The following is a 210103-nucleotide window of genomic DNA, read 5'->3' on the forward strand; positions in this document are numbered from 1 at the left end:
TTTGGCCATTCTCTAATTTCTAAATTTTAATAGCGGTGATAAAATGGTTATGATGTCTGGCTTTAGAAATTTATTGGAAACAAATCACTTCCAAATGCCTTTAAAAATGCTGAGCACTTAACACCAGCACTTTCATTAAAACCATCAGGCTTCCTCTATAGTATGAGGGTTTTTTTAATGTAGCAAATGAAATTAAAACTGATTCAAAGTTTTCTTCACTTCATTCTGTTTTACTGATTTTTCTTCAGAATTAACATTCTGCCGTTCAGTAAGACATACATATAGATGGCACATTTCTCTACAATCATTGTACTTTCAAGGTCTTCCTCTCATAGAAATGGTCCAATACTATTGTTAATGATGATCATTAAGTCATTTAAATCCTCAAACTCATTTAACCCTTACAATCTAACAAGTAAGCAAACAGAAACAAAATTGTTACTTTCCAAAAATTAGGAAGTAAGAGGTACTGAAAATAAGACGTGCCAAATAAGTTGCATGACATAACACAAGGCTTTCCCAGGTTAATTACAAAACATAAATTTGCCTTTCATAAGAATCTGTGGAAGTGCAACAAGATTTAAGTAGTGATGGAAGGTTTCTCTATAAGAATTGGATTTAAATTCTGTATCAATGATGTGGAGAATGTTTTGAGAATATTCAAAAAGGATTCACACTGTTATCTCATTCATTTGGTTTTACTCAGATATTCTGTAACTGACAACCAATCAGTAAATGTTCTTCTCCTCTGTTAATACAGATTGCAATAGGAATTCTTTGCTATTGAGTGTTTTGTGCTCCATCAAAAGGTTTTCCAATATTACTTACACAATGGGTTTTCTCAAAAGAAGGAATTAACTGACATCAATTAATGAATCATGAATAAAGACTTTTCTACATTTTTATATCATAAGATTTCACAATAATGAAGTAAAGTGAGAGTTTGGAGAAAATGCTGTCTCAAGATCTTTATATTCATAGGATTTCTCAAAAGTGTAAATATTCTGGTGTTGAGCAAAGTCTGAGTCATGACTAATGGTATTCCCATAGTCTTTCCATTGATACGGATTCTCACCATTGTGAATTTTCTTTTCAGTAAAATATGAATGGTGACTAACAAACTGGTCATTTTCCTTACATTTATAGGATTCTACCTCAGTATGAATTTTCCTATGTCGTGTAAGCTGGGAACCCCAGATAAAAGATTTCCCACATTCTTTACACACATAAGGTTCCTCACCAGTATGTATTCTGTGATGTCGTGTAAGTTGTGAACCCCAGAGAAAGGCTTTTCCACATTCTTCACATTCATATGATCTCTTTCCAGTATGGATTTTCTGATGTCGATTAAGTTCTGAACCACGAAAAAAGGTCTTTCCACATTCCTTACATTCATAGTTTCTCTCACCAGTATGAATTTTCTGATGTCGATTAAACTCTGAGCCATGAAGAAAGGTCTTTCTGCATTCCTTACATTCATAGAGTTTCCTCTCATTATGAATTTTCTCATGTTGAGCAAGGTATGAGGCCCAAATAAAAGTCTTCCCACATTGCTTACATTCATAAGGTTTCCTACCAGTATGAATTCGCTGATGTCGTGCAAGGTGTGAACTCCAGATATAGGCTTTTCCACATTTCTCACATTCATAGGGCTTCCTGCCAACATGAACGTTCTGATGTTGAGCAAGATTTGAACCACGAATAAAGGCTTTTCCACATTCTTTACATTCATGAGATTTCTCACCAGTATGAATTCTCTGATGTTGGGTTAGATGTGAGCCACGAGTAAAAGCCTTCCCACACTCCTTACATTCATAAGGTTTTTCACCAGTGTGAATCCTCTGATGTTTAGTAAGATGTGATCGCTGACTAAAGGCCTTCCTACATTCATTACATTCATAGGGTTTCTCACCAGTATGAATTCTCTGGTGTCGAGTAAGGTCTGAGCCACAACTAAAGGCCTTCCCACATTCCTTACATTCATAAGATTTCTCACCTGTATGAATACGCTTATGGACACTAAGTTGCGAATGAAATCTAAAGGCCTTCCCACATTCCTTACATTTAAAAGGTTTTTCACCAGTATGGATTCTCCTATGACCAGTAAGACTTGAACGCAAACTAAAAGACTTCCCACATTCTTTACATTCATATGTTTTCTTAGCAGTGTGAGCTGTCTGATATTTAGTAAACTCTGAATTGGGAAGAACAATCTTGCCACATTCCTTATTGTCACAAAATTTTTCACCAGTTTGAATTAACTGTTGTTGAATACAGTCTGAGCCAGAATAAAAGGCTGTACTACACTCTTTAAATACATTCAGTTTCTTTCCTATATCAAGTCTATGATGCAGATTAAAAGCTGTGTCCTGGTTAAAAGTGGGAATTTTTTCACAGGAGAGTAAAACATGCTTAAAACATTCTTCCTGATTTTTCTGTAGTGTTTCAAACCGACTTTTGCTCTCCCAATCACCTCTAAAACATAAACATTCAAGACTACGTTTTTTACAAATTTCCATTATTTCCCATTGAGGAAATTCTCTGTGAAAAACGCCATTTTTTGGTGATAACTTCTTGGTCTGACACCTGGACTGCATGTCTGAAAAATAAGAAGATAAATTCATACAGTTTTACTGTTCAAAAAAATAAAATTTCCAATGCTGACATAAGAGTTGAATCCTAAAATAAACAGAGCATATGAAATGTGAATGGGTTTAAAAATTCTCAAATTCTGGGCAATATGAAAAAAGCCTAAAAAATAAATAGAAAATTTAAAAGAACTGATAAAAGTTGAGGCAGGTGATTAGATATATAAAGTTTTGTTTGGGTCAAATTCATCTGAGGAGTTCAACAACAAAAAAAGATTGTTCAGGTACTACCCCAATCATGGAATACCACTTAAAGATTTAAGACTGTTTCACCCAGTATGGTATAATCAACATTTAGCACATGTTAAGCATTAAAAGATTAATTCTCTAAAAAAAAAAAAAAAGAGGTAAGTGCCATTCTTTTTCTCCAGTGAGAAATTTATCCATGGTTTGAGTCATGTTTCTTCCCATTTCTCTTTTTTTTCCATTTGGATATTTGTAAATTTCTTCACTCCCTAAAAAAAATTTTGACCCTGTTTTTCATTTTATCTGCTCTCTCTTAAATTTTTCTTATTTTGCCTAATTTCTCCTTGCTTCAGCATTTGCTTCATTAATTCTTTCTTTTAAGCAATGTTTATTTGGTTAAAGGGCTTGTGCACAGACTCACTCACCCCAAGACTCAGGGAAATAGCAGCAGGTTGAAAAATGCCTAGTCCATAATCGGAGATTCATTTGGTAAAGCATCTACTGGAATCCACTGGAACTCTCTCCAGGCGTGGAGGTGCTGGTGAGGGCCATTTTTGTGCTCTCCCTCTACCCTGCTAGCACCAGTGGGTGGTGCTACCCAGAGCCCCAGTCAAGCTCGTGACTGGACTTGCCCCAGCCCAGTGTGCCCCACGGCCTGACCCAACCCATTGGGTGGTCTTGCCCTAGCCTGGTGCCCCCTCTTGTGGCCCCACCCAACACAAGTCCAGTCAACACAGGGGATGACCCAAGCCCACTCCCAGGTGCAGTCCACAAGGGGACAGGCCTTGAATGCCTGGCTCTGAGGGCCAGGAGGGCTTGTTTCTGGGTTCCATGAGACTGAAACAATCAAAGTTTTTGGCAGGCTATTACTCTCAGGGTACTACACAGACAGCAGACTGAAACACAACCCCAGTCTTAACAGTTTTTCAGCAGAAACTTTGCTGGCCAGAATGGGAGTGGCGTGATATATTCGAAGTGCTGAAAGCAAAAAACTTTCAATCAAGAATACTCTACCTGATAAGGTTATCATTCAGAATTAAAGGAGAGATAAAGAGTTTTCCAGACAAGCAAAGGCTAAAAGAGGTCACCACCACTACACTGGCCTTATAAAAAATGTTAAAGGGGCTTCTTTAAGCTGAAAAGAGAGGGCACTAATTAGTATAAAAAATAGGAAACTAAAAATCTCATTGGTAAAAATAAATATATACTAAAGGTAGTGGACTAAACACTAATAAAGCTAACATAAAAGCTAAAAGACAAAAGTAATAAAGTCTGTAACTACAATAATTAGTTAAGGGATACACAAAATGAAAAGATGTAAAATATGAAACCAGAAACAAAATGTGGGAGAAGGGGAGTAAAACTGCAGAGTTTTAGAATGCATTCAACTTAATTTGCTATCAACTTAATATGGACCATACACACACACACTGATATCTGTAAGCCTCATGGTAGCCACAAAGCAAAAACGATAGTAAATACGGAAAAGATAATGAGAATGCAATCTTATTTAAAAAAAAAAACAGTAAAGAAAGTCATCAAACCACAAGGGAGAAGAAAGAAACAAGATATAAGAAAGAACAGGCAAAACTGCAGTTAGGGAGAACATGTCCTGGCTCTATGTTGAAACATGTGTGAAACAGTTACGGGTGTAAATCAATAGTTACAGGTTGTTTAAGATATTCATACAGTTTTGTATGACTTAAAATAAATTTTCAATGACTAATCAATTAATTATCTTAAATTAGTTGGGCACATGATCTTTTAATTTTAAATCTTTTGGCTGAGGAATTTCCTATGTGAAATACAACTATCATTCCTTGTGGAAAAAGCCCAGGAATAACTGACATGTACCAATAGTGGTAACTTTAGTAACAAAAATGCAAAACAACCTTAATATATAACAATATATTCATAATATGTGAAAATAAACAAAAATAGAAAAGGTACATGGTAGTGTTTAAGGAATAAAAATATAAGACAAAATTATATATACCTTATGGAACACAGGAAGTTTTAAAAGCATTTATTTTGAAATAATTTGTAAAGATAGTCCAAAGAGTCTTCTGTACCCTTTGCCCAGTTTTGCCCAATGAATATATCTTACATAATTATAGTACAATATCAAACCATGAAATAAACATTGGCACAATATATGTGTATAATTTTACATCATTTCATCACATACGTGGATTCCTATAACCACCACGACAATCAAGATACAGAATTAGTCCATCACTACAAAGATGCTCTCTCATGCTATCTCTCCTTTTTTTTTTCAATTGGCAGGGGGAGGTAATTATGTTTTATTTTACTTTTAGAGGAGGTACTGGGGATTGAACCCAGGACCTCAAGCATGCTAAGCATGCACTCTACCACTTGAGCTATACCCTCCCCCTCATACTATCTCTTGCAGTCATAACCACCACCGCCACTGCCCCTTTCCTAACCCTTGGCAGTCACTAATATATTTTCAATCTCTATAATTTTGTGATTTCCAGAATGTTGTATAAATGGATTCATATAGTATGTAAATATTATATGTCAATTACATTTTTGAGATTGGAATTTTTCATTCAGCATGATATCCTTGAGATTCATTAAAGTTTTTCCACATATTAATAGCTTGGAAAAAGAAAAATGTTAAAACATAAATGTAGGTTCTGGAATTTAAAAACATGACTCCAATAAGGAAATAAAATTATTTTTCCCTTGATATTTCAAATAAAAAAGAAGCTCCAAGAGTATGTTACTTCGATCTGAGTCCTGCCCATTACAGGAAATTCATGAATTATCAAATAGTTGCCAAATATACCCCTTGGTTCCTTTTGACAGCCAGAATCTGTCTTTTATGACACTATACTCTCTCCTCATTGTCTTTCATTAGTCCTAACCTCTCTCGTGCCATTTCCTCTTCACAGTAGCCAGAAACCATAACAAAGCAGCCTATTAGGCATTCTCTTAATGTAGAGCCTACTTTGCAGAAATTTATGAAGAGGCTCCAGTCAGAAAAGAATACCAAGTTTCTAAATTGATTACATACTCTGTTAACCCTTCTAAACCTAAAATGAAGTTAGAAAATCAATAAATATTGCTTAAAAGAAAGGATTAATGAAGGAAATGCTGAAGCAAAGAAAAACTAGGCAAAATAAGAAAAATTCAAGAGATAGCAGATAAAATGAAAAAGAGGGTCAAAATTTATTTAGGGAGTGAAGAAATTTACAAATATCCAAATGGGAAAAAAAAAAAGAGAGAAATGGGAAAGAACTTGATCCAAACCACAGATAAATTTCTCACTGGAGAAAAAGAATGGCACTTACCTTTTGTAACATGAAGGAAAAATGAGAACACTGACATGAAGTGGTATTTGAAGGTAAAGAGAATGTTCATTTGGAAATTCACTTTGAAAAGGTTACTTTTATTCCCAGGTCTCAGGCCTTTATCTACAGGTTTTTGGCCTCTGCAGGGGGAATTCTAGAATAGTATTTCAGAGGTGTTGCTGCCTCACTAAACAGCCAGACTGCTATCTGCAGTGATGGTCCCCTTGTGCCTGCTCAGCCCTCACTCACCTGGGCAAGGTCCTCCTGTCTCATTCTTCAAAACCATCCAGGGCTCTTTCCCCTTCTCCAGTAAAGAGAACACATCTGGCTGATAAATGCAAAGTCCTGATCAGAAGATAAGAAATAGGAAATTACCACATGGTAAGGCTTCTGTAAGTCCCTTAGTTTTTAGGAAGGGCAAGAAAAAGGCATAAAGGATTTGTAAAGAATAGGGAGGATGGAGGTTCCCAATGATGATGACTACTGCCAAACTTATAAAGCATAAACCATTTTCCTAGAAATAGGTCAGAAATCCCACTAGACACTTGAAAGACAATCCAAAAACTCACAATGTACAAATCAGGAATTTATGGGGTCAAAATCTGAATCTTACCCAGTGAGACCATGTTGCTGTAGTTCTCCAACATCACATCTCTGTACAGACCTCTCTGCTCCAAGTCCAGGCACTCCCACTCCTCTGGAGAGAAGTCTACAGCTACGTCCCTGAACACCATCAACTGCTGAAATGACAAACCCAAGCATCAATGGTGAAATTAAAAGAAATCTTCCAGATGTAAGAGGAAATGATGGAAAGGGGCACTGCAGGGAATGGTATACATACTGAGCAAAAAACTGGAGTTAGGTGCTTATAGTATGGGGGGAGATAATACAGAAATTAGTGTCCCTGAAGCCAAGTGCCTATATGCTCTTTTGGATTTTTGTTGTTGTTTTTCATTAGTGACTCCTTTTTTTAAAAAAAAATTTTTGGAGGAAGTAATTAGATTTTTATTTATTTATTTTTAGAGGCGGTACTGGGGATCGAACCTAGGACCTTGTGCATGCTAAGCATGTGTTCTACCACTTGAGTTATACCCTCCCCCCATATGCTCTTAAAATCTCCTGTTGTTTGGCAAAACTTTGTTATGATCTACCAGTAATAAACACCAAGACAACAGGGTGGTCACCCAGGATAACAGATATCATATGATTGAGCCCTTTGTTGATCTCACTTACAGGCTACACCAGCCTGGAATAATCAACTTCAGATTTACTATGTGTGAAAAAGTTTTTTTCTCTTAAGTTGAAAAGATTCTTTTTCCAATTTTTAAATTTTTATTTATTTATTTGTTTGTTTTTATGGAAGTACTGGGGACCTGAATGAGGATTCTTAAGAGATACACTCCCTAACTGAATACTATTTTCTGTGAAGAATGCATAAAATCTCTGGGCTCTCGGCTAAGTAGCTGACAATGAACACATGTCTTGCTAGTGATATTAATCTCTCACTGATTTCCTGGAGAGACCCCAGCTCTCTCTCAACTCAACCTTCTACTATACCCTCTATCTAAAAGCATGACAGAGTGCCATTACTAAAGTGAATACCAACCAACACCAACTCCCATCTTTCCTAACTGAAACACCCCATTACATAGAGTAAATAAAAGCTTTCACGTAGTGTGTCCTTTACAGCCACTCAGTTACACCTTGTTGAGCCATAGTTTAGAAAAGAAAGTCTCTACTATTTCCTTTAAGGGAATAATTTCTCCTCCTTCAGTGCTCTGTCAAAGTATTAGGACCCAGGAAGTAGTGAGTGCCATGCTGGAGAGAAGAGGGACATCTAGGGAGGGCACTGCACTGTTTCATGGCTATCATTTACCACACTGAATAGTGATTCAGGTAAGCAGTTTAAGAATAAGGAATAAAAATTTTCACATGGGATATAATTTGGGAGAAGGGCCAATTCCAACTCACATGGGTCATAATTTAAAATTCCAAGAGTTGCTCAGTCTTCTGGATTCCTCTCCCGGTGAAACAGAGCCTTCAGAAAATAGAGCTAGAGGGAAGGAATCATGAAAAGTCAGGCTTTCCTTAGAGATTTCAAATGGACTAAGAACCATTCTCTTCCTTGAAGGAAGGTCCTAGGGAGTCTACAGAAATCCTGGTCCTCAAATGAACTATCTACAAAACAGAAACAGACTCACAGACATAAAGGACAAACTTATGAGTACCAAGGGGTAAATGAGGTGGGGGATAAACTGGGAATTTCAAATTTGTACCTCTTGGAGAGTGATGAAAATGTTAGCTATCTTGATTGTGGTGATGGTTTCACTGGTGTATACATCTATCAAAATTCATCACTGCACATCTGAAATATGTGCAGTCTACATTACAGGAATCATACCACAATAAAGGTGTTAAAAAAAAAAAAGGAAATCCTGGTCCTATTCAAAACCCAAGAGACTCAACTCAGGATGAAGTTTCAAAACTGAATCTGAAACAACAAACAAACAAACAAAAACCTGAATTTGAAACAACAACAATAAAAAAAAGATGGAGTTTCAGTCCAATTAGTTATCCTAAATCATGACATGGATCAAGGTATTCTGGATACAAGAATAGAGCATTTGACTTGCTCTGAATACCCTCTTTAACAATATGCACCCCAAGTTAGACATTCCCAAGGGAACTCTCCAATCTGTGTCTGACACTGGGGATTCAGATAAATATGTCGCAGGACCTGCCCTCAGGGAACTCACAGTCAGAAAAGTAAAGAAGCAATCACAATATAGTAAGAGCTAAAGGTTATCATGGCTGTAGAAGAAGGGGAGTCAAGTAGTTCAAAGGAGCCCAAACCAAACTAGTTACTAAGGGAGAGCTTTCTACAGCAGATGGCACTTCAGCTGTCTTCAGGGGCTTACCAGAGAGGACAGGCCAAAGGAAGAATTTTCAAGCAGAGGAAACAATATGTCAAAATTAAACATAGTATCTTTGTGCATTCAAGGAGTACAGGGTTGAAGAAAAGACCAATGACAGATGGAGACTTGTGTAGCAGGGACCAGATCATGAAAACTCCTCAAAGATAGGCTATGGAGGTAAGGCCTTATCTTAGATGTACTAAGAAATCATTTTACATTTTAAAGTAAGGTTTTAAAATATTTCTAATTACAGATACAACAGAGTTGGTGTGTGAGGGCAGAGGAAAGACTGATATACTCAATCTGGGAAGGGGGTGGTTCATGAAAATTTCAGGTGAAGCATATAGTACAAATTTGGTTTAGGAGACAGACGATTTCAGTGGTATAATAGGACTTAAAGTGCTTCGGAAAAAGAATAAAGAGCTGAAGAACAAATTATGCACGGAAATACACTTTGTGTTGGGAAATGGAAAGGACCTGAAAGATTATTATATAGTTTCAGGGAAGAATTACAGTTGACCTTTGAACAACGCCCACCCTCACACAGTTAAAATAGGCACATAACTTTATGGAATTCCTCTATATCCATGGTTCTGCATCTGAGGATTCAATCAACCCAGGATTCAACCAACCAGGGGAACGTGTAGTACTACAGTATTTATTTATTGAAAAAATCCATGTATAAGTGGACCTTCCCGGTTCAAACCCATGTTGTTCAAGGGTCAACTGTAGTTCTAAACCTGACATTACTCCCCTTGGAAACCATGTGGAAAGGAACAAGGAAAATAAAAGTAAATCCTAACCATCAGGAAACAGAAAACCGAAAACTCCAAATTACTTGGAAATGTGGCCAAAAGCAAAGGAAAGAACTATGTAGGAAACCTCAGAGATGCTGCAAAGAAAAATAAGAAATATTCATTCCCATGAGGAGCAGACCACATCCTGAAGCAAGTTTCTATAAGCAGGAATGATACGAAAAGAAGGTAACTGATGGTGGAGGTGGTAAAAGGACGCATGACAATGTCAGGGGGATTCAAGGTGGCAAAACACATAGGCTGCATTCTTTAAAAAAAAAAAAAGCTTTACCAAGATATAATTCATATGCTCTACAGTTAACCCATTTAACATGAGCAATTCAATGTTTTTTTAAGCAAATTAATACATGTGCAACCACCACAAGTCTATTTTAGAGTATTTTCATTACCTCAGAAGGAAACCCTATATCCTTCAGCTATTACTCTCCATCCTCTCAGCCCCTTACACTCTCGCTCTGCTTCTTCTCCAACCACAAGTAACCACTAATGTACTTCCTGTCTCTATAGATTTCTCTATTCTGGACTTTCATATGAATGGAATAATATAATATGTAAACTTATTGTGACTGGTTATCACAATTGTGAAAACATTTAACATAATGTTTTCAAGGCTCATCCAAGTTGTAGCATGTACCAGTATTTCACTCCTGAAGTAATGGCTGAATAATTCTCCGCTGAATGGACAGACAACCTTTTGTTTACCTGTTCATCCATTATTGGACATTGAGTTGTTTCCACCTTTTGACTATTATAAATAATACTGCTATGATCATTCATATACAAGCATTTAATACCTGTTTTGTAGTTTTCACAGTATGAGTTTTATACTTCAGTTATTAAATATATTAATAAATACTTTATTTGTTTTGGTACTATTGTGAATGGAACTGCTTTCTTAATTTCATTTTTGGATGGTTCATTCCAAGTGTATAAAAAATACAACTGATTTTATATATTGATCTTGTATCCTGAAACTTTGCTAAACTCATTTATTAGTTCTAACAGTGTTTCTGTGTGGTATTCCTTAGGATTTTCTATACAGAAGATTGAGTTATCTGAAAACAGAGATGATTTTACTTCTTTTCCAGTCTAGATGCTTTTTCTTTTTTTGTTTAATTCCCCTGGCTAAAACCTCCAGTACAATATTGAATAGAATTGGCAAAAGCAGACATTCTTGTTTTGTTCCTAATCTTAGGGGGAAAACACTCAGACATTCACCATTAAGTTAGCTGTAGGATTTTTGTAGATGCCCTATCCAACTGAGGAAATCCCTTTTCATTCCTAATTTATAGTGTTTTTATAATGAAAGTGTATTGGTTTTTGTCAAATGCTTTTCCTATGTTTATTAAAATGATCACATGATTTTTGCTTTTTATTTCTATTGATATGATGTATTACATTAATTGATTTTTGGCTGTTCAGATAACCTTTTGTTCCTGGGATATATTCCACTTACTTGGTCATGTCGTATAATTCACTTTACATGTTGCTGGATTTGGTTTGTTAGTATTTTGTTGAGAGTTTCTGTACTGTACTCATATTTTTATGAGATAAGCTCTGCCTGTTTTGCTATCAAGGTAATACTAGCCTCATCAAATGAATTGGGAGGAGCTTGACTATAGTTTTTAATTACAGCAAAGAAGACACTGTGGAACTCAGAGCTGACAGTAGGAGTCTTCCTGAAGCAGGTTAGGTTCTGAACAACAAAGAAGGCCTGGCTATTCAGAGGGGGTCTCTTTTAAAGAAACTGTCTTCTACTGTAGTAGAGGAAGGAACTCTTGAGTGGAAGAAGCTAAAAAACTACCTTTGCCCTATTCCCCTTTTTCATAGGAAAGTGCCAGTGACAGATCTAAAAAAAAAAAAAAATCACATTCCAAAAACAGAAACAAAATTAGAAACACTGTGTCCAAAGATACTGTTAGATAAAATTTTGAAAAGATTGCTCATAAAGAAAACTCACTAAAAAAGTTCAGAAAAGATTAAAATTATTACCCAACATTCCAATATGAATAAAAAAGAAATTTATGATATAATCAATATAAAATTATGATATAATCAGAAGCAAGATTACATGCACATGTGGTACAATGATCTCAGGAAAGGGAAGGGAGTGACAGTAGACCATACATGAAAGTTAGCAGAATTCAAGAATGGAAGAGAACATAGGCAAAACCACTTTAGAAATGAAGAATAAATTACAAAGAGCACAAGATATGACAAATACCACGGAAAGTACAGCATGGAACAAAAAATATAGAAATTAGCAAATGGAACAAAATGAAACAAAGACAGACATGACAATTATTGGAAAAAAAATGAAAGTCTGAAGTGATACAACTTGCAGTGCCCCTAAAGATGAAATCTAAATCAAGGAAGAGAATAAATGTTAAAGACTACATTTTTAACAGTCAAGAATAATTTTCTGAAATAACACACAAATATACATAATGAAAATACACATATTGCAGGAGAAAATGACTCACATTGTCCCTACCAAAATACTTCCTAATAAAATTATTAGACTAAAACCTATGAGGAATCAAAATAAAAATATCAAATATGCTTTTTCCTATTAAGAAAAAGGAAATTCAGTTGTCATTAGACTTCTCCACTGCTAAATTCAGTGCTCCAAATAGTGAGGCAGCCCCTACAGTATACTTGTGGAAAAACAAATGAGTGCAGTCAGAGATTTCACATACAGACAACCTGTCCTTCAGGTATGAAGGATATAAAGAGTTCTACGATGCAAGGATTTGGGGACTATTGTTCACACAAGCCCGTTCTGAAGTATTGGTGGACATATTTCAGCCAAAAAGGAGGCAATAGGGAAAATTTCAGCAAAAGCAGTGATGCTGAGCATATTTAAATGCAAATCTAAATCAAAAAGTAAGATGGAGATTATGTTAGCCTGCGTGCTAGATGGCCCCCAAGGGTACCCAATATTTGTTATTAACATTGTGTAGTTGCCTCCTACACTGAATAGGGCTGACTTGTGTACTAAAAGATGTTGTGGAAGGGTGGAATATGAGGATAGATCATAAAAGATATTCTGGCTCCTATCTTATATACTCTTGCTGTCCTTTTGCTCTGGGGAAAGCCAGATGACAAGTCATGAGGACACTCAAGCAGCCCTGTGGAGGTCCACATAGAGAAGAACAGGATCTATTGCCAACAGTCATGTTAAAGAATCATCTTGGAAGGTGATCCTCCAGCCCCAGCCATGCTTTCATATGACTGTAGCCCTGCCCAAAAGTTTAGCTGCAACTCCATGAGACCCTAAGCCAAACCTCCATGCTAAGCCACTCCTGAATTCCTGATCCACAAAAATGGTGTAAAAAAATAAATACTTGTTATTTTAGGGTAATTTTATAGCAATAAGTGACTAATATAGTGATAAAGGTTATAAAATGGAAAATACACAAGTTCATCAATTACCTCATTTGTAGTAACTAAAAGAGAAAGGACATCATTTAAAGCTGAAAAGTCATGAATAGAAACTTAGAAATATTTAAGAATACAAATGTAAAGTGAGAGTAAAAATGTCAACTGCATTTCAATGTACATGTAAAAATTAAGAAATTAAAAATTATATTTCAAGTGATAGCATTTGTAATAGCAACAAAAATTCAAATATCTATTTAAACTTTAACAAAATATGTACAAGGTCTCTATATTATTATAAATAAAACACAGAAATTAAAGAATATCTAGCGAATAGAGGAATTTAACCCGTTTATGAGATGAAAGGCTGATGATTTTCAAGATGTCATTTATCCTCAATATAACAGTATAGGAAGATTAAAAGTAAAAAGATGGTAAAAGATACACTATGCAAATCACAATCAAAAGAAAGCTGAAGAGGCAATACTAATATAAAACAAGGTATATTTCAGAGCAAAGAAAATTACTAGGGAGAAAAGATGGTCTTCCCCAAAGGAAGTGTCCTTTGCTCAAAAACTTGAACAGATACTTCCCAAAGGACAGGCAAAGGACCTCAGTAGGCACTTCCCAAAGGAAGATACCCAAATGGTCAAGAGTCATTAAAACAAAAGCACTCAACTTCATTAGTTATAAGTTAAGAAAAACACAGTGCAATACTATATAGATCCACCATACTGGCAAAAATTTTACAGTCAGACAATACCACGTGTGAATGAGAAAGTGGAGTAGTTGGAACTTGCATAAACTGTTGACTGGAGCATTAACTGATTCAACCATTTTGGAAAACTGGCAGTACCTGCTTAAGTGGATTTGCATATCCTATGACCCAGCAAGTCTCTCCTAGAAATAGACCTAACAGAAACAGATACACATGAATGCAAAATGACAAATATGAGAAAGCTCCTAGCATCATTATTCGTGAAAGTCCGAAGTTGGAAAAATTCAAATGTCTGTCAACAGTATGGTAACTGTTGAATGGACAAATATAGTTGGTATATTCAGGCACTGGAATACTAGTGCATTTAGCAATGCAAACAGTAAGGTGTTTCTACACACAACAATATGGATGAATCTCACAAACATAATGTTGAACAAAAAAGGCAAAGCAAAAGGCTGAATACTGTGATTTCACTGATACGTAAGTTCAAAAACAGACAAAATTGATATATGGTGGTTACTCTGGGGGAGCTACTGACTGAACATGAATGCAAGAGGGACTTCTGGGATGTAGGCAATGTTTATTTCTTGATCTGGCACTTACTACATGGGTGTTCCCTTTGTGGTAACTCAAGGAATACAGTTTTGATTGTATTGGTTTCTTGAATGTATTATCATGTATATACTTGCATGCATATAGGATAAACTTCAATAAAAAGTTTATTTTACAAATTATGGAGAAATGTATAAGGCAAATGCAAACAAACAAAAATAAGCAAGGGCCATGATCTTGAGCATGTGAAAATACTAAAGTCTAAAATTCACAATAAACACATAACAATTATGAGTATCTATTTATCACTTTCATAAAGCAGAAGTTACAGGTTATACAAGATAAAATTTCATTAATAATAGAGAAGAGAATTTTAATACATTTTTCTCAATCCAAGATAAATCAAGTAGAAAACAAACAGCTATAAACTGGCCATATATTATATCAAAAAGAGAAATTTATTAAATCCCAATGTTAAAAAATATGACAATGCAGCAAAACTATAAACTAAAAAAAGAGGGGGCCTATGTGCTTTACCTAAAGTCCTGAATTTTATCAATAGGAACTGATGTTCCTCATGTCACAGGGCCCAAAACCCTTCCACAGCACTGAGGCTAGGACACTACACCACTGTATTAGTTTTCTACTACTGAGTAACAAATTATCATAAATGCAGTGGCTAAAAACAATACAACTTTATTAACCTTACTGTTAGGTAAAAGTCTAACGTGGTTCTCACTGGGCTAAAATCAAGGTGTTGGCAGAGTTGTTTTCCTTTCTGCAGGCTTTAGGGGAGAATTAATTTCCCTACGTTTTCTGGTTTCTAGCAGCCAACAACTCTCCTTGGCTCAAGACTACCTTCCTTTATCCAGCCAGCAACTTTGCATCTCTTGGCAACTTTGCACCACTGTTCCGTGATCACATCTCCCTCTGACTCTAAACTCAGCTGGAAAAGGTTTACTGACTTAAAGATCCATGTGATTAGTTTGGGCCTAACTGGATAATCTAGGATAATCTCCTCACTTCAAGGTCCTTAACTTAAGCCTATCTACAAAGTCCTTTTTGCCTTGAAAGGTGAGATATTCACAGGTTCTAGGGATTAGGACCTAGACATCTTTGCAGAGGCATTATTCTGCTTACCCCAACCACTCTTAAAGGTTCTATCCCCGGCTTCCCTCTTTCAAAGGGCATACTCAAAACTCCACCTCCTTCTATCTAAACACTACCTCTCCAACACTGTTGTGAAAACCAACCAGAATAAACATCAAAATTCCCTTTATCCATCTTTATGAAATGGAGCAGGACCCTAAAGTGCCTTCCCAGGAGAGATCCTCCACCACCCAGTCTCCCCATATGTCCTCTGCCTGTCTTTTGTCTGCAGAAAAGCTTTAGTCAAAGAATAAATTTTATCAGAGAAATGAGAAAATGCAGAAACAAAGGAAAAGCAGTCATGCAGGACAAAATAATAATAGTTTAATCATTAAGCAAAGGCAAGGACCTTTAGTTCCTCTTGAAGGGCTATAAATAATATTCTGAGCCATATCCTTTGAGCTGTTTTGTAGATACTGAAACCCCACCAGATGGGAGAAGTTAACTACATGATGACCAGATTGTAGCCATGACATGAGCTGCCACAGTTCTGAGAAACGGCCTCAAGGAAATGGGAACAAACCCACGCTGGAACTGAAGATTAACTGTACTTAAAATTAAAACAATAAAGATGATGCTGATAAGACCACCACATGACCAATTTCAAGACAACTGTCAGTTTCTGCATGTAGCTCCCTCTCTTCACCTACACACCCTGAAACTCCCCTTTAAAAGCTCTTGCCCACCACTTCTCAGTGGGGAGTTGGCCTTTGGACATGAGTCCACTATGTCCCTTGGTTGCCAGCCTCTAGAATAAAGAAAATTTTCCTTTCTACCAATACTTGCCCCTTGAATATTGGCTTACAAGCAGCCAGATCTGAATTTCGGTAACATTTATGTCCATCATAGAAGTCCTAGGCTCTGTGGTCATCTTTCTTTACAGACAGTGTACTTCCCATCAGTTGGATGTCCCTTTTCTCATCACTCCCCAATTCTTGACACTTTCCAGTATGCCTTCTGGAATTCATAACTCAGTAATAACAAATCCCTTTTATCCTCAATCACTTCCCTGAACACTCCCTTCACCTTTGGGTCTAACAGAAATCTGGCTCTCTCCAGAGGTCTCTTGCAGCTCTCTCAATGTTTTTTTTTTCCTCCCTATAGCCTCTTGCCACTGAGTCTGGAAGTGAGACAGGTGTCATCCTTGCTCTTAGAACTTTTAGACCTTCCTCCTCCACAAAAGCTCTACTTTTGAATTTCATGCCAAGAAATTATAAATAACTCACCACATCTCACTACTGCTATCTACCAAATACTGAATAATTCTTTCCCCTTGTTTCCGAAAACTCACGGTTCATGGCTAGTTCTCTGCAATACTACTACCCTTCTTCTATTCCTGCAATTTCAATACACCCACACAGATAAGCCTGGCTTACTTACCTTTCCCTTCTACTTTTCCTTCTCTAACGGTTCATTCCCACCAGCATACTGATAGGTTATTTCTCCCCTACCAGTTGCTGTTCCATTTCTCTGCTTATATTTACAAAGAAACTCTTGGAATACGTGGTCTACACTGTCTCCTACTCCCCTTCCCTCATTCTATGTTACCCTACTCCAACTAACAGCCACCACAGAAACTGCTCTCCACACATTCAGGAATGGCTGTGAATGTTACAAAACCCAATGCTCAGTTTCTGGCCCCACAGCTGCTGTTATCGCATTTACACAAACAGTTACGCACATGGTGACGCAGTCACAATCCTATACGTGCACAGTCACACCTAAATAGTCCATTACAATCACATACAGCTCCAGTCACCACCGCATCGTCTACGTGTACACGTACACACACACACACACACACTTCTACGATTCTCCTGCAATTACCCCCACCCCTCGGTCTTTTATCCATTTCACACAAGCACCGAAGGTTCCCTATCGCGACCGCTGGCGCGCGCGGGGGCACAAACAACTCCCTACTACCTTCCCTCCCACACCGCCGGTAAAGCCTCAGACTCCGAAAACGTTAGCTCCTCACTGCCTCCCCCCGCGGCCTCGGCCTCTCTGGGGTCATTCCGCTTCCGGGTCTCAGACTCACTCACCTGGCTCTGCGGTTCCCTCAAGCCGTGGATGTGCCTCAGGGACTCGCGGGGAATCCCCCGTCCCGTCCTGAAAGGGCCGGTGCGCGGACGGGACGCTGCCTTGGGTACAGTGGACATTGGGAAATGTAATCCGGAGCCTAGGCTGCCTTTAACAGCCTAGAGCCCAACGGTTTCAATTCACAGGCCTCGGTCTTGGACCCTGTTCCTTCGCTCAGCAAACACTGTGTTCCTCACATCGCTCATACCCGTGGCAGAGCGCTTCAACGAGTTTCAGGCCGCGTTTAGAACACAAGCATCAACTGTCGACGTGACGCTACACTTTCTCCGCCAACCAGAGCGCCTCTCGGAGAACGTGGACAATAAACCATCGCGGTCTTTTGACTGGAAGGGGCCGAGATCGCGGTGGCCCCTGGGAAATGTAGTCCAGAGCCGTGGACATACCTCTTGAAGGATGGTGCAATTCTTTTCATCCCAAGCTTGCCACCTGGGACTCCGACAGATGTGGTATGGCAGAAAGGTCCTGAGTCTCTGTAGGCTTGGGGGTCGAATGAAAGGGAGGCTCTTATGAGGCACCACTCGGGGGAGGGGGGACCCCGTCCATGGGAGCTCCTTGAACGTTCACCAGGTGTGTTATCCCTCACATCCAAAAATACGTACCTTGTTCCAATTACCCTTAAAGTGTTGGTTTAAATTAATATTCATGGTTACATTAGTTGTTTTGTAAATGTTATTCGTGTCCGACCCATTCTATTTGCTGAAGTTAATACTTATCAGCGTTTTGCATTTGCTTCCTTTCATGTGTACTTAATTATTTAGATGTATATTTTTTCAATATTTTTAAAATCGTCTAGTAATCTTTTAAAATGCTTTCTTGAATTTTTTTTATTGTGAAATAAAATACCTGAAGAAAAATGCATAGAGTGTGTAAGTTCAGTGTAACTCAATACAAGTGAAGAAACAGTATTTTGTTCATATCTCAGGAAGAAACCGCCCACCTCATGTGATCATTTCTGATCCCCGGCCCCCAGCTGACCACTATCCTGATATGTAATAATATCTTGGTTTTTCAGTTATTTTTCTTTGAAATTTCATAGGTGCAATCAAATTGTATGAATCTCTTACATTGCTTGGTTGATAAAAACCCTAACTGGAATAACTCAAAACTCCACACTAAAAGCTTTGCAGAAGGAAATGTATGCCCATTCAGGCATAAAAATTATTTTCCCTGGTTACTACAGTGTTATGGGACCTCAAGATCAACCCTCCCCTCAAGGTTTGATGATTCACTGGGAGAACTCGCAGCAAAACAATACAAAGCAAAATCAGCAAAAAGAAAAGGTGCGTGGGGCAAAGTCCAGGAAAAACCAGGCACATGTTTCCAAAGATCCTTTCCCAGTGGAGTCATATAGTCTGTTAATTCCCCCAGGAACAAGTTATGACAGCACATGTGAGATGGTGCCAACAAGGAAAGCTCATTAGAGACTCCATACCTAGGGTTTTTACTGGGGCATTGGTCACATAGGCAGTCTCTGCTTGGCACATACCAGAATTTCAGACTCCCAGAAGGAAAGCAGGTGTTTAACAAAAACCATATTGTTTGCACAAGCACTTAGGGCATCGTGAGCCATTCTTATCAGTTAGGACATTGGGAATCTTCTTGAAAACTAAGTTCTAGTCACAAGCTAAGGGCCAAACTTCACGCAGACATTTCAAAGGATAAGAAGTCTCAGGTTTGCTTTATTACCCTTTTCTGCACACTGCTGTCGTAAACAAAATATCTGGCTTCAACAACAACAAGTTACAAGGCATACAAAAAGGAAAGAAAAACCAAGACACTCCCAAAACACAAAGCAACAACCAAAAGTAGACTCAGGTGTTCTTAGCTTGTTGCTGCATAATTTCAATCTCTGCCTCTATCCTCATGGGTTCTTCTATGTCTTTTCAACTTCTGTCAGTTGTAAGTGGATTTAGGTCACACCCTGATAATCCAAGATAATCTCACCTAGAAATCCTTAACTTAATTACATCTGTAAAGACCTTTTCCCCCAGATAAGGTCATATTCCCAGGTCTTGGGGATTAGGATGTAGACATATCTCTGGGGTGCCACCATTCAACCCAAAACAACCTGGTACTATATTTAGTTTTATCCTAATAGATTTCCTTATAAATCTCATCTTGTCTCTCTGCTATAAATAACATCTAGGTACTAACAATATGAAGAAGTCACAAAATGGCTTCCCTGATGCCAAGACAGCTTAGAGTTTGCTGTGATCGATTAACTTGTTTTCTCCGAGTTCTTTCTAACTATCTCGTTGCTTTTTTCTCCTTTGCAACTGCTATTGTTTAACTTGCTTGAATGATTACATGCTTAGCAACCCCAACCCGATGATTTATGCCCTATCCTAAATAACTTGTATCCAAAACCCCAGAAGCTATTTTCCAGAAGGAAGGTCACAGAATGATAATACTGAAGGAACAGCCAGATCCTCAAAAAAAAAAAAACCCAAAAAAACACCATGACACCAGAGGGATCAGACCTGATAACGCCAAGGCCACAAGCAGTGACCTACTTAACAGACCACTAGAAGTTCCCAAGACACAAGATATCCTTTTGTAAAGGATTCTTGTTTGTTATCACTGATATGCTCCACCCCGTTTGCCTATGTAATCACCAGGTCCCAACCTCAGGATGGATTCATTGTTTCCCAGGTATTAGCCTGCTGTGACTCGCCTTTGCCAGGCAAAGCAATCAAGTGGCTCTCTTCTTTGCTCCCAAAACTCTGCCTCTGAGTTTGAATTTGCTTTTGAGTGTGCAGAGGCTGATTTTTTGGCAACAAACATACAAATGTTTCTCTTTAGCATGGACTGTCCCAGTGGTTTAGCAGAGCAAACACCGAACTCTTGATCCATCCACTAAAACTTGCTCATTCCTTAGTTTTATCTTAGTAAATGACAATTCTGGTCTTCCAGTTTCTCAAGCTGAAATACTTAGGTTGGCCTAGATTCCTCTGTTTCTCTCATTTCACATATCAAATCTATTACCCGATCCATTCAGCTCTATCTTCCAAATATATCTAGAATCCAATTATTTTTCATGACTACCACTGCTATCACCGTAGACCAGTATCTCATACCTAGAATATTCCAACAGCCCATTGGCTAGTTTCCCTGCTTCTTTCTTTGTTCCCCTACATCCTCCTCTCTACTCAGCACCCCAACATGATCCCTTTTAAACATAAGATCATGTCACTGTTCTGTTTCAAACCCACTATTGCTTTTACATCTCAATGAGACTAACCAAACTTCTTAAAATGTTCTCCAAGATCTTCCATAATCTGTCCTATCATTAGCTCTTTCACCTCAACTACAGCTTTCCACTTTGTCACGCTGGTCTACTTGCTGCTCCCTGGATATACCAGGCTTGTACTTATCCCACGGCATTTACATTTAGCTGTTTTCTCTGCTTATAATGCTCTTTATCCAAATATCTTCAAATGTCACTGCTTCTTCCTTTTTTTTTTTTTTTGCTTAAATATTTTCTTCTTACTAGGATTTCTCTAACTATTCTATTTCAAACTGCAACTCCCTTGGCACACACTATCCTATTTCCAAGCTTTTTTCTTCTTTATACTGGTATACTATATATTTCATTTACACATTCATTGGCCACTTTCCCAGACTAGAATGTAAACTCCTTCAGGACAGGAAATTTTGGCTGTTCTGCTCACTGATGCTCTCCTAGTGCTCAGAACAGCACCTGGCACAGATAAAGGGTTCAACAAATATCAGCTAATTGAAGAAAAACATTTTGACAGGAACAGGCGATAGGCACGTTCATACATTTTTTTGGTGGGAATGGAAAGTATTTCATCTTCTATGGACTGAAAATACTTATACCTAACCTCTGAGCCAGCACTTCTTAGAAGAATTTGAAAGATGTACCTGCACATCTGTGCAAAGCCGTACAAGGATTTAACTCCCAAATTGCAATAACCTGAAAGCATCCTAAAAATTCAGTAACACAGTAGTAGTTAAAATATGACATTTTCCCTACCATAAAATATTATACCATCATAAGAAAAAATAAGGAATATATATTAATATGGGACATCTTATAAGAAATAATAGTGAGTAAAAAGGTGCTTTACACTATATTAATATTTGTGAGAAATAAAGATGAGGGGTTATATATACACAGATATGTTGGTATAATCATATGATAACTGAAAGTAGTTTACATAAGAAATTAGTCATAGTAGATGCACATGGAGAAGAGAAATAGAGGGAGACTTCTTTTTTCACTATAACCTTATTTAAAATTTTAAAATCAGTGGGGAGGGTATATCTCAAAGTGGTAGAGTGCATGCTTAGCATGCATGAGGCCTTGGGTTCAATTCCCAGTACCTCCTCTAAAAAAAGTAAATAAACCTAATTACGCCCCCCCCCAAATAAAATAATATCAATGAGATGATGCTTTTAAAAGCAATTATGAAATTAAAAAGTTGGCAGAACGGGGAGCTAGGAGGAAAGCAGCAATGATTTCTAAGCTAGCAACTTCTGGAGGTAACGGAGATTGCAGAAATATGACGGTGGGAAGTAAATGCCAATAGGAAATGCAGATGTAAAATACACCCCTGAAGCTGTTAGCAATGGAACGGTAGAAAATGGAATGTAATAAAAAGAAACAGCAGTGTGACACGGTAAGAGTCTTAAAAGACTGCAGATGTATGAAGATGTATGCAAATGAATGCGTAGCCTGTGAAAATTAAAAGAATATGGCCCTCTAGGATCTGCTTTAAAAAAGTGGGCACTGATAGTGGAAGAATTGTGACTGAAGGATTCACAGCCACTAAAACTCAAGAAGTGTAGGATCTATATAGGAAATCCTGAAAAGCATTTTAGAGTGACATGATTTATTCATTTTGGGGGGGAGGAGGTAATGAGGTTATTTATTGACTTATTTTAATGGAGGTATTGGGTACCAAACCCAGGACCTCATGCGTGCTATGCACGCACTCTACTGCTGAGATATATCCTCCCTGCTGACAAACATTTTAGTGGAGCTAACTCCCTTACTGAACATCTGTGTTCTCCCTTGTCTTAGGCATATCCACCTGGTTCTCATTCACTCAGTTGTATAAAACCTCCTTTACATTTCTTCTGCTCACCACCCATAACCCATCTTCTTGTTCCAACTTGAAGATTTCATGCAGTTTGGTGATATGAGAGCTTATATATGGGACAGTTACATAAGGCTTGAATTCAAGCTCTATCCCCAAACTCAGATTGAGACCAGGCCTTTAAGGAAGTTACCATATAAAGAGGAACAAAGTAAATAATGTTTTGCCTTAACGGTTGAGCATATATAATCATGTAGCAGAGAGCTTGAGAATATCTGAAGCCTACATCTCAAAGCTGAATCTATAATGCGTGTAAAGATTCTAAATATTTCAGAGATGTCATTTTACTTTCAAAAGTTGGATTATTCAGAGAAGCTATCCATACCTAATGTGGCTACCTCGCTCTAGTTCTCCAGCATCATAGCTCAGTACAACTTCCTCTGAACATCTTTTCATTGTGGTTGATACTCCTGGTTGAAATGAACAATCACGTATCTCATCGTTTACCTTACTAAGGTCTCCCAAAGAACAGAGAGGAGAAAATGTCTGGGGAGAAATTTGTGGACATAACCCAAAACAGGCACCCCCATAACAAAATATACCCCATTTAAAAAGTCATACTGATTTGGTATTCTGTTCCAAAACAAAATGTTTGGAATCTAAAGTGTTTATATAAAAATGCTATAAGTTATTTACTATATCAATATGGAGCTTTTTCTCCTTAAAGTTGAAGCTCCGGGAAGACACACCCTTATTATCACAATTTGAAGAGGAAATGAGGCTGATAGGATTCAGACTCCTCTACTATCTCAGCCAGCCAAGCAGCGACCTACATTCACATGATGACACATACACACAGATCCACACACAATCTTGCCCTACCACGCACACACACAATTATACTCCCAACCACACACGCCCACAGTATGACCCTCCATCCTCACAAACCTACTCATAATCATCAGTTTTACCCATCTGTAGTCTCATTCAACTAACCGCTAAATGTAGTCACACGCGTAGTCTCATCACGGTCTCATATTCCGGCCTTCCCTTGCCCACTCTCACATTGTGACTGGGCTTGCGGATTCCTCCCCTTCAAACTCCTTAAGTTGCTGTGGTCCCAGACGTTCAGGTCCCCCATTCAGTTCTTTCTTCTGGCTCCCCGACACCTTCTGCAACAGCTTGCCTCAAGAGCCTCTGCGCATTCCCAGGGAAAAGAGTAGTTCTGAGCAGCCTCACGAGCACATAACTGACGCCAGACCCCGCCTCAGCGTCTAGGGAACGCAGTTTACCTTGGCTGGGTCCCTCCCCTGGCGAAGTCCTGGACTACATTTCCCAGGAGGCCATGGGGCCCACTATGTGCTGAGCGGCCAAAACCTGAGAGAGCCTCCCTGGCTGGGTTGTGTCAAAAAGTTTCACCACACAAGTTAAACAGATAACGAAGACTGTATTAAAGACTATCGCGATATGAAAGACAGATTGAACTCAACTTGGTATATAACAGTAGCTGGGGATTTATATTTATATAGGGGGGTGATAGGGGTCAGTGGATGGAAAATTACTGAGAGGAACTCCGTTAAGTATCAAGACAGGGGATTCTTGCTGAAGTAGGGTCAGCCGATCAAGGACGAGGTCTAGTAAAGAAGAGGGCTCAAAGGAGCTTAACTAAAGTTTAGTCGAGGGAGTCCTTGTGCGTAGTCTTGGGGAGACCTCCGGTGCGGAAATAAGAACTTCCCCAAGATAGCTTTTAGCAGCCGGTGGCTTTCTGGACTACATCTCCCAGAAGGCTCTAGGCCTGGTGCTCCCTCCCGCGAGAACTAGACCTTCTCCTGAGGAGTGGGCGGGATTTTCTGGCGGGTTGTGGCAAACGGCCACAGGGCGCTGTGGGAGCTGCTGGGCTGTTATTTGTTACAAGTAGAGTGGAGCGGTGCTGACCAGACCAGAGGAGCCGTAGGTGAGATGGTCTGGACCGGGCGGGTCTGGAACCTCCGGCCTGTACAGGAGCCAGTTGAGAAGGGGAGATTGTGAGCCGTGTGTGTGTCTTATTGTGATTGTGTCTCGGTGTCTGTGTGACCCTATACGGAACTGTGAGGGCGGGGAGGCCGGCTTGATTTGCGGTTATGACAGTGCATGTGTATCGGGGTTTAATTGTGTGACCGCGTGTGGCACTGTTTGCGAGCGTGCGGTTCCTTGACTGCGGTTGTAAAACTGTGTATCCCCTTGGGGTGTGTGTGTGTATGTGATATTGTTGTCACTATGTCCCCATGATGTGTGTCACTGAGAATGTGAGTATGTGGGGTGCCTATCACTCTGATTGTGACTGACTGTCCCCGTGGTGTGTATGATTGTGTGGCCGTCTGCAACCCATTGTGTTGAGGTCTGGAGTGCCTGAGTCCCCGTGGTGTGAGTTTTATGATTCTGTATCCTTAAAGCACTGTAGTTGCGGGGCGCCTTTGTCTGTGCCTTTGTGACTCCAGCGCTCTGTTCCCAGGAGACTTCTGTGAGTTCAGGGACATATTCTGCCCAGAACTGCAAATGACCCTGCTCTCACCTGTAATGCAGGTGTTGAGCGGGAAGCCCAAGCCCTGTCTGACCCGCATCTGTAAGTGGTGGGCGGTAGGTTGACCTGAGCCTGGTTTTTCCTGACTCCTTTCTCCTTCCCCAGCTCTTCTCTGCTTGCACAGAGACTTCCAGAGTGGAATAAAGAATGGCTGTTGAACATCCACAAGGCCCCTGCAAGGTAGCTTGTTATTTCCCCTTGTTTCCTGAAATCCTCTTTTGTCAGGACATGACTTGCTTTCCTTCTCTTGAAAAGTCTTGCCTATCCAGTGACCTGATCCCTGGAATTTTTCCCTTGAGAAATGTGATTTGCTCTAAACCCCAACCCACACGTGCATCTGACTTTCTCTTCCTAATTTGTCAAATGGTTTAATTTTTCTTTGTGCTGTCTTAAAATATATACATATTCCTTTTTGATTATCAAAGTAAAACATGATTATTTTAAATAATTTCAAAAGTACGGCAACCCCTCAATGAAGAAAATTTACATTTCCAGTTAAAACCAATGGTAACTTTTTGATATTTTCTTCCCAGTGTGTTTTACGTCCATATCTAAAGTGCCATTTTTTAGAATTGAATTTATTCAGCATTTGCCATTTTATAGCCTACATTTTCAATAAAATTATATTTAATATTTTTCCACATAATTTAATATTTGAAACATTTTTAGAGGTGCATATTTATTTGAATGCCTATGGCTTTTTTTTTTCTTTCAAATTAGATACAGAAAAGGCATGTAACGCCCATTTGTGCAGTTTAACAGAAAATTATAAAGACCCATGTAAGGAATATCCAGGTCAGGAAAAAGAATACAGCCATCTCTAAAGCAGCCTCTGTTGTACCCCTCCACAATCACAAACAGTTGTCTTCCAGTGATAACCACTGTGATCATTTCTTTGTCCTTAATCATTAGAACTTTGGTATGAATTCCAAAACCACATAGGTTTAGTTATTGCTTGTTTTCTTTGTGTGAATAGACATTCTTCTGTGTCTTTTTTCATTAAAAATGTTTGTGAGCTTCATTCATATTTCCTGTCACTGTAGTTTATTTTTTTCTATTGCTCTCTCTATATATACACGCTATCTCATTGTCTGAGAGTATCACAATTTACTACGTATGTATTCTACTTCTTCATTGAAATTTGACTTGCTTCCAGTTGTTGGCTATTACAAGCAATGTGACTATGAATATTTTGTGCACATATTTTCGTACACATGTGCTTGTGTTTCTTTAATATAATATATTAACGTTGTGATTAAATTGTTAAGGTCTAGGGTTTGTGCATCTTCAATTTTACTAGACAATGCCAGCTGTTCTCTAAAGATACTGTGCAAGTTTCTTACTTGTACCAGAAGTTTACAGAGATTCCTTTTGCTCCATAGCCATGCCAGCTCTTGGTTTCATCACACTTTAACATTTTTGCCAATTTGGTAGACGTCTAATGTTATCACATTTAATTGATATGTCTTTATTATCAATGAAATTGAACACCAATTCTTGCCCACCTTGATACCCTCTTTTGTAAAATGCTTGTTTAGACATTTTGCCATTTTTTAATTGAGTTTTCTCTGATTTTTTTTCATTCTTTCCTCTTTTAATTTTACGTGAATGGTAGCATTCAGTGTAGATTGTTCTGTACTGTGCTTTTTGTTTGTTTGTTTGTTTATTTATTTAATTGAAGTACAGTTACAATGTGTCAGTCTCTGGTGTACAGCACAATGTCCCAGTCATGCACATACACACATATATTCATTTTCATATTTTTTTCATTAAAGATTATTACAAGATATTGAACATAGTTCCCTGTGCTATACAAAATAAATTTGTTTTCTCTGATCTATAGCAGTTGAATATATGTATATAATGTGTATACATAATGTATATCTTCTTTATGTTAGTTTACTATCACTTGCTCATGTGACAAATATTAGCTTCTGCTCTGGCCTGGTTTTTCACTCTGGTACCTTCTGGTGAACAGAGGTTTTTGATTTTAACATAATGAAAGCTTTTTCAATAGTTATTGCTTGTTTAAGAAATTTTCTGCTACCGTTAGGTCATGAAGATTTTCTTGTGTTCTCTTTTAAAAGCTTTCTAGTTTTTGACTTTAACATTTATGTCTTTACACTACCTGGAACTGATTTGTGTAGGGTAGGGATTCAATTTCATGTTATCCCACACATGGGTATCCAGTTGCTCCAGTATCATTCATTAAAAGTTCATCTTTTCTACATGGATCTGCAGTGCCATTGTAGTCAAAAATCAAATGACCATTATGTCTACATCAGTTTCTGGACTTTATATTTTGTTCCATTGCTCTGTTTGTCTCTCCTTGTAACAATACTACACTCTCTTATTCACTGTGGCTTTACAATATTTGGAGCAAGTCCTCTTATGTTCTTGTTCAAGAGTGTCTTGACTGTGTTCCTTTGCATATCCATGTAAATTTTTGAAATAGCTTGGTTCCACTCAGACATCTTTTGGGATTTTGACTGAATTGCATTGTATCTATAATTATGTGAGTAGAAATTTGGGGAATCTTCTAATAACATGAAACTTTCAATTGATATTAGGAGTTCTTCATGTTTCTCAACTAGGTCTTTCTTATCTCCTGGTACTCCTTGGCAAAGGGGAATCAGTTAATCCATTACATAAAGTATTTCCCATTTGCACTGACTGCCAGGAATTTAACTACTTCAGATAATGATCAATCATAGTAATAATCTTAGCCTGGGTTTTCAATATTGAGTACCCACAATGTATGACATTTGTGTATGATTTAATTTTTTTCCTTTATTCTTAGCCTCCTCAAATACATTTTTGGAAGTGGGGGATATGAAATAGATACAGATGTAGATATTTATTTTCTAATATTTTTATTTTAATAACATTCTGGTCCAATCAAGTCTGTTTTGCATTGTACCTTTTACTGTTCTCCCTGTATTATATTTCTTTTTTAACTGCCCTTTTCGCTTCTCCTCTTCCTTAGTAACAACCCCCACTCCACCACCACCACCACTACTATCCTCCATCAGGTGGTTTCTGCCTCTACATCTTTGCCATCTATTCTCACTAACCCTTGAGTTTAAATATTGGCTCCTTCAGAAAAAAAAATAAGCAAACCATCCCTCAGATTATTTTACCTGCACTAGTCTCTATGACGATGTAAAAATTATGAGCTCTTTATCAAATGTGGCTTCTGATCTCAGCTACACCACCTGTGAGCTGTTTAACCTGTAAATGAGAGGTTCTCATTCTCAGTGTTATTGAGACTGAAATAAGATATGTAGAACACCTGGTACACATCAGAAATTCAATAAATGTTACTTTACTTCCTAGCTTGGGACCTCTATATCAATTACAGTATAGAGCACTTAACTAAAAGTCTTTTGGTGGGTCCCAAAGGAACCTTTCTTTAAAAATTGAGATATAATTGACGTGTAACATATTAGTTTCAGGTGCACAACATAATGATTCAAGTTTTGTATATACAGTCGACCCTTAATGCAAGGATTAGGAGCACTGACTCAACACAGTTGAAAAGTCTGCATATAACTTGTAGTGGACCCTCTGTATCTGTGGTTTCTCTGTATCGACATCCTCGGATTTAACCAACCTCGGATCTTGTAGTATGGTAATTTTACTACTGAAAAAAATTTGTGTGTATGTGGAACCATGCAGTTCAAACCCATTTTGTTCAAGGGTCAACTGTATTGCAAAATGATCACTACAGTAAGTCTAACATCTGTTAGTTGAAACAATTATTGCAATAGTTGAAAAAATTTTTTTTGTAATAAGGACTTTTAAGATTTATTCTCTTTGCTACTTTCATATATGCAATACAGTATTATTAACTATAGTCACCATGCTGTATATTATATCCTCAAGACATTTATTTTATAACTGAAAGTTTGTATCTTTTGACCCCCTTTACCCATTTCACTTATGTGCTACCCCCCAGTCTCTGGCAACCAGCAGTCTGTTTTCTGTATCTATGAGCTTGATTTTTGTTTATTTGTTTAAATTTCACATTTAAAGTGGATAAGTGAGAGCTTATGGTTTTTTTATATTTCACTTAGCATAATACCCTCATGGTCCATCCATGTGGTCACAAATGGCAAGATTTCATTACTTCTTATGGCTGAATAGTAGTCCATTGTGCATTGCCTACTTGTTATATTATTTAAATAGTTTGTATTATCTGTTTGAATTTTTAAATTTATGTCTCTGTACTTGTTCCTATGCCATGTTTAGATTGTTTCTTTTTAAAAAAATCTTTGAATACCTGGTCAAATATGTTGCTTCTTTTCTGAAGATAGCTGTATTCTGTATTCCTTTCATTACAAAAACATTACAACAAATTTAGGAAATAACAGAGAACACAAATAAATAAAAAAAGGTCACCTGTATTCGTATCAATTAAAGACAACTGCTGTCATATTGTGAGAGCAAATACCTAGGATTCTTTTTTCAATTTGATCATACTATGCCTACTGACCTGTAGCCCATCTTTATTATGCCAAAATACATAATAAACAACTGTCCATGTCTTTATATATTTATCTTTACCATGAGTTATAATGGCCTCATACTGTTACCATTTTACCAAGCCCCTTTTTTCGAACATGGTTTGCCTTACACATTATTTCCATTATAAACAATGAACATCTCCTTAAGTCAAATGCTAGCATTTTCCTTTTAAAATTTTATTTTTAGTTAAATTATAAGTACATACATAATTATATTTTCATTATAAAGATAATTTGTTTGTTATGAAGGGGCTCAAGTCCTTTGTAAATATACTCCCCAATCCCAGGTATCTACCCAAAGTACCCAAAGGTAGCCACTATTATCAGTTAATTATTTATCCTTTTTTAAAAATGCACACACATGTAAATGTGCATGTAGTACTGTTTTGTCACTTAAAAATATTTCTATATAAAAAGATTATAAGAGCATCCTGCAAAGTGTGGAAAGTAACTGCATTATACGGTTGGTCCAAAAATTGAGTTGGTTCATGTAAAACCCTTAAAACAGGACCTGACTATTTACTTAGTGTCAGTTAGTGGTCACTATGTAGTTATAGTTACTGTTCTGAAACTTGCTTTTTTATTCTGCATGGAGAACTGTTCACTATAGAGCTACCTCACTTTAATTGCTTCATGTAAGGCCATATTTTGTAACACCGTGGTATGTGTAATCATTTTCTGGGTTATATTTTATATAGTTAATCACTGTGGCAAACAGTGCTCCAGTGAACATCGATGTACAGGCCTTCTCTAAGATATATACTAAAGTGAAGTTATGGAGATCATAGAGTACACGTATCTTAAACTTGAGTAAATATTTCTAAGTTATACTTCATAGTGGCTCATTCACTTCACAGTACCTGAAGCTCTCTTTGCCAGGACCTGTTTTTCCACTGCCATTAGGTTACTTCTGGCTGCATAAGGTGGAAAAACACAATTAGAACAAGTAGAACAGAGGGTTAATTACTTCATTTAATTTAACCTGGTTATTCTTCACCTTGGTTACTGATGTCTTGGTCCCGCCCCCAGCAAGTCTGTTTTAGTTGGTCTGGGATATGGCCTGGACATCATCATTTTTAAAAGATCACCAGATGATTCTAGTGTGCTGCCACAGCTGAGAATTAATGACTTAATACGCTCAGCCAAGATGACAGGAAAAACATTAAGATTTAATTGGTCTGGAGTGGGGTTCAAACTTTAGAATTTTTTAAAAAGCTACCCAATTAATTCTAATAGCAATCAGAATTCAGAACCACTGGCTTAGGCAAATCATGATACATTTTCTGGAGCTGATGAAAAAACTATGGAAAAAAATGCTTATAATAAGGAAGTAGGGGAGGGATGATTTTGAGGGAGGCAGGCAGTAGTATCTGCTATACCTGTGACCTTGCCTTGAACACTCAGTGTGTTATTTCCTAAGAATAAGAGTATTCTCTTACATAACCACAGTAGGGTTACTAAAATAAGAAATTTTAACAATGCAATATTATTGTCTAACAGTGTATATGCAAAATTTTTTGCTAGTCCCAATAATATTCTTTGTAGCTCTTCACCATACCCTCATCCTCTCTCCGACTCACTGTTCAGGATATAGTCTGCCATCACAGGCTGAATTTAGTTATCATGTCTCCTTTTCATCTTTAACCTGGAAGAGCTGTTTTCTTCTTCTTTATGCTTCAAGATGTTGACATTTTTGAAGAAGCTAGGCCGGTTATATTGTAGAATGCCCCTTAATTAGGACTTGTCTTATGGTTCCTCATAATTACATTCAGGTTGTGAATTCTGTAGTAGGAATACCACAAAAGTGATTGAATCCTTCTCAGTGCGTCTTAGCCGGGGATACGTGATATTGACTTGTCCCATTTGGAGATACTGACTTTAATAATTGGTTAAGGTGGTATCTACTACGTTTCTTCACTGTAAAGGTGATAAGTTTTCTCTTTGTAATTAATTGATAATCAGTGGGGAGATACTTTGAAACTGTAAACAGCTCATCACCAGACTTCCAGTCACTACTTTCAGCATCTATTAGTATTATGGTATAGATCCATTATTACTATGATGTTTTTAAAATGGTGGGATTGCAAAATCTCCATGATTTTGTCTGTGTTAATTAGTTGGCGTTCTGTTGTAAAGAGTAGCATTCCCTTCTCCCTCACTTATTTGTTCAATTGTTATGTCAGTATGAGTTTGTAGATTTTCACTTTGCTCAGTGGGTTATATGATCTTTACTATTTATTTTGATGCTAAAATCGTCCCAGATTTTGCCAATGGGAGCCTATTCAGGTTGGCTTCTGTATCCTTTTGACTTTTCCCGTGATTCTTTGAGCATTTTCTTACTTTCTGGCACAACAGATGCTATAGGTTCATTTCTAGATACTCTCTCACCTCCAGCCCAATGTGAACCGTTTCTGTAAAGAGCCTGGTTTCTTGTAAAAAATATTTAGAAACCAAGATCTGGGTGCTAGGACTACAGTATTCATTCTAGTCTTAGCCTATTCCATATTTGTATCTCCCTTCTCCAGTGGTTAAAAACCTGACTCTCATTATCCTCATTATATTTAGTAATTTGTTCAATTCTAGAATATACAAAAATAGTTTCAGAATTGCTAATCTATACTATAGTAAGTACCAAACCTACTAAAGGAGCTCAATATTTGTTTATAGTTCTCTTTGTCTTTTGGATAAGGGTACATAGTTAAAATACTGTGTTCAGATTTACTTGGATTCATTTTTTATCCCCTCCCCCAAGTGGTTATATTATTCATTTGAAATACATTTAGGTTCATTTGTTCCTGTTTGTATTCTGTTTGATTTTTTAAAAATTAATATTAATCCATTCTTGTGGATTTGACTATATGAGCATGGTTCCAAACATTAAAACTACTCAAAAAGGTACAGTTAGAGCAACTTAACTCTGCTCCCATAACCCTGGTTTTAGTAAATATGATGTGCAGAATTGTGTCCTCCCCTGCAATGTTGAAGCTCTAACCACCCCCACCCCAGTACCTTACAAGGTGACCTGGAGATAGGGCTTTTAAAGAGATGATTAAGTTAAAACGAGGCTACTGAGGTGGATCCTAAACCAATCTGACTGGTATCCTTATACGAGAGGAAGTTTAGACACACAAAGAGATACCAGGGATGCTCACACACAGAGGAAAGACCATGTGAGGACACAGTGAGCGGGTGGCAATCTGCAAGTCAAGGAGAGAGGCTTTCCATTTCTCCAAAAAGGCCATTGAAATTTTGACAGAGATTGCACTGATTCTATAGATTGCTTTGGGGAGCAACAGTATTAAATCTTCCAATCCATGCACATACTATTTCAACCCTAACTGGTGTGCTGCAGTTCAGTTCTGGCACTAACCATCTGGAGTTTTATTATAAATAATAAGGATACAAATCAGGAATAGCCAAAGGAAGAGACACATAGAGCAAGGTCTGGAAGGAAAAGGAACATTTAGCTTCTATGCCCTTTCCCTGTGAAATCAGAGTGTGTTACCTTTCTGGCACATCAATGTGTTCACCTGCCAGGAAGATCCACTGAACTTTGGTGTCTAGAGTTTTCACTGGGATTTTATAATGTGGGCATGATTGACTATTGGCCACATGACTGAAGTGTCTCCAGCTCCACTCCTCTTTGCTGGAGGTTAGAATTGTTCAATTTTTCTGGCGACCAGCCTCAATGCTGAAGCTACGTATGGCTGAACCATGAGTCACCTCATAAGCATAAACTCACATGTAATCCTATAACAAAGACACTTATATCACTTGGGAAATTCCAAGGGTTTTAGAAACTCTGTTCTAGGAACTTGGGATAAAGGCCAGACAAATTATTATACAACAGATGTCTTCCTATTTATTAAGTGGTTCCTTTTCTCTTGGGTCATTTGGTTTTTTATCAGTGATTTGAAAAAGATCTTTATATTTTGGATACTAGTTTTTTGACAGGTAAATATTCATAAATATCTTCTCCCATTCTGTAGCTTATTTCTTTACTCTTTAATGGATTTTATTCATAACTCAGCTAAGAATCATGTTCCCTTGCTCATGATTGTTACAACTTTGTGTTCTGCGTATTTAATATTACCTTTTTTAAAAGGGAGAGTGATACCTAGTTGTCCATATATTGCTAATTCATACTCAAAGTCTGCCAGAAAATAAATCTTTGGGAAACCTGTCAGTTTCCTGTGTTTAAAGACATCCCTCCTATAGTCCTTTGTTCTTCCCTACCAAGTGTACGTGTACAACGATTATTCTAGAATTTGCCTTTAAATTCTGTGTTCTGTGTTGAGTTTTTATTTCTTGGATTCCATGCCTCCCTATTTCTTGGCATGTAAGAAGGGATAAATGTGTTAAATTTGTGTGCTCTAGCATATCTGAAAAGGGCCTTTCAACCACTGCATTGATTCTTTGGCAGGACATGGGATTCTAATTGAAATTATTTTCCCTCAGAATTTGAAGTTATGACTTCTGGCTTAGCGTGTTTTGAAGAACTCCAAAGCTATTTTCATTCCTGGTCTTTTGTTTGTTCCTTGTTTTTCACTCTTTGGATTCTTTTAAGGTCTTTTCTTTGTTCCCAATGTCCTGGAACCTAATGAAAATATATCTTAGTGTGAATCATTTTTATTCTTTATGCTAGTTATCAAGTGAGCCTATTAAACATGGAGAGTTCTGTCCTTCAGTTCTGGAAATTTTTCTTAAATGCTACTTTTAAAAACAATCTGTGATTTCTGATTTCTTTGAAAATTTCCACCATACAGAAAAATTGAAAGAATATTCCAGTGAATCCTGTGTAGCCATCAGCTAAAATTACCAACTGTAACATTTTGCCACATTTACTTTATCTTTCTAAATACACACACACACACACACACACACACTCACACACATTTTCCCCCTGAATCATTTGAAAATAAGTTGAGGACATCCTGACATTTTACCCTTAATACTTTTAGCATGCATCTCCTAAGAATAAGGACATTTTCCAAACATTAACAGTGATGTATCAAATCTATGATAATTAACATAAACTCTCTATTACCACCTCAAATATTTCATGTTCAAGTATCTTCAGGGGCTCCCCAGAATATCTTTTTACAGCTGATGTTATATTTTTTGTTTATTTACTTGGTTGGTTGTTTGATCTCAGATCCAATCAGGATTTATGTATTATTTTGGTTGTTGGATTTCTTTAGTCTCTTAATTTAGAACAGCCCGTTGTTTCTTGTTTGTTTTACATAGCATTGAATTTTTTTAAGAATGCAAGACAGTTGTCATACAGAATATCTCACATCCCCATTTGTCTGATGACTGTCTCATAGAAATAGGCTTAGATTCAGGCTTAGATTTACCTATCAGTTACCAGCATACTACAGAGGTGATACTATGGTGTAACATCTATTGCATTACATCAGAGGCACAAAATGTTCTACTGTTGATGATACCACAATTTATCATTTAAGGTTAAATGTACCGAGTATCAAACCTTTCCATAAAGAGGTATATTTTTCCCTTTATAATTAGTAAATAATCTGTGGATTGATGCTGTGAGACCAAGTGAATATCCCTTATGCCGATCATTCACTGTATGGTTTTAGAATCCATTGAAGATCCTTGCCTGAGTCAATTATTAGTTTGGTAATTTCAAAATGGCAGTTTTCAAATCCCTTCCTTCCTTCTAACGCTCTGCCTGATACTTGGCAGATGCTTAGCGCACTTTCAGAAATGATCTCCACCCATTAGATGTTGAGCTGCCTGGCATAACCTTCCAGTTGTTTTTCCTACTATTTCCATATTTTTTGTACTTTTTAAAGAGATTTTTTTCATTTATCTTTTAACTCTTCTAATGATATGTTTTTATTCCCACTTTATATTTTTATTTTCTAAGAATTCTTTTTTGCCTTTTACTTCTTTTATGTTACCCTGGTCTTTTATTATGTGAAATGGCTTCTCATATCCCTCTGAGGGTAGTAATGGTGGCTTCTGGGAATTTCCTTGTTTTCCCATATAGTTTCTCTTTTAAGTTCCTTTGGGCTATGTTTAATCTCTTTTATGTTACAAGATGCCCTCAAATGTGTGATGATATTTGCCTGTCTGTATTTTGGAGGAGATACTGAGAAGCTGGTTTAACTTTTTGTGTGACAACTGGTAGACCTTCTTAAGTACGTAGTGCTCCCATTTCTTAAGTCTTTCTGGGGTTTGCTGCATAAATCATCCCCTTCAGGGTTTTCCTTACTTTTGAGTTAGGTTTTCTCCTCCTTTGGTTTGTTAAGTTGTTTGTCATTTATCTTCATGCTTCCCAGTTTCAAAAGTTTTGTAGCTGCTATTTCCTCTTTGACTTTCATTGACTTTGTGGGTTTGTTCTTTTTTAAAAAAATCCATTTCATTCCTTTTAGTGAGTTTTTTTTGAAGGACAAGAATAACTACATGTGATTGACTTGTCCTGTTTGATAGAAAATATATCATTTTCCTAGAGAAATATTGTTTTCAGAAGTTATTTTTAAGGATAATAAAATTTGAAACTAATTTATTATGTTAGCCATTCAGTAAATGTATTTTGATCTGTTTTCATGTGCCAGTGTTCAAGTTGATTAAAGTAATAGATTTTATTCCTGGCTTCCTGAGTCTTGGCTCTATTGTAGCAGACATATTAAGTAAAAATACAAATATGAAATTTGCAATTGTAGGGGACAAGTGTGTAATCACCTATTACCAGACAAAACACAAAGAAAGGGAGAAAAAAGAAAAAGTGCTCTGAGAAGTAATGGCAGGATGTATACATTTAAGACTGAGTATTTAGAAAAGATCTGTATTGTTCAGGTCAGTGACCAGGAACCTGCAAGTTTAAGAGTGGGGCAGTAGGAACAGAGCTATGAAAGAATATTTCAGGCAGATGAAATCATTGAGGAGGGGAGTGGTACAGTTTAGTGCATTTGAAGAACTAAGAAGACCAATGTAACTGTAGCTTACTGTTGATGGGAGAGAGGTGTCAGCTTGAAGAGACAAGCAGGAGGCAGATCCTGGAGGAATTTTTTAGAGTAAATTAAGGAGTGTGGGTCTTATCCTAGGGACAATGGGAAACCAATGAAGCATTTTGAGCAGAACAGTGCCAGACTGAATTTCACTCTGACTGCTAAGGGTCCAAAGCTGGAAATGCAGCAGCTCGCTAAAATACTGCTGCAATATCCAAGTAAAAGGCTATTTGGGCTAGGATTAGCTATTGTCAGTGGAGATGCAAAGAACAATTTCAAGACATATTTAGGCCTAGTCTAAACCAGCTTGCTATTTGAGTGTTGTAGAAAGAGAATGGGGTTGCAATGTATTCATCTTTTGGGGCTTGAGGTATTTATTCAGGGTCTTAATTGGTGTCTCTGAATCCTTTTCTTTTGCTGGTCTCTTTTATGACATTTAAGTCTTCCAGAATATAGCTACTAAACACTGTAGGGTTACTTTATTCAACTGCATAAAAACATTATATGTGATTTCAGAATCATTTCAATAATCATCAGAGCTGGGGTTCAGATTCCTCATCTATCTGCATCCTCCTTGTAATCTTCCACAAGTCTCACCTATCTTCTCCTCCCTGCTCTCTGACTTTAAAATTACATTCTCAGTTACTCTGCTGTGGCCTTTGCAGAGTACTATTTTTTGTTCTTCCAAGATTAGTCGCATAGACTTCGTAGGCAAACATAGATTTTACCAAATGGCATAAACAAACTATATTCTAACCACAAAAGAATCTCCCCTCTCCATTGCTCATTCCAGACTTATTCAGTTCATTAATCTCTCATCAAGATACTGCTACATCTGAAGTATCTTTCTCTTTTATCTCCTTCAGATAATGTAATTTATGACCATTTATCCTAGATTTTTCCTTCCTGGTATATATAGTTGCTTAATACTCTAAACAACCCTAAGAAATGGGTTAAAGGGTAATTATGTTCTTTTAAAACTATATATGACACTAGTCTTATCCTCTAACAAAATTGAGGTGGGGCCTAGACATCTTTATATTTATCAGTTTCCCCATGTCTATGGGGGATGTTTATCTAAATCACTATTTAGGTACAAGTGACTTAATCTGTTTTCCTAAATATCTCCTTTACCTTCTAGTGTTTCTCCTCATTCTTTCTATTTCCTTATCCATTTGTTAAATTGCCCAATCATATATGAGAACTGTATTAAGCCACTCATTTTTCATGAAAATGACTTTCAGTTAAGTCTTTCATATCTAATATAAAAGTTTCATTTCTCCCAGAACACACACACAAAAAGTGAATGTTTTTATATTTTCTTTCAGACTGTGAATCAAGGTTGAGACCAAGAATTATTTCTGAAAAAGGATATTTATGGAATAGAATCATCCTGATGGGAGATAATGGAAAGACTTGTAAAAAACAGCATTGAGTGTTCAAGTTTCAGAGGTGATTGGGAATGTAAAAGCCAGTTTGAGAGAAAACAGGAATCTCAGGAAGGACATTTCAGTCAAATGATATTTACTCCTGAAGACATGCCCACTTTCAATACCCAGCATCAGAGAATTCATACTGATGAGAAACTCCTTGAATGTAAGGAATGTGGGAAGGATTTTACTTTTGTATCAGTCCTTATTCGACATCAGCGAATTCATACTGGTGAGAAACCTTATGAATGTAAAGAATGTGGCAAGGCCTTTGGTAGTGGTGCAAACCTTGCTTACCATCAAAGAATTCATACGGGTGAGAAACCTTATGAATGTAGTGAATGTGGGAAGGCCTTTGGTAGTGGCTCAAACCTTGCTCACCATCAGCGAATTCATACTGGTGAGAAACCATATGAATGTAAGGAATGTGGGAAAGCCTTTAGTTTTGGATCAGGCCTTATTCGACATCAGATAATTCACAGTGGTGAAAAGCCTTATGAGTGTAAGGAATGTGGGAAGTCTTTTAGTTTTGAATCAGCCCTTACTCGGCATCACAGAATTCACACAGGTGAGAAACCTTATGAATGTAAGGATTGTGGGAAGGCCTTCGGTAGTGGTTCAAACCTTACTCAACATCGAAGGATTCATACTGGTGAGAAACCTTACGAATGTAAAGCATGTGGAATGTCCTTTAGTAGTGGTTCAGCCCTTACTCGGCATCAGAGAATTCATACTGGTGAGAAACCATATGTGTGTAATGAATGTGGGAAAGCTTTTAGTTTTGGATCAGCCCTTACTCGACATCAAAGAATTCATACTGGTGAGAAACCTTATGTTTGTAAGGAGTGTGGAAAGGCTTTCAATAGTGGCTCAGATCTCACTCAACATCAGAGAATTCACACTGGTGAGAAACCCTATGAGTGTAGGGAATGTGAGAAAGCCTTTAGAAGTGGTTCAAAACTTATCCAACATCAAAGAATGCACACTGGTGAGAAACCCTATGAGTGTAAGGAATGTAGAAAGGCCTTTAGTAGTGGTTCAGACCTCTCTCAACATCAGAGAATTCATACTGGTGAGAAACCCTATGAATGTAAGGAATGTGGGAAGGCTTTTGGTAGTGGCTCAAAACTTATTCAACACCAGCTAATTCACACTGGTGAAAAACCCTATGAATGTAAAGAATGCAGAAAGTCCTTTAGTAGTGGCTCAGCTCTTAATCGGCACCAGAGAATACACACTGGTCAGAAACCCTATGAATGTAACGAATGTGACAAGGCTTTTGGTACTGGCTCAAGCCTTACTCAACATCAGAGAATTCATACTGGTCAGAAGCATTATGAATGTAAAGGATGTGGAATGGCTTTTGGGAGGGTTTCAGAAGTTCAGCAACATAAGAAACGTCATGCTAATGAGAAGCTCTCTGAATTGGAAACTCTATAAATTGAAATTATATGGTTAAGGAAGCACACAACACATAAATTCATACTAGTGAGAGTCTCTACAAATGTAATTAAGGTACAAATGCCTTACTTATACATAATCACTTAGTCAGTTGGAGGAAATTCAGACAAAAAAACACCGAATAAAATATTTAAAGATTTTTATCTAAATTCATTCTTTCATTACTTTCAGAAAATTCATATTTGTGAATATTAAACATTGAAAACCTTTTTATTATATGTTGTCTTTATTTTAAGCCTTGAAATTTATTTTGGGGCTAACCCTGCTACTTTCTTTTTAATATTTTTAATTTTTATGGGTTTTAACAGAATTACTGATCCATTTCAGAATTATTTTAAATTATTATTGAGGGTCTAAATTTACCCCTTTTCTCCCTCCCTCATTTCTCATCCTAACACCATTTATTCAATACACATATCTATTTTTGTATTTTTTATTGCCTTTTGATGGTAAGTTATATTTTTATACATGTAAAGTTTGGATATCAAATCAGCCTTTGTTTTTTGAATTTGCATATCTGTGTTTGTATCTGTGTTTTACTCTGTTTGTGTTAAGTTACTGTTACTTTTAATTATCCTTTAGTATCTTATGGATGTGTACGTTTTGTTTCAGAAGATTGTTTTACTTTCCTTTTATAAACTTTATATTCTCCTTTTTGCAGAACAATTTTCCTCCATAAAATGTAGATATGAATTTTAAAAAAATGGATACAGTTATCTGTAGTCTTACCAGTCATAGACAATCACAGTCAAGTTTTTGGGAAAAATCCTTTAAAATTATATCTGCTTTGTTTTTGAAAGAAAGTGTGATTATTCTACAACCAGCCTTTAAAATTCTTTGTCTGTAAATATATTGTTACTATTTTATTGGCTTGAAAATATTCAACTGTTTTTATCAAACCCTATTTTGTCAAATACTGAAAATCTTGCCATTATAAAGAGTTACCTGGTTGGCCCTTTTTGATTGTGTCTACTTTATTTGTTGTTCATTTTAGAGATAATATGTGGATCTCTTCTGCTTTTAATGATTTATACATTATAGGTAAAGCTGTGCTTCTCTTTGACCAACATCCCTGACCTCAGTTACTTCCCCAATGTTAACCAACTTACTTATTCTTCCAGATCCTTTTCTAGACATACATGATGTGTTTATGGTAATGTGGGCATAATTAGTATACCTCAGAGGCTTCTTACATGGATTCTACAATTATGCACATCACATAATAAACACTTGGTTAGTTTAGCCATCACCATTGTTATCTTCTGAGTGTTTGTTATGTATGGATAAACTTTTAACCATGATCTATACCTTACTCAACATCAAAGACATTAAGGAAAAAAAGACATTTATGTAAGTGAATATAGGAAAAGCTTGATCAACATTTATTCTTTATTTTACAAGGAATAATTCCTCTTAAAGAAAAATAAATATTGTGAAGTATAAGAAGGAAAGTGCACCGTCAAACTTAGACCAAGGTGAAAACAAAAATAGGATAGCTCCTTCATAAATCTGAACACTGAAGAATAACATCAGCCTCGTGGTGGCATAAGATGCCCCTCATTTTGCATACACCTCCCCTTGTAACAGCTAAAACTTGGCATCGATCCACAAATTGCCTCTGTGGGAGTTATGTGTATATACCAAGGGACCTGAGAGGAGTCTCACACACCTATGTATCAAGTAATAGGCAGAAAGTCCTCAGTATAGGCTGTGAAGCCAGCAGGAGTCTGTGAACCAGCCCCAGCCCCTCTTGGCCATGATCATGGTAAACCTGAAGAGAGCTGATTTGGGCAGATACTTACAAAAGAGAGCATTTGTAGAAGTCCAACTTTCCAGCACTCTGTTGAAGCAGGAAAACAAAATGTTTGAATGCATTGGAGAGAGTAAGATGAGCTTTACCAGCTGAGCAGAGCAAGGGAAACAATTGCTGGTGCCTGGACAGGCAGCACATTGGAGACAGTCAGACATCTGCAGCCAGCATGGGCTGAGAACCCATGCATGCTTTGGCACCCCACCCCCAACCTGGGATGAGGGTCCTGATGCTAGAAAACACACACTTAAAGGAAACAGATCCACCTTGGCCCTGACTCTCAGGCTTCCGCTCCAACAACTTAGGATCAGATTCCCCCCACCCCAGCCACAACCAGTAGGGCAGTGATGGCTACTGAACAGAGAGGAAGTCCCACCTCAATCCCAGCTCCAGCTCTAACCTCTAAAGAATTAAGAAATTGAACTAAAAAACATGCTAGAAGGAATGAATAGCAGACTAAATGACATAGAAGAATACATAAGATCTGGAACATAGAATAATGGAAATGACCCAATTACAACTGCCAAAATAAAAGCAAATTTTAAACAGTGAGAACAATTTAAGAGGGATGACATTTGGGATAACATTAAGCATACCAGCATTCACATTATACAGGTTCCAGAGGAAGAAGAGACAGAGAAGGGAACCAAAAATATGTTTGAGGAAATTATGGCCAAAAACATCCTAAACCTGAAGAAAGAAACAGATATTCAGGTACAGGAAGCAGAGAGGGTCTCAAACAAGATGAACCCAAACAGACCCACACTAAGACACATCATAATTAAAATGGCAAAAATTAAAGATAAAAACAATATTCTTAAGGTAGGAAGAGAAAAACAAGGGTCTCTACAAGGGAATCCGCATAAGGCTATCAGCCAGTTTTTCTGCATTTCCAGATCTAAAGGGAGTGGCATGACATATTCAAAGTGCTGAAGGGGGAAAACCTGCAACTTAGTATACTCTACCCAGCAAGATTATCATTTAGAATTGAAGGAGAAATAAAGAACTTCCCAGAGAAGCAAAAACTAAAAGAGTTAATGCTAAACCTACCCTAAGGAAATGTTTAAGAGTCTTTAAGTGGAAAAGCAGTAAGAATCTATAGGAAAAGGAAAATTCCACTATGAAAGGCAAAAATATAGTAAGGACTAGGATCAACCACTGAAATAAGCCAAAATGAAGATTAAAAGACCAAAAAAAGTAAAAGCAAATATAACTACAATAAATAGTTAAGGGATAAATATGAAGATATAAAATATGACATCAATAACACAAAATGCCAGGAGAAGTGTAAAAATGTAGATCTTTTAGAATTTGTTTGAATTTAAATGACTATCAGTTTAAAACAAGTAGATATAGTTATAGGTCAACATATATGAACCCTGTGCTAACCACAAATCAAAACCACAGTAGATACACGAACACTAAAAAGGAAGGAACACAAGCAAATAACTAAAGAAAATCATGAACTCACAAGGGAAGAAACAAAGAATAAGAAATGAACAGAGAACTACAAAAACAACTAGAAAACAAGTAATAAAATGGCAGTAAGTACATATCTATCAATAATTACTTTAAATGTCAATGAACTAAATGCTCCAATCAAAAGACATAGAGTGGCTAATTGGATAAAAACAAGATTCATCTATATGCTGCCTACAAGAGACTCATTTCAGAGATAGAGACACAGACTGAAAGTGAGGGGGTGGGAGAAGACATTTCATGCAAATAGTAATGACAAGAAAGTGAGGGCATCAGTACTTACATAAGAAAAAAATATACTTTAAAACAAAGGCTATACCAAAAGACAAAGAAGGGAGTTATATACTGATAAAGGGATCAATACAAGAAGAGGATATTACACTTATTAATACATATGCACCCATTACAGGAGCATCTAAATAAATAAAGCAAATACTAACAGACATAAAGGGAGAAACTAACAATAAGACAATAGTAGTAGAGTACTTTAATACCCCACTTAAATCAATGAACAGATTATCCATACAGAAGATCAGTAAGGCAGCTGTGGCCTTAAATGACACAACAGACCAGTTGGACTTACTGTATATCTACAGGACATTATATCCCAAAACAGCAGAATATACATTCTTTTCAATTGCACATGGAACATTTTCCAGAATAGATCACATGCTAAGCCACAAAACATTCTCAGCAAGTTTAAGAGGATAGAAATTAAATCAAGCATTTTCCCTAACCACAACAGTATAAAACTAGAAATCAACTAGAGAAAGAAAAATGGAAAAAGAATAAATACATAGAGACTAAACAATGGGCTAATGTGAAACAAATGGGTCAATGAAGAAATCAAAGAGGAAACCAGAAAGTACCTCGAGACAAATGAAAATGGAGACCCAACTCTTTATAATCTATGGGATGCAGCAAAAGCAGTACTAAGAGGGATGTTTATAGCGATATAGGCCTTCTTCAAGAAACAGGAAAAATCTCAAGTAATCAATCTAACCTAACACATAAAGGTATTAGGAAAAAAAAAGCCCAAAGTCAGCAGAAGAAGGACATAATAAAGGTCAGAAGGGAAATACATAAAATAGAAACCAAAAAAAGAAAAGATTAACAAAAATAAGAGCTGTTTTTTTGAAAAGATAAACAAAATTGATAAACCTTTAGCCAGCCTCAGCAAGAAGAGAGAGGATCTTGAAAAATTGTGCTGAACACTGGAATTTGACACAACATTGTAAAATGATTATAAATCAATAAAAAATGTTAAAATAAAAGAGAGAGGATCAAATAAAGAAAACAAGAAATAAAAGAGGAGAAATAATAACTGGCATCACAGAGATACAAAAAAATCATAAGAAAATATTATGAACAATTATATGCCAAAAAATTGGACAGCCTAGAAGAAATGAACAAATTTCTAAAAGCATGGAACCTGCCAAGACTAAATCAAGAAGAAACAGATAATTTGAACAAACAGATCACTAGCAGTGAGATTGAATTTGTAATCATAAAACTCTCAGCAAACAAAAGTATAGGTCTGGATGGCTTCACAGGGAAATTCTACCAAACATACAAAGAAAAATGTATACCTATCTTTCTCAAACTATTCTAAAAGATTGATGAGGAGGGAACACTCCCAAATACATTCTGTGAGGCCACCATCAATCTGATATTAAAACCAAAGATATTTTTTAAAAAATACAGGTCAATACCTTTGATGAATATGGATTCAAAAAAATCCTCCACAAAATATTAGCAAACAGAATCCAACAGTATATAAAAAGGAATATACACCACAATCAAGTGGGATTTATTCCAGGAATGCAAGGATGGTTCAATATTTGCAAATCAATTGATATGATACACATCATTAACAAAAAGGATAAAAATCACATGATTATGCTAATAGACACAGAAATGATCATGATGATGTCTATGAATGAATCAACATTCATTCATGATAAAAACTTATCAAACTGGTATAGAGGGAACATATCTCAACATAATAAACTCCATTCATGAAAAACTCAGAGCTAACATCATACTCAATGGTGTAAAGCTGAAAGACTTTCCTGAATTCAGAAACAAAGCAAAGATGCAGACTCTTGTCATTTCTGTTTAACATAGTTTTGGAAGTACAATCATAACAACCAGACAAGAAAAATAAATAAAAAGCATACAAATGGAAGTAAAGAAGTAAAACTATCACTATTTGTAAATGACATGATGCTTTATATAGAAAACCCTAAAGTTTCCACCACAAAACTGTTAGAAGTAATACATGAATTCAGTGAAGTTGCAGGATAGAAGGTTAATATATATAAATTTGTTGGTTTTCTATACACTAATAATCAACTATCAGAAAGAGAAATTTTTAAAAACAATCCTATTTAAAGTCACATCAAAAAGAGTAAAATATCTATGAACAAACTTAACCAAGGAGATGAAAGACCTATACTCAGAAAACTATAAAACACTGATTAAGTAAATTGAAAATGATACAAAGAAATGGAAAAATATCCCATGCTCTTGGGTTGTAAGAATTAATATTGTTAAAATAGTCATACTAACCAAGGTAATCTACAGATTTAATGGAATCCTGATCAAAATACCTGTGTCATTTTCCACAGAACTAGGGAAAATAATCCTAGAATTTATATTTAATCATGAAAGACCCTGAATTGCCAAAGCAATCTTGAGAAAAAAGAATAAAGCCAGAGGAACCACCCTCCCAGACTTAGGACTATAGTACAAAACCACGGTAATCAAAGCAGTGTGGTACTGGCACAAAAACAGACACTCAGATCAATGGAACAGAAAGGAAAGCAATGAATGCACACTTAGATCAATTAACTTATGACAAAGAAGGCAAGAATATACAATGGAGAAAGGACAGTCTCTTCACCAATAAGTGATGCTGGGAAAGCTGGACAGCTACAATTAAAATAATGATATTAGAGGGGAGGATATAGCTCAGTGGTAGAGTGCATGCTTAACATGCACAAGGTCCTGGGTTCAATCCCCAGTACCTCCATTAGAAAATAAAGGAATAAACCTAATTAACTCCTATAAATAAATAAAATTATACAAAAAAATCTAAAATAAGTTCTAAAATAATGAGGTTAGAACATTTCCTCACACCATGTATAAAAATAAACTCAAAATGTTTTAAAAACCTAAATGTAAGACCTGAAACCTTAAAACTCCTAGAAGAGAACATAGGCAGAACACTCTGACATGAATTGTAGCAGTATTTTTTTTTTTTTGGACCTGTCTCCTAAGGGGGAAAAAATGAAATAAACAAATGAGACCTAATTAAACTTAAAAGCTTTTGCACAGCAAAGGAAACCATTGACAAAACAAAAAGACAACCTACTGAATGGGAGAAAGTATTTGCAAATGATAGACATACAAGGGGTTAATATTCAAAATATATAAACAGCTCATACAACTCAACATCAAAAAAACCCCAAAAACCCAAACAATCCAATAAAAAAAAATAGGCAAAAGACCTGAACAGACTTTTTCCAAAGAAGACATACAGATGGCTAACAGGCCCATGAAAAGACGCACAACATCACTAATTATTAAAGAAATACAAAACCACAATGAGATATCAACTCACACCTGTCAGAATCGCTATCATCAAAAAGTCTACAAATAACAAATGTGATGAGGACGTGGAGAAAAGGGATCCCTTGTACACTGCTGGTCAGAATGCATATTGGTGCAGCCACCTATGGAGAACAGTATGGAGGTTCTTCACAAAACTAGAAGTAGAACTACCATATGAATCAACAGTTCTACTCCTGAGTATATATCCATAAAAACTGAAAACACTAATTCTAAAAGATACACGCACCCTAATGTTCATAGCAGCACGATTTACAATAGCCAAGATATGGAAACAACCTAAGTGTCCATCAGCAAGGAATGGATAAAGAAGATGTGATAGATATAGATATAGATATGTATATAAAATGGAATATTACTCAGCCATAAAAGAGAATGAAATTCTGCCATTGGCAGCAACATGGATGGACCTAGAGAATATTATGCTTAGTAAAATAAGGCAGTAAAATACAAAGTATGATATCATTTAAATGTGGAATCTAAAAAATAAAATGAATGAATGTATATACCAAAACAAAGCAGATGCACAGATATAGAGAACAAACTAGTGGTTACCAGTGGGGAAGAGGAAAGAAGGAGGGGGAAGATAGGTGTTTGGAATTCAGAGATACAAATTACTACATATAAAATAGATAAGCAACAAGGATATGTTGTACAACACATGGAATTGTAGCCATTGTTTTGTAATAACTTTTAATAGAGTATAATCTATAAAAATGATGAATCACTATGCTGTAAACCCAAACTAATATAATATTATAAACGAACTATACCTCAATAAAGATATAAAATAAAATTTAAAATTTTTTAAAAAACTAGTAAAAAGAGGTCATCACCAAACCCAGAATCATTTAGATTTTCTTCTGTGTTATCTTTAGGAGTTTTATAGTTTTACATTCTGTATGTAGGTCTATGATTCATTTTTAATTAATTTTTGTAGTTTATTTTTAGGAAATGTAATACATTTAATTTTTAATCTAGATTCATTTTTTAAAGTGGATATCCAGTTTTTTCAGCATTATTTGTTGAAAAGACTATCTTTGTTCTATTGTATTGCTTTGCTCCTTTGTCAAAGATCAGTTGACTGTATTTATGAGGAACAATTTATGGGCCCTCTGTTCTGTTCCACTGATCCGTTTCTCTTTTCTTTTGCCACTACCACATTATTTTAATTGCTGTATTATTACTGTAAATTTTGAAGTCTGTAGTGTCAGTCCTCCAACTTTGTTTCTCTTCACTATTGTGTTGGCCATTCTGGGCCTTTTGCTTGTTCATATAAATGATACAATCAACTTAACATCCACAAAATAAATTGCTGAAATTTTGATTTGGGCTGCATTGAATCTATAGACAAGATGGGAAGGAGTGACATCTTGACAGTATTTAAGTTTCTCATTCATGAACACGGAACATCTTTCCATTTGTTTAGTTCTTCTTTGATTTCACTCATCAGAGTTTTGTAGTTTTCCTCATATAGCTCTTGTACCTATTGTTAGATTTATACCTTGAGTGTTTTGTTTTGGGGAGGTGCTAATGTAAGTCATATTGGTTTTAATTTTAAAATCCACTTGTTCATTACTGGTATATAGGAAAGTGATTGACTTTTGTATATTAACCTTTTAATCTTTAACCTTGCTATAATCCCATATGTAGTTCTAGGAGATTTTTTTGTTGTTGTTGATTCCTTCAGATTCAAGTCGAGGAAGTTCCCCTCTGTTCCTAGTTTATGGAGTTTATCATGAATGTTTGTCAAACACTTTTTCTGCATCTATTGATATAATTATGTGATTTTTCTTTAGTCTGTTGGTGTGATGGGTTACATTAATTGATTTTCAAAGGTTGAACCAGCTTTTTATACCTGGGATTAATCCTATTTCGTTCTGGTGCATAATTCTTTTTAGATATTATTGAATTTAATTGCAGATATTTTCTTGAGAATTTTTGCATCTATATTCATGAGATATACTGGTCTGTAGTTTTTTTCTTGTAAGTCTTGTCTGGTTTTGATATTATGGTAATACTGGTCCCATAGAATGGAGTTAGGAAGTATTCCTTCTGCTTCTATCCTCTGAGATGATAGAGAATTGGAATAATTTCTTCCTTAATTTTTTGATAGAATTCACCAGTGAACCCATCTGGGCCTGGTACCCTCTATTTTGGAAAGTTATTAATTATTGATTAAATTTCATTTATACATTGTCACCTGTTCAGATTGTTTCATCTGAGTAAGTTTTGGCATATTGTGTCTTTCAGGGAATTGTTCTGTTTCACCTAGGTTATAAAATTTGTGGGCATAGGGTTGTTCATAATATTTCTTTATTATCATTTTAAGCCCATGAGATCTGTCGTGATGTCCATTATTTTATTTATCTCATTCTCAGGTCGTCTCTCTCTTTTTTTCCCTTAGTTTGCCTGGCTAGAGGCTTTTTTATCATATTGATCTTTTTATTATTATTATTTACAGGATGTTGTGGAAGTCATTCCATATAGATACAGTAGCAAAAATTGAAAAGCTACGTAAAATCAACTTTTCTTTCTTGATGTTTTATGTGTTGATTTTTGTCATAACTCATTAATTAGTAAAACTAATTATTCAATAATTAGTAGAGTCTTCACTAATCATGAAATTTGCAAATATTTTTAGTTTTCTTTCTTGCTTTCCTATGCTTGTAACTTGGGTGCCTCTTTCTAATCTTACTGCAGTGGGTACACCTTCCAGGAAATGTTCAAAAGAAGTAGTGTTACTTTCTGTCTTCATCTTTTTTCATGACTGTATAGGCATAATTTTTCTTTTCTTTTTAAATGTTAAAATAAATTTATAGTTACATAAAAGTTTCAAAAATAGTACAGAGAATTCCCATATACCTCTCACCCAATATCAGTTTCCTCTATATTATTGTGGTATATTTGTCAAAACTAAGAACCCAAGATTAGTACATTATTATTATTGACTAAACTGCAGAATGTATTCAGATTCTATATTTTTCCATTAATGTCTTTTTTTAAGTATAGTTGATTTACAATATTGTTTTAGTTTCAGGTGTACATCAAAGTGATATAGATAGATAGATAGACAGACAGACAGACATATATATAATTCTTTTTCAGATTCTTTTCCATTATAGGTTATTACAAGATACTGAATATAGTTCCCTGTGATATACAGTAAATCCTTGATGTTTATCTATTTTATATATGGTATTGTGTATTTGTTAATCCCATACTCCTAATTTATCCCTCCCTCTGCTTCCCCTTTGGTTTGTTTTCTATGTCTGTTTTCTGTCTGTTTTTGTTTTGTAAATCAGTTCATTTGTACATTAATGTCTTTTTTCTTTTGTCATATCTTTTGGTCTGTGACAGTTTCTTAGTTTTTTCTTATTTTTATGAACTTGACAGTTATGACAAAATGTTAGGTATTTTGTAGAATCTCTCTCAATTTGTATTGGTCTGATGTTTTCCCGATGATTAGATTTGATTTTCTGGTTTGGGGAAAGAATACCACAAAGTGAATTTGGATTTGATTTTAAACTTTCATTGTTATTTGTATTTTTGCTGTATTTTTATAAGAATACACTTCATTAGTATAAAGAAATTCTATTTTGTTCATATGTTATAACAGTTTAGTTTATGATTGGATGTTGAATTTTATTTAATTATTTTTTCTTCTGGGATCATCATTTCCCTTTAATATAGTGACTTAACATTAACAAATGTTCTTATGTTTTAACCTGATACTCCTAGAATGAATACAATTGATCATGAAGGTTTTTTTTAATTAAATTACTAGATCTAATTTGGTAATATTTTGTTTAGAATCTGTACATCTACATTCCTGAGACTGAATCATAATTTTTCTTCCTAATACTGTCCTTGGCTCATTTTATATCCAACTTCATCAGATGCATTGAGATGATTCCCTTTTGTTTCTCCTATTTTTTCAGTTATCTTTTTCAGAAAATGTACATAAAATATATTGAACATTTTAAGTAATAAGAGTACTCCCATCACTACCATGCAACTTTTTCAATAGTGTCTCTGGTAACCCACTAGTAATGTGCAATCAAATCTTATATTTCAGCAGTGTTAGAATTATTTTCTGTCTCTGCTTATGGCACAACCCAATGCCTAACAAGGTTCATCTATTCAATTTTGCTTTTTACATTTTTGGATTTATTATTTAATTTTGTTTTACAATTTTATAAAATATTTACAGTTTCAATGTCAGATCTACAAAATAGCATATATTCTTAGATATCTGGCTTCCATTCTTGTCCCCTCCCACTGCTTTCATTCCCTCCAACAAAGGAAATAGCTTATAAACTTTATGGTTTATACTTTAATTGTTTGTATTCAATGTGAACGTTTCTGTATATATTCTTCATGAATTCCCTTCCTTATATAAATGGTAGCATACCATAGATAGAGTTTATTCCACCTTGCTATTTCACTTTGAAAGAATATGTCATGGAGATCACTCCATAGGAATATATAGATGCTTCTCATTTCTTCATATAGTTGCATAGAACTCTGTTGTACTTCTATACTACAATGAGTTCAAGTGATACCATGCTGGTGGCTATTTAGATTAGTTCTACTCATTTGCTCTTACAAAGAGTTCTGTGATGGTGTGATACCCTCTGTATAAATATTTTCAGATTCTTTCCAGAGAGTATATGTTTGGGTTCGTACAACTGGGATTGCTGGTTCAAAGGATAAATTTTGCTACAAACTGACAAATACCTGTTTCTGGTGGTTGTATCATTTTTATTTGCTAACCTGGCTGTGTGAGAGAGACTTATTTACCTATAGTCTTTCAACAAGCTACATTATCAAACTTTCTTTTTTGCCAAAGCATACTTTGAATTTGTTCCACAATTTAACAATCACTGATTTTAATCTTTTCCTAATCACCTTCCCTTTACCTTCCTATATCACTTTTCAATTTCTAAATCTTCTTTATCTCTTAAATTGCACCATCATATCAGAACTTTATATTCTATTCACATTTATAGACATTGTCATTGTAATTCTTCCTTTTTTATTCTAAGTTTTGTGTCTTCCAAGAAAAAAAGTGAATGTTTTTATTTGTATTTTCTTTCAGAATATAAATCTAGGTGTGAGAACAAGAAATTATTTCTGAAAGAGGAAAATTATGAAACAGATTCATCACAATGGGTTATAATGGAAGAATTTACGAAGCATGGACTTAAAAAGGGATCTCAGGAAAGATATTTTAGCCAAATGTCATTTACCGCTGAAGACATGCCCACTTCCTTTCAGCATACACTTTTTTCTCTACATGAAACATTTAATACTAAAGAGAAGTCTTGTGAATGCGAAAAACATAAAAATGCCTGTGGACAAGACTCACAACTTAGTACTTATCAAGAAAGTCAAACTGGCAAGAAAAAAAAAATTCTGACTATAAAGAATATAGGGAGGCCCTTAGTAGGACTTCAAAACTTAGTTTATATCATATAGTGCCTATTGGTATGAGACCCTATGAATGTGGAGACTGTGGGAAGTATCTGAATAGTGGCTCAGACTTTATACAACATAACCAATCCCATTTCTCAGCTTTTTTGACATCTTTACCCTGCAATGTCCAATACCTTAGCCAGTAACCCACATGCAGCTATTTAAATTTAGATTTAAAATAAATAAAATTTAAAATTCATTTCCTCTGCCTCATTAGACACGTTTCAAGCACTCAGTAACTACCTGTGGCCAGTGGCCATTGTATTGGACAATGTATTATAGACCACTTCCAAAATTGCAAAAAAATTACATCACACAGGCTTATTGAAAAAAGCTGTATTTTATCATCCTTTTAAACTATGAGAGAGACCAATCTGAAGTTGCCTTGGTAGAAAATTAACATACAGAAATCAATTAACTCATGTGCAAATAGTCTTAAGAAATAGAAGTTTCAATAGAAAAAAAATTCTTTTACTTAAGTAGTCACAAAAAATTTGAGTTATCACAAATAAAATTAAATAGAAATATCCATGACCAATATGGAAAAATAATTTAAAATTTCTAAAGCACTCACAAGATGAAAAAGTGAGAGAATATAACATGTTCTGAAATTGCAGTGCTAACATCATCAAGATATCACAGTTCCTTAGGTTATAAATGTGATGCACTCTCAATTAAAACTACTCAAGAATTTTTTAAACATATGAGCTAATTCTAAAGTCTATGGAGAAAAATAAAAAGACCAGAAAAACCAGTAAAATTCTGAAAAAGAATAATAAAAATTGGTTAATTAGAACTATTAGACATTAAGGTATATTTCAGTTCTACAATAATCAAGAGTCTAGCTCTAGCAAAAAGATAATGGATGACTAGAACTAAAATTCCAGCTATATATCCAAACAGATAGGAAAGGTAGTATATGGTAATGAAGGCATTTTTGATAATTTAATACCTTTCTGAATTGTTATAAATCTTGAGCATTTGGATGTATTATTTCATATATATATCATTTTACATATAGATTTTCAACAAATGTTTTTAGTAGCCATGTGGCAAAGATAAGACAAATTTGTATACATATTTTTTCAAACAGTCTGAAAACATCACTCCATAGCTTACTCAATAGTAAAAAAAAAAAAAAAAAGTAGAAAAGATAGCTTTACAGTGGATAGGGCTGTTGACCACAAGCTTAAGGAAGTAAATTAATGCAACAAATGGGATAAAGTGACATTATGTGGCTCCTGATGTGATGCATTAAGGACACTATCACCCATGGAGTATTCTTGTCAAAAATATTTAGCCTGGAACATGGGGAATTTTTTTAAATGTTTAGAAGGACATTTGGGGGGAGAAAAGCAGTCTGGACACCAAAAATATGGCTTTGAAGTACAAGAAAGCTGTGAACTGTTCCAAATCAAAGAAGAATAATGATATATGACAACTAAAATAGTGAATGATCTTTGTATTTTGGATTTAAAAAGCTTTAGAAATTGTTGGGATATTTGGGAGAAATCTGAATATGTACTATATATTAGATCATAATATTGTAATTGTTAAATTTCCTGAGAATTTATTGTGGTTATATTAGAGAATGTATTGGTTCACAGGACTTGTGTAAAACATGGACATATCTGTAAAACAGATTATCCATTAAATGGCTTAATATAATAGGGTAGCCATACAGAGGAGATTTCAAAAAAAAAATAGAATCCTAATGCACAGCTCAAAACAAAATTAAATGCAAATAGATCAAAGATGTAGACTAAGAATTATAAAATGTAAGACTAAACCATAAAATCTTAGAGAAAAACATGGAGGAAAATAATAAGGTTAAAGTAACACAAAACCATATAGGAAAACCATTGTAGAAAAAATGTATTTGTCTACTTTTATATGGCAAACTGGAAACACTATTGAAAGTCAAAATATAAATCCCAAACTGGAGACTTTAAAAATTGAAAATAGTCAGTATTACTTAATAACAAAAATAGGCAATACAAATCATTAAGAGAAAATATAAACAATGACCTAATAGAAAATGAGCAAGTATGAAAAAATATATCACAGAAACTGCAAAGAAGTTTTTACCCCTTTGGAAATTTTTACTCCCATCTCAATAAGATATATATAATTTAGAAATGCAATATCCATCCACCAGATTGACAAAGTAAGGAAATTGTGTATCTAATTTACATGTTGATAGTGGACAGCTGAATTGATAAAACCTAAAGGAAGGCAGTAGCAAAATACTTATCAAAAGAAAACTCAGGTATTCATTTCTCTAGAATTTGTGGAGGAATTTATGTAACAGATTTCCCCAGACATATCCACAAAGAATATAATTTATGGCACCAGCCTAACAGCAAAAGACTAGGGGAGAGGAGTCAGTTACAGTTATAAATTGGTTAAATTATCATACATCTATTTATTTAATGGAAATGTACAGCAAATTAAAAGAACAAGGTATCTATATAGTAATATGAAAGTTACAAACAATATTTTGTGTGTATAACAAGCTAATATATATTTTTATTTTAATCCCCTACCCCTCCAACAAGCTAATATTTTTGTTTAAAATGTATCATATTTATCTGTATATATGAACTCAGGCACATGCATAGAAATAAACTGACACGCACCTATTGTCACGGTGGTGTGAACGAAAAATACTTCAAGCCATGTCAGTAAACAAGGAATGATGAAGCCATTAAGTTATCAGCAGCTGCTGCCACCCCTCAGTGAAGACAAGCCTGCAGCCCAGCCTCTGCAGCCACTCACAACTGTGCACTCTGAGGGGACTCAGAATAAGAAAAGACAGGATACTGGCCCTAGATAGCTAGATGCTTGTCAAAGGAATAAATTCAATAAGCCCAAATATTTGCTTCCTCCCATACATAGAAAATCGCTAAATTCTTTAACTTGAGATATCTGGTTTTCTTCAGTTAACAAATATTCTTTTAACGTTCTGACTACCTGGTCTTTGTTGTAAAACTCCAATATATCCTAGCTCCTCCCCTATCTCTTTGGAGCAGTCCCTCAGAGTCATCTGAGAGGCTATTATCCCGGGCTGAGTCCTCAGAATTATCCACCGAGTAAAACATAATTCTCAGCTTTTAGGTTGTGCATTTATTTCAGTTGACAGTGGAAAGGTGGTGAATGCCCTGGTTGCTTGGAGAGTATGAGGTGTCTGGAGATGAGGATGCAAGGTGTTCATTTTTTTCTCCTTATAGCACTTTTTAAAAATTTTTATTTAGCATATGCAAAAATTAGTCAATTTTATACCCCAAGCAGAAATTTTAAATTGTTAAAAAATCAATCTTAGGCCGCACTCCATTTCTAGTTTTAACTGTCACTAAACTTTTATTAGCCTGTATTCTAAAGTTTTCTGAACAGAGGAATGACTTCTCAGATGGGACCGACTGAGCCAAGGGCATTGCCAACTATCCAACACACAGGCATTGAGCAATATTAGCTGCTGAGTAACAAGAGCGGAGCCGGGATATCAACCCACCCCACGGGGCCGGTTCACCAAAGAGGCCAGCGTGGTCTCGCACAGGCGGTGTAGGCAGGGTGGCGCTGTCTAGGGCGGTGAAGGATGGGCTCAAAGGATTCTGGGGATTGTAGTTCAAACGTCGCGAAGCTTCCAACTGCGCTGGCGCAGAAGCAGTTTGGCCGGCTCCGCTTTGTCTACAGCGTCGTTAGTACAGTTCCCTGAGGCGTCTTATCTACTCCAATCCCTACTTGGCACGACGAAGCGGCCCTCTTAGGGTTGAAAGGCTCGCGGTGTGGGAGTGACTTCGGGCCAGACCCAAATGGGCATAAGCACTACCCTGCGACTGGAGACCTTACATCCGGTAAACTTTCTGTATATCTGTCGCCGTGGTCTTAGCGAGTTGGGCTTGGTTATCAGCGAGCAGCGCCTTTAACACCGGGAGAGTGATTTATATGTGGGCACTTCCAGGGCTGACTGATCAGCTGTGCTCAGGGGAGAGGTGGCCTCCCTGAGGACAGCAGTGCCCCGGATCTTTGGTCTGGGGCCGGAATTTGGGCGCGTCTTCGGGTCAGGGTCTTAAATGAGGCGAGTCTTAATGCTGTAGGTGTAGTCTCACCGGAGTCCTGCTCCACAGGTGTAGCGCGGACACAGGGACGCTCAGAAATAAGGTGGCCGGGAATAGGGGCGTCGCGTCCGCGTCTCCAGACGCGGTCAGCCGTCCAGAGGTCATTCTGCTGCAGCTGGAGCCCCGGGTCTCTGGTTTAGGGAAGGGATAGGATTTGTCCGGTCTCCCTCCCATTCCTGTCTGTGTCCATGTGAAATGGAAAGAGGGGACAGTAAGATAAAGGACTGCCGTTTGAACGGGGTTGTTCTGGAAACTGGGAGGCCGGCGCTGCTCTGCCTGGCCTGCAGGCTCAGGACTCTGCCCTTTTTCAGAAGAGGAGCCCTGAGGATCGCGCATTCCCTGAAAAGACTGAAAGCCATGACCCAGGTGAGGTGATGCTTCCTGAGACACATGAGCCTTTGCCTTCTTTATCTTGACCTGTCCTGGGCAGGAGCATCTCTTCCAGGGCCTCTTAACTATTCATTTCCTTTCATTCCATCCGCTTAGTTCTGTTGCCTTGGTACCCCCAGTTGCCAGGTGTCCACAACTTTTTTTCTGTAAATCGTTATCTTTTTCCCTGTGGGATCAGGAATGTTGGCAAAGCAAAAGTGCACAGGGAGGAAAATGTGGGCATTCTTTGCCAAATGGACCTGTTTTACACAGACTGTGATGTGATGAGGTCAAGCTGAGAACCTGAGTGGGAGCTCACATCTGGAAAGTCATGATCATCTCCACAGACTGAGGCTTCCTAGTAAGGCAAGATGGGAGATGTAGTTGGTGGGTCCAATTTGACTTAAGTCTTTTTTTTTAATAGAAAAAATTTTAATTCTTTTGTTTTTAATGGAAGTGCTGGGAATTGAACCCAGGACCTCCTGCGTGCTAAGCAGGCACTCTACCACTGAGCTATCCCCTTCTCTCTCTTTTTTTTTTATTTATTTTTTAAATTGAGTTGTAGTCAGTTTACAATGTTGTGTCAGTATCCCCTTCCCTCTTGACCTCAGTCTTTTTGTGAATTTTGATCCTTCTCCAGCAGATTTTGACAATTCAGGAACCAGGAACATTTATTACAGTTTAGTGGTGCCTGGCTGCAGGTTGGATCATCCCAGAGCATAAGTTGCTTGAGAATTTTAGAGCCCAGACAGACCTTAAAGTTCTTATTAATGAACAAAATGAGAAGAAAGACTAAGTCAGTGACTCCAAATGACGTATAATAGTGCTTCTAATCAAAATGATGTTTATTAAAGAATTTTCAGAAAAAGAACAAATCCCTTTATATTACTATGTGGTATAAGAATCAACCTATGTCTTGAAAATTTTCTTAACTTATATGACAATTCTATTTATTAAAAAGAGATTTTCAAACTCATACCAAAATTTAAGTATTAATGATTCAAACTGAAATATGATGCTTCTCATTAAAGTAGCAGGGCCTTGCCATATCACCTGGTTCCTGTCTCGAGACAGTTATCTTCAACTAACTGCCTTCAGTATTTATCCCTGAGTGTTTCCAATTATTCTCATTTTGCTGTTTGTGGAATAATCATGTTTAGTCATCATTCCTTGGCTTCCCTGTGTGTTGGAATGGAAACTTAGCTTTTTCCTACACTTTCCCCAAAATGTTTATAACATGATTTTTAGTTAACTTTATCATGTGTGTGTCATTACTAATATGTAAATATTGTAGCCTGGTTATACTACAAATAGTCTACTAAGCAGACTTATGATTTCTAATGTAATTTTTTTTCCTGGACTAATTAGCTTTTAAACTTATTTGTTCAGTTTTCCACGTTTGTATTGCTAATCCATCAAAGTGTACAAACATCACTGTCACATGACTATCAATAACACTTTCCATATTGTCACAAGCATCAATCATTTATTTCTTCAATACCTTCTTCTGGCTTCCTTTGTTTTACTGCTCCTGTCTCCATTAGTTGTTCTTCCCACTTGCTACCCAGCTGTCATCCTGGCACTTTTCTTTCACAGTTGCATTGGAACCTTTTGTCCTCTTTCTCTTGTGACCCTTATTTACCCTTATCTAGGTACCTGGTATACCTCTTTCATGGCTTGCTCTGTAGCTTTTACGGAGCACAACCAGTTCTAAGCAAAGATGCTTAGAAATAGGAGGTGAATATTTCAAGCTCTTGCTAGTCCAGACTCTAAACTGGTTCTCAACCAGGGACAATTTTGCCCCTCCCTCATCCCCCGCCAGGGGTGGATATTTGGCAATGTCTAGAGATATTTTTGGTTGTCATAGCTGGGAGAGGGGAGTAATACTGGCATCTAGTCGAGAAGAGGTCAGCGTTGGTGCTGTATATCCAACAAACAATCCATAGAACAGCTCCCAAGCCCTGCAAAAAAGAATGTCAGCCCCAAATGTCAACATTGCCATGGTGAGAAACTCTCCTCTAGGCATGTCTTTACAGTGTTTTCTTGATTCCAACAGTGATGTTTAGAAATCCATTGCATTTCTGATTCTTGATACTTAATATGACCTGTTTTCTTTGTCTTAATTTTTTAAAAGGATCTTCTCTTTATTCCTTTTATTCTCAAATTTTATTCCTGGAAAATTTGTAGAGTTGATCTCTTTTTCTTCCTTAGGGTTAAGAGTAGGAGGAGGGAACTGTCAATTACTGACAATTAATTATATGCCAGGTGTTAGTAGGCTAGAGGATGACTTATACTATTTCAAATAATAGAGAAACTCCACTCAGCTAGCCCTTGTACCTCCCAGACGTGGTTGGATACTGAAAATATCCTGCCACGAACAGATAGCTTGACCTATCTTCAGGAAATGGAATGTTTGAAGACATAAATCATACCGACTTCCGGGCCTCCAGGACCAGCCTGTTCTGTGTGTCACTTCCTATAAACACTCTTTATCACCTGTATTTTTACCTTTTTCTTATTTCCTCCCATCTTAAAAGCATTTGTTTTTATTATAGCATTCATACATGGATTTATTGTTTCAGGGATTGGTGTTATTCAAGGATGTGTCTATACACTTTTCTCAGGAGGAGTGGGAATGCCTGGATTCTGATCAGAGGGATCTGTACAGAAATGTGATTTTGGAAAACTATAACAACCTGATCTCTGTTGGTAAGCATACCTATCTCTAAAAGTTCAGTTTTCCCTCTGGAATATTTGCTTCTCCCATTGATAATTTCTCAGCTCCTTTCAAATATTCTGTACATTTCCTTTCCCTGTTCCCAAGGAAAAGGCTTGAGCTTTGAAGAGTTGAAAATGTGCAGCTCTGTTGGGGCTGAGGCTGAAGCTTCATCTCCTCTAAATAGTGACCTCTCCTCTTTGATTTTGAATTCTGAGCCTCCCATAGCAATACTGTGTACCATTTCTCTTGGGAGCAGGACTCTCCATTCCTAAGCCAGATGTGGTGTCCTTATTGGAGGAAGGGGAAGATCCCTGGATGGTTGACAGAGAGCTGACAAGGGACTTGCTTCCAGGTAAGTGAGGGATGATCAGGCAAGGAGAGGGCATTGAAGGATGTAACCCAGCTGCTTATGGAGGAAACAACACTGAGATGTTTTCTGGGAAGTTTCCATCCATAGTCAAAACCTGTAGAGGAAAGTAAGACCTCTGCACCAAACTGTCCAAATGTCACTACCTCTACCTCCCACAGACCGTGTTTCCTTCCCATTTCGAAGTGGGAAGTACAACCCTTATTCCTCTTCAGTGACCAATTTCTACCTTTATTTTGAATATAGTCTTATACAATTTCTTATTTTCTTTTGCATTTAGATTTAAGTGTCACTTTCTCTTAAATTTTTGGAGACTTTTCTTCCCTGAACCAGTTTACTTTTCAATTCATTATTTTACTCATTTATTCTTCCAACCAACAGTTAATAATTTTATAATTGGTACAAGATGTTAACTAGATGATGGCAAGATGATAAGATTTTAAGCTACTAACAAATTTATAGACAAAGAAACCTAGGAATGAGTCCATAAATAATTTTTTTAAAAGTAGAATCAATTACAAGAGGAGCTCGATAGGGCAGTCAGAAGAAAGGGCTAAAGATGGAAAAGTGGGGAGCTCATCTCTTATCCATTTGGGATGCAATAACAAAGTGTCAGAGACTTTGTGGCTTACAAACAACAAAAACTTACTTCTTGCAGTTCTGGAAGCTGGGAAGTTCAAAATCAAGGCATCAGAAGATTTAGTGTATGGTGAGAGCCCACTTCCTCATAGTTTATCATCTTCTCTCTATAACTTCACATGGAAGAAGGGGAATTTCTCTGGGCTTCTTTTTATAAGGGCACTAATCCCACTCAGGAGGGCTCTGCCCTCATGACCTAATTACCTCCTGAAAGCCCCATCTCCTAATACTATCACCTTAGGGGTTAGAATTTCAAAATCCGAATTTTGGAGGGACATAAACATTCAGTCCATTGCAGCCCCACAGAAGTATAATAGTTGGAGCATTGGGAGTGATTGTGGTCACCCCTCTATAGAGTATTGGGGATAAAAGGCATGTGCCTGAAATCCAAAGACAGAGGTCGCAGGTAAGAAGAGATTGGAGTGAAGGGGGAGAACCAGACAGGTGCACTCTTTCATTCAACTAACATGTGTTAGATAGTGTAATCCATGTGGTTATCTGGGAAGAGGGAATTTCAGGCAAAAAGGCGTAACAGATACAAAGGCCATAAAGCAGGAACAGAAGTACTATGTTTGAGGAACAGCAAAGTGTCCAGTGTGGCTCAGACAGTGAGGGAAGGGAAGAAACATGTGAAATGTGATTAGAGCTGATTTTGAAATGGGTCAGATTATGTCATGGCTTTTAAAACATGATGAAGTCCTTATTCTGACTAAAATGTGACATATATAAAAGGTTTTAATTACTGACTCACACGTAAAAGGATTACCCTAGATGCTGGGTAATGAAAAGGTTGGAGGTACAAGGTGGAAACAGGGAGGCCAAAGAAATGCTTTTTCCAGTGTCTAGGGGAGCAATGTATTAATAGTTTAATTGATGAAAAGTGATCAGATAGCAGAGCCAGAAATTCTGTTGACTTTGCTGATACTTTGATTGTTGGGTGTAAGAAAAAGGGAAGAGCTGAGAATGACTCCAAGTTTTCTGGGGTGACTAGTGGAAAAATTGAGTTCACTTTTTTTTTTTAAAGATGTGGCATACAAAGCAAAAATAAGGTTAATTGAAGAGTTTGGTTTTGCACGTGCTATGTTTAAGGTGGTTGTCAGACATCCAAATGTGAAAGTTAATGAGTTGTTTAAGCTTAGGTTTCTGATTTTTCAAAAGGAGTACAGCTGGAGAGAAAATACAAAAGGCATGGGTGTATATATCATATTTGAAGCTGTGTGTTAAAATGCATGGTAGAGAGTGAGTACATGCTAATTGGCATAAAGAAGAGAGTGATTTTATTACATCCCCATGAGGAATGTGTACTCTTAAAAAACATCTTTTGATCTATATTTAGATAAAATTACACTTTTCTGGTTAGTTTTCCAGCTTTTGCCTTTTGAGCATTTCAAATCTCTAGATAAGTTCAAAGAATGGTAAGACGACATATTTTTAAAAACTTTATTTTTTAAAAATAGCTTTATTAGAGCTATAGTTTATATATAATAAAGTGTGCCCTTTTACCATATACAATTAGATGGCTATTAGTGTATTTACAAAGTTGTTGCATAATCTAACTTTAGAACATTTACTTCATCCCCCAAAGAAAACTTGTGCCCATAGGTTGCCAATATAAATGGCATAATGCAATATGTGGTCTTTGTGTTTGACTGTTTCACATAATGTCTTGAGGTTCACGTGTTGTAGCACGTATCACTAGTTCCTTTTTATGGCCAAAGAAATTCCATCATTGTTTATCCATTCATCAATTTATAGAAAGATTATTTTCACATTTGGGCTGTTACGAATAACGATGCTGTGAACATTCAAGAACAAGTTTCTGTATGATTATAGTTGACCCTTGAACAATGTGGGGGTTAATCCAAGTGTGGCCCTCCCTATCCATGGATTCAACCAACCATGGACTGTGTAGTACTGTAGTAATTACTGTTGAAAAATATCCATGTATAAGTGGACCTGCACAATTCAAACCCACCTTGTTCAAGGGTCAAATGTATATGTTTTCAGTTCCCTTGAGTATATACCTAGGAATGAAATTTTCTGAGTCATATGGTAACCCAATGTTTAACTTTGTGAGGAACTGCCAAACTATTCTCAGGTTTTTTGCACATTTTAAAATTGGGTTGTTTGTTTTTTTGTTGTGGAGTTGTAGGAGTTCTTATGTATTTTGGATATTAATCCTTTATCAGATACATGATTTGTAGATCTTTTCTCCCACTCTGTGGGTTGCCCTTTCACGCTATTGATATATAAGGTTGAATTCCAGATGAGTTTTAGATTTGAATATAAAAAAATGAATGGAAATTCACATAAGCACATAAGGAGATGCTCAGCTTTGCTCATTAAAGAAAAATGCTAGTTAAAACCACAATGAGAAACCTCTCAAACTGGCAAAGATCCCAGAGTTTGATGGTGTACTGTGCTTGAGAAGTGGTGGGGAAATAGGCACTAAAATGTTGTGTGAGTGAATGTATGTCTTTATAGGAGAGGAATTTGGCAATGTCCAGGAAATGCCAGATGAATTTTACCCATTAGTCAGTTATCTCACTCCTAGTAATTCATTCCAAAAATAAGCAAGCAAAATTTCAAAAGATAAATGCAATGAAACTTCTGTCTTTTTAAATAAATCTGTTGATTTTTCATCTTATTAACTTTTAGAATACTCCCACCATTTGTTGTTTTCTGGCAGATAATAGGCTTGTCGGTTTTTTCTTGCTTTACAATGGTTTGATCTTTTGCTTCTTTTTCTTTTAGTTTTTGTCTTAGTCTTACTTCAGTGTCTGTAATTTCCAGTAAATGTTAAAGAAAAGTGGGGATAGTAGGTCCATCTTTTTTTGTTGGTTTTTTTAGAGCTTGACTTCATAGTTGTGTGTTTTTGTCATATGTATCATATTTTGTCATATGTATCTGTAAATCTCATTAAAATGTCCCAACCACCTTATCATCCAATATGACTTCCCATCATTTCTTGTACTTTGTCTATTTATCAAATTCCACCAGTATATTTGATCACTGTATAAGTCATTCACATTCATATACATTAGTTTCAGTTTAATTCCCCTATTTATACCATAAAAGTTTCATTTTTTCCAGGAAAAAAAGTTGAATGTTCTCTTTTATGCTTTCTTTCAGACTGTGGATCTAGGTGTGAAACCAAGGAATTATCGCTGAAGAAGGAAGTTTATGAAGTAGAATCGCCTCAGTGGTTTATATTGGGACATCTTTCAAAACATGGACTTGAATGTTCCTGTTACACAGGTGATTGGGAATGTAAAAGAAAGACTGAGAAAAAACAAGGATCTCATGAAACAAATTTTGATAATCAAGTTATTTTCAACTATGAAAATATGCACACTTTCAGTCAGCACACATCTCTTACTCTAAATCAAAAGACTGATATTGAAGAGGAAGCCTGTGAATGCAAGGACTATGAGAAAGCTTTTGTACATGACTTGCAACTAACTGCACCTCAGAAAATTGATACTGACAAGAAATTCAATAACTATAAGGAAAATGGGAAGGCCGTTAGTAGAGTTTCAGAACATACTCAGCATCAGATCTTGCATCCTGGTGAAACCTGTGAACATATGGAGTGTGGTAGGGCCTTAGACTGTGTACAACATCAGAGCATTCATACTGAGGAGAAGATCTATGAGTGGAAAGAATGTGGAAAAGCCTTTAGTACTGGTTCAATATTTAAATCACATCAGAGAATTCACACGTGTGAGAAACCCTGTCTAACTGAGGAAGGTGGGAAAGTTTTTCATCATTCCTCAGAACTTACTTATGACCAGCGACTTCACACCAGTGAGAAACGCTATCAATGTAAGTTATGTGGAAAAGCCTTTAGTAGTAAATCAGGCACTATTCTGCATCAGAGAATTCACACCGGTGAGAAACCATATATATGTAAGGAATGTGGAAAAGCCTTTCGTAGCAGTTCAATACTCATAGAACATCAAAGAATTCACACAGGTGAGAAACCTTATCTATGTAAAGACTGTGGCAAAGCCTTTCACTATTCCTCAGATCTTAAAAGACACCAGAGAATCCATACTGGTGAAAAACCCTATGAATGTAAGGAATGTGGCAAGGCCTTTAAAAGTGCATCATATTTTTTTATACATCATAGAATTCATACTGGTGAGAAACCTTATGAGTGTAAAAATTGTGCTAAGGCATTTAGAAGTAGTTCAGCCCTTAATCGACACCAGAGGGTCCATACCGGTGAAAAACCCTTTGTATGTAAGGATTGTGGAAAGGCCTTTTGTAGCAGTTCAAAACTTATAGAACATCAGAGAATTCACACAGGCGAGAAGCCCTACATTTGTATGGCATGTGGAAAGACCTTTCGTAACAGCTCTATACTTACAGAACATCAGAGAATTCACACTGGTGAGAAACCATATGTGTGTAAAGAATGTGGAAAGGCTTTTTATCACCCTTCGGGCCTTAGCCAACATTGGGGAATTCATATGGGTGAGAAACCCTATGAGTGTAAGGATTGCGGGAAAACCTTTAGTAGTAGCTCAGCCTTCATCCGGCATCAGAGAGTTCATACTGGTGAGAAGCCCTTTGAATGTAAGGAATGCAGAAAGGCCTTTCATCGTTCTTCAGAACTTTCTCAACATCAGAGAATTCATAACGGTGAGAAACTCTATGAATGTAATGAATGTGGGAAAGTTTTTGTACGTAGTTCAAATCTTAATCAACATCAGAAAGGTCATGCAGGTAAGAAACTCTGAAAGGTATCTGTGGGAGAGGCATTCAAGTATGAATTTTACCTAATTTGAGATAGGAGTTCCTGCTGATGAGATATCCCATAATTAATATGAAGAGGCTTTTATTTGCTTTTCACAACCTAAATGCTTAAGAATACAGCAAATGTCAGAAGACCTTCATCAACAGTTCATTCCTTACTTAATATCAGAATTTATAACTGTGAATGAGGAAAATGCAAACTTTTTTTTGCAGATCAACCTTCAACATGAGAGAATTTATTAAGGAATAGCGCTGGGATTTCATTTTATTTTTCCTAATTTAATTCTAAGGTATTTTAGTCCTATGTATATTTACTGATCGTTAAAATTAATTTACTATCACTATTAATTAATTTAATTTTTAGTTGTGCATTACAGTTCTGAGTTGACTTCTTTTTCTCCAAGATTCTGAACCCATCACTACTTATTCTTTCTAGTTGCTTTTTCTACTGGTTTGTTGATATATTCTTATTTATATAAGCTTAAGTTTCAGGGAAACAATTGAAGTATCATTCATATGTATGTGTGTGTATATGTATATACATATATGTCTGTAATTGTATCTGTACCTCTTTGTCTTAATTATTTTACTTTTAATATAACAATATAAATAGAACTGTACAACTTTTTTGAAGAGAGTTCCTTTGAATATTAATATTTTACTGGAGGATAATTTTTTTCAGAGGAATTCAAAGGGCACAAAAGAAATCTTTAATTCTATCAACCATTTTAATAACCACTCTCAAATTGTCAAATCCTTTCAGAAAAATTTTAAAGAAAATATATTTCATAAATCCTATGACAGACTACATCATGAACAGTTTTCTAAGTCAGTAAATACATCATTATCCTTACTTGAATTGAGTTAGTGCTTATCTCGTGGCCCCATTATTGTTTTACTAATCTATTGATAAAACATATCTACATTCTAAATTTTGCTTTTATAAACAGTGCTCCTTTCAACATCCTGTTTTCACATTTTGTGTACTTGTCTGTTTATTTTTTATTTCTGAAGTAATCCATGAGTGCCTTAAACTTAAAACATTTTTAAACATTACAGATAAGCTAAACGCCCTTTTGATTATTTCCCTGACCCTAGTTTCTCCCCTAAATTTACCAATGATGGCAGTTTCATTCAAGAGCCTTTTATCTTCTTTTTCATTAAAGGTTATTACAAGATATTGAATATAGTTCCCTGTGTTATACAGACATATATATAAGTATATATGTTTGTATATAATTATAATCTGTAGAAATGTAATATTGCTTTCAATCTTATGTATTATATTTCAAGCATGGCAAAATGGAGGTGACTATAGTAACTGCCATAGGAGTGTATTGAAGATTACATGGGTTATGAACTCATGTATGTAACTGGTGACTTGTTCAGTAAATGTTGGCAACTGTTATGTTCATCCGTTTTATTTATGGAATGGCGTTTAACCACGATATATACTTTACACAATAATAAGACACTTCATATTGGAAAAAACCCTTAAAGCCAAAATTAAATAAAGATGTTATAATGTAGTGAATCCTTCCTGTAGAACTCAATCGTTATGCTGAATTATAATAGACCAGCGTGAAAATGTGTATCAATGTGAATAGGTGGTTGAGACCACAACTATCACAGAACAGTGAGAGGAGTACAAAAAGTGGTAATAGTATAGAACACATTATCTAACTTATAAGAGAACACATTGGGTAGCCAAAATATATAAATACTAATTCAATTCTCATCTAAATTATCCTTTGATTAAGGATGAAAACAACACAAACTAGCGTCTCTAGGAATAAATCATAGTGTGTATTCTACATAGAAAATGGTGCCTGACAAAACTACATAGAAGAAAACCTACAGCTCTACATTCATGAATGTATTAAAATACTAAAACAATTTAAAATGAGTGTATAGTTTCAAGAAAAATCCCAGAAATATCTAAAGATAATGGAATGTATTTGAAAAAATGAAGGCAAAATAATAAATACAATAACGAAGTCTAAACAGATGAAATAGCATAAATGGTGTTTCGTGAAGAAAACAGTGTAGAAGTTCTGGTGGAAAAAAAGAGGAGAGATAAGCATTATGGCTGAGAAATTGATATTACGACAAAATAGAGATTTTATGGTTAACATACGTACCCTTTTTACTAATAATTTTTAAAATGTAAAATGTTTATCCTTCAAAAACAGAAATCTCCAGATTTGAGTCAAGAGAAATGGGAACACTCAAGAGAGAAAAAAACTTAATAAAACAATTAGCCATTTCTAAAGATATTGCCTGATCATTTTTATAGGCAAAATTCCCAAAACTTTAAGAGTTCCTCATAACATACTTAAACATGAAAGCTTGACATTTAATTCTGTGACTCTTGCATAACCTTAATTTTAAACTTAAAGGGCAAAACAAAACTTCTGGTACCAATTATGAATATTTGTATAACATCCTAAATAAATCAGTAATTTCAATTCACAAATGTATTCAGTTAAATCTGGGTGATTGTTCAATCCAAAAAAGCTGAACCGTATTTATAATTTACACAAAGTCCAAAAAATTCTTTGAAAAAGTTTGATCCATCTGGCATAATTTTCCTTCTACATCAAAAATTTCCTTTAGCATTTATTTTATTGCAAGTATACTGCCATTATATTACTTCAGCTTTGTTTGTCAGAATAAGTATTTTATCTTAATTTTTGGAAGATACTTTCTGGGTACAGGATTCTAGGTTAACAGAATATATAAATATATACATATATTTTTTTTCTGGAGAACCCTAATATATACAGGCTGTGAACATCTCTGGGGAACATTATCCTGCCTACTGCATGCTGCCAATTTTGCAAAGTGGCTCTGCCATTTTGTATTCCTATTAGCAAAGTATGAGACTTCTGTTGGGTCCATCCACATCCTTATCAACAATTGGTATTGTGATTCATTTCAATTTTAACTATTTTATTGGGCATATAGTAGAATCACATTGTGATTTTATTTTGCATTTCTCTGAGAAGTATGGACTTTTGGCATCTTTTCCTATGCTATTTGTTAGCCATTGAAATATACTCTTTCGTGGAGTGTCTGTTCAAGCTTCTTGCCTATTTTTATTTGGTTGTTTGTCACTATTTCCTATTGATTTGTAGAAGAGCTCTTTTTATATTTATGATATAAGTCCATAATGTATTACAAAGACTTTTCCAAGTCTGCAGCTTATCTTTTCACTCTCTTCTTTGTGTCTTGACGAACATTTCTTTAATGAAATCCTAATTACTTTTTCTTTTATGGTTTGTATGTTTTGTGTCCTGTTTAATAAACCTTTGCCTATTCTAGCAACATGGATTCTTTTTTATATGTTCTTCTAAAGTTATATTAATATTTACATTTAGGCCTAATGACCATTTTGTCAAAGAAAATCTTGTGTCAATTTTGTGTACTATGTAAGGTAAGGATAAGGTTCTTTTTTTCCTTGTGTATGTCTAATTGTTCCAGCACCATTTACTGAAAAGACTATCCTTTCTCCACTGAACTGATGTGGAAATTTTTTCTAAATAAAGTTACTATCTTTTGATTTTCAGTTGTAGTCTGTCGTGTGTGTGTGTGTGTGTGTGTGTGTGTGTGTGTGTGTGTGTGTGCGCGCGCGCGCGCGCAACATCACTGTTCGGATTACCATAGCTGTGGTAGGTAGAATTCTAAGAAGTCCCCTTGTGATCTACACTTTCTGTTGTTACTGCTGTGATTATGTTACAATGCATGGCAAGAGAGATTTCATGGATATAATTAAGCGGACTAATCAGAGACCTTAAGATAGAGAGTTTATTTAGACTGGCCTAAACTAAATCTAACATGAGCTGACTGGTAGTTAAAAAAGGAAGTCAGAGAGATGTATTCTAGCTGGACTGAAAAAAGCAAACACACATGCTGTGAACTGCCATTTGGAAAATACCTGAGAGTGTTCCCCAGCTGACAGCCAGCAAGGAAACAGGGACTTCAGTCCTACAACACAAGGAACTGAAATCTGCCAACCAGAATAAGCTTGGAAGTAGATTTTTCTTCAGATCCGCTAAATGAGAACTCAGGCCAGCTAACATCTTGATTAAGCCTATGACACCAATTTCTGACCTACAGAACCGTGAGCTAATAAATGGGTGTTGTTTCAAGGTGCTACGTTTTTATTAACTTGTTATGCAATAATAGAAAACAAATAGATCTTGATACCAGAGGTGAGGTGCTGCTGTAGCATGTGCCATGTCCAAAACCCAAGGGGATGCCTTTATCTAGTGGCCACATCTTTTTGCCAGAGGCTCCAGTCTGCATAACTTGGTTGCTGCCACTTCAAGCTCAAAAGGCTTGTTAGGGCTGACTGGCCAGAATGGAAAGGTGGTCTGTACAGCTTGTTGGATAGTTTCTAGGGCCTGTTGTTGGACAATATCCCTTTTGATTGATCTTATGTTCAGTAGGAGCCTCATGTGAGGTATGAAATGCCTCCAGGACCCAAACAAGTCTATCAGATGTTGGGCCTCATTTTTGTTTGCTGGAGCTTTTAAGGCCAACAGCTTTTCTTTTAAAAGCTCAAAGCTTTTCCTCTGGGCATCAGCCCACAAGATTCCAAAGACTGTTATTTCAGTGCTTAGCCCCTGTACCTTACTGGGATGTTAACCTTCCAGCCCTGGTTCAGATATTTACTCATCTTCTGAAAGGCAGTTGATATGCTGTCCTTAGCCCTTCCAATCAGAATAGTGCCATCAGCATAATGGTACCAGGACACCTCTGGTAATATTTCAGCTTTTTTAGGTCTCAGCGTATTCACTAGTGATGAACTGTGAAGAGTTTAAGCAGCCTGTGGTAACATGATACAATAAAGGTAACTAGAACCTTGAGAAGGCAAATCAGTATTGATCTTCAGAATGCAGCAGGATGCTGAGAGGGCATTAGCAATGTCCACCAACCACTGCCAGACAGACACCTTCAGTCTGCATTATGACTCTGTGGTTGTTAATACTGGAACTGCATGTTGACAGAGACTACTGCCACACTGAGCTTGTGGTAGTCCACAGTCCAGTGCCAAATAACATGGTCTTTTTCAAAAGCCACTGAGGGCTCTTATATGACAATAGTTTCTTTAAGCACCTCTACCTCCACTAGCTCCTTGATCAGTATAGTGATTTCTAACCTCTTCCATTTCCTGTCTCCTTCCCAGTATCCTATAATGCTTCACAATAACTACATGACTACATTGGAGAAGTCTAGTAGGCTCCAGCTTCTGTACTTGTGCTACTACCACTGTTCTAATCATGGCACTTCCCCACTGGGAGCATCCCTTATGACTGAGAACTATTACCTATAATTAACACATGCGTTTCCACAACAGATTCAGCAGTATCGGTTACAACCACTTGAGTGGGTACTGTGCCAAAAGAGCCCACCTATAAAGTTTTGTCCAATCTCAGGATTATTTCCAAATCCAGTTCAAGTAATTTTTTTGATCATGTCCAAAGGTGCTTCCTGGCACCACAATAACTTCTGTCCCAATGTCCAAAAGGGCTTAAAATGTTTGGCAACCTTGGTCACTGTCAAGTCCCACATATACCTTGATCAGTAATGTGGCCTTAGGTCCCTCTTAGAGAAGGATGGACCTTTGCCTTTACTCCAGTCCTATTTGTTCTTCAAGCGGGTAAGGAAAGAGAGGCACTATTTAAGGCACTGCATCAACATCAATCCAAACAGCACAGACCTACAAGAGGATCTAGATTCTTTTGGTCCTCTTCCTCTTTGTCTGCAATAAATGCTAAAGCTGGCTGGGTACCTTCCCCTGTTACAGAAGTTATACAAAAGGACACATCAGGGAAATTCAAATTAAAACCACCATGCACCCACCAGAAAGATTAAAAGGAAACACATACATTAAGTGTATGTTAGGATGCAAAGCAACTGGAACTATAATAGATAGCTGCAAATGGAAAACCATTTTGCAAAATTGTTCAGCAATGTATGCTATAAACATATGCATAACCTATGACCCAGCAATTGCCCTTCAAAGTATGGTTGAAACCAAGATGCACACATATACACAGCAAAAGACACAAAGGAGACTGTTCAAGAGCACTATTCCTAGTAGCCTCATTCTGAAAAACAAGCCAAATACCATCAACAGTAAGAATAAATGAACTTTATTGATTAATCTCACAAACAAAATATTTAGCAAAAGAAGTCAAAGGGGGAAAAAACGTACACAAAATACGATTCTATTTATGTAAAGTTCAAAATCTGTCAAAACTATTCTGTGCTGTGATAGTCATGTGATAGATATCTTTACAGGAGACTGGCAGGGGAGTTTTGAGGTGCTAGTTACACGGGTTTTAGCTATTTATGAAAATTCATTCAGCTTTAATCTAATGATTTGGATGTTATATTCAAAATCTGTGCTTTAAACACTTACTTTTTTTAACCGTAAAAACAGCAGCATAACCACACCCCGAGGTCACAAACGGAAGCAAAGGCACTCACACCAGCAGTAAAGGGTCACTAGGGTCTCTCCCTATGCCCTCCTCCCACACAGGCCTGCGACTCAGTGTCGGCGTTCACCTTGGCAGTGCCTAAACTGGGGCTGAGAGATCCCGCATCTCCTAGGATACACTACACGTCCCAGAAGTCCCCGCGGCGGAAATCAGCTTCCGGCTAGAACGCGAGCGAGGGCGCCGCAGGGCACGGCCGGGACGGCGGCCCGGCGGAGTGATGAGCCGCAGTCGGCGGACGAGTCGCAGGTCGCGGCTGGTACCTCCGAGAAATTACCGTGCTGAAGTGTGCTCAGGGGGCTCGGATTGCCGTTTCTCTCCGGTGTTTTGGTCCTGGACTACAATTTCCAGAAGTCTGCGGGTGTAACGTCACTTCCCCTCGAGGTTGTCAGCCCTGCTGTGCTGGAACGAGTTGAGCGGCGCAGCGGCGGGGGGATCGCGGATTGTTAGGTGGACTGCCGGTGGACTGCCGGAGAAGCTGAGGGTGAGGCGTCGTCTGAGCCCCGGGTCGGAGACCGGCCGTGTCTGGCGCCTAGTCTTAGCGCGCGCGTGCGTGCGCGTGTGTGTGTGTGTGTGTGTGGGTAAAAGTAAGTGATGTCCCTGTAAGGCGGCACGATTTTGTGTGTGACCACTTGAGAGAGTGATCATTGTGAGAACGGTTGTGTGAAGCTGCGCGAACGGCTAGGTGAAGAAACTTGTCAGCAAGTCGCAGACGTGATCTCAGAATGAGAATTTTAGGGTCGGAAATGGCCGTAAGCTCGGGGGGGTTGAAATGAGCGGCAGAAAACCCCCCGAGGTGGTGAGATTCCAATCTCTCCCCTCAGGAGCCCGCCTGGGGTTATTCTTGTGGGAGGAGAGCATCATATTGCCAGTCGGCTGAGTGTCTACTAACCGGGGTGGGATGGAGGGGGTGGGGAGGGTAGATGTTTGTTTCTAACGGATATATCTGGGCTCAAAGAAAGGCTTGAAGTCTCAAGATTCTTTAACTCTTTTTATTTTAAAACACATTTTATTATTTATTTATTTTTAAATGGAGGTACTGAATTGAACCTAGGACCTCAGACATGCTAAGCATAAACTCTACCCCTGAGCTATGTCCTCCCCTCAAGAGTCTTTAACTCTACCAATTTCTTTTACACAGGTGACCAGAGAACAGGGGAAGAGTAGCTGTTGGACAACTAAGAGCTTTATCCAAGGTGAGTTGTTACTCTTTTTTGTCTCTGAAGTGCTTTCTGGTTTTTCAGGATTTATCTTCCTGCCTCTTGAAAATCCATAGCTAGGGTCCGTTAGTGATCTGGTTCTTGGACCTTCATATTCCGCAGAATAATGGGGCGCTAGAGGAATGGACTCAAAGGAGCTGTTCCACTCCATTTCTCTCCTCTTAACCTGAGGTACACATATGCATCTGCCAGGTATTTTAATTCCACCTGTATACCTACTCTTTTTCTAAGGTTTTTGAAGTAATAGCATAAATCTCACAGAGTGAAATTTGAAGCCTTGATTTTATTTTAGTATTTTCTTCTCAATTTTATTTTTAAAATGATGATACTCTAAGTATTTAAAAGGTTCAAAAGAGTACTCGGCGAATTCTCCCTCCCAGCCCTGCCCCTAGTCATGTAGTTTTCCAACTTCAGAGGCAACCTGTGTGACTAGTTTCTTGAGTACTTCCAGGGGGATTCTGTACATGTATTAGTACATGAAGGGCTTATTCTTTTTTTATAGCTGAACTGTATTCCATACTTTTATAATTTTAAAAACTGACCCTTATTAATTAACTTTCAGATGACTATCAGTCTCTTCCTATTATAAACAGTGGTGGGATAAATATCCTTGTATAGATGCTTATTTCATGAGTTTATCAGTAGGATGAATACTAGTTTCTGGGCCAACTTAAGTGTGGACTTTAAATTTTAATAGTTCTTGCTATATTGCCCCTCAGAGAGGCTGTATTATCACTTTTCTAATCAATATTTTCAGATTTTGTGTTTCATTCAAGGTACTCTGCTAGCTGTTGGAAAGCTTTAGAAAATTATTGTTATTGTAGAGGTTTTCAGACTATGGGGTTGTTACCTTATTTTTATGTATGTGGTAAAATCAGTTTGCTGAGCCATGCCCAGCATTTTCTTTAACTTTTTTTAATGAAAAATTCAAACATACACAACAATAGAGAAAACAGTAATGAACCTCTATGTTCCACCCTTTGCTCAGCTTCATAATGATTGACTCATAGACCTCTGCCCACCCCAGCATTATTTTAAAGTAAATGCCAGAAGTTATATCATTTCTTCCATAAATATTTCAATGTGTATGTAAATGATGAGTCTTTAAAAAAGCTTAATACCATTATTCTCCCTCAAAATAAACAGTACTTCTTTATTAGATTTCCAGTAGTGTTTAGACTTTCTCTCAGGGAAAATAACTTTTTTTAATTTTAAGGTTTCTTTGAATCTGGGTCCAAGTAAGACCCATGTGTTGTGATTGGTTCATAATTCTCTTAATGAAGTCTTTTTAAAAATTGATAGTTTCTTATTCTCATTCTTTCTCTCTCTTTCCTTGCAATATATTTGTTGAAGAAACCAGGTGATTAGTTCTGTATAATTTCCCACAGTCTGGTATCATTAACATATTTTTCTATATTTCCTGTAGATTAAGATGCAGGTTCAGGTTCTGGTTCTGATTCCTTCCTTTCTTCCTTTTTTTTCTTTTCCTGGCAAAATGACTTCATTGATGGTAATGTGTACTTCCATCAAGAGACACATAATGCCTGCTTATCTCTTTGGGGGATGTTGTTATTTCATTAGGGATTGCTAAATATTCTCAACTTTTTAATTCTATCTTAATTCTTTAACTGTAATGCATCTGTAAAGTCAAAATTCCCTTCATCAACTGATTGCTTATCCTGAGGTACAGATTGTTCATGGAGGCAGGACAGATTCTTCCTCTTACCAGTTTTCAGAATGAGGAAAATAATGAACAATAGTGAAATTATGGTTTGTGAATTCTCCTCAGAGGAGGTTGTCATCAATATAATGTCATACCTGTGCTTCTGGAAAAAGATGGATGCAGTTAAGATCTTGCCTGTGAAGATTATGTAAAATGGCAAGGCTACTGAGGTTTCATGGGTTAGTATATTGTGTTCGATCTTGATAAGAGAAGTGTTTAGAATGGAGGTTTAGCAAACTTCCTGTGAAGAGGAATTGAGAGTTTTTAGCCATGACATCAATATTGGGTCAAGATAGCAGTTGTGAAATATTTTGTCACAGGTTCATACTTCATGCCACACACAAAAATTTATTCAACATGCACCATTGACTTAAATGTAAGAGTACAAGTAACTAGACGGGGGAAAATACATAAATTGGACTTCCTCAAAATTGAAAATGTTCGAGGTTCAAAGGACACTGCCAAGAAAGTAAAAATACAGCTGACAAAATGGGACCCAAAATTTGAAGGTCACATGTTCAAGAAGGGAATTGTATTTTAGAATATTCGAGGAATTATTACAACTCACCAATAAAAAGACAAATAACCAGATTTTTTAAATGAGCAAAGACTTTGAATACATATTTAACAAAAAGATATACAGATGGCCAGTAAGCACATAAAGCTGTTCAGCATCATTGGGGAAAATGGAAATCAAAATCAAAATGACACACCACTTCAAACCCACTAGGATGAATTTAATCCAGAAGATGACAAGGATGTGGAAAAAGTAGAACTTTGATATATCTATGGTGAAATTGTAAGACGATGCAGCTGCTTTGAAAAACAGTTTGGCAGTTCCTCAAAATGGTAAACATAGAGTTAACATACGACCCAGCAATTCCATTCCCAGGTATATATATCTAAGAGAAATGAAACATATTTCCACACAAAACAACGTACGTAAATGTTCTTAGTAGCATTATTCATAGTAACAATATGTGGAAACAATGCAAATGTCCATGAATTGATGAATGGGAAAAAGGTGGTATATCCATACAACAGAACATTATTTAGCAATGTAAAGGAATAAGTACTGACCCATGCTGCAACATATAGTGAGCCTTGAAACGTTATGCAGTATGAGAGAAACCCATCACAAAAGACCGCATATTGTATAATTCCATTTATATGAAGTGACTAGAAGCATATTTGTAGATACAGGAAGTAAATAGCAGTTGCTGGGATCTGGGTGAACAAGATTATGAAGTGATTGCTAATGGTTGTGGGGTTTTGGTTTTTGAGTAATGAGAATATTCTAAAATCAGGTGGCGGTAATGTTTGTACATCTCCGTGAATATAATAAAAGCCACTCAGTTGTACTGTTAAAAGGATAAATTTATGGAATGTGAGTTATATGTCAATGAAGCTGTTATGAAAAGAAACAGATAAAAGGAAGATTTTATAGCTGGTGGGGGCAGAGAGTGGTTAAATTCACAGACCTGTTTGCTGGTCAAGTAAGTGTTAATGTATATAAAGAATCTAGCACATAGTATGTGCTCTATGGAATTATTTGTTGTACAGACACTCTCAAGTCATCCTTAGCCTTACATTTAGAGGCAGAATGACATTACACAGGATAACAAGGGCATACTGTCTCCAGAGTTCCTGAATTCACCTGAGGCCGTGATTTGATGAAACAGGCTGTTTTCTGTTAAAGGTTGCTTTGGATTTGTTCCTTGGTTACTTGATGCATCTAGTGTGACTTCATGTGGCCTGGATGAAGCCTACACTATGGACTCTAAATGCCTTTTGCTCCTGGAATGTGAGAATGAGCCAGGGAGGCACCCTGAGGTATTTAGTGTGTTAGGCCTGGGGGGAAAAGGCAGGTCTTAGTTGTAAGAAGTGTTTGTTCCAGGATTTGGCTTCCAAGAGCTCTTCCAAGGGCCGCATCAATGTCCTTGAAGCTGGTATGACTTGAATACGTTTTGGATCAGGGTCCCCTCATCTGTAAAAGCTGAACCACTCAGGACAGGTCGGAGAAACCCTAACATCATAGGAATTGGGTACTGCTTTAGCATAAATTAATTCTGTATCAGTTTTTGGAGATTGGGGAAGGGATGTGATTGTCTAGATTTCTACAAATCTCAGTATATATATTGTGCCATGGAAGGGACCACGTGCCATGAAAAGAGAAGGAAATATTTATCTTACCTTAAGTCATTTAGAACCAGGCCTGCTCTCATGATTTCCTTTTTCTTTCCTGACTTTATATTATCAGGACTCTGCATTTCTACACAAGAAGAAGCCAGAGGAGGACTAATAAATTGCCATTCTAAACCATGCCCCATGTGAGTTGATATTTCTTCTTTCCTTCATCAAATAGCCATTGTTTTCTAGGATATGAATGTTCAATATTCCTTTCTCCAGACTTTCTGCCTCATTAAGCCTCATCCTTGTGGGCTTTCCTACTCACTCTCATTCTAGTGAATTTTAGTGAATGAGGATGAGCCACAAGCCTTCCTCAACTGTCCCTCTCTTCTCTAACCATATTTAAGGATCCATTCTGCACATCAGGAAATGTATTGAGGAAAGAGTAGAACCTCTCCTGTCAGAATGTAGTTTGATGAGATGGGACTGCATATGCAAAATTTGATCTTTTTCATTGATCTCTGTTTTCTAATTTGATGAGGTTAGAAACTTTATCTCAGAATGTGGTGAGATCTTTGGTTTGTGAGGCTTTTAAGATTGGAAATATGCCAACTAAAATCTGGGACAAGACAAGGCTGCCCACTATCACCACTCCTATTCAACACAGTCTTGGAAGTCCTAGCCATAGCAATCAGGCAAGAGAAAGAAATAAAAGGGATCCAAATCAGAAAAGAAGAGGTAAAAGTGTCACTATATGCAGATAACATGATACTATATATAGAAAATCCTAAAAGGTCCACACAAAAACTACTAGAAATAATCAAAGAATTCAGCAAGTTAGCAAGTTACAAGAGTAACTTTCAAAAATCAGTTGCATTTCTTTACACTAATGATGAATCATCAGAAAAAGAAAGTAAAGAAACAATCCCCTTTAAAATAGCACCCAAAGTAATAAAATACCTAGGAATAAATCTAACCAAGGAGGTGAAAGACTTATACACAGAAAGCTATAAAACACTGATTAAGGAAATTGAAGAAGACTTAAAAAAATGGAAAGATATCCCATGCTCCTGGATTGGAAGAATCAATATTGTTAAAATGGCCATACTGCCCAAGGCAATCTAAAGATTTAATGCAATCCCTATCAAATTACCCAGGACATATTTCACAGATCTAGAACAAATCATAATAAAATTTATATGGAACCATAAAAGACCTAGAATTGCCAAAGCATTACTGAAGAAAAAGAAAGAGGCTGGAGGAATAACTCTCCCAGACTTCAGACAATACTGTAGAGCTACAGTACTCAAAACAGCGTGGTATTAGTACAAAAACAGACATGGACCAGTGGAACAGAAGAGAGAGCCCAAAAATGAACCCACAAACTTCTAGTCAACTAAACTTAGACAAAGGAAGCAAGAATACATAATGGAATAAAGACAGTCTCTTCAGCAAATGGTGTTGGGAAAACTGGGCAGCAGCATGTAAATCAGTGAAGTTAGAACACTCCCTTACACCATACACAAAAATCAACTAAAAATGGATCAAAGACTTAAACATAAGACAAGATACAATAAACCTCCTAGAAGAAAAGATAGGCAAAACATTATCTGACATACATCTCAAAACTGTTCTCCTAGGGCAGTCTACCCAAGCAATAGAAATAAAAGCAAGAATAAACCAATGGGACCTAATGAAACTTAAAAGCTTCTGCATGGCAATGGAAACCATAAGTAAAACAAAATGACAACCTATGGAATGGGAGAAAATTTTTGCAAGTGAAACCAACAAAGGCTTGATCTCCAGAATATATAAGCAGCTCCTATGACTTAATAAGAAAAAAACAAACAATCTCATCCAAAAATGGGCAGAAGACCTAAACAAGCAATTCTCCAAGGAAGAAATTCAAATGATCAATAGGCACATGAAAAAATGCTCAATATCACTAATTAACAGAGAAATGCAGATCAAAACTACAATGAGGTATCACCTCACACCAGTCAGAATGGCCATCATTCAAAAGTCCACAAATGACAAATGCTGGAGAGGTTGTGGAGAAAAGGGAACCCTCTTATACTGCTGGTAGGAATGCAGTCTGGTGCAGCCACAGTGGAAAACAGTATGGAGATTCCTTAAAAGACTAGGAATAGACTTAACCATATGACCCAGTCATCCTGCTCCTGGGCATATATCCAGAAGGAACCCTACTTCAAAAAGACACCTGCACCCCAATGTTCATAGCAGCACTATTTACAATAGCCAAGACATGGAAACAGCCTAAATGTCCATCAACAGACGACTGGATAAAGAAGAGGTGGTATATTTATACAATGGAATACTATTCAGCCATAAAAACTGACAACATAATGCCATTTGCAGCAACATGTATGTCCCTGGAGAATACCATTCTAAGTGGAGTAAGCCAGAAAGAGAAAGAAAAATACCATATGAGATTGCTCTTATGTGGAATCTTAAAAAAAAAAAAGCACAAATACAAAACAGAAACAGACTCATAGACATAGAATACAAACTTGTGGTTGCCAAGGGGTAGGGGGTGGCAAGCGATAGACTGGGAGTTCAAAATTTGTAGATACTGACAGGCATATGTAGAATAGTTAAACAAGATTATACGGTATAGCACAGGGAAATATATACAAGATCTTGTGGTAGCTCACAGTGAAAAAAAAATGTGACAATGAATATATGTGTGTTCACGTATTACTGAAAAATTGCGCTCTACACTGGAATTTGACACAACATTGTAAAATGACTATAACTCAATAAAAAATGTTTAAAAAAAAGATGGGAAATGTGATCAAAGGCAGAACTGAGAACAGAGAGCTCATGTCATAGAATACCTTAGAGGTAAATACCAGTGACAAAGTCCATTTTGAGCAGTATGTTATGTGTACTACTCAGGGGCCACATCTGTGTTAGCGTAGCTCATCTTTCACTGGCTTTCTGTTGCTCAGAAGAAGCAAAAAATGTACAGTGAGCAATTGTGAATGGTAACATGATCAGCAAGAGGATTAGATGGTTGAGAATTTTAGAAACAGGGATGAAGGACGTAAGAGGAGTATAAACTAAATACCGTAAAATAAGAAAATGATTACAATCAAAATGGAATATTTTGTAGCTTATAAAATGATGTCTGTGAAAGGATTTGTCAGGACAAGGAAGAATATTATTGCTAACTTTTTCTGAGACGAGTTGGAAATAAATCCTTAAATTATATGTAACTCTTTTTTTCTAAGATAAACATTTTAAAAGACATTTGGAATGTGCCCACCAGGTTTGTTTTTTTTCTCTTTTCTCCCTCCTTTCCTCTTTCCATCCTCCCCTACTTCTTCCCTCCCTTCTTTTCTTTTTGTTGTTTTCAATTCTTCAAAGGGGAAAAGGGAGGAAGGAACTTGCAATTTATTTGAGGATTTGCATGTGTTATGTGCTTGCTCACAGTATTTCATTTAATCAGAGAACTCCACTTACCTGGCTTTTGTTTATTTCCATAGCTGTTCCCAAGAGGCTGTGTTAGAGTAGTAGGAATGTTTAGGAACTATTTAGGTGCTCTGCATTTATCTCACTTCCTTTCCATTACCTACCCACATTGCAAGCTTCCAGCCTCAACATATTTCCTCAGTGTTTTGGCACCTTCGTATACTCTTGTCCTTATTTCTTCTAAAAAACATTTATTTATTTTACCATTAATACTGGGTTTGTCATTTCAGAGGTTGGTGTTATTCAAGGATGTGGCCATAGACTTCTCTCGAGAAGAGTGGGAGTGCCTAGACTTGGAACAGAAAGATTTGTACAGAGACGTGATGTTGGAGAACTACAACAACTTGGTCTCACTGGGTAAGTCTATCTTCTCCCAGTAATTCAACTTCAGTCTTTGTGAAATGTGGGAAAGTTTTCAAGTGCCTAGATGAATTTCAGACCTCTAGTCCCAAATACATTTTTTGTGCCTTATAGACTTTAAAATGGACGGCTCCATTGGGCACCTTTATGTTCTCTATTCTTCAGATATCCATCCTCTGAATCTTTCTGTAACTGACTGACTCGATGGACAATGGACTCAATTTTAATTATGAACAAGCAAAGCATAACCATATCTATTTCCATTCTTATAAGCAGGAATTTCCATTTCTAAGCCAGACGTGCTTTCCTTACTGGAGCAAGGGAAAGAACCTTGGAAGGTTGTGCAGGATGAGACAAGAGGTCAGAGTCCTGGTAAGTAATACATGATCAGGCAAAGGGAGGCCGTTGTGGGTAAGAGTCAAATTGCTTAGAAAGTTGGTCACACCTTTGAGTTATTAACTTGGAAGTTCTCAAAGACCCAACTAAGGCCTTTTACTCCAAAGCCTGTGGAGTAAAAGCCTGAGCCCTGGAAGGCAAAACTATTTTAGCTCAGTCACCAAAGGAAACCCTTTCTTTGCTCCATTTACCACTTCCCTGATTTTTTTTCATTTTCACCTATATTTTCAAAAAAAAACTAGCTCTCCTTCTTTTCTGATGATAACCACTTTACCATTTTATATTTTTGATCCAGTGGAATCTGTATAAAAGTCTTTATCCAACAAATATTTTAAAAATACACTCTGTGTTCTAAGTATTGAAAATATAGCAGTGAACAAGAAAAATTCCTCATCCCCATGAATCTTTCATAACAGGAAAGAGAGTAACAAATAAAAATATATAAAGATTGGTGGGTGTTAATAAAGCAAAACAAGCATAAAGAATCATGAAATAATGGGGGCAAGTGTTCTTATAGAGAGGGTGGTTAAAGATGGCTCTCTAAGGTGCTCACATTTGAGAGGGGACGTGAATAAAATGCTGGAGTAAGCCATACAAAATCTAGCAGAAGAGCAGGTTAAGGCAGAGGGACTAGCAATTCCAAAGGAACTGAGGTAGCAATAAGTTTGATGCTTATAAACTTTATCAGCGGATATTTAAGTGTGGCTAGGGTCAGTGAGGGAGAACAGAAATAGAAGGAAGTAATATATCAGTATAAATTCATCAGTTTTAACAAAAGTACTGTACCAGTGCAAGATATTAAGAATTAACAATAAAGGAAGCTGGGGTAGGGATGAGGAAAGAGGGCATGTAGAACTCTATGGACTTGGTTCAGTTTTTCTGTAAACCTAAAACTACTCTAAGAAATAAAGTCTCCATTAAAAAGCAAAAGATAAACTATAGCAAATGTTGATACCAATACTTCCAATTCAGATTCTGAACTACAGGTTTTTCATTTAACCCCTTTTAAGATCTCACAGCCACATCCATTTTCTCCCATGCCAGGAATCTCAGGTATCATGGACACTAAGAATGATGCATTTGGAATATCACATAATTTCTTATTTTATCCTGTGTGTACACAGAAACCTCTAAGATCACATTATCACTAACAATATGATTACTCAAAACAGTATGAGATCATTGTTTTGTCAGTTTTTCATTCCCCCTGTAGGGTATATCTCACAGTCAAATTATGCTTGAAAGTGGTTTGACGTAATTTCCTTATATGGTTATGCCACCAGTTGTAAATACTGGTTCTTTTTTTAAATTAATTTTAAGCTATGCTTTCTTGTAATTTAGTTTTATTTTATAATTATATATTTATATACGAGCAAAGTCAAATCTACAAAACAGATTCAAAGAAATATTATTTCTATCCCTGGCTCCTCCATATGTTCCTTCCCCACCCTGTAACTATGAGATTTATTCCTTCCCTTTTTTTAAATAAAAGCAAATGTGTATTATATATTTATACTTTCTCTACCTCTTCTCCTTCCTAAGATAAAAAGAGCATAACTATACATACTTTTGTTGACATTTCTTTTATAGTTAACAATGTATTTTAAATAACACTCCATATTAATATAAAGAGATACTCCTTTTTAACTGCTACATAGTACTCCATGATGTGGCTATGCCATGAATTAACCTCAACCAGCCACCTATCAATGGCCAGTTGAGTTATTTTTAATCTTTTTCTGTAATAAATTATGCTTCAATGAAAACTTTGTGCATCAGAATTTTTGAAATTTTGCTAGTGCAATTTTGGGCTAGGTTTCACATAAGTGGAGTTGTTATATGCGTATGTATAAAAGTGTGCTAGATATCACCACATTCCCTTTCATGGCATTTGTATCATTCATATTCTTACTAGCAATGTATAAGAGTACCAACTTACAGCTTTACTACCAGAATTTGCTGTTACATTTGACAATTTGGTATTCTAAGAGGTGAGAAATAACATCTCAGTACAGTTTTCTTATAAAAAAAAACTACTGAAATATAATACACATATCATACAACTCATTCATTTACAGTAGACAGTTTGATGGCTTTTAATATATTCATGGTCTTATACACCCATCACTACAGTCAATTTTAGAACATTGTCATCACCCCAACAAGAAACCCACCATCAAGTAATAATCATTTCCCATGTTCCTCTAACCCCCAGCCCTACACAGCTGCTAATCTTTCTGTGTCTATGTATTGCTCATTCTGGACATTTCATATAAATAGAATTATACAGTATGTGGTCTTTTGTGATTGGCTTCATTCTAGCGTGTTTTCAAAGTTTATTCATGCTGTAGCATATATTAGTGTATCTTTTATTTTTATGCCAAATAATATCCCATTATGTGGATATACCACATTTTGTTTATCTAGTTAATGAACATTTGAGTTGTTTCCACTTTTGGTTAATATAAATAATGCTGTTATGACCATTGTATACAAGTTTATAAATGGACATATGTTTTCAATTCTTTTAGGTATGTATCTAATGAGTGAGATTTCTGGGTTATGTGGTAACTCTGTTGGACTCTTGGGTATACTCTCTTGGGTCTACAACTTGGAGTGAAATTGCTAGGTAATATGGCAACTCTATGTTAACTTTTTGAGAAACTGCAAAACTGTTTTCTGAAGCAGCTGTTCCATTTTACATTCCCATCAGCAATATATGAGGGTTCCAATTTCTCCTTATCCTCACCTCTGTGTAGTTTTAATTTGCATTTGTCTTATGAGCAAAGTTGAGTTTATTTTCATATGGTTAAAAACCATTTACACTACTTTTCTATCAACTATCCATTTCTTTTGTCCATTTTTATAGTGTTATTAGTCTTTTTTTTTCTAGACCGTTTTTAGAAATTATTTACAAATTAGGGATATTGCACTTTTGTGATATAAGTTGCAAATTTTTTCTCCTAGTCTGTCATTTTACTTTGCTCAATGTGTTTTTGACATGCTAACTTTTCTTTACCGTAATGTGGTCATTTTTATCAGTTACGATGAGAAAAGTTTTCCCCATTCCTAGGTTATAGAAGTCACCTGTTTTTTTATTCTAGTTATTTGTACGTTTTCATTTCTATAAGTAAGGACATCTGATCCATTTGGAATTTATCCTGCTGTATGGTCTAAGGAATTAATGCAATTTTATCTTTTTTCTGTATATTTATCCTTATGTTTATCACTTTCATTTATTAAAAAGAGTCCATCTTTTCCCTGTTGATTTTAGCTACTACCTTTATTGTATGCTAAATTTGTGCTTAAAATTGTCTACTTTTGGATTTTTTTTTTCTGTTCCATTGGTTCCATTGACATCTTATGAGAGTGTTACTCAGTTTGAGTCCACCATTTCTACCTTAGAAGTTTCATTTTTCCAGGAATATGAAAATAACATTTGTTTACTTTCTTGTTTTCTTGTAGACTGGGAGTCCAGGTGTGAAACCAAGAAGCTATCTTCAAAAAGAGAAATTTATGAACTAGAAGCATCTCAGTGGGAGATAATAGAACAGTTTACAGGCCATAAGTGTGACTGCAAAAGTTTTCAAGATGATAGGGAATGCAGAGACCAGTTTGAAAGCCAATCAGGAAATAAAGAGGGACTTTTTGGGCAACTAGCAGTCTATGAAGAAATGCCTAATTTTAGTCAGACCACATCCCTTTCATTACAACAGAGAATTCATTCTACTGGGAAATGGTATGAATGTAAAGCATGCAGAAAATATTTTGTCCAAGGCTTTCAACAGGCTGAACATCAGAAGACTCATTCTGGTGAAAAATTCTTTGAGTGTAAAGAATGTGGAAAGGCCTTTGTTCAGGGCTCACAGCTCACTTACCATCCGAGAGTTCATGTTGCTAAGAAATCCTATGAATGTAAGGAATGTGGAAAAGCCTTTATTTGTGCCTCGCAACTTACTTATCATGAGAGAATTCATACCGGAGAGAAACCTTATGAATGTAGAGAATGTGGGAAGGCCTTCATTCGTAGCTCTCATCTTACTCAGCATCAAAGAATTCATACTGGTGAAAGACCCTATGAATGTGAGGAGTGTGGGAAGGCCTTTTTTCGTGGCTCACAACTAACTTACCATCAGAGAGTTCATACTGCAGAGAAACCCTATCAATGTAAGGAATGTGGAAAGGCCTTTATTCGTGGCTCTCAACTTACTGAACATCAGAGAATTCATACTGGTGAGAAACCCTATCAGTGTAAGAAATGTGGGAAGGCATTTAGTTATGGTTCACAGCTTACTCTACATCATAGACTTCATACTGGTGAAAAACCCTATAAATGTAAAGATTGTGACATGTCCTTTATTCGTGGCTCACAACTTACTGAACATCAGAGGATCCATATAGGTAAGAAACCACATGAATGTAAGCAATGTGGAAAGGACTTTAACTATGGTTCACAGCTTATTCGACATCAGAGGATCCATACTGGTGAGAAACCCTATGAATGTCAGGAATGTAGGAAATCATTTATTCGTGGCTCACAACTTACTGAACATCAAAAAATTCACACTGGTGAAAAACCCTTTGAATGTAAGGAATGTGGGAAAGCCTTTATTCGTGGCTCACATCTTACTCAGCATCAGAGAATTCATACTGGTGAAAAACCCTATGAATGTAAAGAGTGTGGGAAGGCATTTATATATGGTTCACAGCTGTCTCAACATCAAAGAATTCATACAGGTGAGAATCCCTATGAATGTAAGCAGTGTGGGATGATCTTTATTTGTGCCTCACAACTTAATCTACATCGTATTTTTCACACTGGTAGGAAACCATATGAATGTAAGGAATGTGGTAAAACTTTTATTCGTGGCTCACAGCTAACTTATCATCAGAGAGTTCATACTGGTGAGAAGCCTTATGAGTGTAATGAATGTGGGAAGGCCTTTATTCGTGGTTCACATCTTACTCAGCATCAGAGAATTCATACTGGTGAGAAACCATACAAATGTAATGAATGTGAGAAGGCCTTTAATCGTGGATCACAACTTACTCAACATCAGAGAATTCATTCTGGTGAAAAGCCTTATAAATGTAATGAATGTGGTAAGGACTTTAGACGTCATTCACACCTTACTCAACATCAGAAGCTTCATAATGGAGAAAAACTGAATGAAAAAATTAATTTATAGATCCTTTACCTATTTGCCCTTGAATTCAGCTTTGGAATATCAGAAAATTCAGATTATGAATGTGGGGATCCTTTTTAACTTTCACTGATGAGTAACTCACCTTCAGAGAATTCACAGTAAAGAAAGGCTAGGTTAATATAAATACCAAATTGCTTTCCATCATATTTCTTGTTTTAATTGAAGTATAGTTGATTTACAATGTTGTGTTAATTTCTGGTGTACAGCATAGTGATTCATATATATATATGTGTGTATATATATATACACATACATACACACACACACACACATACATACATACATATACCTTTTCATATTCTCCATCATACTTCAATCCTTGTTAGACATTAGTGAATTCATATGAGAGCTCAACCCTAAAATGTAGGGTTCTCTTGTTGAGCATTGTTCTCTTGTTCAGCATCATCTGAGCTCTACTGTTTACTACATGGATGTTCCTTTGGGAAGTTTACTTAACCCCTGTTTTAGTTTCATAAAACAATGTCATATGTTTCATAGTGTTCTGCAATTTGAAGAAGTAAATACATATAAAGCCTTAAAGCATTGTGTACTACATAGTTTATGCTTAATAAAAGTTATTATTGTAAACATTAATTTTATTTAGCATCTTAATTGTTTACAATTCAAATAAGAAGGAAACTTTACAAATACAGTACCTAAGGTAAATCTTTCATCACTTCTACTAAGCATCAGATAAATCATTTTGGAACAAAATATTTTAATATAATTTATGCAAGGTTATACCTTGTTCTGAATCAAAATTCTTACTGAAAGGAAACCCTAAGGAAAAAAATAAGTGTTTCGCCATTACAAATAAAGGTGCTTGTGAACATTTTTGTGTAAGTTTTTAGTGAACGTAAGTTTCAATTTCTTTGGTACAAATGTTTGAGAGAGTAGTTTCTGGATTATATAGTAAATGAATGTTTCTCTTGTAAGAAATGGACAAATCATTTTCCAAAGTGGCTTTTCCGTTTTACACTCCCACCAGGAACATGAGTGACCCAGTTTCTCTGCATCTGTATCAGCGTTTGGTTTTGTCACCACTTTTTATCATAGCCATTCTTATAGGTGTATAGTCAAATCTCTGTGGTTTTAATTACCATTTCCCTAGTGGCTACTGATGAACACTTTTTCATGTGCTTATTTGCCGTCTCTATATCCGATGTGGTGAAATGACTGTGCCTTTTACTCCTTCATTTTTTAGTTGTGTTTTTTTTTTTTAACTGTTGGATTTTGAGAGACTGCTTTCTTTATTCTAGATGATCCTATTCCTTTGTTGGATATGTGGTTTGCAGTTTTTTTCCCAGTGCGTAGCTTAGCTTTTCATCCTTTTAGCAGAGTCTTTTGAAGAGCTAAAGTTTATAATTTTGATAAAGTCTAGCTTATTAATGTTTCCTTTTATGGATCTTGCTTTTGGTATCAAATCTAAGGACTCCTTGTTTACCTCCAGATTCCAAAGATCCTCTCCTGTGTTTTTGCCTAAAGTTTTCATGGTTGTATGTTTTACATTTAAGTCTGATCCATTTTGAGTTAATTTTTGCATATGTGATAAGCTTTAGCTTCATGTTACTGTTTGTTTTGGTTTATGGGTCCAGTTGCTCCAGTACCATTTCTTGAAAAGGCTATCTTCCTCCATTGAATTGCTTTTGTGCCTTTATCAAAAGTCCACCGGACATATTTGTATGTCTCTTTCTGGGTTTTCTGTTCTCTTCCATTGACCTATGTGTCTATCCCTCCACCAGTTCTACCCTGTCTTGGTTACTGTTTTAATAGAATTTCAATTTGGGGATAATTGACATCTTTACTATCTAAGTCTTCCAATCCATGAATTTGATTATACATCCATTTTTAGGTCTTTATGGTGAGTTTAACTGTGTTCCACAAAATGTTTAAGTCCTAACTCTCAATACCTGTGAAGGTGGCCTTATTTGGAAACAGAGACTTTGCAAATGTAATAAAGTTGAGGTCATATTGGATTAGAGCAGGCATTACTCTAATGACTGGTATCCTTATAAGAAGAGGCAAATATGGATGCAGACACATCTTCCCTATGTGTCAGAGGCAAGGTTGACAGAGGCAAGGTTGACGTGATGCATCTGCAAGCCAAGGAACACCAAGGGTTACCAGCAGCCACTAGAAACTGGGAGGGGCAAGAAAGGATCATCCCCTAGAGCCTTTAGAGAAAGCATGTGCCTGCCAATACCTTGATTTTAGACTTCTAGCCCCCAGGACTTGAGAAAATAGAGTTTAGTTGTTTTAAACCAAGTTTGGGATAGTTTGTTATGGCAGCCCTAGGAAACTAATGCAGTCTTCTTTGATTTCTTTTATTAGAATTGTAATTTTTGGCATACAGATCTCATACATGATTTCTAAGTGTATAACTTAATTTTCTTTGGAAAAGTTGTAAGTGGTATTTTGTTTTTGTTTTTACATAATCAGTAGTATACACAAATTATATATGTACATATACATATATATAAAGCAGTATATAAATTATATAATTAATGAGTTCTACAACAAAGTCATAGATTGTAATATCAATATAATTTGTATACTGATTCTGAATAACTTGTGTGTTGATCTTGTAATCTATGACCTTGTTGCAGAACTTACTAATTAGTTCTGGAAGATATTTTTTTAGTAAATTCCTTGGGATTTCCTACCTAGACGATCATGTCAGCTGTAAACAGGGACAGTATTGTTTCTTCTTTTCTAGTGTCTGTGTCTTTTCTTTTGCTTGCTTTATTAAGATGACTAGTGTTATGTTGACTAACTGTAGTGAGAGCATCCTTGCCTTGTTTCTAATCTTAGGAGGGAAACATTCGATCTTTCACTATTAAGTATGATGCCAGCTAAAGGTTTTGTGTAGATGCTTGTTTTTAAATTGAAGGAGTTCTCTATTCCTAACTTCCTGAAAGATTTTTTTAAAAAATCTTGAATAGATGTTGGATTTTATCAAATGCTTTTTCTGCAGCAATTGAAATTTTTCTGAGGCAGTTGATCATAGGATTTTTCTTCTTCAACCTGTTGATATGGTGGTTTACATTGATTTTTTTTATGTCAAATCTGTCTTGTATACTTGTCATAAATCTCACTTACTTAGATTGTATAATTTCCTTGTTGGATTTGATTTGCTAACATTTTGAGGATTTTTATGTCAAAAATTACGAGAGACGTTCTTTTTTTCCTAGTCTGTCTCATTTTGGGATCAGTGTAATATTGGCCTCATAAAATGAGTTGGACAGCATTCCTTCTGTTTTTTGGAAGAAGTTTTATAAAATTTGTGTTCATTCTTCTAGTGTTTGTGAAATGTTGCCAGTGGAGCCATTTGGGCCTGAGGATTTCTTTTTGGGGAGCTTTACAATATAAATTCAGTTTTTTTAATAGTTATTTGCAATTTGGGATATCTATTTTGTCTTATGTGAGATTTGGTACTTTGTGTTTTTTGAGAAATTTAGACCAGTTAGTAGTAAACTTGAAATTTTTCAACTCTTGCCCTAATAAAAATTTTGAAGTTCGTTCTTTGAGGCTAGTAGCATAGCCCTAACATCAAAATCAAACAGGAGCAGATAATAATAGATAATAGCTTTAAATGATAATAAATATAAATAAGAAAAATGTAAATAATATCTAACAGACAAAAGGATACAAAGGAATACCACTTAACCAGAATGTCTACGACTTAATCTTTTCTAGATTAATTACAATTTCAGAGCTTAGAAATAGTATTTCCAAGAGATAACTATGACCCAAAAAAATGACTCGATGCAGCCTCAAGTCATTTTCATTCTCTTAGTGAATGGTTTTGGTATATGATGTTTTTTCAGACTTCTTTGAGGGTGACCCAAATGAAGAAATACATTTTACACCACTCCAATTTGTACACAATTTAAATTAAAATTTCATGCAATACTATTACTTGGAGAAGTCCATTGAAAACATACTTTGGCTGAATGCTTAATAGCCATGTCTAAAAATTAATATTTGGCTTAAGACAAATGTACTGAAATAAAAACAACTTCTGGTATACAAAAATAAATCTGAAAAAAAATTTTTCTTTTATGGAAAATGTTAAATGATTTCAGAGATTTTTTTCCATCATGAAATTTTAACCTTTTTTTCTCAAGGTAGGAACTATTTTTCTTTTCTTTTTTTTTTTTTTCTGAGGTATAACTGACAAAACATTTTAGTTTCAGGTGTACAACATGATATTCAGTATTTATGTATATTTTTAAATGATCACCACAATAAGTCTATTTAACATCTCTCACCATACATAGTTACAGTATATTTTTCCTTTTGATGAAAACTTTTAAGATTTACTTGGCAATTTTGAAATATGCAAATACAGTATTATTAACTATAGTTGCTATGCTGTGTACTACATTCCCATGACTTATTACTTTATAATTTATATATATATAATTTATAATAGAGTTTTGTACCTTTTGACACCCTTCACCCATTTCACTCACCCCTGCTTCTACCTCTGGCAACCTCCCATCTAATCTTTGTTATCTATCTTCTTTGTTATCTGTGAGTTTGGTGAGTTTTTTGTTTTTGTTTTTTTTTTTTTAGATTCCATGTATAACTGAGAGCATATGGTACTTGTCCCTGACTTATTTCACTTAGTATTGTGAAGAATTATATATGATTTTTAGTTTTTCAAACTATCAGTGCTAGTATCCCAACAGTTCTATAAAAATTGGAATTATTTAATCTGTTAGTCTTTTTGTTATTTGAATTATAAATTAATTGGCTCCAAAAAGATACGAAGTTTTTAAAGTTACCTAGCCAAGACACACTCCCGTAATATTTTTATTAGCTATTATCAGTATTATTGTTTAACAGATTTTAAATTATCAATGTATATAATTTAAATACACTGTGATTTGCCAGTTAGTACAAAGTTTAGTTACTGCACACCAAAAATTAGAGACTCATAATTCATACATGTTTTGCAAGATTGCTTTGGTGTCACTACCTCCCTCCATTGAGAAAAAGCCTTTATTCTCAGGTTTTGTAATTCATTATATCATGAATAAACCTATCATTACTGGGTGGATTGCATAATTGCCACATATGCAAAATGTTTTTACAATAATGTAAGAGTGATTTACCATGTGCTATCTTAAAATTGTTTGCTTTTAATTGCTTGATGTGGGGAAATATCTGTGTGTTAATAATTGAATTTCAGCAATAATATAGTAACCTGAAATTTCCCATGGTATATTTCATGTAATGTTAGAACTCAGATGGTATTGGAAAAAAAGATTCTGTGGCCAAATAAGCCCGTAAATCACTGCATATTTCACATCAATTCTTGGATCAATAAGTTCATTTTATTTCATCAGGGCTGTAATAAATATTGTAGTAAAGCCATTTTTTTTTTACTTTAACCTATCATGTGTCAAACTATTTGACCCAGGATCCCTTCATATAATGCCTTAATGTCTTTTGCATGTGAACTATTTTTGTAAATGCTGCTGTAGCTCAAAGGGATAATCCCGGGGGTGGAAATTCTGAACATTATAGCTGGTGGCCAACTAAGTTTAGGGGAGAACAAGGTGCTGTCTCTGTACATCAATCACATTTTTTTTCTATGTTGGGGACCTTTGTTGTCCTAAAGAAAGAAAATCTTTTAACCATCTTCTTTCACAGTCCTTCTCGTGTCATCTTAATTCAACATGAGAATTTTTTTTTAAGCCAAGTTCCTGGAATTTTAAGAGCATGATAACACAATAGACAGCTTTATCACTGGTATGTTTAGTCCAGAAATTAAGTTTTCAAAATTGGAGATTCTCTTCTAAGGTAAAATGTACAAGAAACAGAAGAATAAAGATGGTCAAATGGGCCATTATTGCATTACTTTGTTCTCTACTTCTAACAGTTTATTTTCATAAGAAATATTGGAAATTAAACTTATTTTTATTATACATTTTTTGCATATTTGAATTGCCCTTCTGAAATCACATAATGCATCCCCTCTCCACAAGAAATTATAGTAAATACACAAAAAGGGGAAAAAAATCACCTGACATTCTAAACTAACATTTAAAAGCAGTCGATACCTTTCCATAGGTTTCTTTATGCTTAAATATACACTTTTGTAGGTGGTTGTTTATGGGTATTTATATATTTAAACAAGATCAGTGTGTGGACATCAGTCTGCCACTTTTCCTGTGTAATACATCATGGACATCTTTCCAGGTGCATATAGATCAAACTTACTCATTTTCATACTGGTAGCTGCAGATACTACATGTGTAGAAGTATCACACATTCAAATTGTGCCTCTATTGGGGAACATTCATGCTGTTTCCAGTTCTTTGCTATTTCAAACAATTGTCATTAAACATCTTTATACACAAATACTTGCGTGTGTGTGTGTGTTTATTTCCGTAAGATAGATTCTTTTACATCAGATTTGTGAATCAAAGAGTATGTATTTTTATTGTAATAGCTAATTACTGATTATTTTCCAGATACAGTACATTGTCTTGTTAGCAGTGTGTTGAGTTGCACATTTCTCCACAGTCTAAATAGCGCTTGGTGCTCTTTGTCAGCCTTTCTGATGAAAAATTATGTCATTGCTTTAATTTGAAGTCTTTTAAATATTAGATAGATTGTTTTCATTTGCTTAATGGCCATCTAAATTTTCTGTAAATTGCCTATTGATAAATTTTGCCCTATTTCTTTTGTATTATTTTTCTCTTTCACTAATCTGTGGAAGTTTTTGTGTGTTTATGGTTACAATCTTATCATATGGGTTACAAAAATAATTTCTCACCATCTTTTGTACTTGTAATACATCCTTTGTTATAGATTTCATTTTTATAGGTCAGATATGCCTAGATAGAATGTTTCTTTCACTCTAAGATTATTCATGTTTTCCTAAATATTCTAATATTTCTGTATTTTGAAGTTTTTATTAGCTAAAAACTTTATTAGCTATTTTATTGGCTATTTCCTCCCAGTTTTTTATTCTGAAGTTTTCTAAAACCACAGAAAAGTTAAAAAAATAAACAGTAAAATGAACACCCATCACATCCTAGACTTACAAGTGGTTAACATCCTGCCACATTTTTTCCTTTATTAACACTATATTTTGCTCCTACTTTAACATGCATCATCTAAAAACTAGCAGATTGTCTTAACATCAAGACTATGCATGTTAGAAAATTAAAAATAAGTACATAATTTCCAGAATTATCTCAAAACTGGTTTATAAAATGTTTTTCCAATCTGATCTGATCAAGGTTTTCATCTTTTCATCTTTTTTGAGAATAGTCACCGCCACCTTTTTATCTTTTTTGACACTAACATTTTAGAATCTTAGGTTTAGCAGAATATCTCATTTTCAGGATTTTTCTGTTTCCTCATGATTAAATGTAGGAGAAACAGTTTTGGCAAGAAAACCACATGGCGATGTGTATTGGTTATTTCAGCAGGAGATGCGCTGTACATAAATAGAAAGCATTAAATGTGTCATTATGTAAATAAATACAGTAACTTGTCCTAGTGTTGGTGTTGCTGTTTGATTGCTAAGGTGGTGACTACCAGATCTTTCTATTATAAATACAATAATTTTCAACATTCTAATAAGTAATTTGTGGGATGGGTAAGCTTTTTTTGAACAGTTCAAAAAATACAACAAAACAATCATGTACCATGTAAAATTAATACATTAAAATTATATAATGTTTGCTTCGTATTTTTATAGTAAAGATGTAAAACGTTAATGTCAAGGACCCACTGTTTCTCAAACTTTTAACCCTCCTATCCCTTAGGCAACCACTGTCACAGATTAAGTGTGTATAATTCCAGTTCATATACAGGCATCTTATCGTAAATGTGTTGCAAGGCTAATTTTTTTCAGAATTTTAATATTTGTCTTTTTATTAAGAAAAGAAGTTTCTCTCTTTTTTCTTCTCTCTCCACCCTTATTTATTCTTTTATAAGTTTCTTTTATTCTTATTTTTCATTGAAGTTGTAGTCGATTTACATTGTTAGTTTCAGGTGTACAGCAATGTGATTCAGTTATATATATATATACACATATATATATTTCAGTTCTTTTCCATTACAGTTCATTATAAGAAATTAAATATAGTTCCCTGTGCTATAGAGTAGGTCCTTGTTGTTTATCTGTTTTATATATAGTAATGTGTATCTGTTAATCCCAAACTCCTAATCTATCCCTTTCTCCTCTTTCTCCCTGGTAAACATGGCTAATTTTTAAATAGCAGGAGCCTGTATTTCAATACTTAGCACTATCTAGCTTGTCTCCAAACTCCAGTTTCCTCAGTGCAACTAGAACACTATTAAATATCCATAAAATACTGGGAGAGGGTATAGCTCAGGGATAGTGTGTGTGCTTAGCATGCATGAGGTCCTGGGTACCCAGTACCTCCATCCCTATTATCTCCATCTAAATAAATAAACCTAATTACCTCCCCCAAAAAAGTTTTTAAAAAAGTATAATTCACTGAGAGCTTCTGATTAACATGAAGCATTTAAAATTAAATAATTCTTGGGTGGAGCCAAGATGGTGGTGTAGAGAGACTCACAGCTCACCCTCTCCCACAAGTACACCAAGAATTACATCTACAAATGCACTGAATCGCACAGAACACCTACTGAACTCTGGCACAGTGTCTCTCATTTCGAAATAGAGGAGTATTCTCACAAAATCCGATAAACAAGTTTATACTGTATAGCACAGGGAACTATATTCAATAGTGAAAATATGAAAATGAATATATATATATTCACATATGACTGAAGCATTGTGCTGTACACCAGAAACCGACACATTGTAAACTGACTATCCTTCAATTTTTTAAAAAGTCACCAAAAAAATTATATAATTATTTAACAAAAGAAACTCAGAAAATTGTTTTCATTTTCTAATGCTAGGGGACATCTGTAATTAAACTAAATGAAGAAATACGTTTTTAAAAAATACTCTCTAAAACAAGATTGGTCGTGCCCCCAGGCATCTAACAGAAGTGAACTGGTATCCATAAACGGCCAAATTCTCAGAGAAATTATAGTGATAATGCACAGCATGTTTCAACAATGTAAGTGAGAGGTTCAAGGGGGGAAGTAAACTGGGATGTGAGCACAGTACCCGCCACATCTTACCCATACTTGGTTCAATTTAAACTTGTTACAAAGTGCAGGAATCAAGATTCATTATTGAGGGGGTTTTATTCAGATGGTGAATTTTGGTTTAAAAAATTTTGTAAATTCTTAAATGGATATTTTGATAATGTAAGTTCAAATAATGAGAGGTGTGTGTACCAATAAACATGCTATTTTGCATAATTTTAAGTTTTATCTAATGTTATGTTTCCATAAATTTCTTTATTCATTTTTGAGACATTCACAGGCTGAAATATACAGATAAGCTTCATTTATTTTTATGTCTGCACTAGCATTTCATTATATGAATATATCACAGTTTGTCTATTTTCCCTTCTGTTAAAGTTTTTAGTTTATAGCAGAATTTGTTAGGGCTAGTTTAAGTAGAAAGGGATTTATTAAAGGATCGTGGGTAGTTTTTAGAATCTCGGGGTGGGAGTGAGGGCAAATGACCAAGGACAGTGAAACCAAGAGAAATGTTGAACACTCTTTTAGACTGGTGGAAAAATCTCTGCCACTGTTACTGCCTCTGCCACTCAATCCCTGTGATTCTAAAAATTGGGTACTAGTACTAGAGTCATCACCAGGGCTGCAGTCAATGAGAACCAGACTTTTGCCACCATGTTGATAGAAGATCTAATCTTAAATGTGACTCACAGTGCACACTTGGTCTCTAAATTTCCAGCAGTGAAATCTGCTTGGTCAAAATGAGATCATGTATGGAAGTCTTGCTATGGAGATTCTGGAGGGTACAATAGGTTTCCTTTACGGAATGTCATACTATGTGCCAAAGAATGTTCCTTAGGACATTTCTACTTAACCCTTTATATATAAACTCAGAAAATTTTATTTTCCCCATTTTAGATGAGGAAAGTGAGGCACAAGGAGGTAAAATAACATGGCTATATTTCCACAGCTACATAGGCATAGCCATGGTTCAAACCAAAGTACTTATTAAAAGGACTGTAGGATGTAAAATGATGTAGGGCAGGAGTCTCTCTATTTTCTTAATGAAGCACAATACTGCTGGTGACACTGTCCATGTGAGGTGTCCTGCTGGATCTGAGATAATAGTTTTTACTGCTCATCTTGGTTCAAGTCTATACACTTAACCACTTTTATGTACTGCCTCTTTACTGTATGTGGGTGATCATTAGGTTGAATCTTTGGCAACAATTTTTATGCTCTGGTTTCACTTTGATTTATTCACTGAGTTATGGAGGTTGGTTCTTCCATGAAATGAAAATCTAGGAAGCCACTTTTGGTCACTCTTAGGTAATCCAGTATAAAGATACTTTAAACTCTGAGGCTTCTCTTTAATGATATGTCATCTGTTGCAGGTGAGACATACCCTCAGGGAAGAAGAGTGATAGAAATAATTTCTCTGTTTATCATGGTAGCACTTTTACTCATCATTCAGCTTGCTGTCTAGTTTCTGACCTCTACAACATTGGAGCTCAAATAAGAAAAAGGAAAGGGTAGAGGTAATTTTTTACTTGATTGATACTGTTGTGATTCAACATCGTTATTCTCTGCACTTGGCCACCTAATGGAATGCTCTTATGGGTTCTTTGGAGAACACCCAGCAGTTGTGAACCTGCAGTTACTTTGACTCAGACAAACGTGTTTCCATTTCAGCAGGTAATTTACACCTTCCTCCACCCTTAGGGATTTAGCAATACTTGTAGATTCTCTATGCTGAAGTTTGTTCACTTCTCCCAGTGGCCTTCCTCAACTAGACCTCAGACCACATTTGGTCCTTGGGAAAAACTCATGCATTCTTTTTATGGATATTTGGAGATGGTTGGGTGATGAAAAAGCAGCACTAGTCAGCCCTTCTCTTAGGATTTAGATTTCTCCAGGAAGTCAGTCAGCACTCCACTTTGCCCCCAAGTTGTGATCTTAGTGTACCCCTCCCAGTAAGCACGAGATGGATGAGCATCCTTTTCTACCCTGGAAGAGATACAATTCCGAGCACACAAAGAGCTTTCCCCATATTCCTTCCTAATCTCCACAATCTGATGCTCTCAATGTACTGAATATTGTATATGGGGTTTTTGTAACCAGCTTTTTAATCCTACAAGGTTCTCAATTTTACAGCTTTTTAGATCTGGTATCTCTTTGCCATAGTCCTTAAGAGTTAGGCTCTCATTCAAAATTTTTCTTTAGAATCCTATGTTTTGCATGTTTCCTTCAACCTCTGATACAGGAATTAAAAATGAGAAGGAAGTTGGGAGTGGTTGTTAAGTGAGCTTGTATTTAGTATCTACTTGAGGAATATTTATTTCCAATGTTTCTCTACTAAAAATAATTGCAATCAGTATCCTTATTGATGTCTTGCAGCTTAAATGTGGAAAATTATTCTTTCACAGCTGAGAAATAGAGTAAATAAATGGAGTAATAAATAAATAGAGTAAGTAAACAGGGTTCCATAGTTGTGAATATTTCCAGTTGTACTCTATGTTGACAAATTTTTTTCTGCATAATTGCACCAAAAAGCACTCACTAACAGCAAAGTGTGATCACTGTCAATTCTCTTTGTTATTCCAAAAACTTGGAGTGTTTCACTGTTGTTTTAATTTGCATTTCTAGATTTTTAATGAGGTTGAATGTGTTTTAATCTTCTGCTGACTGTTCTGACTTTTGCTTTATATGTTGATCATTACTTATTATGCCTTCAAATTTAAAGACTCTTTGGCTGAATATAATAGTCTGTTCAAACTTTTTTCATTCAATACTCAGAAAATACCCACTGTCTTCTAGGGTTGCAGTTAAAAGATCCAATGCCTGATTCTTACTTATGACTCCCTCCCCTCCAGAAATACTGTAGAATAATCTGTGTTAAATTTCACAATGTATCTAGGTATGGATTTTCCCTTATCTATTTTATTTGGCAATACAATAGCCCTTTCAAGCCCAGATCTGTCATCCGTCCTACTAAGGAACTGATTTTTCAAATATTTTATTCATTTTCTTTCTTCTCTTTTTCCCCTTCTCTAGGACTTCTGTTTATTAGCATATCCACTTCTATTCTCTGTATTTATCTGCTTTTACTTATTCATTGCTCTTTTAAATTTTTGTTGCTTTCTAAGAACATCTGATGTATTCCAGCTCATTAATTTCTTCTTCTGTAGTCATCCTATATATCCTATCTATTGTATTTTTAATTTTTAGAAATTTTGAAAGTTTTTGTTAAAGTATATAGTCAGTTACAATGTGTCAATTTCTGGTGTACAACATAATGTCCCAGTCATATACACACACACACACACACATATTCATTTTCAAATTCTTTTTCATTAAAGGTTATTAAAAGATATCAAATATAGTTTCCTGTGCTATACAGAAGAAATTTGTTTTTTATCCGTTTTTATGTATAATGATTAACATTTGCAAATCTCAAACTCCCAAATTTATCCCTTCCCAACCCCTTTCCCCTGGTTAACTGTAAGATTGTTCACTATGTCTGTGAGTCTGTTTTTGTAGATGAGTTCATTAGTGTCCTCTTTTTTTAGATTCCACATATGAGTGATATCATATGGTATTTTTCTTTCTATTTCTGGCTTACTTCACTTAGAATGACCATCTCTAGGTCCATCCCTGTTGCTGCAAATGGCATTACTTTACTCTTTTTTATGGCTGAGTAGTATTCCATTATATAAATATACCACAACTTCTTTATCCAGTCATCTGTCGATGGACATTTGGCTTCCATGTCTTGGTTATTGTAAATAGTGCTGCTACAAACATTGGGGTGCATGTATATTTTCGAATTAGAGTTCCCTCTGCATATATGCTCAGGAGTGGGATTGCTAGATCATATGGTAAATCTATTTTCAGTTTTTTGAGGCATCTCCATACTGTTTTCCATAATGGCTGCACCAAACTTCATTCCCACCAGCATCGTAGGAGAGTTCCCTTTTCTCCATACCCTCTCTGGCATTCATCGTTTGTAGACTTTTTAATGATGGCCATTCTGACTGGTGTGTGAAATGACAAATTCTTAACCACCCATAACCAACGCCAAGATCCAAGAGATGGCCATTATGAATGAGGAGCTATTCAGGTATGTTTCATGATTCTGACAAGTGTAGAATGGTTAAAAGAAATTATGATAAACAGATTCCATATAATTTTTAATATACATGTCTCAATAAAATATACACCATATTAACAAATTTTAACAACTCAGTCATAAATATTCGAAATGTATTTCATTACTTCAAAACACTAATGATCTGTTTTTAAATATTACAAACATTTGAAAAGTATATGTATTTTAATGCAATATTTCAGTTTTAAAACATGGAAAAAGCAGATTACGAAACAGTACTTAGTGTTTATGTGGATGGCCTCTCAATTTTACCCAATAATATCCCCTTAACGTAGAAAAGAATGAATGCCTACTTTGAAGGGCTGTGGCAGAGAAAAAAGCAGTTACCCTAGGGCTGCCTTTAAAATGATCTTCTTAAAAAACAAAACAAAACAAAGGTCTACGTTGATTTTGCATTCTTCTCCATAATACATATATTTAATCCAATAGAAAAACATTGTCTAAATTATTTGCCCGATAAACTGGTAAACTTTCCCGGATCATCATATCAGTGTTAAAGGAAGAACTAATTTGACCATCCATCGTTTCTTCACAATCATATAGAAGCTCTCTGAACTCCTACAGACACTCTGAAATATAGGTACAAGAAAAGTACATTTAAAAAACACAAAACATCACCAGTCGCACAACCACACTCAATTATGGACACAAATCACAACAGCAGAACTCCCTTACTCTGTCAGACAATCGCACATAGTTATAAAACGCTATTACCATGCAGCTTCGAGTACCAATCACCTCACGCCCAACAGCACGTAGCATCACACCCAGGCAGAAAATACAACCACACACCCGGCCACTGAGGGATACCTCGCTTGGTCACACACAAACACATTCGCACGCACCAAAGGGCTCGACAAGGTATACAGAGGGTGTCATGCCAGTTCGACTCTCAGACTGGTCCCCTGCATCTGCCCCACCAGCCGGTCCCACTTTTCCCTGACGGGTAAGACCCTGGGTCCACTCGGCGCTCGCTCTCTCGAGCCCCAACCGCCCCAGCGGAGCGCGCCGGACGCCTGCGCATTGAGCGCAGGCGGGCTCTCCCAGAAACCTCTGGGGCGCGGCCGTTGGGGTGAGCTGGTTCTAGCCGCTGAGTCCGCGAACCCCGCCGAGAGTTAGCGGACTGGGTCTCCTAGCGTCGCGGCCGGCCAGCCTCAGCCTGCCTGGAGCTGGACTACATTTCCCAGAGCCACCGCGTTCCGAACTCGGCTTCATTTCCGTTTGCTCGCGCGATTCGGGGGCCTTGCGTGGGGAGAGGGCTGCGTCTGTGGAGGAGCTTGGTCTGGCTTCCGCGGGGCGGGCGAACCCGAAACCGGGCGGAAACCCCGGGGACGAGATCCTGGACCCTGAACTGCACCCTCTGTCGAGGTGAGGATGTCTGGAATGCTACGGCGGAAACGCTGGGAGGAAGCGTCACTGGAATTGCGTGTGTGGCCGTGCCTCCCGCTGGTGTGTGTGTGTGCGTGTGCGCGCGCGCGCGCCAGCCAGCCTGATATTGGTGGCTGTATGGGCACATGGGCGTGTGCTACTGTGGTTTTGTGTGTAAGCGTTTGTGTGAGTGTAGTTGTGACTCTGAGAGTGTGATAGTCCTGCTGTGATTGTGTGTGTAAACGCAAGCTTGCCTGACTGGAAATGTGCTTTTGTGACATTGTAATTGCGTGCTTATGACTGTTAGGTGTGCGATAATGCTGTTGTTTGGAAGTGCTTGTATTACTTTGAGGTTGTGTATGTTTGTTACTGGAGTTTACCTGTGACTTTGAGTGTTATGACAGTGTTTCTGTGACACAGTGTTTGTGACTGCTTGTTTCCTTGACCTGGTACTTGGTGTGTTTTTCTGGCTCTTTGATTGGATGACTGGGTGTGTGCTGTTTCCATTGCTGTGTGAATGGAGTAAAAGTGCTGTTGTGAAAGGGTGTTTTGGGCAGTATGTGTCCCCGACAGGGTGCTTGGATATGCTTGAGTAATTGTGTGCATGCTCTGTATGATTGGATTTTAAGACTAGGTGGTCTGGCAATGTTGTATCAACTTGGTGATTTCTGTGACTCTGGCTGTGTGACTGTGGAAGTATTACTGTGTGTGTCTTTGTGTGGTCATTTGTATATTTTATAGTCTGTGAGCTTATGGGAGTTTAGTGGAGTACAGAGTGTTATTTCTGGGATTCATTCTGGGGCTGAATCTGCCTGTGGATCAAGAATCCCATGTGGCTTTGTCCTCTGAGGATTTGACTTCTTTCTATTTTGACCACCCTATCCCTCATTTCACACATGCCCTGTAGTGCTTCATTTTCATATCCATCCTTAGTTTGCCCTGGGATTGTAGTTGTAGCTCCCCTACTGCTTGCTGGTGCCCTCTCACCTTAAGAGCCTTAAGAGTTTTGGATGCAGAGAAGTGACAGCAAGGAAGTAAGTTTGAAATTTGAGTCCCTGAATGAAGAATCTTAAGTTATTTCTAAGGGACAGACCTAGTCTTGAGATGAGAATTTTAGAGCTGATAGCACCTTCAAGACAGGCCACTTGAAAATGTAGTGGTTTTCCAGGAGTGGGAATATTTCCAGAGAGTGTACTAGAGGAGTGAGCCAAACACTTCAGAACCTGGAGCACTCCACTGCAGGGCTCTATGTCCGGTGAACACCCTTGATCCCAGAAACAAATGCTAGCCCAAGATAGCTGTGATCTTGGCCCTTCTTTCTAATACAGAAAGTAGAGAATTGTTCTAGTCTCCTGACTTTCCTCTTAAATGTTAAATAAGGGGTAGATTGGTGAGATGGGGTGGGAGGTTCTAATTTAGAGCATACTCTAAGAAAGGCTCAGTATCTCATGATTCCTTTTTCTTTCCCTGACAGTAGAGCCCAGAGGAAGAATGGCTGTCATACAATCAAAAACAAGCTCCAGTGTGAGTAGATGTTTCCTCTTTGTTTCCTGAAATGCCTTTGTTTTTTTCAGAACATAGGAATCTTTGCTTACTTTTTGAAATTTCCTATCTAAGCCTTCGCAAATGATGGAGGGACAAGGCAATTTTCTGTACATTAGGAGCAAGGAATATGTGCAGTTAATTGTGATAAATACTTCCCAATAGTGGTTACACTGACAAAGAATGGATTTGAGATCCATAAATTTAAAAAGGAAGAGTTCTGTTGTGTTATTTGTGACACAGCAGAATTTTTTTTAACTTTTTTTGTTTGTTAATTTTCAGATGTACACAAATATATAATGAACCATCATATGCCCAGTTCAAAAGTTGCCAATCTTATTTTAGTTATTCTCTCTTCACTTCAGAATCCCCCCTTATTTGCCTTTTGATTTCTTCTTTGATTTATGGGTTATTTAGAAATACGTTATTTAGTTTTCAAATGTCTTAAGGGTCTTCTAGGGGTCTTTCTGCTACTGATTTCTGATTTTATTCCATTGTGTTCAGAGAATATACTTTGTATGATTTAAATCCTTTTAAATTTATTAAGATTTGTTTTATGACCCAGAATATATGGTCTGTCCTAGTCAGTGTTTGGTGTGTACTTGAAAAGACTGTATTCTGCCATTGTAGAGTAAAATGTTCTGTAGCTATCAGCTAGGTCGAGTGGGTTGATAGCGTTTAAATCTTCTGTACCCTTACTGACTTTGTCTCTATTTGTTCAATTTACCTCTTTCTCTTTGTAGTGTCTATCAGTTTCTGTTTCAAGTATTTTGAAGCTCTGTTATTAGGTATATGTCCTAATGGTGAATTGACCCCTTTATTATGAAATGGTCTTCTCTATTCCTTCTAATATTTTTTGCTTTGAACATTTATTTTACCTGATATTTAATATAGTCACTCTAGCTTTTTTTCATTAGTGTTAGCATGGTGTATCTTTTTCTATCCTTTTAACTTATTTGTGTTCTGATAAAATGCATTTCTTATAGGCAGCATTTAGTTGGATCTTGTGTTTTTATCCAGTTTAACATCTGTCTTTTAATTGGAATATTCATATCGTTTATAGTTAGTGTGGTTATTGGTATGATTTGAATCAAATCCATCATCTTACCATTTGTATTATATTTGTTCCATCTGTACTTTATTACTTTTTCCATAATTTCTGTTTCCTTTTGGATTGAGAGAAAGAAAGAATTTCAAAATAACAATATGAATATCTTTACTAACCTTATGAATACAGGAAAACAAGCAAGACTTCTTGGAGTTCACTGGATTATGGATCCATATATATATACATATGGTTAGATATCGATTTTGTATGGTTATATTCTATTGAGTTTATCTGTATACTGTTAAATATTCTTTTTTTAATGAATTTATTGAGAATTTCTTTTTTAAACATTGCATGCTCTGGTTTTAAATTTCAGGAAGCTGTTATTTACTTGTTTCATGACATCAAAGTAGTAGTTATTTGCTGGCATGATTTAGAAAATACAAAAGGTTACAAATAAGGAAGAAAATGAGAATTACTCAAAAAACCTCCTTTAGAATGAACCCTAGTTCATATTTGGGATCTATCAAGACTTTTTTTCTTTTTTACTTATGGAAAAAAATCAAACATACAAAACTTAAAGTGTAGTGTAATGCATCCTCATGTACCCTACCCATCACTCAGCTTCAACAAATAACAATTTAAGGCTAAACATGTTTCATCTATGGTTCTACTACTCCCTCCCCACTCCCCTCAAAACATGTATAATCTTGAAGTGAATTCCAGATATAAAATTTCATCCATAAATACTTTAGTATATGTTTCTAAAAGATAAGAACTTCTAATTTTAAAAACAGAACCACATTATTATCACTGCTAAAAAGAAAAGAACTCAGTATTCTCTTAATGTCATAAAATATCCAGTTAGTGTTGAGATTTCCCACATTGTCCATTAATATTTTTTATGGTTTGTTAGAATCAAGATCCAAACAATGTTCATTTAGTGTAATAGTAAGATATATTTGTTAAATATTTCATTCTCTTTTCTCTTTTCTTGCAGTTTATTTGTCCCAGAAACAGAGTTTCTTATAGAGCTACCTATATTCTGGATTTTGTTGATTGCTTATATGTGGCATCATTTAACATGTTCCTTTAGCCCTCTGTTTCTTGTAAACTGGCGTTTTTAGAGGCTTGATCAAGTTCAGGTTTTTCGTGTTTTTGCTTGTTTGTTTTACACTAATCCTTCACACATAATGGTATATATATCTTTGAAGTGGTGAATAATATTTGGTTGTTTTCCTTTATGTGATGTTATCTGCCATTGATCATCTGTATTTGGAATCTATTATTTTATCAGGAGTTACAAAATAGTATGTAATTCTGTCATTTCTCCTGCATTTATTAGCTGGGATGCTTCTGTAAAGAGAGCCATACTCTCATCAATGTCTTGATTACTCTGAAGTATAGCTTATGCAAAAAAATTCAGGTAAAAGCTTGATTTTACAGTTTTTTTTTAGCATTTTCCAAAGTTTATCCTGTGTTTTCCTTTTAAATTATCATTATGAACTTATGGATTTAAATATATTTGATATGTTTCAGTGCATAGCAGTTATTCTTATTAACACTCAAATTGTCCATCTGTTAGCAGTGGGATCCTTTTTACTCCGTCTTGTCTCCTTTTGAATTCCTTTTGCTTTCTTTTGGAGTCTTTGGTAGAATACAAACTTCCTGGTGTCACAAGATGTTCTGGGGCCATCATGTACATTTTTCCTGTCTTAAGCATGAAATCAGCCATTTCTCTATGGAGCCCTGGTTCCTTTTAGTGGGAAATGCTTTTAATAAGCCACAATTAGGATAATAGGATTTCTCATTGCTTCTGGCTGTTACTGCTTGTAGGCCTTTACAAAACTGGTTAAATATGTATTTTTTAGGAGAAAAATAAACTCTGAATTTATACTGCTATTTCCAATTGAATTTAAAGATTATGGAGTTTATCTTGGTTTTGTTTATCTTGGTTTGTATTTCATTTTGTACTCTGAAAATCTTTATTCTTAATAACATTAAGATAATTACATACTTGCTTTATTCTCATTGATATATATTGATATATGTGTTTAATCCATTCAGAATATATATATGTTTTGGAATAATCATGCCAGTAGTATTAATAACAGTATAATTACTGTCAGTTAATAGTTATTTGGTCTATAGATTATATTACCCTAGAGATCTAATGTCAAATGACTGTATTTTAAAGTTCCCGGAAATAACCACTTCCTTTCTGCATTTACCCTGCTAGTATTATCAACAGATAAGTTTCATTTTGCTTTTGGTTCTTAGGGACTTAATTTTGTCTTAGTTATATAAAACATACTAACAGTACCAAAGTCAAATGGGTTCGATTTGATATTACTTTATAATTTTTTAATATCTGTATTCATGAGAGATATTGAGCATTAATTTTTTCTTGTAATATTTTTGTCAAGTTTTGGCATCATGGTTTTTTGCCTCAAAATGTAGAAAAGTGTTTACTCCTTTTCCTATTTTCTGAAAAAGTTTATGAAATAATAGTATTATATCTGCCTTAAATGTGGGTAGAATATATTGGTGAAGCCATTTGTATCTTCTCTGTGAGCAAGGTGTTTTGTTGTATTAAAAATTCAGTTTCTGTAATATGTGTGGGGTAATTTATGTTTTCTATTTCCTCTTGTGTAACTTTTAATAATTTGTGCTGTAAGGACTTTGTCCATATCATTCATACTATCAAAATTATTGGCATAGGGTTATGTTATCCTTTTAATGTCTATAAGATGTGTAGTCTATCTCCATATTGGTAATTTTTTTTCTTCATAGACTTTCTAGGAACTTACAAATTGTATTTATCTTTTGAAAGAACAAGTTTTTTACTTTGTTGATATTCTCTATTAAAATCCATTTTATATTATGGATTTTGCGTTTATTTCTATTACTTCTTTTCCCCTTACTTTGGGCTTCATTTGTTCTTCTCTTTCCAGCTCCTTAAGGTGAGATCCTAAATCATTAATGGTACACTTTCCTTTTTTTCTAAGATAATATTTAAAGCTATAAATTTTCCGTAACTGCGTTTGCACAGCCCACAAAATTTAGTAAGTTGTATTTTCCTAGTCATTCAGGTCAACATAATTTTTAATGTCTTTTGTGATTTCTTCTCAGGTTATTTAGAAGTTTGTTTAATCTGCAAATATTTGGAGATTCTATTAGACTTCCTTTCTTCCTTTCTTCCTTCCTTCCTTCCTTCCTTCCTTCCTTCCTTCCTTCCTTCCTTTCACTCTCTCTCTCTTTCTCTCTTTCTCTTTCTTATTTAACAATGTGTGGACAAATACCAGACAATATACTCTGATTAAAATGTAATCTATTTTTGATGCTTATTTCTTCCCCACACATGAGTTAGTGCATAGCCAGTGTGTTGAGGGACTTGCAGTCCAAGATCCTAAGGGAGTTGCAGTCCAAGTACTCAGGCCCCTCTGCATATCTGCCTTCCTAGCCCAAGCACCTCCGTTATGATACCTCTTTATCAGTCACCTCTATCAAGACTTCTTATCATGGATAGGGAGGCAAACCTTGAAGATACTTTTTCTCCACTGTGACTCAGTACTCAAACTTTTTCTACTCCTAGCCCTCCCCCCATCTTCCTCTCCATGCCCTGGTCCATGAAATGGGAGGAGCCTTTTGTTTGGTACTCACTTATCAGTGAGATGATTCCCCACACTTGTGTTTATCCATCTATAATCTTCTCTAGGTGCTGTACCATAGGGGAAAATGGATCAGTGCGGGAGTCAACACTCTCTGGGTTAGACTCTTGGCTTGTACTAACTGATTAGTAAGTGATTAAGGGCCTGACTGTTACTTCCATTTTGGCTGTTGTCTTGTTGTCTTCATCAGTTTTTCCAACAACTGGCCACTCAGCTCTCTAGCACTGCTCAGCTCTTGACAGTTGGGTGTGGTATTCTTGACAGTTGGGTATGTTATCAGTTATAACAAGATACTTGGTAGTATTGTATAAATCTTCTATATTGTTACTGATTTTTTAATCTACTTTTTCTATCAATTACTGAGAGAAGGATGTTAAAATTTCCAGATCTGCTTGTGGATTTGTCTGTTTCTCCCATTAGTTCTGTCAAGTTGTGCTTCATATATTTTGATGCTTTTTTGTTAAATCTCTACACATTTAGGATTGCTTGTTTTCTTGATGAATTTATTGTTTATCTCCAGTTTACTCTTTGTCTTCAAGTCTATTTTGTCTTTGTCTTATATTAATACAGGTACACAAGCTTTCTTATGCTTAGTATTTCTATGGTATATATTCCTCCATTTAACTTTTAACCCAGCTGTGTCTTTAAAGTACATTTATTGTAAAGAACATGTAGTTGAAATTTGTTTTCTTATCTCATCTTGACATTGTCTTTTTATTGGAATGATTGGACTGTTTACCTTTAGGATAATTAAAACTTAGTTTAAGCCCTCCCAAGGTTGGGAGCATCCATATATGTCTTTTAAGAAGAGCTTGGCACTTTTTGGAGTTTAGTTCATTTAAATTTGTTTATATCTTCAGCTCTGTGATGAATCTTTTTAATTATGATTTTTCGTCTTATTTGAATTATTTTTGTTTTTGTTATGATGGTCACAGTTATCTCTTGCAGCTGGAAGAAGTGGAATTTCTAATTAAATATTTATTGAGCACCTATATCAAGGATTCTCTGTAGGGGCAGTGACTATCCCTAGGGATGTTTTGGAAGTAGAGCTGGGTGCTTTTGAATGTTAAAAAACTGGGTTGAGGGCAAAGGCTTCTGGCTCTTGAAGGACTGAAGCAAGCCATGGATCTAGATCATAGGTTAGGCAGCTTTTCTGTAGAGGCCTAGACAGCAAATATTTTAGGTTGTATAGGCCATATGGTCTCTCTTGCAACTATTCAACTCTGCCACTATAGTGTGAAAGTAGCCAGAGTATATAAATGAATGATTGTAGATGTGTTCCAGTAAAACTTTATTTTCAAAAATAGTTGGTGGGCAGTAGTTTGCCAGCTTCTAATCTAAAAGTCCTGAAGTGCACAATAAAAAATTGTTTTGTGACCTGCAAAATGAGGACCAGAGCTAGGAAGAAATGTGTTTATAATTATCTGGGTCTAGAACCTTTCACATAAAGCATTCTTGTATGATTTTTTCAAATTGCTGAATATATCTATTTTATTACTATAGCATAGTTTTATTATTAGCTAAATATTCTGGGAACGCTACTGTTTGAGAAAATATTGAATTTTGTTTTATTCAGAAGCTTACTGAGTTTTTAAAAACCATTTTGAAAAATTCCAGCACTGATGGCAACACTGTTTGTGATGTTTGACTTGCCAGTATCACATGCTTGTAGAAGTCTCCATTTGTAGATAATGCATTTCATTGATTCCACCCACACATACACAGACACACATACATATATATACGCACACACACAGGGCCTTTATTTCAAAATGTCAACTATAAATAAAAGATGTCAACAATATTTAATTGAATATTGTAATCTTATAAATCTCAATTTGTTCATTTTAAGTAGTTGTAAACATAAGTAATTATCTGTACCTTTTATGTTGTTGTGTATGGTCCTTAACATATTGAAATATAACAGTTGGCCATTATCTCTATTTTTGGCATAATGGATATAAGTGTGTCTTATTGTCTAAGTTTTATTTCAGAAATAGTAGAGAAGTTGTATTTTCTTTTTGTACACAGAAGGAGCATTGAGGGATATTTTTGCTGGTTTTTTTGGGAGGGGTGAGTAATTAGGTTTACTTATTTATTTATTTTTAGAGGAGGGACCTTGTGTGTGCTAAGCATGCACTCTACTGCTTGAGCTATACTCTTCCCCCAAGAAAGAGCATTGCTTTTGACCAGAGTAAAAACCACCTCCTGTATCTCCCCTGCTTAGTGTGTATTTTGGGAATGGGAGCAAGAGACAGGAAGAGAACAACAAAGATAATTCTAACTTACTCATTTGGAGCTTTGCAAAGAGCATGGTCTCATGGTTCTGTTTTCTTCTCCCCAGCCCTGCCTTTTCCATACACTGTGCTTCTCTAGGATAGAAATCCAGAAGATGATCGATCATTTCTTGCAGCTCTAAAAACCATGGCTCAGGTAAATCAGTATTTCCTCCTGCTGTCTTTAAATAGTCACTTTTTTTACAGGCTATGTGCATGTTTGCATCCCTTATTCCTGAAACTTCCTTCCTAACTGACCCCACTCAGGAATGTGCTTCCTAGTTTGTTCCATTCTTATAAGTGATGTCTTCCCTAAGTATGTCTTTCTAATCTAACCTATATTCATGTACGTATGCAAAAATTCAATGAGCATCTTTGACTGGGAGCACTGATACAAGAGCAGATTCCTTGATTTTATAGAGTGTTACATGACACTGCACATGAGAAAACCTTGAACTTCTCTTTAAACCTAAGTTTTCTGGTTAGACAAGAAGGAGTTGGTCTTGAGTGGGCTTAGTGTCCGCAAGTGGCAAGAGCTCATGCTTTGTAAGCTTTCAAGATTAGGAACATGATTAAGGATTGAATACAGAGAGGTCAGTCAGGGATCTTTCCTGGGAATCCGTAATTGACAAATACCAATAACATGGATCATTTTGAGATTCAACATTTTGTACTAATCCTGAATATGTAAGTTTGGATTATCTTTTCACCTTTCTATTGCTTAGAATAAGGAAAAGGTACATTTTTAAGTAGTGAATAGTAACAAGAAAGATCATCATTCACATAGAAAAGCTGTTGAGAATTATAAAATCCCCAAAGTAAGAAATGCTTATGAAATTATCCTATTCTAAAATGTTCAATTATGCAAACTTGTTAAGTCAAATATATTCATTATGTGGAGCTATTCTACAGTGTATTAAAAATATTTACTAAATTATTGTTAGCAAGGAAAATGCCGATGATGTATATTCTGATATAATGACCAACATGAGGTTTCAATAAATTCTTTAATTTTATACAAATTTTATAGAGATTTTACAGGAAAATTTACCCTACTTTACCCCTTCTTAAAGATAAGAAAGAAACTTGCGTTTATTGGGAATGTATGATATATGAGATACACATTATACAGGGTACTTGTGTATCCTCTTTCTTTTAATTGGGACATTATATTTACTTCATTAATTCCTCGCCTTATGTGTATAATGAGATATTCTATATGCAGGAAATATCTACAGCAACAAGCATAGAAAGAAACTTCAGAAGCACCAGTTTCTTTAGTGTCTCATCGTGTGAGAGGCTTCTGAGCCTATTTGCTCTGTTGCCTTTTTTGTGGAGAGCTCTCCATCATCTCCTCTTCACTGAAAAAATACTTTATTTCCACAACTTGTCCTATGTTTGTGTTTCAGAGGTCAGTGATGTTCAGGGATGTTGCCATTGACTTCTCTCAGGAAGAGTGGGAATGCTTGGACTCTGCTCAGAGGGACTTGTACAGAGATGTGATGTTGGAGAACTACAGTAACTTGGTGTCACTAGGTAAGGATATCTACCCCTAGTATTTCAGGATGTACCTTTGGAATGGCTGCGTGAAATGTTATTTCAAGATTGTTTTTAAGTAATTAAATTTCTTCTTCTTATTCTCAAAATAATAGTTTTAAATTACTGGAAGTGGACATAGATAGTTTCATAGGGCACATTTATCTTCTCCATCCTTCAGATATAATTTACCTATCTTCCTTCTGTCTTCCTTTCCATCTTCCTTGATGATCAAGGGGAAAGAATTGAATTCTGGGACACTTGGCTATATTGCCAGAAAAAACAGGCTATGCTGTATTGTTACAGTTTAGATCTGCCAAAGTAGCTCTAAATATTTTTTAATAGATGCAGAAATGAATGGTTCTTCTGACTACAGAAAAGCTTATATCATTTATATAGTGATAGGGTGGAGCAGTGCACTTCACTAACAGTTCAAGTGAACACGATTCATTACAAAAAACACATTCTCTTATTTGTGTTTTGTAACTGAATAGTATGTTTTAAGAACTTCATATTTTACCCTGAATGATATACTAGAAACACCTTTTATTGGAAGAAAGCTCAGGAAGAACCTGTGATTGTCGAAATTTTATTGTTTTTTTCTGTAGCAAAATAAGGGACAGAGCCTATATCAGTTAAAAACTTAATAAATAATTTTCCCACCTAACGATCTCTTTATTCTTTGGACTCCTCAAGTCACTGGAATATAGTTGTCTCTTGGCCCTTCACTTCTCTTTTCTCTGAAGGCCGTATGAGTTTACTAGTTGGTACACTCACTTGCAGAGCCCAAGTCATGTGGGAGAAAGGACTCTGACTTGAGAAGCAAAGCAGGGGTTTTCAGCAGTCTCCCAAAGGAATCCTACGTAGTCTCTACCTTGTCTCCCTTTTGGTCTTTTATGATAATCCTTCCCACTTTCAAAGGAGGAAGGAGTGCTTCATTTTCCCCCATAACAACCCCTTTATGTAAACTTGTCAGTTCCTTTCCAGATTTTTTTTTTGTATTTAGACTTACATCATTGTCTCCCTTCTTTAAAGTGTATTCATTCATTCAAAATATATTTATTTACTGAGGGCCCAATTCTGTGCTAAGGATTGTGGTAGGCATTGGAGATGTAATGGTCTAGATAAGTTTCCTATTCTGCTGAAACTTACATTCTTGTGGGAGAAAATACAAAATAAATAAGGAAACAAAAATATGTGTGTATGTGTGTGCATATATACATACTATATGTTTATTTAATAAATATAACAATTACAGGTAGCAATAAACAGTATGAATAAAGGTAAAGTAGACAAGGCAAATGAAATATTAAATGGGGAGCAAGGGTGGGTTATTTTAGATAGGTAGATTTGGGAGGAAAAAAACCTCTCTAAGAAAGTAATATTTGAACAAAGACTTGAGTGAAGTAAGAGTACGAGTCAGGGCAATATCTGGAGGAACAATATTCCGGGCAGACAGAGTTGTAAGTGTAAAGGGATGGGCATTAACTTTGTAGGAGGACCAAAAAACATTTTATCTGAAGAAAAGTGAATGATAGAGTATTAAGAAATAAAGATAGTTAAAGAATAGAAGAAAAGGAGTTGAAATTTTATTCTCTAAGGTGGTGCCCTCTGACTCCTGGCCGAAGCAAATGAAAACTCTCTCTGGAGGAAAGTAAGAGGGCTTTAGAATTCTCACAAATTAAGATCAACAGAAGGTGAATTCACAAAGATCTTCATACCCACAAGAAAACAGGTCACAGGTGAGTGAAAGACAATCTAAGAAAACAACAGATTATATGGCAAAAGATTTCATATATTGGAATTTTTAGATGTAAATATAAACTATTGGTGAAATATTTAAAGAAGTAAACCAAATCACAAAAATGACAAGCAATAAAATATTTTCATAAAGGAATAGATTTGAGAGAGAACTTAATTGAACATTTCTAAAGGTTCTGTTTAGCTCTTTTTAAAAATAATCATTCAAAGATTGATAAATTTGCATGAAAATTATTCTTTTTATAAAAAGACATTATACAGAAAGTAAAAGAGAAGCCATGAATCGGTGAAGATATTTGCAATTCATAATGACAATAATTAAATTAATCTAGAATATAAAAAGCTTCTATGGATAGATAAGAAAAAAGATAAACTTTCTGAAAAATTATGTAAAAGACATTTACAGGCAGTTTAAGGAAGAGGAAACTCAGATAGCCAATAAACAAAAAATGTTCAACCTCATTAGCAATCAGGAAATGCAAATTAAAACCACAGTGAAATAATTATTTCACACACCCTAGACTGGCAAAAATTAAGAAGTTTGACAGTACCAAGTGTTCACAACTCTTGGAGGCAGAAGTGCTGTATACTTCATTACTCACAATAGCGAAAAAGTGGAAATAACTCACATGTCTATCAACTGATGAATAATTGAATAAAATTGATATAGCCTTACATTGGAATATTAGTCAGCAATAAAAAATGAAGTTCTGATACATCCTGCAATATGGATGAAACTGGAAAACATGCTAAATGAAAGAAGCTGGACACAAAGATTACATAGTATATGATTCCCTTTTTATGAAAGGTCCACAAATAGATAAATCTGTAGATACAGGAAATAGATTAGTGGTTACCCAGCACTGGAGTAGGGGTGGATTGGAAAGTGAAAATGGGGAAATTGAAAATGACTGCTGATAGGTATGGGGTTTCTTTTTGAGATGATAAAAATATTATAAAATTAGATTCTGGTGGCTGATTGTGGTGACAAGTCTATGAATATACTAAATACTGTTGAATTGTATGTACTTTTTTCTTAAACTTTTTTTATAGAGTTATAGTCATTTTACAACGTTGTGTCAGATTCCAGTGTAAAGCACAATTTTTCAGAGCACATATGAACATACATATATTCATTGTTACTTTTTTTTTTCGCTGTGAGCTACCACAAGATCTTGTATATATTTCCCTGTGCTATACAGTATAATCTTATCTATTCTACATATACCTTTCTGTATCTACAAATTTTGAACTCCCAGTCTGCCCCTTCCCACCACCCTTCCCCTTGGCAACCACAAGTTTGTATTCTATGTCTATGAGTGTTTCTATTTTGTGTTTATGTTCTTTGGTTTTTTTTTTTTTTTTAAAGATTCCACATATGAGCGATCTCATATGGTATTTTTCTTTCTCTTTCTGGCTTACTTCACTTATTATGACATTCTCCAGGGACATCCATGTTGCTGCAAATGGCATTATGTTGTCATTTTTTATGGCTGGTAGTATTCCATTGTATAAATATACCACCTCTTCTTTATCCAGTCATCTGTTGCTGGACATTTAGGCTGCTTCCATGTGTTGGCTATTGTAAATAGTGCTGCTGTGAACATTGGGGTGCAGGTGTCTTTTTGAAGTAGGGTTCCTTCTGGATATATGCCCAGGAGCGGATTACTGGGTCATATGGTAAGTCTATCAAATTGTACATACTTTTTAAATGAATGAACTGTAAGTATGATTATATGTGATTAGATCTGTTTTTTAAGTGTTCTGTACCTTACTGATGCAGTATCAATTGGCATAACGACTTTGGAGAGATACATAGAAATTATTTCCAAACTTGTATGCACTTTGGAAAATAGCAGGGGTCCTTTTAAAAATTTCAGATCCCAAGTCACACCCCAGACCAATTAAATCACAATCTCTGGGCATGGGGCACAAATAACATTATTTTGTGAAGTTCCTTAGGTTGTTCGAATGTTCAGACATGTTTGGTAACCACTGCAATATGGTAATTATCTGAAAATTTATTTTTTAAATTTAATTGTTATTACTGATACGCTTGGATTTATTTCTCCCCTATTGTATGCTTTTTGATCTTCTTCTGTGCTTCCTTTTTAAATTTCTTTCCTTGATGAAGATGGATATGGTTTTGTGTGTGTTGTTTTTTTAACTCCATTCTCTCCCTTGTTTGTTTCAGAAGACATACACTATTTATAGCTTTTAATGGTTTTCTTCAATTTTTTAGCACATGCACTTCACTCCTTTTAATGCAAATGCAGTTTTGTAGTTTTTGTTCATTGTAATGATGTTTGAAAAATACACATTTTTAATGGAAATTAAAATATTTTACTAGATATTAAATGTTTTAATTAATAATAAAACATAGTTACTCAATCCACATACAATATTTAGTTTGCATACTGCTTTGCAGAGGTTTGCAATAAACTTTATGTCCCACTCTCAATCCTAGGGTTTCAAGGCCAACAAGTTGGAAAAATACAGGTGTAAAGGATTGTGTCTACCTTTAAACAAATTGGTGGCTGTTGTGGTAGTGAGTTGAGATTCTGTAGGGAGATGTGATATTGATACGTTGATATTGATATTGACATCTCTATGTCAAATACATATTTTATTTTCACAAAATTCTTATCAGGAGTGTACCAGCAGTGTATGACTTTTTCTACACTTTACCAACACTACATATCATCACTTAAAAATATCTGTTAATTTGTAGATTTAAAAATGGAATAACATACCTGGTGAGTTTAAATATTTTGGGAGTATTTCTGCCTGTTTTGGTCATTTAATCATTATCGTTGTTTTTGTCACTTATCAAATACATACTTAAGAAAGGCTATAGTTAATGTCTCCCCTGACCCAGGATCTTAGAATGCTTTATGTTTAATTAATCTTCCCTGTCTGTTATTGTTGGCTAGTATTTTAGTTCTGTTTTCTTTTAACCCCCCAGATGGACATTATTTTTGTTTTATAGTGACAATGTTTTCTTATGGATTTATTCACATAATTATCCTTTTATTTGCACACTATTCCTCTTCCATCACACCTTCCTATGGGGATCATTTTATTTATCATAAAATTCATTAGCTGTGGCCTTTTGTTACTAAATGCTCTCTGGTTTGTTGTTGTTATTGTTGCAAAATAACCTTGTTTCACATTAATTCTTGCCTGATGATTTAACTGGGTGTCGAATTCTATACTGACAATTATTTTTTTCTCAGCACCCTGAAGATATTATTCCACTGGCTTCTGGCTTCTATTGTTGCTCTTGAGAAGTCTGCCATCTGTCTCATTGTTGTTCCTTTTGTAAGTAATCTGTACTTTCTTTCTGGCTGTTTTAAGATTTTTTCCTTAAGATTTTAATATAATTGATTATATTGTTTTATTTCTAGAACTTTGGTATTTTTCCTCTTCCCTAGATCTTACTTTTCTTCTGTGTATTCTCTTCCTCATGGTTTTGACTTTATATTTTATATTTTCATGTATTTCAAGCATTTGTATTACATGTATCATTCAACAATTCCAGTTCCTGAGGAACCAGTCTAATTCTGCAGTTTCTTGCAAGCATGGAAACTCTTATAAAATGATGATTTATCCACAACACTTTTTCTCCTTTCCATTGAGAGTCTTGGGCAAGACAGAAATTGTCCTTGTCATGTTCCTTTGAGGTCAGATGGATTTTTTTTTCCTTTTTCTGCACTGTAGGCCTTAGACAGTTCTGATTTTGTGAAGAGGTTCAGTACTCGTCCTTGACCTTTAGTGGACCCAATGCTTTCTGTCTTATGGGTTCTTTTCATACCATTAAGATACAAACTTTTAGGCAATTGAAGTCAACAAATGTCCTGAGGGTAGCTATGACTTCAGAGCACGTTGGCCTCTAGTTTCTAGTTATCTCTTCATTTTGCCTCCTTTGGATCTCGTTTACTTTCTTTTAAACATGGCATACTTGTTTGTCACATATTATCTAGCATTTCATGGTGTTTTGGGGAAATCTGATATACCATTCACGTATTTGCAATATCAAATCCTTCTATCTTTGAAAGTGCTATAGACACTTTTCTTTCTATGTCCTTTTGTAAAGTTTCATTTTTTAAAAGTCTTGACTATTTCTTGTTAAGGAATTTTCTCAATACGTTATAAATTTTGTTGATTTTAAATAGGACTATTTTGTTCTATGACAAAACTCATAATATACACATACATAGGTATAGCAAAATGTTGAAAACCTATAGAAATATCTGTTTTTCAATGGTTAATGTTGGATTTCTAGGAAGATAATTTTGCTCTCCATATATCATATCATGTATGATTGCTTCCTTTTCTATTTGTACCATTTTTTAAAATGGGATAACATATATCTGTGATTACTGGAGAGTTTAAATATTTTGGGAGTAAAAAACAAGTTGTCCAAATTTTTTTAACATTTTTTTATTGAGTTACAGTCATTTTACAATGTTGTGTCAAATTCCAGTGTAGAGCACAATTTTTCAGTTATACATGAACATACATATATTCATTGTCACTTTTTTTCGCTGTGAGCTACCACAAGATCTTGTATATATTTCCCTGTGCTATACCATATAATCTTGTTTATCTATTCTGTGTATGCCTGTCAGTATCTACAAATTTTGAACTCCCAGTCTATCCCTTCCCACCACCCATCCCTTGGCAACCACAAGTTTGTATTCTATTTCTGTGGGTCTGTTCTGTTTTGTATTTATGTTCTTTGTGTTTTGTTTGTTTGTTTGTTTTTTCAGATTCCACATATGAGCGATCTCATATGGTATTCTTCTTTCTCTTTCTGGCTTACTTCACTTAGAATGACATTCCCCAGGGACACCCATGTTGCTGCAAATGGTGTTATGCTGTCAGTTTTTATGGCTGAATAGTATTCCAATGTATAAATATACCACCTCTTCTTTATCCAGTCATCTGTTGCTGGACATTCAGGCTGCTTCCATGTCTTGGCTATTGTAAATAGTGCTGCTGTGAACATTGGGGTGCAGGTGTCTTTTTGAAGTAGGAGCGGGATGGCTGGGTCATATGGTAAGTCTATTCCTAGTCTTTTGAGGAATCTCCATACTGTTTTCCACTGTGGCTGCACCAAACTGCATTCCCACCAGCAGTGAAGGAGGGTTCCCTTTTCTCCATAGCCTCTCCAGCATTTGTCATTTGTGGACTTTTGAATGATGGCCATTCTGACTGGTGTGAGGTGATACCTCATTGTAGTTTTGATTTGCATTTCTCTGATTATTAATGATAATGAGCATTTTTTTCCTGTGCCTATTGATCATTTGAATTTCTTCCTTGGAGAATTGCTTGTTTAGGTCTTCTGCCCATTTTTGGATGGGGTTGTTTATTTTTTTCTTATTAAGTCATAGGAGCTGCTTATATATTCTGGAGACCAAGCCTTTGTTGGTTTCATTTGCAAAAATTTTCTCCCATTCCATAGGTTGTCGTTTTGTTTTACTTACGGTTTCCTTTGCTGTGCAGAAGCTTGTAAGTTTCATTAGGTCCCATTTGTTTATTCTTGCTTTTATTTCTATTGTTTGGGTAGACTGCCCTAGGAGAACAGTTTGAGATGTATGTGAGATAATGGTTTGCCTATCTTTTCTTCTAGGAGGTTTATTATATCTTGTCTTATGTTCAAGTCTTTGATCCATTTTGAGTTTATTTTAGTGTATGGTGTAAGGGAGTGTTCTAGCTTCATTGATTTACATGCTGCTGTCCAGTTTTCCCAACCCATTTGCTGAAGAGACTGTCTTTATTCCATTGTGTATCCTTGCCTCCTTTGTCAAAGATCAGTTGACCAGAAGTTTGTGGGTTCATTTCTGGGCTCTCTATTCTGTTCCATTGGTCCATATGTCTGTTTTTGTACCAATACCATGCTGTTTTGAGTACTGTAGCTCTATAGTATTGTGTGAAGTCTGGGCGAGTTATTCCTACAGCCTCTTCCTTTTTCTTCAGTAATGCTTTGGCAATTCTAGGTCTTTTGTGATTCCATATAAATTTTATTATGATTTGTTCTAGTTCTGTGAACTATGTCCTGGGTAATTTCATAGGGATTGCATTAAATCTGTAGATTGCCTTGGGCAGTATGACCCCAAATGGTCAGTTTTTGAAATCAATCAAGATCTCTAAAACAAAGTAGCCTCAGTGTAGGGCGGCAGCCTGGCTCAGCCTGGCTCTTTATCTAGTCATGTGGCTGGCAATGTGTTTTTTGGATCTAGCCATTGTTGCAGTGAATGCACCTTTAAGTCAGTGCCTTGGCAATCAAAGCTTATGTCACAGGCTTGCATTACAAAATAGGAAATACAAAGCCAACTGTAAGGCTTACACTATAGGAAGGTATGGAGAGGAGTTGCAGAACTTCCATGCCTTCTCCAGGTGCACCACCCTTTCAGCACTTAAATATATTGACCTACCCAGAAGCTCTCTGAACCCCTTCTGTTATGGTTTTTCACGGAGGCTTCATTACATAGGCATGATTGATTAACTCATTGGCCATTAGTAATTCAGCCCCAGCCTCTCTCCCTTTTTCAGAGGTGGTAGGGGGTGGTGCTGAAGTTTCCAGTGCTCTAGTCAGGTGGTTGGTTCCCATCCTTGATGGCTTTCCAAAAGTCACTTCATTTACAGAAACTCCTGTGTGGTTAAAAGAGACATGTTATGAATAACTAAAGACTTATCCTTTTCTTTTACCCTTATCACTCAGGAAATTCCAAGAGTTTTAGGAGCTCTGTGCCAGAGATCAAGGACAAAGACCAAATATCTATTTCTTATTATATCACAATGTTACAGTACTCTTCTATGACTGTGGATTTATCAGTCTCTTTGCATGGTTATCAATTGCTGTTTGTTTACTTCAGAGCTAAGTTGTTAGTTACATAATGGTCATGACTGTTCTGATTCCTCTTGCCTGACTCTAAGATGATTGCCTTGAGCTGCTGAGGAAACTCATTTAACTTCTGCAAGCTTCAGCCTCATCAGTCAACCTCCCTGCATCTGTACTGATTCTGCCTCTTTTCCTGTTATCATTGATGAACTTTCTGTGCCTTTTTCTAAGGCCAGTACCTCCACTTGAGTACTAAATGCTATTCCTTCTCGTCTATTTAGGGAAATTGTTGGAGCGATTGCTGTCTTAGTCTCCTACAACATCAGCTGGTCCATATCTGTTATAATCTCCATCAGCACACAAACATGTAATTTCTCCCATCTTAAAAGGAAAAACAAAACAGAAACAAATTTCTAGGTGCCTGTTTTTCTCTTGCTGCAGCTCCATTTTTCTGCTACTTCTTACAACAAAACTTTTTGAAAGAATTTTCAGCACTCCCTACCTCCAGCTCTTCTCCCATGCTGTCTTAAATGTGCTTCAATCAGAATGTAGCCCTGCTATTCCACCAGAACTATCTTGTGAAGGTAACTAGTATCCTCCATATCGCTGAAGCCTTTCTTGAATGAGAAGTCACCATTTCCCTCTCTTTCAGCATGAGACACAATTGATTATTCATCCTTAAAACACTTTCTTCACTTGGCTTCTGGGATTCCACGCGCTCCTAGTTTTTCTCCTTCCTCATTGGCTACTCCTTCTTAGTCTCTTTTGCTGGTTCCTTCTCATCTACCTGACCTCTAAGTTTTGAAGTGCTTCAGGGCTCAATCCTCAAACTTCCCTTATCTTTTCTTCCCTTCTCTTTCCCATCTCTTCTGTATCCAAAGACTCCCTGGATGATTTCATCAAACCCCATAGCTTTAAATGTCATCTATGTGTTGATAACTCCCAAATTTATAAATCTAACCGTATATCTCCCCAGAATCCCATATAAAGTTAACATCTTCTTTACCATATAAAGTTCAGAACCAAATAGTTGAAAACCAGATTCCTGATATTCTCTCCCAAACTTGCTCCTATTACAATGAGAAGTTATCAGTAAATGGCACTTTTATTGTTCTGAATGTTCAGGCAAAACACTTAGAGTTTTCTTGGACAGCTCACATTCATATTTCATGTCCAGTCCATCATCAGATCCTTTTCATTATACCTTCAAAATATATCCTGAATCCAATGACATCTCACTTTCTCCACCCCTTCCTCCACACTCATCTGGTCAGAGCCATGTGGATTATTGCTATAACCTCCTACCTTCTGTTCAGCTAGCTTTTGTATTTTCCCACTATCTCTTGTTATTTTTAAAATTTAAGCAAAACAACTAGAATGATCATTTTTAACAAAGTCAGATTGTGTTATACTGCTTCTCACAACCTTCCAATGGCTCCTCATCTCAGAGTAAAGGTCAGATTTCTTAAAATTGCTAAGACTAAGATTACCTTGTCATTTTCCTTTGAATTCAGAGGATTCTTTTCCTCCCTCTGAACTGTAGGCTTTGGATGGCCCTAATTTTATGAAGAGGTTTATTTCTAATTCCTGACCTACTGTTGGTCCAAGGCCTTGTCTTTTGGATTTTTTTTTTTTTTTTTTTGGAGCATTAAGATTCAGTTGCAGGCAGTTGAGGACAGCAAATGTCCTGAGGGTAGCTGTGGCTACAAAGCATGTTTACCTCTCTAGTTTCTGGTTCTTACTTCATTGTGGTCCCTGTGGAACTTCTTTACTTTCTTTTAAGCTTGGCATACTTTTAGAAGATGGGTTGTCATGTTTTATCCAACATTTTGGTGTTCTTCAGGAAATCTGATATACCATTATATATCAAGTATATCCACTGTTACAGTCATAATGTACAAGTTCTGTTACATCCTCAAATTCCCTCATGCTGACCCTTTGTTGTCAACTCCTTCCACCTCTCCAGCCTATGAAGACCAGTTTTCAGTTCTTACAGTTTTGCCTTTTCTGTGATATTATACAAATGGAATCAAAATTTGTAGCCTTTGGGGTCTGGCTTTTTATACTTAGTAAAATATATGGCAGATTTATATATATCATTGCATAAATCAGTAGTTTGTTTCTATTTATTTGTGAGTATTGTTCCATTGTAAGGGAATACCAAAATTTGTTGATTCATTCACCTTTTGAGGGACCCACCTTTTGTGGGTTTCTAATTTGTTTGGCAATTATGAATAAAGCTGCTATAATTTTTGGTGTACAGGTATTTGTCTGCATATAAGTGTAAATAGCTACAATTATGACTGCTGGATCATATGCTAAGTGTATGTTTACCTTTATAAGAAACAACCAAACTCTTTTTCATCATTGTTGTGCTGTTTTCATTCCATTATGTAGTGTATGAGAATTCTTTGTGTTTTTTTTCTTGATCTTTAGTTCCATAAAACCTATTTTTTTTTAAAATAGAATACCCGGAATTTTATCACTCCAGACTCTTTCCCTTATATTGAATAATTGCTTTTTTTTCTCTCCAATGTCCCCAACATTATGTAAGATTACAGAAGCCTTTCATTATGTCTTTGACCTGTATCAGTTCCTGAGAAATGATAAAAGATATTCTTCTGGGATGAACCAATAGAATTGGCCTTGGATAGAAGAGTAAATAAGAAAAGACATGAGAGGGCATAAAGAAACAAAACAGAAACTGTGAAGTAAAAACAAGTAAACAAAAGCAACTTGATACCATAGTTGGAAAGGATAGGGAGAACTAAAGAAGATGGCCACGGTTAGTACCTACGAAGCGGTGTGCAAGAGGCCTGGCAATTGGAGAGGTATATATGATCACTTTTTTCACTTTTATTTTTTATTTCCATCTGTAAGGAGGTGGTGGGGAACCCACAGATCAATGGATTCCAAGCATCTACCCCTAGGGTGAAGAGAGGTCTACTGCAAAGGGCCAACACAAGAGTTTTTAGGAATGATAGAACTGTTTTTTATCATTACTGGGGTGGTGGATACCTGACTAGACGCCTTGTTGGTCTGTTTCTTTTGTCTTTTTTCTCCTGTTTTTCAGGTTGTTCTCTTGAATCTTCATTCACCTGGTTAATTTTTTATTGAGTGTTAGACACTGTAAAGAAAAATTAGAAAAGTAATTTGAAGCCTTGAGTGATGTTACAAATCTTCAGTGAAGATCTAGGTTTACTTATGGCAGGCAATGTTGAGTTGCCTTAATCCAGATTTCTGGGTTTAAGGTAATTCAGGGTTCAGATCCTGCCAGACTAGTGTACTGTTTCTCCCTTATTTCTCATTGCAGCCCTCAGGGCTCCCAACCCAAAGAATGGAGAATTTATGGTGCATCCTGTTCTCCAGTTATTGCCACCTAAGCCCTATGAAATGATCCAAAACACTTTTTAGTTTCTCCACATGTTAGTTGCGTTTTCTAGAATTGTGAGACCTCCCCAAATGGAAAAGTAACCTGAAACGTTTCGACTTATTTCTCTGAGTTTTCATATTTTTCAACTTTTAGCTCACCAATTCTTTATTCCAATATGAATTCTCCACTGCCTTCAGTTAGGTGCCTTTTACATTTTGTCCAGTTTGTGTAATTGCTCTCATCATCAGAAAGGTTGATTTAAGTTACCTAGTCTTCTGTTACCAGAAGTGGATGTTTAAAATTCAGGAACTGGTATTTAAATTGAGACCTTACGATGAGAGTTGGTTTATATGGAGTGTCTCATTCAGAGCAGTTCAGAGACATGAAACAGAATCTAGATAGTTTTAAATTGAAATTGGCTTTGTGATTGTTAGAGCTAAAAGGAATCTCATATGTTTGGCAACTAGTGAGCAAAGCTGAGGAGGCTCATGGGGAAATCAGATACGTAAGTAGGGACCATGGAGGGCTTTCTCAAAGTCATAGAAAGCATTTGGATTTTATTCTAGAAGTTTAATTTGGAAGCTGTTTAAAAGTTTTGGACAGAGATAGCAAATCATGATCTAAATCTGAATCAGAATCAGTTGGTGGAAAGTATTAAAACTAGAGATTTCTGAATCACTAGATTCAGATTCAGTTAGTCTAGTGTAGTATCAGGCATCTTCAGCTTTATCTGGGTCCCCAGGTAGTTTTGATCCCCACCAAAGTTTGAGAACCAGTGACTTAAAAAGTTTTCCTCATCTCTTCCCTTGTTTTCTCAGTAGAGCTTTCATTATTCTCCAATCTTTCATGTGCTCTTTTTGCATATAAATACATGAAATCACTCTAAGCTAATATTTTTTCAAACTCTGGATAGCAATACATTACTGCAGTATGAAAAGAGTTTAGTGGATTTGACTCGGTGTGTGTGAGAGAAGGGGGAGAAAGAAAGACAACTAGAATAGTGTAAAACAGACTGGAAAACAGAATAGGTATTATTTTATGAAACTGTGTTTGTGATGTGAAAGGTACGTAGGTATTTCTCCACATCATAGCACACAATGTTCCAAAAACACTGATGTAAGGCAATTATTTCCTGTGGGTATTATTTCCATATATATTTTTTCATATGTAGTTTTTCCTACTGTAGAAGTTCTTTTGAAATGACAGCAGCAATTTTTAATGTTCTCTTATCTTTCAGACTTGCCTTCAAGGAGTGCAAACAAGGACTTGTCTCCAAAAGAAGACACTTATGAAACAGAATTGTCCCGATGGGAAATGAGTGCCAGGCTTGAAAACTGTGATCTTGAGGAGCCCAGTTCCAGAGACTATTTGGACGTCAACAGCACGTTGGAAAAGCAACAAGAAAATCCGGAGGAATATTTCAGACAAGGGATGATCATATATGAACAAATGTCTATTTTCAACCAGCATACTTATTTATCTCAACATCCCAGGTGTCATTCTACTGAGAAACCTTATAAATGTAAGGAATGTGGGAAGGCCTTTAGACGAGCCTCTCACCTAACTCAGCATCAGAGTATTCATACTGGTGAAAAACCCTATGAATGTAAGCAGTGTGGGAAGGCTTTTAGTCGTGATTCACAACTCAGTCTTCATCAGAGACTTCATACTGGTGAGAAACCCTATGCATGCAAGGAATGTGGGAAGGCCTTTACTCAGAGCTCACAACTTATTTTACATCATAGGATTCATACTGGTGAAAAACCGTATAAATGTGAAGAATGTGGGAAAGCATTTATTCGTAGCTCACAACTCACTCGACATCAAAAAGTCCATACTGGGGAGAAACCTTTTGAATGCAAAGAATGTGGGAAGGCCTTTACTCAGAACTCACAACTTACTCTCCACCAGAGGCTTCATACTGGTGAGAAACTCTATGAATGTAAAGAATGCAGAAAGGTCTTTACACAGCTCTCACAACTTATTCTTCATAAGAGAATTCATACCGGTGAAAAACCCTATGAATGTAAGGAATGTGGCAAAGCTTTTATTTGTGGCTCACAGCTTTCTCAGCATCAGAAAATTCATAATGGGGAGAAGCCATATGAATGTAAGGAATGTGGAAAGGCCTTTATTCGTGGCTCACTACTTATGCAACATCAGAGGATTCACACTGGCGAAAAACCCTATAAATGTGAAGAATGTGGGAAGGCCTTTATCCGTGGCTCACAGCTTACTCAACACCAGAGAATTCATACCAATGAGAAGCCCTATGAATGTAAGGAATGTGGAAAGACCTTTAGTCATGGCTCACAACTTACTCAACATCAAAGAATTCATACTGGTGAGAAACCCTATCAGTGTAAGGAATGTGGAAAGGCCTTTAATCGTGGGTCCCTCCTTACTCGACATCAAAGGATTCATACTGGTGAAAAACCCTATGAATGTAAAGAATGTGGAAAAACCTTTAGTCGTGGCTCAGAACTTACTCAACATGAGAGAATTCACACTGGTGAGAAACCGTATGAATGTAAGGAATGTGGGAAGTCTTTTATTCGTGGCTCACAGCTTACTCAACACCAGAGAATTCATACTGGTGAGAAACCCTATGAATGTAAAGAATGTAGAATGGCCTTTACTCAGAGTTCACATCTTTCTCAACATCAGAGACTTCATACTGGTGAGAAACCCTATATATGTAATGAATGTGGGAAGGCCTTTGCTCGTGGCTTACTACTTATACAGCATCAGAGAATTCACACAGGTGAGAAACCGTATCAGTGTAAGGAATGCGGGAAGGCCTTTATTCGTGGTTCACAGCTTACTCAACATCAGCGAATTCACACTGGAGAAAAACCCTATGAATGCAAGGAATGTGGGAAGGCCTTTAGTCACGGTTCTCAACTTACTTTACATCAGAGAATCCATACTGGTGAGAAACCCTATGAATGCAAAGAGTGTAGAAAAGCCTTTACTCAGAGCTCACATCTATCTCGACATCAGAGAGTCCATACTGGTGAGAAACCATATCAGTGTAAGGAATGTGGGAAGGCCTTTACTCGTGGTTCACAACTAACTCAGCATCAAAGAATTCATATCAGTGAGAAATCTTTTGAATATAAGCAATGTGGGATAGACTTCAGTCATGGATCGCAAGTTTATCTATGAATGATCTAATTATTTTGAATAATACAGCCTTCTCTGGTCATTAATCCATTTTCATCAGAATTCTTAAAATGTGTAATATGGAAACACATTTACTTCGTAAAGTTCAGCATCAGTGAATTTGTATGGGGGAAGATAATGATAATGAAATCCAAGTAGAAAGACCTATTAAACTATAGCAAATTATAATACCGAGTAATTGTGTTAATGTAAATGTAGAAATACGTTTAGTCATAGCACTTCTCTTTTTCAACATTATCTCGACTCTTCTAGTTCCTTTCAATTGTGACACTTATCGTGATAGTTAACCTCTACTTCAGGTTAATTAATTGTCGGGTAGACCTAAGCATAATACCTTCCTTATAAGATTCTTGGAAGTATTATATAAGTTGTTACATGTAAAATTCTTAGAACAGTGCCTTCAACATAGCATATCACAAATATAGCTATCATGATTATTCATGTTATTTTAGAGAATTTGCATGAGAGAAGGACATTTATTAGTATAATGAATACTGAGTCTTTCATTAACACTTAACCCTAATTATTTGAGTGGGGTGCACCGTATGCTGTCATGAGTATGAGAAAACTTTCATTCACATCTCATCCCATATACTGTAAGAAGAAGTTCATAGTGTTAAAAAAAAATGCTGTAGAGTTAAGCAATGGATTACTGATGAGGTATGAAGTGAACTGTAACAAAGAACAAAAACTCATATTTTCTACCATCTCTGCAATTCAAGAATATTACTTAGAAATGAAAAAAAGAATAGCCAAAATAAGTCTTTCTAGTAGGAAATTTTTTTAAACTTTAATGAATTAAACTTTTGAATTAAACTAAAAAATAAAAACTGACATAGACTATTTTGCAATGAAAAATGATGAGAAGCTGTGTCGGAGACTGCTATTTTCCTACCCAATATCCATTTTCCCTTCTTCAGTAACAATTTTTGGCTGAAGAACTCTCTGAGCATCCCTTACAGGTCAGCAAGATGAAAGTGGTTGGTATTTTTATGTACTGATCATTTAAGAAATCCTTTTTTTCCTCTCTGCACTTTTTTGTTTCCCTGCCTACATTGTGGACATTTAATCTGCAACTCTGCCAATTTTATGGGGACTTTGAGAATGATATCTGAGTATTAAGGGTGATGGAGCGGAAATACAGAATAAGTCTATACTTATGCTGATTTTATGGAACAGTCATACCAACTCTGGTCTGCCCACCTCCTGTATTTCTTTATATAAAATTAAACTTATTTGTTGATGCTGTTGTCATTTTGTTATTGACGCTAAATATTATTAAGGATATAAAACTCTGTACCTGAAAGAGTGTTATGGGTAAAAGAAATTTCAAATCTGGCATTGACTTAGAGTGATGGAGAATGAGGATTTGTTCACTTCAGGCTATAAAACTGAAGATTCTTGTTTTTATAGACAGGACATTTGGTCAAACTCCCTACCGTCTTACAAGGCAAATCTTGTACAAATTAACGCTGTAATGCTGGGAAGTGATAGGAGTGATTCAGAATGTGTGTGTTGGATGTTTCTTGCTGCTTTCAGTAATGTTCTGTGAAAGAGATGAATTTGCTGTAGCGTTAACCTACAGAGGCTGCTAGCAGAGATTGAAAGTGATATTGCTTTGTTAAGAAATAGTATCTCTGCCTGCAGGCACTCAATCCAGGATGATGTTAAATTCATAGTTTTGAAACTTGTGGCATTCTAAATACCAAACTGATTCTACCCTTAAGTGAAGCCACTTACAGTGATTGAGAGTAGCCTTCTGAGCAAAAACTGAGACAATTGCCCCATGCATTCAAAGGCAGTGAGTCTCCTAGCAAAGATGACTTAAAATGCTTCCGCCACCCAAACCTGTTGTTCTAAAATTAGTCATATTTATTAAGTACTTACTATTCCAGCCACTATTGCAGGTGTTTGGGATATATCAATGAACAACTGTAGCAGGAGGAGATGGAATAATAAACTGTAGAGTATGTTAGAATGTAAATGGTGTGGGGGAAAAGGTTATTCAAAAGGAGTTGAGAGGAATATCACAATTTATGTCACTACATGAAATAGAATGATCAGGGTAGACCATGAAGGGAAGAGTTGAGTCAAGATTTGAAGGTGTGAGGGAGCAAGTCAGTGGTTATCTAAAGGAAGAGCGTACCAGACAGGAGAAAGCTAGAGCCCGACAGCGGGACTGTGCTAGTGTATGTGAGGGACAGCAGGGAAGCTATTGTATAGGTCTGTGCCAGGGGATGATCGATGGAGGAGCTCACAGAGATAACAGGGCCATATCTTGTAAGACCTTTTATTGTAAGCATTTCGGATTTCATTCTGAGGGAAATTGGCAGCCATTGGAGAGTTCTGAGCAGAGGACATGATCTGACATTCTGCTATTGTGTTGTTGGTTTTGTTTTGTTTTTTTAAAAGAAAAATGAAATGGGTAGGAGGCTATGGCATTAATTCAGATGAGAGATGAGGGTGGCTCAGACCAGAGTGGTAACAATGGGGAGAAGTGGTTGGGTTTTAGAGAGACGGTAAATGTGATAGAGCAGACAAGATTTGTTTAGGGGCTGGATGTCAGTTGTGAAAGGAAAGGTACAGGGTGACATTAACTCAAAGGTTTTGGTCTCAAGCAGTTGGAAAGATGTGTTCCCATTAGCCGAGATGGAGAAATCTGCAGTTCCATCAGGTTTGTGGGAGAAGACTGGGAGGAGTTCAAATTTGAACATGTTGAGTTTGAAATGTCTTTTAGACACAAAATGACAACATTGAGTATGCGCTTGGATCTTCCAGCTTGTACTGTTGTAGAGATTATATTAACTTGGTAGTCATTGCCTATACTTATTTAAAATAAGGAGGCAGGATAAGACCATTAAAGGCCTCTGTGTAAATAGGGAAAGGAAGAATGGCAATGATTGATTCACACTGTGTTCTAACATTAAGAGTTCATGGATAAAAGGACAGGCCAGCAAAAGATGCTACAGAGGACGAGAGAGATGGAAGGAAACCAAGACAGTGTGGCATTACAGAAGCCAAATGAAAGTGAGTCAAAGGGAGGCTGATTGATGATATCAGATACCGTTAGCAGGTTGCATTGAACAAGGCTTGAAAATAGGCTATTGGATTTGGCAATATTGGTGTTACTGTTGACCTTGAAAAGAGCAGGGATATTTTAGTTTGTTTTGGAAAAATTGAAGTAATAGCTTAATAAGAGAATAGAAACTGGAGACAATGAGTATAGAAACTGCTGCTTTCAGATGTTTTTGCTGCAAAAGGAAGCAAATATGTTAATAATTAGTGTAGTGTAGGAATGGGAGTGTTTGTTTTCACGATGGGAGAAGGAATAGCAATTCCCTATGCTTATTGGAATAATGGGGGGGTGTATGATTCAGGACAGAAAAGTGAGAATTTCTAGGGCAATGACTTTGTGTAGATGGGAGTGGATAAGATTAGTAGTGGATGGAGGGATTAGTTTTTTAGGTGATACCATGGAAAGTTTATTCCTGAGAATAGAATGGCAGAATATGGGGTGCAAATGCTGGGAAGTGGGTAAATGAGTTTGAAGAAGTCTTGGAAAGTGTTCTGATCCTTCAGAGCTTTCATGAAGCAATAAACAAGGTTAACTGAAAGTATGGAAGATGAGAATGGGGCTTTAAAAAGATGAAACAGTCACTAAAGAGAGATTATTTAATGTACAGTATAATTACCTAAGAATGTTAAAAGGCTAGAAAAGTGAAAGAACAAAGGGGCCAGTAAGCAAAAGGAATCATCAGGCTTAAAATTACCTTTACACAAGATTTTGGCTTTGTAATTAAACATCTGTAGTTTGAAAGCCTACTGATTTTTTTAGGGAAATGTTTTGCTAATAAAACCCAAACAGCCTACGACTTAAATACCCAAACAATCCCCAGGCTGTGATACAAATCCATCAGGAAATGACCCATTAATGTAAATTTTCCAAGGATATATATGAAATTATGTATGTTATGAAAATATATAAAATACATACCTAGAATGTAGTCTTTTTCCATTTGCTTTTTAAAAATGTATAAATTATATATTCTATGTTTTAAATGTGCTTTGCTTTTTTGCTTACATATTTTGACAGTCATTCCAGTTTCTATTGCTGTGTAACAACTGCCCCAAACTTGGCTTAAAATACAATAATCATTTATTTAGCTCACAAATCTATAAAATCTGGACAGTACTTGGCACTAGCAGCTCATCTCTGATCCACAGAGCCTCGGATGGGGTGTCTTGAAAGTTAGGGGTCAGTTGATGGCTGAAGATTAGAATCATCAAAAGACTCACTTGCTCACCTGCCTGGCAGTTGATTCTGGCTGTCAACCTGACCGCAGGATGGTCACCCACAATACCTACAGGTGATATCTCTGTGTGGCTGCTTAGTATGGTGACTTGGGTTTCAAGAGTGTGTCCCAAAGAAGGTGGAAATGCATGTAATTTTTATGGTCTTGCTGCAGTTACAACTCAATGAGAGAAGTGTCACATTGTTAAGAGCTTGAAGTATGAGATATATTGTGGCCATATTTGGAAAAAAGAATATGCCAGAAAGATGCTTCTATACCCAGCCTTGCAAGTAACATAATCCCACTTCTGCCATTCTCTATTGCTTTAATCAGGTACCTTTTTTTTTTAAATTTCTGGAGTACTTAATTTATGTTTTTTCTTACTGAAATACAGTTGACATACAATATTATGTTAATTTTGGGTGTAATACATATTTGGTATTTGCATACATTATGAAATGATAGCCTTGATAAATCTAGTAGCCATTTGTCCCCATACAAAGTTATTATAATATTATTGACCACATTCCTTATGTTGTATATTATATTCCCATGCTTATTTATTTTATAACTAGAGATTTGTACCTGGTAATCCCATTCACCTATTTCCCCACACACACACACACCCATCCTCCCCTCTGGCAACCACCCACCTGTTCTCTGTATCTGTGAGTCTATTTTCATTTTGTTTGTTTTTAGATTCTACATATAATTGAGATCATAAGGTATTTGTCTTTCTCTGACTTATTTCATGTAGCATAATACCCTACATCCATACGTGTTATCAAAAATGGCAAGATTTCATTTTTTATGGCTGAATAATATTCCATTGAGTATATATACCACATCTTTATCCATTCACCTATGTATGGACACTTAGGTTGCTTCTGTATCTTGGCTTGTAAATAATGCTGTAGTGAACACTGGGAAGCGTATATCTTCTTGAATTAGTGTTTTTGTTTTCTTTGGGTAAATACTCAGACGTGAAATTGCTAGATCCTATGGAAGTTCTATTTTTAACTTTTGGAGGCTCTTCCATACTGTTTTACATAGTGGCTGCATCAATTTACAATCCCATCAACAATGCAAAAGGGGTCCCTTTTCACCACATACTTGCCAACACTTGCTATTTGTTGTCTTTTTGATAATAACCATTCTGACAGGTGTGAGGTGGTATCTCATTGTGGTTTTGATTTGCATTTCCCTAATGATTAGTGATGCTGAGCATCTTTTCATGTGTCTGTTGGCCATCTGTAGGTCTTCTTTGGAAAAATGTCTATTCAGGTCCTCTACCCATTTTTAAACTAGGTTGTTGGATTTTGATGTTGAGTTGTATGACGTCTTTGTATATTTTGTATATTAACCCCTATATCATTTGCACCTATTTTCTCCCATTCAGTAAGCTGCCTTTTTGTTTTGTCGATAGCTTCCTTCACCGTGTAAAAGCTTTTTAGTTTGATGTAGTGCTATTTATTTTGGCTCTTGTTTCCCTTGCATGAGGAGACAGATCCAAAAAGATTGCTAAGACCAATGTCAAGATCATACTAGGCAGGTACATCTTGATGGGAGAGTGTCATGTTTTAAGTAAAGTATATAAGATGGGATATATTTTGGTGGACATTCTTGCAAAATATATATTGTCCCTGAGTCCTCTCAGATATGGTTTCTTTATTTTTATGGTAGTGTATTATTCTTATAGCTATATATTATTCTTTTATTGATGTACCATAATTCTGCCAGAATTCTAAATTTCTCATTTACCACATGAGCTCCTGGCTACCCGGCCAGACAGCAGATTTCCCATTCTCCCCTATCAATTATGGTCCTGTGACTAAGTGAAATATTATCAGAAGTGATATGCAAATCCCCTCTCAGTTGCCCAAAGTGTAATTTCCATAAGACTACAGAAATAAATCCTAATGTATTATTAATGCCAGTTAATGTAAATACTTAATGTGGCTATTAAGGGATATATTTTACTTCCAGTTCTGGACCAAGATGGACTATAAATAAATATTAAACTATAGTAAAAGTAATTATACGATGTAAAAGAACTCTGAAGTTACCCAAAGGCTGAAGAATCTCAGAGAAAGGATAAATTTTGAAGGTGGGACCCATCTCTAAGTCTGGGGTTCAAGCTTCATAGAAGGTGTGGTTTCAGCCTCACTGGATAGTAGAGAAATTAGGTGGGTTTCCCTGGCCAGAGCAGATCTATAGTCATTATGCAAGCAGAAAACAAACCTGTCAGACATAACTGAGATGCAACTGGTAGAGCTGAGGTGCAGGTATAAGGCTTGGAGAACACAGCGTCTACATTGAAAGGGCCCTGGGAAACCACAAAGGGTATACATGACCCACAACTGGTATGTGGACACCTAGAGAGAGTCAGAAGCTGCTGCAAGGGCTACAGTTCACATTATCTGCACCGGGAAAGTGGTCACTTGGCCTTGGCTGGACTGCAGAGCTACCAAGGGACTATATGCTCTCTAGGTACAGGGCTGGGGCAGAACATCACTGAATGTTCTCATAGACCCACACTACTAACAACTGTACAGGAGGAGCAAGAAAAAGCAAAGCACTGCACACCAGGCCCAATAAGAGAAGCCTATTGAAAATCTTAACATCATGCTCACTGTAAAGGAGAAAATGCTGAGAAGCCAGTCCATTATAGCACAGCAGGTACTGAAAAGTGAATTTGGAGCTATGTGGTGGTAAATTGATCACTGGCATAAGGATGGATGAATATCCAGAAAATACAGACTCCTTTCAGTCAGAAATACTCAAATAATTGACAAGTGTAGAAATTCATATGCATTTTACAGAAAAGAAATCATAAATTACCAATAAACATAAGAAAAATTGTTCATTCTCATTAGTAATCAAGGATTTGAACCAGAACTACACAGATACATTCTCACAAACGTCCATTGGCAAAAATAAAGTTGTCAAGTATCAAGAGTTGATGAGGATTTGGAGAAATGGGAATTTTATCTGCTGGTGAGAGTGAATATTGTAACTACCTTGGAGACATAGGCAGTACCTATTAGTCTGAATGATAACACATGTCCAATGACTTAGCATATAGATATATTCAGCATATAGATATAGAATAAATATATACCCTATAGAAAACTTACATACACATATCAGGACATAAATACAAATATGATCTCAGTGACATTGCTCATTTTTCCTTTATTTTAGCCTTAGAACTGTGATTAAATATTTATAGGACATTCCACCCACTAACAGCAGAATATACATTCCCTTTTTATTGGAGATTTCGTTTTATTGAAGTGTCAGTGATTTACAATGTATTAGTTTCTCATGTACACTATACTGATTCAGTTATATATACACATGTATATTTTTTCATATTCATTTTCATAATAGGTTATTACAAGATATTGAATATAGTTCCCTGTGCTATACGGTAGGACCTCATTGTTAATCTATTTTAAACACAGTACTTTGTATCTGCTAATACCAAACTCCTAATTTATCCTTTCCCTTTGATAACCATAAGATTCTTTTCTATGTCTGTGAGTCTCTTTCTGATTTATAAATATGTTCATTTGTATCATTTTTTTGTTCCACATATAAGTGATATATATTTGTCTTTGTCTGACTTACTTCACTTGTATGATGATCTCTAGGTCCATTCATTCACTGCAAATGACATTTTCATTCTTTTTTATGCCTGAGTAGTATTCCATTGTGTGTGTGTGTGTGTGTGTGTGTGTGTGTGTGTGTGTGTGTACACCACATTTTCTTTACCCATTCATCTGTTGATGGACACTTAGATTGATTGCTTCAGTGTCTTGGCTATTGTAAATAATGCTGCTGTGAACACTGGGGTACATGTTTCTTTTCAAATTAGTTTCTCTGGATATATGCCCATGAGTGGAATTGCTGGATCATACAGTATCTCTATTTTTAGTTTTCTAAGGAATCTTCATACTGTTCTGCATAGCAGCTGCACCAAATTACATTCCCACTAACAGTGTAGGAGGGTTGCCTTTTCTCCACACCCTCTCCAGCATTTATCATTTGTGGACTTTTAATGATGGCCATTCTGACCAGTGTAAGGTGATACCTTATTGTGGTTTTGATTTGAATTTCTCTAATAATTAGTGATATTGAACATCTTTTTATGTGCCTAATGGCCATCTGTATGTCTTTGGAGAAATGTCTATTTCAGTCTTCTTCCCATTTTTTGATTGAGTTGTTTGCTTTTTTTGTTGTTGAGTATGCCCCCACAGGAGATGTCCACTGGGAAGTGCTCTCTGTGGTGCTGCTTGTCACCCACATGTGGGCTCACAGAGTATATATACTGTTGTTGGTGCAGCCTCGGCCCTGCTTCAGCTGTGGAAATGCAGGCAGCCTGGATGTCCCTCAGGTGCTGTGCTCAGAAAGCCACCAGTGCAGATCTGCTGAAGTCAGGCACCAAGACCTGCCAGGATCATGCATAGTCATACACTTGGATCTGCCTTGGGAGCTAGGGAGTCAACCCTGACCCCAGCCCCACCTCCTAGTGCGTGCATCCAATGCTAACGCCCCAGCTGTTTATTACCAGATTATTACCAATAATCTGCTCTGATTCCCCACAGGTGTTGAATTTACAAAGGCATTGGCAGCATAAATCCACCAAAGCTGCCTGGGACATGGCTCAGATTTCAGCCCCAATGCTGCAGTCCTATTGCCCAAGGAAATGGGCTCAGATTTCAGCCTTGCCTCCCCTTAGGGCGAGCTGTCAGTGCTCCCAGAGCTCTTACAAGTGGCGCTGCCCTGGCTGTGAGCAAGCTGAGAAGGAGGCTTCTATGATGGGGTCCTGCCCCTCCATTCGGGCACACCAACAATGGGGCTTCTTATGGTAGACCTGGGCTCTGCTGCACATTCTCCCAACCCCAGCCCACACCACACTCCAGCCTCTTCAGGCTGTCCTCACGCAGCCAACCCCAGTTCTCTCCCTGGGTCTGTTCTCCAAAGCTCAGGTTTCAGTACCAGCCGCTGCCTGCACCAGCAGGCTCCTGGCTCGGGCTGGGGATCCTCTGTGTCAGTCTCTCTCTGTTCTGCCTGCTGCAGACCAGCTGCTGTGCTCTCCTCCAAGCCTCTGAGGCTCCCTTTCTGTCCAGGCTGATCTTCCCGCTGGTGAAGGGGCTTCCCAGGGTGAGGGAAACTTTCCTCTTCCACAGCTTCCTCCCAGTGGTGCAGGTCCTGCTCTGATTCTTTTTTTTTTTTGTCTCATCCTACCTGGTTATGTGATGATCTTTTCCACAGACTTGATTGTATAAGATCTTCTGCCAGATTTCAGTAGGTATTCTGTGAGAACTGTTCCACATGTAGATGTATTTTTGATGTATTTATGGGAAGAGGTGAGCTCTGCATCCTTCTATTCTGCCGTCTTGATCCAGCTCTGAGAAGGATTAGTTTGGAGAGCACAGCCCGGCCTGCTAACCCCAGTGCACACGTCTGTGCACAGACACCTATACAAAGATGGCAGTCCATTCAGAACTGACAAAGCTGTCTATTCCTGAAGGGCTTCAGAAAACTCAAAGAAAGGAAATGAAAATAAGTGTAGAAATTAATGAACTAGAAAGCATAGCAACAAAAATGGACAAAATACAGACAGTTCATTAAAAGACTAATAAAATATAAGATGTGTTGACAAGACTGATTTTAAAAAGGAGTTGAAGGTACAAATATTATTAGAAATAAAAGTAGAAACACAATAAGAGGTATAGTAGAGATATACAAAATGAGAGAATATTATTAAAAAAAAAAAACCCATGCTAATAAGTTTGAAAACATAGTAGTTATGAAAAGTTTTTTAGAGAAATAAGTTACCAAAGTGACCAAAAAAAAAAAATGTAAATAGACAGTGAAGAATCAGAAAAACTAAACTTACCCTCCCCAAAGAAACATCAGGGCAGACAATTTTACTGGACAGTTTCCCCAAATTTTGAAGAAACAATTCCATTTGCATACCAATTCTTCCAGAGAATAGGAGAAAATGTCCATCGACTCATTATATAAAGCCAATAATACCACAGAGGTAATAACAGACATGAATTTTAAAAGGAAAGGAAAATTAGATGTCAATCTTATATATGATTATAAATTCAAAATAACTGAAAATTAGAAAATAAATACAGCTTTTATACATGCATACACAGACACATCATGATGCAGTTGGTTTATCCCTATAATTTAAGGTTAGCTTAACATTAGAAAATCTACTAGCACAATCTACCACATTAATTGCTTAAATAGAAATCATATTATAATCTTAAGAGGTTCAAAAACATTTGTAAAATTCAAAACTGTTTCTTTTTAACTGAGAGAAAATTCTTTAACCTGATAAAGGGTATCTACCTCAAAAACCTACAGTAAACATCATACTTAAAGGTAACACATTAGAATTACTTTTCCTTATAAATTAGAAACAAGACAAGGATATTTATTTCTATTCAGCATTATACTGTGGTTCTAGCAAGATGAAGAAAACATGTGTAACAGAAAGAAGGGAAGGAAGAAATGGAGGGAGGGAGTTGGGAAGGGAGGAGAGAAGGCAAGGGGAGGGAAGAAACCAGAAGACACAATAAAAAGATTACTGTGAAAGAACTTTTCTTTATTGAGAGAGGATATAGAAAACCCCAAAGAATTTAAATCTATAAATTATTAGAAGTAATAGTAATAAGAGAGGTGTGGAATATAATTCTAAACAAAAATCCATCATGTTTTCATATATCAGCAAGAAAGAATAAGATAATGTACTTAAAAAAAAAACGATTTATAATAATAACAATAAAATAAGAAATAAAATGCCTAGGAATAAATTCAGCCAAAATGTGCTTGACCTTTATAGAGAACATTAAATCTGATCCAAAACTTTAGCGTCTAAAGTAATGAGAACAATAATATGCCCACATAAGTATTCACATAAAGTTCCACAATAAGTTTTCAAATGGATACTATAGATGGTTGTTTAGACAACATTTGAAATTTTAGTTTTAAGCTTGACTGAATTGGAGGGTTAACAGTGGCATTAACATATAAAGAGAAATCAGAAGACCTGGTTTGGTTTAAATATATAAATATATATATAATATATATTTTTTATATGATGCAATTGCCTTGGGACATTTAAGGTTTGAGATTTAGGTGAAAAAGTCCAAGTGAATAAATGACACTGAATATCAGAAGATCCTCAGGACTACACATAGACGTATTTCAGTAGTTACAAGAACAGAAATAGGAGTTTAAGCAGTAATAATTGGAGGTTTACTCTTTGAGAAGTCAAGAATTATGGGAAAACTTAATTTTTTGTTGAAATAGTTGACCTACAATAAATAATATGTTAGTTTCAAATGTACTACATAATAATTTGACATTTGCATACATTGTGAAATGATCCTTATAAGTCTAGAAGCCATTTGTCCTCATACAAAGTTAGTCAATATTATTGACCATCTTCTTTATGCTGTATATGACATCTCCATGACTTATCTATTATGTAACTGCAGGTTTGAACCTCTTAATCCCCTTCATCTAGTTCCCCTACCCCCATACCCCCACCTCCTCCCTTCTGGCAACCATCAATTTGTTCTCTGTATCTGTAAGTCTGTTTTCATTTTGTTTTGTTTGGGTTTTTCTCTTTGTTTAGATTCCACACCCATCACTGATCATTAGACAAATGCAAATCAAAACCACAATCAGATACCACCTCACATCTGTCAGAATGGCTATCATCAAAAAGACAACAAAATAACAAGTGTTGGCAGGGTGTGGAGAAAAGTGAACCCTTGTGCATTTTTGGTGGGATTGTAAATTGGTACATCCATTATTGAAAACAGTATGGAGGTTTCTCAAAAAATTAAAATTAGAACTGCCATATGACCCAGCAATCCCACTTCTGAGTATATAGTCAAAGGAAATGAAATCAGGATCTCAAAGTGATATCTGCAGCTCCATGTTCGTTACAGCATTATTAACAGTAACCTAGATATGGAAACTACCTTAGTGTCTGTAGACAGATGGATAAAGGAAATGTGATGTATATATACAATGTGATATTATTCAGCCTTAAAAAGGGAGATCCTGCCACTTACGAGAACATGACATGGATAAACCTGGAGGGCATTATGCTAAAGGAAATAAGCCAGACACAAAAAGACAAATACCATATTATCTCAGTCACATGTGAACTCTAAAAAAACAGTTGAACTCATAATAAGAGAGCAGAATGGTGGTTACCAGAGGCTAGGGATGGGGGGCAGCAGGGAGGGAGATATTGATCAAAGGGCACAAACTTTCAGTTACAATATGAGTAAGGTCTAATGTATACCATGGTAACTATAGTTAATAATAATGTATTGTATACTTGGTATTTGCAAAGGCAGTAGATCTCAGATGTTCTTACCACACACACAAATGGTAGGTATGTGAGGTGATGGATATGTTAATTAGCTTGATTGTAGTAATCACTTCACAATGTATAAATATATCAAAACATTTCATTGTACACTTTAAATATATACAATTCTGTCAATCATACCTCAAAGCCAGTGGGGATGGGGGAGACTAACAGGGATAATAACATGTCATTAGTAGGCTATAAAATCCTCAGTGTGAAAACAGTATTCCTCAAAACACTGATTCCTGAAAGGATGATCACCAAATTGTTAACAGTGTTTACATCTGGAAGTCGACTGTATATGAGTTTCTTTCTGAAGAAAACGGTGAATATGGTCTGGATGAATGGTGAATATGGCATACGTGAGGTATAGTAAAGAAATGACAAAAGGAAGACATTACTTAAATGTTTTAATTATGAAATAGTTTAAATATACAGAAAGATACAAAGAATAAAAACCCACAATCAGCTTTATCAACTTAGAAGAATTACCCATATTAATTTTTTAGGCATATAAGTGATGAAAAGATATCTCCCTTTGCATCCTCACCTCAGTCTCATTTTTCTCCCTCTCCAGAGGTCATCACAATTTGATGATCATTTCCATGAATGTTATTACACAATTTCCATATGGTATTTAGCCATGGAAAATACAGCGTTGATTTGCATGTTTTCAAACTTTATATAAATAAGTGGACCCATATCATACAAATTACCCTCTAGTTCAGTTTCCATAGTTTCTGAGATGTATCTGTATCTCTAGTTTGTTCATTTTGAGTTCTAACATTTTTAAACCCTAATGGTAATTCTGATTGCTTTCATTCTCACAAACAACACTGAAGTGGGTTTTCATGTACATCTCCCTGAACACGAGAGACTCTGTAGAGGTTCAAGTGCAGAATTGCTGAGTCAGAGTATCCACATCTTCAACTTTACTAAACATTGACAAATTATCCTTTTTAAAAAACTATTTCCAAATGCACTGTACATTATTCCCATTGCTTCACATCTTTCTGGTAATTGGTACTGTGATGCTTTTGTCAATGTGATGATTTTGAAATAGTTACTGTGGTTTTACTTGTGTTTGTTTCCCTTATTACTGTGATGTATATTGTCAATTATACTATACTTTCTCTACTGGTATAAACCATTTTTATCATATGCAGAATTTCTATAAATAGATCAGATTCAATAATTTTCTTGCTGTTCTTGAGAATTCATACTTCATAGATGAATTTGAAAACAAAATTGTGAAATTAAGGGGCAAAAATGCCCATTGAGGAATTCTGGTTGGAACTGCAATGAATCTGTGAATTAGGAGTTAACTGATAACTTTATTGATTCTCTTCAGCCTAGGCTGTTTCATATGCTTCAATTTATTTTGTTATTCTTTAGTTTTCTGGGTCTACAAAATCAATTGTTTTATATTTAAGCATTAACTTTCTCAGCCTCTGGAATTTAACTCCATGAGGACACGGTCTTTGTATTGATCATGTTGTCTCCTCACACCTAAAACAGTAGCTGGCAAATTGGAGCTACTCAATATATCTACACATTCAGTGAATATTGAGTAGTTTGTAGTTTTCTTCCCTCAATCCCCTTTTAGTTTCATTTTACAGCCACTTGATAAAAATTTTTACAAACTTTGTTCTTTTTCTATGGTATGTAACAGTTTAAATGCTTTTGAAATTACCTAGATTCACCCACATAATTACCTGGGGCTGATGCTTTCTTATGGTACAGTACAAATTTCTATGTTTATTGGCTTTTGGGAGTAAATAGCAGTCCTCTCTGTTCTTGTCTTGATCTAAATGTAAGTTCTGTATTCGTCTCAGTGAATCTTAATTTTCTTTAATTGGTTTATCCAACTCATTCTCTTTAGAAACATCCTAAAACTGGTTTTAAGTGTTAGAGTTCCACTATTTGTGTCTGTATCAACACTCACTTAGAGTCCAAACACTCCCACTTATAGTCCAAAATTTTTAGGTTTTCCCAATTCTGACCTGCTGCTTTGCATGGATGTTCTGCTTTGTCCACTAAGGAATCATATTTTAGCTGTAAGGAGTAAATGAGTTAATATATGTTGAGTATGGAGAACGGTGCCTAGTGCCTAGTAAGCACTCAATACATGTTAGCTATTATTATTTAACTGAATATTTGCAATATTTGATGCACTATGTTAAGTACTTTACATGCAAATTTCTTACCTAATATGCACCAATCTACAATAGAGACTACTTCATTTAATACTCACATTTCTACAATATCCTTTATTATCCCTATTTTAAGAATTAAAGAAAACCCTGAGGTTTAGATAAGTCAAGCAAATTACTCAGTCACACAAAGCCACAGTAGTAGTAGAGCTATGATTTTCCAGAATCTAAGCTCTTAGTCTTGGGAAGTGCCTAGTGCCCAGAGAGGGAGACTGGAATAAAATAAGGCGGAAAAGTATGTAAGAATCAGACATTGCCAATTATGGTGTCCACCTGTGCTCAAAAAAGAAACAAACAAAACAAGAATCAAAGAAGTTCCTCATAGACAGTTTAAAAGACTGAACGTTAGCTTAAGAACAACAGCAAGCCAAAAAAAACTTCTAACTGGAGGCAGTGATATGTGTATTCTTACACTTCAAAAAGATCAGTTTGGATGCATGGTGGGAAATGAATTTAACGGGACCAGAAGTTGGCTCAGAAAGCTGTTAGAAACCTGTTAGAAAGCTATAGCAGTGATCCAGTAAGACGAAACTTAAGACTAGGAAGGCAACATTAGAGATGGAGAAAATGAGTATAAATTCCAGAAGTACTAATGAGAGTCTATAGGACTTGGTGACTGACTGGATTGGGTGGTGAGAGTGACTCCCCAAGATGGATTCTCTGATGATGAGCAAGGTGTGCATGTTGCCTGAAGGTTTTCTTGCATTCCTTACATTCATAGGGTCTCTCTCCAGTATGAATTCTCTGGTGTTGGGCAAGGGATCCACAGTAACTAAAAGCCTTTCCACAAACATTACATTCGTAAGGCTTTTCTCCAGTATGAACTCTCTGATGCTGAGTAAGGGATGAATCATTGCTAAAAGCCTTCCCACATTTAATACATTCATAGGGTTTCTCTCCAGTATGAACTCTCTGATGTTGAGCAAGGTAGGCAATCTGGCTGAACGCTTTCCTACATTCCTGGCATTTATAAGGTTTTTCTCCAGTATGAATTCTCTGATGCTGAGCAAGGTGTGAATTCTGGCTGAAAGCTTTCCCACATTCCTTGCATTCATAGGGTCTCTCTCCAGTATGTATTCTCTGATGTACAGTAAGGTATGCACGAAGGCTAAATGCTTTCCCACAGACATTACATTCATAAGGTTTCTCACCCGTATGAACTCTCTGGTGTTGAGCAATAGATGATCTATTGCTAAAAGCCTTCCCACATTCAATACATTCATAGGGTTTCTCTCCAGTATGAACTCTCTGATGTTGAGCAAGGTAAGCAAACTGGCTGAAGGCTTTCCTACACACCTTGCATTCGTAAGGTTTTTCTCCAGTATGAACTCTCAGATGTTGAACTAGGTGTGCATTCTGACTGAAGGCCTTCCTACATTCCTTACATTCATAGGGCTTCTCTCCAGTATGAATCCTCTGATGTTGAACAAGATTTGATCTCTGGCTGAAGGCTTTCCCACATTCTACACATTTATAGGGTTTCTCTCCAGTATGTATTCTTTGATGAAGAGTAAGGGATGAGCTCTGGCTGAAAACTTTTTCACAGTCATTACATTTCAAAAGTTTCTTCTCTGTATAGATACTCTTGGGCTTAATGCCCATTAACTTTTTTTTAAAGCTTTTATGTGTATTATGTGCAACTACTTTCTCTTCTTTGGGGATTATCTGTGGTGTATGAAGTAGTGTGCTTGGATGGAAACTTCCCCAAGTTTTGCTATATTCTTGTCCCCTTTCATCAGCAGGGGTTTCTTCATGAGTGATTGTCTCTTCCTTGAAGCATGCCTTCTGATTCACTGGTTGCCTCTCAAAATGGCCTTTACATTTCCATTCTTCTCTCAAACTGGAGTACTCAAGGCCACTGCTTGTAAGTTTTTTTATTACCTTCTGAGATGACTGCGCTTCATAAATGTCCCGCTTTAGGTTTAATTGTTTAGTCTCACACATAGAGTCCCAGTCTGAAAAATAATAATAATAAAAAAATGTCTCCTCTACTATGTACCAGAAGGTACATTTATGAAGGTACATTCATAAAGTGGAGTTTGTGAATTTAATAGCAAATAATGCCCACAAGAACACTAGCTTTTCTAGTTCTGATGTGTATAAGAACATAAACTGAAAATAGGTCATACAGAAACTTGAGAAGGAATGATGAGAATTATTAAGAACATCAACAAGGTAACTATCAGGTCAAGAAGGAATTACATAGGTGGTTGGACTTGGTTCTAATTTTATGCATGTATGGATAATACAGGAATTCAAATAATCTCCATTCGTCTAGTTGCTTCTTTCAAGAACATTAATTGAAACTTGTGCCAGGTACTGTTCTAGATGCTTCTGATATCAGAGTAAACAAAACAAAGATCCTTAACTACATGGACCTTATGTTCTTGGAGGAGATAGGAAATAAATGTTAAATAAGTAAATTTTATTGTATGTTAGAAGGCACTTAAGTGCTAGGCCAAAAGAAAAGTAGGATAAGAGAGATCAGGAGTTTGGTGAAGTCAAAGGTAGGAATCATTAAAAAGTTAACGTTAAAAGATGTGAAGGAAGTAAAACAAGTTAGTCACTTAGATATCTGGAAAAAGAACATTCTGGGAAGAAGAAATAGCCTAAAAGTAGAAGCATGTTTGGTTTCTTTGAGGAATAGCAAGAAAGCCAGTGTGGCTGGAGAGGACTATGTAGTAGAAGATGAAGTCAGGGGGTAAAGGATAATCAGATTATTTAAGTTTTATAGGTCTCCTAAGGAACATAGCTTTTACTCTGAGTGAGATGGAGAACCACTGAAGTGTTATGTGTATAGAAGTGATGTCTAGTTACGGTTTAATGAAAATACTAGAAAGTGGAAAGCAAGGGGAGAAGCAAGGGGACCTATTACTGTAGCAATCAACATGAGAGATGGTAATGATTCAGACCAGAGAGATATCAATGGAGGTATAGAGAGGTGGTCAGAGCCTAGGTGTATTTTGTAGGAAAAGCCAAGAGGATATCCTTACAGACTGGATACAGAATGTGACAGAAAGAGACAGACAACTATGCCTTCAAAGTTTATGGTCTGAACAATGAAAGGATGGAATAGCCATCAACACTGATGGAAAAGGCTATGGATATAGCAGATGTAGGTAGTGAGGTACAGAAGAACCAGAGTTCAGTTTTAAATATTATAAACTTAATATGTTTTTTAGACTTTGAAATGGAAATGTGGAGAAGGCAGATGGACACATGAGACTAAGTTTAAGATAGTGGTCTAGGATAAGGCATTAATATCCATAACATATAAATAGGACACACAAATCAATATTAAAAAAACAAACTTGATTAAAAAATGGGTAAAAGACCTGAATAGAAATTTCTCTGAAGATATACCAAAGAAGATGGCCAACAGGCACATAAAAAGATGCTCAACATCACTAATCATCAGAGAAATGCAAATCAAAACCACAATAGATGTCATTTCATACGTGTCAGAATGGCTATCATCAAAAAGGCCACAAATAACAAATGTTGGTAAGGGTGTGGTGAAAAGGAAACCCTAGAACACTGTTGGGAATGTAAACTAGTACAGCCACTAGGGAAAACAGTACAGAGGTAACTCAAAAAACTAAAAATAGAACTATCATATGATTCAGCAATTCCACGCCTAGATATATATACCTGAAGAAAATGAAAACACTAACTCAAAAAGATACATGCAACCCAATGTTCAGTGCAGTATTATTTACAGTAGCAAAGATATGGAAGCAAGCTAAATTTTATTAACAGATGAATGGATAAGGAACATGTGGTACACACACACACACACACACACACACACACACACACACACACACACACAGTGGAATACTACACAGTCATAAAAAAGAATGAAATCGTGCCATTTGCAACAACATGGATGGACCCAGAGGATATTATGTTAGTAAAGTGTCAGAGAAAGACAAATACTATATGTTATCACTTATATATCTAATCTAAAAAATAAAACAAACAAATATAAGAAAACAGAAATAGACTCACAGATATAGAGAACAAACTGGTAGTTACCAGTGATGAAAGGGAAGCAGGGAGGGGCAAGATAGGGGTAGAGGATTAAGAGGTACAAACTACTATGTACAAAATAAATAACCTACAAGGATATAGTATATAGCACAAGGAATACAGCTAATATTTTATAGTAACTATAAATGGAGTATAATCTATAAAAATTTTGAATCACTATGATGTACACCTGAAGCTAACTTAATACTATAAATCAACTATTTATAAATCACACACACACACAAAAAAGATAGTGGTCAGGACTAGAGATTTTTAAATTGGGAGCTGCCAGCATATAAATGGTATTTAAAGAGACTGTATTACCAAGAGAATGTGTATAGATAAAGAGAAGAGAAAGGAGCAAGGAAGGAACCCTGGAGCACTCCAACATTAAGATATTTAGGAAAAGAGAAGAAACCAAAAAAGATTAATAAGGAGCAGAAGTGAACAAGAAAAAGTCAGGGCTGAGAACATTAATACCACATGATATTACAAGGTCATAATAAAAATTAACTTTTTCAGTATAAATATACTGAAAAATAATAAAGTACACTTACATAATAACACGTAGTTTGGAATATATTAGTTAAGAAATGTCACAGAAATAATTAAAAAAACAACAGCTAATAACAGTAATCATTAAAAGAACTATCTTTTAATTTGCTTTTACATATGAGGAATCAACAATGTAAAGCCACTAAGCCTCACTAAACTTACAGATTATGTCCATTCAATCCCAGTCAGAGCCTATTGTGATTTTTTTAAAAGAACTGCATAATGAAGAATCTGGCAGGCCTTTGTCCTGTTTCCCAGGAGGTAACCTCTAAACCCTCTGAACTCCTGGAAGTAATGTCTTTGTTAGTCATCGTGAGCTCCTTGGACCACACCTGATAATTAACACTAGTAAGGTGACTTATGATGAGCCCCTAGATAGTTTGGCTAACAAGATGACTCAGGCTGAAGGCTAGCCATGCTGGAAAGACCAACCACATGACTAGAAAGTTGGACCTTTGAGCCACCATGATATCAGTCTGACTTTTGGGAAAGGAAGGAAGGCTGGAGACTGAGTCAAATTGGTTTATGATCCACTCAGTCATGCCTACATAATGAAACAAAACAAAACAAAACCAAAAGCAAATGAAAAAACCCCACCCTCATTCCACTGCCCCCCAAAACAAACTCTAGATATTAAAGCTCAAGAGAGCTTCCCTAGTTGGCAATATTCTTTTGAATATCAAGGTGCCTGGTGGGCCCGGAGGACAACAGAAGCTTCACATTTGCCACTCTCTCAGACTTTGCCCTTGGTGTCTCTCCTTTTGTCTGGTTCTGATTTGTATTGTTTTGTTACAATAAAGCTGTAATCATAATATAGCTCTTGCCTGAATTCTGTAAGTCTTAGTGAATTATCAAACCTGAGGGAGATTGTAGGCACTCCCAAATTTGTGGCCAGGTGGTCAGAAATGAGGGTGGCTCTGAGGATCCCCAGCTTTCAGTGGGTGTCTGAAATAAGTGCAATCTTGTGGAGCACTGTCCTCTCAGATTTTGCAGTTTGACAAACTCACTGCAAGATTTTTTTTTAATCCTGTGAAACCAGAAATTAACCACAGAAAAACAAATGACAAAAAAAAAAAATGACAGCATGGAGACTAAACAACATACTACTAAAAACCAATTAGTCAATGATGAAATCAAAGAAGAAATTTAAAAATACCTTGAGACAAATGACAATGAAAACACAAGCACACAAAATCTGTGGGATGCAGCAAAAGCAGTCCTAAGAGGGAAGTTCATAGCGATACAGGCCTTCCTCAAAAAAGAAGGACAATCTCAAATAAACAACCTAACCTAGCACCTAAAAGAATTAGAAAAAGAAGAACAAACAAAACCTAAAGTCAGCAGAAGGAAAGCAAAGATCAGGGAGGAAATAAATAAAATAGAGATTTAAAAAACAATAGAAAAAATCAATCAAACCAAGAGCTAGTTTTTTGAAAGAGTAAACAAAATCAACAAATCTCTGGCCAGGTTCACCAAGAAGAAAAGAGAGAGGACACAAATAAACAAAATAAGAAATGAAACTGGAGACAACCAACAGCACAGAAATACAAAAAACCGTAAGAGAATACTATGAACAACTATATGGCAATAAATTGGACAACTTATAAGAAATGGACAAGTTTATAGAAACATACAGTCCACCAAAACTGAATCAACAAAAAACAGATCATTTGAACAGACCAATCACTAGAAGTGAAATAGAATCAGCAATAAAAAAAACCTCCCTGCAAACAGAAGTCCAAGACCAGATGGCTTCACTGGGAAATTCTATCAAACATACAAAGAAGAGCTCATACTAATCCTTCTCAAACTCTTCCAAAAGATTAAAAAGGAGGGAATACTCCCAAACTCATTCTATGAAGCCATCATCACCCTGATAACAAAGCCAAAGACACTACCACAAAAGAAAGCTATAGGCCAATATCATTGATGAACACAGATGCAAAAATCCTCAACAAAATATTAGCAAACGGAATCCACCAACACATAAAAAAGATCATACACCATGATCAAGTTGGGTTCATTCCAGAGGCACAAGGATGGTTCAACATACACAAATCAATCAACATGATACACCACATCAACAAGAGAAAGGACAAAAATCACATGGTCATCTCAATAATGCAGAAAAAGCATCTGATAAAATTCGACACCAATTTATGATAAAAACTCTTACCAAAGTGGGTATAGAGGGAACATATTTCAACATAATAAAACCTATTTATGACAAACCTACAGCCAGCATAATACTCAACACTGAGAGGCTGAAAGCCTTTCCACTAAAATCAAATAAGACAAGGATGCCCACTCTCACCACTTCTATTCAATATAGTATTGGAAGTCCTAGCCATAGGAATTAGACAAGAAAAATAAATAAATGGGATCCAAATTGGAAGAGAAGAGGTAAGACTGTCATTAATATGTAGATGACATGATACTAAATATAGAAAACCCTAAAGGCTCCAAACAAAAACTACTAGAGCTAATAAAAGAATTCGGCAAGGTAGCAGGATACAGAATTAACATACAGAAATCAGTGGCGTTTCTTTACACTAACAATGAATCAACAGGAAAAGAAAGTAAAGAAACAATCCCTTTTAAATTAGCATCCAAAAAACAAAAAATACTTAGGACTAAACCTCACCGAGGAAGTGAAAGGCTTATATGTGAAGAACTAAAAAACACTGAGTAAGGAAATTAAAGATGACTTGAAGAAATGGAAAGGTATCTCATGTTCTTGGGTTGGAATAATAAATATTGTTAAAATGGCCCCTACCCAAAGCAATCTACAGACTTAATGCCATCCCTATCAAATTACCCAAGACATTTTTCACAGAACTAGAATAAATAATTCTTAAATTTATATGGAATCACAAAAGACCCAGAATCGCCAAAGCATTACTGAAGAAAAAGAATGAAGCTGGAGGAATAACCCTCCCAGACTTCAGACAATACTACAGAGCTACAGTAATTAAAACAGCATGATACTGGTACAAAAACAGACATATGGATCAATGGAACAAAATAGAGAGACCAGAAATGAACTCACAAACTTTTGGTCAATTAATCTTTGACAAAGGAGGCAAGAACATACAATGGAGTAAAGACAGTCTCTTCAGCAAATGGTGTTGGGAAAACTGGACAACTACATGTAAATCAATGAAGTTAGAATACCCCTTAACACCATACACAAAAATAAACTCAAAATGGCTAAAAGACTTAAACAGAAGACAAGACACTATAAACAAACTTCTTAGAAGAAAACTTAGGCAAAACATTATCCAACATAAATCTCAGCAATGTTCTCCTAGGGCAATCTACCCAAGCAATAGAAATAAAAGAAAAATAAACAAATGGGACCTAATTAAACTTCTAAGCTTTTTCAAAGCAAAGGAAACCATAAGCAAAACAAAAAGACAACCTACAGAATGGGAGAAAATATTTGCAAAAGATGAGACTGACAAGGACTTAATTTCCAGAAGATATAAACAGCTCATACAACTTAATAAGAAAAAAACAAACAACCCAATCCAAAAATGAGCAGAAGACTTAAACAAGCAATTCTCCAATGAAGACACACAAATGGCCAACAGGTACAGGAAAAAATGCTCAATATTGCTAATTATCAGAGAAATGCAAATCAAAACTACAATGAGGTATCACCCCTCACCAGTCAGAATGGCCATAATTCAGAAGTCCACAAACGATAAATGCTGGAAAGGGTGCGGAGAAAAGGGAACCCTCCTACAGTGTTGGTGGGAATGTAGTTTGGTGCAGCCACTATGGAAAACAGTATGAAGGTTCCTTAGAAAACTAAAAATAAACTTACTATATGATCCAGCAATCCCACTCCTGGATATATATCCAGAAAAAACTCTTAATTCGAAAAGATACATGCACCCAATGTTAATAGCAGCACTATTTACAACAGCCAAGACATAGAAACAACCTAAGTGTCCATCAACAGATAAATGGGAAAAGATGTGGTGTGTGTGTGTATATATATATAGACATACATACAAAGATGTGGTGTGTGTATACATACATAAAATGGAATATTACTCAGCCATAAGAAAGAATAAAATATTGCCATTTGCAGCCACATGGATGGACCCAGAGAATATCATACTAAGTGAAGCAAGTCATACAGAGAAACACAAATATTATATGATATTGCTTACATGAAAAAACTAAACAATAATACAAAAGAACTTATTTGAAACAGAAACAGACTCATAGACATAGAAAAAAAACTATGGTTACCAAAGGAGAAAAGGGAAAAGGGATAAATTGGGAATATGGGATTAAAAAATACACACCACTAAATATAAAATACATAACAAGGATTTACTGTATAGCACAGGGAACTATATTCAAAATCCTCTAAAAACCTATAATGGAAAGAATCTGAAAAAGAATATATATATATCTGCATCACTTTGCTATATACCTGAAACTAACATATTATAAATCAACTATAGTTCAATAAAATATATATATATTGATTATATATGTATATAATTGAATATATATATATAAGCTACACAAAACCACAATGAGGTATCACTTCACACCTGTCAGAATGGCTATCATCAAAAGGACCATAAATAACAAATGCTGGCGAGGATGTGGAGAAGAGGAACCCTAGTATACCTGGAGGGTATTATACTTAAGAGAAATAGGTCAGACAGAGAAAGACAAATACTATATGTTATCACTTATATGTGGAATCTAAAAAGTAAAACAAGCAAATGAATATAAGAAAACAGAAACAGATATAGAAAACAAACTAGTGGTTAACAGTGGGGAGAGAGTATCAGGGAGGGGCAGGACAGGGGTAAGAGATTAAGAGATACAAACTACTATGTATACAATAAATAAACAGCAAGGATATATTGAGCACAGGGAATATAGCCAATACTTTATAATAACTTTGAATGGAGTATAATCTATAAAAATACTGAATCACTATGTTGTACATCTGAAACTATTATAATACTGTATATCAACTCTACTTCTCTCTGTCTCTCTCTCTCTCTATTTATTTATTTATATATTCCTAAAAGTGAACAAAGGACTTGAGCAGACACTTCAGAGAAAAGGAAATCCAAATGGCAATTTATAAACATAAAAAGAAGCCAAATTTTTATATTTATCAAGGACAGTCAGGTGACAAGTATAAGGAGATAATATTTCACACCCACCAAATTTGCAAAAATTTTACTATTTGTCAATTATGAGTGTGGAGCAATGAACACTCTCACATACAACTGTTAGAAATGTAAATTAGTACCAGTACTCTGGAAGGTAAAATAGCATTATCCAGTAAATTCCTGGCTATAGTCTCTGTAAGAGCTCTAGCATACGTGTACCAGCTGTCACATGTAGTAAGGTTCACAGCAGTAACATTTATAACATAAAACTGAAATAACTCAAATAACCAATAACAAATGCTGGAGAATAACAAACAACAAATCCATTGGAGAATGGATACATTTACACAGTGGAATACATTACATTTCAACAGAAAAAAAATTCAATAAAAAATAGTGACTAAAATCAACATGGATGAATCTCAGGAATATAATTTTGAGATGGAAAAAAGTCAGAATTATATGCACAGTATATTTCCACACATAAAAAACTGAAAATACATAAATATAAATATTTTGTTTAGGGATATATGGCACAACTATAAGAAAAGTCAAGAAATGATAAGCGAATTGTAGGATAGTGGTTACCCTAGTAGTTCCCTAGGCTACTGATGGGCCAAGGGTAGGGAGTAGTACATCACTAGGCAGGGGCCCTCAAGGGCCTAAAATAGCATTGACAATGTTCTATTTCCCAAATTAAGAAGTAGGTACATATGTTTTTGGTATATTACTTAAGCTATATATATAGGCTAATATTTATTTATATGTGTGTGTGGTTTATTTAATAACAATAATAAATAAATAAAATGTAGCCATATATTCTCTGATACTACAGTTTCACATCAAAATTTTTTCTTAGGAAACTGAATAAAAACATAAAAGATTGGGGTGAGTTAGTGGTTGGGGGTGGGAGTGTGGGTGAGTTGGGGAGTGGTGTTGACAGAGATATTTACAATGACCCCAATCCTCTTCTGAACTTTAGTCCTCCGTTTTACCTTAATGCTTCCTATGTCTATCTGAAAATCCTTCCTACACCACAAAGCTAAACTCTTAATCTCTTCTCCCTCAAATGTTTTCTAGCTTCTAACCTGTTTTTGTTAAAGACCATCATGTTCCCAGTTAACCAGAGTCCCCTCTCACCTCTCTGAACTTCCTTTATGTCAACTTTCTTTTCACATATGCCATTTATAGCTATATTACATCTCTGCCACAAGTCTATCAATTATTTGATTATTTTTATAAATGTATAACATCACAGCATCTTCCAAGAACCCTGTTTAAAGTACAAATTCAATAAATGTTGGTTAAAGGAATGAATGAACTGACCATTAAGAGAAAAATGAGGCATTTAGAGGTACACTACTTCTACTATAAAGTAGTAGCTAACAGCTTTTGAGCTTAGAGTATGAGATAGGGACTGTTGACAGCACTTTAAAAATATTATCCCATTTTACAGATGACAAAAAAAAAGCACGGACAAGTTAAGTAACTTGCCCAAACTTTCACTGCACCTAAGTGTCAGGATTTGAACTTGTTACTGCAGTTACAGACATCTGTAGAGCTCAAAAGTTTAAGACTGGAAGAGACTTATGGAACTGGGAAGGTATAAGACTCAGAGAACAGATAAGAGAGGGCAAAGTGTGAAAGGAGAGAAAGTTTAGAATAATAACTTTGGGAGAACACCCTAAAAGGACTCAAGTTTCTACTAATACCTAGAACATTTGAGAACATGTCAACAACAAGGAAGAGTGAAGAGGTGATACCTTTGAGTTAAGCTGGGCTGTCACCTCCAAAGGTTTCTGCCTGCCTATTTTATCCCCACTCACCTGAGCACAAGCCTTTTGTCAGCTCTCTCTTCACCATCCAGGGCTCCTTCCCTTGTTCCAACAATAATATCACACTTGGTTTAGAAAAGCAAAGTCCTGTATATATGAAAAGAAAAAGAATTTGCTCATGCTGTAGATATCCCACAATTCACACCCAATTCTTTGATCATTAGGGAAGAGGGAGCTTATAGAAAGCCAGAGAAGAATGTGATAAGGACACATATTCAAAGGACAGCGAGGCTGAAGCTTCTGACATAGATTAATAATAGACCTGTTTACTGCCAACTCCACAAATATTAATCCGTTACTTTAGCACAGGCAGCAGACCTTGTGCTTGACTGCACACCAGATGCTATCCAAAAATTCACAATGGTGGGAGCAAAGTGCCCATTATGAGTAGAGGCTCATTTATGCAAGAAGATATTCTTACCCAGTGATACCAAGATCCTGTAGTTCTCCAACATCACATTACTGTACAGATGCCTTTGAGAAGAATTTAGGCAATCCCACTCCTCTCGGGAGAAGTCTACAGCCACATCCCTGAAGGTCACCAACTCCTTAAAAGAAATAAATAAATAAATAAAGTGAAATAACCTCATCTCTTTCCATACTCACCTCCTTCATTGTGCCCCAGGCACTCGGGACTCTCAGATGTTACATCCTCAAATATGTCAAGCATGTTCCCCTTCAAGACCTTTGTACTTCTCAGATCATTCTGTATAAAAGTAGCAATGCTCTTACCCCAGTTCCCTATTCCCCTATTTTTCTCCATTACCATTAATTAGTTATTTATTGTCTGCCCCCTACCTCCACTAAAATGTAAAGTTCATGAGAGCAGAGTATGTTTTCGTTTTGGTCACCGCTATATCCTCAGTTACAGAACAGTATCTGGGACACATGAAGCATCCAAATATCTGCTGAATAAGCTGGATTAATGAATGAATGGTTTGGAAATTTCAAGAAGGCATAAGAGGGTCAAAAATGAGACCAGACCATGAATGACTGAAAAATTGTGCTGAACACTGGAATTTGACACAACATTGTAAAATGATTATAAATCAATAAAAAATGTTAAATAAATAAATAAATAAATAAATAAAATAAATGTGGAAGATACTTTAAAAAAAAAAAGAGACCAGAAAGTGCTTGCTGTATCTCCAGAAACAGTGCTAGACCAAGCAAAACAAATCATCAACTCCATTAAAATTCAAATACTTTAATCCAGAGTACCTAAATTTTGTATAAAGAAATGACTATACCACTCATAATACTGCTTCTGCCTATAGGAACTGAGCAAAGTTCTTAGAAACTTGGAGCTATGCTATGATTCAACTGGGTGCCAGGTTTCTATAATGTGCCACTTGATAAACTAACATACATTATGTGTGTGGATATATATATATGTACATATATATATACATATACATACACACACATACACACATACACATATATATATACACACACATAAATTTTTTTTACAGAATTAGAAGAGGTGAATCTGTTAAGGCAGAAGAACTTTTCTATTGTGCATTTGACACAATTTTGTCATAGTTTAAAAAATTTCTCTACAAAGTAAAAATTCTTAAAGTGTTTTTCAACACTCAATTACTTTTTTTCTTATTTAATCATATGCAGTAGTTTGTGAATTACTCCCTCTCCACTCTAGCAATACCATCCCTCATATATTGCAGAAATGCTCCTGTTAAGGTTTGGTTCATATGTATACATGCTTCCAAAAATGTTTTCCTTAGCTTATGTAAATATGTATAACAAATGTATAAATTTTTTTTATATGACACACATTTTTTCACTGATTCCTTGAGTTAATTTATACAATCAATGAAAATAATTACAATGCTTAAATTTTAACCTTAAAATATTTGACCTCTAACAAAGAACCTCTTAAAATATTTGACCTCTAACCCAATACTTGGTTTCAAGATCCATTCATAATTATAACCAAACCAGTCTATAGAAAGTCAACAGTTTCCTTCACTTTTTTGCCCTTATAGAAACATGGCTCCCAGCGGAGAAGACTGGTTCCCCTGAAGCCCTGTCATGAGGTAACTGTCTTATTTCTCACATCCCTTGTACCACAGCACGCGGAGGAGAGGTAGGTAACCTCTTTGTTCCTTATACTTGTTTCCATACCATTACTCAACCCTCTTCCCTAAAAGACACTTAGTTTTCAGTCTCATGAAATCAGGCTATACCACTATCCCTCCTTATTTTAGTTATCTACCGAATCCTCATAGATACCAATTCTGTCATTCCTTGAACCCTTCAGCATCTGGCTCACCGTCACGCTCTTCAATGCTACTCCCATTATACATAATCTTTGGTCATTTCAATATCCATATAAATAACCCTCCCAACAACCTGGCCTCTCAGTTCTCTGACCCCCTCTCTCCTCCAGTAATCTCATCCTCCACATTTGTACAGTCACTCACTTCCACAATCATGCCCTAGACCTTGTTGTAAGTACCAAACCCTCCATAATCTCAACTTTCCCACTCTCACTTCCACCTTCTATATTCCAATTTTTGCCCTCTTGGTACCCAAATTAGGATAATCCTTTGCCCCCACTAGAACTTACAAATCGTTGATCTTACCATGTTTTCACTGTTCCTCATCCCCATGTTCCTTCAATTCCTAGAACAACCATTTGTTATAAACATCCCCAAGCATACACCCTCAACTTCCCTGCCCCCTCTGACTTCACTGTACTCACCTGGTTAAACCATACGCATCACTCAGCATACTCTTTTTCTGTACCCTGCACAGTTGAACTTTGCTGGAGAAATCAAACCAACCATGCTAACTGGTCTCACATTATATTCATGATCACTAACTTTGAGTGGGCCAAAATGATACATTCCTATCTACTTACATGATACATTTCTTTAGTCCATTCATTTCCCCCACTCTCCTAAACCGTCATTTGGTATTTACTTCTCTCCCCTCAAATAGTCAATACCTCCTTCCTCATCGTTACACTCAGCTAAAGATCCTGTTTTGTTTCACTGAAAAAATAAAAGCCATTCTAAGAGAACTTCCATGAACTCCCACATCTACACATCAACTTGCATCTGTGCCCATATACTCTGAGTTGATCCTATTATTGTAAATGAACAGCCCACCTTCCTAGCAAAGGCCAACCCCTCCACTTATACAGCAGACCTCAGTTCCTCTCAGCTACTTAAGTAGTGTCCAAACAATTCCCTCCTCTCTCCTTTTCATCTTCAATTTCCCTTTCTAGTGAATCTTTCACATCAGCCCACAGACATACACCCATCTTAAAAAAAAACCTTGACCACAGTTTCTCCTTCAGTTACCACCCATATCTCTTCTTCCCCTCTACTAAACTATTTGAAAGAGTTGTCTATACTTTCTATTAATTCCCTCCCTGCAATGAAGAGGAATGATATAATATGATGTAATATTAACAAGATCACTTTGGCTGCTCTGTTGAGAATAGACTAAAGGCAGTAAGGGTATAAATCAAGAGACAAGTTAGGAGAGCACAGCAATAATCCAGGTGAGATGATGGTTTAGGCCAGAATGGAAACTGGTGGTAGTAAAAAGTGCTCAGATTCTGGGTATGTTTTGCAAGTAGGACAAACAGAACTTCCTCATAGAAGACTTTTAACTTGAACATCTGAGATGGGGAAGTATGTAAGAGTTTTCTAACTGATTTTCCTGTTTTTGTCCTTTCAACTTATTCTCAATAGCAACCAGAGAGATCCTTAATGGGAATCAGATCATACCACTCCTATGCCCCAAAACTTCCAATGGCTCATTTCACTCAGTTTGAGACATCTGAATTTGAGGTGTCCATTCCACAACCAAATGAAGATACTGAGAAGGTAGGTAGATATATAAGTCTGGATTTCTGGACAAGAGTTCTGGGCTGTATACAATTTGGTAGTCGTTGGCATACAGATGGTATTTAAAGCCATGATACTAGATGTGATCAATGACTGAGTGTAGCTACAGCAGAGAGGAAGACAAGGACTAAGCACTCTTAGTTAATTAGGTGCTTAATAAAAATTTGCTTAATGAATGAACATTTGGACAGAGACTGAAGTTGGTCTGTAACTGAGGGAACAGCATTCTAAGCAGACAGAACAGTAAGTGCAAGGCCATGAGTTGAGAATATAATCAACTCGGTAGAAGGAAGTTAGTGTAACTGGATCTGAGTGAGTGAGTCACAGACAGAGTGAGAAAAATTAGATGAGGTCAGAGGCACAGCCAGGGACCAGATTATGTAAGGCTTATAGGCCAAGGCAAGGACTTCGGCATTTATCCTGAATGAGGTGGGAATCTATTGGAGGGTTTAAGAAGTGACATGATTGGTTATCCAGAAAAGTTTCCACAGAAGGACAATTAATGTCTGCTTGTCTTGAAAAGCAAGAAAGTATTTCAGAAAAGAGAAAACACCAACTCACCTGGTACATAGCTGTAAGAAGTCCAACAGCCATTCTTTCCTCCCCTTGGCTCTTTTATAGGGAAATGGCAGTGTCCTTAGATGAGTGAGATGGGGAAGAGAAGGTGAGAAACTAGGCTTTCCTTGCAGCATTCAGAATCACCAGCCTAGAATTTTTTGGCTTCTCTTTCCTTCTGTTGCACCCTTCCCTCCAATGGAGAGAAAGCATAATGGAGACCGGTCCCTACATCACTTGTAGATTTATTATTTTAACAACAGATTTTCTAGATTTTACAAACAAAAGACTCCGATTAATGCAATCGTTTGCATAAAGAAACACAGCTAATAAATAACAGCACCAAAATCAGATAAAGGTCTTTCTGACTCTACTTTCATCTCTCCAGTAGATCAATGGTTCTGAAACTTGGTGGCACACTGGCATCACTTGGCTAGCTTAGATACTGGTGGCAGTCTCAGTTCTCCGACCCCCTCCCCCACCACACACACACTCACACACACACTCACTCACAGATTCTTAAAAACTACAGCGCCAACCACCGTCTTACACAAATCAGTCAGCGGCCATGGGTACGGGCAGTCTCACACTGTCACCTTCTTCCAAAGCCCCAAGCCTCAAATACTAGAGTATCAAAACCGATGGTCTCACTCACACACTCCAGTCACAGAGGCCGAGGATACAGGAACATTGGGGGACAGAGAGTCCCTCCCACCCCGACTCACAGTCTCACACTCTGTGGCACCAACCATCGGCTCACTCGCACCCACAGTCACACAGATATCATGTGAAAAGGCATATCGGGTGACAGGCTTACGGACCGAAGGTATCAACCACCGTCTCACATGCAGAGTCACAGAGAAGGCCCGGGGAACGACGTCCGGGTGTCCCACGGTCCGCTCTTCAACCCACTTCCTACCTGCTGAACTGAACTGCCGGAAGACCGGGTCCCTGCCCGGAAGGCTCGGGTGACCTCCTCTCGGGCCCACCTCCTGCCCCGAATCTGGTGGAACCCAGCCTCTGCGGGCCCGGAAAGAAGCGCCTCGGCCTCCGGAGGACACAAAGGGGCCGCGGGCCCAGGGTTCGCGGGGGCCACTGGGAAATGTAGTCCCGACCAGAAAAGGCCCCGGCGCAGCGGAGTTAACTGCCACAGCTCCGCTCCGCTGGGAGCATGTAACACCGCCCCATCTGCCCCGGCTCCGGCCACGCCGACCTCTCCCTGGCCCTGCAGAGGGTGCCTGGACGTCCCAATCGATTCCTCCCAGCTCCGAACCGGGGTCCGCCGAGCGTCACACCAGTCGGCCTGGGATTTAAGTGCGGAGGCACACGCGCTCTGTCCACCTCCCTTAGCAACCCGGCGGAGAATTGAAAGCCGCAGGGGGCGGGGTTGGTGTGTGGGCGCGGCTAGTGCGCGCGCGTCTACGTAAAGAGGGTGAGGAGCGAGTTTCTATATTCGAGCTGAGGGACCCGAAAAAAGTGTGGTGGGACAGCAGAGAGTTGAGTGCGCAGGTGCATTATGCTTCGGCCCAGTACCACCTCCTCTAGGGCGTTCTTGCCCAGAGAAAGGTTTACTTTGAAGACAGGAGGGGAGGGGTCAGGGTAGAGAGTGTTGTACTTTGCATACGGTTCCTGTATTTGTGATTTGGTGACAGTGAGTGTGAATGTGTCCCTGTTTTCCTAAAATGGGTCTTCTGCCAGGTATCTTCAAAATTCCCTTACTCCCTACATTCAGATACAAATGTCACATATCCAAGAGGCTTTCCCTAATTACACTTCTTCCAGACTCTTCAGCTCTTTAACCTGACTCTATACCCTCTAAGAACAAGGATGTTTATATTTTAGGTATTTATTTAAGTTTCTGTCACCTGACTGTGAGTTGGTGCGCGATCCTTTGATTCTGTCGCATCGTGTTTCTGTAAGAGTAACTATGCAAAACTCTGTGTATTGGGGTGAGTCTGGTGCATTACCGTGACCATGTGTGTGATTGTGTTATTGTATGTGTGACATTTGCATATGAGAATGTGCAATGAGAGAAAGGGACTGACTGGTGGAGAGTGGAGTAGGATCGTGGTATGATAGCGTGTGTGGCAGGGTGTGAGGATTAGACTAATGGATGTGTATTTGTGTGAGGAATTCTGCCCTGTGGTATCCGATTAGAAAGCACCTACTGTGTGCCAGATGCTGTTTGAGTGCTAGGATAGACACAAAGAAAACAAGCTTTAAAAAAAGGTGAACAGAATATTAGTCAGTGGAAGGGAAAATTCAAGAGTCCTAATTTATGTGTGTTTGGGTAACAAAAAGAAATCTGGATCTACCCAAAGAATGAAGAGCACCAGAGATGGTAACTACAGGGTTAACATGTAAGACTATTTTCTTATTATTTAATTCTCACCAAAATACAAATTACTGTTTGAGCAAAACTAAAAACAATGAAGTTACGGTTGTATATATTAAGGTATATTATATTTATAAACAGTTATAGAAGCACCTTGTATGACGACAGTAGCACAAAGGCTAGGAGAAGAGAAGTAAATGGAAAATAACTATTGTAAAGTTTCCAAAATTCTATGGAAAGTAATATAATATCACTTTAATAGATAATATGATAAGTGGAAGATGTGCACTCTCAGGCCTAAAGCAACCACTAAACCAACAAAACAAAGAGTTATTGCTAATTATCTACAAGGGAGATAAAATGGAATCATAAAAAATATTCAATCCAAAAGAAGTCAGAAAAAGGAGACGGGAACAAATAACAGGTGGGAAATAAGTGGAAAGATGGGAGGTTTTTATCAATTATCAGATTAAATATAAATGATCTAGAAGCTGGAGGAGCCGATGGTTCCTTGGTGCCCAGAACTGGCTGAGTGGAGAACATCAATCCAGGAGGGCTGAGGGTGGAGTGAATCACTCCAGTAGTCCCAGGATGTAGAAGCACTGTGATCCACACCTCACAAATGAGGAAGCATGGCCCAAAGAGGTGAGTGGACTCCCAAGTGGTATTACTGCCAGAGTACCTGAAAAATTGGGTTTGATGGGTGTCAAATCAAAAGACACAGCCAAGCCATAGAGCAGGATAAGGAAGGATTCATTACTTGCAGCAATCTGGCTTCATAGAAGATAGCTGGAGTCTCACATCTGCTTCTGCATTGAATCTGCTGCAATATATTGCTTAGGCTGAAGTATATGAGGAAAATCCAACCTCATATGCACCTAGGGTGGACCACACCCACCTCATCAGTAATGTGATACACCACTGGCTACAGGCAAAGGGGCTCTGAAAGAATCATGGTGGGGTAACAGTGAGGGACATGAGGGAGAGTGGGCTTGTCTGCAGGGGTTGGAAAAAGGAAAAGCTGGAAAAGAAAGATGTGAGTAAGGTGTCAGCAGAGGAATACAGTATATGAATTGTTTTTCATGCCCTAGATCCACACCCTCTTCTTTTTATAACACAAACCCAGTTTTCCTTAGGGGAAGTAACTTTTCCTTTATTCAGCCCATATGGTCTGACTTAACCTGATTCTTAGTCTCAAGACCGGGTTGTGACCTCAACCTGGGCAATCAAGAATTACATTCTCAATGGTTGTTTCAAGAGGTGCAGGAAAGCAATCAGGTTTACCAATGAATTTCACTCCTTTGGGTTGCATTGAAATGATTGTGGGGAGAATCGACAGCTGGGTGAGTGAGAAGCTGAGAGGTCAGCACATGCTTCCAGCAGTAATCCTGGCACCACAGGTGGCAGTAACAGAGGGGGAATGCTGGGAAGTGGCAAGGAAGGGACACAGAGTGAGCCAGAAGATTGAGTCCAATTCAGTTGATTTTAATTTTCTGAGCCAGTGACTTCCATCTTTTGCTTAAACAATTTGAGTTAGGTTCCTTTTACTCACATCCTAAAGAGTCCAAACTAATAATAGGATACCCTGGGATGGTCCAGTCACCTCTTCAGGTAAAACTGGAAGTGAAGCAAAGACCAAAAGGCCATTATTAGCGGGGATTCCTGCACGAGGACATTTTCCCTAGATTCTTTATGCTCCTCCATCTAGGTCCCAGCTAGATTCCCACCATGGCTAATCAGTGTCGTCTTTTTGTTTGAAAAAGAAGAAATGAGAGAAGAGGGAGGAAGGAAAGAGGAGAAGGGAAAAGGAAGAAAGATGAGATGGAAAACTCATCTTCCAACCACGATGAAAAGCCACCCAGAAACAGAGACAAAACACTGATAACCGGGAGCCCAGTGATGAGTACTTACTCTATTCTTGCTATTTTTGTGTATGTATGGAATTTTCCTTACTAAACAGTTTTTATTTTTGAAGTAAGTGTGTGAAATCATGGATCACCTGATATGACATGACATGATGAGAAAGGCACTTCACCTCTGTGGTGTTCCCCTGCACCCCATAATCCCTGTCTAATCATTAGAAAAAACATCAGACAAACCCAGCTTGAGGGAAGTTTTACAGAATAATTGACCAGAACTTTTTTTTACAAGTGCCAGGTTATAGGAGACATGGGCAGACCAGAGAAGCCTAAGGAGGTGAGACACCTAAATGCAACATAGGGTGCTGGAATGGAAAAGGATATTGGTGAGAAAACTGGTAACATCAAATAAAATCTGGAATTTAGTTAATTTAAATATATATATGATCTGAATATCCCAATTAAGAGGGTATCAGATTAAACATTTTTATTTAATTTTAATTTCTGTTAAATACTTAAAATTCTCTTAAGCATTTAAGGAATAAATGATAACAGTTCCATACAAACTTTTCCAGAATATTGAAGAGAGGGAAATTCATTCTGTGAGTTATCTAGACAAAAACAATACCCATCTCTCCCTCCCTCGCAAAAAAAGGTACAGACCAGTATCACTCATGAACCTATTTTCCAAAACTCTTAATAAAATTTTAGCAAATTAAATCCAACAAGATATAACATTGATAAAGCAACAATGGCCAAGTGGTATTTAACCAAAGAATGTAAGATTTGTTTAAAGTTTGAAGACCAGTGTAATTCACCTTATCAACAAACTAAAAGAGAAAGACAACACATATTACCATTTCAATAAATGCAGAAAGAGCATTTGACAAAATTCAACATCCATTCTTTATAAATACATATCAGAAAAAGAAAAAATATCTTCCTCGACTCAATAAAGGCCATCTACCAAAAACCATTTCACTTAATAGTACAAAATTGAATACTTTCCTTCTAAGATCAGGTACATGGCAAAGATAGCCACTGTCTCCACTTCTGTTCAATCTTGTGTGGAAGGTTTCGGTCAGAGAAACAAGGAAAGAAGAAATAAATAGCATATAAATTTGATAGTGTGATAAAGAGCCTAATATCAGTTTTTTCCTTCTGCAATGTGCTTATTATGTGCCAAAAAACTACACCACAGCTTACTCCACACATCTGTAAGACAGTGCAGTCTTGCCTGCATATACTAATTAGGTAGAGACTTCACACACAGCTTCACAAAACCCTTATATCATTTTTTCATGTTTGCCTGTTTATAGCTTTAAAAGAAAAACCAAGAGGTTTATTTAAACAACAGGTGCTTTACTTGAGGGGAAAACTATCTAGGATTCACTTCTTTTAGAGTAATTTACCCCTACTTTAAAAAGACTGCCTTACTTGTAACATTTACATACGAAAGAGTCGTTAAAATTGTTCTTGGTTTAACAATGATAAATGAAGAACATTAGAATTCTCCAGTTGAACAAAGTATGCAAGGATTTTTATATTCCTTTTTTTGTTGTTAGTGAGAGCAAAATAACTTATTAGAATATAAAGATAAGAGCTGACCAAGTATGCCACTAGTGGAAAAGGGGTATTTTCACAGAACCAGTGTCTTCCCTCATCCATTTCCATTTAATGTTAACCAAAATGTCGCCGATAGATGCAACCGGTGTTCCAGGCTCTTGACCCGTCCCAGAAAGAATTCAGAGACAAGACTTAGAGGTTAAAAAGCTAAAGTGAGGATTTATTAAAGGATGAATAGTACACTCTCAGGGAAGAGCAGACAGGCTCAGGTGAGCAGCTGCCCTGAGTTTCTTTGGCAAGTTAGTTACATAGGGTGTAAAAATGAATGGGCGGAATATTCATTGGGGAGGGAAGGGTTTGGGGTCGTATTCCCTGATTATCATCCCAACTCCACCTTCCCAAAGGGAGGAGGGATTTTTGTCCTTATTTAGTCTGGATCGGAAGTGTCATGGCGTCAGTGCATGATGGGTACTTCTGATCTGGAAGGCTAATTTTATTGAAATGAGGGCATAATGAGTAAAAGTTTACACTCGGACACTGGAAATTCCTGCCTTTTCTGACCTTTCTTTGTTGGTCTCCAGGCCAAAAGGTGTGGTCCCTTATCAGCCCAAAGATTCCAGCTTTTTCTCTGCCCAAGGATCCCTGCTGCTCACATGATATGTGGTTTCCTGCATTTGGCCTGTGCCCCTCCTTTCTGCCTAATTCCAGCCAGTTGGTCTGTGTCCCCCTTTCTCTGCTCATATCTAGCTATCTGCCTGCTCTAACAAAAACATACCATAATTTTTAAAAAAGCAATATGCTTGTGCATACACCAGTTACTTTATGTATAATAAAGGAATGGGGAAGAGGAAAGATAACTGTATTGTAGCAGTCAGGATGCGGTGGATCCAAATTGCATTCTTCTAATTGAGAATATCCTCTTTGTCTGTAGGATCAGAGTTTGGGAGTAAAATGGCAGGTTTCTTTTTTGGTAGACACCTCTTTTCTGCTACTGGAACACATCAGTTCTATCTCCATCCTCCATTTCTGTGTAGGTGAGTCTGTTTTGTTGATTGGCTGCTCATCATATTGGATTTTGATTTGCCTACTTGACAAACCCTATTGTTCCCAGTAGGCTTTCATTTGTACTAAGTGGTGTGTGCCTCTTACGCTTAAACTGCACCACAGAACCACCCTGTCCTGCCACCTTCAAATTAATATGACCGTGGTTCTCTGTCTTGACTACTTCCTTGGTCTATTTGTCAGCCATGGCAATCTCTGGGGTCTTCCCAGTGGCTGAACCACCAGATCCTCACCAGACATGCACACAAGCAGCCTTAGAAGCCGCAGAGGAAGCTGCTCATAGCTTTGACCTTCATGCCTTCTTTCTATTGTGCCCTCAATCTGGGCAAGCTCAGGCGCTCTCTTTTGACATAAGCAAAAGATTTAAACTAGTCTACAGGAGATTTAAACCACAAAGAATCTGCCATAAAAACTGCACACCAGTTTCCTTTCCTTGCTCTTGCAAACCATTTGCGGACTTTCTTGGGAATACTGCCTTGCATTTCCTAGAAAGCTTCACTGTATGAGCAGTGAAACTTTTCATACCCTCTTGGTGTGTGTGTGTGTGTGTGTGGCCTCATCAGTCTCCACTCCCCAACCAAATTTTGGGTGAAGGTCCATCCTGTACCTGCAGGTCATAATAGGAATAGATGCCACTGTCTTTTTTCACAGATGACATAATCATCTATATAGACCATCCAATGGAACCTCCACAACTGTAGTAGAAATACTAGGTGAGTTCAGCAAGGCAACAGACTACAAGGTACAAAAATCTATTGTATTTCTTATATACTGGCAATGAACAATTAGAAATTGAAATTTTAAAAAGTACCATTTACAATGCATCAAAAACTCTGAAATACTTAGGGGTAAATCTGACAAAAGATTTCATTACTTGTACATTACAAACTATAAAATATTGCTGAGAGGAATTAAAGAAGATCTAAATAAATGAAGATATATATTGTGCCTCACAATTATGAGATTCACTATTTTAAAGATTCAACTGTCCTCAATTGATCTATATAGTCAGTACAATCTCAGTGAAAATTCCAGATAGGTTTTTTTGAAAAAAATAAATGGACAAATTCCTTCTAAAACTCTTTGAAATGAAATTTTATTTTCACACACACACGAATGTCTATGAATGTACATAGTAGCTTTAGTTACAACAGCCAAAAGTTGGAAACAACCCATATGTCCTTCAGTTAGTGAATGGCTAAACAAACCGTGTTATATCCTCATGGAATTCTACTCAGCAACAAAAGGAATGAATTACTTACACATGTAACAACATGTATGAATCTCCAGGGGATTATGCTGAGTCAAAAAGTTAATACCCCAGTTACATACTTTATAATTCCATTTACATAACATTCTTGAAAGGTAAAATTATGGAAATGGAGAACAGATTAGGGCTGCCAGGTCTTAAGGAGGGGGTTGAAGGAAGAAGGGAAGTAGATGTGGCTATAAAAGGACAACATGAAGGAGTCTTGTGATGATGGAAATATCCTGAAAGTATCGATGGCAAAGTTGTGACGCTGTATAGAGTATTGCAAGATATTACCATTGGAGGAAATTGGATAAAGGGTACATGGGATCGCTTTGAATTATTTCTTGTAACTGCATGAGAATCCAGAATTACTTCAAAATAAGAAGTTAAAAATTTGAAAAAGGTAGGCCCAAAAGAAAATAAATTCTAAGGTGGTAGACCGAAACCCAACTACATTAAATGTAAATTCACTAAATATGTCAAATTAATGAGTAAGATTGTCATTATTTATTTTAAAAATAATACTGTTTAATAAGAGACTTTAAAAATAAAACAGATTAAAAGCAAAAAGGTAGAAAAAAATAGTATGCACTAGCCAAAAGAAGGATGGTGAAGCTATAGTAATATCAAAACAGATTAAGACATGTAAGCTGACTATACTTGAATAAAAAATATATACATACAAAAAAACTTAATCCAGAAAAAAAACAGATTGAGACAAAAAGCAGTATTATAAATAAAAAGTAAATTCCATAATTTCCTATTGGATCAATCCAACAGGAAACTATTACAACTCTAAATATGTATCATAAGAGCACTTTAAAATATATAAAGCAAAGCTTAACAGAAATAAAAGCAGAAATAGACAAATCTACAAGTATCAAAAAGGAAATCAGGAAGCTGGATGGACATAGAACAACCAACTCTGTTCTCTTCTCACCTCTTAACAAAATAATTAGCAAAAAAATAATTCTTATAGTAGACAGAAAAAAAAGGATTGTTGGTAAAGACATGTAAGACTAAGCAAAATTTATTTATAGGATATGTTCTCTCTATGCAGTGTTTGGGAGCCCCTTTTCCCTTCCCAGAAACAGATTCACACTACTCTGAAACAGTGCCCATTATCATCTAGTGAGAAAGGAAGACTGTCTTCTACTGCTTCCTAGAGATAACAGTCCTATGGGCTTAGTATACCTTCCTGGTAAGTTTATGAGCCAGAAGCCTCTCTGATACCTTCAACGACTGTAAGTTCCTGATGTTTAGCATGCTGTAGTCTGCAGTATTTTGTTCTGTTAACATACCATAGCACAAAAGCACAGAATAGTGTTTTCATAGATATTTTCTCCATGTTGGTCTCTATTGCAAAATTATTGCAGTGAGTCTTCGACTTTCATTGTGAATTATTTTTTGATTCTTCTTAAGTCAGAGCAGAACTCACATGAAATGCTCAAAATAATTATCAGGTCTTTGGGGCAGGTGTGATTCTTAGGTTTTTGTTCCTGGTTCCTTCTCTACTTTTCCCCTTCCACTTTTCCCTCTTGACGTCGGGGCTATTTGAATTATTGACATAAACTTTCATTTCATGGCTCAATGTCTTTGCCTTCTTCAACAACATCTTTCTAAATTACCTGTATCACCTTTGTCCGTGTAGCACACACCGAACGTGGAGTAACAGTGTTAAAAAAAAAGCATGGGTGCTTCCAGTAATACACACTCACAAATCTCTAATTTTTTTCCATTTCATATTTTGGTGAGTCTGGTTTATTGATTTAACCTGTTAAGTTTCAATATTGCAACAGGTGTCCGCTAGAAAAGCAGAAACATCTACAAAGAATGGACACAAGCACACTGGGAAAACTGCAGGGTCAGAAACAAGAGGTCACTAGAACAGAGGACGCGACGATGCTAACACAAACGGTCGCAAATTCGCACGACCCCAAAGTCAATGGACCTCAGAGTCTCACGACCCCGGAGGCTCCCCAGATTCCACGGCTGAACTCTCCCCCACGCGCTCACGCAACGGCACCCCTCCCTTTAACGACCTGAGGCTCGGGCTGGCCCATCTCGTCTCGCCCCGGTGCCTGATCTTTCTCCATCTTCATCCCACTGAAGTCCAGTCCCGGGTGGAACCGGGACCAGACCGAACTAAACCGATATAGCGGCACTTCCTTCCCTGACCAGGCACCTTAACGTTGAGAACCCGAAAATCCAGCCAACTGTAAGGAGGAAGCGACTTTTTGCAGAAAATAAATTTGGGCCGTTAAGGCCTCTGGGAAATGTAGTCCGGAGCAGGAAAGCGGCGGACCTTTTCAGAGTCTTCTCAGCACCAGGTAGCATTCGTAGGGTCCGAGTGCTGCACTTAACGAAAGGCAGCTGCGGGAAAATGCTCAGCTGAGCCCCCTCAGCGCACCCGAACGCCCGGACGCCGCGGCTGGCGGTTCCCACTCCCCGCCCACAGGAAGGCCAGCCCCGCCCCGGCAAGCCGCGGGGGCCTCTGGGAAGTGTTATCCTGCGCCTAACGGACCAAGGCTCGTGCTGCCCTCGCCACAGCGGGCGCTGACCTCAGTGGCCCCCTCACCTCGGGCGGCACCGCCGGTGCCACCTGGGCGGCGTTGAGGTGTGGGACAGGGGCCTGTGTCCGCGGGCTCGGTGGTGAGTCCTCGGGACGCGGCGAGCTCGGAGTCCGGGACTCTTTGTGCTGGGTGGAGTAGGGGCCTGCGGACCCCGTGCCTGTGTGGCTGGAGGAGGACGCCGGGCACGGCTTTGCCGGTGCGGGTGGTTCCCTGAGGCCGCGGGAGCAGCGTGTGAAGGACTGTGAGCGTGTGGCTAGATAGTACCTTATTTGCCAGACACTTGCCTGTGACCGAGTGTGGCCGTGGAATTCTGTGGGTAAGCGAATTTTGTGGCTTTGCTTTTTCCTTCTCTGTCGCAGTGAACGTGGTTGCGAACGTGTGTGACTGTAGTGAATGAGAAACTCCGAGGATGAAAGGTAGAGTTCGGTGGTGTGTGTAGCTTTGCGATACCAGTTTGTATCAGTGCTTCATTTCTGCAGTTACGGTAATCGGAAATATGTTTTTATATGAGACAATAGCTCCAAAACTTTGTTTTAGCATTTATTTATTTCAAGTTTTATTTTCGTGTATCGGCCACTTTGTGTGCTTACTAATTTCATGCTCCCTGCCTCCCCCCACTCCCCGCCCCAAATCACAGAAATGCCCCTAGAAAACAAAAATCATTCATACTTCTACCAGCCACTGTCAAAATTCATTTACCATCTTTTCCCCCTCCTTCTGTGAATACATACATATGCATTCATTTATTATATATGCATAGTAGCTTAAAAATTGGAATCACACTATACGTACAGAACTGTAACCTACCTATGTCATTTAACAGTACACAATTAATATCTTTACATTTAAACAATTATAAATCTACGCCATCATTTTAAAGTTTTTTATGGCATACACTTAGTGCATTTACCCCTATTGATCGGTAATTTGGTTCTTTTCAGTTTCTTGCTATTATGAAGAATGTGTTTATTAGCAGCTATTTGGCACATGTTGTAAGGCACTTTCTTAATTTGAGGAGGGGAGGGGTAGGGTCTTAAAACTGGAATTGATAGGTCAAAATGTATATGCTTATTTCTTGTTGTTCTGTTTTTGTTTTTAAAGCAATCATTTTCTTGATCGGATCAGGAAACAGCTCACCAGGCTGGAGGATTTGGCCCATACTGAGAAGCAAAGGAGTTTTCTAAACTCAAATTTATTTCTTCTTTTTAAGTCCCCCTCCCGCCTCCGAGAGACTATAGAAATAATTGATCCTTCATCCAGGACCAGGCCCAGGAGATTTACATGCAAATTCCCCCTTTTCTCCCCAAAACCCCCTCTCAAACTTAAAATCCTAGAAGGGGGAAAAAAGGAGAAAACCTTTCTAAACTAGCTGGAACCCTGCCAGCCATCACCACCCACCCCCAATCAGGTGAGGGAAGTGTGGTTGTGTTGAGGGTAGGAGGATGGTTATTCCACCACAACCCCCCCACCCAGCCTCCTCTCTTACCACAAACACCACCCCTTTCCTTTCAGGTGTAGAATCACTTAAGATTTGGGTAAAACTCCCCTCTCTTCCAGGAGACGCTATCTGGAAGCTTTTAGAGGGTGGGGGCAGAGGTGGGGATAGAGGAGGAAAATTCTCCCCAAAAGGCCTAAAGGAGTCATCTCTTCACTCAAAACTGCTCAACATCCCCCCCCCCATTAACCTTTGATTAAGACCTCCTGCTTATGGCAGCTAAACTTTACTTTGCATAACTAAGATTTGCCTCAGAAGAAAGGGGAAGGAGAAGCCACAGCTCTGGCCCATTCTCCTTCACCTCACCTGCTCCCATCCCCACCACCAATCCTCCAGCTCACGGCCTCTGAGTTCCTGAGTTTTCTCACTTTGAGGAGCCACCGAACACAAAGACCCAAATCTGTATATACTTATTAAAAGTTGCCCTACGTCTATCCAATTATTCTCCTATAAGTTTCCAATGATCTATAGTATTATTGGTGTAGTATAAGATTGCCTATATTCAGACACCTTTGATAACAATGGTTATCATTAATATTAGTAATCTTTGTTAACCTCACAGATGTAAAATAATTTCCTTAATTTGTATTTGTTTGATTACTACTGAAGTCAAGCATTTAAAAAATCTTTTTTTAAGAATTATACGTTTTCTAAAGTATTTTTCTAAAGCAGTGTTCTGTTTTCAAATTTCTTTTCCAGGTTCTTTGGGTATTAAGGATTTATTCATTTATCCACTCACCACCGTGACAGGAATAATTATAGATGCTTGGGATATAACATTGGGCAAGAAAGACAAACTCTCTGCTGTCATGGTACTTACATTGTTGTGGGCCAGATAATAAATGAGGTAAGTAAATTAAATATACATTAAATAGTGAAAAATTTTAAGAGAAGAAGTAAAGCAGGATGACATACAAAATCAGGGATGAGAGCTGGAGTTTTAGATGGAGTTGCTAGGGAAGGCAACCTGAAAACATAACATATGAAGGAAGTGAAGGAGATAGTAACACATAATTGAGGGAAGAGTGAGCAACTGTTATAAAGGCCCTGAGGTGGGAATGTGCCTATTATGAAGAGGCTGGTGTCACTGAAATAGAACAGATGAGAGGGGGAGTGGTGAGAGATGGAAGAAGAAAGATAAGTGGACGGAAGAGCAGATCACATTGGGCCTTAGGGGTCATATTAATGATCTTGGCTTTTACCCTGAATGAGAAGGGAAGCTGTTGTAGAGTTTCAAACATGTGAACGATACTATCTGCTTACAGTTTAAGAGGCTTTCTGTGCTCTGATTAGAGGATTACGGGAAGAATAGTGGAAGAGGGCCGGGACAAGGGCAGAGGCAGAGAGACCAATTAGGAAACTATTGCGATAATTTGAGGAAAAGGTTTTGGTGACCTGGACCAGAGTAGTAAAAGTGGTGAGAAGTATTCATGTACTGGATATAATCTAAAGTTGGAGCTGATATAATTTGCTGATAGCTGATGTGGAGTGTAAGTGTGACAAGGTGGCACATTATTTTTTAATCTGAGCAACTTGAAGAATGGAGTTATTAACTGAGAAGGGAAAGTGGGGAAAACTGACTTGGGGCATAGAGAGATAGTGAGATTTCAGTTTGAAATATCGTATGTGAAATATGAGATGCCCATTAGACATTCAGGTGGAAAAACGAAGTTGGCAGTGGGATATACAAGTCTGAAATTCAAAAGAAAGATCTGAGACCTAGGTTGGAGACATACATTTGGGAATTAGCAGAATATAGATGATATTTAAAGCCAGTAGACCAGATGAGATCACTTAGAGGGTAGGGAAGATGGCAAATGGTAGAGGTAAAGGACTTATCTCTGGGTCACTTCAACATGAGGTCTGGGAAGTGAGGAGGAACCAGCAAAAGAGACTGAAAGGGACTAGCTAGAGTGGTTGGAAGGAAACTAGGTGAGTATGATATCCTGGAAACCAAGGGAAGAATGTGTTTTAATGAGAACTGTGTCAGATGCTGCTGATCAGCCAAGTAAAAGAAGACTGAGAAAGGAACATTGAATTTAGCAACCTGAAAATTGGTTGGCGACCCTGAAGAGCAGTTTCAGTGGGGTATGGGTCTAAAGAGAGAACTGGGGAAGAAGAATTTGTGATAATAAGTATAGACAACTCTAAGTTTTTCCCTAAATGGAAGGAGTGAAATAGAGTAGTAGATGAAGTTAAGAGGTACATCATAACTCTGTTGATAAACTGATTGAAATGGTTCAACAGAGAGAGAAACTTGATGAAGCAGAAGAGAAAGGGGAGAAATGCTATAGACTTGTAGCCAGAGCAAATGTTAAGAGAGCAAAAGAATAAAATAATCACTTAGGAGAATGGGACAGAGAATAGAGTAGAGAAATATAATATGATTTCCAGGCAGCATTGAAGACCTACTTGACGTTAGTTTTTGTGAATTTAAAGTGAGCCTATTCTACGTGGTTTAAAAATTTTCTCCTGCAGTGTTCATCTGTATGGTTGTAGCCACAGAAAGGGTAGGGGAGAGTTAGGTTTAACCAGAGTATTTGTCTCATGAACTCAGAACAATGTGAGAGAGAGGCAAGGAAGTCTAAGTTAGCAAGAATTAATTGTACTGATTGACCATGAATTCCAGGCCAAGTAAGTAGAAAAGTAAGGATAGGAAGGGGGTGAGGGGCAATGAATAATTGGTAGAACGAAGGAGTGGAAGTTCCCGATGGTGTTGAATGATTGTTGGATTGAACTACTAGAGGAAGTAAAGCAGAGAGATAGAAGGATATTTTTCCCTTCAGTTGCCAAATGTTCAAAATAGAACAGTTTCTCTTTTTACCACCATACTTGTTTTAGAAAACATGGAAGATTGTCATCTTGTATTTCAGTAGGGGTTACAAAATGGTGATATTCGAATTCTATCATTCCTTCTTCATTTACTAGCTGGCATATTTTCCTAAAGAAAAAATTTCCTTCATCCACTCTGGTTACCCAGAGGTACAGTCTGTACAGGAAAGGCAGAATAAATTGATTCTTTCCCTTTATAGGTTTTCAGGCTATTGAATTGGTTCCCTAGGATCTCCCAGTGAGTTAATCATCTTGCTATTAAACATACTCATTGCTTTTAGCATATCTGATATGTTTCAAAACATTGTGGTTATTTTCTTTTTGAAGCTCAAATTTTCCCATCTTTGACTGTCTTTTCAAGGCGGCTTCTAAGTCCTTTTAATACATCTTCAGAAGTCTTTGATAATGTCTTACACTTCTGTGCGACGGTTTTGTTCGAAGATCATTTTGAATGTTTCCTTCCCTAGTTATGGAATCAGGCATTTGTGTGTGGTACCCTTTATTGGGTAATGGTATTGTGAGACCACAGTTACGATGTTTCTTGCTACTGACATGATCATTGTTTCTAGGCTTTTTTTTTTTTTTTTGGTGGACAGAGCTAGGAAATACATTTTTAAAATTGTTTTAACAGCTTAATTCACATACCATCCATTTTACCCTTTAAAATATACAATTTAATGTTTTCTTAAAAAATATATTCACAAGGTTGTACACCCATCACCATAGTGTAATTTTGGATCATTTTTGTCCTCCCTGAAATAATTATCATTCCCTTTAGCAGTCAACATATTCTCCTGCCTCCTCCCAGTCTAATCAACCACTAATCTGCTTTCTGTCTCTATAAACTTGTCTCTTCAGATATTTCATAGTAATGAAATTGGACAATATGTAGTCTTTTGTGACTGACTTCTTTCACTTGGCATGTTTTCAGTGTTTATTAATGTTGTAGCAGGAAATACATTCTTAACAAAGTAGGCCTCATGAGTTCGTATTGCTATTTCTAATTTAAAATTTTATAAGGAGTTTTTACTTTGGTTTTATTTTTGTATCTTTTATTTCTTCACCTATCCATCTATCTATAGATCTACATATGTGTACATAAATAAGATAATTCAGAGGAATATTATCAGTACTTACAATATTCCAACTGCAAATAATTTAATACTTCTTTATGGATTCATTTGTCCTTGGGAAGTATAGCGCAATTATTGTGCCTAAAAGTAGCTAGAACTAATTTCTCTCTGTACGGTTAAGCCACAAATATGATATATTATTAGATTCATTTGTTTTACTTTTGCTTTTTATTTTTATGTATGACTTTTAACATTGGTTTTAATTTTGTTTTATAATTATATAAAACATTTACATCTTTGGAAAGTCAAATATACAAAACAAAGCATTTTAAAGTATATACAAAACAAATGCACAAAACAAAGAGAAGTCTTGTATAGTTTGAAATCAGGGAGTGTGATGCCTCCTGCTTTGTTATTTCTCAAGATTGCTTTGGCTATTTGGGGTCTTCAGTGGTTCCATATAAAATTTAAGATTGTTCTATTTCCCTGAAAAATGCCATTGGACTTTTGATAGAAATTGCATTGAATTGGTAGATTGCTTTGGGTAGCATGAACATTTTAACAATATTAATTCCTCCAATCCATGGGCCACAGAATAACTTTCTTTTTGTGTCTTCTTCAGTTTCTTTCATGAGTGTCTTGCAGTTTTTATTGTACAGCCTTTTACCTCCTTGGTATTTTATTCTTTTTGATGCAGTTGTAAATAGAATTGTTTTCTTAATTTCTCTTTCTTATAGTTAATTATTAGTGTATAGAAATGCAGCAGTTTCTATGTACTGATTTTGTATACTGCAACATTAATGTATTCATTTATTAGTTCTAACAGTTTTTTTTTCTTTTTTGGCAGTCTGTAGGGTTTTCTGTGTATCATGTTATTTGCAATTAGTGAAAGTTTTACTTCTTCCTTTCCATTTGGATGTGTTTCATTTCTTTTTCTTGCCTAATTGCTCTAGCTAGGACTTCCAGTACTATGTTGAATAAAACTAGCAAGAATGAGCATTCTGTCTTGTCCCTAATCTTAGCAGGAAAGGTTTTAGCTTTACATCGTTAACTATGGTATTAGCCCTGGGCTATGTCATATATATATGTGACTATATATGTAACATTGAGGTATGTTCCCTCTATACTCACTTTGTTGAGAGTCTTTATCAAAAATGGATGTTGAATTTTGTCAAATGCTTTTCTTGTATCTGTTGGGATGATCATATGATTTTTACCATTCATTTTGGTAATATGGTGTATGACATTGATTTATGGATATTGAACCATCCTCACATCCCTGGAATAAATCCCACTTGATCATGGTGTATGATCCTTCTTTATGTTGAGTTCATGTTTGCTAATATTTTGTTGAGGAATATGGCATCATGTTCATCAGGAATATTGACCTGTAATTTTCTTTTCTTGTGGTATCCTTATCTGGTTTTGGTATCAGGGTAATGCTAGTCTTGTGAAATAAGTTTAGAAGTGTTCTCTCCTCTTCTATTTTTTGGAAGATTTTTTAGAAGGTTTGGTAGTGATTTTTCTTTGAATGTTTGGTAGAATTTGGTGCAGCTAATTTTTGTTTGGACCTGGATTTCTGGTTGTTTGAAGGCCTTTTATTACTGATTCAACCTCCTTACCTCTAATCTGTCTATTTAGATTTTCTATTCATAATTCAGCCTTGGATTGTTGTAGTTTTCTAGGAATTTATCCATTTCTTCTAGGTTGTCTAATTTTTTGGTTTATAATTCTTTGTAGTAGTTCCTTATCCTTTGTATTTTGTGGTATCAGTTGTAACATCTCCTCTTTCTGATTTTGTTTGAGTCCTCCTTCTTTGTTGGTGAATCTGGCTAAAGATTTGTCAACTTTGTTTGCCTTTTCAAAGAATCAGTTCTTGGTTTCATTGATCTTTTCTATTGTCTTCTTAGCCTCTTTCATTTTTTTCTGCTCTGATCCTGTTATTTCCTTTCTTCTGCTAAGTCTGGGCTTTTCTAGCTCCTTGAGAAGTAAAGTTGGGTTGTTTATCTGACATTTTTCTTGATTTTTGAGGTAGGCATTTATTGCTATGAACTTCCATCTTAGAACTGCTTTTGCTGCATCCCATAAGTTCTGATGTGTTATATTTCCATTTGTCTCAAGGCATTTTTAATTTTGCTTTTGATTTCTTTGGTTATTCAGTAGCATGTTGTTTAATCTCTACATATTTGTGAATTTTCTAGTTTCCTTCTGGTAATTTATTTCCAGTTTCATACCAGGTAGTTGGAAAAGATGCTGGATATCATTTCAGTCTTCTTAAATTTGTTAAGACTTGTTTTGTGGTCTAACATATCGTCTATCCTAGAGACTGTTCCATGTGCACTTGAGAAAAATGTGTATTCAGGTGCTTTTGGATGGAATGCCTGTATATATCTGTTAAGTCTATCTGGTATAATCTGTTGTTTAAGGCCAATGTTTTTTTTTATTGATTTTCTCTCTGACAGTCTATCCATTGATGTGAATGGGGTATGAAAGTCACCTACTCTTACTATATTGCTACCTATTTCTCCCATTAGACCTGTTAATATTTGTCTTATATATTTAGGTTCTCCTATGTTGGGTGTACGTATATTTACAAATGTTTATTGTCTTGGTGGATTGACCCCTTTATCATTATGTAATGCTCTTTTTGTCTTTTATTGCAATCTTTATTTTAAAGTCTGTTTTGTCTGATGTAAGTCTAGCTACCCCAACTTTCTTTTTGGTTTCCATTTGCATGGAATATCTTTATGGGAAAAGACAGACTCTTCACGTGCAGTCTGTGTGTGCCTTTAGGACTAAAGTGAATCTCTCATAGGCAGCGTATAGATGGGTCTTGTTTTTTCATCCACTCATCCATTCTGTCTTTTGAGCATAGAATTTAATCCATTTACATTTAATTATTGATAGATTTGTACTTATTGCCATTTTGTTAATAGGTTTTTGGCTGTTTTTAATTCCTCTGTTACTTTCTTTTTCTTTTGCTCTCTTTATGGTTTGATGGCTTGCTTTATTGGTATTCTTAGTTTAATTTCTTATGTTTTGTGTATGTACTCTAGGTTTTTGCTTAATGGTTACAATGAAACTTACATAAAATCACCTATATTTATAAAAGTCTAAGTTGATAGCAACTTAATTTTGAATATATTCTTAAACTATATTTATACTCCCCCCACCGCTCACTTAAAAAAAAGTCAGATGCTTCGCAAACTTGCATGTCGTTATCCTTTTGCAGGGGCCATGCTAATAATCATCTCTGTGTTATTCTAATTTTAGAATATGTACTGCTGAATTGAGCACTGAGAAGTTTCTCTTGATCTGTCTTCAAGTTCACTGTTTCCTCAGTCATTTTGTGTCTACTGATGAGTCCACTGAAGGCATTCTTTTTTCTTTTTTTGGAGTTCGATCAGCACTTAGCAATTTTAATTAAAAAAAATCTCAGAATAATTTCAAACTCACAGAAAAGTTGCAAATATAGTACAAAAAACCTCCCATGTTGCCTTAGATTCACCAACTTTTTTTGAATATGAATGTGATTTCTTTAATCAAATGATAAAATATTAAATAAATCTTTAGCACAGAAATACTAAAAATCTTTGTAATCCTGCAAACACAGTGAATCAGTAAGTTGTTTTTCAAGCCTTCAAGTTTAGTGGAATTGACCTGTCATTCAAGCTAAAGCACATCTTTGGCTTCCCAACATTGCCAAAGCTTTAGAAAGATTCACCAACTTTTAATATCTGTCTCTGTCTCTCTCTTACAGACACACACACAATTAATTAGTCTTTTCTGAACGATTTGACTTCAAGCTTCAGGCCTAATCTTACATCACCCTAAATACTCCATTGTGTATTTCCCTAAACAAGGACCTCCCAAGAAGTCAGGGAGTCAACATTGATAAAACACTAGCATTCAAAGAACCTATTCATATTTCAGTTTTGCCAAATGTCCCCAAAATACCGTTTTTAGTTTTCAGGCCCAGGATTCCTTCATACATTACATTTAGTTGTCATGTCTCTTTGGCCTCCTCCAATCTGGAACAGTTCCTCGGTCATTCTGCCTATCATGTCCTTGAGAGCTGAAAAGAATACAGGCCTTATATTCTGTAGGCTGGTTCTCAACTTCATTCCATTGGATGTTTGCTTGTGCCCAGACTCAGGCACGCATTCCTGACAAACTTTGATTTTCTCATTATGTCAGTTTGTCCCATCTCTAGTGATATTAATCTTGATTATCTAGTCAAGTTGATGTCCTCACTGTAAAATTATTTTTCTTTTTAACTGTTGGGAAATGTTCCAATATTGTTTTGAAATCCTGTTCCTTACTGAAACTTCACCCATTCTTAGCCTCCATTGACAGCTTTCGTCTGAACGACTTTCAGGTTGGTAATTGATTTTCTATTTATATTACTCCTTTTACATTTTTTGGTCGGCATTAAACTGCAAAGGATGAACTTTTCTTTCTCCCTACTGATTTATATATCATGGTGAGGTCACGGATTCCTATTTTATTCAATAGGTAGTAATCTGTTACTGTAAATACTTTCGTACTCAGTTTGTCCCCAGTTTGGCCAGTGGGAGCCTCTTTGAGCCAGTTTCTTTATCCTTTTAACACGGCCCTATCAGTTCTTGAGCACTTCCTTAATTTCCAGCATGAGATATTCTAAGCTCATTTTTGTAGTTTTCTTGCTCCAACTGTAAAATCTTTCGTTTCTTCAGAGAGTCTTCGTTCCTCTTTTTTCCCATATAAATATTTTTTGAAAAATTTGAACTTTACTTATTTTTATTGAAGTATAATTGATTTACAGTATTGCTGGCTTTTTCAGGTGTACAGCAAAGTGATTTAGTTATACATATATATGTATATATCTGTATTCTTTTTTTATCCTTTTCCATTACAGTTTATTACAGGATATTGAATATAGTTCCCTGTGCTATACAGTAAATTCTTGTTGTTTATTTTATTTTATTTTAGGGCGAGTGGGTAATTAGGCTTTTATTTATTTATTTCTTAATGGCGGTACTGGGGACTGAACCCAGGACCTCATGCATGCTTAGCACTCACTGTGCCGCTGAGCTATACCATCCCCTCATTATTTATTTTATATATGGTAGTGTGCATCTGTTAATCCCATACTCCCAATTAATCCCTCCCCCCATTCCTCTTTGGTAACCATAAGTTTGTTTTATATGTCTGTAAGTCTGTTTCTGTTTTGTAAATAAGTTCTTTTGTATTATTTTTTAGATACCACATATGAATGATATAATATTTGTCTTTCTCTGTCTGACTTAACCTCACCTAGTATGGTAACCTCTAGGTCCATTCATGTTGCTGCAAATGGCATTCCTTTATTCTTTTCAATGGCTGAATAATATTCTAGTGTGTATGTGTGTGTGTGTGTGTGTGTGTGTGTGTATACACATCACATCTTTATCCATTCATCTGTTGATGGACACTTAGGTTGCTTCCATGTCGTGGACTATTGTAAACACTGAGGTCCATGTATTTTTTTGAATTAGAGTTTTCATTTTTTCCAGATATGTACTCATAAGTGGGACTGATGGATCATATGGTAGCTCTATTTTTAGTTTTTTAAGGAACCTTCATACTGTTTCCCATAGTGGCTGCACCAATTTATACTCCCACCAATAGTGTAGGAGGGTTCCCATTTCTCCACACCCTCTCCAGCATCTGTTATTAGACTTTTTGATGAATGGACCGTCTGTCCAGTGTAAGATGATACCTCATTGTAGTTTTGATTTGCATTTCTTTGATAATTAGCAATATTGAGCATCTTTTCTTGTGCTTGTTGGCCATCTGTATGTCTTCTTTGGAGAAATGTCTATTTAGGTTTGTCGTAGTTATTTTAAACTCATTGCACAAACTTTTATGTACCCTTTCAAATGTAAGTTACTGTGTTAGGCTATGAAGAAGCCATGTAAGTGGTCCCTGCCATAAGTGATTCACAGTCCTAGGGGGAAAGACAAATTTAAAAATGCTATTGCAAAATGATAAATGCCACGTGTTGGGTGAGCTCATGAGATACAGGAGTAAGACAGATAGAAATAGAGGGATGTCCCAATCAAGGGATAAAGTAGTGCTGAATGTGACTTATTTAAAGACAAGAAAAGCCTTGGTCAAGTGAAAGATGGAGCTTATCACTAATCAGGAAATGATTTACTTGTAGAGGGAAATGATAATGCAGTAACTTGAAAGAGAGTGAATGCACTATGGTTTTAAAGAAGGGCATGTAGCTATAAATGGTCATCCCCAATCATGTGATTTAAACGTATTGTCAAATGGGATGTTAGGATCTGGAATCCAGGGACATGTGGGAATAGTGGAGAGAAGATTAGGGAAAAGTTGGGGTGGTAGTGGAGAGAAAATACTCATTTATCCACCATGGAGCCATTTCGCCAGTGTGTAAGCTAGCTCAAGCTATGTGGAGGATTGCTTTTGGGAAATGCAGCCAGCGGTAGGGCTCTCAGTAATTTTGAGGTTTTTAGCAAAATTTGGAATCAAGCAAACAGGGATGATGGTGGTGGTGGTGGTGATGGTGATGATGATGATAATGATAATGATACAGATGCCCAAGTTGTTACATGTATTTTAAGGGTATCAGAGCTCATTTCAGAAAGTATGCATAATAGTTCAGAAACTGAACAAATGGATATCCGTCAGTAACTTCAAAGCAAAGAAGGGGAGAGGTGGAGAGGGAAGGGGGCGGTGAAAAGAGTGAAGGGGCTCAAAAAGTACAAACTTCAAGTTATGAAATTAAAAGTCATGGGGATGCAACGTATAGCATGGTGACTATAGTTAATGATAGACTATTGACTATTTGAAAGTTGCTGAGAGAGTAGGTTTTTTTTTTCTTACCACTGTCAATATCTCATACACATCACTCACACATTTTTCTCCTTACGTCTTCCTCAGAATATAATTATGTCACCATTTGAGTTAAATTCCCATTTAGTTTATACTTAAATATTCCTTTTTAAATGTCTCAGTACACTAAAATACCCTAGGTGTGTTGTCAGTTCCATAATCTTCTTTGTGATTGGCTTTCATGAAGCTTCTTCATGTGAACTGCTTCTTCTCTGATACAGAGCTATTAATAAATTCATGGGGCATCCCCTTCATATGTACTCCCCTTCCTATCCACCGTATGCCTGAGCTCCACATAATGATAGTAGTCATCTCTATACCTGTCAGCACCTCTGGGGAATGTATATTCTTGGCCTTTCTGATCCAAGCATCATTTTGCTATAGAGTGACTGTTAGTCTACCTTGTGGTACAGGTTTCTGAAACCACAAAGCAAGACTTGTCTAATGGCTTTTATTCTCCTCTCCAGCTCTGCCTTCTCAGGCCCAGTCCATTCCCAGAAAGAAGAGGAAATGACTGACTCCCAGGTAAGTTTTAATGAACGTTATTTGTTCCCTTCCTTATTTTCAGTGCACTTTAAGGGTATTGCGGTAATCCATATGGTAAACTGGAAAATCCTATACAGATAAAACATAGTTTCAGAGGAAATAAATTTGGAAGATTAAGACCAAGAAAGAGTTAAAATATGATTATGCATTCATTCAGAGAGATTAAAGTTGGGCTTCAATTTTGAATTTTGTTGTTATAGGTAAAGCAGATGCATAATTTGCATTGTACATAAGGATAAAATGAAGACTTATTAGCAGAAGTAAGTTTTACATTGGCACCTAGGTCAGTGAATACATTATAGTGTGACTTCCTGTAGTTGATAAACTCAGCTTTTCTGATGGACTGCTTTGATCAAGAACAAAGCAAAGATTATATGTCAAAATAGCTCAGCATTGGAAAGAACGCAAATGAACATCAGTGAGAAAAAAAAAAGGTAAGTTATACTATTTCACGCACTGGGATACTACCCACCTCACCACCCACCCCCCACACACGCAAAGCAGATTGCTGCTGCTTAAACAGCATAGTTACATTCACAAACGTGAAGTGAGAGAAGCCAGATACAAGAGTACATTCTGTATGGTTCCATTTATATAAAATTGAAAACTGGGAAAACTGATCTCTGTGAGAGAGAATAGTGGTTACCCCTGAGGAGGTATTTACTGGGAAGGGACATGATGGAGTCTCCTAGTGTGCTGAAAATCTTCTGTATTTTGACCTAAGTGGTGGGTAAACAAATACATAAATGTATAAAAATGTCTCATTTGTACACTCAAAATGAGTGCATTTTACTACATTCTATGCATGTCATACCTCCTTTTTAAAAAAGCCCTAGAATATCTGAAGAAATAGGTGGAATATGTCTTTCAGGTGACCCTATATAATTATTTTCTTCCATGTGCATTTGCTATAGATTTGGCCACAGTCTAATCATTTCTGGTAAATTCTTATAATTTTAGCCCACTAGAATGTGAACAGAGTGTATCTTTTATTTGGTTTGCTGCTGTATCTCCAACCCCTAGAGCATTGGCTTGGTATATGTAGTTTTTGTGAATATTTGTGGTTTTAATGAATTGAATCCATTGTTCCTTACCTCTTTATTTTATTCTCAGAATAAGTAAAATCTGCCTTATCTTCAAGGATATTTCCTTTTCCTCAGAACCTCATCCTTTTTCTTCAAACTTCCTTTGGAATCTTTCTCTTTCAGTTTTGTCTGGCTCTCTTAGCTGCTAAACAGATCTCACTTTACTGCCTTTTCACTCTTAGCTCAAAGCTTTGCTATACTGAGATAGATAATGTATTTCTTTGACCAAGTGCCCCTATCTAATATCTCTGTATCTCTAGTATTTTCCTCAAACTGAGTTAGTTTTCAAAGTTAACACACCTGTGTAACTAGCAGAAGCACTGGATCAAGAAATAGAGCTTTACCCTAACACCAATTAAACTCCTCCTACACCTTTCCAAGTCATTATCCCCATGCCAGGGGTAACCACTGTTCAGTTTATATTACCATAGATCATTTCTGTCTGTGTTTTAACTTTATGTGATCTATGTACTTTGTGTCTGGCTTCTTTTGCTTAATATTTTGTCAGATTCATGTCGAATTGTTGTATGTAGCTACAGTTTAGTTAATCTCATTACTTTATATCATTCAATTATGTGAATAAACCATAATTTTAGGTATCCATTCTATTACTGATTAGCATTTAGGTAGTTTTTATTTGAAGATAATTAAAATATTGTTCCTATGAACTTTCTTACAGATTTTTGTTGCACATATGTGCACATTTCTTTCTACCAAAGTAGAATTGCTGAATCATAAGTTATGCTTTTATGGATAAGTCAGAAGTTACCTTTTATGATACTGCCAAATAGTTTTCCAAAGTGGTTGTCCAAAATTATACTCTTAACAGTATATTAGCATTCTGAGTTACTCCAGGACAGCCATCTTGAATGTATTTTCTACAGTTACTAAAGCTTGGGTTTTTTTTGGCATAATATCAAACTCATAGGCAATAAAAGGGAAGCTTAACTAAATATGAGTACATAAAAATTACATTCTCCTTTTTTGATACAATCATCATATAAATTGGCAAAACTTGACAACAGTTTCAGTAACAGTTATGGCGGTCCCAATCTGGTATTTAAATACATATTTATAAACCAAATTATAATCCAGTGGAAAACTGCATATAGGACATGAAAAAGAAATCCACAGTTGGAAAAATCAAAAAGAAGAAATACTCAATAAAAATCGCAAATAATAGTAAAACTAATTTCTGTTGTTTGATCAAAGTTTTACATGAATTACCCTATGTAGTTTCCATAAGGAGTATATTTTCTTTTTTTTCCCACGAGTTAGGAAATTAGCACAGAAAAATTAAGGTTATAGGTAAAGGTGTAGTAGAATCAGGATTTAGTCCCAGGTGGTGTAACTGTGAAGCCTGTAACCTTAACCACCATCCTGTGTGGTCTTAGCCTCCCTCATTATTAATGAAATGCAAATAAAATGATTTTTAAAACATAATCATCAGATTAGTCCCATTTTTAAAAAGTTCATTATATCTCAGAACTGATCACTTGTCAACATTTCCAAGGATCTTGTTGTAACCTAGGCCATATCATCTTTTACCTGGAAGAACTTCAGTAACTGTTTGTTAATCTCTCTGAATACATTCTTGACCATCTATACTATAGTCCATTCTCCAGAGAACAACCAAAGTGAAGATTTTAAAATGTGAGGCATTAACTTCTCCACTTAAAATCGCCTAATGGCTTCCCATTACACTTGGAATAAAATTCAGATTTCTTACTGTCCTTTACAGAACCCTTCATGGTATGCCTTCTGCCTGTGTCTTTATCATTATCTTGTGCTACACCCTCCCTCATTCACTGTCTTTCAGCTTTTTCCACACTTGCAATGGAGTTTATCCCTTCCTTGGAGGCTTTTGAACATGCTATTAAAACTAGGAGAAAAGACTAAAGTTCCGACTCAGTTCCCTCTCACTCAGCCCTTCTGTTCTATTCAAATTTTAGGGAGGACAGTTTGCTTTACTCAGCTTACTGATTCAGATATCAATGTCATGTAGAAGTACCCTCACATAGTGTTCAGCCAAATGTCTGGGCAACTTGTGAGCCAGTCAAGTTGACACATAAGAGTAACCATTGCACTATCTTATTTTATCTTACATATTCACTTGTTTATGTTTTCATTTATTTCCCCCAACTAGTATATACATCCCAAGAGGACCAGAACTTTTATCGTTCTTACTGCTACATCCTTAGGCTCTAAACCAGTGCTGTGCACATTTCAGTAACTTATTGGCTAAAAAACCCATAACTCCAGGGCTCAATTAAGAATTATTTTCTCATTCTCTTCAGTGGCAGTTAATATTCATAATGAAAACTTCAACGACTATTAGACCCTCAAATTAGTCTTTGAGCTATCAAAAAAAGTTTCGATTAATTAATTCTCTTGTCCTATTGCTTTAACAAGTAGTGGAAATAGAAGAGTTGGGATTTAGGAGGTATTGCTAAGACTGAATCAAATGAACTTATTGATACATTGTACCTAGGTGTTGGAGAAGAAGTAGGAATGAAAACTTATTATTACAGTTCTATTTTTGGAAAAAAGTGGTTAGTGTTGCCATTAACCAGGATAGAAAAAGTTAATAGCAAAAATTCCTGAATATTATGTTATTACACATAAATCTAATATGGAATAGGTAATGTTACCTGAAATAGTTAACTACCAGTTGCAAACTATTAACTGGATTCTAGGTAGTATATGATAATTAGAAAAGCAAAATTTTCTGTTAGAGAAGATACAGTTTTTCAGTCTATCAAAACATCCAAGATTCATTAAAGTTTAAATTTGTTAAAAGTTTTTTAAAAAGGGAAAAGGCTATTCATTAATATCAGGTAAGATAAAATTCAAGACTGTAAGCTTTAAACAAAGAACAGTGCTTTAAAATGAAGAGTGCAGTAGATAATAGAGATAAATGGTTAAGACTACTTCTATACCAAATAAACTGCAGAAAATTTACTGTAATACTGTGAAAAATAAGAAGAAACGTATCAATAGGAAACTTTAATTGATCTGTGTTAGCTCATGATAGACACATAAGGTAGACAACAAAATAAACATAACTACCAATAACAATTTGACAGAGCTAATTGATTGTCATGTTATAGCCTGGAAACAATATCCCTTTTTTAGATGTGGAAAAACTAAAAGACTGACCATATATTAGGACTGAATGAAAGTAAATTTCAAAAGTACAAATTGTGCATGTTCCACAATGCAATTAAATAGGAAGTTAATAATAAAAATTCAAAAAGAAGACAGTCCCACATGGAAATTTTAAAACTAGCATAAGCAATTCAGATCAAGAGAGATTAAAAATTTACATTACAGAACATCTAAGAAAGTAATGCACAGAAGAAAACCTACAGGCTGAATAATAATGTTAATAAATATAAATAAAATGAACAAAATATAGAGCTGTAGAAATTAGAAATAACATGAGAAAATAGAAGAAGGAATTGGTAAGAATAAAATTGAAGTCAGTGGGTTCACAAAATTGAACCAGTAAAGAACTGCTTTTTCTTCCATCTTTCTCTGTCTTCTCTCATCCTTTTATTATTTTAAAATCTAAGAACAGAGAGGGAATAGAATAAACAACCACATACCCAGTACCTGGAATTAGCATATTTTAATATTTTGTCATTTTTGCTTTGAGATTGTTTTTCAATAAATAATTAGATTACAGATACTCTGTCCCCAGAGGCAATCACTCCCATGAATGTTATGTATATCAATAGAGTCCATGGTTTTATATTTTTACCACAGCAATTTGTGTATATACATATTATATAATGTTGCTCTGTGTTTTAGATTTCTAAGTAACTGGAAACATAATGGACTGACAGTTCTGCAACTCACTTTTCTTTACTCCATATTGTTTTCAAGACATATTCATGTGAATATGTGTTTCTGACTTTGTCTTTTTCCTTTGTTTTGTTTTTCCTTGTCAGTAGCACTCTATCTTAATCACCCTGTCTTTATTATAATAAATCTTGGTATTTGATAATGAAAACAAATCCTCCACCTTTGTTCTTTTTCAACATTGCTGTAGCTCTTTATGGTGAATTGTATTTCCTTATAAATTTTAGAATTAGTCAATTTCTACAATTAAAACTACTGAGATTTTTGTTTTGAATTGAATTGCATTATGTTTACAAATATATCAACTGCAAATACAGTTTTCATCATTTTGAATTCCCATGGCTGCTTTTATTCTTGCATTATTTCAAGTTCTAAATGTTCAGTGTAATGCTGAGTAAATATAGTGGCAGTCATCTCTGTTTCGTTCTTAGTCTTAGGAGTAATACCTTGAATGATTCTCCACTAAGTATGATTATTTTGTGAGTTTTTTGTTAATATGCTTTCAAATAAAAGAGATTTCCTTTTATTCCTAGCCTGCTAAGAGGGTCTGTTATGAATTGGTATTAGTTGTGTCAAATAATTTTCTTATGTATATGATCTTGATCAAATAATTTTTCTTCTTTTTGAATTAATTTGGTTAATGAAAGTGATACATTTTTTATTGAAGTATAGTTGATTTACAATATTGTGTTGGTTTCAGGTGTACAGCAAAGTGATTCATATTTTTTTTCAGATTATTGTTCACTATAGGTTATTACAAGATATTGAATATAATTCCCTGTGCTATACTAGAAACCCTTGTTGCTTATCTATTTTATGCATAGTAGTCTGTATGAGTTAATCCCATACTCCTAATTTGTCCCTCCCCTTCTCCATCCCCTCTTTGGTAACTGTAAGTTTGTTTTCTATGTCCATAAGTCTGGTTCTGTTTTGTGTATAGATTCATTTGTATTATTTTTTAGATTCCACATATAAGTGATACCATATAATATTTGTCTTTCTCTGTCTGACTTACTTCACTTAGTATTCTCTAGGTCTGTCCTTGTTGCTGCAAATGGCAATATTTCATTCTTTTTAGGGTTGAGTAATACTCCATTGTGTATATATATATATACACAATGTGTGTGTGTATATATATATATACACACACACACATCTTCTTTATCCAGTCATCTGTCAGTGGGCATTTAGGTTGCTTTCATGTCGTGGTTATTGTAAATAGTGCTGCTATGAACATCGGGGTGCATGTATCTTTTCAAATTAGAGTGTTCTTCACTTTGGTAAGAGTTTCTATGATAAATGGTTGTTGAATGTTATCAAATGCTTTTTCTGCATCTATTGAGATGATCGTGTGTTTTTGTCTTTTCTTTTATTGCTGTGGTGTATCACATTGATTGATTTGCATATGTTGTACCATCTTTGTGACCCTGGGATGAATCCAACTTGATCATGATGTATGATTTTTTTTAATGTTTCGTTGGATTTGGTTTGCTAATATTTTGTTGAAAATTTTTGCATCTGTATTCATTAGAGATAACTGGTTTTTTTAGATTTCTTTTTTTGTAGTGTCCTTGTCTGGCTTTGGTAGCAGGGTAATGTTGGCCTTGTAAAAATGAGCTTGGGAGTGTTCCCTCCACTTCAGTGTTTTTTTTTTTTTTTAATTTGAGAAAGATTGGCATCAATTCATTTTTAAATATTTGGCAGAATTCACCAGGGAAGCCATCTAGTCTTGGGCTTTTCTTTTTTTTTGGAGGGAGAGGAGGATTTTCTTTATTGGAAAATTTTGATTACTAATTCAGTCTCCTTACTCATATTGGTCTGGTCTGCTTTTCTGTTTCTTCATGATTCAGTCTTGGTAGGATTTATCCTTTTCTTCTAGGTTATCCACTTTGTTAGCATAGTTCATAGTAGTCTCTCCTTTGTATCTGTGATATCAGTTGTAGTATCTCTTTCATTTATGATTCTGTTTGACTCTTCTCACTTTTTTTATTTGTAGAGCTAAAGGTTTGTCAATTTTGTTTCTGGGTTTGTTTTGCTTTTTGGTTTGTGTGTGGGTTTTTTTTTTTTTCCCTTCCCCAAATCAGGTCTTATTTCATTGGTCTTCTCTGTTGTTTTTCTGGTCTATATCACTTATTTCTGCTGTGATCTTTATTATTTCCTTCCTTCTGTTAACTTCGGGCTTAGTTTTATTCTTGTTTTTCTAGTTTCTTAAGTGTAAAATTAGATGGTTTATTTGAGAGCTTTCTTTTTTCTTAATATAGGCATTCATCACTCTTGTAACTACTTTTGCTACATCTGTGCGTTTTGATTTGTTGTGTTTCTATTTTCATTTGTTTCAAGATATATTTTGATTTCCTTTGTGATTTCTTCTTTGACTCAGTGGTTCTTCAGGAGTTTGTTGTTTAATTTCCTTATATTTGAGAATTTTCCAGCTTTGCTCCTTTTATTGATTTCTAGTTTTATTCCATTGTGGTCAGAAATTACACTTGGTATGAACTGACTTTTCTTGTGTCCTATCATATGATCTATCCTAAGGAATGTTCTTTGTATACTTGAGAAGAGTATACTGCTGCTTTTGGGTGCTTTATTCTGTAGATGTCTGTTAGGGCCATACGATCTAAAATGTAGTTCAAATCTAACATTTCCCTGTTTGACTTTCTGTTTGGATGATCTATCCATGGTTAAAAGTGGAGTATTGAAATCCCCTACTATTATTGCATTCCTGTCTATTTCTCCCTTTAGATCGTTAGTATTTACTTAATATATTTAAGCACTCTCATGTTGAGTACATATATGATTGTTATATCTTCTTGATAAATTGTCCCCTTTATCATTATGTAACACCTTTCTTTGTCTCTTGTTATAGTTTTTGATTTAAAGTATTTCATCTGATATGAATATAGCTAATCCTGGTGTCTCTTGGTTTCCACTTGCATGAATATCTTTTGCTATTCCTTCCCTTTGAGACTATGTATGTTCTTAAAGTGGAATTGAGTCCCTTTTAGGCAGCATATGGTTATTTTTTTTTTCAAATCCATCCAGCCACTCTGTGCCTTTTGATTGGAGGATTTAAATATTGATAGGTAAGGCCTTATTATGACATCTTAGTAACTTTTTTCTGGTTTATTGGAGTTCCCTTTTACTTTTCTTTCTCTTGCTGCCTTCCTTTGTGAATTGATGATTTTCCATAGTGGTGTGCTTCCATTCCCTTCTTTTTTTTGTTTGTGAATCTATTATAGGTTCCATTTTGTGGTTACCATGAATCTTAAATAAAACATCTTGTAGATAAGCCTGTGTTATGTTGATAATCACTTAACTTTGACTGCATGGAAAAACTCAACCCTTTTACTCCTCCTCCCCCATTTTTACATTTTAGTTGTCATAATTTACCTCTTTTTAATTGTGTTTTCATTAACAAATTACTGTAGTTGTAGTTTTTAATACTCTCGTCATTTAACCTTTATACTAGAGTTAAGTGGTTAATACACCTCCATATTACAGTATTAGAGATTTTGGAATTTGACTCTATATGTGCCTTTATCAGTGTGTTATATATTTTTATATGTTCTCATGCTATTAATTAGCACCCTTTCATTTTAGCTTGATGAACTCTGTTTAGCATTTCTTGTAAGGTAGGTCTAGTGATGAACATCCTCAGTGTGTGTTTAAAAAGTCTTTATCTCTCCAGACATCTTTGGTGGATAGGGTGTTCATGTTTTGTAGAGTTTTTTCCTTTCAATACTTTGAATATATCATCCCATTCTCCCCTGGCTTAGAAAGTTTCTGCTAAAAAATCCATACTGAGTCTAATGGGGATTTTCTGCTTTTTTCTTGCTAATTTTAAGATTCTTTCTTTGCTTTAATTTTTGACATTATAAAGTGTCTTGCAGAGGATCTCTTTATATTTAGTTTGGTGACCTGTGAGCTTCATGAACTTGGGTATCCAAATCTCTCTCCAGATTTGGGAAGTCCTCAGCTTTTACTTCTTTGAATACAGTTTGTGCCTCTGTTCTCTCTCTATTCACATTTTGAGACTCCCAGAATGTGAATATTCTTTAAAGTCATGGAACCCCATAATTCATGTATGGTTTCTTCACTCTTTCATTCTTTCTTCTCCTTTGACTGGATAATTCAAAATTCTGATCTTTTAAGTCAGAGGTTCTTTCTTCTGCTTGATCTATTCTCCTATTGATGTTCTCTTTTGCATTTTTTATTTCATTCACTGTGTTCTTCAGCTCCAGAATTTCTTTTTTTAAAAAAATTTAACAGTAATTCTTTATTTTCATCAAAGTTAGAGTTAACATTTACCACGCTGTTTCTTTTTTTTTCCCAGAATTTTTCTTTGATTCTTTTTTATAATTTCTATCTCTTTGTTAAACATTTCATTTTGTTTGTGTATTATTTTTCTTGGTTTGATTGAATTATATTTCTGTTTTCTTGTAGTTCATTGATTATCCTTAAAACAACTATTTTGAATTCTTTATTGAATGTCTTGAAAATCTCCATGTCTTTTGGATCAGCTATGGAAGATTATTGTGATCCTCTTGTGCTATCATGTTTCCTTGATTATTCATGTTTCTTGAAGTTTTGCATTGCTGTCTTCACCTGCATTCACCTCCTCCAGTCCTTGCTTACTGCCTCAGGAGAAAAGTATCTTCCATCAGCCCTATGGATTCTGAGACCTTCTCAGAACTTCTATGGATAAACCTGCTCTACTCTACTCTCTCCCTCTTATGGCAGGATTCTTAAGATTGTATGACTTCTCCCAATCCAGCAACACACTAGGCAGGTTGCTGAGAGCCTTCCTTTTGTTTCCCCCATTTTTTATATTCAGTATAAATTGGTACCCAAGATCCCTTTAACTCACAGTATTAAAGATATGTGCTTACTAAATGAATGAACATAAACTGACAGGCTGCTATTATGTTTTTTTGTTAAGACAGTAACAAAACCAGGTAAAATTTATTTTATAGCCTCTTATCTTTGTGTACTCTCAGAACAAGTTTCAATATTTTTTGTCCAGAACATCTAAGATGGATGACTTCAGATTGAGTGCGAGTATGTTACAGGAAACAGTGACATTCAAAGATGTGGCTATTGACTTCACTCAGGAAGAGTGGCAGCAATTGGATCCTGCTCAGAGGAACCTGTACCGGAATGTGATGCTAGAAAACTATAACAACTTAATCACAGTGGGTAAGGGTAGTTTCCTGTACAACTCAAATTCTGGGATTAAAGTGCCCTTTTTTCTTCAGGTGTTTCTGAAATGTGTGGAACCTGAAACATTACACTTAAGTGTGGCCTTTAGATGCCTTTGTTCACATGATTGTGCATGCTGCAGCTTTCAGAGCAAAATGTCATCCTTGGTTATGTTTCAGAAGTCAGCATCCCCAGAAATCATACTTACCTTGTCCTTTAGGAAGCCAAATTTCCCTGGGCTCGCCTCAATTTTTGAATGATTCTTTGTTCCTAGTATTTATGCCCAGATCTTAATGTCACTTCCCTTTGACAGGATGTCCATTCACCAAACCTGATGTGATTTTCAAGTTGGAGCAAGAAGAAGAACCATGGGTGGTGGAGGAAGAAGTGTTAAAGAGACATTGTCCAGGTTAGTGGGAGGGAACCATACAGATGAGTAGGGGCCAGAACCCTTTAATGGTTAATCTGTAAGTTGTTGATCCCCCTTAAATGTTCTTCAGTGGTATTTTTTTTAAGGCTGTACAATTTTATAATGACAATTGGTGTGAATTCTTTATATACCTACAATGTCACTTCTAGATAACTTTCTTAAATTCTTTCCTCAAAGCTTCTTTTCTCAGAACCTGAAAGACCAGTTAGCTTTCTTACCTGTGTGCTAGATATCAACATTTCCTAATTCATTCCAGTTTTACTTTGATAATCATTCTAGTATTAGCATCTTCAGTGTTTTCTGCTCACTGTTTTACATTGGATCCTTTCCTTTTGTGTTCAGATATTCATAGAACTGTAATTGAAAGTCAGTGCTGATTTTCTGCTACCTCTCATTTTCTGCTACATTTGTCAGGTATATATACATGTGCTTGTTTGTGTGTGACATAGGTGTATACATATGTAAATATATATGCATACATATAGATGCACACACATATATACATATACATGCATACACATACATACATATATTTCTAATTTGATAGATATTGCAGTGTCTTTTTTCCCCTTCAAAGAGATTATAACAATTTATATTTCTACTAACAATTTCTGCAACATAGTTTATTAGCACTTCTTAAATCTTTGCCAATTTGATAAGTGAAAAATAACTTACTATGGTCTGAATTTGAATTTCCTTTATTATAAGTGAAGACAAGCATCTTTTCATATGTTTAAAATCTATCTATATTTCTTTCTTATGAACAGTTTGGGTTTCATGCTCTTTTTTCTATTGAATTCTTAATTTGTATGAACCCTTAACATGTTAAAGTGATCAACCCTTTCTCTCTCATCTTTTTCTAGTTTTTTTCCTCCTGTTGTCATTGCTTTTTGAAGTACTTTTTGCAACTTGAGTTTAGAGTTCATAGAATCAAAATAACAATCTTTTCTTATAGGAGATTATCATATGGTTTTTTTCCTTTTAGGTATATGGTTCAATATTATTTACATATTTATTAATGCCTCATCCTCATTTTTGCTCTGAATTTAAATTATTATTCTAACTCAGCCTTTCAAGTCAGTGTTACACTGGTTTCATAAATAATATTTGGAAGGTTTCCTTCCTGTTCTAAAACATTTATATAACATTGGCATAAAACTCCCTTAAGATTTTTGTTTAAGGGGGCCAGCGTACAGGTTGGTGGTAAGAGTGTGTGCTTAGCATGCATGAGGTCCTGGATTCAGTCCCTGGTACCTCCATTAAAAATAAATAAATAAACCTAATTACCCCCCCCCCAAATAAAGTAATATGAATAGTAAAACAAACAAACATACAAAAAAGTCAAAAAAATTTGTTTTATCTTACCTGTTGAAGTTATGGATTTTGTGGATTATTTGGACCCTGTGGATTTTTGAGGGAAGTTTCTTTGACAGCTTTTTCCCATTTTTACTTTTATAACTTTTCTATGTAGGTGGTTATGTCTCTCTTGGCAATAGTTTTTGATAATAGGTTGTAATTTTCCAGAAAGTTATGCATTTAATCCTGGTTTTCACAGAGTTGAAAAAGGTGATCGCCATGTATATTTAAATTTCCTCTGTATTCTGAAAAGTTTACTATATATTGATGTTCCTGGACCATCTGTTATTTCTTTTGTTTTTATTTTTTGTTTTTGTAGGGGGTAGGTAATTAGGTGTTTATTTTTATTTTATTTTATTTTTTTAATGGAGGTACTAGAGATTGAACCCAGGACCACGTGCATGCTAAGCATGCACTCTGTCACTAAGCTCTACTCTCCCCACAGGGTCATCTGTTATATTTAACAGTTTGTTTCATCTATTTTCAAATCTGTTTGTATAAAATTACTCATAGTATTGTCTTCTTCCTTATGTCTTCCATTAATTCTGAAACATTCCCAGCATCATCAGATATTGGCTCTCCTTCACTGGCTTAACACTCTACTTCTGAGACTCCTATTAGATAGATGCTTTTTATTTTTTCCTCAATATTTTTTAATTTCCTTTGCTATTTTCTACCTCTGTACTCTGTGTTGCTTTCAGAGTGATTGCTTCAGATAAATCTTCCAGTACTAATTCTCTTTTCAGTTGTATTTATTCCTCTTTTACACTCATCCATGTTTTTTAGAAAATTTTAGGAGCATCTTTTATTTTTAAAATTTTTTGTTTTTCATTTTTGATGTTGTTTTCTTTTTATGTCTTTCTGGCCTTTGTTAATAATTTCTGTGACTTCTTCGGCTTTGTGTTTTTATCCTTTATTTCTTTAAAAATACTGCTCTTTTATATCCTGAATCTGACAGTTACAGTGTCTTAAGTCCTCAGGTTTGAATATCTTCTTTTTGATGACTCACTTAATGTACTTGCTTCTTCACATGCTTGATGATTGCTGATTCTGAGTTTGAATTTTTTAAATCTTAATTTGCGATAATCTTATTGTCCTAAATTGGGGGTTGCTTTCTTCTGAAGATGATTTGCATGTGTTTCTGGTGGGTTCCAAGAGGCATTGCCAAGAGTATCAGCTGAACGTTCTCTGAAGGTCCTAGCTTTTTGTAGGAATGTCAGTTGAGCTTTATTGATGGCTCAAGGGTCTTACACTTTAGTTAACAGGGCTATTGTTTCCCTAAGTACTCAAGTCAGATCTATTGTCCAGGTTGCTTTCTTTTTTTTTTCAATTGAAGTATCGTCAGTTACAGTGTGTTCATTTCTGGTATACAGCATGATGTTTCAGTCATACATATATATTCTTTTTCATAGTCTTTTTTGTTATACATTACTACAAGATCTTGAATATAGTTCCTTGTGCTATACAGAAAAAATTTGGTTTTTTATCTATTTTATGTATAGTAGCCAGTATTTGCAAATTTCAAACTCCCAATTTATCCCTTCCCACCCACTTTTCCCCCAGTAACCTTAAATTTGTTTACTATGTCTGTGAGTCTGTTTCTGTTTTGTAGCCATGTTGCTTTCTAATTCTTTCTCTCAGACCTGGTTTTGGCTATTAGTTGTTTTGTTTTTGTTTTGGTCATTTTTTTGTGTATGCTGCTGGGGTGTGATTGGTGGAGAGTATTGTGGTGTTCTTGGAGGTTTATGCTACTTCCGATAAGCCCAGTGATGCATTAGAATTTCTGCTTTATCCATTATCTTGTTTTGCGATATGAGGTTACCCTACTATAATTTTAATACTCAAAGTCCTTATGTAATTAATACCTCTCTCTCTCTCTGTCTTTCTTTCTCTCTCTTTTTCCCCCATTTTGCATGGTGTTCCTTGTTTTGGGTTGTTTTATTTTTCTCTATCATCTCTTTTCTTGGTTCTGCTAGTTAATTTTTTAGCTTTTTTGTTTTCTCATTGTTTCTTCTTCATGGATTTATATTTCTATTTTGAGCTCTTGATTCACAGCTAGTATTTTCATTAAGTTTATTCATTCATGGCAATACCTTTAGTCAGGGTATTCATTTACTATGTCTCATAATTGCTTTAGCTTGTATTTTTGGTTTGCTTTCTTTGTATCATGTTTCTTTTCTTTTTTCTTTTGTAACTTTTTTAGAGATCTGATTCCAGCACCTTCTCAGTTTTGAGTGAGGATAGTTCTTCCTTGACCTGATTTTTTTAAGAAAGATAATATTGGGGAAGGAGAAGGAGTGCTCTGATCTAAAGCAGGGATTCGTAAACTATGACCTGTAGGTCAGCCACTTGTTTTTGTAAATAAAGTTTTGCAACACAGCCACACTCAGTCATTTACATCTTTTTTTTTTTAACTGTCAGTTTACTTTTTTTTTTTTTTAACTTTTTTTGTTTTGTTTTAATGGTGGTGCAGGGGATTGAACCCAGGACCTTGTACATGCTAAGCATGCACTCTACCAATGAGCTATACCCAACATTTACATCTTGACATCTAATACTTTCAGATTAACAAAGGCAAAGTTGAATAGTTGTGTCAAAGACTATAGGACCCACAAAGCCTAAAATATTTACTATCTGACCTTAAAAAAAAGTTTGCCAACTCTTGACGGGTAGCAATGCATCTGTGCTTCATACTGAAGCCTTTTATTCTATGTGGTTGTGTGAATGTATGTTTAGGCTTTATTTCTTCTCATCCAAAAAGGAACTGCAGCTGCAAGTCTTCTCATACTCTGAATCTTACACTCTCACCCCAACAGACTTCTTCCTAAAAAAGATAGTATTTCAGAGTATTTCCTTGTTTGGTTCTGGCTTCCTTAAGATACCTTGAGATAACAAGTCTCCTGTTATCAGCCTACACGCCCAAATTTCCATGTTGTAATCACGGGTTACTTAATTTGGCACTTCAAGGTGTAATATCCATTTTGACATTGTCAGCTGCTGGCTCTGTCCAGGATCAGCAAGAGCAGCTGTCTTCTCTTAGAATATTTCTTCCCCTGTTCCACCCTTCACTATGTGTGTCAGCAGTAATTCATTTATTCTACTTGGGGTTACAGCTACCTCCTAGGATCACTGAAGAATCAATGACTGTTCATTCTTGTTTGTAAACTAGAAAAGAGATCAGATACTTTTTCATTCCACCATCTTAAAACATGGAGTGTTTTTATCACATTTGATATTTTGATCTTGTCCTTGCCTCACGTCTGCTTGGATAGTACCTTAAAGACCTGATCGTACCCTCTCCCTCCACATCTTTTACTTTATTGAACTTCCTTTTCCTTGAACTGAGATAACTCAAAAGCTTAGGCTTCGTATTCTGCCTCCTTTTCTACATTTATAATCTGCGACCAAGTCTCTTAACTTTACCTGCATTACAGCTTCACAAGACTTTTTCCTTTACTTTATTCTCAGTCTGGCAGAGAGGGAGAAAAATCTCCATTTTCGTATCTTGGGGCTAAGCAGCAACTAGGGACTGGATGTCTCCCCTTATGGTACAGGGACTTTCACTTACTCTGTGTTGGAGCCAGTTCATTATCTTTGCATCCCTCTCCCTGGTGTCCGCGATGCTAGAGCCTTTCTGCTCATATTTCTCAAAAGAATGATGTTCTATCTTCTCTAGGGTGGAAGAGTGGTCTTTGTTAGTTTATATCTTTTTCTTTCTTTATTTTGTATTAGTGTGGTTTTGAGTAGTATCAGAGATAGATTCATGTTTTTATTAGACCATATTTAAGCTTAATTTCTCATTCTATGTTTTATCCTCTCCTCAATACTTACTCCCTACTCACTCATGCTAGGTGGGCTCTTCCAGTTTTATATTCTAACTCTTTTATCCAGTTTTTACCTTGCTATTGTTTATTCTCATTTTAGTTACTGTTCAGAACAATTTTATTTTTTCACTTTTTAAAATACATAACACATGCTAATAGTTCAAATTTTTTTAAGTACAAAAGGATATATATTGAAAAGTAATTTTTCTTCTTACCCATTTCTTCCTCTATGTTGGAAACCCATAGTATCATTTTCCTTTGAGCTATTACTTACTTGTATTTTCAGACATTTTTATTGAAACCACTTTAAGTTAATTAATTTGTGGATCACTATCATCTTTGCTGTCAGATGTTCTTTTCCAAGAATGTGGTATGCCTTTTGTCGTAGTTTCCTAGGGCTGCTGTAACAAAATAGAGGCTAGAAATACAAAATCAAGGTGTAAGCTGGCTGTGTTCCCTCTGAAACCTATAGGAGAAGGCTCTTTGCCTCTTTCAGCTTCTGGTATCCCTAGACATTCATTGGCTTGTGGCAGCATAACTGCACTCTGTGTCTGTATCTGTAGTGTTCTCCCTGTGTTTCTGTCTCTCCATGTGGCATTCTTTTTATAACACCAGTCATATTAGATTAGGGGCTACTCCATGTGACCTCATCTTAATGTACTATGTCTGCAACGACCTTATTTTCAAATAACTTCATGGTCTGAGGTACTGAGGATTAAGACGTCAACATATATTTGATGGGGGGCAAAAAATTCAACCCATAAAACTTCCATTTTTTTAAATCTTTGTGTGCATTTTAAAGTTTTGAAATAATTTTTGGACAGTTCTTATTAAATTTATTCCTAGATTTTTCATATATTTGTTATTGTAAGTGTAATCTTTTCTTATATTTTCTAAATAGTTGTTTGTATATATGAAGGTTATTGAAACTGAATATTAATTTTCTATACACAGTGAATTTAATTTCTTTCTATAATTTTTCAAGTGACTTTTGATTTTGCAAGTAAGCAGTTTTAGTGTTGACAAATAATATTAATTTTACCTTTCCTTTCCAAATTATTATACCTCTAGTTTCTTTCTCTTATTTAACACACTACCCTGTACTATAATAATAGTGGTGACAGCACTCCTCCTTTTCTTATTCCTGTCTTTAACTTAATGAATGCTTTGGGATTTTTCCCATTAAGGACGCTGTCAGTGGTTAAGTTGTACTGTGCTTTTTCTAATATGTGTCTGTCTATTCCCGTTTTATAAAGTTTTTTTTATGGAAAACAGATGTTGAGTTTTATTATCTTTTTAATATTTTTGGAACTATTTACTTGATTTTTCACCTTTGACTTATTAATGTATTTACTTACAGTAATAGATTTTCCTAATATTGAAGCATACTTATATTCCTGGAAAAAATCAACATATGTATGATATGCTTATATTTAATGTGCTTCTGGGTCACTTTTTTCTTCTGGGTCACTTTTTTCTTCTGGGTCATTTTGATATATAGAATTTTTGCATTGATACTCATAAATGAAACTGGTGTATAGTTTGCATTTTTGGTTGTCATTTTTATCATTTATAATTATAAATAATATCATTATTAATATTGTTTGTTTCACGTAGCAAGAAATGGTAATTCTTTTTTCCTTTTGTAACATTTCACACTGCATTAATGGATGTCTCTTAGATGTTTCTTTAAATTCCAAAGTCAATATCTCTGGGCCTTTCTTATTTGTTTTGTTTTTAGGGGATTTCTTTTCATATTTTTCCTTTTATTTTGTTGACATTGGTCTATATTTGTTTTCTACATCTTACAGTCAGTTTTGGTAATTTACGTTTTCCAGAAAATTATTTGTCAACGCATTTTATAAAAGTGTATTTAAATAGAGTCCTGTAAAATACTTTTATGATTTTTTAGCTTCCCGTTTTTGTTTTTCTATCATTATTTCTTCTTACTTTATTTGTACATTCTGCATTCCCTGTTTTATTTTCTAACAGTTTCTGTCTTTTTCTTTGAGATCCCATTTAGAAGAAATCAAAGCTATTTGTATTATTAAGTATCTGACTGTACTCATATTTCATTTCCTAGAATTTCATAAAGCTTAGGAAATAGATATAGGTACCTCAAATTTGCTTAATAGGAAACTAGGCCATAAGCCAAAAATCAATCCCAAACATAATTTTTTTGAAATTTTTTGATATAATTTTGGAAAAATTTACAAGTGATACTTATTTGCAATCTGTTTTAGGAGAAATATGGGGAATTGATGAGCATCAGAAAATCCAGGACAGACTTTTGACACAACTTGAAGGTAAATTCACAAAAACACTGACTGAGGAAAAAGTCAATGCATGTCATGAGAAATTTGCAAATGCATTTCCTCCAGACTCAGACTTTTTCCCTTCCAGTCACAATCTCTATGAATACGACTTATTTGGAAAGTATTTCGACTATCATAATGAGAGAGTCCTTATAAGAAAAGAAAATTGTGAATATAATGAGCCTGTGAAATCATTTGGCAGTACATTATCCCATTTTGTAGTAACCCCCTTTAAGTGTAATCATTGTGGAAAAGGTTTCGATCAAACCTTGGACCTCATCAGACACCTGAGAATTCATACTGGAGAGAAACCCTATGAATGTAAAAAATGTAGAAAAGCCTTCAGCCACAAAGAAAAACTCATTAAACATCATAAAATTCACAGTAGAGAGCAGTCTTATGAATGTAATGAATGTGGGAAAGCTTTCATTAAAATGTCAAATCTCATTAGACATCAAAGAATCCATACTGGAGAGAAACCTTATGCATGTAAGGAATGTGGGAAATCCTTCAGCCAGAAATCAAATCTCATTGATCATGAAAAAATTCATACTGGAGAGAAACCTTATGAATGTAATGAATGTGGAAAAGCATTCAGCCAGAAGCAAAGCCTCATTGCACATCAGAAAGTTCATACTGGCGAGAAACCTTATGCATGTAATGAATGTGGTAAAGCCTTCCCTCGAATAGCATCTCTTGCTCTTCATATGAGAAGTCATACAGGAGAGAAACCTTATAAATGTGATAAATGTGGAAAAGCCTTCTCTCAGTTTTCCATGCTTATTATACATGTAAGAATTCATACAGGTGAGAAACCCTATGAATGCAATGAATGTGGAAAATCCTTCTCTCAAAGCTCAGCCCTTACTGTACATATGAGAAGTCATACTGGTGAGAAACCTTATGAATGCAAGGAATGTAGAAAAGCCTTCAGCCACAAGAAGAACTTCATTACACATCAGAAGATTCATACTAGAGAGAAACCTTATGAATGTAATGAATGTGGGAAAGCTTTCATTCAGATGTCAAATCTCGTTAGACATCAGAGAATTCACACTGGGGAAAAACCTTATATATGTAAGGAATGTGGCAAAGCCTTTAGCCAGAAATCAAATCTCATTGCTCATGAAAAAATTCATTCTGGAGAGAAACCCTATGAATGTAATGAATGTGGTAAAGCCTTCAGCCAAAAGCAAAACTTTATTACACATCAGAAAGTTCACACTGGAGAGAAACCTTATGATTGTAATGAATGTGGTAAAGCCTTCTCTCAAATTGCTTCCCTTACTCTTCATCTGAGAAGTCACACAGGGGAAAAGCCTTATGAATGTGATAAATGTGGGAAAGCCTTCTCTCAGTGCTCACTGCTTAACTTACATATGAGAAGTCATACAGGTGAGAAGCCCTATGTATGTAATGAATGTGGGAAAGCTTTCTCTCAAAGAACTTCGCTTATTGTGCACATGAGAGGTCATACAGGTGAGAAACCTTATGAATGTAATAAGTGTGGAAAAGCCTTCTCCCAAAGCTCCTCCCTTACTATACATATACGAGGTCATACAGGTGAGAAACCCTTTGACTGTAGTAAATGTGGAAAAGCCTTTTCTCAAATCTCATCTCTTACACTTCATATGAGAAAACATACAGGTGAGAAGCCCTATCATTGTAATGAGTGTGGTAAGGCTTTCAGCCAGAAGTCACACCTTGTTAGACACCAGAGAATTCATACTTATTAGAAATAGAAACCCTGTGAATCTCATGAATATGGAAAAGTCTTCAGAAGGAATTAGCACCTCCTTGTGCATTATGTAATTGGATCTAGAGCAGAAAACTGTGAATGTGGGAAAGCCTTTTGAAGAAGTCACACATTTGTGAAACATGAGAATCTTACCAAGGTGACAAATTTTATACTGAAAAGGTGATCATCAAAAATCTTCAGCAGACATCTTATCTGATGATAACATTTACCCAGCATTCTCATTAATATCTGAAACAGGATATTTGCTATTAGTATGTCTACATGCTACTTGAGCTCCTAGCCAATATCTTAAGCAAGAAAAAGAAGATTGGAGAAAAAAAGAAACTATAAAAATAACCTGTTATATGAGAATAGTTAATTAGAAAATATGTTGATATAAAATATCTAAGAATAAATAATGAATTATAAGACACATATAAAGTTATACAACATTTTGAAGGGCACAAAAGAACACCTGAAAATTTGAGAAAAATAGCATTGTCTGAAAAGATTTGAGATTGTAAAAATATATATATATATAAAATTTCCCACAAATCTCTATGTTTAAAGTACATCCACTCAAAAGTTTTACCAGTTATATTTTAAAAATTTCACAAACTGAATCAAAATTTTACATAGGGAGTTAAAGGACCACTAATGGCTAAAAAAAAATGTGAAAGCAAAAGAAAAGGCAGACTACTAGATATCATCACATATTTATGTAAAGCTGCTGCCACTTGAACAATGTGTTCTTGATGAGTAAATAAATCAGTGGAAACAAACTGGGGACTGGAGGAAGGAAATACAGGAATTATGTGTACTATAGTGCTATTAAAACCACTGGGAAAAGGATGGCCTATTCAATAAATGGAAGATTCAACAAAAACTGTTAGCTCTCTACTTTATACCATATACAAAAATAAAACCCAAACAGATTGAAGACAATATAAAATACAAAATTTTATAACTATGATAAAATAGAATAGACTATATTTCTTACTTTAGAGTGACAGGACTTCTTTAAAAACACATAAATACGGAACATTCAATTCTATTTTGGTGTATTGGCTTTAGAAGCACCACATTTGTGCACAGAGATACATGTATCTCGCTATGTTCACTGCATCATGGTTTGTATTTACTTTAAATTGGACAGAACAAGCATTTCCGTTAGTAGAGAGACAGGTCAATACGATGTGATTATTTCTATGAAAACACCATAAAGATATAAGTTTGATATATCATTACATTGATAGATTACAATACATAATATTGAGAGAAAAAAGCAAACGTACAATGAAACATGGTATAACAGTTCTATAAATTTAATATAACAGTGCAAAGTACAGTACTGTGTATTGATCTTGAATACATATGTGACATTGGTTGACTTTTAGGCATTGGAAGCAGTTGTTTTATTTATTTGTAATATTTCTTTAATAAAGAATGAAAGTGGATATGGCAGCAGTAACAAGTCTGGTTGTCAAAATTATGTTGTGGTTTTTTGAAAAAATTCTTTATTGTTTCTATAAAATAAGAAATAGGTAGAAAAAACCTGTACCTATAGAAACAATTTTTAAATAGATTGTTACTTTGATCAGATACTAACATTTACAGAAAATTATCTTTAATAATACATAAACCAAACCTGAATTAAAATAATACTCTTGCTTCATAATGTTAATTAGGATAATACAAATCAGAAGTGTATAACATTTGTTTGAGGCCAATTTTTAGATTTTTCATTTTTATTTCAAACGCAAGTTCCTCCCTATTTGAAAGCAGTGAAGAAACAAAAAAAATATTCAATTGTTGAGATAACTGACTCTCCATTTGGGAAAAAAAAATCACCTGCATTTGGGTTGGTTTTAAATTGAGGGAAAGAGACCATTCGTACTGTAAAATGTTATTAATGTTCTAACATGTCAAGCCAATGGACAGTTTCCGTATTAGAGCAGAAGCAATTCCAGTGTATTTCAACAAATATTTCTTTGGTTTCTGGATCCTTAAATGGAGATGCAGATGCTGGTAATTTTGTGTGTGTCAGGTAAGAGACCAGCGTATGTGAAAGTTCGTATCTTCCTGTACTACAGGTGTTTTGTATTCAGGCCTTTCAAATATTTATAGTACTCCAAGTTCTTTTTCTATGAAAAGCCCACTCATGTATTTTGTCTATTTTTTTTCTCTACTAGGACTTTAAGAAAACATTTTTATTTAGAAATAATTACAGATTTATAGGAAGTTGAAGTACTATTTAGTTTGTATACCCATATCCAGTTTCCCCTAATGGTAACATTTTACGTAACTATAGTAAACATCAAATTTGACACTGGCGATCAACAGACTTTACCAGAGTTCACTGATTTTATATGCACTTGTGTACGTGTGTCTGTGTAGTTCTATTCAGTTTTATCTAGTGTAACTTTGTATAGCTACCACCACAATCAAAATACAGAACTTGCAACACTATATCTTGTTCTATCCCTTTATAATCACACCCATCCTTGTTTCCTCCCTTTGCTCGCCATTCCTAGTCCCTGCCAACCACTACTCTATTCTCCATAATTTTGTCATATCAGGAGTGTTCATTAAATGGAATTACTATATAACCTTTTAAGACTGGCTTGTTTTCCCCCCACTAAACATGATTCCCTTGAGATCAATCCCAGTTGTTGTAGGTACAATTTGTTCTTTTTTGAGTAATTTCTGAGTAATTTTTTGTGGTATAGATATACCATGATTCTTTAAATATTCAGCCATTGAAAGACATTTGGATTGTTTTCAGTTTTTGGCTATTACAAATCTGCTATGAACATTCTCTGCCATTTTATTGGTTGTTTTGTTTGTTCCATTTTTTGTTCCTCTGTTTCACTTGCTGTGGGTTACATGAGCATTTTTTAGAATTCTACTTTATCTAGAGTTCGTAAGTACATCTCTTTGTATAATTTTTAGAAATTGCTTCAGGTATTAAATTATGCTTATATAACTCATCAAAGTCTATTTCTTCAAGTTCACTGATAAGTTCCTCTGTCCCCTCTATTATGCTTTTGAGCACATCCATTGAGTCTTTTGGTTACTGTTTTTTTGGTTTAAAATATTCCAATTTGTTCTTTATATTCTCCCTTTCTTTGCTAAATTTTCTATTTTTTAAATTTAAGTATGTACATGATTTGTTCACTGAAGCATTTGTATGACTGCTGTTTTAAATTTTTATGACTGATATGATGACTGATTTTCAGTTCTTTTCTGGATATTCTGGGTGTTGTGTTGTGAGACTCTAGATCTTATTTAACCTTCCTTTTTGCAGGCAGTCACTCTGTTTAGGTGTAGCCTGAAGGTCCAGTTTGGGATAGATGTTCAGCTCCCTGCTGGGCCCCACAGACTCCACCCAAGCAAAAGAGGAGCTAACACCCACCTCATTTTCAGTGGGTCAGGGTGGAAGTTAAGCTCTCCATCAAACCCAGCTAAAACAGCTGGGAAGGATAAAGGAGGGGAAAGAGTGTTGGCTAGCGCCACTTTGTGGCTAGAATTCGTTCTGTGGGGATGGAAGTCCAGCTCTCCATTGTGCCCTGATAACATGGAAGAGAGGGAGAAGCTGGTTGTTGAACAGCACTACCTGGAACCACCTGGCTCTACCTCACTGCTTTTGGGCCAGCATGGAAATTCATCCCGCCTGACACTACCCTGTTGGTGAGGCAGGAGGCAAACTTACCTCACTGCCACTGGGTGTGGCCCTAATGGGTCATTAATTTTTAAATTTTTAGTGCTATAATACATTCTGGATACAAAACCTTTGTCAAATACTTAACATTATAAAAATACCAGGGTTTTGGATGCATAAATATTTTGAAGTTTAATGTGGATATTACCTATTCTGTGATACATTTTGAGTTAATTTTTTTTTGTAAAGTGTAAGGTTTAGGTCAAGGTTCATTTTTTTTGCCTATGATGTCTAATTGTTTCAACACTTCGTTGAAAAAAAAATCCTTATTCAGTTGTTTTGCACTTCTGTGAAAGATCAGGTGGCCTACTCATGTGAGTCTATTTCTGAACTCTTCTGGTTCCATTGATTTATGTCTCTCTCCTTCTACAAATACCACATTCTTGATTACTGTAGCTAAATAGTGATTCTTCTCCTTTTATCCTTTTTCAAAATTGCTTTATCCTAATTTCTTGGCTTTTCTGTATACTTTGGATTTGTCTGGGTTTTCTTTTCTCCCCAGAAACTGTGCTCAGATTTTGATAGGAATTGCATTATACCTTTATATCATGGGAGAAAACTGAAATTTTTACTGATTGAGACTTCTCATTCATAAGCGCAATTTGTCTCTCCACTTATTTAGATCTTTGATTTCTTTCATCACTGTTTTCTGGCTTTCAGCTTCTTTACACATATTGTTAGATATAAACCTAAGTTTTCCAGTGGTGGGAGAGGGCTATTTTTATTTGTAGATTCCTTTTCATTCTTTATGTAGAAAAAAATGTCCTCAAATAAGGACAGGTTTTTTGGGTTGCTATTGTTCTTTCCATTCTGTATACCTTCTGTATACTTTTCTGGCCTTATTTCGCTGGCTGCACCTTCCGGTATGAAAGGCTCAAGAGAGAGGGGACCATTGCCTTCTTTCTAATCTTAAGATGTTTTCCGTTTTCCTCTGGGATAAATGGGCAGTTGACTTCTGGAATGGGATTTTAAAGCTGAATACTTGAAAAAAGTTAAGTGTTCATCAAAGGCCAAAATAAAAAAGAGGAGACAACAAAAACAGATGGAGACCTAATATTAAATAGACAAACGAGATTGGCCTATTACTGGAGTTGTCACCTGTACAGAGAAAATTCCACTGTCTTCCTTGAAGTGATCTAAATTTCAAATAACCTAACTTAGGAGGTAACTTAGATGGAGCTTTGCTGCCATTAGCAAGAAGAATCATTGATAAATACTGTGGGCTCTAACTAGAGATTTCTTCCTAGAACCACAGTTGAAAAACTATTGAGCAGGATGAGACCAAGTGATGAAGATCTCTTATTACTTCTATGTCCTCATGAACCATGTACACCATTGACAATCACTTTCTTGTGTAAGTTCCACAACACCCATTATTAAGGATACTAAAGCACATAACCAAACTGAAGTCAGCCCTGTCCTTTTTGCTGGTCTAGCCCATTGACTATGCAGAGAAACACAGACTGAAACAGAGATAAGGTATGAATCAGTTTTAGGTCTGATCTATAATATGAAAAGAACATGGGAAATTCCAAGAAAAATCTGGCAGTATAATAGATTTTTTATATATATATAGTACATATATATTATTTTTAATTGAAATAGCCAGACCACAAGCAAGCTGAGTTGCACTAGGATTTCTCTCTTTTCAACAGAAGATACAAATGGCCAACAGGTATATGCAAAGTTGCTCAACAGCACTAATCTCTAGGGAAATGCAAATCAAAACCACAATGAGGTATCACCTCACACCTGATCGAATGACTGTCATCGAAAAGACAAGATGACAAATGCTAGCCGAGATGTGGAGAAAAGGGAACCTTGTGCACTGCTGGTGAGATTGTAAATTGGTACAGCAACTATGGAAAACAGGATGGAGGTTCCTGAAAAAATAAAAAATAGAACTACCATATATGATCCAGCAATTTCACCTCTGGGAATATAGCCAAAGGAAATGAAAACACTTACGTTGCAATATCTGCACTCCCACGTTCATAGCAACGTTACTTACAATAGCCAAGATATGGAGACAACTGAAGTGTCTATCAGTGGATGAATGGATAAAGATGTGATGTAGATACACAATGGAAAATTATTCAGTCTTACAAAAGAAGGAAATCCTGCAACAATATGGACAGACCTTGAGGGCATTATGCTAGGTCAAGTAAGTCAGAAAAACAAATACTGTATGGTATCACTTATATGTGGAATCTATAACAACAAACTCATAGAAAAAGAGACCAGATTTGTGTTTACTAGAGATGGGATGGAGGGAAGGGGAATTGGATAAAGGTGGTCAAAAGGTATAAACTTCCAGTTGTAAGATAAATAAATAGGGATGTAATGTACCTAATTATAAATATAGTTAACACTGCTATATGGTATATTTTAAAGTTAAGAGAATAGAGCTTAAGCATTCTCACCACAAGGAAAGCAACTTTTTCCTTTTTGTACTTCCATGAGATGATAAATGTTACCAAGACTTATTGCCATGATCATTTCACAGTATAGTCAAGTCAGATCATTATGCTGTATACCTTAAACTTATACAGTGTAGTATGCTAATCATAACTCAAAACTGGGGGGGAAAAAGAATTCCAGTTTTCCAGTTAATAATCGCAGTAGCACTAGACCTTTTCAGTAGACACTTTTAATTAAGCATAATTTTCCTGTTTTCTTTACCAAAGTCAAATAAAACCAGAAGACTATATATATATATATATGATTTGCAAATATTTAATCTTGTATTTTTCACTTTCTTGATAAGGTCTTTTCATAGAAAAAGTTTATACTTTTTATGAATTCCAATTTTTCTCTTGCTGCTTTTGTTTTTTATGTCAAATCTAAAAATCCGTTGAGAAATTCAAGGTAAGGAAGATTTACCCCTATGTTTTCTTATAAGAGTTTTATAATTTAAGCCTTAAATTTAGGTCATTTTTAAATTTCAAGTTAATTTTTGTAAATGGAGTGAGGCAGGAGTTCACCTTCATTCTTGTACATGCAGTTAACCAGTGGTCCCAGCTCCATTTCTGGAAGAAACTATTTGTTCCCCATTGAATTTGTTGGCACCCTTGCGAAAAATCAGTTGGCTGTAGATGATTGGGTTTATTTCTGGACTCTCAACTCTATCCCATTGATCCGTATGTTTACTCTTATGTAAGTACCACACTTTTTTGATTGCTAGCTTTAAAGTAAATTTTGAAATTGGGAAGTGTGTCTTCCAACTTTGTTTTTCAATGGTGTTTTGACTGTTTGGGGCCCCTTGTAATTTCATATGAAATTTGAGAATCAGCTTTTCCAATCTGGGAAAAAAAAAAAGGCTATTAGAATTTTGATAGGATTGCATTGAATCTGAAGATTGCTTTGGGGAGTGCTGCCATCTTACTAGGTGTTATGGACTGAACTGTGTCCCCAAAACTTGTATGTTGAACCCTAACCCACAATGTGATTGTATTTGGAGACAGCATCTTTGAGGAGTCAATTAAAATTAAATGATGCAACAAGGGTGGGACCCTAATCCAACAGGAATTGTTTTTAAGAGGAAGAAACAACAGGAGTGTGCACATCCAGAGAAAAGACCATGTCAGGACACAGTAACAAAATGGCCACCTACAGGTCAAGGAGAGAGGCCTCAGGAGAAATCAAATCTGCCAACATGATGATTTTGAATATCCAGGCTCCAGAACTGTGAGAAATAAATTTCTGTAGTTTAAGCCATCCAGTTACAGTAATTTGTTATGGCAGCCCAATAGACTAATGTAACACTACTACATTTTCAAATCAATGAAAATTGGATGTCTTTCCATTTAATTATGTCTTTAATTTTGTTCAGCAATGTTTTATAGTTTTCAGTGTATACGTCTTTCGTTCCCTCGGTTAAATTTATTCTTAGGTATTTTATTCTTTTGGATGCTATTATAAATAGAATGTTCTTAGTTCCTTTTTGGATTGTTAATTGCTGGTGTATAGAAACACAACTAATTTTTGTGTGCTGATCCTGTACCCTTTAATTTTACTAAATTTGTTTATTTACTCAAGGGTCCCCCCCCCGCCATGGATATTTTAGGATTTTCTATCTATATGAAATCATGTTATCGCAAATAGAGATAGCTTTAATTCTTCCTTAACAATGTGGATGCCTTTTATTAAATTAATTCCTCTGGCCAGGACTTCCAGTACAATGTTGAGTACCAGTCGTGAAATCATACATTCTTGTTTTGTTCTTAATATTAAGGAAAAAGGTTTCAAACTTTCACCATTGGGGATGATGCTAGTTGTGGGTTTTCCATAAATATACTTTATCATGTTACAGAAATTCGCTTCAATTCCTAGTTCACTGACCACTTTTATCCAGAAAGGGTGTTTTACTTTTTCAAGTGCCTTTTCAGTTGAAATGATCATGTTGGGCTTTTCTGCCTTTGTTTTATTAATGTAGTGTATTAACTTGATTTATTTTCTTATCTTGAACCACCCTTATATTCCTAGGATAAATCCACGTGGTCATGCTGTATAATCCTTTTAGTGTACTGTTGGATTTGGCTTGCTAATATTTTGTTGAGGATTTTTGTATCTATATCCATGAGAGATATTTGTAGTTTTCATTTCTAGTGGCATTTTTGTCTGGCTTTGGTATCAGGATAATGCTGGCCTCATGGAATGTGTTAGGAAGTATTCTCTCTTCTGTTTTTTGAAAGAGTTTGAATAAGATTGCTGTTAATCCTTCTTTAAAAATTTGAATTCATTAGTGAAGCCTTCACATCTAGTCCTCGACTCTTCTTTTTTGGAGGTATTGAACTACTGATTCAGACTCTTCAGTTGTTACAGGTCTGTTGTGATTTCTTACTGAGTCAGTTTTAGTAATTTGTATGTTTCTAGAGATTTGTACATTTAATCTAGATCATTTAACTTGTAGGTGTACAATTATTTGTAGTATTCTCTTATAATCCTTTTAATTTCTGTAAGGTTTGTAATGTCCTCACTTTTATGTCTGACTTTGCATTTTCTCTTTTTTTCTTAAACACTTTATCAGAACATTTGTCAGTTATGTTGATCTTGTCAAAGAGCTAACTTGGTTTCATTTTGTTAGGTTTCATTCTTTTTTTGAAAAATTTCTTTTATAGTTTATTTCTGCTTTGTCTATTTTCTTCCATCTGCTACCTTTGGATTTAATTTGCTCCACTTTTTCTAGTTCCTTAAGATGTAAAGTTAGAGATTTTACATATTTGAGATTTTCTTCTTTTTCAATGTAGGCATTTACAGCTATAAATTTCCCTCTGAGAACTGCTTTAATGGCCTCTCATAAGCTTTGGTATGTTATGTTTTTATTTTTCTTCATCTCAAAGTATTTTCTAATTTACCCAGTGATTTCTCCTTTGACCAACTGGTTGTTTAATATATTGTCTAACTCCCACATATTTTAAAAATTTTCCATTTTCCTTCTAATATTGACTTCTAACCTTACTCCACTTTAGTAACAGAAGCTACTTTGTATGCTTTCAGTTGTTTCAGAATTGTTTTATGGTCTGTCCTTGAGTATGTACCACGTGCACTTGAGATCAATGTGTGTATGCTGTTGTTGGGTGGAATGTTCCAGATATGTCTGTTAGGGCTAGTTGGTTTTTAGTGTTGTTCAAGTCCTCCAGTTAATTACTGGTATTCTGTCTGGATATTCTACCCACTATTGAAAATTAGGTGTTTAAGTCACCAACTATTGTACAACTGGTTTTCCCAACAATTCTGTCACTGTTTACTTTTGAGTCTCTGCTGTTTGGTGCAAATATGTTTATCTTCTTGATGAACTGACACTTTTACCAATATTTAATTTCCTCTTTGTCTCGTAACAATTTAGACCTAAAACTCATTTGTGTATTAAGATATCTACTCCAGATGTCTTTTTTTTTTTTAGTTCCATAGGGATATTTTGATATCATTGAAGATTACGACTAACTCTTTATAACTTTTTAATTGAAGTATAGCGATTTACAATTTGTGCTACTTTCAGGTGTATAGCAAAGTGGTTCAGTTACACATTTTTCAGATTATTTTCCATTATACTTTATTATAAAATATTGAATTAATTTCCTC

At 36.1% G+C, this 210103-nt stretch overlaps 6 protein-coding genes, 2 long non-coding RNA genes and 2 pseudogenes across 23 annotated transcripts; 5 read left to right on the forward strand and 5 right to left on the reverse strand.

The window, feature by feature from the left end:
• Nucleotides 1-202: 202 nt before the first annotated feature.
• On the reverse strand, nucleotides 203-25239 carry LOC102540182 (uncharacterized). Of its 11 annotated transcripts, none has more exons than XM_072968663.1 (6): nucleotides 24783-25239; nucleotides 23844-24044; nucleotides 17727-18261; nucleotides 6768-6894; nucleotides 6404-6499; nucleotides 203-2599 (listed from the first exon to the last, which is right to left on the reverse strand). In XM_072968663.1, the coding sequence occupies exons 3-6, from the start codon at nucleotides 17841-17843 to the stop codon at nucleotides 918-920; spliced, it is 2022 nt and encodes a 673-aa protein (XP_072824764.1). In that variant the 5' UTR covers nucleotides 17844-18261; nucleotides 23844-24044; nucleotides 24783-25239; the 3' UTR covers nucleotides 203-917. The 11 variants fall into 11 exon arrangements, with proteins under 11 accessions (XP_072824764.1, XP_072824763.1, XP_015103965.1 ...); XM_072968662.1 differs by lacking the exon at nucleotides 24783-25239 and adding an exon at nucleotides 24140-24212; XM_015248479.3 differs by lacking the exon at nucleotides 24783-25239 and adding an exon at nucleotides 8126-8207 and having other exon boundaries at nucleotides 23844-24116.
• On the forward strand, nucleotides 24134-68736 carry LOC140685340 (uncharacterized). 6 transcript variants are annotated; one of them, XM_072968680.1, is made up of 5 exons: nucleotides 24134-24340; nucleotides 25513-25587; nucleotides 59271-59397; nucleotides 59664-59759; nucleotides 63546-68736. In XM_072968680.1, the coding sequence occupies exons 2-5, from the start codon at nucleotides 25555-25557 to the stop codon at nucleotides 65156-65158; spliced, it is 1869 nt and encodes a 622-aa protein (XP_072824781.1). In that variant the 5' UTR covers nucleotides 24134-24340; nucleotides 25513-25554; the 3' UTR covers nucleotides 65159-68736. The 6 variants fall into 6 exon arrangements, with proteins under 6 accessions (XP_072824781.1, XP_031537582.1, XP_072824782.1 ...); XM_031681722.2 differs by lacking the exon at nucleotides 24134-24340 and adding an exon at nucleotides 24689-24801; XM_072968681.1 differs by lacking the exon at nucleotides 24134-24340 and adding an exon at nucleotides 25388-25449.
• Nucleotides 24738-40761, forward strand: LOC102527525 (uncharacterized). The gene is made up of 3 exons (XM_031681733.2): nucleotides 24738-24801; nucleotides 25513-25587; nucleotides 38239-40761. Exon 3 carries the CDS (start codon nucleotides 38317-38319, stop codon nucleotides 39778-39780), a length of 1464 nt encoding a protein of 487 aa, XP_031537593.1. The 5' UTR covers nucleotides 24738-24801; nucleotides 25513-25587; nucleotides 38239-38316; the 3' UTR covers nucleotides 39781-40761.
• A 3008-nt stretch (nucleotides 68737-71744) lies between the features above and the next one.
• On the forward strand, nucleotides 71745-127323 carry LOC102538800 (uncharacterized). Its single transcript, XM_072966408.1, has 11 exons — nucleotides 71745-72164; nucleotides 72822-72876; nucleotides 76884-76953; nucleotides 80479-80605; nucleotides 80885-80980; nucleotides 84470-86188; nucleotides 100609-100840; nucleotides 107149-107215; nucleotides 109478-109534; nucleotides 110787-110913; nucleotides 124132-127323. The coding sequence occupies exons 3-11, from the start codon at nucleotides 76945-76947 to the stop codon at nucleotides 126060-126062; spliced, it is 4365 nt and encodes a 1454-aa protein (XP_072822509.1). The 5' UTR covers nucleotides 71745-72164; nucleotides 72822-72876; nucleotides 76884-76944; the 3' UTR covers nucleotides 126063-127323.
• On the reverse strand, nucleotides 99857-100465 carry LOC140698389 (uncharacterized). Its single transcript, XR_012076175.1, has 2 exons — nucleotides 100318-100465; nucleotides 99857-100041 (listed from the first exon to the last, which is right to left on the reverse strand). It is a non-coding gene; the product is annotated as an uncharacterized lncRNA (long non-coding RNA).
• Nucleotides 127324-139181: 11858 nt separating the features above from the next.
• Nucleotides 139182-157968, reverse strand: ZNF570 (zinc finger protein 570). Its single transcript, XM_006215077.4, has 5 exons — nucleotides 157834-157968; nucleotides 157019-157093; nucleotides 152998-153124; nucleotides 152568-152663; nucleotides 139182-142956 (listed from the first exon to the last, which is right to left on the reverse strand). The coding sequence occupies exons 2-5, from the start codon at nucleotides 157049-157051 to the stop codon at nucleotides 141602-141604; spliced, it is 1611 nt and encodes a 536-aa protein (XP_006215139.1). The 5' UTR covers nucleotides 157052-157093; nucleotides 157834-157968; the 3' UTR covers nucleotides 139182-141601.
• Nucleotides 157969-159317: 1349 nt separating this feature from the next.
• Nucleotides 159318-161321, forward strand: LOC140698393 (uncharacterized). Its single transcript, XR_012076182.1, has 2 exons — nucleotides 159318-159372; nucleotides 161056-161321. It is a non-coding gene; the product is annotated as an uncharacterized lncRNA (long non-coding RNA).
• Nucleotides 161322-163760: 2439 nt separating this feature from the next.
• Nucleotides 163761-164021, reverse strand: LOC107034605 (small ubiquitin-related modifier 2 pseudogene; annotated as a pseudogene).
• A 2815-nt stretch (nucleotides 164022-166836) lies between these two features.
• ZNF569 (zinc finger protein 569) lies at nucleotides 166837-201765 on the forward strand. The gene is given in 8 exon segments (XM_072968659.1): nucleotides 166837-167416; nucleotides 169854-170001; nucleotides 180409-180466; nucleotides 180688-180747; nucleotides 190460-190632; nucleotides 190949-191044; nucleotides 198489-200209; nucleotides 200211-201765. Coding segments are annotated over 4 exon segments (2142 nt in total). The 5' UTR covers nucleotides 166837-167416; nucleotides 169854-170001; nucleotides 180409-180466; nucleotides 180688-180747; nucleotides 190460-190469; the 3' UTR covers nucleotides 200373-201765.
• On the reverse strand, nucleotides 176244-176356 carry LOC116282298 (U6 spliceosomal RNA; annotated as a pseudogene).
• Nucleotides 201766-210103: the final 8338 nt, after the last annotated feature.

This window comes from Vicugna pacos, chromosome 9 (genome assembly GCF_048564905.1).
Source record: "Vicugna pacos chromosome 9, VicPac4, whole genome shotgun sequence".
In the NCBI taxonomy this organism is placed as follows: domain Eukaryota; kingdom Metazoa; phylum Chordata; class Mammalia; order Artiodactyla; family Camelidae; genus Vicugna; species Vicugna pacos.

Excerpts from the sequence above, each read along its gene's own strand:
- LOC102527525 (XM_031681733.2), top strand. The coding sequence starts at position 38,317 with ATGGAAAGACTTGTAAAAAACAGCATTGAGTGTTCAAGTTTCAGAGGT.
- LOC102538800 (XM_072966408.1), top strand. Across the intron at positions 80,606-80,884 it reads CAACAACTTGGTCTCACTGG|GAATTTCCATTTCTAAGCCA; the intron begins GTAAGTCTATCT and ends TCTTATAAGCAG. Across the intron at positions 110,914-124,131 it reads CAGTAACTTGGTGTCACTAG|ACTTGCCTTCAAGGAGTGCA; the intron begins GTAAGGATATCT and ends CTTATCTTTCAG.
- LOC102540182 (XM_072968663.1), bottom strand. The coding sequence starts at position 17,843 with ATGTCCACTGTACCCAAGGCAGCGTCCCGTCCGCGCACCGGCCCTTTC. Across the intron at positions 6,895-17,726 it reads TGAGGGAACCGCAGAGCCAG|CAGTTGATGGTGTTCAGGGA; the intron begins GTGAGTGAGTCT and ends TTGTCATTTCAG. Across the intron at positions 2,600-6,403 it reads GACAGGAGGACCTTGCCCAG|ACATGCAGTCCAGGTGTCAG; the intron begins GTGAGTGAGGGC and ends CTTATTTTTCAG.
- LOC140685340 (XM_072968679.1), top strand. The coding sequence starts at position 56,014 with ATGGGCATAAGCACTACCCTGCGACTGGAGACCTTACATCCG. Across the intron at positions 56,056-59,270 it reads GACTGGAGACCTTACATCCG|GGATTGGTGTTATTCAAGGA; the intron begins GTAAACTTTCTG and ends TTATTGTTTCAG. Across the intron at positions 59,760-63,545 it reads GACAAGGGACTTGCTTCCAG|ACTGTGGATCTAGGTGTGAA; the intron begins GTAAGTGAGGGA and ends GCTTTCTTTCAG.
- ZNF570 (XM_006215077.4), bottom strand. The coding sequence starts at position 157,051 with ATGGCTGTTGGACTTCTTACAGCTATGTACCAG. Across the intron at positions 153,125-157,018 it reads TTCTTACAGCTATGTACCAG|GAGTTGGTGACCTTCAGGGA; the intron begins GTGAGTTGGTGT and ends ATTTCTTTTAAG. Across the intron at positions 152,664-152,997 it reads CAGGATCTTGGTATCACTGG|GACTTTGCTTTTCTAAACCA; the intron begins GTAAGAATATCT and ends TCATATATACAG.